Consider the following 232,673-nt stretch of genomic DNA (forward strand, 5'->3'; position numbering starts at 1 on the left):
CCTTCATGCCCAACTGTATCTCATCATGCATCTAATCTAGAGGTGGCCCAAGAGTGTACTAGGACCTCCTTTGAATTGTACAGTTTCCCCCCAAAAAACGTATCCTTTTGTTTGAATGTTGCAATCACTTACAAATCATCATTACATTTACACATAAAAAGTTTCATTCCATTCCAACTCCTCCTCCTTGGCGCACTTTTTTGGTCAACGAGTGTACATACACCCTGTCTACATTCACATATACACACACATTCACATGAGTTTAATAATCAACAAAACATGAAAAAAAAAATTACTTTAATTTTCCTCAGAAACATACAAAAAGAAATTGTGAACAAATGTCATGCTAACAAAGAAAATGTTAAGATTCTATATTTTTAATACCCTGAAGAAAAAATACTTGTAAATTTTTAACGACATCCTGTCCCGTGAATCACTTTTGGTAAAACAAGTAGTAGTTTCAGCACTGGGCGTGTATTTCGCATGTTTAGTCAGCAGACGCCTCAACGCTTTCTGGCTCTGGGGCTGGTTCACTTCCTGTGTCTTTGCCTTCTTTGCTTCGTTTTGATTTTTTGTGCTTGTGCCGTCTATGACTGTCACCTTCTTCACTGTCGTGACGGCGCCTGCTGCTGCTAGGTAAAGGAGCACAGAAGTTATACTGTGGTTATGGGGTACATCGTTCAGTCTAAGGAGCTACACACTGAGGTGCAACTCATTCCTCTAAAGACCCAAAGCAAAGCTGTAACAGTCTAATTATCTGAAATATGGGCTAAACAATGACGGTCTACAACGCAGATTGTGCGGCCAAAGGTTGAAGTAGCCCAGCAATTTCACGATCTAGTAAAACTCAATGTGAACACGTTGCGACATGCAAGTTGCTATGACTTGTAGAATGCTGAAAATGCAACTTGTATAGATTTTTTTTTTCAATCTGTGGGTCATGGAAACTTGCCAGTCGCAACGTGACCTCACTGACTTCAATTAAGATTACAAGATTGCAGGGTTAGAAGGCAATTTTTGGCCATGAGACCTGTGTTGCGGCAAAGTCACCGTGTTGCCCTAGTCAAATACTAGCGTCTTATATGACAAAGGGGCCTATAACTGCTACCTCTGCCTACCCAGCTACAAAGTATCAATAGAAATAGCCCCACAGTTAACTAAGGAAATGATCTGCACATAAGGCAGGTATGCAAATATGCCCTGTAACTTCTGCAACTGAATATTCATTCCATACATCCGAATGACGTAGTTTCTGTAGCAAGGGCATGGATTTCTGCAGGCTGTCATTCAGAGGAATAGGACAGTCACAGAAATTGCAGAAACCAATATGTCATATGAAAATACCCACAGAAACTTCTAGCCTTCAGTGGGAATCCTGAGAGGTGGACTCCCACTGATCAACTATTGATGACCCATCCAGAGAATGAGTCGTCAACAGTGAAAGTCTTCGAAAACCCCCTTAATGCTTATTATATCAGCAAAAGCTTTTAGAACAAACCTGAGCCATATATTGAAAAATGATTGGGAACATAATGAAATGATTCTTAAGTCCTACAGAGTATCATGTAAAACAAAAAACAGTAGGTGGAACGGAAATGTTCTGCAAAAACGAAAATTAGAAGAAAAAAAAAATGGAAATTTTGCTCAAAACGTACTTGATAGCCACTAGGACAGTGATGGCGAACCTTTTAGAGACCTATTGCCCAAACTGCAACCCAAAACCGACTTATTTATTGCAAAGTGCCAACACGTCAGGGGGCGGGGCTTATCACGATGTATGATTTTACCACCATCATTCTAAAATGGACAGGGCCGCTTCAAAATAGACAGCGTGCAGATTTTGACTGCTTTTTGGATGCGGAAATACCGCAGAATGTCCTCAGCGGAAATTTCTGTGGAAAATTCTGCAGCCTTTCCGCATCCAAAAAGCAGTCAAAATCTGCACCGTCTATTTTGAAACAGCCCTGCCCATTTCCGCCACATGTAAACATACCCCAGCTGTAGTAGTGACCCCCCCGCGACAATAGTGACCCCCAGCGATAATAGGGAATGTAATTACATTCCTTTCACCTGAGCAAAGTGGACCAATTTTCTCCCAGAGCAAGCACCAAGTTTAATCCCACTGGGGCTAGAGGAAGAAAAGAAAAGGGGGAGGTTGGTCCCCAGGGGTCCCTCCAGTTTCCAGAGGTATCAGCTGGGAAAGAGGGTAGCATTTTGGTAAGTGAAGTCAGGCTAGGTGATAATAGCGGAGTGAGACCCCGACACCAGAAGGATAGGAGGAAGAAGAGAGGGTGGGAGGAGAATACTTAAATATTCCGCCGAAAAGAGCCCAACTCCTGGTTTCCATCAGTGTAACAACCCCCCAGGGCTCAACTGCCTATGAAGAGGAAGGGAGTGCTCAAATGTGGGGTTCATTATGGGTGGTGGGTTAGAGTCAAACTAATGTTGCCCATGCTTCCTTGCCTTCTGAGGGTTGGGCCGTGAACAGAGATTAAATCTGGTCTGTTCACTCTACTTGGTGGGATAAACAGGGAGAGTCTAGTGCCAGCCTTGTAATCCCCCAGTCAGGAAAACTGAAGACCAATGAAGTTCTGCCTCCACGGACAATTATCTGAAACTGGCTAGCTTGTTGCCAGGAGTAGAAACTAACACTAACTTTATTTAGTGTCCAGCTTCTAGATAGGAGTAACTATACTTGTGGTCTTAGGCTGCGTCCACCAACAAAACAGACGAGGAAAAACAAATGATGGGTTCAAAATGATTGAATTAAAGTTCCTGCACAATTTGTTTTATTAATGGTTCCATACGATGCAAACGGATTGCAATCTTATCAAATGAGTGCAATCCATTTTTTTAAATCATGCCTATAAACATGAATGGGTGATTTTCATCCATAAAGCGCACCCAAATAGAACAGGGTGCAATTTGTTTTACTTTAAATATTCGTCTGAGTAAAATAAGGACCATGTGAATATATACCCACTGAAATAAGTGCTCCATTTGTACACGATTTTGGCTCAACTTTGTCCAAAAATTGGACAGAAAAATTGTTCCTGTGAATATACCCTAACTGGCATTTTTTTAAACTTTCATGCCCAAAAATAGAGAAGAATAACTGGCTGCAAAAACACTGATTTAAAGCTAAACTCTGAATCAAGAAGCCTGTTCTTCATGCTAATAATAATAAAAAAGCAGTGTGGAAAGTAAGGCCGCCTGCACACGGGTGGAAATCCCGCGGCAGGATTTCCACCACTGAAAGCCTGCATAGGAGTGCATTACAATACGCACTCCTATGCAGACGGCCGCGGTTTGGCCGCGCGAAATCTCGCGCGGCAAACAAACCGTGGCATGTCCTATTTCTGTGCGGGGCTCGCAGAGCCCCGCACAGAAATGTCACTCGCCCGGCTCCGGTCTGCGCATGCGCCGGTTGCCGGCGCATGAAAGAGCTGGGGCCGCCGGGCGCGGGTAAGTACGCGCTCCTCCCTGCAGGCGCTGGGGTCGGGTCCCGCGGCGAGAATCCTCGCCGCCGGATCCGACCCGCTCGTCTGAGGGCGGCCTAAAGCAAGTGAGGAGGCCTTGATGTGTACTGCTAAAACAGATGCAAAAGCTGCCTTGGGGAAGAAAATCACGGAGATCTTGTCCTTGCCAAGTGTTTTTTAGGGTTTATAAAGATTGAATTGATATTACCTTCTTGATGATTTATGCCGCGAGGACTCTTCCTTTTCCCGATGCCTCCTCTCTCTATGCCGCTCTTCCTTCTCTCTGCTAATTCTCTCCCTGTGCCGCTCGTAGCCCCTCTCCGTTCTGTCGCTGTATTCTTTGTACCTGTACCGCTCCTCTTCACTGTGGAGGAAGAGTACGTTGACAATGAATCACACGGTGCAGAAGCCTATAGCATGTGAAAACCTCAAAATACACAAATAGTTTTCTTCAGGCAAAGACAAAATGCACAATGTTCTAGAAGACAAGATAAGGGTGATACGCTAGGTTTCTCAGCCATCATGAAGCTATGGATTAAGTAGTCTTATCTTCTTAATATCCTAACAAGCCGGACTCCTTGGTGTTTCCATTCAGAAGTTATATTTCTTTTACTCCTACTTTATAAATCTTTCATAACACAGTTCTGTAAACTTGCAAAGAGTAGACTGAACATAGATCACCCTGACTGATAAGAGATAAGCAGCAGATGTGATCAGCCGGGGCATTCTGCTTTCCCCAGAACACTCCCTTGATCTACTGAAGTTGCTACCATTAAAGATAGAGCATCTGAAATAAATAGCGCAGAAAAGAGTTCAGCCGGAGATAATGGCTTTTGATCTTCCAGAAATAATAAGAATTAATACATTATGGCTCATGGAATGGACTGAAATGCAAAAAAAAAAAAAAAACAAACTGGCCTTACATGGTCTGCTATGCCGATATACTGTGCAAGTAGTGCCTGCACCACAGAAAGTGTAGAGGGCACTTCTGCCCATTTATAATACCACCTTCATAGTAACACTTTATAAGGATGGAAAAAGAAACCTTCCAGTTCAGTCTATAGATCCAGAGGAAGGCAAAACCTCCAATAAGGGAGAAGCCAATATTCCTCATCTTAGGCCGCCTGCACACGAGCGGAAATCCCGCCGCGGGATTTCCGCCGCTGAAAGTTTGCATAGCAGTGCATTAAAATACGCACTCCTATGCAGACGGCCGCGGTTTGGCCGCGCGAAATCTCGCGCGGCAAATAAACCGCGGCATGTTTTAATTTTCTGCGGGGCACGCACTCACCCGGCCGCCGGCTCCGGTCTGCGCATGCGCCGGCTGCACGGCAGCCGGCACATGAAAGAGTCGGGGCCGCCAGGCGCGGGTGAGTACGCGCTTGTCCCTGCAGGCTCTCGGGTCGGATCGCGCGGCGAGAATTCTCGCTGCCGGATCCGACCCGCTCGTCTGCAGGCGGCCTTAAGGAGAAAATTCCTTCCTGACTTCAATCTGGCAATCAGAATAATCCCCGGATCAGCAACCCTTCTGAAGTAATTAGTGACTATACCATGTAATAATGTTACACTCAAAAAAAGCCATCCAGGCCCCTCTTGTACTCTTTTAGTGAGTTCACCATCACTATGTCCTCAGGCAGAGAGTTCCATAGTCTCACTGCCCTAACAGTAAAGAACCCCCTTCTGTGCTGCGTAAAAACCTTTCCTCTAGATGTAGAGGGCGCCCCCTTGTTACAGTTACAGCCCTGGGTGTAAACAGATAATGGGAGAGATCTCTGTATTGTCCCCCGATATATTTATACATAGTTATTAGGTCGCCCCTCAGCCGTCTTTTTTCTAAACTAAATAAACCCAATTTTGATAGCCTCTCTGGATATTGTAGTCTGCCCATTCCATTATTTACTTTAGTTGCCCGTCTTTGAACCCGCTCAAGCTCTGATATATCCTACTTGAGTACCGCTGCCCAAAACTGTCCACAATATTCCATGTGTGGTCTGACCAGCGACTTGTAGAGAGGACAACAATGTTCTTGTCATGTGCCCCTAGATCTCTTTAGATGCACTTCATGATTCTATTTGCCTTGGTAGCAGCTGCCTGACACTGGTTGCTCCAGTTCAGCTTCCAGTTAACTAAAATCCCCCAGTCCTTTTTCTTTTCCAGGTCAGTGTTTCCCATTTAGTGTGTAATGATGACATGTATTTCCTCTGCCATGTGCAGAACCTTATATTTATTAATGTTAAACCTCATTCGCCACTTCTCTGCCCCCAATTTATCCAGATCCATTTGCAACTGAATGCTATTCCCGCTTGTGTTAATTACAGGATTATTCAAACAGAAGGAGCAGATTTGGGGAATTACAAACTACCAAAACAGATACACAATTCTAACATCGGTGAAAATAGGAAGGTTCAAAGTTTTTTTATGATATACCAGTAAGTTCCATCTTCTGCTACAGCGTAGCGCTGGGTGCCACTTAACAGTTTCATGATTCGTAAGGTGCGTGGGGTGGCACGCATTCAACACGGGCACTATGTGTCACACTACTCACACCAATTTCCATTTTCTGTCACACTAAAGCGCTGTTTCTTGCTTACAGTTTATAGGAAACTGGTGATACCATAGGAGAAATTGTGCAGTGTGCTGGAGTTTGCCAAGTGTGAATGCATTGGTAAAGTACAACATAAATTGCAGCAATGATTCCAAAAACAGCCTTGTCACAAGCAAATTTACGACGGACACAGAAAATTTTGAACACGGTTGCATATGCAAGAACTGGTCTCCCACGCACCTCAGGGACCATAACACTGTAAACAAGACACCCAGCGCTGCAATGTGGCAGAAAATGGAACGAATTAGTACGGTATTAAAAAAAAAAAACGAACAAAAAAAAACAAAAAAAACTTTGAACCTTCCTCCTTACAGCAATTTTTGAATTGTGTACTTGTCTTTTGCAGTTTGTAATTAAATCCCCAAATCTGTTCCTTCATTTTGAATAACCCTGTATTAAAGAGAATAGGGCCCAATACTAGGTGACCCCTCTGGTATTGCCCCCTGTACTACCTCACTAGTAACACTGGCCCAATCAGAGTATGTATCATTTATAACCCCTGCTGCTTTTTATCACTGAGCCAGTTACTTACCCACTGCCACACATTCTCACCCAGACCAAGAATTACCATTTTATAGACCAACCTTTTATGCGGCTCAGTATCAAACGCTTTGGAAAAAGCAAGCTATTCAAGATCCAATAACTCTCCACGGTCCAGTCTAGAACTTAGCTCCTCGTAGAAGCAGATCAGGTTGGATTGACAGGAGCAATCGCTCATAAACCCGTGACGATATGGAGTTATACAGGTATTTTCCTTGAGGTACTCCAGGATAGAAACCCTTCCTGAGACCTACAACACTTAACACTTTGCTCTTGAGTAGGGGTTGTCACAGGTTGTCGGAGAACGCATGTACAGACAACTACTTCCTATGCCGGGTCCTTGGCAGCCTATGATAACCACCACTGGGGAGTAAAGTGATGGAACAGGCACTAGGAGAGGCCAGCAAGAAGATGCTCTGGATGCTGACGGTCACCCGTGAAGTAACGGCCAAAATTAGCTACAGCCAAAAACTTTTCATATTACCTATGAATATAAAACTACTGTTCCTTCAGAAAACTTTCGAGTATAGATGAGTGCTGAAGTAGTGATAAAGTGATCAGACACCCCCTCATCCCCTACAAAGACCACTAATTGAACATGAGACCTCTGGCTTCCACCCGAAGCAGCTTTTGGTTCCCCGAGTCCATCCTGACAATGATGAATATTTTGTGCTGAATCTCCCTGAAGCTGTCACATCCTGGACATTGCATTACTGCCTACTGGGTAGATACAATTCACAGCCGTAAAGACTTGGACCTGGAGATTGAAATGCTTGCTCTATCTTGACTCCTGCAGTTCACATGGATTTGGCTCTTGATATGAATCACTGCACTACGTAATCCTGTGTAGCTGTACTAAATCAAATTGATCTGGCGCGGGCGGCGTGTACTGGTTAGCCACGTCTGAGGAGCGCACAACACCACAACATAGTGCTTAACAAATGTTGTGCGTCTGCCACAGCACTTAGTCAAACAGAAACCTTATGCTGAACACATCACGCATCTCCTGATGCTCCGTCACAAGGAAACACAAGGGCGAGAGGCGACTAGCCAATATAGGCCGTGCTGCCCGCTCCCAACGACATGTATATCGCTAAGGGGATCCCCTCACAAACATGCAAGAGGGGGGCTGCAAAAGTTAGAGATTTTCTCTGCAACTTACTGCAAACGATACAAAATACAGTAGAGCGAAGGATTCATTCATTCATTCATTCATTCACTCTTCTTTCAGCAACAATCTCGCTCTTCAGGGTAATTACCCGTAGGATATTGCTTTTGGCTATAGCCAATGAGGGGTTCACAATCTACCTGCACTTTCAGATGACGTTTCAGAATAAGCTGCCATGAGTGTACACGAGGAATAACACTATTTCTGACTATTATATGACTTCTATCCAAAATGTACCACCAGGCTGTATATCTCATTCTCAGTCTTCACTGAGCTGGTGGATGGAGACTGCTGTTACATTGTCCTCTATACACTGCACATGGAGAAAATGGCAGATTCTGATCTTTACCTCTCTGTAGCACACACAAACAAAATATCAGCATGAAGGACATTATACAGCAGAATTGAGCAGTATAGATGTAATCCAAGTTACTGTGAGTCAACATTGGCTGCAGCCACTTCTGTGCGCGTCTCTCTCCCTTCTCTTATCCATAGACTTCTAGGAGCAGAATGAGTCAAAACTATCCCACACTTCCTGTTCTCCGTCTCATCTCTGTTACATGGGTGGATCGTCAGCCATCTTTGTGTCATTCTACCACCTTTGTTGTCTGGGTAGAGCTGGGTTGTACTTATCAATATTCATTCCCCCTTTGTCACATCTGCCCCAGAGATGGAGAGGAGGGTTCTTTTGATGTAACATGCGTTTCTGGGACCAACAAGGGTATGTCAGTTAGTACATTCCCCCAACCATTTGTCCTTCGTGTGTCCTCCAACCAGACACTGTGGCACCTCATCTTGATACTGCATTTATCAGAGGAGACATTTATAATGGAGATTATGAGTCACCTGAAGGTCCGCCACAGCAGCGGTTACATTTTAGGAACTGTAAAGGTAGCACAGACCTGGTGTAGTTACTCCCATCGCTGTGCGATCCCCAGAATTGCCTATATGTGTAGCTTGTCATCGGTCTTGTAACATGTTTAGTATCCATGTGTAGGTGGATATGAACCAGGTCAGCCATATCTTTCCTATAGAAGCGACTTTGCAAAATATGGCTGAAATGTTAAATTGGGGTTTCATCCAGATTATGTATGCATCCCATCGAGGATGTAAAAAGAAGGCCGCAGAGGTGTGGTTTGACGAAGGCTTTAAAACTAACCGGGTCCCCTTCCCAAATGGTCAGACCAAGAAGTGGCATCCAAGGCAGGTTCTCCAAATCCCTTTCCTGTGTGGGGTCAGTGCCCAGGACTATTCGAAGCAGCATAGACTGGGACTTTCTTTTATTTTATACTGTTTGTGCGTATTTGCATCCACCTTACCCTTTTATCTAAATCTTTTGTATATTTTTACCTAAATACTGCTAGCCTTTTTGAGAATAAAAGCTTAAAACTTTATTAGTCGTCCTTAAATGATTTAAGCAATCCATAATTACAAAGTGTGTTAACTGTGTGTTGGCTGGTGGAAACCGAGGTGGCTGACCTAGCGGCTAGAAATGGTCAGTGGTGGCAGAGAGGCGTGTTGGAGCGTGGTAGACCATGCAGGGTGCAATTTGGGCCACTTGCACAAGTGTAGGATCCTGGGAGCTGGAACGAAGTTGAGCCTGTGATTTGCCCATGTGCCATACATCACAGGTCCGGGGACTGCCTGCAGTCCAATACGTAACAAATTAGTTGTAGCGGTCGCCATCCACCACCTACGTGTTTCTTACAGTTTGACTGTTCTTCTAGTTCGAAATATGTAAGAAAGATAGAGCTTTTATGCCTGAAAAACATTTTACGTCAAAATGGTGCAATAAAAATAAAAGCTTTATTACCCGCGTCTGAGTGCCGGGATTGCCTTCTGTCAGGAGAAAGAACGGTTGGCTAAATGGACATATAGTTGACATCATCTTTGGAATATGGTGGGGTTTAGCTGCTATATTACTTGTATAAGTACTTGTTGTTCGTTGTGAAATTTGCCCCTCCAAGAAAAAAAAAAATTAAAAATATTTATATAAATGCTCTCGTTATAGAGGAATATATACCTCTAAACGGCGCTCATGTCCGACACTAGAAAATAATAAGCTGCAAGGTCTGTACTCTACTAAACCTTAATTCTGCTCTCAAAATAAAAGCCATTGATGTGGAAAATCCATGTATTCGTTACGAGAAACTAGCACAAAGTTGAAGAGCCAGGAAGACCAAACTGAAGTTCCTCTGGCCCACAACTTCATGGCTGTCTTTAATCACGGTAAGGGCTGGTTCAGGAAAAGCCATATGGCGGTGGTAAGGAGAGCGGACAATTTAAACATACAGAAAGAGGGGTGGGGGGGGAGCGTGGAGGCCTCCCGTTAGATGCCTCAGTGTTTTCATAGCTGGCTGGAGCACAGAGACTTGGCTTTGTCTGGAAACTATTAAGTCTCTTATGGTTAACTCCTTGAGTTCCAAGAATAAGATGTAGAAGAGCGTGCCCTGAATGGGTTAAATGGTAATGCTGCTTTACATTTTGGAACCGAATCAAGGTGTCTGTTCAACATATGAAGATAAAACGCCGACCCTCCAAAAACAAAACATTCACCCTGTAATTTGTAGCACAAGACACACGCCACTTACAGGACCATAACAAGCCAACGGCCGAGAAAAACAGAAATCTTCTGGTCGCTAGTGCCTAATCTGAGCGCGGATTCTCAGTGTTTACCTGACACCGCTAACTATTGGGTTGGTGCAAAGGGGGTGGGGGGAGGGGATCAATTCTGCAGAAATACTATATACAACCGAATGTCTATAAAAAGCAACACTGACTCCTAGCGCTTCAACCAGGCAATGTGCAGGCCGAGTCCGGTTAATGACTACCATGTGGATATCTGCAACGGCTAAAAATGGGGGAGGGGTGAAAGTTTACTTTATTACAAAAGCAAAAAGGAGAGGGGATGGAGGGCGAGAGCTGGTTATGTGCACTTTTATCACACTCCTTTCTCTGCAAGCAGAAGTGCAACAAAGCATTCAACTTTTTAAAGTTGTGTCAAGTTATAAAGTTATCTCTGATCCACAGGGTAGGACATAACTATATGATCAGTGCAAAACCAACCGCTGGGACACCCACTACTGTTCCAGAGAACGGGGGTCCGATCGGTCCCCCAGTGAGTGAAGTGGAGGTTGCGCAGGTGTGCTGCTTCAATCATTTCATAGAATGGTAGAGTTGAAAGGGACCTCCATGGTCATCAGGTCAAATCCCCTGCTCAATGCAGGATCATTAAATCATCCCAGATAGTGGTTCCCAGATAATAAGACTCTGTCTTATATTAATTTTTGCCCCAAAGAGTCTTATAATTACCTATCAAGCGCTGTTCGGATCCCACCCGCTGGGCTGCGGCCCACCTGCAGGCTTCCGTGTTGTCCTCAATGCCGGCAGAGCATCTCCTGCTGGTGACGGAGCTTGAATACCCCGTCTCCAGCAAGCGATTGTTCTGATTGGTTTATTAAGCGCCGGCTTTGATTGGTTCAGCAACACCGCCTCAGCCAATCACAGCCAATGAATGGCTGTGATTAATTCATTGAGCGCTGCGGAATAAGTTGGCGCTATACAAATAAAGATTATTATTATTTATTGAGCGTCGGCTAATTGGCTGAGGCGTTGCTCCTGAACCAAAAAGAGCAGTCGCTTGCTGGAGGCGGGATATTCAAGCCTCGCCACCAACAAGAGATGCTCTTTCGGCATTGAGGACGACACGGAAGCCTGCAGGTGGGCACAGAGCCCAGTAGGAGATACCCGAACGGAGCCTGCTGGGTGATAAGACACCCCCCACCACCACAGCCACCATTCCCCTGAAAATCAGGGTAGGGCTTATTATCAGGGTAGGTCTCGTTTTCGGTGAAACACGGTAGATGTCTGTCCAGCTTTTTTTTTTCTCTATTCCCCCCCACCGCCACGGCCTGTGCTGCAAAGCGACTCAACTGATTCCGCTCACCCACAGACATGACAGGCCTTTTTACAGATCGGTCCGCATAAAACAAAAATCCTGAAGATTTGCACAGGTAAAATCTGCAGCAAATAACCAAGCATGTGAGTAATATTGTAGCATGTGGGTGATATTGTAACATATCTCACACACGCTGCAGAATTGCTCTTCATGGAATTTGACCTACGGTGTAGATTTCCCCCTTTCATGGGCGTAGGGTGAAATCCACAACCAATCCACGATAAAATCCACATGTTATACGTTATGGTAGAAATGCTATCTTTTCTCCTTAGGGTGAGCACCTAGACTGTGAATGAGGAGACTTAAAGGCAATTCATGATCCTCTGCGTAATATGCAAATAAGGGAGATGGAACAATACCTCCACAGTGCCACCTATTGGAAGGCAGCATTCCTTCAAGCCTAAGATTGACTTAAAGAAATGCTGCTCTCAAATAGGTGGCACTGTGGAGGTACTGTTCCACCTCCCTTATTTGCACATTAGGGTAGAGCACCCTATCCCCTTTTCTAGCACCCAGGTTTCATTTACTGGGAATCAATGGCACTACATTTTTCAGTTGCTGATTTGTATGGCCCTCTATCTACTGTTGTCACGTTTTGCTTCTAGCAGTGAAAAGTTTTGGCATCAAGAGCTTTAAGAGTTCTGCAGTTTTGGAACTCAACATAGAGGAGTTAGGGCTTTTTCACATGGGCGAGAATTCTCACATGAGTTTTGTGCATTGTGAGGTGCAGCAAACTGGCAAGAATATGAAATCCATTTTTTGAATGAAGTTATTCACAAGCAATTTTTGAGATGGGGGGGGGATTTTAAATAAAAAAAAAAAAATTTGCAGCACGGTCTATCTTGGAGTTTTTCCGCCCACTATTTTCAATGGCACCTTAAAAGACATTGCATGGCACTCGCATGTTGAGAGATGTGCATTTGAGTGCGATGTTTTCCACTGAACTCAATGGGAAACGTGATCCGCTGATGGTCGTGAAGCACACAACTTCAGATCGCAATGTCACATAAGTGATGCGAGGCGTTTTTGAAAGAAAAACGCTTTGCATCAGCATGAAAAACGCACGCTTGCAAGTGCAATATCGGGCCACGTTTCTCAGCCAGATATTGCGCTCTTGCGTGTGGATCTGGCCTTAATGAAGTGGATTAACTAGGTTGATCTCTTTAAAAATGTTTCACTATAAAAAAAAAAAAAAACACTGGAGAAGTAAAAACACAGTGACTGATACCTATTGGCTGCTGGCTGATATATAGGAAATTACTTATATTTCCACCGTTTGCAGAAGGTATCCCTAACGGCAAACCATCTACTGTCCCTGACCATTACATGGATGCTAATTAGAGATGAGCGAGCGTACTCGGAAAAGCACTACTCGATTGAGTAATGTGCTTTATCCGAGTATCGCTGTGCTCATCCCTGAAGATTCGGGTGCCGCTGCGGCTGACAGGTGAGTCGCAGTGGGGAGCAGGGGAGAGCGGGCGGGAGAGAGGGAGAGAAAGATCTTACCTCCGTTCCTCCCCGCTCTCCCCTGCAGCTCCCCGCTGCGTGCCGACACCTGAATCTTCAGGGACGAGCACAGCGATACTCGGATAAAGCAAATTACTCGAGCGAGTAGTGCTTTTCCGAGTACGCTCGCTCATCTCTAATGCTAATGCAAACTTCTCTCACCTGTTGTAAGCTCCCACACTGGGACTGTGATCACGCTCTCTCTCGCGCTCTCTCTCCCTCTCCCTCGGACGATCACGCTCTCTGTCCCTGTCCCGCTCTCTTTCACGGTCTCTGTCCCTCTCGCGGTCTCTGTCCTTTTCTCTTCGAGGATAGTAGTCCCATGGTTTGGAAGTCTCTACCAGACTGGACCACGGCCCCCCGGACCCCGGCATGTGAGGGAAGGACACTGTAGCAAGACATAAAATACACAACATTAGCATTTCATTCTCAGAAAGCACACAGCGGTGTCTAGACCAAATCAAAAAACATTTTAGAAAGTACAGAAAATCATTTCCGTATGTGTGAATGGGCGTTTACGCAGCATACGCGAGGGGACTTACAATCCATTCAGATTTCTGCACCAATCACTCATATGCGCAACAAACCTACAATGTGCAAACACAGCTTTAGGCCGGCAGCATCATTTAATTACACCGATCAGAGTACATGGGTCCCAAACGACACCCCACCACAAGAAGATTGCAGGTGCCATTCACTAGCCACAGTAACCGGGGGCCTTCTTAAGATCTATGGCGTGCCTTAATAGACTGCCCGTCAGAATGCAGTATAATGCAATACTATGGTATTGCATTATACGCAATGAACGATTAAACAATCATAAGTTCAAGTTCCCTATGGCGGCAAAAGAAAAAAAAAGTACATAAAAATGAGTTTTGAAACCGTTTTTAAAATGAAATGTTTAAGAAAAACTCCACCTTTTCTCTTATTTAACAGAAACTACAGGAGGTCACGCAAAAAATTAGCTTTCACGCAGCAATGTTCATGGAAAAGAAAAAAAGTTATGGCTGTCAGAAGAAGTCAGCATAAAATAAAAAATTTTTAAAGCAGTAAGGCCAGATAAGAAAAAACAAAAAAAAATGGTATTGTAATCATATCAACTCTTAGGATAAACATGTCATTTTTGCTGCAGGGTGTACGCCATAAAAAACAGGACTCCACCCCAAGATGCAGAATTGTGTTTCATTTAAATTTCACTCCACTTAGAATGTTTAAAAAGTTTTTCAGTCCTTTTTATGGTACATTAAAAACTACAACTCTTGTCCCGTAACAACAAGCCCTTAAACAGCAATGTTGATTAGTGTAAAAGAGCTGGGGGAAGGGGGGGGGGGGGGGGGGGGAGGTCCACAAACAGGTTGTACCATGAAAACAAGTTAGCCCCCATCCACAGGGTTGGATATAACTTGCTGATTGTTGGAGATCTGAATGCTGAGACCCCCACCAATCCCAAAAATAGGGGTCTGGAGTAACACTCACATACCAGTTACTGTTCCATTCATTTCAATGGGACTGCGGGAGACAGCCCAGTGCTTGAATTTGATCACCTCTGGCTGTACCACTGAAGTAAATGCAGTGGAGGCGCACACGTCCAACCGCTGCTGCCTTCATTAGTGGATGCTCAAGAACCCTGTTTCCAGGTCAGTGGGTGGCCAAGGGGTTGGACCGCCATTGACCATCAAGTTACCCCTTATATCGCGGGCAGGAGAGAACTTATTTTTGTGGCACAGTCCCTTCAATGTACCATCTAACGATCAGCGTGTGGCAGCATTAGGACTCATTCCTAATTCCAGCGCTCTCATTCACGCAATTCTTTATTCAATACAGATTTTGTGGCACGATATTCCCAAGCTTCCCGCCCGCACCGCTATGTGTGAACAAGGCCTTATAGCAAAAACAGCTAACCCCCATCACACATGCACTATCTCCAGGCACCAGTTTCAAAGCGGGTGTTAATTCAAGAGGATCGGGAAACAAGCCAACAGCGCCATTGAAGACGTAACTACTAATCTGCCAGCTACGCCACTACAAGGCAATGTTAGTGCTATGTATGTCCTGACATTAGATTGTATCAAGACCATTCACACCCAAAACTAGAAATACCAGATGTGCCAGAAAGGGTCTAATCTGGAGTGTGAAGATAACGTGATCCTTACAACTAAAGGATGACGTGGAGGGACTCCAAATCTTACAGCTTACATTACACAGAGAAGTAAGGCTGGCGGACTGCCAGAGGCCCCCTGTATATATGACATACATGACACGGAATGTACAGAACACTTCTATTAATGGACACACATAATAACGTGGCCGACCATCAGTAGTTGTAAGACTATTAGAGGGCATCTAACATGTAGCAGATTTAATGTGAGGTTTCTATAGCAGACATTCGCACCACAGCGGGATCAGCGAGTGTATGACCATTTGTTATTATACTGTATGGGGAACAGACGTTTACTGACTCGGACCACCTTTAAACAAGGTATTATTTCATGACCTCCCTATCTACTGCATTGCCTCCAGATATTTGTCAGCGGATGGGTATGCGAGCAATGAGGGCATCTGCACCAAGCAAACCTAATGCCCGCTAGCCAAATATACTACATGCTTGGCAGCCAAGAGTGGCAAATGGGGCAATGTGGCACTATTGTCCATGGGCCCATAAAAGCCTGGAGAAGGCCGTGTGCAGAGTAAACGTTGCGTTGCTGTAATTTCTGGGATTGCGGTGTATAACTAACAATATATAATAGAGCGTTCAAGACAAACTCCAGGCCGATCTGAAATATTAGCCGTCGGCCTCCATCCTGGCGGCTAAGCTCCATGTTTCCACAGCGCTGATAGCATGCAGAATCCGGTTGTGTTCTGCTTCACCTCCTAATCCCGTCCTCGGAGGATGAAGAGAGGGGTGATAGATTACAGTATGTAGTAGATCCACCTCCTGAGATCCCCTAAATTCTGCGACTACAAGACCTACAATAGCCGATGCCTGCAAGTACATAACCAACTGGGCACGGGCGAACCGTAGGAGTGCAGCAAACTATTAAAAGAAACGGACTGCAGCGTCAAAGTGGAGCAGTTTAATATCCTCTAAATGTCCATCTGCCAATAGTCAAATTCCCCAAGCAGGGAAAGTGGCCAGAAATAGCAAGCAGCAGCTGGATTTGCTGGCCCACTAATTTCCTTGACTTATGATGTCAACAAGATATGTAGGGTCTTCTGGGGCTTTACACGTAAAATGCACACTTATAGATTTGCCTGTATATTAAAGAAATTGCGCTGAAATACGAAGCCCTGCTGACACATTCAGACGGACATTTAAAGGCGATTTCCCACAACTGACATTTATCACCGATCAACAGGAGAGATGATAAAGATCAGATTGCGGAGGGCCCCCATTATGACTAGAGGGGAGATCCCAAGCTCCAGGGTCTTCTGAACTGACAACCAAAGTGTGGAAGAGATTGAAGGGTCCGTCAGCGGAGCATGTCCACGGCAGCTCCACTCAATGTACATGGTGCTACCTGAACCAGGGCGGCCGCTCTACTCGGCTGTCTCCACGGTATATGGAAACAGATGCAATGAGATACAGGGCACCTTTAAAAAGGGGTATTCTGATTAAAAGACTTTTTATTTAAGTTAAAAGTGATAGCTCAGTGGGGGTCCGACCTCTGGGAACGCACCAATCCCAAGCACTGTGGTCCCGTTTCCACTGTTGTCCACACTTCTGGGCAACTTCTCCAACCGTAGTGACATTATGGAATGGAGTTTAGGTTGTGCTTGTGTATCCTTTGTTCTCCACGGGGGAAACAATGCTATCAGCACTCCCCGTGGAGAACAACTGATGAAACTGATTGCTAAAATCAAGCTCACTTGATTGTAACGATCAGCGAAAAGAGCCCGAAATGCGGGTGCCCTGCGCCCATTTACACGCACCAATTATTGCTAAAACGATCGCCGATGAGCAAAGTTTTAGCGATAATCTTCCACTGTAAATGGGCCTTTAGTAATCCATAAGCACCCCGAGACCTCATTGTGTTGGGGGTCGATGGGGTGCAGTGGTAGCCACCTATCTCTGTAAAACACTCAAGGGGAATTAAGACTGACCTTTCAAACGCCGGTCTTCATGCCATTTCCCTCAGTGCACAATGCGGCTAATATATAGAGAGGCACATTCCTCTTCATATTTTAGGCACATCTCGAAACCTCCGTGCGCCCATACAGCCACATACTTGGCATACATTTCTGGCATAATTTACGCCACGTTCTGGCATAAATTATACAGAAATGTGTCAGTCTGGGGTGAAGCCCCCCCCCCTCTCAACAAGCCACGCCCACGTTTAATGAAAATGATGGATTGCGGCGTAAACTGCCAAAAGGAGCAACATTTTTGTGGAAGCCTCGGGAAAAATTTTGCAACTTTATTACAGCAGAAACTTGAGCAAAATATTTTGTAAAGGTTCCCCTTCGATACCACGTACAGATCCAGCATTAACCGCCACATCGAGGGCTGCATTGCAAATGTGTTTAGTAAAAAACTTGCAAACACATGAAAATCACATGGAAAATTTTAACGCATTTTTGTGATTTTCATGCACAATTTATCAGTTTTATACGCTCTGCGCTCCCCAGTTTTTGCATTTCAACTACTCCCCCTAGTTACAGGCATTAAAAATGCACCCCACTTGCTTGCAAATTCCTCTAATAGAAAATACCGAGGGATTCTTGAACAAGAATCGCACAAAAATATGACATACAGCGATCTTTCCAACTGACAACCAATCTAAGAACAATCGCTGGTGTGAATTGCTGAATGGGTCCAATCTCGGAATCTGACAGAACACGCACAGAATATCACCAGTGTGAATACAGCCTAAGGCTTTATTCACCATCCGTATATACGCAGCTAATTAAGCTGCTTTAAAAAAAAAAAAAAAATCACGACCGTCTGAAGCATTGGATTATAATTAGAGATGAGCGAGCGTACGCGGAAAAGCACTGCTCGCTCGAGTAATTTGCTTTATCCGAGTATCGCTGTGCTCGGGTTTGAAGATTCGGGTGCCGGCACGGAGCGGGGAGCTGCAGGGGAGAGCGGGGAGGAACGGAGGGGAGATCTTTCTCTCCCTCTCTCCCGCCCGCTCTCCCCTGCTCCCCGCTGCGACTCACCTGTCAGCCGCAGCGGCACCCGAATCTTCAGGGACGAGCACAGCGATACTCGGATAAAGCCAATTACTCGAGCGAGTAGTGCTTTTCCGAGTACGCTCGCTCATCTCTAATTATAATGTATTCATTTAGATGAGTGAGTTTTTGGCGCATAAAAAAAAAAATTGCGCCGGAAAAAAAAAAATAGGACATTGGCCACAAAAACCAGCGACCGATTAAATACAGCAACTGAAAGGGATAGATCTTGTCCTATCTTTTGGCGAGATGCGCTGGAGTGTCTCAGACGTCTATGGAAGCTGGAAAAAAAGGAGGGGGAGGGAGGTTAGCTGCCCCCAACGCTGGGAAAAGAAAACAGGAGCCTCTATTTAGGCATTAGCAGCGATTCGGGGGATTTCTGCTGATCGAGAGATTTCTGCATATCAGCGTATTTGTTTCGATATGCCGCAGCCCGTGCAAATGGACGAGGAAATGGTAATTAAGATCGGGACTTTCCTTTAGCTGAGTATTGCCATATCTAAGGGTGAAACAACTGGAAGTAAAGGTTTCTCAGACCCCGGCTGTTGAGAGGCAGGGAAGCTCCAGCTATTTCCAACACAAGTTGAGTGCTCCATAAGGAGATGTACGGCCCCGGTTAGCACCCCTCAGGGACCCTAGTACTGCTCAATGCAAAATGATACATTTCTAACCTTTAAATGGTGACTTACGGTGTAACACTACGGAGCCGACACCACTTCTGTATTTTGGCGTTATCCATTCTAGAAGTATGTAGATTGATTTTTTTAAAGCAATTAAAATTAACCCCTTAGTGACTGAGCTTTTTTCCATTTTTGTTTTTTCCTACTCCCTTTTAAAAAATCGTAGCTCCTTTATTTATCCATCGACGTCGCTGTATGAGGGCTTGTTTTTTGCGGGACAAGTTGTATTTTTCATTGGCACTATTTATTGTACCATATAATGTACTGAAAAACTTTTAAAAAATTCTTAGCGGAGAGAAATGGAAAAAAAAAAACGACATTCCACCATATTTCGGTGCGTCCTGTTTCTACGGCGCACAAACTGCAACAAAAACGACCTGATATTTTTATTCTATGGGTCAGTACGATTACTACGATACCAAACTTATATCGTTTTTTTTTTTTTGCTGTAGTACTAATTTTTTTCAATTATTTTCTGCGGTCATTTTGTGCGTGCGATAACTTTTCTATTTTTCTGTCGACGTAGTTGTGCAAGGGCTCAATTTTTGCGGGATGTCCTGTAGTTTCCGATAGTATCAATTTGGAATACATACAACTTTTTGATTGCTTTTTATTGCATTTTTTCTGGAAGACAGGGTAACTAAAAAAGTGTATTTCTGGCATTTTTTTTTTTTTTTCGGACGACGTTCACCGTGCAGGAAAAATAATGCGCTACTTTGATAGATCGGACTTTTACGGACGCGGCGATACCAAATACATATTTTTATTTTATGATTTAGATTTTTTAGTAATTGATATGGCAAAAGGGGGGTGATTTAAACTTTTATAACTTTTTTTTTTTTTTTTTACTATTTAAAAAACTTTATTGATCTTTTTTTTAACTTTACTTTGAAGTCCCCCTGGGGGACTTTAACATGCGATGCTTTGATCGCTCCTGCAGTATGACGTAATGCTATAGCATTACGTCATACTGCTTTTTTACAGGCAGTCTATCAAGCCACCCTGTGTGGATAGCTTGATAGGCAGTCTGCTAAGGCAGCCCTGGGGCCATTCATTAGGCCCCCGGCTGCCATGACACCTGCACGGATCCCCCGATCTCACCGCAGGGGGGCCGTGCGGGACCCCCAAACAGCGTTCGGGGGATTTAAATGCCGCTGTCAGAATTGACAGCGGCATTTAAAGGGTTAATAGCCGCGTTCAGCCGAGCGCGGCTATTGCCCGCGGGTGTCAGCTGTAATAAACAGCTGACGCCCGCGCTGTATGGAGGGAGATAGCGGCGCTACCTCCCTCCATACACGTCCTGCAGCTGCAGGACGTAAAAACACTATAGGGTGGTCACTAAGGGGTTAATAGGTACTCTATACTGTTACAGCAGAGTCATCGGTATTAAGGGGAACCTGTCAGCAACGAGGAGCCCCATAAATTACATTATGGGGCTCAAATGTGAGGGAATGGAGTCCGGGAAATCAGCGCATGCACTTCTAAGTAGTCGGGGCTCTTGTCTGCGTCATTGATCTCTATGGGTGAATGCATGCACACAGCCTTTGGGGGCACAGTGCAGGAATGGGGGACCTGGTAAGTGTATAAAGCAGCTTCCTACACGTTTGCATTAAAATCCGTTACATCCGCAAAAGAAGGATGCTTTTTTTTTTTTTAAACTGTGTGGCCTCAGTATTCAGTCAGTTGTTGTTTTTTTATTTTTGTGTGCCATATGTATTCTACATCCGCAAAAAAATAAAAACGAAACCAACCCCCTTTTTTTTTCTGCAGCTCTCAAGATAAACAGACAGCACACGGACAGCATACGGACTGCATCGGAGTGTTGGCAGTTTTTTTTTAATTTAATCTCCATTGTCTTTAATGGTCTTGTCCCCCCCCAAAAAGCATCAGAATAGCGAATGCGATGGTATTTCATGCAGTCTGTGTGAAGAAATATGGTAGTTTGTGTTGCCGCATAGAATAGTATGGATCCGTACGCCACTGGTGTGCCGCGGCCTAAGGCCTCATGTCCACTTCAAAAATACAATCTGCCGCGGATTCGCTTTAAATGGTACTTTTTTTGCATGCAGATATCTGCACACATTCCTATCAATGTGATAGCAATGTTGCTGATCCGCGGCAAAATGGAGCATGCTGCGTTTTTTCTCCCGCACGTGAAAAACGCAATTTTTTTTAAATGTCATCCGCGGGTGCAAAAATCTATTTAATGGACCGCGGATGTCCAATGATTCTCTATGGGCAAAATCAGCTGCGGAATCCACAATTCCATTTCGCTAGTGGACATGAGGCCTAAGTGTGAGGTTCAAAGTCAGAGCCAAATCCACTTACCGCTACCATACGGGAATGCTGGTGTGGAGCGCCCATCGTATCCGGAGGAATGACCACTAGAAGCAGAAAGCATTCATAAGTATCCATATACAACCAGATGCAACTATTTACATTCTTCTAATTGTATTTTACAAGACCTTTTCTGGAAATCCCATTCTGTAATCCATACAAACTTCTGCTTTCATTCAATCAACCAGCCACTTAGCGATATACATGTGTTTAACCCTTTCCAATCTACTGTCTGACGTCTAAAGACATTATTATTTTGAGGCTGTACAGCTCCGATGTTGGAAGACGTCCATCAGGGTTCTCTTACTGTATATTGCCAGCCTCTCTGCTGTTGGAGCCTATCCAACGTGTCACCTGCAGTACTGGCTTTAGCCAGCAGATAGCGCCATTTTATAACGGCAGAAAAAGAGTAAGCCCCCTAGGAAAACGAGGATACAAACTGGATTGGAAAGGGTTAAAAATTACATCCCGTCAGATGAAAGCAATAAGGCTGTAGTGAGAGAGTTCAATCTTTCAGACCACATCAGGTGTGTTATATGGCTTTAGTGTTGCGTATGTACAGAGAAAGTCAATGGAAGAGCAACGTGACTGCGGATTGTGGTGTGATCGAGCAAAAACATGCAGTGAGAGGGTGTGCTATGGCTATAAATAACGTCGACGAAAGGGGTCGGAGAAGGATGCCAAGAATTGCTCTGCCAATTAGGCGATACAGTCAAGCAAATTTCAGCTTAATGCCGGTGCTCTAACTAACGTGTCTGAATGTACAACTTGTTGTTCCTTAGCACAGATGGGCGATAACAGCACCGGACCAGTTGCATTACTATTACTGGCAGGATTTGACACGAGCAGCATGAATTGATGACCCCTTCCTGTCCGGTATCAATAGTGCAGGCTGGTGAAGTAATGGTTTTCTTGGCACACCATGGGTCCTCGGATTTCTGTGGATGGATGCTATGACAAGTTGCTACTATTCACGAAGTAGAAGTTCAACTCACTTCTAGATGGGTATCTCTAATAAAGTGGACAATCCATGTATATTGGTAGGTGGGTGGATTTCGGTAAAGCAGGGTGTTTGTATTTAATCATCATATACAACTTCTAGAAATCTTGTTTGTAAAAAGTATCATTTCAGAAACCGTTTGCATCATAAATGGGGAGTATTTCCTGCCACATCCCTCACACCAGCTGCTGCCAAGTAGAAATCAAGATAAGTCCCAGTAAGTTGTAAGGTGAACACGCAGAACAGCCTGCAGACCATGTGCTTCATGTATACAAGAGCCGCAAACCGGATGCAGGAACCACTCAAGTGCTGTCAGCAAACACTCCAAAGCCTGGCACGTTCTATCATACAGTGCAGCACGCTGGTTCCAGGTATTGCGTCACACACAACTTCTCTCAGTGCTTCCACTGAAGCCCAGGGAGTTTCCATTCTGTGCCAGTACAGACCTCTTTGTAGTTCAGACTTTCTGGGAACTTAAAAGGCTATGGACATCTTTGGGGAAATATTTTTTTTTTACACTTAAATGTAAGTATTTTGGGTTGGCAATCATTTTTGCGACAGGGTCTTACTAAACATTTTGTCTTCAGCAGCTTCTACATATCGCTGTATAGCAGAAGCTGCAGAAAGACTTTCACTAGCGGATCAGTGAGCTCGTCCGTCAGCTCAGTCTCCCGTCCAATCTTTTCCCTCTTGAACAAACTTCTAAGTTGATTTATGACCGAAACAAAACTCATCTTTATTATCATCAATCAGCTTTAGAAGAGCGTACGGCAAGAAGAGGAGGGGGCTGGAGACCCAGACGTCAGGATTTACTAGTGAACAGCTTTCTGCAGTTTTTAGGTGATGCAGAAAACAAAACAAACAAAAAAAAATTTTACAATTTTTTTTTTAAATGAAAACCTATAGCAAAAACACACACATTCAGGTCAAAAAACAATGCAAATGTAAGATGGAACAATGCCTCTACAGCGCCACCTATTAGAAGACAGCATTCCTGCAAGTCAATGTCAGTGCTTTTAACAAGCCTTGTAACAATGACTGGGCATATAAGCCAGTCTTCTCCAGAGGATAACCATGTTTAGACAGACTGATTTAGGGTTTTCGCCCCTCATCAGTGTACAGCAGGCTGCTGGCTGGCAGGGTGAAAGGCCAATGATGTGGATTGGGAGGGGGAAAGTTTCGCCTTGTGGAGAGCACCTAGTAGGTGTGAAGAGACTTGTAAGTCCATGCATGCTCCTCTGGGAAATTTATAGAAAGATGGACCAGCACCTCTATAGCGCCACCTATTAGAAGGCAGCATTCCTGTAAGTCAATGATTGACCTCCAACCCACGTCATAAGCCTCTCTTCCAGCAACCTACTGTACACTGATGAGGAGCAAAAACGCCTACAGTAGGTTGCTGGAAGAGAGGCCTATGACGTGGGTTGGAGGTCAATCATTGACTTACAGGAATGCTGCCTTCTAATAGGTGGCGCTATAGAGGTGCTGGTCCATCTTTCTATAAATTTCCCAGAGGAGCATGCATGGACTTACAAGTCTCCTCACACCTACTAGGTGCTCTCCCTAAGGAGAAACACTACCTCTCCCAATCCCAAGCCAAAAATATATATAAGTAATGGAAAATAAAATGCCCCTAAAGGTGTCCATAGCTTGTGAGTCAGAAGGTTGGCCCCATCTATAATTTCATCAGTCAGCACCTATAAACGTTCCTTTAACAGAATTAGAAAGAAACCACATATGCTGCTCAGGCCGAGTCTCTTGACCAATGGCTCCCAGGCGAGGGTCCGATGGCCCCCCACAAAACATCAGAAAAGTGGTGGTAGTCACCAACAAAAATCTAATGCCCCATGGCTTGTCTATGAGATACAGTAGTAACACAAATAACGTACCTTTCTATTGTTGGTATGAGAGAAGGTGGCGGCCCGCCATGTGGAGGGGGGAAACCTGAAATAATCACATACCACATTATTATATATGTACCGCCACGAATCTCAGCAATGTGACAGGCACTAGTGATGGCAAATACAGCAACTTTACAGGGGTTGTACCAAGATCACAAGCTATCCTCTATCCACAAATTAGGGAGTAACTTTGTGATCGTGGGGGTCCTAGCAGTGAGACCCCCACCGATCCCAAGAACGGGTGTCTGGTGTCCTCCTAACTGTGGGCTTATTATTTCCGTCAGCCATGTTGCAATGAATTCAGCGCCGACCGCACATGCTTGGCCAGCGCTCCATTCATTCTGATGTCAATGCGGCTGGAGAAGCGACCCTACAGTGACAGAGGGGGGCATGCAACCTCTGTTTTCGAGATCGATGGGGGACTCAGCAAGGATCACTTGTGATCCTGGTACAACTTTTTTAGAAGACTATTAGAAAATCTAGATCATCCCAGTAAAGGAGGCAATTTTAGTTTTAAGGTCCGAAGAATGTTGTTGTTGGGCAGGATAGGAACTCCTTGCAAGGAAGTTTAGGCCCTCCTCCTGCAGCAAGGGGGCCATTATTGTAGAAAGCATTTTTGAATAGTTCTATTTATATCATTATTTTCTGAGGGGAAGCCAAAAGTTTCTCTAGGAAAATAATGTTATTTCCGCGAAGTCCTCGTTACAGCATACACTTGGTATTTTTACACTTTTTTTTTTCTATACAGCTTATACCTCATCCCATGTGTGTTGTGAACCCGGTCTAGGATCATTACACAGCAGGTTTTTGTTACAGTATCAAAGATACCCGACTGTCGTCCCAGCGATAATCACTCTTGCGCTTCTAAGGAACGATCATCGCTCAGTGAATGCAGGTGGATTGGGTCGGGGATAGTTCTAGCCCGCCCGTCTCCATTCACAGTAAGCAGGCAGTCGTTCCTAAGACCTCACGCCCACGGGCAGATATTTGCCGCGGAATCCAAGGCAGGCGTTTGCACTGTGGATCCACAGCAAATACCGCCCGTAGCATGCTGTGGGAAATCAACTCTTCCAGCACACTTATCGAAACAAACAGCAGTTTACGCAAGTGGAGGAAAAAATGGATTTTTTGCGCGGAGTCCACGCGGATGGCTTTCACTGAAATCAGTGGAAGCCATCCGATTCTCGGCCCTTCCACAATTGAGATTGCGAAAAGGATGTGGGATAAGTAGGAGTTTAAAAAAAAAAACAAAAACAAACAAAAAAAAAAAAAACTGTACTGCGCATGTCTGACGGCGAGCCATGCAGACCATCCGCAGTACAGATGTAAATGAAAGTAAGCAGGGACACGCGGACACCACTGCTCCCAGGGCTGGATTCCCCTGCAGCATTCCGCATGTGGAATCCGGCTCTGCCGTGTGCAGGAGGCCTTAACCCTTTCCAATCCACTGTCTGACGTCTAAAGACATTCTGATTGAAGCCTGTACAGCTCTGATGTCGGAAGACGTCCGGCAGGGTATTCTTACTGTGTATTACTAGATGCTCTGTTGTCGGGGGCCTCTCTAGCATATCACATACCGCAGTACTGGCTCTAGCCAGCAGATGGCACCATTGTATAATGGCAGAAAGAGAAAGCCCCCTAGGAAACCCTGAATCCAAAATTGGATTGCAAAGGGTTAAGCAGTAACTGCCTGTTTACACGGAATGATCCCTAGAGTTTAGTTGTCTGCATGCTCAAACTGAACAAACGAAGAGCGAACACGTTGTTGTTGAGTCGCTGCATGCATTTACACGGAATGATAATGGTTCAGATTCTCGCTGGAATCCCAACCATAATCGTTCTATGTAAAAGCACCTTTCGGCTTTCTCACAGTACAATTTTCCCTCCAGTGTCGGTTCCATCTCAGAGTTCTGTCTTCAATGCAGAAAACTGCAAAAGGACAGAACTACAAGGTTTAATGTGCGAGAATGCGGTCTCAGATCCAAGTGGTTTCCATCCCCGTCAGTCTTTGTAGCTAAATAGAAAAGCGCCAAAGATGACAAGCTGCTTTTCTATTCAGCCTAAAAGCCTGACAGGTCGGAAATAGTGAAAAACAAACCAAAAAGAGGTCTCCGTCTCAGACATCAAACCACGCGGTTCTGACCTGGTTTCTGTCTCTATGCAGCTTTCTGCAAAGATGACGGAAACTCGCGACAGAGGGGGGAGCAAGAAGTGAAAAATGTCATACGAAAGAAGCCTTAGGCCGCTCTCAGGCGGTTTTTACAGCGTTTTAGAAGCCCGCTAAAAGCACTGTACTGAGCTCCGTTGATTTCACTGGGGATCCTCAGATGAGTTTTAGCGCAGAGTTTCTAATGCCGCACTAAACAATGCAATCTGTTCTATTTCAGTGCGTTGCGGCGCTTTTTAAAGCACCACATTACCCATCGCAATGATAGGGTGTTGAAGGAGTTTGGAAACGCTGTTCCAAAACACTATAAAACAGCACGTTTTTACAAACACTCATTCCCATGGCTGTATGTGGAAACGCTGAATCGCACAGCGTTACACCACTGTGCGACCTGGCTATCTTGTCATATGGCAATGATTGTGCACGGCACATGGACAGCATCTTTCACGTCCACGGTCATGCGCGGTGTAACATTTTTTTAAAATTCCCTGTTCTGACCAATAGCGGCATTGCTTATGCAAACGCCACCCATACGAAACGTGTTGCATATAGACAGCGTTGAATGCACAACCCATAGAGAATAGGGTCATACGTGGTTAAATAGAACATTGTGTTCTTTACATGCAGTGTATATACCCTAATGTGAACGGATCAACGTATTTTTATTGACTCCATTAACCAGGTAATACATGGTGAATGAGCCCTTACCGTGGCACAAGGGTAGATCTAGAGAAAACAGAAGGGTTGGGTTTACAGGACGCCAACATACAGTAAGTTACATACCTGGTGGCGGCACGGTGATGGGTATTCCTAGGAAAAGAATATATAAAAAAAATCATTAATTCAGCTCAAATCCAACTAGATCATCATTACTTAGAATTGAAGTCCTTAGGCCGCGTTCACAATATGCTGCGCGTGCGTTTTACAGCGGTTTTGCAGCGTGGTTACCACCCAAATGACTTACAGATGAAACAGGTTAAAGAAAAAGTGTTGCCCGTTAACTTGGCATCTAATATCCGCATTGCAAAACCGCAATCTGCAGTAAAACGCTTGTGGTCGCAGCACAGTCCTGCCACATGTGAACACGACCTTAAGGTACCTTTACATTGTACGACTATTGGCCAATAATCATTCAAAAGAGCGAATGCAAACAACAGTCATTCAACGTAAGCATGGCCACCAACAGGCCGATGAGCACCAAGTCGCTAGACAGTAGTAAGCTGAAACTGAACGACATCTGGCGTTAAGTCATACTTACTATTTCAAAAACTTGTAGAGATGAGCGAGCATGCTCGGATAAGTCTGTTACTTGAGCGAGCCTCGCTCTTCTCGAGTAACTGCATTCTTGTACGAGCATGCTCGGGAGGGGGGCAGCAATGGAGAGGGAGAGAGAGATCTCTCCCCCACCCCCCCTGAGAACGCTCGGTAAAAATGCAGTTACTCGAGAAGAGCGAGGCTCGCTCAAGTAACGGACTTATACGAGCGTGCTCGCTCATCTCTAAAGACTTGCGAAAAAATTTGCAGGAGGACCCCATCTTGACATCCAGGCAAACCGCTAAAGGCCAATCATCGCTTGGTGTAAATGCAAACAGATGGCTGTCGTTCGCATGTTTCAATGCCTTCCCTTAGCGATGAACTGAGTGATAGTTGCTCCGTGTAAAAGGTACCGTTGCAGTTTTTTGAGCCAAACACAGCAGTGGACACAAAAGCCAAGTATCAGGCGATCATGTTCCCTTTTAGATATACTTCTGGCTTTGGCTTAAACAAAACTGCATCATAAACTGCATGTGTGATTGCAGCCTTTAAAAAAAAAAAAAAGCCACACTTTTCCCAAGGTGCTCTGGGGTTCGGGAATATTCAAGACTGGCAATCTCGGCACAGATAGCAATCTAAATCGGATGTAAAACTAGGAAAAAAAAAAATAAGTTTAAGGAACTGTAAAAGTGCAGGTATAACATACTTATCGCTTAGCGTCTACAGCCATGCACATGCCACATAAACGACCCGGAATCAACGTGAAATATCTGGGATTCATTAGTTAAAATCATTTCAAATTAAAATTGGTTTCCAAGCAACATGAGTTTACCAGAATTTTTGTGTTTGAAGAGTTTTTTTTTAGTTTTTAATAGAAGTCTTGGATATTAGAAAGCAAGGGGAGTGGTCTAATAACGAGACCGTCGCTTCTAAAATGCAGCTGCGGAAGCAATTAGCTGCTCGCTCTCGGCTCCGCTTCTGCAAACTCTGCAGCCAGTCAGTCATTTCCCTGCGCAGTCGCTGTAGGAAAACTAATATTACACAGCGGCCATGCATAATGAATGGTGTGCATGTACACTCGGCGGCAAAAAAAATAAATAAAATCAAGCCCCTAGAAGCACCATGCAGTCACATCTCAGGCAGATATGATTAGATGAATGGTCTGCCGCCTGAGGCCCTAGAAGTGGTTCTACCCTCGGCCTATAAAGAGGCTCTCAGAGGCTACTTGGGGGTAGATCTTGTTGACCATTAGACACCTCTACGACATGATCAAAGAGATTTCACCCAGTTCTGACCAGACTGTTAGGAGGTGTTTGGACCAGTGGATGGGTGAGGGCACACAAGGCGACCGGGCTCAGGATGCCCTCGACAGACCACCAGGTGAGAGGATTGTCCAACAAGCACGAGCACCTCCAACTGTTTTATTGCCAGCCATCCAGAGACAGGTGGCGCCATCGTTACACCTGTGTCTGTCGGAACCACTTCCAGGCACTTGGTTTCATGACATTTGGTCTCTCCGTGCCCATTACTTGTACTGCCTTTGACAAAGTGAACTAAGTACAAGCAGTCACCACTTGGTTTTGACTCAGCTTGTACTTCGTTCACCTTATTTGTGGTGTTACTTTCATAAATGTGTTTTACAAGTCAAAGTCCTTGTGACCCATATATACCTCCCTGCCATACGGAGATTTGTTATGCACTTTAAATTTCCATTCAATGGATTCCTAGCCTTCTTATGTGTTTTGTGATATCCATTTTGTGTGTTTTACATTTTTTGGCTTCATACTCTTTTCTTTTCTGTTTTGCCATTGAGTGCTGGAGTAGCCCTTATATCATCCTCATCATGGCGGAGCATTGAGTTATAGTGCCGAGTATGCCTGGACCCGTTACCAAAAGCATACAGGATTGAGTAGTATGGGCCCATCTTGTAGTTTGTGTTTTGCTTAGCTAAGCGTTCTTAAACAGTTATGGATGTAAAGGCTCTGGATAAGTCCTGGCTATTACCCTTAGAACAGGGTTTTAAAGAAGATTATCTTGATTTTAGATCAGCAGAGTAGAGATATTGGGGGATTGATTGATAAACTGAAAGTGTTACCCCTTTGCAATCCAATTTTGGAATCAGGGTTTCCTAGGAGGCTTTCTCTTTCTGCCATTATACAATGGCGCCATCTGCTGGCTAGAGCCAGTACAGCGGTATGGGACATGCTGGGGAGGTGCCCCCCAACAATAGAGCAGCCAGTAATCTACAGTAAGAATACCCTGCTGGTCATCTTCCAACATCAGAGCTGTACAGCCCCTTTAATCAGAATGTCTTTAGACGTCAGACAGTGGATTGGAAAGGGTTAAGGGTCATTTCCACCAGACAATTACCATTCAAAATTTGTTCAAACGAACTAAAGTGAGCGATAATCGTCCTGTGTAAAAGCCAAAAAATTAGTTTACAATTCATTGACTTCTAGTTATCGCTGACTGAGTCAGGATAAAAAAAATTGTGGTATTCTCGCTGAGTGAAAACGCTCCACATAGAATGTAAAGAGCTGAGTGAGAAGCCCAAGATCCAGCGGTGAACTCAGCCTGTGCGAGTGCCAACGACCTTAGCGGTGAGGTCATCCCATCTACATAGGACATAACTCATAGAAGAGCCAAGCCCTGGTGGAACAGAGCTTTCCTGTAGAGATATGCCACGAAAGGCCCGATCTCTAGGGGATTACTTGTCCACACTTTACCATCATTGGTCATTGATGATGAGGATTTTGAGGGACGATCGGAGGAGCTGGCTAATACTTCCTCCAAAGGATTTACGGAGCTACTTTTACAATTAGATGGAACCACACTTCTCAAATCTAAAGAAATTGAAGAGATTCACAACCATATTGGTAGGGACGTCTCCAGGGAAGTTCTGGATAAACTGAAGGGCAAACTGGATGAAGATCTCCAGAAGTGGGAACAAAAAAAGGGGAAAAAAAAGTTTTAAACGGGACATTACTGACCGACAAGATGGCCGTATTTACAGATGGAAGACAATCAGAACTCCGATTGGTAGACGGTCCAGCGTTAAAGATCATACACTTCACATTGCGATTCTCGCAGAATGAAGGACATGGCACTGCTTGGCCAATTTATCTTTGACTATCCACCTACAAGAAATTAGTTATGTTTGACGTTTTGGTGATATTAGATGGGATCTGTATGGAGCTGGTCATATTTTAGTCTCCGTCATTATACACTAATATTAGACATCAGAGAAAAAATACCGTACAAGCAGCACTCATTCGTTGCCCTGCAAGGGCAGGATCCAGGGGTGCACAGCCTCAGTCGGAACCCGAACCACGATTTCACAATCCAAGGAGAAAGTGAGGTGTAGAGGCGGCACGGAGATGCAGAAAAATACAACAAACTTTATTCCTCCGTCATAAAATTGGGCTGCAACGTTTCGACCAGTCTCCTACTGGTCTTAGTAAAGCATAACCAGCCAAATGCAACAATACATGGTATAAAAGTAACACCCAACAGAAACCTCAACCAATACATACACAGAATACACAGCTGTAGATGATGTCCTGATGGCATACATAAATAAAATCCAATGGAGGTGTCAAGTTCTGGAGTATGACACTGCAGCCTCTCGCGAGATCCCGGTAACTCCCGCGGGGTGAGTACTGGTAGACGCCGATAGTGTCTGAATATGAAGGAGGCGACGAAGTAGCACATACCGGATGCGACAGGTGAAGTTTTAATTTATGTATGCTATCAGGACATCATCTACAGCTGTGTATTCTGTGTATGTATTGGTTGAGGTTTCTGTTGGGTGTTACTTTTATACCATGTATTGTTGCATTCGCTGGTTATGCTTTACTAAGACCAGTAGGAGACTGGTCGAAACGTTAGCCCAATTTTATGACTGAGGAATAAAGTTTGTTGTATTTTACTGCATCCGAATATTCGACATCAGGATGGGCTGGAGGCAGTCAGCTTCTTCCTCGGACTACCAACTGGGACAGCAATTTATGTTTTTGTTTGTTTTGGTTTTTTTTTTTTACAACTTTTGAGGCTTATTTTAAAAACACCAAATATTTAAATGGTAAAATAATTGTTTCCTTCAGAAGCAGGGGACTGCTATGGGGGCAGCTTGTGCCCCCTTGTATGCCAATCTCTCCTTTGGCTTCTGGACGAGGGAGATTTTTCACGGTAAGAGTGTACAAGCCACGGACCATGTATTATGTTAGTTGCGTTACATTGACAATTCATTATTTATTTGGCAATGGCCAGAGGATGAGTTGACGAGGTTTAGGTCTCATCTAAACCAGAATGATCTGAATATTAAAATGGACATATCAATATAACAGATCACAGAGTGAATTTCTGGACAACGTAATTGAGAAAGATTCTGACAACGTACTGCGGACCTTCGTAAGCAGACCTTGATTAGCTCATTACTACATGCTTCTCCCTTTCATACTTCACCCAGGATTAGGGCTATCCCAGTTGGGCAAACTCTCGGAAGCCAAACTCAAACAGCAGGCAGACAACCTTGGGGATAGGTTTTAGGCAATGTGGATAGAGTGGGAGGTCTATCCGTAAGGGGTATAGACCGGTCAAAATGTCTCCTAGGTCCGAATTATTACAATCTAATGAAAAGTCAAAGACATCAGATGGTTATATCCGGTTTATTTTAACCTTCAATACCAAATGGGGTTAAAAAAAAACACTCAATTTTGATCAAGTATTGGCCAACATTGCAGTCTGACCCAGTATTGTCCTCAGTATTGTACTTTCTGACAGACCCCTGATGACAGAGTCGTAATCTTAGCAACATACTCGTCAGTAGGCATTGTGCTACCAGATATAGAAATGCATTTACTTCTGATGCACCCTAAGGCCGCCTGCACACGGGCGGAAATCCCGCGGCGTGATTTCCCGCGGCGGGATTTCCGCCACTGAACGTTTGCATAGGAGTGCATTACAATACGCACTCCTATGCAGACGGCCGCGGTTTGGCCGCGCGAAATCTCGGCAAACCGCGACATGTCCTATTTTTGTGCGGGGCACGCACTCACTCGGCCGCCGGCTCCGGTCTGCGCATGCGCCGGCTGCGCCGCAGCCGGCACATGAAAGAGCCGGGGCCGCCAGGCACGGGCGAGTACGCGCTCGTCCCTGCAGGCTCTCGGGTCGGGTCCCGCGGCGAGAATTCTCGCTGCCGGATCCGACCCGCTCGTCTGCAGGCGGCCTAAAGGGGATGTTTCCCATGTGGTGACTGCATTGTGTGTAAAAACATACTACATTCCAGCCGACGGTGGCAGGAAGGAGGTATGGGAGTATTTGTTTGTCACCCCTTGAGAAAGGAAACAAAACACTCGGAGGGGTGTCTCCTGGCTCCATTGGTGGGTACTTTTCCAGCATGTTTGAGGCTTGCACTTAGTTTACCTTATTTCTGCGTAGTATTACTGTCATTTATGTATGTGTTTTACAAGTTAGTCTCCGGGACCCATATACCTCTCTGCTGGAGTTATACGAAGATTTGTCATGGACTTTAAATCCCAGTTTAATGAATCCTTGGTTTTATTTTAGCCATATATTGTTTGTGATACCGTATGTATTTTACATGTTTTCATGATAAATTGTTTGATTTTGCACTTTTTTTTACCCCCTCTTTGTTTTAACTGAGTGCTGGAATAGTTTTATATTCTCATCATGGGGGAGCATTGACTTATATAGTGCCGAATATGCCTTTATTACTAAATCCCGCATGCTTTGGCATGCGCCCATATCCCAATAGTGGTATCTCTATAGGGAGGGTCTTCACGAGACAACCCCATTGAACGCAAATTGGTTCAAAGTAGTAGAAGAAAAAGAAAACCCCACAGAAGTCATGGGAGGACGGGCTAGACGGGAACACTGAATTCCGCAGGTCCACAAATGAGCGCTTACAAGCAGAACCCCCATTCATGCATTCAGAGAGGTTTTTAAACACAAAAATAAAATACCCCAAATGTCTGTATTTAGCATTTGAGGTGATGCTACATAAGCAGCTCTTCAGTTTGACTAGGTATCCGAAACACAATTAATGACAAACTATTCAGAAACTACCCGACTCTTCCCACTTTTATTCTTCCTACCCAAATATACTGAACACGGTGTAAAAACCACAGCAATCAATATGGTGACCGCAGGCAAGGCGAGACATAAGGTGTGCATGCCCCACCTCCTATACGCAGTGTTGGATGATTCTCCAGAAGGACCGGGTACATCCAACATTTAACAAGTATCTATGGCCAGTCAAGTTGCAAAATAACATCCATGTCTACAACATTTCAAGCAAAACCCTATTCCAACACAAAGGCTTTCTAGCCCGATGTAGACGTCTTGAGCCTTCTACTTCTTTACGGCACATGGGCATACAGCGGTCCTGCTTCACGAACTAACTCCAATTACTTCTACAATAATTGCTCAAAGCAACAACAGCATTACAAGGTAACTAATATCTAAAGGCTGCCCATGATAACGAGCCTTGGACCACTAATAAGCAATGCAGAACGCACTGCAAAAACTCTAGTTCTTGGAAAACTTCCTTTTCCCTTTCACAATAAGACAGTTTCTATATTCTTTACGGCTTCTATATTCTTTGGTTTAGACAAATGTAACTCCAGTCCTCAGGGACCCCCAACAAGTAGAGATGAGCGAGCGTACTCGGAAAAGCACTACTCGCTCGAGTAATTGGCTTTATCTGAGTATCGCTGTGCTCGTCCCTGAAGATTCGGGTGCCGGCACGGAGCGGGGAGCTGCAGGGGAGAGCGGGGAGGAACGGAGGTAAGATCTTTCTCTCCCTCTCTCCCACCCGCTCTCCCCTGCTCCCCGCTGCGACTCACCTGTCAGCCGCAGCGGCACCCGAATCTTCAGGGACGAGCACAGCGATACTCGGATAAAGCAAATTACTCGAGCGAGTAGTGCTTATCCGAGTACGCTCGCTCATCTCTACCAACAAGTCATGTTTTCTGGATTTCCCCAGTATTGCACAGGTGATGTAATTATGGTCAGCCCTCAGACTTTGCACAGGGGGTTCTTACTATAAGATATCCTGGAAACATGACCTGTTGGGGAGACCTTGAGGACAGCGATTTGGGAAACCCTGATTTACACTGAGCTTGTATTTTCAAGATGTAGGCAATGCAGGCAGCGACTGCGACTGCCACTAATCCATTAAGGTACCCTTACAAGGGGAGATTATCACCTAAATAAGGACTTGAAACAGCAATTTTTCGGCAATAGTTGTCCCATGTACACACAGCTGCCGATAGGGCACTGAGCAAGAAATCGCTTCAGCTCAGATTGAGTAACTTCTTGCTAAACAGACGTTTCTCAATCTTTGAACGAGTGCCTGTTCAGGGTGAATGGATGCTGGTGGCCGGCTGGAAGAGATCTCAAGTGCGCTTCGCCCCCATTTGCCAAACTACTATTGCTCCTGCGTGAAAGTAGAGAAACAATAGTCCTTGGGACGGCTCCTGGGTGCTTATGTGCCCAACAGTCGTTTTGCGTAAGGGTACAATTTGATCATGGTGGGTGTGTAAACTCAAACTAGAGAAGAATAGATGACCATCCTGGTTCAAGCTGCGGGCAAACAGCTGACTGGTGGGAGCAAACGACAGTCCAGTAGGTCCTCTGAGGGGAAAATATAGTATTGCATGACAAATGGCTACTCATGTAATACAAGAACGCCTCACGACTGACAGAAGGGGGAACTGCTTGTACAAAGCACCTCTCCATTCTGGCTCATACAGGGAGGTCTCCATTAGAGGGCCACCCCCTATATGATGTGCATATGCCCCAATAGTGCATATGGCCAGGGAGGGTCTTCATGACAGCTCCAGTTATTTCAGAAAAGACGCAAGGATAATTGACTGGTATAAGGGCTCACACTCACTTGCGATCCGACTTCCTGCGATGCGAGAGTGAGTGAAAATGCATGATAATGAAACCAATGATTTTCAATGGTTTCATTCTCATTTGCGATGTTTTCAATGTATTCTCGCATCGCAAAGAAGAATGAGCGATATCGCCCATTGTTTTCAATGGGGCCAGCGGCAGCAGCGCTGGCCTCACTGAAATAGGGAGAACATTGCGCTCCCCTGACACAGCTGTGGCAAGGGATTCCTTCACCCCCGCGGGGATGAAGGAATCCTCTGCCACAGCTGTGACAGAAGTCTGTGGCGTTTTCCCATTTCTTTCAATGGGGCCGGCACTGTTGCGGCCCCATTGAAAGCAGTGGGTTTGCAGCGATGATTTTCAGGGAAGGGCTTGAAATATAAGTCCTTCCCTGAAATTCATACCAAGCTGTAAAAAAAATAAAAAATAAAAACCCGGCAGTCTTCTTCTGTGTTCTGGAGACCGGGGACTGAAAAATCCCCGCCTCCATAAAGCGCTGCCTCTGATTGGCTAAGCCCTGAGGCCAATCAGAGGCAGTGCCCAGCAGTCATTGAATGACAGCTGAGTACTGCTTTTGATTGGCTGAGTGCTCACAGCTGTGTCAGGGGAGCGCAATGTTCTCCCTATTGTTTTCAATGAGGTTAGTGCTGCTGCCGCTGGCCCCATTGACAACAATGGACGATATTGCTTGTTCTTTTTTGCGATGCGAGAATACATTGAAATCATCGCAAATGAGAATGAAACCTTTGAAAATCATTGGTTTCATTATTATGCATTTTCACTCACTCTCGCAGGGAAGTCGTATTGCAAGTGAGTGTGAGCCCATAACCCCTTGAGTGGCACGCCCGGAAAATTTCCGGGGCCGAGCTCCACTGCTCATAGCGATACTGCCCGGAAGATTTCCGGGCTATGTATCCCTATGGGAGCTGCAGAGCACAATGCCACAAACTGTGACAGTGTGCTCTGCCTGCACAGACCCACACAGAGCAGTCCAAGGGCTTTGAAAAACCAGCAGAAGATATTGCCGACATGTCGGCAATGTCCTGCTTTGTTTACAGGTTGCCATAGAGACCATCGGCTTGTCAGAAGCAAGCCGATGGTCTCTGTGGCAGGGAGAGCTGGTTGTTAGCTGTCAGAGGACAGCTAGGTACCTGCTCTTACAGCAGAGATCAGAGAAAACCTCCGATCTCTGCTGTGTTAACCCTTTACATGCTGCAGTCTATGTGACTGCAGCATGTAAAGGGTTGTCACTGCAGCATGTAAAGGGCTGTCACCATCGGACCCCCGGAATGTGATCAGGGGTCCTGATGGGTCCCTGTGGAAGTCCCCTATAGGGACAAAAAAAAAAAAAAAAAATTAAAAAAAAAGTAAAAAAAATTAAAAAAAAATTAAAAAAAACACTTGTCTCCCTTTACTTTGTAAAAAATCAAAAATACAATCACACATGTGGTATCCCTGTGCGTCGTAATGACCCAGAGAAGGAAGTTAATACATTATTTAACCCCTTAATGACATGGCCCCTTTTTTTCTTTTTTTCCCATTTCTTTTTTTCCTCCCCCTGTTTAAAAAATCACAACTTGTCCCGCAAAAAACAAGCCCTCACATGGCCATGTCAATGGAAAAATGAAAAAGTTATGGCTCTTGAGACGCAACTGCAAAATTAGTTGAAATTCAATGATTAGACCATTTTAAAAAACCTGCCCTGGTGGGCACGACAGGGTGATAGGAAACCCGCCACTCAAGGGGTTAATGCACAAAAAGATCAACATTAAACTATTAAATTGAGTCTACGTAAGAACAGCATCTATGAAGGACACTGAGACATTTACAATACATTGGCCTGCCGAAGCTCCTAGTTAACACATTGGGGCAGAAGCTACTACATTTGGCTACAAATCAACCTCTAGTTTCCCAAGTGAATTGGCCGGCTGCAGGGAAACTTCCACATAGGACAAGGCGTCTCATCTGCAGGCATGATGTTATAGAGCGGGAGGAACTGAGCAAATGGATATATAGTTATATAGGGAAAGATTCAGTAGAACTTGTCATTTATTGATTAAAATCTAAGCTTATTCCATACGCTCCAATGAGCGGAGCTGGAGAGGTCATGCAACAAACAAGAAGGCGTTCTATAGTGGAAACGGGGGAGAGCAGAAGAGCGAGGTAAACCGTCCGGGCTGCTTGAGGAGGTGAGCCGCAACTAATTAACATAGGGCACAGGAAGCCCTTCTCGGGTTGTTTCCCTGGATGGGTGCTGGTGTTGGAGCAAATCTGTCAGTATATTGTGTATTGCATTTATATGAGAAAAATGACCTGACAGCCTTCTTTTGAAAGATGGAAAGGACCGATCTTACAGCTCATTTCATGGAATAATAAATTATACAAACAAGTGCAGGACATTAAATAAAATACGTATTTCTACAACTATGACAATGGGTGTTGTGATTATTTACAGTTTATGTAGATGAACACTTTTTGGCACTGGCAATTAAGAGTAAGCATGTACGCAAAACTTTATCGGCAGGCTAAAGGCTTATCGGCAGGCTAAAGGCTTATCGGCAGGCTAAAGGCTTATCGGCAGGCTAAAGGCTTATCGGCAGGCTAAAGGCTTATCGGCAGGCTAAAGACTTATCGGCAGGCTAAAGACTTATCGGCAGGCTAAAGACTTATCGGCAGGCTAAAGACTTATCGGCAGGCTAAAGACTTATCGGCAGGCTAAAGACTTATCGGCAGGCTAAAGACTTATCATTTCAATGTCTATTATCTATTAAAAGAAAAAAAAGAAGATGATATGTAGGTGAAGTAGGTTTTACTAAATGTACATTGATTTATACACTTGCATAGGTTTTTGTGATTGTTTCTTGCCTTTTCTTCTCCTTCGTTCAAGGGTATACAACAGATGTTTAAAGGGGTTTTCCGGCACTATACTATTGATGACCTGACGATAGGTCATCAATAGTTGATCAGTGGGTGTCTGTCACTCTTGATCCCCACCAATCAGCCTATTGAAGAGACGACGCTCGGGGTGAGCACTGCTGTCACTTCAGTCCATACCAGGCATAGCACTACTTATTGACTATAACTGTGCCTGGTATCGCAGCTCCATCCCATTGACTTGAATGGGACAGAGCTGCACTCAGGTCATGTGACAAATGAACGTCACTGATCTAAAAGGATGGAGTGCCCCGACCTCTTCAATCAGATCAGTGGGAATCACAAGCGGCGTACCCCAACTGTTCCACTATTGATGACCCAACCGAAAGATTGTTCATCAATAGTTCAGTGCCGGAAAACCCCTTTAAATGTCATGTGAACAGCCCCTACCATTAGTTTGGTCTTCACTAACCGTAACCACTTCCAACCTTCTGCTAGCTAGTGGAATCTAACGCCAGTAGAGCAGTATAGGTCTTCCATTTCTATAAAGCACAAATGAGCACATGACACGCCGGTGACGCACACTCCGCTACGGCTGACTACAGGGCCTTCAAGTGTTAAATAAAAGTAAAGAATTCAGGTTTAGGTAAACTAATGATACTTGGAATCTTGATTCGTAATAAAATTTCCACAACACACACACATTCACAAAACAGCACAAACACCACTACACCTCCAGCGAAAAGCTCATCGGCATCCGTTACTATACGCCTGTCTGAAAGTAAAACAATCTAGAATTCATGAGTAGTAGGAAAGCCACTATACCATATCTAGATGGTTTTTGCATGGAGAAAGATAACTGCAATCCCGATCCTAGAAGAAGGGGAAATAATGGCAAAATTTATACAGTCGCTTACAACCGGTCATTAGCATTAATTGGCATGTTAACAGTATGACGACTATTGGAGGAGTGATATCCAGGCCCATTAAATGTTTGTATGCGGGAATGACATCTTATGAAGCACTGATGAGTAAAGAAAGTGACGACCAACTTATTACGATGCCTGAACAGATGTCACATCTGGAAGAGTTTTAAGACAATTAAGAGAAGACAATGCGGCCTGGGAACCCTTAATCTAAGCAAAGCTGAACACATCCAAACATTACTAATCTAGACGGGGATCCTCTCTGCCAGCAGGAGAGAAAAAAAAAAATACTAAGATTACAGTAGTAATAGCCATGATATACAACATCTGTTCTGACCAGACATTCACCTCCGAGGTTTGCAGCAGTGAAGGAGTTAAGGAAAAACGCGGGCCGCCTAAGCGGAGAGCATCAAGCGGCGCTTTTCTTGCTATGAACTCACAATAAAAGAGAACACAGTCTACGAAGCCGACTTCAAAGTGCTTTCTGCTCTGCACAGAACTTCCACAGGATGTTTTATATTTGCAATTCTTAATATTTTGGCCAAGCGGCCTAGTTAATATGAGGTAACAAGCGGGTCCGTGAACCAGGGAGGTATGGCAGAATGCTATTTTAGTAAGAGCTTTGAAGATAAAACGCTGGCTGCAGCACAAATAAAAGTGAGAGGGCCTATTGGGAGCCAAAGCCACAGGCCGGCATGGTTTGCTGCAGATGTACAGCCAGTATTGATTTCCATGGGTAGAAGAAAAAGCAGAAACTCGCTCATTGAGCAGACAAGGCTTTGTTAGCTGGGGATTTGTTGACCGGTACACAAACATCAAAAGCTTCTCTTATTAACACACGGTGAAGGTTACATCCATATTTGCACCACTTTGCTTTTATTGCATGAACACAGTGCAATTGGCCTCGAGGGAAGCAAATAAATGTCCTATGTTTTTGTGTATACAGCTCCTAAGCAGGCCTATGCATCACCACAGTAAGGCCGGCGTAACACGGGCCCGATTCCAATTGCAGAATCCGCACAGATGATCGACTGCAAAATATGAGCATTGAAGGGTGATCAGCTTTCCTTCACACTCGCGGATAAGAATTGCGTATTCCACGAGCGGAGGAAAAGAAAAATTGTGGCATGTTCTATTTTTCTACGGACAGCTTCCATTGAAGTTAATGGAGGCCGTCCAAACCAAAGCCCATATGGAAATATATACAGAAATTTTAATTAAGAAGCTGTACTGCGCATGACCGACCGCGAGCCGCCGCAGTCATCTGCAATACAGATAATCAGGTACACGGGGGTCATTGGCCAGGCTCATAGATGGAATCCGCTGCAGGTCTACCGCATGCAGAATACGCCCGGCCGTGTGAAACCGGCTTAAAGGCTCGTTCACCTTGGCGCTTTTGGATTCCGGTTTATGGAGCAGAAAGACAGCACCAAGTACCTGAACAGAAGCATCGTATGACAGGACTGAAGGGACTCCACGGAATATAATGGGGTCCATTCAATTTCCAACAAGGCTTCCAGTATTCCACAGGACAGAATAATACAATTTTGTTTTTTACCTTTTCTTACGGAATTAAGCAACAGAGTTTCCAAACAGAGAACCTCCGATGCTAATGTAAACAAGCCACAACTAAGGCCAGATCCTGCAGCCTATTTTCCCTTCCGTCGATCCCCTACTTCTAAGGTTATGTCCACACGTAGCAGAATTGGCTGCAAAAAATCCACAGGCTTTAACCCCTTACTGATGTGCAGTCTGTATGAAGTGGGCTCAGGAGCCAAGCCCACTACGGGTGTCAGCCATCTCATACCCACACACTGATTAAGGCTATTAACCTTTTAAACATTGCTGTCACGTCTAATAGCAGCATTTAAATGCCCTGATCAGCATTCACGGGTCACCCTGGAACTCATTCACTGCATTAGTGCATTCTGCAGCGAGTGTGTGGAATTACTCTGCAATGTGTGCCCATAACCTGAAGGTATACTGATATGCAGATTTGTTGTACACATTTTAGTGCAGAATCCCATCCATCTAAGTGAGGTTGGCAGAAATCCATGCACATGCCGCAGAAACAACCCCATTCACATGTATGGAGTGGATATTCTTTTGCTGAAACGTCTGCAATATACCATTAAGAACATACATTTAATACATTAGCAAAAAGTAGGGGACAAAGAAAGTAACATGATTGCAGGATCAGACTACACCGGATTTGTAGTCTGTCACCATGGAGACACATACATCGGCATAGGAGCTGTAGACACAAAATGATAGGAAATAATCCATATGTATCTATGGTATCAACATATTCTATTTTTAACGAGCCCCTTAAATGTATCTCCTGTGGACGGGGAATTTGTTATGGTTTGCCCTCTGAAGTTTACTAAGCCACGTTCACACACTGCAGTTTCACTTGAATGGCTGCCATGTAATGTTGCATTTGCCTGACTACAAGTGGCAGCATCCTTTGCCATAATGGCTCATCACTGTAGGGAGCTTAGAAAAGTGGAAACTAAATTCAAGCTTGAGTGGAGGGGTGGAGGGGATAAATAAATAAAAAAGTCCATTAAAAGCCAAAGTCGGTAGACTTGTTGCAGACATTTTGCACCTGAACAACCCTTCCATAAAGCTGAATGCGACTGTTATTGCAGCATGTGAGTTATAAACCCTTATGTGATGCAATGGAAGGAATTCTGTCCCAGAAATCCCTACTATGATTATGTGCCACAAGTGAAAATACCCCAAATTAAAATAGGAAAGCACTCATAGAATCACTGGGAAAGAGACTTGTTTTCCCCCACAGTGACCACACAAACCTACAGGAACCCCAGGAAGCCAGAATTATGGAAACAATCACTACTTTAAAAGGGGGGTATATCACAAAGTCTTGTTTTTAAAAAAGGGGGCGGCTTTAATTATGAACTTTCACTAGAATTTTAGAAAATTTGTTAAAAGGGAATCTGTTACTTACTTTTAGCTTTATAAACTAAGATTATGGACTGAAAGTAGGTGACCCGTGGAGTCTGGTGATGTATGCTTTATAACTGCCTTCCCAGTCATTCCCCCGATGTCAGCGCTGGAAGCAGTCGTGCAACAGCTTCCAGCGCTGACACTGGGGGAACAACGGGGAAGGTAAGCAGAAAACTTGCATTTCTGGACTCCGCAGGTCATCTACTTTCAATTCTTAAGTTTAGCTAAAAAGTTGGGCTAAAAGTAGTTGACAGATTCCCTTTAACGAGAAGCCTTGGAGCCAATTCAAAAAGCAAATTACTGCATTGCCTAGAGATTGTCAGTAAGAGTAAAAACAGGATTTAAAAAGGAAAGGAAAAAAAAAATTTATAAGGGGTTTTCCAGCACTTCAATATTGATGACGTATTCTCAGGAATCAGACGGAATAGCTTTTAGGCCATGTGACCGATGTACATGATGTCACAGGGCTGAGAGTGGCTCAATCCCATTCAAATGAGCTGCAATACCAGGCATAGCCACTATAAGACGTACACTGCTGTGTTCGGTATGTACTAAAATGACAGCGAACGCTTGGGTGATTGGTGCTATCACTTCAATGAGCCGATTGGTGGGAATCCCAAGCGGCGGACCACTGCCAATCAATTATTGATTACCTACCCCGAGGATAGGTCATCAATAAAGTAGTGCTGGAAACTGCCTTTAATCCCTGCATGTACCATATGCAAGTTACCTTGGTGGAGTCATTGAGGCGGAAACGCTCAAGATCATGCCCTAAACCCGCCCTATCCAGCTTGACAGAAATCTGTGAGGACAGGGTACGTCATCACAAATACCTCGCAGGCTTTGTAATCTTCCAATTCTCTTCCGACAGGCTGGTGGCTTCTGCCGCATGCACAGTAAAGCAATATGTACATGCCACACTTTAACGGCGCACTGCACATATGCTGTGTGCCACCAGGAATAGAACGGAGGAATTTCAGACCGGCCTGTGATGACATACAATGTTCTAAGCAACATTAAAGGGGTTGTCCCGCGAAAGCAAGTTGGGGTATACACTTCTGTATGGCCATATTAATGCACTTTGTAATGTACATCGTGCATTAATTATGAGCCATACAGAAGTTATTCACTTACCTGTTCCGTTGCTAGCGTCCTCGTCTCCATGGTGCCGTCTAATTTCAGCGTCTAATCGCCCGATTAGACGCGCTTGCGCAGTCCGGTCTTCTCCCTGGTGAATGGGGCCGCTCGTGCCGGAGAGCTGGTCCTCGTAGCTCCGCCCCGTCACGTGTGCCGATTCCAGCCAATCAGGAGGCTGGAATCGGCAATGGACCGCACAGAGCCCACCGGTGCACCATGGGAGAAGACCCGCGGTGCATCGTGGGTGAAGATCCCGGCGGCCATCTTGCTAAGGTAAGGAAGAAGTCGCCGCAGCGCGGGGATTCGGGTAAGTACTAAACATTTTGTTTTTTTTAACACATGCATTGGGTTTGTCTCGCGCCGAACGGGGGGCCTATTGAAAAAAAAAAAAAACCTGTTTCGGCGTGAGACAACCCCTTTAACCAAGCTAGATTGAACGAGGTTTAGAGCGTGGCCAGATGGACTGTTCTGAGCGTCTCCCCCTCTGCAACCCAACAAGGTCATTAGTATGCAGAGCGTTTGAGGATCAAAGTGCTTTTTGGACAAAACCCTGCCTCTATTCCCAATAAGGACACCTCCAGCAAGCGCAGCTGCTAAATAACAGCTAGTGATGGTGGTCTGGAAAGCAAGAAAACCTTCTGACTTGTTCCCTTTAAATCTTATTAGGGAAATGAAATGTGAAAATGGAGCAAGTTGAACAAATGACAGGAAAGAGTAAAAACAAGTAAAGCATTCCTTCTGACTTACCTGGTGGCGGTATAAGAGGAGGGGCGGTGCTGACATTTGGAGGTGGTGGAAATAATGGAGGTGGTGGAAGGTGAGTTGGGGGTGCGCCTGGAGGAAAAAATGGTGGCGGTGGCTTGATAAAATTATTATCCACTTCTGAAGGAGACTGTTCTGTGACTACCTAAAATAGTCATACATAACAAAGCATTACATTTTAGCAATTAAAACACAAGAAAACGAACATTTTTCAGTTTAATGCAATCTAGGTAATGACCTTGCAACATTTTTTTTTTAAACAAATCACCTAAACCAAAATAAAAGCAAGAACCTATTTCCGCAGTTTACTATATGTTATATTAGCGGTTCAGCTTACTATGGATGTTGACTATCAGTTACGTTAAAGTATACCCGAGTTTTCAACACGTTTTCTAAAATATACCAGATTCCCTTTACCCCCTCATTCCCTGCTGTTTTCAGCCTGCTTTAAGTCCAAGTTCTGATTTACAGATAGTCTTCCCTAATTTTGTTTCTTTGCTACTTACATTTCACTTTCAGAAAGGGGGTGTGTAGCAAGCCTACCATTCTGCCAGTAGTTCACTGTCCTGACTTTCTTGTCCTTACTCCCCATGCTGCATTACAATGTCTCTGGTGCAATCAGCAGTATTTGAATGCCCGCCCCTCTGCTTTCCCAGGAGGACCAGGCATTTAGAGGCATTCTGGCCAAATGGTTAGTAAACCCAATATAATGTGTGTGCATCCATACTGACACAGATACTAACACAGCAGGAGAAGCAGAGACTGTGGAGAGAATTACCTCAAGGTCTGCAGATCTGTCACCCTGTAGCCTGTAAGCCCTGTTGCTATGGAAAAACCCTTGTATTCTTGTTGCTATGGAAAAGCCCTTGTATTCTTGTTGCTATGGAGCCTATGTACTGAACGACAGAGTGGATTTGCAGAGATGCTGGAAGGGAGCCACTTCAGTGGCAAAGCAACAAAATTTTTAATGTAAATAGATTACAGAAATGATGAGCCTAACACAAGCAAATAGAGGAGCATGCGTTTTCGGAAAAGTTACTGCCCCTTTAACAGAAGAACATGAAGTATTATTCCAATAAACAATTATTTTCAGCCATGAAGTCTCGTATATTTAAAATCAACTGGATTTCTTTAGAAACCGTTCGCCATTCATCACACAGCATAGCCACTGAGCTTGCAGCAAACTTGGCATAAATTGAATAACTAGTTTAGTGCAGTGCCCAGATCCTCCGTTCCTCCATAGCTCTATACAGATCTCCACCGCAGTGGTTGGAATCAGCCTCTCACTATTTGACAGACAGAGGACTGATGCTCTGTACCATGGAAATGCAGTATTGTCTGACCGGTACATTGCAAAAGAAAAATTCTCAGATTCATACACGCTACCGATTTCTGCAAAAAAAAAACAAAATTTCAACAACCCCCCCAAATAAAAAAAATTGTTTAGGGGATCTTTGTAAAGTAGGACACGATCTCCGATTTGTAAACTTCACGCTGCATGAGAATTTCCTCTTGTCAATGTGGTACAGTTAAATATCTTAGTGAGGGGGAAAGAACTGCTAGCACTTGTGAATTCTGATACTACAGAAAGTGTTTCTTCTGGCAGATTTCCAGGTTTTGCTCACAACTTTCAAGTTAAATGACCTCCTTTCTTTGTAGGGTTGCAGCACATTTTCAGTTACAAGTACAAGGATCTCTGTGTGCTTTTGTGCTGAGCTTCTAATGACAAAGCAAATTCCACTGCGGCGGCAGCCAATAATATTCGCTTTACGTTGATGCTATAGTCTTGTGTCTTTTTAGAGAGTCAAAAACAACCCTTTTAGTACATGATGCTTTTGAACACCCCTAGAAGGGCTTAACTTCTAGATAATGAAGTCTACCAACGCAAGTTGGTGTATGTATTAGGAATACTTCCCGCTGTGTACACAGAGCGTGCGTCAGCCTGTAACGTGAAGAGTTAACAGGTCAGGAGGCTAGGCATTTTCATGACTCTTAAAGGGGTTTTCCACAAAATAGGTCATCAACAGTGTGCTATCAGACTTTCTCAGTGGCCCATACACTGAACGCTTCACTTCTGTCTGTGAAAGTCGCTAATAGGACATGTAGCAGTTTTTTTTTCCATCTGTCCATATGAAACACTGCTGTGAGCGCAATACGTGAACAGCACACGGCCTGAAGATATGGCTGTGCCAATGGGCCCCCATTAGGAGTGCACACACTTCCAGATTACGTTTCAGAATTAGCTCATCTGTACATGAGGAACAACATTATTTCTGACTATGAAATGACTGGTTTTCCCATCTGCAGGCTTTATCTTCAATTGTCCTTGAGCTGGTGGGTGTAACCTAGCTGCTGTGTCATCTCCCATACACACAGAAGCGGAGAAGATTCGTTCTCCATCTCCATAGTTTTTTTCTTTTCAAAGATCTTTTGATTTAAAGATGTGAAGTTCCCCGGAGTACAGAACAGATTAAAATGTTAGCAATAAAACAAATAGATGAGCTTTATCTTTTGAAATAATCCAGGTATCTAAGAAGATGAGTCTACACCCTAAAGCACCATACAGTCACATCGAAACTTCCTATCTTGGAACCAAATTCAAATGCCCTGGGACAGTAAATGCAACTAATTGCCTATTTACTGGAGATGAGCGAACGTACTCGGTAAGGCCAATTTCGCAATCGAGCACCGCGATTTTCGACTACTTCACTACTCGGGTGAAAAGTACTCAGGGGCGCTATGAGGCGGGGCGTGGTGGAGCGGGGGGTAGCAGCGCGGAACAGGTGGGAGCTCTCTCTCCCTCCCTCCCTCTCCCCCCCACTCCCCTCTGTAACCCCCCGCTCACCCACAGCGCCCCCGAGTACTTTTCACCCGAGTAGTAAAGTACTCGAAAATCGCGGTGCTCGATTGCAAAATCGGCCTTACCGAGTACGTTCGCTCATCTCTACTATTTACGGTACTAGAACTTAAAATAGGTGTACAGGGAGAGGGGTAAATGCGTTTGAGAATGGGGTATGTGGGAGCGATGCACAACATAGTATTTCAAGGGCTTAACCAAGGGGTAGAGTTGGTTGGTGGTTTTTCAGTAGCTGTTGAGAGGTGGTCAAGGAGACACATTAAACCAGTAACATGGGGGACATTATACAGTAGAGTACATGTGATTCCAGAGGCTAGGAGACAGTAAAAATCACTATAATTTGCAGTGACATCTGTGTCTTTCTACTGTTCTCACTCTGCTCGATCTCCTTCTCCTCTCCATAGACTTCTATAGGCAGTATGTAATCTGATCCCTCAGTAAGTTGTTAGTCCGCCTTGTCTACCAAGATGGATTTTAGCAGTTTTTCATAGTGGGTGAACCAGCTTAAGGCTAACTTCACATGGGAGAGCACTATATGGGGCTGGGAATCCAGCCTCCATATCACGCTTCCCACCATGTGAAAAACAAAAGGATGTGAGAAATTTTCATGGCAGAACAGCCTCGCATCACTTCGGGGATGCAGGGATCCTCCGGCGTGGCTTCGGCGGATCACGGAGTTTCTCTCAATGGGCTATGATAAGAAAGCACACATAAAGACGAAACATGCCGTGGTGCCATGCGGGGGGGGGAAATCGCCCATGTGTATGACGCCATTCAAAAGAATTCATTGCGTCTCGCAATGCACAAATCTCACTGTGTGAAGCCAGCCTGAGGAGGAAAAGAGCCCGATAAGTGGAGAGAGAAGCATTTTTCTCTAAAATATTGTAAAATTCCTAATATGAACTTTTTAAATACATTGCAAAAATATGTAAGTGCATACAAATTAACCCCTTAATAACAGGGCCATTTTTGTTCTCCTCCCCACTTTCAGAAGTGTGGTTCTGCGTTGGGTTCTGTGCCTGTAGCTCTATAAACCATCAGCTTCTCCTGCACAGAAGTGTTTATTCACAGGTTGCCATGGATACGTCCTGTAAACATTCCAGCGCTTTAGGTTGGGCTTGCTCATTAGGAACAACCAGGGATTTTTGTATTTAGCTCTTGGGACTGTTTCTCTGACCAGAGCTTAGTGAGGAAGTGTACAGGAAAGCAGCACAGGGCGGGTGATTTTGATAAATGTAGTTTCAAGCAGCATGTCAGCAGGGATGCGGCCATCTTGGAAAATAGTAATGTGGGTAAATATTAGAAACAGAACACAAGATAAGGTAATGGTCCTGTGATTTATACCCATAGCCAGCTGTACATCAACATGACACAAATACCTTTCATATCTAGAATTTTTGAAAATTTCCTTCAAAACTGGAATACCCCTTTAATGGGCTATGCCATTTACATAACGTACTCTAATGATATTGGTAACATAATATTATATAATATAATGGTATGTTGATAGTGAAGCCTGCCACAGCTGTCATGGTAACCTCTGATACATTTTGCATTGTTTACCTTCTGCAGCTTATATATATATCACGGTAGCTGCAAAAAGCTGTTCAAAATTAAATCAAATCAGTCAGTGATCCAGAGCCCCTCCCTTGTACGGAAAAAACAAACCAAAAAAAAACTTTCCAATCCTTTTTTCACTTTTCTTATGTTTCAATTTTGTATCTTTAGAAATACGAGTCCTTTCACACATTTGTGGAAAGGTAAAGGTGTATACAGGTGATAATACATCATATAGACAGACATTTTACCTAGAGGTATATAAATCATGTACTGCTCTAAGACCTCAGTCTGCAGGCACATGACATGTTTGTATTACTTTAGTTGTCCTTCACATTACCGTCCGTATTTGACATTCATAGTATAGTTTTCTAGTGTCCAGATCAGTCCGGTACTTGACAACCCCTCTAAAATACCAACACACGTTACACAGCATTGCGATAGATGTGTAAATGTTGTAGAACGCAAACACTGCATGACACCATTTACCTGAATATTGCTTTCATTAGCGCCTCGTCGGCGGCCCTCCACACGAGTGATTGTGGTTGTCTGACCAATGACGTCAATTGTGCCTGAGAGCTTCCTACTGAAACACATTGGAACAGTAAGAGAATACTTCATAGAAAAAACTCAATTTCACCAAATACATAAGAATACTAATAAAATAAGAAAACATAAGCAGTAAAAAAACTGAAAAGTAACTCTCCATTTTACAAAAATATCAGCAATTTTGCTTGTGTTTAAAGTTTTTGCAAATTTAGGAGGAAATTCAATCAAACTATATTTTGTCAGGGCAAAGGTACCCGTAAGAGAATGAAAAGGGGGGAATCTGAGACATGGCAAAGGGGTTTGGGCCTGTTAGAATTTTTCATTGTTTTCCCAGATTTTTCTGTATAGAACTGGAGAAATGCATGAAAGGAGGAAAACAAAATCTGTATGTAATAAAATGTATGAAAAAATAGACAACCAAATACTGCTTGGAAAAAAGCAACAAAAGAAAAAAAGTTTGTCAACCCATTAAAGGGGTTGTCCCGCGCCGAAACGTTTTTTTTTTTTTTTTTTTAACCCCCCCCCCCCCGTTCGGCGCGAGACAACCCCGATGCAGGGGTTAAAAAAACAAACCGCTCAGCGCTTACCTGAATCCCGGCGGTCCGGCGTCTTCATACTTACCTGCTGAAGATGGCCGCCGGGGGTCTGCTTCCTCCGTGGACCGCAGCTCTTCTGTGCGGTCCATTGCCGATTCCAGCCTCCTGATTGGCTGGAATCGGCACGTGACGGGGCAGAGCTACACGGAGCCGGCATTCTGCACGAGCGGCTCCATTGAAGAGAGCAGAAGACCCGGACTGCGCAAGCGCGGCTAATTTGGCCATCGGAGGGCGAAAATTAGTCGGCTCCATGGGAACGAGGACGCTAGCAACGGAACAGGTAAGTAAAAAACTTTTTATAACTTCTGTATGGCTCATAATTAATGCACAATGTACATTACAAAGTGCATTAATATGGCCATACAGAAGTGTATAGACCCACTTGCTGCCGCGGGACAACCCCTTTAAATACTAAACACAGTAAATACACGGGGCTTTGTCCTGGGCTTTAATACCAGCCGACAGTAAATATACGGCACAGGATTAAAGCTCCTGCAGTCTAGTAGGAGCAGGTCAGATTCTCGCTAATAGACGAGGACCCAAAGGAGAAGATAAAAGCAGTTTTTAACCACTTCCGTCTTCTCTTTTACATGCTACATAGCGCTCAGCGAGTGCTATGTAGAGAGCGCAGTAAGCGGCACTGCCGTTTCTTGCATGCCACCCGGAGATCATGTGATCGTCGGCAAACCCTAGCATGTCAGAGCTGCAGAGTCTTAGCAGACCCTTAACCAGCTCTGCCAGTGACTATTGTCACACTAGTGGGATGTTTTCTCCTGTAATTGGGGAAAACATAATTTTGACAGGCCAGAGAAAAATAAATATGGCCATAAAACCACCACTTTTCTTTTTTTTTTTTTAAACCAATCGCTTAAAAGCGTCTGGTCCTTTAGGATTGAAACACTCTGGTCTTTAAGGGGTTAAATGGCCCTAAATTAAATCTTAAATAGCCTCTATAGGCAGCATTTGTCATAATCAACTGTCCATAGTTACCAAACATGAGAAATTCTTCCCATCGTACCTTGGGGGTGGAGCGCCGGATTTAAATAAAGATGTTGGTGAAGTGAACTCTGGTTTTGTCGTCTGTAAGATGGTATCTTTCTCTGGATTCCCAGTCCTGCCCTGCTGCACCTAATAGGAAGAAAATATGTCAACTAATCAGATACCGATTACTGGTACAATATACACAGCCATTACATATCATTTAGCACATCGGCGTCCCATCTCCCTTATTTGCATATTACCCAGAGGAGCAGGAATGGCCTTATAAGTCTCCTCGCCCACCGTCTAGGTGCTCTCCCCAAGGAGAAAAGATGGCGTTCCTGACTGAGTGACTGTAATACTCGGTCCCGCAAAGACTTACAGAGGATGAGTTGTTCTATGCAATGGCTCTAGATGAGATTGTAAGCTCTTACAGCCAGCACCTGTATTGCACATTAAAGGGGTTGTCCCGCGGCAGCAAGTGGGGTTCAGCACTTCTGTATGGCCATATTAATGCACTTTGTAATATACATCGTGCATTAAATATGAGCCATACAGAAGTTATTCACTTACCTCCTCCGTTGCTAGCGTCCCCGTCGCCATGGTGCTGTCTAATTTCAGCGTCTAAACGCCAGATTAGACGCGCTTGCGCAGATGGGTCTTCTGCCTTCGGCTCAGCAGCAGCGGCGTTCTGGCTCCGCCCCCTTGTACGCGTCATCGCGTAGCTCAGCCCCGTCACATGTGCCGATTCCAGCCAATCAGGAGGCTGGAATCGGCACACGTCATAGGGGCGGAGCTACGCGATGACGCGTACAAGGGGGCGGAGCCAGAACGCTGCTGCTGCCAAGCCGAGCTGAAGGGAAAAGACCCATCTGCGCAAACACGTCTAATCTGGCGATTAGACGCTGAAATTAGACGGCACTGTGAACAGGTAGTCATGCAAAGTTGAACAAATGGCTGTTGAAACCGAGCTAGAAGTTGCTCACTAGTCGTGTTCTTTCAGTGAGCTGAAACAAAGCGACTAAAAAGCAATTTCTCTTTAAGTGACCTGTGGGGTTCCACTTTTACAAAGGACGACAATCCGCCTGAGGGCCCCATGTTGGGGTCCGACTTTCATTCTCCTTTCCCCATAAAAAACACACTCAGCCCAGCTTGCATATGTAACGGGGAGGTGGGAGGAAATGTCATCAGCTGAATGAGTGCTCGAATGAATAATGAATGAGTATTCATTATTTTAATAGATGGTAAGCTCTTAGGAGCAGGTTGGATATGTCACTTTATAGCACTAGCTTATATTTACATACATATATACAGCAGGATGATAGCCAATTGACCCCTTTTGAGTCAGAAAGGAATCCCCCCCCCCCCCCCCCCCGAGGTCAAACTGTCTGGGGTGGGGCAGGTCAGTTGCCTACCTGTGGATCTTTGGGTCCGATGGCTCTCATTCTCAGGACATTAGTGAACTGGTCAGAGGGACCGCAGCAAGCTCTGTGGTCTCCACCAGTCCTGACCTGAGAGTCACTGCGATCATTGTTTTATTTATCAAAGGGACGGTGATATTTTATTACAATGTTGCTTATTGCCATTCTAAAATAAAAAATGAATTCTGTACATCTACATTATGGTGTTGTCTGGATTCCTCCTTACACAGCGACCATGATGAGGGTGATCGCTGCCACCCAACATTCCAAAATTTGACTTTTATGCACATAATAAGGTTTATAGTCTCCCAAAAGCACGGTGACAGGTGCTGCAGGACAGGAGCTATAGTGGAGGCATTCCAGGACAAATTCAAGAGGCAACACCCATCCATCCCCGATTTTCACGAAACTTTGCACATTTGTTAGTTAACATGCATATAAAAATCTCACAAAACATATTTTCTTTAATTTTTGTTCCACTTTTACTTTAACTAGTATTGCAATTACAGAGTTATGAAAAATCTGTTACAAATCTACCTATTAGGAAGAGAATATCACCCTGACATCCTCCTATGCCCAATAGTTTCCAGGATATGAATGATCAAAAATTATGGTTCTCCGCAACGACCTTTGGAAACCCCTATATTTCTTGACGCAATGGGTCTGAAAACTGAGATTTTTACGTACACCCTCATACCAAACAAATGTGCACATTTTTGTAAAAATTTGAGATAGCCGGGTGTTACCCTTTCAGTGATTTGAGCAATTTGTCCTGGAATAACCAAGAAGAGAAGAAAACCTCCGTTCTGCTTCCTGGTGAGGCTAAAATCACTAGTTAGATGCGTCATAGATTTTTGGCACATATGGCTCCACCACTTATGTGAAGAATGGGGGGGTTCTCTGACCTACGAGGTGAAGCGGCTGCTACAAACAGGCAGAGATAGTGTCACGGCTTTCTCCTTGCATTTCTAGGGGAGTTACAGAAACAGTCATGCAAGTGTGCTCAGCTGTTTCCATGACTCCCATAGAAGAGAATGACTATCATACATTTATGGCATGGCCAGTTGATTTGGGCATACATTTCTAACATGGGAATACTCCTCCAATAAAAAGTAGAACTCTGTAAAACTAATTTTTTTTTAACTTTACCGTAATTTTATTTGTTGTCGACGAGACAGGAAGTGCTTCTAAGCCCATCCTAAGTCTCTTCTGTTTTTCACAGTACGCTTTCCAGGTATCTTCATTGAATCCATAATTGAAATAGTCTGAGAGATCAGCACCTACAGGTTGGAAGCAAAAGGTAAACGTATTAGTGGTACCAGATTCACAGTATTCAGTGGCTCCGAAGTAGTGTAAAGGCCCTTCTAAATGGGCAAATGATCTGGCATGAACATAAATATGAATGTTTGCCCGACTAGGGACATATTCACACTGCCCAACAAGCATCAAAATGCCGACTTGTCAATTGCACATCTTCCCATGTAAACAGGGCGATACGCAGCCGACAACTGCAAACTATGAGGGCAAATGATCATAGCACGGTCGTATATCCCATACCAGCTATCATCCCACCATGTAACTACTTTTAACAAATGCCGATCAAGATGCTATATGGTTAGCTGAACTTGCTAAAGGCAACCTGTTATCTCCCTATAGCACCATAAACCAAGTTACAGTGCTGTTAGGGAAGGTGACAGGGAGCGGGTCGATGTATTTATTATACTCACCCACTCCCACAATGTCACCCCATCAAGTCCGCACAGGGCACGACAATCTGACTCTTCATAGACTTGTATGGGAGAGCACATGTATGGCAATCAAAAGTCAGATTTTGTGCCCCACAGGAACTGAACTGGGCTACAGCACTGGACCAGGGGAGCGGGCTACAGCACTGGACCAGGGGAGCGGGCTACAGCACTGGACCAGGGGAGCGGGCTACAGCACTGGACCAGGGGAGCGGGCTACAGCACTGGACCAGGGGAGCGGGCTACAGCACTGGACCAGGGGAGCGGGCTACAGCACTGGACCAGGGGAGCGGGCTACAGCACTGGACCAGGGGAGCGGGCGGCTCTGTCGCCTTCCCTAATAAAACAATATCTTCGTTTATGGTGCTGTAGGGAGGTGTCAGGTTCCCTTTAAGACGGCCGGCAATCTGGCCAAGTAAAGAGACTGTAATTTGTCTGGATCCCCCTTGTAACAAGTACTGCTGTAACTACAGTAACATGGCCCATACAATTACCTGGCTTTCTCCAAGGTTTGTCTTCAAAAGAATCCAAGTCCACCTCTACAAGAGGAACGCCATTAATACTGCCAGGGGCGTCCAAATCCACGCCTTTACCTTTTCCACCTGTAACAGTAAAATAGTGAATAAGTCACATGTCTGGATTACATTTTTCAGTTAATAGGCAACAGTTTAGATGAAAAACCATGTAGTTCACTAAACGGTCACTGAAGACGTCTAAAGGCTTTAAAAAAAAAAAAAAAAAAAAAAAAGAAACCACCACAAGAAGGACTGATGCACGCTGGCGTTAGCTTCAATTAACTATGCCATTGTGTTTTGTTGTTTTTACACAATGGCTTCCTATGGCCTGAAGTATTGGTTAGTATGCTGTACCGCGCAATACACTTCTCTTAGAAAACGTATAAGTCTTTAAAACAAGGATTTTCCTCACATTTCCTCTTTATAAAAAAAATGGATCCGCTCTTTTTAGGCCGATCTCACATGACCGGATATGAATTGCGGATTCTGCGCTCAGCGTCCGAATGGACTTCCCATGGTCAATCCAGGGCATTAAAAGGTATGCATTTCGAGTTTTCCTTCCCACTTGTGGATATGAACCGCGTATTCCGTGAGCAGAAGAAAAATCACAGCATGCTCTATTTTACTGCGGAATCCGCATGGAAAGCTTCCATTGATGCCAATGGGGGCGTTCGACTCGCAGCCCATACACAATTAACATTACATAAAAAAAAACTGTACTGTGCATGACCGCCTGTGAGCCTCCACGGTCACACGCAATCTAGTATAGTGCCGTATGCAGGCTCACCGGCGGCCTCACAGCCAGAATCAAGACCTGCTTGTGTGAGCCCAGCATAAATACATATGTTTAATGGATACAAAGAAAACAGATTGAAAGCTCGTTAAGACTTTCCATATGAATAGCCTGATAGGCTATTACAGGTCCGTGCACTGTCCATGAGTTACATGAACAAAAATAGAGGGTGGGGTCTTATGCTCACCTGGCCCGCGGCGTCTGGTCTCTGGCGCTATGACACTCTGCTGTGTCCTCAGCATTGACACAGCACTCTGTCTGGTGATGGGGATTTGAATATCCCGCCTCCAGCAAGCGAGTTTTGCGATTGGATCACGAGTGCCACTGGCTCAGCCAATCAGAGCCGACACTTGATGAACCAATCACAGCCATTCAGTGATGTCATTCACTGAATGGCTGTGGACCAATCACAGTACTGGCTTGCTGGAAGGAGGGTATTCAAATAAATCACCAGAAAGAGTGCTGTGTCGACGCTGAGGACAGAGCAGCCTGCCGCAGCACTGGAGACCAACACAAGGGATTCAGACGCCACCGGATAGGCGAGTATTGCTTTTTTTTTCCTCTCGAATGTAGTTTAGCTAGGGCTTATTTTTCAATCCTCCCCCAAAAATCGGGGTAGGGCTCCTTTTCGGGGAAGTACAGTATAAGCTGGATGCCCTCTATGACAGCTTGTATTCAGAGCCACCAAATTTCTAACAATGACTGCTTCATGTAAACAGGGGGAAAAAAACCAAAACAAAACGCAGAATGTACAGGAGTTCTCCTACAGCACAACCTCCACTGTGCAAAGTGCGCAAAGAAAACCAAACTCACTCAGTACTATAGTCAGTCTCAGAGAGAGAATGCAGCAAATAGTGGCGGCATCAAGTGTAGCACTCCACCGTTTGTGGTTGGGGCACTGGCCACCTGCTGGTGCCAATCACATGACCATACCTGTTGACCGGTTTGCCGCAGACAGCCAATAAGTTGAAATAACTTGACCTGTGTCAAAATAGGGAGTCCCATCATGTCCCTTTTAGTATTTGTATGCTCCATGAAAAATAATTTGGAGGCCTCTTTTCTGCAGTTGGTTGTGCTGTTCCTCTGTTATGCCTCCTGGAAATGTTTAAACAAACTGGTAACTGTTACAACTCTCTGTCAATGGGATTTGTTCTGACACAGTGAAAGTGCTGCTGAGAGTCAGTGCGTGTATGAACATACTGCATTACAAAGAGAATGGTAACACTCAGCTGTCAGTTTACTCCTACATTTCCAGGAGGAACAACAGGAACATCACAATGGAGTTCTAAGACGAGATACGTATTTTATGCGGAACAGTATTTACTGGAGAGATGGGAGCGCTGACAGCTGAATTAATCAACTATAAACGACAAGAGGGCAGTAATTAAGCTGTGGCTTACCAGCAGGTCCGTAGATTCTGCCTCCAGTTTTAATGTTCAGGTTAACCGGGGTCGTCCCGTAGCTCCTAAAATAGTAAATATCTACAGGTTAATAAAATTAATAGTATATAAGTTCTACCTAGTCGTACAGCGGTGGCTACATACCCGTACTGAGGCGCTCCCGTTTTAATATCTCCAATGGTGACATGGACGTCATCGTCGTCATCATCACTGTCGCTATCGCTGTCATCTTCCGTTTCAGTCACCTTACGGAGGCAGAAAGTGATGGAGTGTGATGCAATAGTTTGAGTTCTTCGCGGGATAACATGGTAACAGCGGCTCTACTTATGTCTACAGCTTCCATCACCAATACATCCGCACAGCATGATGGTGGCAACATAGTGGTGAAGGACACCGATGGCACAGATGCCAAAACAGCGGGCATCAAAAACAAGTTGGCCGCTCTTGCACCGCACTAAGAGCTTCCATTACACTCTGGAAAAATGGTCGCCTATTCGCTCAGACATGAGGGTGTTACTGCAGTCTGACGAGGAGGTTGAGCGATCGGGCCGGGTTCACAGTTGTCATACCACAAGAGTTCCCTATAGGCCAAGCAGGTTCACACCAAATTCAGGAATCCATACTTAGCCGCTTAATGACAAATGACTTAGGTTTCTGTCCTGGCAGAGTGGTTGTTAATGCAACAGAACTTAAAATGTATGTCTTGGGGATGGCAAGGGCTTAGAAGTGAGCCCGCGGGAGCCGTCTGAGACAGCGGGGATGGGCGAGAACACTGATCCCGCTGTTAACACCTGCCATGATCAATGTAGATTGCAGCATGTAAAGGGCTCACAGAGGAAGAGCGCTCTCTGTAATGTCATTGCCCTCTGCTATGTAAACAAGGCGGCCGATGGGTTGCCATGGCAACCAGACAATGGTTTCTGGGCCTGCCATGGCCTGTGATCGCCATTGTGTATTTTGTATTTAAGGTCATACGGAAAATATGTACAAAGGAAAATCTTTAGTTCAGAGTCTGTGAGCTGAGCAATGGGGTGCTATTTGTGCCAAAGCAGCAGCAACTTAACCCCTAAACTCTGGGATTATGGTTTGTTTCATTTTGACTCAAAACAAATATGAGCACTCATTGAATTTCTGGAGAGAAGACCTTTAACCCGTTCCAATCCAATTTCCCTGCCCCCGCACACTCCCCAGCTCTAATTTATTTTGAGTGGGAAAGCGCATTGTGAATTCCTTGGAATTACTCAACAGAAACGATGATTTTATTAGCAATTTTTTTTTTAATTATCCTTTCCCTATCCAGTGTCAGCCCTTGTCCAACATTAAGCTTTCCCTGCGTAGCTCCGATGTCGAACGAGGGCCGAAACGTTTCTAACAGCATGCGGGACAACCTTTGACATTGGAGCACTGTCCTGCACACTGTTAGAAACTTGTCAGCCCTCATTCAACATTGGAGGTACGCAGGGAAAGCTTAATGTTGGACAAGGGCTGACACTGGATAGGGAAGGGTTAATAGCGGCAAACACACCCACCCCCCGACATGTACATTTCCATACACTTAATGTATACATTTGTCATCAAAAAAAAAGTGATGAACTTTAAAACTTTAAGAAAAGAAGGATTTCCAGTGAAATACGTTTTTTTTGCATGTACGTTTCTCCCATATGTGTAGCGCAGTGCCAGTGCCAGTGTGGATGGGCCCTTACTGGCACAAGCCTGAATTCCAGAATAGTGTGAAATCAATGGTGCTAAATGGTCAAAACCAAACCATGAGAAACCGCAGCTTGAAGTGATAATAATCTGAGCTATTCATACATTTAGGATCAAATAAAGTCAGAACCCCTTTAAAGGGGGGATTGTAGGGAAATCCTATAATTGGCTTATCGGCTGGGGTCCGCTGCTGGGATCCACGGCGGATCGGTGGCCCACTGTTTGCACCGCTACACACAGGCATGTAGAGAAGCTGCTGCGTTGGCCCATGTAATGGCTGGTACAGCTCCCACTGATTTTAACAAGAGCTACACCTGCAGTTACAATCACCGACCACTAGACAAGGGGCGGAGCAGCAGGTTCCGCTTCATACCCATGTGTAGCGGTGCTGACAGTGGGCACCTGATCAGCTCACAGACGATGGTCCTGAGTGGTAGGCCGACCAACTATTGATAACCTGTCCTGAGGATAGGAGAAAACAGTATTTCCCTGGAAAACCCCTTTAAAATGTTACAATATGGTTCAGCCACCAGACACAAAGTGATAAAACAAAGATTTTTTCCAACTCATTGAGTTTTGTAACACTTACCGTTTTAGCCACGCCGTTCTCAGTAGTCTCCGGTTCAACCACAGGTAAAGGATGAGAGCTGCAGAACAAGATGTACAGTAATGCCACCGCTAGAAACCAATGCATCCCACGTACTGCCGAGTCTTACAAGTAAAAAGGACATTAAATGGAGAAAAGCATCTCCTATCCACAGGACTGGGGGGGGGGGGGGGGGGGGGTCTGATCGTTGGGGGGCCTGACTGTGAGACCCCAGCATTCCCACTGTAATATTCATATTCAGTACTTATATGATAAAATTAGTCTGGAGGACAATGTTTCTCTTTGTGGGGAGCAGCATGAGGATATTAGGGGTTTGAGTCATAGGAAAACCTATGCAAATGAGCGCTAGTAGTATTGTCACAAGGACTATGGATACATTCTTCCAGCGCTCATTTACATAGTAATAGAATTTACAAAGGGGAGAAACTAATCACCTAAGGAGGATTAAAGCACCGCTTCAGTGATGTTTATTTCATTACGCAGCTATCCCCCCAGTATATATAAGCTAGTGATAGATTGGTTATTCCATTCTATCGGAGACTCCTGGAGCCTTCCTCCTCAGATGGTCATGTGATCTCAGTTCTGACCAACTCCGATCTATTTGGGGTTCTGGATTCATTTTCTAGTCAAATTCTCAGTGCGTGTGATGTCATTATATGGATCTACCGCAGAAACTGCACAGACTCTCCTGTCAGTTACTGATGATCACACAGCTCCTGTCAAACAGGTATAATAGAGGAGATCATGGCTCACCCACCTGACTGTATACTTATGGTCTGTAGCTTATTTAGGTGAAAATGGAGGGTAATGGTAAAAAAAAACTGTCCTCTCTGCAGGCAAAAATTGTATGACCTCCAGCTAATGCTGTACTGATGCATCATGGGATTGATTGAAAGTGTAAAATCTCACTGTCAAGAGGATGCCTGACTAAGTCTCTCTCACATGGGTGCCAGCGATATCGGCGCTACAAAGTCATGGCGGTATGGCAGCTGTGTTCTCGCGATTTTGTAGCATCAATGATGCATTTTATTTTTCTTGGGGTGGGGGGGGGGGGTGCTTTCTTGCAGCTATGGCTTATTTTAGAGGTAGGGAAATGAACTAGAGATTTTCATGCCATATGTTAGATGAGATGAACAAGGAGGCTCCATAGGGAAACATGGGCTACAAAAATTGCAAATCGCGTCTGAATAGTGCATGCTGCGATTTTTTTCTCGCGCGACATGGCTAATGTGAAGGGACCCATAGGAAAGCATGGGCTTCACACACACCTGATTTGTAGTGCTGTCGCATTGCGAGAAAAATCATGCGGTTGTCACCTGTGTGAAAGCTGCCTTAGACATGAGGCTTCCCACAAAGGAATGCAATACACAGAGACATTCAGAAAGTGACAGGCAATCAGGCGAGGAAGAGATGGAAAAGAATGTGTTTTTGCTGGTGTGGCCCTTTAAGGATTGTGTGACATGATGCACTTACTGCCCTTTCACAAGGCACACTATTGGATGATATTGTATTCAGCTGTTCGGCTGTGTTCACACATGGAAAATTCAGTGCAGAAATATCAACTTTATGATACAGAAGAACGACATTTGTGCAAATCCACAGACACGACGCAAACCCAACCCCTCAGATGTACGGAACAGAGTCAGCGGTAGAACATTCTGCACCAAATCTTCCCCGCGTGAACAAAGAACGACGCCAATGTGACACTTTCTAAAGAAGAACGCCTCACCTTGTTATGTCTTCTTCATCATCGTCCGGTCCGGCGGCTTCATTTTCCTCTATATAAAGGCACAAAGAAAACATTATCTCTCACATCAACGTAATTCGTGTGCGCGGAAACCGCGGTGAAGGGAGCCAATGAACGTACATTGATTTTATTGATCTATTCACATTAGTATATAGTCATTACGCATAAAACACACGTTAAAAAAAACGCAGCGAGTTCTATTTTAGACAGAGCCCGATTGTGCTCTATGGGTGAGGAATACACTGTACATACGCAGTTACATCGAGTACGGGCTGCGGGCACCGACATTATCGCTAAGGGGCGGAAGGGAAAGATAAGACAAACGAACAAAAGGTGTACTGCGCACGACCACCTGCCTGAGTACGCGGTCACGCGTGTACAATTATGTGGCTGTACGCAGGGTCACGTCTGGGATCTGCTGTGGGCTTCTGTAAGCAGATCCCGCTTATAGCCATGTGAGCCTGGCCTAAGAAGTGGGTGAGGTTTCAAGAAATTTCCTCCATACTCCATGGAAGCACCTGCGGTACAAACTGAACCGCCAGGCGGGTTTTAAATTCACGCATCCCAATTAATGCTGTGGAACGAAATCTGCATGAAAATCCACAGCAAACCTATAGGACACAGGCGGATTTGTGGCAGATTGTGTCGCAGAGTTGTTGCTGGTTTTACACTGTAAGATAATAAGCCCCACATGAATGTACCCTGCAAGGGATGTCTACATATGGATGTCAGACGAGGGTGGGCACTGGGACCATCCCACCCATGAGCCCCCTTGCGGATCCCGGCGGTCCATGGAACGCTGATGCACAGTCTACTATTTTTTGGGTTGAACAGGAGGCGGACAGCAGCGATCCGCTCAGCGGCGACACGAGGAGTAATCCTGGAGCGAGCGTTGTGCTACCCTTCTCCCTATAGTCTGATGATTGGACAGGATCAGAGTTGGGACACCCCTCCCAGATGGTAACACCCCACTGTCAATTTATTCAGAAATGTCTAGAAGGACGCCAAAAGTGGGCGGACCCCATTATAGTCACTGGGGTCCGTCTGGCGCTGTTCCGTTCCGTCCAGAGACTGAGCTATATGGCCGTGGGGATCCCCCTTTCCTGCTCCCCGGATGGACCCCGAGCGCAGATGTGAACCGGCACAGTCCTAAGAAACGTTGCTCCAGGGTGATGGTTACGGTTCACTCACTGAAGCCCTCCGACATCAGAGATCGGTCATTTTCTTGGGACCCCTTTATCGAGCCGAGCAGAAAGCTGTTCCTACAGGTGATAGCGGTGTCCCGAAACACAATAAAAACGCCTGAATGAAAGCACCCTTACCTGGCGGACATTATACGGCTGCCTGAGGGAACACGGACGGCTACTTAGGGGTGCGCCCCCTGCTGGGACAATCCTGACAGGTGGGACTTATCTTACAGCGTCAAATGTGCTGCGGAATCTACCACGACGCCAACAAATCTGCAGCAAAATGCGCAAGTGTTCCCCGCAGATCTGTCGGGGGCGCTGATGCAGATTTCAGGCCGCAGCATAAATCCAGATGCTGTGAATTTACCATCAGCTTGGCAGTTCGGTTTGTGCTGCGGATACTTCCCACGGAGCGCAGATGACATTTCTTGAAATCATTTCCACTTCTCTTAGGCCGTATTTACAAGGGCGATATTCGTGCACGAGTTCTGTGCGATTCACTTCTGTTCGGGGAGCAGGAAAGGGGGATCACAGCAATCTCTGCATGGAACCAAATAGCACCAGACCGACTTATGGACTATGGAAAGCATAAGAAGCAAACAGCTCTGTCCGTAGTGCAGTGGACAGGGTTGGTATTGCAGGCACACCTGCCATTGCATTCAGTGTAACACCAACCCGTCCCACCTGCACTGGCAATGGCCTGGCAGACAGCTGATCGGTAGGGATCTCGTGCGGCAGATCCTCGCTGTTCAACTATTGCTGACCCGTCCTCAGGGGAGATCAGGAGTAACGGCCCCTCTAACGTGTGTGGGGTCAGCCTTACGGGGAGACCCACAGCTGGTTGTCCAACAGAGGACCTTTATTAAAGGGGTTGTCTGGGCTGGTTCAACCAATGCCCACCCTGTGGATAAGTCATCAGTAGCGGATTGATGGGGGTCACAAGCAGCAGACCCCAATCCATCAACTACTGGTGACATCAGTTTACATGAGCCCAGATATCTGACCGCTGCGGGGGTCTCATACAGCGCTTGGTTCTATTTGTACTGTAACCAATGAATGGCGCCGCCGCTGCACGTGTGCTCGACCATCACTGCGTACATAACCCCCGAGGCGTGCAGCGGGAAGGAACGAGGGACCCCCGTCTAGTGACCAGAGTGATTGCACAACACCCTATAAAGGGCGACGGCTGATGGTTTCCCGCGGTGGAGCATTATAAGGCGGCTCTCACCCCGTCCACAGAGCGCGGCCTTCAGCATCACAGCACGAGTCGGTTACATGGCGTTTTTTAGCGCACCCCGTGATGGTGATGAGGTGCGCCAAAAAGCGCAAATAGACAACGAAGCTCCATTGGAATCAATTAAGGCGTTGGACCGCGATTAGTGAAGCGTTTGAGGCCCCCTGGTAAAAGCGGGCTGTGCGAGCGCGGCCTACACAGGTTGTCCGGGGTGACCGATGCGCCGTCCCCAGGAGAGGTCATGAATAGTTGGTCGGCGGGGGTCCGCGGCTCGGGGCGCCCACTGGTTTTGTCCTATAGGCACGGCTCCTATTGTAGTCAATGGGATCTGTGCCTGAAGTACCAACCTGGGCCACTAACAGGCCGACAGCGCTACCTGCTTCCTGCACAGTCCGCGGGTGATAAGTGAGGATCCCGAGCCACGGACCCCGCCGGTTACCTACTGAAGCGCTATCCTTAGGAGACCACCAGTAGTGGGATCTCTATAGCAACAAGCGTCCTCTGGGCTTCCGCATGGAGCGAGGGCACTTCCTGGACCTCCAATCACACATCCCACTAGTGGAAACTCCATTAGCTTCTGCACGAGCTAGAAATGGCTGCTAACAGGGAACAACAGCCTACAGTGCCAGGTGACACAGCAGGCCGCAGGTGAACAGCTCGTACCCCCATACAGCCACTCTTCCTCCTCATCCCCGCCTCCTCCGCCCGCCGTCACGGTGGTAGCGGTGGTCGTGCTCGCTGCTGCTGACGGGGGGGTGCTGGAGGAGGGAACAGCGACCGCGTTGGAGCCGCTAATTTCTGACGTGACCACCATCCGCTCCAGCAGCTCCCCGCCGGCGGACATCTTGCCCGTGGAAAGAGGGAAAAAAACAACTCTCGCGAGAACCTGCGCGCTCCAATGCCCTGATCTTACCGCAACCAATAGAAACGCGTTCTTTGTGTCACGTGACTACTTTTCTCTTTTTACTTTACAGCCACGGCGGCCATACTGCTTTTGGGCCGAGTTTGCCCCTCTCTTTTTTTGTTAAATAAACTTTATTGATTTTACTGGTGTAGCTAGAACGACAAATTCTGAAATGTAAATGATTGTTTCAAGTTGTCTAATTCATGACAAGCTGAAGTTTTTATTGGCACTATTTTGGGGTGCGTATAATGTATAACATTTTATGTTTTTTACAATAAGAAACATAAATTCTGACATTATTTTTACGACATTCTCTATGTGGTACTAAAAGAACATGATAACATTTTTCTGTGGGTTACGATTACAAGGATATCAAAATTATATACATTTTAGTTGTTTTTCAGTTTTTTATACCGTAATAATTCATTTTCGGAAATGATCTTTTTTTCATTGCTGCAGCAAAGATCCATAATTTTCTTAATTTTCCCAGAATGGAGGCGGGTGACATTTATTGTTTTCAGGCCGCTATCACTAGTTTTCGGAAAAGGGGGTGTTTCCTGTCAGGGAGGCGCATGGCCGCCCAGACTGGCAGATTTATGTATAATATATACTAGAATCTGGCAGAAAATATGCCGGGTCGCCCGTGTGTAGGCGCATGGAGTAGCCGAGAGGCACCTAATAAACAGGAAGAGACCTGCAGCCATTCTTGTGTTAGGTGTAGGGTACGCTGGGGGATGTCACACTCAGACTGGTGTTGGGGATGCTGCACTTAGTAAAGTTTCCCCATTGTGTTTATTACTCCTGTATTGTGATATCACTGTGTTAGCCCTGTATTATGTCACTGATTTATCACTGCATTGTGACATCACTGCTTCTTCTCCCTGTTTCCTGACATCACTGGTTTGCTATCACTATACTATGATGTCACTGTGTCACTGGTTTGTTATCCCTGTACTGTGACATCAGTAGTTTGTTATCAGTTTACTGTGATGTCACTGTGTTACTGGTTTGTTATCCCTTAAATACAACATCACTAGTTTGTTATCAGTAAACTGTGATGTCACTTATCTATTATCCTTGTACTGTGACATCACTGGTTTGTTATCAGTATACTGTGATGTCACTGTGTTGCTGGTTTGCTATCCCTGTACTGTGACATCACTGGTTTGTTACCAGTATACTGTGATGGGACTGCTTTGTTATCCCTGCACTGTGACATCACTGGTTTGTTATTAGTATACTGCGATGTCACTGATTTGTTATCCCTGTACTGTGACATTACTGGTTTGTTATTAGTGTACTGTGATGTCATGGTGTCACTGGTTTGTTATCCCTGTACTGTGACGTCATTGGTTTGTTATCACTATACTGTGATGTCACCGGTTTATTATCCCTGTATTATGACATCACCGGTTTGTTATCAGTATACTGTGATGTCACTGTGTCACTGGTTTGTTATCCCTGTACTGTGACATCACTGGTTTATGATTCCTGTATTGTGACAGCACTGTTCTTTGCCGCTGTATCATGCCATCACTGCACTGCTTATCCTTGAGCAGAGATATCACTCTGTGTATTATTAGTATCTTATTTCATGGTGTGCATTTTTGTAGGTCTGGAATGTTTCAGCCATTTCACCTGCATGTATTTTGTATCTATTAAATCCGTTTGCTGACTCCATTCCTGTCCGGCCGCTCAAACATGGGCCTTTTTTTTCAGTGTTTAACAGGTGTTTTTAACGCTCCCTAAAAACGCTGCACTAAGCCTCCATTCATTTCAATGGGTCTTCTTAGATGAGCGGTTTAGCTCAGCGTTTATAATGTGCGCTAAAACGAACGCTGTATGTTCTATTTTCGGGCTTTGAAGCACGTTTTTGATGCACCACATCACCCATTGAAATGAATGGGGTGTGTTAAAAATGGTGTTTAAAACTCTATAAAACACAGCGCTGTACAACGTTTAAAACGCTGCTTACTATACCGCCGGGGAGGAATGATGACGTCATCGGCTTGCTTTGCCTGTGTTTCTGCTGCACAAAATACAAATGCCCACAAAGACGCTGTAAACCGCTGCTCTTAATGCTGTAAAACGCTGCATTGTTACAAAAGCTTGTGTGAGAGCGGCCTTATATAGTTATTATAATGTATATATATAATACATGAGGGGACAATACAGAGATCTATCCCATCATCTATTTATACCCAGGAATGTGACGGTAACAAGGGGGCGCTCCTTACGTCTAGAGGAAAGAAGGTTTCTACACTAACATAGAAGGGGGTTCTTTACTGTAAGAGCAGTGAGACTATGGAACTCTCTGCCTGAGGATGTGGTAATGGAGAACTCAATAATAGTACAAGAGGGGCATGGTCGGCTGTCTTGAGTGATACAATATTACATGTTATATTACTGAGTACTTCAGAAGGGTCGGCGAGGCAATGATTATTTTAAATGGGAATTTTTTTCCACGAAATTAGGAAAATTGGCTTCTACCTCATTGTTTTTTTTTTGCCTAAGGCTGCTTTCACACAGCCGAGACAATCACGCAAGATTTGTACATTGCGATACACACAAATATCGTACAAATATGAACCCCATATACGTGATTGATGCTTTCCTGCATCACAGTGTGTGAAAAAATAGCGGCATGTCCTGTAGTTGGGCGTTCCTTCGGAAGGCCTCGCCTATTGTTTTCAATAGGGCCGGAAAGAATATTGCACGGCATGCAATGTGCACGCGAGTGCGATGCGAGGTTTCCCGGTGAAAACAATGGAAAGCACTTGCCGAAACTTCAGCTCTCAGGCGTTTTTGACCCAAAAATGCGTTGCGTCCGTGGTGACATCGCACGTTCCTGATCACGGTATTGGGCCGAGTTTCACGGCCCAATATTGTGCTAGCCCGTGTGAAATTAGCCTTACTCTGGATCAACATTGGGGGTAATAGGCTGAACCTGATGGACATGTGTTATGTTTTTGGCCGTACATACTATGTTTTAAACTATATTGCTGTAAGCTTCATCCTCTTTCTTGTAGAGATCTAATTAATAGTGGCAACCACTGGTGACTTCATGCTGACACTGGAGCAGTAAACTGATGCCATCAGTGGCTTAGTCATTTGGCAGAATCTGTCCTTTTTTTAATAGTCATAATGAAGACAAAAATTTGTTTCCATGTAAACTGTGTTGTGTAAATAAAGTTAAGTGACAAGTAAAGTGAAGCGGTTGCTAACAGCAACCAATCACATTCCATTTCTCAGGGTCAGCTGTTAGGAATGCAGGCATCTGATTGGTTGCAATGAGCAACCGCTTACATTACTGTCCTGCCACGTGACATTGTTGTGGATGACGCGTATTGTGCGCGCCTCACTGTTGTGGTGACACGTCATCAGCAGCCAGCTGTCAGAGTGGAACCGGCGTGCTGTCACTATGGCGGGTTTGACTGCGTTCAGTCAGACAGTATGGGAGCCGGTTCTGGCTAAGTCCCGGCGGGCCGTTGTGTTCATGGACGAGCCGTGTGCGGAAGTCCTGCACTGGTGCGGCGGAGCCGAGCTCTTCCTGGCTGCCGGAGCGCTGGACGTCAAGGAGTTCTCCAGCTTTGAGTCCGGCAGTCCCCGGCAGCCCAAGGCTGTGTTTGTGGTGAGCAGCCCGTTGCGTGGCCGGACGCTGGACGTGATCAAGGACGTGGTGAGCCAGAGTGCCTTCCAGTACTGCATAGTGGTGACGGCCATGAGTCCGGGGGAGGCAGAGGGGAGGACGGTGCACGAGCAGCTGGAGGAGAAGCTCTGCGAGTGGATGGGGAACATGGGCTACACGGCTGAGGTCTTGTGGGCCCCCATCCTGCTGGCCCCTGTCAGCCCCTGCCTGCTCCTGGCCCCGGCCTTCCATTACCTCTTCCCTCTCCTCCCGGGAACGGACCTCCAGACCCTGAATCGCAGCCGCCCGGACAAGAAGCGCTTTCCTGGGCTGGCGGATGTGGACTTCCCATCGCTTCCTCCGGAGCTGCAAGCACAAATCAAGAACCTGGTGTCCGGTGTCAATAACATCATGGAGGGCATCGGGGTGCGGGAGGAGTGCTTCTCCGTGGGGCACCTCAGTAGGATCGTCGCCGGAGAACTGGCCAACTACCCCCAGGCGAAAAACCGCAGGAAGACGGCGCAGAACAAGGCGTCACTGGTCTTCGTAGACAGGACCCTGGACATTACTGGTATGAGGCCCTTCTTACCACCCTATAGACCAGAGACGTGCGAGTCGTATGAATAGGCCAACCGCTCGCGAATGGTGTCACGTACTGCCAGTGTTGGTCTTGGGTTAGGTGTGACCTGTGCGGACCCTTTTGTTGCCCCCACACCCCCGTCTTAAGAAAAAGATAATATACATTGCACTAATGGGCAGTCTGCTTGTTCTTTCATACCCACACCAGCATAGCTCAGTCAATATTGTGCCGGGACCCAGCTGGTTACGTGGGTGCAGCGCGGGGACCCAGCTGGTTACGTGGGTGCAGCGCGGGGACCCAGCTGGTTACGTGGGTGCAGCGCGGGGACCCAGCTGGTTACGTGGGTGCAGCGCGGGGACCCAGCTGGTTACGTGGGTGCAGCGCGGGGACCCAGCTGGTTACGTGGGTGCAGCGCCGGGACCCAGCTGGTTAGGTGGGTGCAGCGCCGGGACCCAGCTCATTAACTAAACAGAGCAAAAACCAATATAATAACATCATAAATGCAGTGTCTGAACCCAGCTCAGTACCTAAACAGCACAAAACAACCTAAGTACATATATACAGCGCCAGAACCAAGCTCATAATATGTAGTAGCACAACCAGGCAATTGTTTCGTGAGGGCACCTATTGGCAGAACATCAGAGGACAGGAGGCAGAGCCAAGAGGAGGATAGTTCATGTAGCTCTGCAAGATGTGGCCACACAGAGGAAGATCATATGCCCGCCTGGTGCCCCCTCTATAAGCTGGTGTCTGTCACCCTGTGCGACCACACAGGTCCCATGTAGCTGAGGCTGGCCATACATACTGAAATGCGTTGACATGCTGCATTGGATCTATATGCACTATGCATAGTAAGAGTTTAGTAATCTTCCCTGGTCACTATAGCAACACTGCTCTCAGGTGCGATGCAAAAAGATACTCCAGAGGTATCATTTAGAGCATAAGTGCACAACCTGTCTTGGTCCAAGGGCCACAGCTTGAATCAATTCCAAGGGCCACAATAAAAAGCGTGTTGAGACATTTATGGTACCATTTCCACTTGCAGGATGCTCGAGTGTCAGAAGAATGGGGTCCCACTACAGAAAGGAGGCCATACATGCATGTGGTCTCTTCATTGTAGTGTTGGATGTTTCACTACTCCCATAAACTGTAAGGTAGACATCCCCATTCTGCTGATTATATGGGGGTCCAAGAAACTTATACCCTATCCTGTGGTTAGGGGATAACATTGTAATCAGTGGGGAGTCCGACCACTGAGACCTTCATTGATACCGAAAATGTAGGTCACAACACTGGTGTCTACTACTGCTCCTTACTAGAGATGAGCGAGCGTACTCATTAAGGCAAATTACTCGAGCGAGTATTGCCATTTTCGAGTACATGCCCCCTTGTGCCAAAAGATTCGGGGGCCGGTGGGGAGATCTCTCACTCCCGCAACTCACCGCTCACACCCGCCGACCCCCGAATCTTTTGGCACAAGCGGGCATGTACTCGAAAATGGCAATACTCGCTCGAGTAATTTGCCTTAGCGGGTACGCTCGCTCATCTCTACTCCTTACCATTCAATGGAAGTGCTGAAGATAGCCAAGTACAAGCGCCTGGCTATCTTTAGCGCTTCCATTGAAATGATTGGAGCGGCAGCGCTCATGCGGGGACCTTCAAAACTCCCATCCCCGGAATCAAACCACCAACAAATGGAAAGTTAATCCCTATCAAGTTGGTAGGTAGGGGGTGGGGGGGGGGTGGCGGGGGGGGGGTTACCTTTCTATCTTGGCACAATCCTATTCGTTTCTTTACTTCAGTATCTCTGAGAGGAAGAGGGAACTTTTTGTGGGGCCTCCATATAAACTAGTCAGTAAAGTATTGCCTATATAAAGCCATTAAAGAGACTTATCAACTTTTAGCCCTATAAGCGACCTTCTTGTCATGATGTCCGAAGATGTGTTATACTTGTCTCCCCCCGGTGTACACGCTGGAAGCTGCTACTCAATGCATTGAGCAGTGGTTTCCAGTGCTGACACTGTGAGTTCCACAGATTTACGTATATCACATCCCCGGACTCCACAGGTCGCCTACATTCAGCCCATAAGCTTCGCTTTTGGGGTTAAAAGTAGGTGACAGATTGTGTTTTCTGGCACTAAATTATTGATGGCCCACTCTCAGGATGAGTCATCGATAGTTGATCATGGGGGTCCGTCTCTCGTGATCCCCACCGATCAGCTGATTAAAGTGACAGCGGTGCTCTGGTGAGCATACCAGGCACAGCGCCGTTTTGTTGTACAGTGGCTGTGCCTGATATTACAGCTACGTCCAATTCACTTTATTGGGATGGAGCTGCTTTTAGGCCAGGTGATGAACGAACGTGATGTCACTGGCCTGAGAAGAGGCCGCAGTGCTCATTGTAGTGCTGGTGTCGTTGCGGGCGCGGCTGGTGTCGTTGTGGGCGTGGCTGCGGCTGGTGTCGTTGCGGGCGCGGCTGGTGTCAGTTTCCACTAACTGTAGACAAGGACCGCTTTAGCATTGGCAGTAGAGCAGTAAAGCAATAAAGAATGATCAGGACACAGAGCTGTGGAGTTTTATGAAAATCATTTTATGGCTTGACTGTGCGCATGTTATGTAGACTACATGTTATATAATAAATGCTTTTACCATCAAGTTGGGTTTTTCCTTTAGCTTGCTGTGACTAATTCTGCACACACAGGTTTGGATGGAGTGAATAGCAGTTGCCACCACACTGGAATTTACATACGTGTTCCTGTGGATCTGAGTCTAGGTGCTGAGATGACCAGTGATGGCTGTAATGGATGGGGTTATGTCCTCTTGTCAGGGAAATTTCTGCATACAGCACCAATCAGGCCCACCCTAATGCCCCGCTGCCGGCGGTAAAGAAGAGACACCACACACGGAGGTCTGGTATAGTTCCTCACACGGGGACATAACTGCGCCCTTTATTACAGATTACATGGGGTCTTATACCCTTTGGTCACGTCACTAGGAATGGGTAATGGTCTCATTGGCTCAAATCCACCGCATAACCATATATGTGATGTCCGCAATTCCGCCTGAGGCACTGATAGTCATATACGTAGTTAAACAGTCGTTATCTAGATACTGGGAAAATAGCCAAGCACGCGGCCTTCGTATCCGGTTCTGTATCATCTCTGAATTTCTGGACACATCTCTCTCAGCCTTGCAAAGCCTTGGGATATCTGATATAATTTTTAAGGCTACATATTAAGTTTTTCTCATTTTAGCATTGAATAGAACTTGCATACAGGTATAAAAGCATAAAAAACATATGGCAATATATACATATACCCTCACACTCTGAAGAGCATTATGCCCCATAAGCAATACCACTCCCAACTCACGTCACAGGCTTCTCACTGGCAAAGCCGGGATCCTACTGCTCACTAATGAGGGACAAATCCCCTGAAACAGCTGTCTGTGTATGGATTCTGGCTTGGTTTTCAACTCCCAATCATTTTTATAAAGCTTTTCTAAAAAGTTTGACATTGGCTTGCAGGAATGCTGCCATCCAATTGTTGGCGCTACCAAGGTATTGTTCCATGTTCCCTATTTGCATATATTTCCCAGAGGAGCATGCATGGCCTTATAAGTCTCCTCACACACCTAGGTGCTCTCCTTTAGGAGAGATGATACCCTTTCTGATCCGAGGCACACAAATGTATTTTCAGTCGGTGTGCTTAACAAGTCTACGACTGACCAGGCTCTGACGGCACACAGACCCACAAAGGAATGTTCACACGGCAGAATCTGACGTGTATTTATCTGTACTCTGAGATGGGCATTTCTACCACGGCTACGCGGTTGTACGGCCGCAGATGCTTATGCGAATTTAGCTCTTTTCAATGGGCAAATCTATGTGCGGGTTTCCCAACATGAAATTGATGTTAAGAAGTGCCGTGTTGCTTCTATATTTTGCAAACGTCAAAAATAGATGACGTAGTAAAGTAAAAAAACGGACACAAGGACTGCATACGGAGCTGCACTTGGATGAAAATAAGGCCATTTTTTGCAGACCCAACACAGATGAGCTTTTATAGGGTCATGTGCTTTAGGTTTCTGACACAAGAGTGGAAGATTGGTCCTAGGATGGCCATAAACATTAGATATAGATCTGAACCTGCCAATCGACTAATGTATATAACAGCCTCCCAACTCTACACCCTATCGCAGACATCGGGGAAATAAGTTGACGTCCAACATAACCTCGGTCATAAGGCCCTGATATATGCCACCGTGCAGGGCCATATGTCCCGACGTATGTTGGTGTACACTGGGCCATTCAGCTCCTACATAAACGTTCGATGTGTGTGCTCCGGAAGCCTCATCAGCATATGTAATGTTCACACATGCTTAGAAGTTTTTATGGTCAGCATTATTTGTGATCCCATTAAATTCAGTTTGTCTGGATCTGGCCAGTACACTCACAATATCTTACACTTAAAATTTCAGAAGCCATGGACAAATCAACATTGAGTCAAAGCAGCGTTCAAGAGGTTGTCCGGGGCATTGGCTATCGATGACATCCTCAGAATAGGTCATCAGTAGTTGAATGGTGGGGGTCCCCATTGTTCAATGGGCTGCTGCAAATTTGACAGCACTATCTGCTTCCAGCACTGTTCAAACTGGATGCCTAATGGCGGACCCCCACCAATCCTCTATTGACGACCTATCCGGAGGCCATTGATAGTCAAAGTCTGACCCAAAGGGAAGACAACTTGATGATGCAGTTGCTTTGCCCAGGATACTTATCAGAGTGCTCTGCCCAACTATCAAGAAGAGAAGAGCTACTGTTGCTGGGACTGTGTTATATGTCTCCCATCTCAAAAAGTCACAAGTCCCCGAAACCCCACCGTTTTAATAACTTACACTTAGACCACCATAGAGCCCTACAGGTTTTCTAGGTTTGCCAACTAGATCTACCGGAATTCTGAATGTTCCTTCTGTAATGATGATGATTAACCATTCAGTCATTGCCGACTCCAAGTCACCCTATGGGTCAACTCTCACCATGTTGGTCTATCAAGTACAACTTCTGTTAACTGGCAAGTAGTCATGCCTTCTGTAATAAAGATCCTAAAATATGGTCAGTGTGAAGGCAAGTCTAAAGCATCTGTGCAAGTAAAAGGGGGTTATTAAAGTACGAGTTTATCCCAAATCCCACGACTATTATAGTGTTCGCCATATAGAAGGGAAATGTAGCGTTTACCAGCAATAAAGAAGTCAAATGCAAAATTGCAGCTGATTTATTTTTCTTCCAAGACTGCTGATCCACCAGTTTCCTCCTTATTGTTCCAGGAGCCGTTGGCCATCATGGAGACAGCCTTGTAGAGAAGATCCTCTCTGTTCTTCCCTCTCTTCCTGGACAGAAAAATGACGTCATGATCAACATGAATGAACTCACGGACTTGCGAATCGATGGTGAAAATGAGGGGATAATAGCGCCGGGATGTCTGTCACAGCCAAGGTAAGCCAAGAAAACAACCGCTATACACTGTGGTGTATTTATCATGGTTTTGTGGCTTCTGAGTCCTGCGGAGTGTGACGCCTCTGTGATCATTTTTCACTAGATTTCTATGTAGAAAAATTGAGGAAAACACCTGGTGTTTTGTTGATGTACTGATGTAGCAAGGTTTAACTTGACCGTGATAACTTATCTTAAGCCATTTAACAGCTATTGTTACCGAATCACAACAATAGCCATTGAAAATCAATTGCAACTATGGCAAAGACCTTATAAGTCACGTTAAACATTGCTACATCGGTATCTCCCATGCTACACAGAGGATGGATAATACTGGTGCTCTACTTGTATGTGGACCAGTATTAATAAATCTTTCTCATTAAGGGACATTTAAAAAGGCTTCTACACCAGTTACTGCCATAGAAAAGTCACAAAACCTGGCGCAAGGGCTGCTTGCAGGAAAACTTTGCAACTTTTTAGGCCTCTAAGTAGGCAGGACCTGTCAGGAGGGGTCGTGGCCGCCCCGGACCGACAGACTTATGTATAATTCATGCCAGAAACTGGCATTAAGTATATCCGAAATGTACGCCTAGCCGGCACCAGACAAAGCGCACAGAGGAGCCGGCGTGCGCTGAATATATGAAGAGACATGTACCTCTTCATCTGTTTGGGGCGCTGGGTGAAATCCTACTAATCCCAGTGCAGGAAATGCCGGGCTTAGTAAATTTCCCCCATTGTCTTTTCAGTTTTTGGGATGTGGTTGACATGTGATGAGGGTTACTTTACAACCGCATGTCCTCCTGGATATTCTTCATCTGGAGAAGAAATGATCTGCTTCTCTGTTTATCTAACTGGGATGTCCTGATTTCCGGGGTGACATACGGCTAATGGTATACTAGATAACGTCAAGGGATTTTTGGGGATATATCTTATGTGACAAGGCTACAATGGGAAAAGCCTTGGCTGCAACGCACAGGGGTCCAATGGGTTGTACATACAATGGGGGTTGGCAGCATGCACATACGTGAGCCCATTAGAAAAAAAGTCATGGTATTTAAAGCAGTTGCACCAAGATTACAATGTATCCTCTTCCCACAGGATAGGGAATGACTTGCTAATCGTTGGGGGTCTTAGCACTGATCTCAAGATTGAGGGTCCTGTGTCCCTCTCAGCCTGTCACCGCGGGAGACACTTCTCCCCCTGCACTGACGACAGAATGAATGGAGTGCTGGCTGAGCAAGCTCTCGGTATTTCCATCAGACCCGTTGAAAGTCAATGGAACATCAGCGCACTTGTGCAACCAGCGCTCCATTCAGTCTACTCCTCACTATGGGGGTCAGTAACCCTGCAATGAGGAGGACGGGGGACATGAGACTCGAGAATGGCAGGGGTCTCATCGGTGAGTCCCCACCGATCAGCAAGTTATCCCCTATTTTGTGGATAGAGAATAAATGTAATCTTGGTACAACTGATTTAACTCTTTAACAGCACAGGACGTACAGTTACATCCTGGGTGTGTAAGGGTTATATAGCGCAGAATCGTGAGTTGGTGATATCAGACACCCACACGCAACAGCCGCAATCTGTACTGATGCGGATTGCTGCTGTTAACCCTTTAGATGTCGCTGTCAATTCTGACCGGCATTTAAATGCCCTGATCATCGTTCAGGGGTCCGAACAGCCCCCTGTGTTTATATTGTGGGGTGCTGTTTGGTTGCCATGATGGCCCCCAGGGCTGCCATTGATAAATGTGTATCAAGAGATGCCTGTGGCGTAGCTTGACAGACTGTCTGTCAGCGCATGGTGCAATGCAATACTTTTTTTAATTAGACAAAATAAGATATTTAAAGTCAAAACAAAACAAAACCCTTTTTTTTAACCCTTTGTAAAAAATAAAATAAAAGCATATTTGGTATTGCAGTGTCTGTAAAAGTCCGATCTATCGGAGTAGCACATTCTTTGACCCGAACAATGAACTTACTGGGAAAAAAGCACATGCAAGAATTGCACTTTTTGATCACCCTGTCCCCAAGAAAAAAAAAAAAAAGCGATCAAAATGACATCAATAGAAACTACAGGAAGTCCTGCAAAAACGAGCGCTCACACAACAAAATAAAAACTTTTGGCTGTCAGAAGATGGCGGTAGAAAATATATATATATATTTTTTTAATTAGTGCAGCAAAATTAAAACTATATATAATTTTGATAAAGTTGTAATTGTACCGACCCACAGAAAAAAAAGTTGTAATGTCATTTTAGTCACAATATGTACAGAGTGAAAGCAAGACCCCTCAAGATGGCAAATTTGTGGGGGGGGGGGGGGGGGTTCTTCCATTTAACTCCAATTAAACATTTGTAAAAGTTTTTCAGTACATTATACGGCACATTAAATAGAAAAATACAACTCGTCCTACAGAAATCAAGTCCTCAGACAGCTACCTCATTAGAAGAATAAGAGTTATGGTTTTTTGAAATTGAGGAGGAAAAACTGAAAATGGGGGGAAAAAATGGGCTGCGTCCTTAAGGGGTTAATATAAAAAGAATATCTATCCAGGAGAAACCCTTTACTAAACCGCCTGTGAGCCAACCAAACATCTGGTTGTCCAGACGATGACCTGTAGATACAGACCTGAGCTGACCCGTATCTGTAGGGCAGCCATAGTCTGATGAATGTAAAATGTATACTCCTGTACAAGGACACTTTTTTGGTTCCCGTCTGATAGATTCCTATAGACACATTTAGCTTGTATGTCAGTTGCATTCGCAGTCCACATGCTAAAAGTATGGCAAAATCAGGATGGGATTTGAGACCTAATTGCTCACGTCTGTATTTCATATGCATCTGGGTGACTTCATTGGTCTGTGAGTACAGAATTTGTTTTTCGACAACTGCATTTTTTTTCTTCCGTTCATAGAAAGATAAAAGTCATACACCATACATCTCAACATGGAAATAAGGAAGATGGAACCATACCTCTGCAGCGCCACCTATTGGATGGCAGCATTCCTTCAAATCAATGTACGACTTTTTAACAAGTCTGTGAAACAAAGATTGGGAATAGGAAATCAAAAAGTCGTACATTGATTTGAAGGAATACTGCCATCCAATAGGTGGCGCTGTAGAGGTATTGTTCCATCTTCCTTATTTGCATAAATTACCCAGAGGAGCATGCATGGCCTTATAAGTCACCTCATTTACCTTTCAGGTCTCTTCTTACACCCTTTCTGGGTGCTCTACTTGGGGATAGATGATGCCATCCCCTGACCCACTCACCCCCTGGGTGTCTTCACACACTTTTTGGGTGCTCCCTTAAGGAGTGATGACACCCCTCTTGACTTTCTACATGGAAGCATGTAAAGCTACAAGTGGTGGTTTACAAGCCAAGATACATTTCATTTGCCTGAACAACCAGGATATGCCTTGTCTTCATACACAATAATTTGAGTTAATCTCCGCTTTGAAAAGCTGCTTCTTGTACATTAATACGCCGGTCCTCAACCATTTGTCCTTTGTGAGTCACATCCGACTTTGAGTGGCGGCCATGAGCCACACTGCGTTCAAAAATCAAGAGAGACTTATTAACCCCTTCACAACCACTCATGGTCCATTTATGTCTCTGATGGCTGGGCTTTGTGCAACAGCAATGTAACTTTTTATGTGGAACTCCACTGGCGATCACGGCCCCTCCACAGCAGGTAAAACACCTGAGTAACAACCTGTTTGGGTGCTAACATCAGAACCTAATTGGTTAAAATCTTGATGATGTCATCACTGACAGCTAATCACAGAACTGGCCGGAAAAGTTTGTATACTGAAAACTTTCGTCGCTGCATCAGCATCTCCCCTTTACTCTTTTCCATTCTCCTGTCAGTGTGAGAGCAGAGGAGAGAGAAGGGGAACGTACTGTATTGTGTAGAACTCCACACATCAACCCCGTATTAACAACTTCCACATATTAACCCCTTCTAATTCAATCACCTATACTGTTTAGTTAGTATAGGTCAGTGATGGCGAACCTTTTAGAGACCAAGTGCCCAAACTGCAACCCAAAACCCACTTATATATCACAAAGTGCCAACACATTATGGGGCGGGCGTTATCACGAAGTATGACTTTACCTCCGTCGCTATAAAAAGGAAAGGGCAGTTTCAAAATAGACAGAGAGGAACGTCGCATCTCTTCCCCCCCCCCCCCCAACCCCCCCGCCAGCTGGAGCCCTGGAGTACAATTGGTGCAGATTAGGACTGGGAATCCGCTGATCTCATACTATGCGGCGCTCCCCCTCACCTCCTTTGAAAGCTTCCCGCTGTCAGCCTCTCCCGGCTTCTGGTTCTCAGCAGCCTGTAGTGGCCTCACCTGACCAAGTGATGGGAACCGGAGGCTGGGGAGCGCTGACTGTGGGAAGCCTACGGAGGAGGTGAGGGGAAGCACCACATAGTATGAAATCAGCTGCGGATACATAGCTGATTAGCAGTCAAAATATGCACCAACGCTGCGAATATTGACTTTTTTTTGGATACGGACATGCTATGGAATTTTCCATGGAACTTTCCGCTGCATAGATTCCGCAGCATTTCCGCCACGTGTGGGGAATGCCCTATTTATGTGAATGTAAAAGGTAGAGAAAGTCACTTACTCAGACGGTGGTCCGCAAGGCTGGGAGACCCCTCACAGGAGCATTGGCCACTGGGATTGATGATGAGTGATCCAACCAATGTGTCTGTAGACACATTGGTTGGATCACTCATGATCAGACCCTGGGGTCTTGGATTCTTATCTCCTGGATTACTACCACTTTAGTATCTGGTGTACATTTGGGGTTGCTGCTCTCCACCTCCCATTGGCAGAGTGTAAGCTCTCGCCTACGACCTGAAGGTTACAAGTTCAATCCCCGTGTGATTCAGGTAGCCGGCTCAAGGTTAACTCAGGCTTCCATCCTTTCGAGGTCGGTAAAATGAGAACCCAGCTTGGTGGGGGTTAATAAGTAATAATTACCTGAAAGCGCTGTGGAATACGTTGGCGCTATACAAATACCAAGATTTATTTATTTATTCACAATTTATGGTCTTTGGACTGTAGCCCCAGTAGTAATGTTGACACCCCCCCTTCCCCCACAGTAGCCCCCTAGTAGTAATGGTGACCCTATCCCCAAGTAGCCGCAGTAGTAATGGTGACCCTATCCCCAAGTAGCCCCAGTAGTAATGGTGACCCTATCACCAAGTAGCCCCAGTAGTAATGGTGACCCTATCACCAAGTAGCCCCAGTAGTAATGGTGACCCTATCCCCAAGTAGCCCCAGTAGTAATGGTGACCCTATCCCCAAGTAGCCCCAGTAGTAATGGTGACCCTATCCCCAAGTAGCCCCAGTAGTAATAGTGTCCGCCTCAGAATCCTATACTTACCACATCCTTGTCGCCCGAGCGCTGCTGCTTCTCTCCTCGGCATTGCTGCGGGACACACACATTGAAGGCAGTGTGTGCGCCTGAACTACTGCTCCCCTGACCTCTTCTCCTGTGGAACTAAAGAGGAGAGATCGGGGAAGGAAGATCCTGGGTGCGCACACTGATGTCAGTGTATGCAGCTGCTGAGTGATTACCGTCTGGAGAGCCGCAGTACCTCCGATGGTAATCACTATAGTGGTGAGCAGCCGTCCAGCACGCGTGCCATAGGTTCGCCACCATGTGTATAGGCGAATAATTTATCTAGAAATAGATTTAAAATGGTACGGTTTGCACACACTGGTTTTTGGTCTGCAAAAAATCTGCAGCATATATTGCGCTATGGATTTTGGCGCAAATCTGCATCACAACGAAGTCCAGGCCAAAATTCTGTCCTCAGACCAAAGGATTTTCTCACCCATCCTATATTCTCTTCCTCTGGTTCTGGTTTTCGGGCAGCCAAGATGGCAGACACTATTTATTAGACTACCTTATTCCCTATAGTGCACTGGTAGTGTTAGGAATACCAATCCTCTCTAATCTGCTCTGTGATTGGCCAACTCTGCTCATATGATCAGCACTAGCCAATCACAGAGCAGTGCATAATGTTAGTACAAAATGGCAGCAGCCATGTTGGCTGCCCGAAAACAAGACCCGTAATCAGCGGAAGAGAAGAACGGCTGAGAATATTAAGTACGGGTAATAGACTTCCTCCACCCTTCGATCCAGAGCAGAATCGTGTCCCCTTGGCTGCTGTAGGAGGACCAGAGGCTCATGTAGAGTGAGGTGGAGCAGGCGAAGACAGAAGTTCCATCGGCCAGGCCTGATCCTTAAACCACTCCTGCTCCATGTTCTTCTCATAAGGGAGGTTAATTGCTTGGAAGACACAAGACATTTCCCGGCCATCCTTAGCTTATCGTTTTATTCTCTGCTGTTTGACCCAAATAAAAAGTCTATTATTTAGTTATTATCTTGTAGACTTTGTTTCGAGATATGATGGTTATTGGCCGCTCCTCTCTGGAGCTCGACTCCCACATCTACACTTACGGTTGGGCTGAGGTTTTGTGACGGATTGCAGACGTTTGTTTATGCCAGACATACATTTTTTTAATATTTATTCACAAAAGTTTGCAATTTGTTCAGCCCACGGAGCGTCTTTCTGTTTTGTGACTAATCCATGTGGTTACTGTCAAACTTGAGAAACTTTTTTCTCTCTTCTAGAGAGCAATATTTAAAGGGGTCGTTCAAGCTTTTCCCGTGCAGTAAAATAACACATCAGCATTCTAGTTCTGCCTTGTAGTCGCAGAACCTGGGGGATCCCAGGAGGAGGATCTACTACATACTGTGATCTATCACCCCTCTCTCCATCCTCCGAGGACGGGATTAGGAGGTGAAGCAGAACACAACCGGATTCTGCATGCTATCAGCGCTGTGGAAACATGGAGCTTAGCCGCCAGGATGGAGGCCGACGGCTAATATTTCAGATCGGCCTGGAGTTTATCTTGAACGCTCTTATATACTGTTGCGGTAGGTATACACCGCAATCCCAGAAATGACTACAACTCCACATTTACTCTGTATACGGCCTTCTACAGGCTTTTATGGGCCCCATTTGCCACTCTTGGCTGCCAAGCATACAGTATTTTTGGCCAGTGGGCATTAGGTTTGCTTGGTGCAGATGTCCTCATTCCTCTAGTACCCATCCGCTGACTACTGGCAAATATCTGGAGGCACCGCAGTCTGTGACATTCCCCAGCAAGGTAGGGCGTTAAACACTGAAGTGAGGTACAAAGCGATATCCCTAATAATGCTTGGGGCCACAAGCAAAAAAGAAAGTTATTAGAGGAACTTGAAAGTGTAAGTAAACTTTTTAGAAACATTTTTGTTGTTGGGGTCTGGATGCTGGAAGCTCCCCACCCATATCTGAGACCAACATCTGAGGGCTGTGCCCATTTGAGTGTCAGCATCATTGGTGCGAGCAGTGACGGAGACAGCCGAACAGGCGCAGCGCTAAGATAAGCACTTTTTCCTGTGTTTGTTTTAGCAGTCACGGGGGTCTCGGCACACGGAATCCCACTGATGAAAACGTTAGACGGCAGAACTTTCTTAAAGCTTAGTTATACTTTAAGTCAAAGTAAAGGAGAAAAAACAGCCATAAATAGATTATCTGTAATTAGTGAGCTTTAACCCCTTAGTGACCAGATTTTGAGTATCAATGACCAGCCAACTTTTTTTTTTTGGGTCATTGTTGCTTTCCAAGAACAATAACTTTGTTATTTTTTCGCAGAAATGGCCATATGGGGGCTTTTTTTTTTGCGGGATAAGTTGCGCTTTTTAATAGCTGAGTGCATCGCTCTCCTTCTGTAGCATAGTTAATAAAGAGGCCGGCAGAGCATCACTGCTTCATTCTTAGGGGCATGTAGGGTTTGCCAATTTTAGGATTTATGAGGGTCCCAGCAGTCATTCCCCAGTGATCAGACATTTATACACTATATCCTGTGATGGGCTACAAATGCGTGTAGTGATGATACCACTTTAAAGAGGTTATCTGAAAATCAACTTTTATCAGCTATCCATAAGGGCTTTTACTCAATAGCGGGTTTTTTTTAACGCTGCGATATCGCTGTGTTTAAAAAAAACGCTAGTGGGTAAAAGCCCTAAGACAGATGATAAAAGTCTGACTGGTGTTGGTCTCACCCCTTAGACCCCACCAATCCGGAGTACAGGTGTCCCAAGGTGAGCCCCCCCCCCCCATCCTCTTCTTGTCACTTAAGGCTCACTACTAAGAAGTGGAGATTAAGTGGATTGGCTATTGCACATGTATGGTGTCACTCCATTCATTTCAGTGAGGCTGGTGGAAATGGCAGAGTACAAGCGCTCAGCTGTCACGGGCAGTCCCATCGAAGATGAATGGAGCGGCAGCGAGCATACGCGAAAGCAAGTCTGCTTCTTACTGTGCTCGGGTGCAGGATCCACAGTGAGGAGGATGACGGGGGACACTGGACCCCCATTCTCTGGGTCGGTGAGGTCTTGGCGGTGATACCTCCACCAATCAGACTTTTATCATGTTTTCTATGGATAGGTAATAAAAGCCTAATATTGGTGCATCCCCTGTAATTTTACATATGCTACTAGTTACCATGCTCAAGTCGACTTGATTGACCGATTTCGTTGTATACACAACTAGGGAGAAACCTAGATACCTGTCAATGAAAGGGGTTGTACCAGAATTAGAAGTTATCCACTATCCACAGCATAGGTAATAACTTTCTGATCGGTGTGGGTCTTGCCCCTGACCCCCCCCCCCCCCCACTGATCCTGTGAGCGTGAGTCCCATTTCCCCCTCTTCTCGTCACTTTGGTGCTGCTTCTCCCACCCAAAGTTACGTTGCATTGGATGGAAATTGGACAAGCATATGCGGTCGACACTCTATCCATTTCTATGGGCCTGAGTGCTTGTACTCGGCCATCTTCGGCATTGAAAATTGGATGTCGTTCCTTTCATCCCCCCCCCCCCCCATCCTCCTCACTGCGGAGGGATCAGTAAGCCTGCATTGAGGAGGACGGGGGCACGGGACCCCCACTTTTTGAATCAGTGGGGTTTCAGCGGTAGGACCCACCGATCAGCAAGCACTGATCTGTGGATAGGGCATAACTTAGAATTTTGGTACAAACCCTTAAGTTGAACCGGGCGTGGAGAAGCCAGATGGGAGCTGCTCAGCCGGTGTTTTCTAAAACCCAATTTTCTCCTCATTGTCGCGGCATTTCGGAATAAAACGTAGCTCATCGCAACGAGGGAGTCCTTCATGCCGATTAGGGCAGCATGCTGACAGGTTCCTTTTAAACAGCCTGGATGTGTTTTTCCTCAAAGCTGCTAGACAATTAGCCATCTGTCAATACATGGGATACGTTTTGGTGCGCGCTTCACTCCAGGCTCATTACTGTATGAGATGTCATCGAACTCTCCATTGATTCTTTTGGTTGATGCTTTCCATCTGTTGTTGGGTGTAAGATCCTCAAATGTATTTACCCTTTAATGATTTTCATCCTCCAGCTCATTGTGAAATTTCGCTTTTTTTCCACTCTTGTTGACTGTTCCAGCCGTTGAACGTTTTCCAACAAATAAACATAGTGTTAGAAATATGTCCTGTCCCGGGCTTGACTCATTCATTCAGGACCTGCCTAATATTCGACGAGCTCCCCTCTCCAAACACATTGATGCACTTAGCATTTCCTGTTGGCCAATGAGCAACAAACATCTTGTGAACTGGGATTTGGACAAACAGGTTATTTGTATTTAGTCTCTTTCTATAAAGGCAAGTTTAACAAGTCCGTTCTGTAAAGTCAAGTCATGTAAGACAACTGATTGGTAGCCTGGAGGGTTTATCTGTACTCGCCAAACAGACCTAGTCATGTTGGATCGGCTCCAGACAGCAAAACTGCCTTTCCGTCTGAAAATCAAATTACATTTTTCGGAGGTCCTGCATTGTTAAAGTCACAATTTCCTTCACTGAATCCGCAGATATGTAATTGCTGCTGCATAGTTGGCCGTCAAGTGGCTGCTAACACTGTTGCTTCGCAGCACTGGGGTCCTGGGTTGGATTCCAACCAAAGGCAACATCTGCATGAAGTTCTGTGTTCTCCCCGTGGGTTTCCTCCCATACTTCAAAAATGGATTAATTGGCTTCCTAGGAAATTGGCCCTAGTGTGCGTCTGTTTTTGAAAGCCGGAAATAAGTTTGTGAATAGGGATTGATGATAGGGATGCTCACTGTACAGCACTGCAGACTATGTTGGCTCTGTATAAACAATGGGAAATAAATCATTAAATAGTGAGATGACTTGGGGGTTAGTCACACTCTGCATTGCCGTCTTTTCCACTTTAGATGGGTGGCAACACTCCGTGAATTCACGTCCACAACGTAGCTTTTCTTTAAAAACTGGATTCACCAGACTTTTATTGCTTCACTTCAGCAGAATTGGACAATGTCCAAACTGTGTCACACCTCTTCACAGTGCATAGCATTAGACAGATGCCTGGCCATCTGGCCACTAACTAAACACAGTATTGTCCTCACTAACCGGCCTAATGCCACAACTTTACATCAGTAGTTCCTAGTCCATACTATCAAAGGGGTCAGCATAGGGGGCGCCCTTCCCCTGTCATGCTTTTTGGAAGGCAACGTCCATCTCTTTCAGTCGCCAAACCACAAGTGGCCATTCTCTGCCAGACATTCCTTTGACCAGTCTGCGCTCAAGCCCACTAACAGCCGCTCACATAATTGTTTTCCTACAATAGATGCTGCACTTTCAACAAACTTCTGTTAATTTGATAGCCAGTTTGATAACTAGAAAAAGTGCAATATTTTTTTTTTATTTGACCTAAAATGACATTTTTGTGCTGAAAAACCACTCTAAAGTGTCAGCCACCCTTCTAATTTGCTGCCTGTCTCCTCAACAGCAGAGACACCAAGATGGATTGCAGAAAGTGGTGGGAATCTTTGCTTTCTGCTGCCTCATGCTACTCATAGAAGTCTGTGGAGTGGCGAGAGGAAAGGGAGCTTCTGGAGGGAGACACAGGCAGAGAGACTTGCACACATGCTGCTGCAACTTCTAGTGAATGTTTTAGCTCAACCCAGTCCTGAATTCACATCTACTCTACTCTGCTCAGTACTGCTGTATAATGTCCTCCATGCTACTGATGGTGCTTCTGTGTAAGATAAGAGAAAATGATCTCCTCTTCTCTGTGTACAGTGTATAGGAGACATAATGACAGCTAGTCTGCACCCACCAGCTATGCACCACTTGTTCATCAGAATGATTCTTCAGCTCTGACACTTTTTTTGGAGAAGTTTTTGTGTCAACAGGGTCCCCTTTCGCTGGACGTTTTTTTTCGATCACCTCTTCTCTGTATACTCTCCACACTGATAACACCATGATGTATGAAATCCCGGCCCTGGCTAGTTTAGCACTGATGACCAGGTCTCATTAGAAGTTCCCCAGATTGCTGAACGTTCCCATTCGAGGGTATGTTCCCATGTAGCAGAATTAGTGTGGATTTTCTGCAGCAGAAAATCCACCCCAAAATCCTCATCAAATTGTGTGTCAAAAACTGTGTCCTAATCCGCGCCATTGGTGCAAATGTGACACTGTTCCACAACAGACTTCACCCTTTTAATTGAAAGGGTGAAATCTGCTGCTGATTCGTGTCAAACTCTGCACCAAGCGGTGTGGATTTTGGTGTGGATGGGAAGGGGATTGTGAAAGGGTTGGGGTCTCTAATAAAGTGGCCGTTCGTTATATGTTATAGGCACATGTGTGGTTTAGTGGAAACCATGCATGTACCCTGTGAGGTCCCATAAGCGCAGCAGCTGCGCCGCTCTACTATAGACATGTGTGGTGTACATTTAATGTGGTATTTGGTTGAACCCTACTAGAAGTGCCAAGAGGAACCAAGTGTCACATGCGGAACTTCCCACCATTGTGTCGTCTTTACAAGCTTTTCTATTGCTATTTTTTAACTTGTCACACCAATACAGATATAGATATATATAGACACACGTGTTTCGGGCTGTGTGGCTTCATGGTGATTTATTTATAGTGGTTTGATTAAATTTTATAGTGTGTTCCCAGCTGTCCGCCAGATGAATATGTGTGGAATTAAAAGCAGTTGTTATTATTTTTCAGCTCATGAATGAACAGCGAGGTTATTGTGAAGTAGGACATTAGGTGATGAGAACATTTATTTTAATTAGATTTTTTGAAAAAAAATATATTTTGCTTCCTATGTTTCTAGTGACGCTTCTGCCAAGTCCTTGTGGGAGTCCATGCTGACCATGAAACAGAAGGAAGCAGTAATGGAAGTAAGAAGACATTTAGTAGATGCGGCCAGCAGAGAGAAGCTGCCCATTAAGATGGGCATGGGTAAGTGTTCTGTTACTAGTAATTATTAGGAAATTATAGTACCAGTGTTTCTGGTGGGGCAATGTGCCACACAGCTCTGCTACATGCACGTCACACACAGCACTGCTACATACGTTGTTCATCCCATACAACAGGGATCAGAAGCAGCACAACACTGGAGAAAGAAGGACCTGTGATGATGTCACCGTCATGCTCTGCCGAGTGAATGACTTGCATGCTCTGCCCCTGATGACCTGACGGTGACATCATCAAAGGTCCTGCATCGCCAGTGAGGGAGTTACGTGCTCTGCCTCTTATCACATGACTATGACGTTATCACAGGTCTAGCTTCCTTGTGCAGATAATGGGTGAGCTACAAACCCCCTGCGGCCTCAGTTGCTATTGAATACTACCAAAAACATATATGGACAGCAGCCATGTGTGTACAGAACCTGCGATGATGTCACAATCATGTGATCAGGGGCGGAGCATGTAACTCCCTCACTGGGAATGAAGGACTTTTGATGATGTCATCATCGTCATGCGATCAGTGGCAGAGCATGTAAGTCACTCACGCACAGACGAGACTGGTCGTCGTTAGTATTTTGACTAAGCAACATTGGCATTGTAATTTAGTGTCTGATGTCCCTTGCAAGCAGAGTACAGCTCTTGCTGCATTCTTCTGCCCAGGGAAAAAACAAAAGTGAAAAGTCGATGGTCCTATTATAAATCAGTGGCAACACAAGAATATGGCATAGAGCAGAGGTTATCAATATACAGACTAAAAAAAATATATAAAATACAATTTCTAAAAAGTGTAAAAAAAGTTGCAGCAAAATCCTGTAAATTTAGTATCAATGTAATTGGACTGACCTGCATAATTACATTAAAGGTAATCTGTAAGCTCGAACACATTGTCCAAACTGCAGGCATCGTGTTATAGAGCAGGAGGAGCGGAGCAGAGTAATATATAGTTTTATGGAGAAAGTTTCAGTAGAACTTGTATTTTATTCATTTATATCTCTGCTCATTCTGAGCTGAATAGTCAAATGGGCGGAGCTATCAGTGATTGATGGCTGTGTACATATAGAGTTAGATATTCCCCATTATGAGAAGCCCAATGGCTGATGGTGCCCATGACGAAAGGAACAGCCTGAGCTGCACAAAGTGTATTACCGAATTAGAACATGGAATGTCAGGGGCAAACTGGAAATTGTGAAACTGCAAAGGATGAGATCTGACACCAATATCCTTAGCATTCGCGAACTACACTGGACTAGAAATGGTCCATTTCAATCGGATGATTTTGTGATACACTTTTCTAGAAATGACAACATCAGGAGGAAGGGAGTCGCCTTTGTTGCAAATAAGCGGGTGACTAGATGCATCAAAAATCACAGAACACACAGCAATTGGGTAATATCTAATCCGAATCCATAGCAAACCACTGAACTTAAGTCTATGCACCAACTTTAGATGCAAATGAAGATGAGATTAAAGAATTTTACAGTGAAGTCCAAGGTGCGCTGAGCCAAGGACCAAAAAAGGACTTTCTGTACATTATGGGCAATTTTAATGCAAAAGTAGGTGAAGGAGAAGATGCGGGGATTGTAGGCAAGTTTGGGTTGGGTGAAAGAGATGAAGCTGGGGATCGTTTGGTGCAAATTTGTCAGGAGAATTGCTTGAAGATTGCCAACACTTGGTTAATTCAGTGCAAGCGATGCTTCTATAGCACATTCTCATAAGTAACAGTATCATGGAGGACATTATACAGCAGCATAGCTATAACTCTAGGACCGGAGTGAGAGAGAAGTCTTACTAGAAGTTGCTGCAGCTTCTCTAGGAGTGTCTGCCTTGCTCCCACGTTGCAACTGCTTCCTCCTCTCCCCTACTTTTCCATAGACTTCTCCGAGCAGCATGTAACCAGATCCTTCTTTAGACCAATCTTAGTAGTAGTTCAGAGCGCAGGAGACGAGCCTGACAAGTGGGGAAAGAAAGCATTTTTCTGTAATAAGCTATATCACAAAGTTAATTATATCTGCTTGTACTTTTGATGTATGCAAAGTTTGTTAAAATGGCAGTAGCTGTGTGATATTTTTCCTGTCCTTTTACGTAACCTATATAAGGTCAAGTATTTTATGTACCCAAATTCATGAAATACACAATTTATTCTCAATAGATATAATGTATCAAAACTATGTAGCATAACACAATGGGAGAAATGTATTAAGACTAGCATTTCATACGCCGGTCTTAATATGATTTTCTCCGGGGCACAAAGTACCTAATATACGCAGAGGCACACTCCTCTTCATGTATTAGGTGCCTCTCGGCTTCTCAGTGTATCTCCATAGAAATGTGTGTCAGGTCCGACCTATTGTATACTTCTGGTCTAATTAATACATAATGCTATCAGTTCTTGGCAGCCTTTACCCCCTGCTGAAAGCTTCACCCACTTTTTATGAAAGTAGAGAGGGCAACACAAAAAGTTGAAAAGTTGCAAATGTTTGCGCCAAATGTTTTTTCATCAGAAAGTGGCATAAGATGCTTTATGAATGTCCGTCAATGTCCTTTTTGCAGAGACCAATTAGCAGGTACATCTAAACATTCTATTGACTCCATTGATCTGTCAGCAGTAGACCTAGTGTTAATGGCCTTTTTCATGACCCAATGATTGAGGAAGAACTTTCGATCATCAGGCTGTGTAAATAAGCCCACTACCAGCTGACAAATGAGCAAACGCCCCTTCGGCAGCTAATCACACCTTTTAAGTGAGCGTAAATATTCTCGCTGGTTAAAGGCCCATTTACACGCAACGATCATTCAAACCAGCGAAAGGGAGTGATAATCGTTACAAGTAAACGCACAGACGGTGTGCACTGTTCGTTCACTTGTTGTTCATCGCTGAGTTTCAGCCTTCATAAAAATAGTCGTTAGGTCGTTCGTCCGCTTGTCGTTTTGTTCGAATGGCATTCGTTCAGTTGTCTTGCAGACTGAAAGACTTGGGGGGGGGGGGGTGATTGTTTGCCTAGCTACACACAATGACTACTTGCTTTCTCATGCTGGCAAAAGATAATGGCTTTTCTTCACACTAATTAAAAACCTCCAGGTCAGAGATGGAGGCCATAGTTAATGTGGGAAATGGAGAGGATTTCACATAATTTATCTTTACGTCTTTAAAAGTCCAGCATTTAATGCAAAAAAGGCATTCATTTGTTCAGTCGTTCGGTCATTGAAATGATAATCGTTGCGTGTGTAAAGGCCTTAACTACACATCTCACTGTGTAAATGGGGAGATAATCAACTAAGCAATTGATGGCTGTATGGATATGAATAATTGTTAGTCCCCATACCAACAATCCTCTGTTGTGTGTGAGTGGGCAGTAAACGAGTCCTAATTAACATGATTTGTTGATCTCCGCTTGTTGCAACAGGCCAAATATTATATTTTCATTAAAAATTTTGTAGTTTTACCACTGTAAATCACGTTTGAAGTAGCTGCCAATAGGGATCTCCATTCCAATTCCTCTGCAATCCCCTGTTTGTTGTTAAGCATTGAGCTTCTGTAGTAACAGACGGTTTGCTTAGCTGTGGGGCAGGGGCTAGCTGTACAAGGTGTGTGTGTGTGCGTGTGCGCGTGCTCGCGTGCGCGCGCATGCACACATTACTTTGGGTGTACAAAACCATTTTACCAGAATATCTCTGAATGCCTGAACTATCTTGGCACAGCAGAAGAGTGGGAATTCAAATACTGCCTCCCTGCTGATTGGACCAGAGAAAGCACAATGCAGCATGGGAAATGAGGGAAAGGAAGTCAGGACAGGGAATTACTGGCAGAAGACTAGACTTGCAGCACACTCCATACCTGAAAGTGGATTAAAAGCAGCAAAGCAGCAATGGGGAGGACCACCTGAAAATCAGACCTTAAAAACATGATACCAAGAGTCGCAAATGAGTTGGTAAGGAGAACCTGGTGTATTTAGGAAAACTTGTTGAAAACTCAGATACGCTTTTAAATGTGCGTTTTGTATGTGAAATGGATTTATTAGGTATTGTACGGCATTGGTACATGTGCGCTGTATGGCAGTGTTATTTAGCTGTTCAGTTTTAAACCTGCCCCGGTAGCCCGGTTTTGCTAAGCTATTCGGATTTACCTCCTGGAGGGGTATCCCCAAAACGGTTTTGCCCAGGCGCTACTATAGATGATCTGGTTTTTTTATTGGGTCTCACCTGGCCTGCTAGCCATCCTAATACAATGTACCAAGGTAATAGAAAGAATCGGGGATGAACGAAGTGGCTTTTCTGCAAGCAGTGCATTTCCTAAAATCTCTGTCTCTTCACAGAGTGTTTTCTATTAAGGAGTAAGCAGATTGTAGAGGAAGTGGCAGAAACCTGAGATTCGGTGGGCACCGCTGGCTCTAGGGAAGACCTCTTTTATCCCTTATTCTCTGATCTCTTTATCTCAGCAAGGAACCTTCCCTATTATACGGAAAGAAATGTACATTTTTATTGTGCCACTTGGATTGAAGGGTTCCATATATTCCATAAAGGAAGTGCGGGAGAAGGAAAACACTTTTGATACGGATCAAAGTTTTAGAGAATAAACATTGTGCTGTTAGATATGTGTAATTCATACCGTTGTTTAATTCATAGATCTGCTCATTTTTGGCTGCTTCCTGAGACATAATATATTAATTCTTCCAGCTCCCCATGTGCAAAAATCATGCAGATTCCAAGCAGCTCTTTTAGGCCTTTTTTCTTTGTCTCTGTACAATTTGCTCCTAATGGTTTATTAGGATAAGTTATCGGCGTCCCTCAGGTATCCTCTCATGTAGTGAGCCTAGTCTTCCATTGATGTCAGATACTGCCTCATGACCTCATTGAGCAGCAGCCCGTGGGTCACTTCTTTCCATCTTGGAGCCATTGCTTTGGTGTGACAGCTACTGAAACCTGGTGCCATGTTAAGTAGATTAACATGAAGCTGCCCAGCTGTGCGATTTGTTATCTGAACTTCAGTGTTTTTTAGTCCAGTGTGACATAGACTTCATTTCTAGTTTTTATTGAGCGAGCTTGGCTCGGGCGCCGTCCCTATGGCGCGAGCTTGGCCCAGGTGCCGTCCCTATGGCGCGAGCTTGGCCCGGGCGCCGTCCTTTTGGCGCGAGCTTGGCCCGGGCGCCGTCCCTATGGCGCGAGCTTGGCCCGGGCGCCGTCCCTATGGCGCGAGCTTGGCCCGGGCGCCGTCCTTTTGGCGCGAGCTTGGCTCGGGCGCCGTCCTTTTGGCGCGAGCTTGGCTCGGGCGCCGTCCTTTTGGCGCGAGCTTGGCTCGGGCGCCGTCCTTTTGGCGCGAGCTTGGCTCGGGCGACGTCCTTTTGGCGCGAGCTTGGCTCGGGCGACGTCCCTATGGCGCGAGCTTGGCTCGGGCGCCGTCCCTATGGCGCGAGCTTGGCTCGGGCGCCGTCCTTTTGGCGCGAGCTTGGCCCGGGTGCCGTCCCTATGGCGCGAGCTTGGCCCGGGTGCCGTCCCTATGGCGCGAGCTTGGCTTGGGCGCCGTATTTGTGTTATGAGTTTGATTCTTGGACAGTATTCATGAAGCTGTTCTGTTATATCGCTGATTTTTACACAAGCAGAATACAGATAGACTTTCTATCACTGCAATATATATAATTTGTTTTTTCTTATGACGAAAGTCATGGTGGGGTCAAAAGAAAAATTCTGCATAGCGTACCATTAGCCTAAGGTCAGCACTGTGTGACTCTGGCATATGCTCCATAACCTGGTTACTTTCCGTCTGTCTGGCTCCTGTCTCTTATCCAACTTTGGTCTGCCTTCCATATGTTGTTTCCTAATTACTGGAACTGTGATTGCAAGCTACTGTTCACTGGGAAGCGGAACCTCAAACTTCCTTCCAGGTACAAAGGGAGAGAACCGTTGCTTCCTCAGCCTTCATATCGATCACCAGTTGCATTCTACAGTTCTGTCTTCAATGTGTTGCTTATTTCATGACCCCAACTAGACTGGATGTGAGGACCCTAACGTTAGGGTTACATAGTACAGTACAAGTATATGTAGAAGTAGTGTGCATCAGTAGCCATACATGGGGGGTAGAAATGTTCCACAGTGGACCTTGGAACATCTTACACATAACTTGGTCTGTCATCATCATAAAGATTCAAACCGTTCAGGAAAGTAACATCATATAATCATTAAAGGCCTTTCATACGGCCCGATGATCAGGCAAGAACGTTCGTAAGCACATTTGTTTGCTCGATTGTTGAGCCATGTGAAGGCGCTGACCATCCCCTGGAGACCGAGCAAACGTTGGATGATCGCATTTTTCATGAAGCACAAAAACCATCATCGCTGTCAGCGGCACAACAAGCCTTTGTGCTGCCTGAGGTGAAGAGTGAAATGGCGCCCTCCCACGAAAAAAAATATACTCATTTACAGGCATTGACAGTGCCAATACACAAGACGCCCAACACATATTTGAAACATTGAGACTTGTCTGAAGTAAGAGAGTAGTGCCCCTAGTAGTCATGCCAATAGTAATAACCCCCTTAGTGGCTCCAGTAGTTCTAGTGGCCCTAGTAGTAATTGAAACTCCGTTAGTGGCCCCAGTAGTAACAATGTTCCTTATAATGGATCACTATAATCCCTACTGTAATAGTCACCCTTATTAACGCCCGGCAGCAGCCCAATAAGCATTTCACAGCAAGATTGCAATGATGGTCTGGCGATGGCAGCCGCTGCCAAGACTGTGACTCTCCTCCCAGTGTCTGCGTTGCGAACAGGACAGCGTCCGCAGGTGCTGGGGTTAGAGGTCAGCAGTTGTAGACTCAGCAACGGCTGATACCGCCGGATCATCGCTGTAGGCTGAGTAAGTGAAATGCCTGTTGACTTGCGGCCTGGCCGGCTTGCAGCAGGTGATTTTTTTTTTTTTTTTTTTTATTGTTTATTGGCCAATTTTGGCCAGTAAAAAATAATTACCAGCTGGGTGGCAACCTGCCGCCCCCCCCGAGATCCTGTAGATTGCTACCTGAGGCGGCTGTCTCGGGTCACTTCTTGAAGGGAATGTAAGAAAAAAGTGATTCCTGAAAGAGGCATGAGATGTGATGTTCAGCTTCAACAACTGTTTTTATTAATAAGTCCAGCATACAATAAACGCGTTTCAGGACCGTTGCGCCCCTTCCTCAGTATTTACAAAAACTAAAATAAAATCACTGGAGTTTTTCATTAAATGCACAATGGTGCAATAATGATCCTTCTCTTACAGAGTGAAGGGTACAACTAAAAAAGCAGATGGTAGAATCCTGGCGCCTCGCTCACGTGCTTTGGAAAGCCACATTCTCTACATAGCCAACACACCTTTCTGCCAAAGCATACCATGTGTCATGGTCAGCTTAAGCTGCCAAGGTCAAAAATAGAGTGTAGATGGACCACCGGGATGGCGGAGAGAAGTCCCAGCTGTACCATCCTGTCCATAGTTTATGAAGTTAAAAAAAGATCATTTTTAAGACAGTTTTATGGTAAGGTACTACAGAGGTCAATTTACTATTTTATATTTTTCCAATAAGAAATTTTTATATTCTTGAGGACAACATTAAAGCCTAGAGGTCACCAGTGAATGTCATTTTATAGTATACGAACACATAAAATGTAGGAAAAAGAAAAGGATATTCAAGGAGATAAATACCATATATACTCGAGTATAAGCCTAGTTTTTCAGTATTTTTTTAATGCTGAGAAAGCCCTCCTCGGCTTATACTCGAGTCCAGGTAAAAAAAAAACAAAAAACACAACTCGCAATACTCACCTCCCAGCCTGCATCTCTGTCCCTGTCGCGATGGTCTCCCCGGCGGTGTGGCAAGCTGCTTGAGAATTCTCCTCGCTGTCCTCTCTCTGCTCAGCTTTGAATTTCTAGTATTTACTAGAGTATAGCTCGGCTTATACTTGGCTCAATAAGTTTTACCAGTTTTTTGTGGTAAAACTTATTGACTCGGCTTATACTCGGGTCGGCTAATACTCGAGTATATACGGTAGCTAGAATTTCTTGGTACTCTGTATTTAGGAGTCTTGGTCCCGTGATCCTTTTTCAATAGCCTGGTAATCTTTTGTTCTCTAATGGCTTTGTCAGTCCCTAGTGGCATTATGTAATCCCTCAGCGCCACTTATGATAACCTAAAGAACAACAAATATGGGTTACGTCCTTCTGTCATCAGCAACGGAGTTGCTGAATATGGTGACAAAAGAGCACTTTAAGTTGTAATCTATTACTCCAAGAGGTGTCTCAATGGTGCAGGAAACAATAAATACTAAATGTAAAAACATTTACACCCATAAATAATCCCAGCAGTTTCTCCCTGAAAAGCTGTGGCATGCCACCGATGGCGGTAGACCACGCAGCCACTACTAGGCCCATGGGACAGGAGAGCCCTTGAGGCAGAACCATCTTGTCCCATCATGGCCCCACTTTCCGGACCCTAATTACTCACTTCTGCGGTCTGACATCAACCTGGTGCCCCCTCCTGCTTCTGGCACACTGTACTCCTGAGAACAAGAGACCGGGGAAGGAGTCAGGTTTTATACAGCGTATGGCTTCAGATAGTAGGAGTAACTAATTATGGTACTACTGCAAGACAAGGTGTGGGGACCACAGATGACACTATTACTAAATGTAGCCACCAAGTGGTCATAGGAGGCACTATTACTATTTAGGGCACAGAGAGGGAATTGGTACGAATTAGGGCACAGAGGGGGGCACCATTACTAATTGGGGCCACAGAGTGGAGCACTGTTAATATTTAATGCTACAGAAGGGGCACTATTACTTTGTGAGGGCACCTGAGCCATTATTTAGGGAGCTACAGAGGTGCAACTATTACAGTAAGGGGCCAATGGTACTATGGGGGGTGGGAAGGGGGGCACTGGTACTATGGGGGGTGGGAAGCTGGGCACTAAGAGGGAAATTATAGGTAGTGGATAGAAGAGTGTGTAGAGCTGATTTCTGGTTGGAAGAAATTTTCATGGTGGCCTGAGCCCAGTTAGCAAAGAAAAATGAAAATGGACGCCGCCAATCAGATCTCACCTGCGTAGCACTAGTATATTATATACTTACCTCCTCCTCAGTGTCCAGTGTCTGGTTGTATGACAGCTGGCTGCAGCAGGAGCCTCTCCCCACTGCTCTAGCTCCGCCCATTGACTATGCCCCACCCCTCAACTGTCCCCCAGGCGAAAATGGAACAGTTTAACTCTGTTCTCTCCAGAATCTCTAAAGTCTGTTTGTTTCAGGAACATGCAGAAAAGTCTGCAAACTGACAAACCAAAAAGTGGGAATATCTCATTTTTACTCTCCACTTATTTCTAGTCTTCGTGTTCCTTTCATTTCAGTTAATTGATGTTCTGGTTTATTGGGTTTATCTTCTCCTTTGCCTTTCTTACATTAATCAGGGGTAAAGGAAGGTAATTTGTAATGAAACCATCTATATATTTTGTTTTAAGCTATTAAAGCGAATCTTTTAATAAGTTGTACAAACTATGTGTTTCATGAGGTTTTGTGGTGCTAGCGGAGTATACAAAAAAGTCCATAAAATCACAAATGCCAGGTACCGCGTGACACCAGGTCTAAGCACAGACACGCTTCGAAAGACACTTGTTGATGACCGTATACATCTTTATGTATAGCATATAGTTTCCTGTAGTAGTGACATACGCACTCCTGAAATACTCTGTTCTTCCTACATAACGGATGCCCATTTTCTTCGGCTCTGATGATGTCCGCGTCGGCCCCGTTCTGCTGAAGAAAGCCGATGCTTTCAGTGCACAGCGTGGAACACATTTCATGCGGAAACCTCTTTCTTTTAATCTCTCTTCAAATATTTCCTTACAGTCTTACATTAAACCACCATGTAACAAAGACGGCTTTGTCAACCAAACACGTCTGGAAGTTCTCAGGATTTCTGCATTAACTTTTTGGTGAAGTTTTGCTGTTTTAGGCAGTCTGTTAGCGACTTTGCTTGTTTGCCTTCCGCACAGAGCCTACAGGTAAGATGATGCTGCGGTTAAAGACACCACTTAAATAAAAAAATAATAAAATTTGGGATTTCTGATAACACTTTGCATCCAGTTTTGGTCATTGAAATCCATATCGCAATTACTACTTTATTGAGCAGATTTTCGTTCCTTTGCATCATTTGTGCCCGACAGAAGAGCCTAGTCAACAATAATACTCTGTCCAGTGCAAATGCTGGAAAAGAACAGAAGCCTGGTCAAACGAAGAGCATATTTATTTCTATTTGACTAATGAAAGCCTATGGTTTGGTCTGGATGCCGTTTTCAATTATCTAGACATAACACTGAGATAGACAGGCTGAGTCACACGGAAAGGCCGTGTGAACCCAGACCTACTTGGGGGTTATGGAGTCATTTTCCAGTCAAATTCTTAGTCTGTGTGATGCTCTTGTATGGATTTACCACATAAACTGCCTAGAGGTGGATACAGAATCTCCTATCACATCTCCTACTGGAGATGATTAGAGGCTCCTGACACACGGCTATAATAGAGGAGATCACAGCTCTTCCTCCTGACTGTATACTTATGGACTGTAGCTTATTTAGGTGACTATAAAAGATAATGATAATTAAACTCCACCACCCCCTGCAGGCAAAAATGGTATATCCTTAATTAATTCTAGGCTAAAAAATGGGTTTTTTTTGCCAGAGTGGCCCTTCAGTTATATGCATATAATTAAACAAAATACTGCAAGTAAAAACCGAACCTTGGTGATTGGTGGTAAGTAAAACATATTAAAGGGTTTCTTTCCAGGCAAATGCTATGGATGACCAATCCTCAGGATAAGTCATCAATAGTTGATCAGCTTGGGTCTGCCGCTTGGGATCCCAGATAATCAGCTGATCAGGCGCCCGCTGTCAGCACCGCTACATACAGAGGTATGGAACAGACACTGCTGCTTCGACCCCTGTGTAGTGGCCAATCCTTGTAAATGAAAGGTGAGGTCTCATTAAAATCAGTGGGAGCTTTACCTGCAGTTACAAGCATCAGCCACTACTCAAAGGGTCAGCTTCCATTCCATTGCCCTTTGGGAAGCTGCGCTGATTGGCCAGGGTGCCGAGTAGTGGACTCCAGCCAATCTGCTATTGATGACCTATTACTATTGATGACTTAACCTCAGATTTCCCTGGAAAACCCCTTTAAAGTGACCCTCTTACCCCAGAACAAAATGTATCCCGTTGCTGGAGGGCAACAGTTCTATTACCTGGTGCCATTCTTTTCTTGGCTCCGGTGCTGATCCACCTATACATGGGGTTTGTCTTTATACATCCCCTATGGCCACCGCGCTCCTGTTACTACTCAATGCACACTGTGCATCGGTAATCAGACAATGTATGTTGCTTCCTGATTGGCCAGCACCGGGGAACCCAGGAAAAAGGATGGATCGGGTAATATGACCCCCATATATTCTCGTTTGGAGCAGAGCAAAACTTTTAAATCAGATTTTTTTTTTCTAGGTTTTGCCAAGTTTTGCAAAACACATATAAAGTTTACCTTCACCATGTAACAAGTGTCTTAACATATCAGTTCTGCTTAAAAGCTGCACAGTCCTCCCCAACGCCCAACTCCGCCGGAGACCTATCCTCCATGCTTATGTCTCTGCCTTGATATACTTCTGTTTTCATGGAAGCCTTATTTTTGTGGCACCACTTTATTCTGAGCCTCCTGTAATCTCTTCATCTATGAAACACACTTGTTGAAAGTCTATTACTGGAAATGTCCAGATGAATGTCTGAGCTGGAACCTTTCCCAACCACTGTGGGATCAAGCATTGCTCTTGTGACTGATCTCTAATCTTTTACTGTTGTCCTACTGATTTACTGTACATACACGTGGGCAGGTTCTTTATGGGCTGCAATTAAATATATATATTCCAGTAACAGGCAGTTATTTTGAAATACAAATATTGTCTCTCCCAAATTAAATAGCCACTTTATTGGAGACCCCCATCTAGTAGCGTTTTGGACCTCCTTTGGGCTTCCGAGCTGCAGGAATTCATCGTGGTATAGATTCTACTTGGTGTTCGAAACGTCTTGCAGGAATATCGGCCTCTATGGACAGGAAGCTGCTTGTAGTCGCCACAAATTAGTTGGCGGTGCTGACGTGTTCTGATCAGCTGACAGGAAGGGGTCATCGAATCATGCTGCTTGTGCCAAATTCTGACCTTCTATCCGCACAGTGCAACAGAAATCTGGATCCATCTGAACAGGAGATGTTTTTCCACTACTCAGTGGTCTTCTAGTGGAGCATCTCTTCTAGCTGGAACTTTTTGCATAAACCTTCTCACCTTGGCTGCTGCTCTGTACGTCATCCATATAGCAGTTTGAAGTTTCACGCATACAGCAGTGCAATACCAACCTGGGCCGATGCAATGTTGATGGTGCTATCTACTTCCAGTTCAAACCTGGTGATCAGGTGATTGACGGGGATCCAGTGCGGCAGACCCCCACCAATCAGCTATCGATCATCTAACCCGTTGGGATGCACCAACATTTTGAATAGGCATTTTCTCTCTGGTATCTGCAAAACTTTAAGCTTCCATTTACTCCAATGTTGTAGTATTCTTGTTTCTCTGCTGTTCTTCAATGTCCTGAACCTTGGCCTTGGCTTGCTTGACTACATCGCTGCAAGTCAACCCTGACTGTTTCCTGACATTGCCTGCTTATTGTGTACTTTATGCTTCACTTCTCTTATTTAGTTCACTTCTTATACGTGATTCCTAGCAGATTATCATTCATGAAAAGCAAAGCAATCAACAATCAATTGAAATGGGACACCTTATCCCAAAAATGTTTAATGGATTTAGACTGAAGGGTACGGAACGTTCTAATGCCTTAGTTGGCTGAAATAATCACATGTTGGAATAAACTGTAGTCATTGGCTATGTTCACACCATATTCAATGGAAGACCGCAGCGAACAACCCACGCAGATTTGTGCATCGGCTGCCACACAAATTGGCCTCATTTAATGGGAATCTGCATCAAGAAGCAACATGTGACTTCTTTCTGTCTCTACATGCAGGTTTCAAATCGGAGCACAGAAAATAATCTGCGCTGAACCGACTGTAACGCAGGTTCCTATTGCAATGAATGGAACATTTAACTGATATGGATTTGGCACTGATTCAGTATAGAATCAGCACAGATTCTGCGTCTAATCTGTGGCGAAATCTGCCATGTGAATTTCCGGGCCTACCTGGAACTGCCGAATATCTGGTAATTCGTACTGTTATCAAAGTTTAGATGAACTTTCCTCTAAATACAAAGGCTTCCTTTTCATTTAAAAGAAATGACCTATTGTTTAAATCAAATTGTTTTATGTTAAATAGTTAACTTTTTTTAAAATGTTTTTATGTTCCTTGTCACTATCTATATAAGGAAAATCTTGAAATCCTGAAGTTTTCACACTGACCACTGAACATAATAGTCTGACACTTCGGCCGGCTGCAGACGGGCAGTTTTACATTGCAAAATCTGGAGTGGGTGTCCGCCTCCAGATTCCAAAGCAAATACAGCCCTAGCATGCTATGGTAATATGCGATTTCATGTCCACAAGCAGAAATCGATTGCAATTAGCGGATAGGAAATCGCAGCATGCTGCGATTTTGTGTGAGCTCCGCAAGGACGGCTTCCATTGAAGTCAATGAAAGCCGTCCGTCCCGCGGCCATTCCAAAATAATCATTGTTAAATGGTTTCAGGATTCGCGTTATTGCCCAGCAACAACGCGGCGTCCTCTGTACTGCACATGTGCGCCGGTTGGCACATCCGCAGCATAGGAAAGAAGACTCCAAATAGGTAAGCTGAGGGGTCACCGGCAGGGCACCAGGTCAAACTCCGCTGTGGGATCTGACCTGGCCGTGTGCAGGCAGCCCTTCTGTTCTGTCATCACAGACACATTCCGGATGGCCGCTTTTAAGCGACGCCAGAAAAGATGGGACTTGTCCTATCTTTTGCGGGATTAGGCCAGCCGTTCCCTTAGACTCCTGTGGGTGCCTATGAGAGCCATCAGGAAAGGGAAGGGGGAGAGAGCTCCCATAGGCTGGGGAGAGATTTTATTCCGGGCTGCCATGTATACACGCCGTAGCCCGGACATCTGAATGGGTGAGGAAATGGGACACACAGCCACGACTTGGTTGCAGCTGCCTCTCGTTCATGTGATTTTCGGCCACATGCTGGCGGTTGAAAATCGTAGCACCCGTGTTAAAGAGGTCTAAACCTAATGCAGCTAATCACGGGCTTCATTAGTTGTATCAGGTGTGCTTAAGACAACTTATTTTTTTCTTTTTAAACAAATGAGCAAAGTTTTTTGCTTTTATGAGGCTTCTATTCAGGTGGTTGAATAACTCTGAGACTGCAGAAGTCATTAAAAGTGGCATTTTGTGTTGAATTTGGAGAAACCACTTGTTACATTGGTCGCGTTGAGCTATTTAAATTTTTTTTTTTGCGCAAACAGCTGAAAGTGTGTAAAAACTGGCATATTAACCTAATTTGAATGAAATAGGGGTGAAATAATTTTAACCCCAATTGTAGTACTAAGTGACTCCTTTCTTCGTCTACACAAGGTAAAGCTGAGCACTGTTAACTGTGTGTATGTAAAGTAAAGGGATCTGGTCACACATACAATTCCCTTCTCATCAGGAACTATGAAGTCTTTCATTATGCTCACCTCAAACTGTCTGGTGAAACCTGTCAATATTCCATATGAGGCCTTCTAGAATTTCCTTCGATGTGTGGCTCACTTACACAGACCTGCAGTGAATAGCTATGACTCCAAATTCACCAGAGGGTGAAAAAAACTTAGAATACAGTTTTTTTTATTTTTCTTTTTAATGGCCACACAGGATTAAATTTGTAGAATTGAGGAAAATGATGGCTCTCATGTTACATAAGAGTAGGCGCTCAGATGTGGTCTCTTACATCGCACCTCAGCAGAACTTTAGACTTTGCTTTTTCATGTCACGTATTTTTCTTTTGAAGTCGCCAAGACTCTTGCTTACACGCTGAATAACAGAAGTTTCTAGCGCAGCTGTATTGTTTTGTACTTTAATATGTGGGCTGTGGGTTAACATGGATGCTATTCATCTGTTTTTGTGTTTTTTTAATTTTATTTTTTGTTCATTTAGTGCAAGAGTTCAACGAGAATAGTATATTCTAGAATATCTTCACCCCCTCCCCCAGTTATCTGGTTAGTGAAACAATTTCTTTATTGCGCCATAGAATATATTAATGGGAATATATTAATACTATTTCTGGGCAATAGCATAGTTTTTTCCTCGGCTGGCTTTATAGCTGTTTCTCAGTTTTCCCTGAGCTGGTGGGTGTAGACTAGCTGCTATGATATCTCCAACATAATACACACAGAGAAGAGGAGATCCTGCTCTCTTATCTGTCTTTAGCACACATTTTGAGAAGCAGCAGCATAGAAACCATTTTAGACAGCGGTACTGAGCAGTGTAGATGTGATTCCAAAAGATTTCAGACTGTGAAACGCTTACTGTTAACTGTCAGCATTTGTGTGTGTATGTGTTTCTATTTCTCTATCACTTGGCTCCTCCTCCCTCCTCCACTTTCAGTTTTTCATAGACTTCTATGGGCAATATGTAATCTGGTCTGTTAGTCCACCTCGTCAAACAAGACAGATGTTAGCAGTTTTTCAAAGTGAGCGAATAGTTTACAAGGGATCGGGGAGGAGGAAAGGAGCCTAATAAGTGGAGATAGAAGTATCTTTTTTAATGGGATATATTACAAAGTTTCTTCTCTCCTCATGTAGTATTGGTTTTATGCAAACTTCGTTGAAAGGTTAGTGATTATTTAAAGTCTATACCTGGTTCACACTTAACTAAGGAAGTACTGCATAACTTCTAGAACCAATAACAAATACCCGGTTTAAACTAAATTCTTTACTAAATTATTGGAAGTCTAGATGCAATGTTTTGTGGATTTTTGTAGCATTTTAGAGGTTTATGGCTTTATTTTTTTTTTTTTAACGTAGCATGCTCTGGTAATGGCGTTTTTTTTTCTGCCATTTTCTACAGGACTTCCAAAATGCCAGAAAAAAAACCTAAACACTTTTTTAAATGTTTCACAATATGACACTCCACCAACAATGCCTGTAAAAAAAATGCTATGAAAAATGTTTGAAACTCATATGGCATTTTTACATGCCCTAAAAGGTTTTAAAAAAAAGTGTGTGAAATATACCTTAGGGCTTATTCAGACGACCGTATATCAGCTGGGTTTTCACGCCTGGCCGATATACGCTGTCCCTCTCTGCAGGGGAAGAAGGCAGGCCGGGAGCAGTGCACTGAGCTCCCGCCACCCTCCCCTTGTCATTAGTTGCAATGGGAGGGGGCGGGATGGGGTGGAACTTACCTCCACCCCGTCCCGCCCCTCCCATTGCAGGGAGGGGTGGGGCGTGAAAACCCGACCAATATACCGACGTCTGAATAAAGCCTTATAGTGAATCTGCAATTTACACAGAAAAAATTTGGACTAACTCTGTATCATGTCATATTAGGTTATAGTCCTTCATTTCTGAGGTACTTGGCAGTAAAGGCACATTTGGATGCAGAATCAGTGTAGCATGTTTCCACCAGGTGCAGTAGCGTTGTAGTATGTCTCGACATTCATAAAGTAGTTATTCCCAGCACCACATAACATGTACTTTACCATTCAGAAAGTGGTTATGCGCGTTGGGCTATTAGTCAGCCCAGTACAAACACAAAGGTACAGCAGCACTCCCAGAAAAAACCCCAGCGGTGCAAGGCAGAGAGCAAACATGCAGAGCTCAAAAGGAAGGTCCAAACTCCAGGATCCACAGTCTGTTTGAAAAGTTGTAGGAATAGAGCAGCATGTCTTTGTCACGACCCAGGATGGGGTTGAAACGTTGCATGTAATTTATGTATATTGAGTAATAAAGAAGCATTGTTTTGATGCATATTTGCTAAACCCGGGCATGCTGCTCTATTTCTACAACTTTTCAAATGGGCTCTTATTCAGCGTCCTGTTGCTCCTGGATCAAAGATTGGTTCTCTGAATGGATGCTAGTGACAAACGAACTGGTTCGGTCCAAATTAGTTTGAACCAAACTGGAACTTCACTAATAACTATAAAATTGGTGTATAATACTATATACCGGAAGGGACAGAAAAGCCTCTTAGGTGACCAAGCAGAATAACTACTGTAAGTACTTATGGGCTGTTTGTAAGTTAAAGGTAATGAATTAAAAAAGAAGGAAAAAGAAAGTGAAAGAAAAGGAAATATAAGGAGAAGAAGGAAAAGCATCATTCTCCTCCTTTTTGGTTAATTTTCCTTTTTCTTGCATCTTTTTCTTTTTTTCCCTTCTCTTTTCTTTTCCCTTTTTTTCCCCCTTCATTCTCATCATCTTATTCTTCCTTCTGCTTTTTGCTTCTTTTAAAAAGAAGCAAAAAGGAGAAAGAGGAAAAAGCAGGAAAAACAGAATTATTATTTTAGGGGTTTGACTGAGGTTCGGGCTTGTGCCAACCAAACTTTTGACAAACGTTGACCAGGCTTTAATACTAATGGGCGGCTTACGCTAATTTTCTGAATGGGCCCAGTCTTCATTACACCCATGGTGCTGTAAACCATCAAGTAAACTTCGGCAATCCCTTACATGGCATCAATACCCAAAGATGTGATACACACTGGGTTCACATCCGTGAACATTTTGTTTTGTTTTTATGAAGTGGAAGCATATTAATATAGTACGGGCACAACTCTTAGATCTGGAGACATGTTACATTAAAGCGAAGCCCATTTCATGAATGTGGGGAGCTGCTACATGGATAACCTTCAGGTGCAGCATAAATTAACAATTCCAGCTCTTGCTTTCTCTTTCGGAGGCTGTAATTTGTAACCATGTGTATAGTTCATATTCTGCTCTATATGCCATATATTAAGTGATTTGGACAAAGCGGCTGCCAGAATTTTGAACTTTTTGCATTAATTTGAACCAGATCATTGGCAGCCTTTAACGAAGAAAAGGACAAACATACAAAATTAGAATCTACTGAGACTCGCAGAAAGTGCTAAGATCTGTTCGTCTGCAGTTTTATAGAAATTGAACTTTTAGAAATAAATACGAAAAGAGCTTCTCTCACAGTTTGCAGGTCTTGGTGGTGTCTTTGTCAGCAGCGCCCCCTAGAGTCAGACTCTGATTTAAGGAGGGTATATATTACAAATGTCACGTTTGTTTATATTTCTGATTGTAAATGAAAACCATATGTTGCACTGCCTTAAGGATTTATTTCAGCTTTTTTCCAGCGGGGTAGAGCCGGCTCGCTTGTGTTGTATCAGTTACCTTCTTTTTACTAATTGTTTAAGGTCTTGTTTATACACGGAGGGGTTTTTGTCATAATTATAAGACGACCGCTATTCTTCAGCACTGCAAATGATTGCCTGTGGCCACCACTGGGAGAACCGCACTGTCTATTTCCCAGAGTGGTTTTTGGAGGGTTTTTATAAAAAGTGAAGCCCCTCTTGTAGAAACTTTGCAGCGCTGTTCTTCAGCCCGTGCCCTTTGCTTCATTAACCCGCCCGCTCCATGTTCTCAGTTTCGCTGAGGTCTTGGGGTTTTGGCTGGCTGCGGCATCAGACTTGGTTGAACTGATGTTGTATGTAACATGTTATTTCAGGTGTTGATTCATGTTTAGTTTAAAGGCATACAGCGCCCTTTCTTCTTCTTTTGTACAGTACAGCCTGGCAGATGACTGCCGAGCACTTTTGAAGGAAGCTGTTGCACCGACCACAATCCTGTTTTGCTTTTATCTTGTACTTTGTTTTTTTTCTTTTAACTAAAATGCTTAGGAAAAGAGAAAAATGAAATGACACAGTCATCTGCGGTATATAAATGTAAGATTTTTATTCCATGGCTAATTACGAATACCTATTTTGCAACAGTGAATATTGTTCCAAACCGCAGACTTAAGCCGGGATCAAATTTAGTTAAAAGAACACTAATCATATAAAATGCACAAAAAATATTGTAGCAATTCTTCATTTTGTCTTCTCCTTTCTTCTGACCTTATTTCGTCTCAGCCATGCCCATTCCTCCTCGCCACTTTCCTGTGTCTGGCTGCAGCAGGAGCCTCTCCCCTCTGTCCTATATAGAGTAGGATACAAAGCTGCTTACTGCCCAACCCTTATGCTGCCTTTAGACTTAACGGTTATTGTTCAGAAAATCATTCAAACAAACTAAACTGAACGATAATCAGTTTGTTTTTGTTTTTTTTAATATAAATTCTTTAAGGTTTTTATAAATTTTCCAAAATACAAAACAAATAACCGATCCCTCTGAGAGTGCAGTGCAACCAATAACATTACAACAGCTTAGAAAATGCCCATCATGGTATGCTCCATTCCTCGAGCAAAAGGATGGCACATTTCTTAAAGTGGGTTGCCCTAGAGCTTTGCCTAAACATACAAACTTGGTTACCATATGACTCTAAAGGCTCTTTTACACACAACGATTATCGCTCAAAAGATGGCTTTTGAGCGAATTTTGAGCGATAATTGTTGTTTGTAAATGTGCGCCCATCGTGCACTTACCGTGCACTTTTTGTCCATCGCTGACCTTAGGTCCGCTTGAAATCCTTGTTCCTCAGGACGCTGAGATAAGACAGACCGCATGCTGAGTTCTCTATGGGCAGCACTGATGACATTCTTTAACAGCCTCTGTTCCGCTGGAGAACAATAGTGATGTATTTAGAGAACAGACCACCCACTGTTCTCTAAATACATTAGTACCTATGCGAAATAATCACTCAAAACTGTCATTTTCTGACCAGTTTTGAGCGATCATCTATGTGTGTAAATGCACTTTAAGTCTATGGGAATGGAGCTTGCTTACAGAGATTGTGTATATATTCAGGGTTAACTCGGGTTATTCAGGGTACCACTGATGGGGATAAAACCTTTTAACATGTAAACAGTGGAAATAGAAATAAAATACTGTCGCGTTAGGGGAACGGTACTTATGGAACATGGGTCAGTATGGAGAGAAAAGGGGAGGATAAACAAAGGAATGAAGAAAGGTTAAAAAAAAAAGAAGGGTGAGAAGGGGAGGGTCAGGATCCGCTGGGCGCTAGTCTGTCACACCCAACACTCCGGACTGTCTCTGTTGATCTTTTCGTTAAGCCATTCGTATTCCTCTCAGCTGATGACCTAAGTAAATCCCAGGATGTCCCGATATTCTTTTGTGCCTCGGAGACTAACCCAAGGGGCCCAAGTATGATACCAGCAGTCCTATTTATCATACAGTGAGGCAGTAAGTTCCTCCATTCACTGAATTTCTTCTCCTTTATGGGTCCATAGGACCAGAGAGGACGAGGAGAGGAACTTCCAAAGGGCCAGGATGCATGAGCGGGCCGCGTTAATAATCATTCAGTTTAAACGCAGCCAACGACAGACAAGAATAGTGATCTGCTCTTTCGTCGATCAGTTTCAGTCGGCAATCCATGCGGTTTGTGCAGTGTAAACGCTGATCATTCAGTGTATCACATAGGAATGTGAAAGCCTGAATAACTAGTGCCTGAGAACTGCACCATTCTCAGCAAGAATCGTGTATCTAAACAGGCTGCCTGATCGCGGGCAAGATGGTGATGACGTAACCAGCTTGTTCGCTCGGGCAAACGAGAATTGTGCAGTTCACATCCCATGTAAAACAAGCTGAAAATGGACCACATCAGCAGAAGGGAACCCCACTGTTCCCTGCACGATTTACTGTTTATTTCAGTAATAGAGATGAGCGAGCGTACTCGCTAAGGCAAATTAGTCAAACGAGTATTGCCATTTTTCCCCAGTCGTCTCCACGACAGCACCAATTGAGATTGCCTCCTCCTGATAGGACAGGAACATACTGAGAGGTTAAAAGCTCCCCCCCTTCCCCACTTTCCTCAGTGTCTTCCTGTCCTGCCAGGAGGCAGGATCTCTGAGAGGGGCTGGTGGAGAAGCCAGCCAGGATTACTTACAGGCGGATCGGAGGATCGGAGGGCAGTGGGTCAGCCTGTCCTCCCTTCCCAGCCAGACGACTCCCGGGACGCCACATGGGGTGGTAACCCCCGGGCCAGGTTCCTCCCGCGGCGGCCCATGGGGGGTTCAAAGCGGGAGCCTCAGTCCCCCTCCTCCTCCTTGTATAGTTACAGCGCGGTGCTCCAGGAAGCCCTTTGACGGGGGGGGGGGGGGGGGGGGCGCGTCGCGTCACGTGTCCAGCGTGGTGACATCATCACGCTCGCATCAGGAGCCGCACGGAGGGGGCGGGGCTTAGCGCAGGAGCGCGAAAATTCAACATAAGGAACCTGAGAGAAGCCAGAAGGTGGACCAGCACTACAGGTCGCAGGGTGTCTGCAGCACCGGTATAGTAATGAGTACTCCAGCCCCAGAGATAGCTGAAACCTCAGCCTCAGCGGCCGTAAGTAGCCAGTGCGGCAAAAAATACAAAATGCAAAATCCAATGTATTGTATATGGAAAAATTGCATATTTACCCGCAAAAAATACTTTCCCCTTTTTGTTTGTCAGGGGGATAAAAAAGACACCCCCCCCCCCCCCCCCCCCAGAACAAAACCCAAAAAATGCGTGGAGTGCGGGACGAGACTGCCAGCTACGTACCAGAGGCCTCTATGCAAGGCATGCGTAGCTAGGCTAGTCAAAGAGGAATCGGGGGGATTCCTGGATGACGTTCGGAAGCTGGTGAAAGAAGAGGTTAGATCAGCCCTAACGTCACAGCTGGCGCTGCCAGCGAAACGCCAGAAAAAGGCGTATGTTCCTGACGAGCCTTCCGACTCCGAGAGTTCTATCGGATCGGAGCAAGAGGAACAGGCAGCCGAGGAGTCCTCAGACGATGAGGACTACAAAAGATACCTTTTCCATCAGGACGACTTAACAGAATTGATTAAATCAGTCAGGGCTACATTAAAAATGGAAGAGCCCAGAGAACCACGTACCCTGCAAGACGAGATATTCGGGGGACTAGGAGAGAGGCGTAAACATACCTTCCCTGTCCACAAAAACATCATTAAAATTATCCAAAAGGAGTGGAAGAAACCAGACACAGGTTCCTTCTCCGCTAGAGGGGTAAAAAGAAGGTACCCATTTGAGGAGGAAGTTTGCGCAAGCTGGGAAGAGATACCCAAGGTAGACGTCCCAGTGGCCAAAATAGCTAGGAGGACGAACCTACCCTTTTGAGGACGCCGCACAATTAAAAGATCCCATGGATCGCAAAGCCGAAGGCCTTCTAAAAAAATCACGGGAGGCAGCAGCAAGCATACTTAGGCCAGGGATCGCAGCCACCTGCGTGCCGCACACTCTGGGGGTATGGGTCGAACAGCTGGAGCTACACTTAACCAATAAAACGCCAAGGGAACAGATCCTAAATTCCCTACCTATCCTGCGCATGGCAACAAATTTTCTAGCGGATGCCGCGGCCGAAACGGTTAAACTCTCGGCAAAAGCTGCAGCCCGATCTAACTCAGCCAGAAGAGTACTATGGCTAAAATCATGGTCAGGTGACTTAGCCTCAAAAAATAAACTATGCGCCCTCCCGTTCTACGGTCAGTTTTTGTTCGGACCAGACCTAGGCAAAATCCTGGAGAAGGCGGCCGACAAAAAGAAGGAATTTCCGGAAGAAAAGCCGCAGAGAGGGAAGACCTTCTTCCGAACCCCTGGGCAACAGCCCGAGGCCTACCGAGGCAAGACAGGCCGCTGGAGTTACCCCAAGGGGGACAGAGGGAGAAATATCCTCTTTAATCCCCACCAGGGGGAGCCCAAGCAGAGACCCTGACGCCAGCTCCGTAGGGGCAAGGCTGGGGAACTTTGTGGACCAATGGGCCGCAATTTGCGAAGGCCCATGGATCCCAAAGATCCTACAGCAGGGATACCGGATAGAACTGGTGTCCCTCCCCAGAAGGAAATTCATTATCACAGGAGGCTCAGGGCAACAGTTACACTTACTAAGGCAAAGCGTTCGGGACCTGCAACATCTAAACGCAATATCCCCCGTACCGCAAAACGAGGAAACTCAGGGCCATTATTCCAGGCTCTTCCTAGTAAGAAAACCCTGCGGGAAACACCGCATGATAGTGAATCTGAAGCCTTTGAACACCTGTGTCAAGTACAGAAAATTCAAAATGGAGTCCATCTCTTCAACGATAAAGTTGATTCCCAAAGGGGCCTACATGGCGTCCATCGATCTGAAGGACGCTTATTTCCACGTACCGATCCACGAGGGGTCCCAAAGATACCTAAGGTTCGCAGTAGTTATGGGCAAAGGAATAGAGCACCACCAATTCAGATGCCTGCCTTTCGGGATCTCCTCAGCACCCAGAATTTTTACCAAAATTATGGCAGAGGTAGCTGCCTACCTGAGAAAAAAGTCGATCCTAATAATACCCTACCTGGACGATATTTTAATAATAGCAGAGTCCAGGAAACTACTAACAAAGCACCTAGAGATAGTGCTAGAACTCCTCCAGTCTCTAGGATATAAACTCCAGCTTAGACCCCGACAGGAAGAAGACGTTTTTAGGCATAACGCTCAACTCAGAATTACAATGCTCCTGCCTGCCCGAGAAAAAAATACAAAAAATCCAAAGGCTGGTCAGATCCTTCCTACAGAAACGATCATGCACAATTCGGGAAGCCATGTCTCTCCTGGGAAGCCTAATGTCATGCATTCCCGGAGTAGCATGGGCCCAGGCTCACACCAGAGCTCTACAGGCCTCCGTCCTATCCACATGGGACAAAAAGCAGTCCTCGCTAGGGACAAAAATGTATATCCCAAACACAGTGAAAACATTCCTGCGTTGGTGGACATCCCCGGCGAACCTGCAGGAAGGGGTTCATTGGCTACAAAACCCAGCCACGCACATCACAACAAACGCAAGCGCCTGGGGATGGGGAGCGCATGTGGGGAACCAGTTCTTTCAGGGCCTGTGGTCCCAAAGGATAAAAGAACAATCCTCCAATTACAGAGAACTACAGGCCGTATGGCGGGTCCTACAGCAGTTAGGAAACTCGCTACGGAACCAGCATATACAGATACTGTCGGACAATACCACCACGGTCGCCCATATTTGGCACCAGGGGGGCACAAGGTCGCCTGCCCTGCAAAACATTTCGCAGAAAATCTTCCACTGGGCAGAGGGCCGGATCCTTTCGATCACGGCAACACACTTAAAAGGGACACTAAACCAAAAAGCAGACTTCCTCAGCAGGAGGCAGATTGACCCAGGAGAATGGTCTCTCTCCCTGGAGGCATTCAGAATCCTGACCAACTGGTGGGGGTCCCCACAATTGGACCTATTTGCAACCAGGGAGAACGCCAAAGTAGGCAATTTCTTCTCCCTCCGGCCAGGAGATTGTCCTACGGCAATAGACGCCCTAGGCCAGGACTGGGGAAAGGGGCTAGCATACGCGTTTCCTCCGATTCCGCTGATCCCCAGGGTCTTACAACATTTCAGAACCCAGGTATGCACGCTAATCCTGGTGCCCCCCTTCTGGCCCAAGAGAACTTGGTTCGGTCTTCTGACAACATTGAGTGTCCAGGACGCAGTCACCTTTCTGACCTGGACAGATCTGCTATCACAGGGGCCACTGAACCACCCGGGCTTAAACAGACTCCACTTAACAGCATGGCTCTTGAGGAATCCTCACTGAGGGGGGAAGGGATTCTCACAAAGAGTGGTAGAAACGTTAATGTCCAGCAGAAAAAAGACGACCCACCTTATCTACCAGAAGGTTTGGAGAAGGTTCTCCTCATGGAGACAGGGAAGGGATTCCGGGGATTCTATCCCGAGCATCCCTTTGATCTTGAAATTCTTGCAGGAGGGCCTACAGATGGGCCTCTCTCCAAGTACCCTGAAGGTCCAGGTCGCAGCCCTTAGCGCCATATGCGACACAAAGTTCGCGGACAATAGATGGGTCAACAGGTTCCTGACAGCAGCAGCTAGATTACGACCTAGACCCATAAAACTTGTTCCAGACGTTAACCTTAATTGGGTTCTAAGGGCCATGTCAGCGGTACCATTCGAGCCGATCGAAGCACTACCGATAAAAATGCTTACGATCAAGACCGTTTTTCTAGTAGCCATCACGTCTACGAGGAGGGTTAGCGAGCTTCAGGCTTTGTCCATTCGCCACCCATTTCTAAAAATCTCGGACTCCAAATTAGTATTTAAAACGGACCCTGCCTTCGTGCCAAAGGTGGTATCACATTTTCATAGGTCCCAGGACGTAATAATTCCCTCATTTTTTAGCAAACCTAAAAACGAGGAAGAAAAAATCCTAAGCTGCCTGGACGTCAGGAGAGCAGTCCTAGGCTACATAGATGCGACAAGCCACTGGAGACAGGACGACAACTTGTTCATCCAGTTCAGTGGCCCAAATAAAGGGAACAAAGCGGCAAAAAACTCCATAGCCAGGTGGATCCGCCTGGCCATCATAGAGTCCTATAAGGCCCTCGGGAAGGAAATCCCTTTAGCTCTTAAAGCCTATTCTACAAGGGCAGTAGCATCCTCATGGGCCGAACATAGCTCAGCCTCGGTCGAGCAGATATGCAAGGCCGCAGTCTGGAAAAAAACCCACACGTTCATTAAACATTATAGGGTAAAAGTGCAGCAGGACGAGGACATGGCCTTCGGCCGCAAAGTCCTCTCGGCAGCAATCCCACCCTAATAAACTTTAGTTGGTACGTCTCAATTGGTGCTGTCATGGAGACGACTGGGGGAAAAAATGGATTATACCTACCTGATAATCAGGTTTCCAGGAGTCTCCACGACAGCACCCGTACCTTCCCCCCCTAAATGGATAGAAAGAAACTATAGAATATAATATAAAAAATAAATAAATATATAATATAATTTTATAATCAACAAAAAACCCCGTTTAAGGGAAGAAATTTAAGTTGAGCTCCTACCCCGGCAATTCGTTAGAATCCACTGAGGGAAGGGGGGAGCTTTTAACCTCTCAGTATGTTCCTGTCCTATCAGGAGGAGGCAATCACAATTGGTGCTGTCGTGGAGACTCCTGGAAACCTGATTATCAGGTAGGTATAATCCATTTTTTCGAGTACATGCCCGCTCGTGCCAAAAAATTCAGGGGCCGGCGGGGGTAACCGGTGAGTTGTGGGAGTGAGAATGGGGGGAGCGGGGCGGGGGGGGGGGAGAGAGAGAGATCTCCACCCCGTTCCTCCCCACTCTCCCCCGCCACCCCCCGCCAGCCCCTGAATCTTTTGGCACGAGTGTGTATGTACTCGAAAATGGCAATACTCACTTGAGTAATTTGCCTTGGTGAGTACGCTCGCTCATCTCTCTTCAGTAACATGCATAAAATCCTGGAGACTGAGAAAAAGTATGTAACATAGTATGTTGGGCTGGAAAATGACATATGTCCATCTAGTTCAGCCTATAACTTTTCGCTATGTTGATCCAGAGGAATGCAAAATAAAACATTAAAAACGGTAAAAAACAGTTTTCCTCATTTTAAAGGAAAAAAATTCCTACCCAACTCCAAGTCTGGCAATCGGAATAATCCCCAAATCCCTGACCCTTCTGAGGTAATAAGATGCAATATTGTGTGGACAGGTTTATTTTCTGTTTCCTTTTTTCATTCCTTCCTAGGCTTAGCGTTCCTTTAAACTGGCATCAAGTAGTCTAAAAATTCTGATAGTCCAATACAGAATTACAATGAAATAATGGGGTAGAGGTATAATAATAAATGTTAAAACTTAACTTTTAATAAATCATATTCACGTATCATGTTTAAAAATGACAATGGTCATAAACTGGGAATGCGCTGGTACTTTCTATACTACATTATTCTATTGGGGTCTCCTAGGGCAATTTGACTAGGGTTATAGCTTGCACGGTGTCACCCTTTTCAGGGCGGTTGCCCCGTATCTGGACTTTAAGGCTAAGTACTACTGGTATGTATGTCATCATTTCCCTAATATTGCACATTCTTGTACTGCATGAATTTATATATTGGGAACTACTATGACAAGCATATCACTGCCGTATATACTGTCATCATAACAAAAACCTATTCCATTTTGTCATGCTTTTGGCTTTTCTTTCACTACAAGCATTGTAGACTGTATGATTGACTTACCTGTACATGCCTGTAGTCGTGACTGCAATAATTTGACAGTTTTCGGTCATTTTCGTTTTTTCACTTGATAAGTAGAACTTCAGTTTTAATGTAACTTATGAAAAGTTACTTTGTAATATTTATTATCCCACCTCTACCTCATTAATTCATGTTAATCCTTTTTATATGGGTGGCGTTGACTATAGAAGTTGTACGGTTTCTCTGTATATATTTTATCTCCAGTAAAGAAAATATGGCCTCCCATGAGCTGAAGTAGATTGCCTAGATTAACACGGCTCTCCTAAAACTAAAGGATTTGTAGTGATTGTCCCATATTTTGGACTTTCTAGAACTATATAAACAAATTACATGTACCTTTCCAGTTGTTAGCCCACACAAATCCTGTACGCTTTATCTCCTATTAAAGGGGTTACAATTATAGGAAGGTTACTCAGCAAGTTGCACAAGTATAGACAGACATACTCTCCTTTCCCCCAGCTGTTCCTGTTTCCCCAACAGTGCTCGGGATCGATGTTCTCCGCCTCCTGCTGTTGCAGTGATGACTTCCTGACACAGGGACTTGTGACCAACCGCTGCAGCAGGTCACCGACCAAAATGAGCCGATGACTGACGGTCACGTGGCCCAGGTGTCACAGAAACAGCAGGTACCACGTCATTCAAACTCAAGCACATCCAGTGAGAGGCAGAATAGTGTGCAAGAGCCACTTCATGGTGACCCAAACCCACCGTCTCCACGTATGTCCAGCAAACTTGTTGAAAGTGGCACCATAAAAGGCTCTTTAAAGGTAGAACGTTTTATGTATTCCATTAAAAAAGCAACGTTTCGGCCAATACAAAGGGCCTTTTTCAGTGAGGTCATCCCTGTCATAGCGTGTAGAGAGCAGCAGAGTCTCGGTCAGCGTCAGACCAGCAATAGACTGTTCTGACAAAAAGAGGATTCTGGCCCGCTTCGCCCGTGTTCGTTTGAAAGCAGGTTTAGCATAACTGTCATGGCTCCAGTATGAAAGGAAGACATTGCATGTTGTACTCCCGTCCATAAATCGGAACAGAATAGGGCATGCTACGATTTTATTTTTTTGTTATGTGAAAAATGTCTCCCTCCCTACATCTGGAGGAAAGAAGGTTTCGACACCAGCATAGAAAGGGGTTCTTTACTGTAAGAGGAGTGAAACTATAGAATGCTCTGCCTGAGGACGTAGTGATGGCGAAAGAGGGGCCTGGACGCCTTTCTTGAGCGATACAACATTACATGCTATATCACTGATTACTTCAGAAGGGTCGGTGATCCGGGGATTATTCTGAGTGCCAGATTGGAGTCAGGAAGGAATTTTTTCCCTTAAATGGGGAAAATTGGATTCTACCCCATTGTCTTTTTTTACCTTCCTCTGGATCAACGTTGATGGGGGGGTGGGGGTGGGGGTGGATAAGCTGAACTGGATAGACATGTTTATCGGCCTTACATACTATGTTACTATGCATAGCCCTATTCATTTTAATGGGTCTGACTTTGCTTAGTTACGACTCGTACAGAACTGGAATGAAAAACTCGTTAATGTGGATAGTTGTATATAAATTAGCAAAAATTTTAAAAAACATGACTTTTTATTTGTTTTTTTGTACTTCAATTCTGTGTCCATATTTTTGCTTTTAATGTTGGCTGTATTTGTTACTTGCAGGTAGGGTAACTCCTGAACAACTCAAATCCCATGTGCTGCTCTTCAAACAAAACAAGCAAGCCCTAGAAAACCACTGCGGCCTCCTTCAGCTGGCACTAGCTGCAGTCCAGGCCTTAAAGCATCCGCAGTGCTCCAAGTGGGACGTCTTCCTGGCATTTGAAAGGCTGGTCTTACAGGTAAACTCCATGAATATATAGTAATAAATGTGCCTTGGTGCAGTGGTTACATGGTCACCGCACATCAAGGCAACTTGTGTTAGGATAAGAAAAGTGCAAATCACTTTTACCTAAATTACGTTTTTTGTGCTGAAAAATCACTGTAAAGTGCTGGCTATTAGGGGTCTCATATCCTTCTAATTTTCTATACACTGCCTGTTGTCCTGTGAAGTCTATCTCTAGTAGCAGAGACGATAAGATGGATCATAGGACGAGGAGGAGGGCGTTTTCTCATGCTGTCCGTAGAAGTCTCTGGAGAGGAGCAGGAGGGGAGAGAAGCAGAGACAGGGCTACACAGAGGTGCTGCTGCAACTAATAGTAATTGTTTACGGTCTCACAGCAAATGCAAAATCTGTAGCAAGGCCTTAAAATGTAATGTTTCAGTCATAATACTGGTCTCATTATATGGGGAAGAGAAACCATATGGGCCCTCCAAAGCTCCAGGGCCCGGGTGCGACCACATCCTCTGCACCTATTATAGTTATACCCCTGCTTCCCAAGCTGGGGGGAGCAGATAAGTGTTAATGCCCATCTCCCATAATTGTAATGAATTTATAGGGCTTTTTCTGAAGGCAACTGTTTCATAAGCTGCACTAAGATCATATAGAGCACATATGTCAAATTCAAGGTCCACAGACTGAACCCAGACCACCAGGTCATTCTATGTGGCCCTCGATGAGGTCCGGATGTAGACGGACTGGCTATCCGATTTTCCTGGAGGACACACTTAGCGCTTGGCACATGGGGAGGCGCTAACACGTTGGGCGGATGCCATCTTGAATTGTGAGTGCCGGTGCACCTCCACACCACTGTGTTGAGCAACTTGCAGATGGTGGCCCGGCTCGGCCTATGTGAATGAGTCCTTAAACGGCCTTTGAAGGCAATCATATGCTGATGTGGCCCTTGGTGACAATGAGTAGACACCCCTGGCATGGAGTCACTAAGGAGCATCATCGGGGAGATGGTTGCTTTTACTACTACAGTTTAAAATGAACAGGGGGGGTGGTTTATGCTAGTACCACCAGCATGACTGGGTAAGAGGGAACTTTTAATTTTCCTTAATGCCAAATGCTGGTAATGAGTTCCAGGACCTAAAAGACTGAGTTCTAGTTTATATGAATGCGGAGTTCCAAATTCCCATCATGGAGTGCCAGCGCCTGCAAATAATTTCTGCTGCCATTTCCTTAAATCACTGCCTGCCAACTGCTATTACTGCCTGTGTGGGAGGATTGAGGAAGAGGTTGGGAAAGAGTGGAAACCTTTTAAACGGAGAAATCATTCATCATCACACTATTAGTGTCTGACAAAAGTTTGAAAGTCAGCAAAAGTTTTAGATCGTCTTCTAAGGGATTGCTTCTCTCAAAGAAGATTGCCGAAGTACATAATATATGGTGGAACTGAAAATCTGTCACTTAAAGAGACTCTGTAACCTAATTTAGCCCAATAAGCTAATTTTATGCGCTGAAAGTAGGTAACCTGCTGAGTCCGGGGATGTCAGTGTTATACTTGCCTCGCCCGGAGGGATTGCTGGAATCCGCTGCTGCAGTGCATTGAGTGGCGCTGCGAAGTAGTCCGCCTATTATATAATTAGAACAGCTTTCAGCGGGGAACAACGGGGAGGTAAGTATAACACTTACCTCCCTGGACTCAGTGAGTCACCTACTTTCAGCCCATAAGCTTAGCTGATAGATTCCTTTTAAAAGTCTGGTCTGGATAAGGGAGTGGTCTTCTAAAGTGCCATTTAGATACGATTATCGCTCAAAATTTGGGTCTAAACGCGCGGCCATCATGCAAGCTGAAACACAACAATGAGTCTTATCAGGACCTGATACTATTGTTTCAGGTGGTATCCCGCTCGGAGAACACAGCAGAAGTATGCAGAAGACAGTGCTCCAGCTGTGTTCTGTGTACCCCGCTCGGAGCGCTCAGCTGTATACCAGCTGAGTGCTCCATGAACACAGCAGGAGTATGCAGAAGACAGCGCTCCAGCTGGCTTCTGCATAACCCGCTCGAAGCGCTCAGCTGGATACCAGCTGAGCGCTCCAAGAACACAGCAGGTGTATACAGAAGACAGCGCTCCCGCTGTTTTCTGTACACAGCGAGAGCCTTCATTTACACACTAATAAGCTCTTAAGTAGCTAATTGGCTACTTAAGAGCTTATGCAAAGTAAACGCTCAAAAAGTTTGGGCGATCATCTTGCTGTGTAAATGCACACAACGATTATCGCTCGCTCAAAAGATTGCCTTTGAGCGATAATCGTTGTGTCTAAATGGAGAGTTTTGACTGTCTAAAAGTCCGCACGGTTGAGTGCAGGGCTCTGCAGTTGGGACCTGGTGAACTCTATGCCACTTTTTTTGTTCATACTCTGTTTCCCTGGACAGGCTCTTTTTTGGTTTGGCTGTCAATGTGTCAACCTGGTAATCCCCACCACTCACTCTCAATGGGGGATGTCAGACTTGATGGACAGCTCAAGAAGACCCCACCGGGGAGAAGGGAGGTAAGTATGAAGTGGGATAGAATTAGCGGGACGCGCCTGCAGAGCCATGCACCTAACCCTCTTGACTTTATCTCATGATGGTTTCTCTTAATGAGACCGGCTCAAAGTAATGCAAGCCCATACTCTCCTAGAGGATAGGTGGAAGATCAATGGCTAAATTACATGTGAATAAACCTTGTGTGCGCACAAATTCCAACGTGTGTGTGGTGAACATGGTATCAAACTCTCTGGCATTGTTTATGCCTTTGACAATATAGAAAACTTTTTAGATATTGATGAAGATAACAGAACACTCCTCCTCTCTGGAGTGAGGTCTTCTGCCACATCTTCAGGAGACCTCAATCAGGAGTGGACCAGAGGGGCTGAGCAGGTTCAGGACACTTTACAGATGAAGGAATGCCCAGCAGACACTTGGTAATTCATGACCTTGTGGCATACGCCCAATTAAAGATCTTTATCTCAAATATGCTTGCATCATCATAGAAAACATGAGGAAATTTGAGCTTGACTCCTTTTCAGCAGTGTTAGAGGTATTTGGCCTCCAAAGACATTTATTCCCTATTCACTGGATAGGTGTACATGTGTGCTTGCTTGGGGTGAATCTGCTCGGACCCCCAGTGTTCCTGAGAATAGTGGCCCATAGTTCCCCACGTGAATGGATTGGTGGTGCCCATGCTTGACCACCACTCCTTTCATTTCTATGGGACAGTTGTACTTGGCAATCTACTTCCATCCCATAGCAGTGAATAGAACAGTGGTTACGGATGGGCACTGACGCTCTATTCACATTTGGGGGCTATATTCTTGGGATCGCTGTTCAAGCCCCCAGAGAACAGATCTTTATCTTCTATCCTGTATATCCAGAATAAATGGGAACCGGTCAGGCCCTATAAACCCCATCAACTAAAGTTTGAGCTCAGGGGCCATCAGGAGAGTGACTTATATACTTACCTGCCTCCACATTCCCTTGCTCTCTGCCTGCAAAGTCGGTGCTGAGTCTATTGAGTGGACTCCTTCTCTTGTTTGTGTGTCCATAATGAGAGGACACTGTGCCCGGGAGGTGGGTGAGTATTCAAATCACTCCTCTCGTCTTGGCGGAACCCAACCTATGTGCCAATCGGCTTAGTGTATGGAGCTCATAGGATTGAACAAGTTCTCTTTCAGTGCTTATGTGCATTTTGTTCAATCACACATTAGTATTGTGCGGTTCTATTGTATGTTTTATATGTGCATGAAAAAAGTCACATGGGGCTCCAATAGTAAAATGCTAGAAAGTAGCACAGCATGCAAGTAAGATGCATTTTTTTTCACGCTTCCATTAAATATAATGGGCGATTCTTGAACATAAGCACCCAAAAAATAGGACATGCAGCGATTTTCCAAACTCAGGACTATTGTCCAAAAGAAAACTCACTCGTGTGAATTAACCCCTTAACAACCAGCCCATAGTGTTTTTACGTCCTGCCCAAGTGGGCTTTATTCTCTGAGGACGTAAAAACATGCGTCCTGCAGAGAATAAAGCCCCGTGGGCTCTGGACGTGATGGCTCCATGCTGTCGGTGCCCGCAGGTAGCCGATAGCATGGAGCTGTCATCCTGGGCTGCGGGGCTCCCCCCCCCCCGGCATTGCGATCGGCGCTATCCAATGGATACCGTCGATCGCAAAAAAGTAAATAAAAGTGCCTTAAAAGTTAAAGATTCAGCTGCCCAGATGGATCGGATCCATCAGGGCAGCTAAAAAATACTCACCCAGGTTCCCCGATGTCTGCCGCAGAGAAAGGGTCCTCCGAGACCCAGCGCGGCTCTTCGGCGCATGCACGCCAGACTAATGACGTCATGCGCATGCGCAGAAGAAAGGGAACCCCGGGGAGTTTAAAATCTCCTGGTTCCCGGCTCCTGAAGGTAGCCGGGAACCAGGAGATGTCCCGCGGACCGCGGCGAGCGGTCCCCGGACCCGCGTTCGCCGCTATCCAATGGATAGCGGCGATCACGAAAAGTTTTTTAAAAAAAGTAAAAATCAGCTTAATTTCACCTCCCCTCATGGATCGGATCCATGAAGGGAGGTGAAAATACTCACCCACGGTCCTCAGCGGCGTCCTGGTCTTCCGGGACCTGAGTCCCCTTCTGCGCATGCGCGCCCGATGATTGACATCGGGCGCGTGCACAGAGGGGCTCAGGACCCGGGAAATTTAAAATCCCTCTGCTCCTCGCTGCCATGTGTAGCCCGGAGCAGAGGGATGTCACTGCAGAGATGATCACTGTTATCCAATGGATAGCAGTGATCATTTAAAGTAAAAAAAAAAAGTTATTAAAAAAAAAAGTGTAAAAAAAGTAAAAAAAATTTAAAACGCTTACATTTCCATTTCATCTCCCCTCACGGATCATATCCGTGAGGGAGGATGAAATTACGTACCTAAGGCCCCCGGATTTATCCGCGGACCTTACCACAGCTTCTTATTTTTAGGAAGTCAATTTTTTTTCCGTATAAGTGGGCAATGGGGCCTTGAATTGATTCCGTTGTACCCTGAAATCCAGCGGGCATTTCCTCCATTATGGGCCTAGCCATGTGTCCTGTAAGTAGTTTAGAGCCACAATGGGTATGTTTCTGAACACGGGACAAACAGGGGTATCCATTTTGGGGTGAACCTCTTTATTCCTATGTACACTGTACAAAAAAACCCAGTTTTTAAATTGACAAAATTGCCAAAAAAATGAAAATCGTAATTTTTTCCTTCTGCTTGGCTTAGATTCATTCAAAAACTGTGAAGTCAGAAAAGTCATCATACCCCTAGATAAATTCGTTAGGGGGTCTACTTTTCAAAATGGGGTCACTTGTGGGGGTTCTCCATCGTTTTGGTCACTCAATGGCTCTACAAGTGTGCAATAGGGCCTAAATCTCCTTCAAGCAAAATTTCTGTTCCGAAAGCCACCGATTGCTCCTTTCATTTTGGGCCCCATTGTGCATACAGACGTAATACTAGGGCCACAATGGGTATGTTTCTGAGCACGGGACAAACAGGGGTATCCATTCTGGGGTGCAAATCCTCATTTTTATGTGTACTATAGAAAAAAGTCCAGTCTTTAAAATGACATATTTGCAAAAATATGAAATTTTAGTTTTTCTTTTCTAAAATGCATCGACTCCTGAAAAAAAACTGTGGCGTTAAAATACTCATGACACCCCTCGGTGAATACGCTAAAGGGTGTAGTTTTTAAAATGGGGTCACTTGTGGGGGTATCTCATTTTGACTCCTATGAGCCTTTGGAATCTTGGCTTGATGTAGGAAAACAAAGTGTTCCTCAAAATGGCGAAAAGTAATGTTAAATTTGTACGTCTCCTAAATGGTTAAAAAAACCGAAAGTTTTTCCAATGTGCGCCCAAAATAAAGTAAACGGATGGAAATATGTATCTTAGCAAAAATTTCTATATTATGTTTGCACATATTTGAGATATTGCAGTTGGAAATGTGAAAAAAAATTACGATTTTTTTCAAACTTTTTCCCAATTTTGGCGCTTTTAATAAATAAACACAAATTCTATTGGTCTTTTTTTTCCGCCTAAATGAAGTACAACATGTGGCGAAAAAACAATGTCAGAATCGCTTGGATATGCAAAACCTTTCTGGTGTTTTTCCATGTTTAAAGTGACACATGTCAGATTTGCAAAATTTGGCCTGGTCATTAAGGCGCAAACAGGCTTGGTCACTAAGGGGTTAACCTATTCAGATAATGGCTGCTTCTTCTGTGCGAGTGCTCTCCATCTCATGATTGGACAGAACTCAGGAAAGTCATCCTTGTAAATCCACCTTTAGGCTGGCTTCACGCGGACGTAAGCGCAGTTCTGCACGCTGTAGCGCAGCACTTTTGTCCTAATAATTAGGCTTTTTTACGTGCGTACCTGCGTATTTTACTGCCAACAGGGCATGTTTATTTGGGTGCAGTTTAATAAAGGCACCAATTGAAATGCTTAATTAGCTCCAGATGTTTTTTTTTTTCCCCAAAGCAATTCTGCAGTGTTTCATGCATCTCCTTGCGTATTATGCACGCATTCGCACATCCCCATTGACTTCTGCACAGCCAAAATGCCAACGCAAAATACCCAAATGTGAACGAACCCTTTGAAAGCAATGGGTTCTATTCACTGCAAATTTGTCCATGTGAAACCAGTCTTAGGCTTTGTTTACATACGCGAATCCACATCCCATCCGATTTTCAGAGAGCTCTTAACTTTTGCAAGGACTAGTCTTATCTGTGAAAACGGGACAGAATCCGATACATTAGGATTTTTTCCCAGTGACCATCAGTGTGACAATCCGATGTGTGAGCAGCCGAATTGGCTATTCTGGGTCCGTGTAAAGCCCGTCGCACACATGGGAATTCCACCCACGTAAATAAGGCTTTAGCGAGTCTATTGGTAGCAGTGCTGTTCTTATCCCAGACCGTCGTGGAAAATAACATATTGCAACCCTGTTTTGTAACTTCTGCAAACCACAAAGTAGACTTGTGTAAACAAACAGGGCTAACATTTCACACCATGACCGTTCTCACGTATGGTCTGCGGGTTACAGAATGCTGGTGGAAGCAAAACAAGCAGCAAGTCTGGGACTTCGTCTGACTGGTTGGTTGTCCACTCTAATATGATGGAAAGAATAGCCGTCCATAACATAGAGGCCTATTATACATGTAGCATAGCTACCCCTATAATATACTGAGGCCGCGCTGCCTTAGGCCGAATGCACACGGCCGGGTCGGATTCTGCATACGGGATCCCGCAGTGGAATTCAACCCTGTTCCCCGCCGGTGACCCCTGCGTATGAACATTCTCTCATTCGTAGAAGTGAAGCTCTTTCGTCAAACTATCTAACTAAAATTCCAAGTATGGCTGACCTCTTATGCAGACGATCACTGTATATCAACAGTCGGCTAAAACTATACTTTTCCTGAATTTCACCCATCAAATTATTGTTTTTTTGTTAAAATTGTCCATTTTCATCAGTTCATTTAGTCTAATTTGTATGAGCCCCTTCAGCTACATTCCCTTTTAGTGAATTTTGGCTTGGAAGAAACTGCACCAAAATCCACGCCAGAATCGGCACCATCTGGTGAGGATTTTGGCGCAGATCTGCAGCAGACTTCACAACTTTGTTTGAAGGGATGATGCCTGTTGCAGATCTGCAGCAGACTTCACAACTTTGTTTGAAGGGATGATGCCTGTTGCAGATCTGCAGCAGACTTCACAACTTTGTTTGAAGGGACGATGCCTGTTGCAGATCTGCAGCAGAATCCACTCCTGATGGTGCAGATTTTGACATGGATCTTTTGTACATTCAGTAAAGGCCAAGTGACTTTGAACATACTACTTTGCTAACATTGTGCTGGCCTCATGTTACAGTATGTATTACACTCTAGATTTCTATTTCCAGTATTGTAGAACTTGGCGTGGATCTCATGCTTTTTTTATAATAATAATCTTTATTTGTATAGCGCCAACTTATTCCGCAGCGCTTTCAGGCATGGATAAATGCAAAACAATACAACAATACAACAATTACAATGTGAGATACATTGGGTTAGACACAAATGGGTTGGGGGTGGTACAGGAGGTGCAAGGGGATGGGGAACACAGGCAATAGGAAATTTCATGTACAGATCATTTATTAGAAGGCAGGGAGGGGTGAGGGACTAGGTCAGGAGATTTGATATGCTTCCCTGAAGAGGTGCGTTTTTAAGGCACGTCTGAAATTTCGTGCATCGGGAATTGTCCGGATGCCTTGGGGTAGAGCATTCCAGAGGATGGGTGCTGCTCTGGTGAAGTCCTGTAGGCGAGCATGTGAGGTTCGTATTACAGGGGTGTTTAGTCTGAGTGTGTTAGCCGATCGGAGTGAGCGCGCTGGGTGGTGTACTGACAGTAGGGAGGCGATGTATGGTGGCGCAGCGCCATGCAGAGCTTTGTGACTGAGGTAGAGGAGTTAAAATTTAGTTCTGCAGTGGATGGGCAGCCAATGCAGCGACTGGCATAATGCAGAGGCGTCTTTTTTTAGGTTTTTACACAGAATTTCCCAATTTTTTTTATTTTTTTTTTAAATCACAGGAACCATACTCTTTACATGAAGCAACGTTGAGCGTTCAGTCTTTCTGAATATGTATCCTACATGTTATGTTTTAATTTAGAGTAGTTAAAGGGGTTGCCCATGGAGGTGTGATCCTCACACGGACCTGTCGTGTCAAAACCTCTACTTCTGACCTGGTTTCAACACTGGCTCACATGGCACGGACTCTGTCTGCCCCGTCACGTCATTGCAGGGGGCTGTCTGGTTACCGGACACCATCCCTTTAATAGAACTTCAAACAACTGAACAACCCCTGTAATAACTAAGCCAACCCCTTTCTCGATCATGGCTGATACGATGACAAAGAAGGTAGCTGGCTTAGCTAAGGGGAGCGGCCCCTGCAATGATAGCGCAGAGAGAGTCGCTACCGTATGACCCAGTTTTGGAACCATTTCGGAAGGGGAGGTTCTGATCAGTCAGATCGGAGTAAGGCTTCCACCTCACTGGACCGCCCCTTTTAATACAGTCATTCTTCTGAGGATAAAACTTCTAAAAGTGACGACACTCGTTTATCATCTTTGCTGTAACATAACGTTGCGGCAGGTTACAAGGCCACATTGTAGCGTTCCATCCCTTCCCATCAGCCACTTGAATCGGTTTGAAGACCTAAAACTAGTAAAACACCATAAAGACGTTCTTTCTGTAAAGTACTCAGTATTTCTCTAACTCTCAGGGCATTGCTCACGCGTGACGTTTTATTTCCTGTACAACTTTTTTTTTTAACCTTTTTTGTGTCTTTCATTGACTGTTGTTTTTGTGGAGGCGAGCGTTCTGCCCACGGCGCAGTATGGGACGTATCATCTTTTAGGGATTATTTCATATAATAATGACAACGAACACAAGGATTTATCAGGCAGATGTGTTCCATGTGCTGGACCGCTTCCCAGAAATAACCATTAAGAGTTTCATTAATTCCTTTTATCATTACTTTCTTTGTACTGGATGTGTACGATGCGAAGGCTCAGGACGGTAGGGGCTGGGAACCGTGTGGTTTTTCTGGTAAGCATTGAAGTCATCTCCCTCAGTATAGGTGATCTCACTCAGATAGGGCCGGGTCACAAAATGTTTTTCTTAGTTTAGTCAAGATTTCCACATTTAATTAAAAAAGGGAAAGAAAAAGTTGTCAGTCTATTTCTATTTATTTAGGCATTCCTTAAGGGCCTTTTACATGGACTGAATCGGGCACGAACGTCCAAACTAACGTTTAACCCTTTCCAATCCAATTTGTCTCCTGGTTTTCCTAGGGGGCTTACTCTTTTTCTGCCATTATACAACAGCGCTATATGCTGGCTAAAGCCAGTACTGCATGAGGTGACACACTGGATTGGCTCCAACAGAAGAGAGGCTGGCAATATACAGTAAGACAACCCTGACGGATGTCTTCCAACATCGGAGCTGTACAGCCTTAAATCATAATGTCTTCAGAGGTCAGACAGTGGATTGGAAAGGATTAACGACTTGTTCATACGGGCGCGAGGGTGTTTCTGTCAAGGTATACTGTCCCGAAAATCACAGGATCACAGAAAGAAGCCATCTATCAAAGATCTATTAAAACATGACTGTTATATAATCCTAAAAAAGAGATCACTATAACTATCCCTAATATACCCTCATATAAACCCTTGTGAAAAAGAAGCATTGGCTCTGATAACTGTAACCACTTGCTGAAATTTACCCATAAGAGGCCCTAAAGCACCTTATAATGTAGAAAGGAACACAAATCGGATGCACTAGGGGAAAAAGGCAACTTAAAGTATCATTAATTTATCTCACACTTCAAGCTGTTTTCAGACAGCTCCAGATATTGCACAGTGGCTCAGCTTGGTACTGCAGTCTGAATCCTGTTGAAATAAATAGGATTCAGCCTGCAGTACCAACCTGGGCCACTGCACCATGTATAGAGCTGTCTGAAAACAGCTAGAAGTGGAACAACCCCTTTAAGATGCCTTTTCTCCCCCTACTTGACCTGATTTGTGTTTCTTGCTACATTATATGGTGAAATAGGGCTTCCTAGAAGTAGGTTCCAACAAAGGGTTGCTCTTAAAGATTTTTTATAACGGATAGGATTAGTGTGTTTTTTAAGATTATGTAATAAAGTGATGTTTTAATATATCTTTGGTAGGGGGTTTCATTATGTACAGCAATTAGTCCCCCAGTGTATAGATCGGCTAGAATGATCTTGTTTAATTAAGTTATTACGTTTATTTGGGACAGAATATTCCGCAACAGTATTGTGGAATTTGCCGTCCTGGAATTTCGCGCCAAAATCGGCACAGCTAATTTCGGATTTTGTTGCAGAATTGTTGTCAGAACTCTCCGGTTTTCAATTCCGCATCAAAATCCACACATTAGCAGTGCAGATTGTGACGCTTAATATTCCGTAGGAGGGCGTATTCCTCAACGCTATTGCAGAATATTCCGGCTTCCATGTAAAAGGTCCCTTAAAATTTTAGAGTTCTTCTCTTCAGGGGGGTCTTGTGAATTCATTAAGACCATCTGAGTTTTACTTTGCTTTATGTCCTCTCAAGGAGTCAGTTTTTCAGTCAGCATAATGATATTATATGGACTGTACCATACAAGGTCTTTACAAGGGGAAACAAACTCCTATCACAGATCTCAGAGATGATTAGAGGCTCCTGTCACACGGTTATAATGTAGACTATGACAGTTCAAGCTCTCTCACTGTATACTGATTCTTAGATTCGTTGGGAGAATATAGAGAGTTATGATAATCGCACTGTCCTCCAAGCAGGCAGAGATGGCACTGTCTCTAGCTGGTCTTATGATGCTGTGTTGATGGACCAGGGCATTGCTAGCACAAGATAGAGGAAGAGTAAGCAGGGAAAAATTTTAATATCAAGATTGTATCAGATAGGAGGCTGCACCGCATGGAAGTGACTGCAATATAAGTGGGAGATGTTCAGAGTGCGACAGGCAATCAGGTGAGGGTTGCATGATGGAAAATTGTGTTTTCGCTGAAATGGTCTTTTAATTGCTCAATCATTGACCTATCTTAATTGTGCAAATGATCGGATGGCAAACTCTCATTTGTCTTCTGATTGTCTTGTTTACGTAAGTATACGAATGCTCACTGGTCGATTGGCCATCACCAGGTGTAAACGGGGGTATGAGGAGCTAACCAATGATACAGTAGCTGTATGGTCATATTAATGATCATCTTCCTCTATGCATGTGATCTTCTCTTGAGTGTGAACGGCAGTGAACAAATGTTGATTGACCTGCTTTGTCTATCGGTGCTTGTTCCAATGGGCTGATTCTTGACCCTTGTAAAACAATCCTTTGTTCTATCGCTGAAGCTCAATGACAACCAGTGTAGCCACCAATGCACAGTATTCTGCAGCGATGGGTCATGAAGAATCGCCGGTTTTCGAACAGGTTTGTCATTAAGGAGCCCAGCTTTTTCAGTGACTGATAGAACTAAGAAATGGCTGAATCTACGTTGTTACAAGTGGACAGATAAGTAAAACTCAAGGACGTATATTTTAAGGTAAATTCAGTTATCAGTTTGCCACATTTCATGCCAGAAATCCAAAACTGGCGGCAGGAAGACAACCCTGGAAAATGTTTAGTTGTCAAGTCAAGCAGAACAGCCAACACCCATAACCTCTCCTGCAATGTGAACCTAGGAGGGCTGTGTCCCTCACCAGCAGGCAGGACAAACACAGAGCTGGGAGAAATCTTCAGGCGTTCTTGAGTTTTCAGATAATGTTCCCAAGCAGCCCAGGTCTATATTAGCTGCTGTTTGCACTCAGTTTGAGCTCTATAAATTCAGATTCCCATGTACATTATCCTAATTTTCTTATGCCCTCCTGTTTGCAATCTGCTTACAGATGGGGGCATAGCCTAAAGGCCCATTCACACACGTGAAATTCGTTCAAACGATGGCATATGAGCGATAATCGTTGCGTGTAAACGCTGCCATAGTTCACTCCTTGTCTGAACGATGATTTTAAGGTGAGCATAAAATCCATCAATCAGCCGGAGAGAAAATATCAGGTATTGCATGCTGTGTTCTGCATGGGAAAACAATGGAGCTGTGTGCAGAGCTCAGACCTCATGCTGTGCTCTGCAAACAGCTCCCGGAGGCACTTTTACATGCAAATTAAGGTGATAAAGTGTTAATGGGTGTTTAGTGTCCATTAATACTTTATGTAAAACGGTTGCTAAAACTGTCAATCTTTCAATCATTTGAAAGATTGTCTTTGCACGTAAATAGGCCTTAAGTAGGCACTCTTCCAGTACTATATTGGCCGGGACCTCCTCTCCCACACTTCCCATGCTGCCTTGCTTAACTCAATTTCAGTGTTAAAAAAAAATTAATGCAAGTACATTACAAGATTGATAATAAACACAGGCTGTCAGGTGCGCAGAAGTTATGTGGAAAGTTAGGGTCCATTTCAACAGTAACTTAATTTGCTGTATGATCAGGCTCTAACTTGATCAGGAGCTTTGAAGGGGTTTACCCAAAAATGGATTTTTAACAAAAGTATGATTGGTGGGGGTTTCATCACTGAGAACCCCACTGATCCCAAGAACGGAGGTCCCGCGTCACCCTCTTTTCCTTACCGTGAGCTAATTGCACCACCCACAGTGAAATGGAGATTGAATTTTGAGCGTGAATGGTGCCACTCCATTCTTTTTAATAGGGCTGATGGAAATGGTAGAGAAGCACTCGGCTATCTCCGGCAGTCCCACTGAAGTTGAATTAAGCTGCATCATGCTTATGTGACTTGCTCAATTCAATCTCCTCCTCAGTGTAGGTGGTTCAGCGAGCCCACAGTGGAGCACTGGACCCCTGTTCTCAGGATCATGGGGGTTTCAGTTGTGAGACCCCTAACTATCAGACTTGTATCACCTATCCTGGGGTAAGGTGATAAAAGTCAATTTTGGGATAACGCCTTTAACAATAATGAAGGACCTTTTGTGTAGAGCCCAGGACCGAAAGATAGTCGGTCTTGAGAAGTCCTAGCTGAAAAAGTACTTCTAAATGTAAAGAACTGCGTAGTACATGTTTTATCTTTCATCACTTACCCTTGTGGTATAAAACCCACTGTAGACACTTCCATCTATCTTATTGCCATGTACATACATTATCGCCCATATTGTGTTCTTAACAGATATCTTAAAGAGCGTTGTTTCACTTTTTTAACATTTGGAAGTGAGCTATTGTGTATTGCATCCGCTTTACCAGAGAAGCTCAGGGGTGTCTCATGCCTGGAACCTGCCGCTAGGACAACCTGTTTAATTATATACTCTCCTACCACAAGTAATTGGACACCTGAGCAAGAAACAAAAGTAGTATTTATTTCCATATGTTAATACTTAGTGAGGCCTTTTTTGTCCCTAATCACATCAGGTACTCTCTGTGGCGTACTTTCTACTAACGTCTGATAGACTCCAGCTGGTATTTCCCTCCATTCATCCTGCAAACGATTGGCGAGTTCTCCCGAAGAAGTTACATCAACCGTTTCAAAAATAGTGCAAGGTGCGTGATCATTACAAAGTTGTGCAATGGCAGAACGTTGTGTGTAGTGACGAATCACACTACTCCATCTTCAAATCTGATGTATGTACCTGGGTGTGGAGGATGGCTGAGGAACACCTTTGGCCTGAGTGTGCTGTGGCAACCATTAATTATGGTGGGGGTTTCTTTATGGTCTGGGGATGTTTTACATGGCATGGTCTCAGTCTGTTGGTTATAGTGACAAAAACCATGAACATGGAGGTGTACCCTGACATCCTAGACAATAATGTGCTGCTGACAATGTGATAATCCTCTGGGAATGGTCGGCCATACTTCCAGCAAGACAACGGTCCTTGTCACAAATCTGATGCTGCTCTATCTTGGTTTGAGGATATGGATGTCCCACGATTGGACCGACTGCACAGTCCCGACCTGAACCCTACTAAACATCTTTGGGGTGACCTGGACTGTTGTGTCAGGAAAATATGAACAGCGTCCATCTTTGAGAGAACTTGCCAGACGTTTGCAAGATGAATGGAGGGAAATACCAGCTGAGGTGTATCAGACGTTAGAAGAAGGTATGCCACAGAGAGTATCTGATGTCATTAGGGCCAAAGGAGCCCCACTAAATATTATCATATGGAAATAAATACTACTTTTAATTCTTATTCTTGTGTCTAATTAATTTTGGTAGTATAGTGTGTCTTTTAGCGAAAACTTTGGACATCCTTACAGAAGTAGACATATACAAGCTGGGAAAGATACATTGCAGCAGATGTGAATATGTAGCACAGCAGAAATGTTTGGCAAGAGGCAGCTAAGCACGGAGTAGAACATGAGGGATAGAGGAGTACCGGCGGGGTAATGCTCAGACACAGGTTGTGTCATTTTAGATCTGAAGGTCTACAAGTGGCTTACAATAGTTTGTAGAATGCATACCTGCACCCGCTAAGAAGAATTGTTACTTATTGAGTTAGGCAGGCTCATTATAGCGGTACATCATGTGCGGCGGGCTCTTTAGTGGAGGGCGGCTGACACGGTCTCTTATGTCTCAGAATCATGTTTCATCTCCAAATCTTTGAACCGTTGGCTAAATAATGTTAAGTGTAATCATTGGCTCACTCTGTTCAACTCCGTAAATCAGATCACCTATCGCTAATCACAGGAACATAAGGAAACCATTTTTTAATTGAAGGGAGTTCATATGTCGCTGCACATGTTTTTCTAACTAACGTATGATGAGCTATTGGTAATACATTATCCGACTTGTACATGTTAATCTACATAGCTGCAGCTTTTGTAGCTGGTTCATGTTTAAAGGGATTTTCTTCTGAGACCAAAAAAAATTTGAAGTAGGCAATGGGTTAAAAAAAAAGATGTAGTATAAATGGCACTTAGTCCAGCATCGTGGTCCTAGGCCCGAGGGAGCTTGCAGTGGTCATGTGCCATTCATTGATCACATGATCATTGCAGCCAATTACTGGATTCAATGGTCATGTGCTGTTCATATCATTACCACCGCTGAAGCCAGGGATAAGCTGTAGCAGTCATGTGAAGAATGCACAGCTCATGACTGTTACAGAAGCTTCCAGGACTGGGGAGGCAGGGATTAGGGGGCCATAATAAGTGGGTGTCACAAATACGGATTTTGTGTGTCTAACAGTCACCAACCTGCACCCAGGGGCAGACCGCATGGTCAACTTATTAGCAGCTCCCCCCATCTTGCCCTAATGCAAGATGGAGCCCAGATTGCACCCTGCACGGCCCAACACACCTCGATGCCACCACTGACCATTTCTGACAGATAGGTCAGCCACCTCGGCTTCTACCAGCCGGCACACGGCTAATACACTTCAGGATTGTAGATCGCTTAAAGCATTCAAGGGCGACTAGTAATGTCTTAATTCGTAAAAGGGGTAGCAGTGCTCAGGTAAAAATATAAAAAAGGAGGTATTTACAAAAAGTGTATGGAGCACAAATACACACAAACCAGTGTGAGAAAGGAATAAAATAATAGAAAATAGCAGTCTATGAAGTTGTTTCACATAGTCCTGGGGCGCGGAGCACACGGGGAGGGAGTGGACAGCCTGCATTCAGATGCATCTCCCGGGTCTGATCATTTGAAGGGGGCACTCCCTTAGTTGTAAAGCCTTCTTTGAGTCACACCTCTGCATATACTCAGCACACCCAGTGAAGGATAGCAAAGATCTTCTGGATGGAAACCCAATTTAACGTTTCAGCCATATTTCTCTGGGAGGAAGAGGCACTCTAATAGGGAGGCTGTGGCTGCCATGTTTCATATCATGATTATACCTATATGTATTTACCAAGCATGATATACGACAGATGATTAGCTTTGCAGATGCTATTCTGTGGGTTCCGGGGGTCGCACAGCAGTGGGAGTGAATACACTGGGTCCGCGCTACATGTACTGTTCCGAAAATATAACCGCTGGTGGTCTGCGACCTTTCGATGGCCTAGAATCCCTGTTATTAATTCCTCCTATGTGGCACATAGTTTAATACTGTTATTAATCAATGCCTGGGTTGTGCATATTGGTCACAGGATGGAAGACAGATGGATCTAAAAAATGACATCCCATTGGAAGTTGGTAACTTGGTTAATATCACAATGAAGGGCTTCCTTGCTGGTCCCAGAAAGAGTAAGTTATATCAGAGACCCCCTCTGGTACAGGTGTGAACGGCAGTGGAGTGAATATTGATGAGCTCTGCTTGCAGAAAATACTAGAGATGAGCGAGCACCAAAATGCTCGGGTGCTCGTTACTCGAGACAAAATTTTCGCAATGCTCGAGGGTTCGTTTCGAGTAACGAACCCCATTGAAGTCAATGGGCGACCCTAGCATTTTTGTATATCGCCGATGCTCGCTAAGGTTTCCATTTGTGAAAATCTGGGCGATTCAAGAAAGTGATGGGAACGACACAGCAATGGATAGGGCAGGCGAGGGGCTACATGTTGGGCTGCATCTCAAGTTCTCAGGTCCCACTATTAAAGGGGTTGTCCCGCGCCGAAACGGGTTTTTTTTTTAATTCAATAGGCCCCCCGTTCGGCGCGAGACAAACCCAATGCATGTGTTAAAAAAAAAAACGTTTAGTACTTACCCGAATCCCCGCGCTGCTGCGACTTCTTCCTTACCTTACCAAGATGGCCGCCGGGATCTTCACCCACGATGCACCGTGGGTCTTCTCCCATGGTGCACCGTGGGCTCTGTGCGGTCCATTGCCGATTCCAGCCTCCTGATTGGCTGGAATCGGCACACGTGACGGGGCGGAGCTACGAGGACCAGCTCTCCGGCACGAGCGGCCCCATTCACCAGGGAGAAGACCGGACTGCGCAAGCGCGTCTAATCGGGCGATTAGACGCTGAAATTAGACGGCACCATGGAGACGGGGACGCTAGCAACGGAACAGGTAAGTGAATAACTTCTGTATGGCTCATAATTAATGCACGATGTACATTACAAAGTGCATTAATATGGCCATACAGAAGTGTATAACCCCACTTACTTTCGCGGGACAACCCCTTTAAGCCACAATAGCGGCAAGAGTGGGCCCCCCCCTCCCAACAATTTTTACTTCTGAAAAGCCCTCATTAGCAATGCATACCTTAGCTAAGCACCACACTACCTCCAACAAAGCACAATCACTGCCTGCATGACACTCCGCTGCCACTTCTCCTGGGTTACATGCTGCCCCCCCCCCCCCCCCCCCCCCGCGCACGACCCAGTGTCCACAGCACACACCAAAGTGTCCCTGCGCAGCCTTCTGCTGCCCTCATGCCACGCCACACATGTCTATTTATAAATGCGTCTGCCATGAGGAGGAACCGCGGGCACACACTGCAGAGGGTTGGCACGGCTAGGCAGCGACCCTCTTTAAAAGGGGCAGGACGATAGCCCACAATGCTGTACAGAAGCAGTGAGAAATATAATCCTGTGCCACCGCCATCAGGAGCTGCACACGTAGGCATAGCAATGGGGAACCTATGTGCCACACACTATTCATTCTGTCAAGGTGGCTGCATGCCCCAGTCAGACTGCGTTTTTTTATAAATAGTCACAGGCAGGTACAACTCCACAATGGGAATTCCGTGTGCACCCACAGCATGGGTGGCTTCCCTGGAACCCACCGGCTGTACATAAATGTATCCCATTGCAGTGCCTTGGACAGCAGAGCTAACGTCGGATTAAATGCAGGTGGGCTTCGGCCCAAACTGCATGCCCCAGTCAGGCTCGAGTTTTTTATAAGTATACACAGGCACGTACATCTCCCTAATGGGAAGTCCATGTGGACCGACAGCATGGGTGGGTCCCAGGAAGCCACTGGCGGTACATAAATATATCCCATTGCAGTGCCCAGCACAGCTGATGTAACGTCAGCTTTAATGCAGGTGGGCAAAAAATTAATTGGATTACACTATAGGCGAGGGCCCAAAAAAATTGGTGTACCAACAGTACTAATGTACCTCAGAAAAATTGCCCATGCCCAACCAAGAGGGCAGGTGAAACCCATTAATCGCTTTGGTTAATGTGGCTTAATTGGTAACTAGGCCTGGAGGCAGCCCAATTAAAATAAAAAATTGGTTCAGGTGCAAGTTTCAACGCTTTAATGAGCATTGAAACGTATAAAAATTGTTTACAAAAATTATATGACTGAGCCTTGTGGGCCTAAGAAAAATTGCCCGTTCGGCGTGATTACGTCAGGTTTCAGGAGGAGGAGCAGGAGGAGGAGGATGAATAGAATACACAGATTGATGAAGCAAAAAGGTCCCCGTTTTTGATGGTGATAGAGAACAATGCTTCCATCCGCGGGTGCAGCCTACGTATTGCTTAGGTATCGCTGCTGTCCGCTGGTGAAGAAGAGCAGTCTGGGGAAATCCAGGCTTTGTTCATCTTGATGAGTGTAAGCCTGTCGGCACTGTCGGTTGACAGGCGGGTACTCTTATCCGTGATGATTCCCCCAGCCGCACTAAACACCCTGTCTGACAAGACGCTAGCCGCAGGACAAGCAAGCACCTCCAGGGCATACAGCGCGAGTTCAGGCCACGTGTCCAGCTTCGACACCCAGTAGTTGTAGGGGGCAGAGGTGTCACCGAGGACGGTCGTGCGATCGGCTACGTACTCCCTCACCATCCTTTTACAGTGCTCCCGCCGACTCAGCCGTGACTGGGGAGCGGTGACACAGTCTTGCTGGGGAGCCATAAAGCTGGCAAAGGCCTTGGAGAATGTTCCCCTGCCTGCGCTGTACATGCTGCCTGATCTCTGCGCCTCCCCTGCTACCTGGCCCTTGGAACTGCACCTTCTGCCACTAGCGCTGTCGGATGGGAATGTTACCATCAGTTTGTCCGCCAGGGTCCTGTGGTATAGCATCACTCTCGAACCCCTTTCCTCTTCGGGTATGAGAGTGGAAAGGTTCTCCTTATACCGTGGGTCGAGCACTGTGTACACCCAGTAATCCGTAGTGGCCAGAATGCGTGTAACGCGAGGGTCTCGAGAAAGGCATCCTAACATGAAGTCAGCCATGTGTGCCAGGATACCTGTACGCAACACATGGCTGTCCTCACTAGGAAGATCACTTTCAGGATCCTCCTCCTCCTCCTCAGGCCATACACGCTGAAAGGATGACAGGCAAGCAGCATGGGTACCCTCAGCAGTGGGCCAAGCTGTCTCTTCCCCCTCCTCCTCATGCTCCTCCCCCTCTTCCTCAACGCGCTGAGATATAGACATGAGGGTGCTCTGACTATCCAGCGACATACTGTCTTCCCCCGCCTCCGTTTCCGAGTGCAAAGCGTCTGCCTTTATGCTTTGCAGGGAACTTCTCAAGAGGCATAGCAGAGGAATGGTGACGCTAATGATTGCAGCATCCCTGCTCACCATCTGGGTAGACTCCTCAAAGTTTCCAAGGACCTGGCAGATGGCTGCCAACCAGGCCCACTCTTCTGTAAAGAATTGAGGAGGCTGACTCCCACTACGCCGCCCATGTTGGAGTTGATATTCCACTATAGCTCTACGCTGCTCATAGAGTCTGGCCAACATGTGGAGCGTAGAGTTCCACCGTGTGGGCACGTCGCACAGCAGTCGGTGCACTGGCAGATTAAACCGATGTTGCAGGGTCCGCAGGGTGGCAGCGTCCGTCTTGGACTTGCGGAAATGTGCGCTGACCCGGCGCACCTTTCTGAGCAGGTATGACAAGTGTGGGTAGCTTTTCAGAAAGCGCTGAACCACCAAATTAAAGACATGGGCCAGGCATGGCACGTGCATGAGGCTGCCGAGCTGCAGAGCCGCCACCAGATTACGGCCGTTGTCACACACGACCATGCCCGGTTGGAGGCTCAGCGGCGAAAGCCAGCGGTCGGTCTGCTCTGTCAGACCCTGCAGCAGTTCGTGGGCCGTGTGCCTCTTATCTCCTAAGCTGAGTAGTTTCAGCACGGCCTGCTGACGCTTGCCCACCGCTGTGCTGCCACGCCGCGCGACACCGACTGCTGGCGACCTGCTGCTGCTGACACATCTTAATTGCGAGACAGAGGTTGCGTTGGAGGAGGAGGAGGAGGGTGGTTTAGTGGAGGAAGCATACACCGCCGCAGATACCAGCACCGTGCTGGGGCCCGCAATTCTGGGGGTGGGTAGGAAGTGAGCGGTCCCAGGCTCTGACTCTGTCCCAGCCTCCACTAAATTCACCCAATGTGCCGTCAGGGAGATATAGTGGCCCTGCCCGCCTGTGCTTGTCCACGTGTCCGTTGTTAAGTGGACCTTGGCAGTAACTGCGTTGGTGAGGGCGCGTACAATGTTGCGGGAGACGTGGTCGTGCAGGGCTTGGACGGCACATCGGGAAAAGTAGTGGCGACTGGGAACCGAGTAGTGGGTGTGGGTGCAGGCCGGTAGGCACTCGTGCCTGTGTCCTCAGAGGGGGGTTGGATCTCAGTGGCAGGTTGGGGCACAGGGGGAGAGGCAGTGGTGTAAACCGGAGCGGTGAACGGCCTTCATCCCACCTTGTGGGGTGCTTGGCCATCATATGCCTGCGCATGCTGGTGATGGTGGCTCCCCAGCTGATCTTGGCGCGACAAAGGTTGCACACCACTGTTCGTCGGTCGTCAGGCGTCTCTGTGAAAAACTGCCATACCTTAGAGCACCTTGGCCTCTGCAGGGTGGCATGGCGCGAGGGGGCGCTTTGGGAAACAGTTGGTGGATTATTCGGTCTGGCCCTGCCTCTACCCCTGGCCACCGCACTGGCTCGGCCTGTGCCCACACCCTGACTTGGGCCTCCGCGTCCTCGCCCGCGTCCACGTCCTCTAGGCCTACCCCTACCCCTACCCCTCAGCATGCTGTATTACCAGTAGTGCAGAAACAGAACGTTGTAATTAAATGTGCCGCTTATTGGCCTGTGGTTGGAGGCTGACTTCGCTTACGGAACGCACAGCAGAGCCAGGAAAGAATTTTGCGCAAGCCTGCTGTAACACTTAGCTGGCTGCGTATGAATTAGGACAACTACCCCCAGCAGAGACCCAGTACACTGAGGACAGTCACAGGCAGCCCAAATAGATTTTTTTCCCCAAATGTTTTTGGAAAGGCCCACTGCCTATATACACTAAATATGTCTTCTGTCCCTGCCTCACCACTACTGGCCCTGGACAATGTAAAATTACTGCAGGACGCAATGCTCTGCACGGCCAATATACAAAAAAAAAAAAAAGTGCAACACTGCAAAAAGCAGCCTCCACACTACTGCACACGGTTAGATGTGGCCCTAAGAAGGACCGTTGGGGTTCTTGAAGCCTAAAATAACTCCTAATGCTCTCCCTATAGCAACTCCAGCAAGACAGCACTTTCCCTGAAAAATGTCAGAATGCATCTGTGGCGAGCCGCGGGAGGGGCCGATTTATATACTCGGGTGACACCTGATCTCGCCAGCCACTCACTGCAGGGGGGTGGTATAGGGCTTGAACGTCGCAGGGGGAAGTTGTAATGCCTTCCCTGTCTTTCTATTGGCCAGAAAAGCGCGCTAACGTCTCAGAGATGAAAGTGAAAGTAACTCAAACATCGCGTGGTGCTCGCCTCTAGTAACGAGCATCTCGAACACGCTAATACTCGAATGAGTATCAAGCTCGGACGAGTACGTTCGCTCATCTCTACACCTGACCATCTGTCAACCGAGCTTTTCCCAGACCAGATAGGTGGGCGATTGACATGCAAAGATGGGTGACGCTCTACCAGTATCATTTCATCACAGTGAGGTTGTTTTTTTTTTTTTGTTTTGTTTTTTAAACTTTAGTACATTTTTTCAACTTTAGTACATTTACAGGTCATATATATATTTTTTTTCTCAAGTCTTGGAAAAGTTCAGCGTGTTTTGTCAGGGTCAGTACCAAAGGATCCTCCAGTGGGTTCAAACTTAAAGGAGTTATTCGTGATAAAGCCTTTAGAAGGGGGTCGCCCAGTGTGTAAACATAATAAAGAGCTCATATAGCTTTTAGTCACCTTTTCCCACCCGTCCTCCATCAGCGGCTCTGGTGTCCCTACTGACATCATTCTTGCAGTTTGCAGACAGCCTGACCCATCTCCAAACAAGCTGTTGCCAATGGCAGTGCTCGGTGACATTCTGCAGCGACTGGTTTATGGGGCATCACAGGCTGACTGCAGCCTGTAAACCAACACAGTGACTATCGGAGCCGCCGGCGGGGACGAGTGGGGAGAGGTGAGTATGAGCTCTTTATTGTGCTTACACACTTGGGAAACAACTTTCTAAAAAAAACTTTATCTTGGACAACGCCTTTAATATTGGCCATGTAAAAATAAACTATTCCATTTGGAGCCAAGCAATACCTCACCGGGCTGGGGACGTCTCACAGTCTCGCTATTGGGTGACAGCAGGCAGAGTCCATTTACTCAGTCCAAAACCTGCTGTTCTCTCCAAGCAGCCCATCTGCTCTCGCCGTCTCTGTGGTTCTCACTGCTTCCCCTCTGCTGCTTCCTGCAGTCTCCAGCTCTGCAGGCTATTGCGCCTCCTTCTGGCAGCTCTCAGCAGCACCTCAGCTCTATTACACATTCCATGCACTTTGCCTGAGGCACAGCAGAAATTTCCTTGTACCGTATACCTCAGGCATCAGCCAATCACTAAGAGTCCACTAGACATGCTCACTTCTGCCACACCAAAATTTGGTGCAAATTTTAGCACACGCAAGATTTTGATGCTTTTCATAGTCCATTGTCGTGGCAGCAATTTAACCGTTTAGGGTAACCCCTTACAGTCTGGATGGAGACATAGTTGTGCATAGAGGCTGTGGACACACAATGGTAAAAGATTTTTAATTAAGTGTATTTATAAAGTTTGCAAAAGTGCCTAAATCCTTGAAAAGCATTAATTACTTAAAAAAGGGAGGAGCACATGCTGTGTAATTAAATAAAAGAAAACAAAGTATCTGTTCAGTTCCCTGCTGATCCAGCTCAGAAGTTTTGACACTTGGCCACTGCTCTTTGCTTGTAACACTACATCATTGCTGACCGGTTGTGTGCAAAGAAGGATGGGACATCGTCAGAGCTTCTGTGCTGTACCAGTGGGGGATTGAATACAGGTGAGTTCTGAGTTTTTTTGTTGTTTTTTTTGGGGGGGGGGGGGGAGGGGGTGTTGTCTTTCAAGAAGTCAGATAATCCTTGGAAAGGATATTTATGCTACCCGCATCATGGAGAACGCCAAACCTTCGACAGTCATCCACATTACAGACAGCTATGCTTTTTATTTGAAATGCTTTGGTGTTTCCAAGTCAAAATAGTTTAGAAAGGAGCTAGCTACGGGGAGAAGAGTCATCGGGGTGGCTCCTTGCCAAACTTGGATAGATGGACAGGTCCCTCCGTATTTGGGCATAGGGAAAGACCTGTCAATCTAGCCAAGCAGGATGGAGAAAAGTCAGCGGGGAGCCGCCTCCAGGACTCTTCTTTCTTTTCTCATCTCCATTTTAAACCGTTTTCTCTGAAACGCCGCAGAGTAAAACAGCCGTCTGTAATGTAGGTGCCTATTGGCATTTCATCCTGCCCATGGTCTGGGTAGCATAAATCTGGCAGGTGCTTTTAATGATAAAGTCCGTGACCCAGAGCAGAACCTGGAATGTGTTGACGTAGCCTAGGTGAGATATTGTTCTTGTGCCTTTTTGACCCCTGAGTTGATATTGTACATTTTCTTTTTGCATTCTTTAATTTTTCCATCTTGTGAATGAAGAAAGCCGTAGATAATGACCTCATATGGGAGAGACTGGAAACAACTGGGTGGGGTTCCCACATTCAAAGTCAAAACAAGCACAAAACTCAGTCCCTTACGGACACCGAAATGGATGCAAGCAATTCATCTCTGCCAGGGTTTAGAAGAGAAATGAAAATTGTCACGTTGTAGGTTAGCTAAGGAAAACAAAGTGGATTTTGCAAACAGAGCATACAAGAAATGTTTTATGACTTCAGTACTTTGCCCTGTCAGGATGCTTAGAGCGGGTTATAGTTACTTTAGACAGTAGGTATTTTCAGCATTATTTTATGTTTTGGAGTGTGCACTTCAGATCATGGAAAATGACATTGTGTGGCCAATGCGGTTTTAAGCACAGACATAAAAAGCTTCCTGAGACACATAGGAAAATATGCAGATCCCAAGTAAGACAGTAACTAAGTCGCAGTCACCATTTCAGGAAAATCGGAGAAAATGAAATGCACACTAAACTTAAAAATAAATGCTAAAGGTAGACCGTACATAGTCTGGTGAACACTGTATGTCAGTTTATCTGTAGGATTTTCTGCATGTTCCTGAAACAAATAGTCTTACAGAAATCCTGCAGTTTCTGCTAGGGAAGGGTTGAGTGGGTGTGGATTAACAGTCTTATGCTGCAGACAGTGCAGAGGGGGGAGGCTCCTGCTGCAGCCAGAAATGGGGCAGGGGGAGGAGGCAGGACTTAGCTGATCTCCTGGACACTCAGGGAATATTTATTGATAGATTTCTCGTGTATATTACATTTGGAATATGTGAAAAGGGAGGAGACACAGATTAGAAAACTCTTTGACAGTGAGGGGGATCAATGAGTGCAACAGGTTGCCATGCGAGGTGGTGAGTTTTCCTTCAATGGAAGTCGTCAAACAAAGGCTGGACAAATCTGTCTGGGATGATTTAGTGAATCCTGCACTGAGCATGGGGTTGGAGCTGACGACCCTGGAGGTCCCTTACAACTGTACCATTCTATGCATGCCCCTTTTCAGAAATGATGCCCCCATTTTTCTAATTTAGAAATAATTACCACGTTTGCTCCCTTTTAGAAATAATACCCCCATTTGCCTCTTTTCAGAAATGCTCCCATTTGAAAATAATGCCCCTATTCACCTGTGAAAAATTCTGTCCCAAATGTCCCCTTGTATGTAATTAAAATTAAAAAAAAACATTCGATACTCTCGTCCCATGTCACTCCATGGCAGCTGTAATGGGCATGTAGTCCCCTGCTGACTTCCGCGTCGTGAGGGCATGTGACCATCACAAGATCGCTGAGGTCGAGCATTGACTGTACAAGGTGAATGCCAGCAGGGGACCGCATGCCTATTACAGCTGCCGGATATGACTTAGAGAATCCTGTATTGAGCAGGGGGTTGGACCTGACAACCCTGGCACTATACGCGGTATTGTCTGTCTTTGACTGCTGACACTCATCTGAAGCAACCGTGATCGTATTTCTCCCCAGGACCGGAAGGAAGTTCTATTACCTACAGTTGTTGTTCTGTCGTCCCTTCAATTCACTCGTTACAGGTCCCATTTTCAGCCACGCACAATGGCTGACACAATCTTCGGACTACCTTATCCTTATAGTACATTGGTAGTGTTAGATTACCAATGCACAATACTTGTTCCCTGATTTGCTAGAGCTGCCCACATGATCAGCAATGGCCAATTGGAAAGCAGCGCATTAGAGATTACTGCAGCGATCTTGGACGGCTGAAAATAGGGCTCAGGACTGTCAGATCGGGGGGGGGGGGGGGGGGGCAGAGAACGACTGCCGGTAATATACCCCCTCCCTCTCCTTTCTGAGACAGTTTAATCCCAAAACTGGATCGGCACTTTAATGTCACTGATTTATTGTTAATCCGCATATATTAAGTGTATCAAATGTGGCAGATTGCAAAATAATTGGGACAATGGTAATTAGCAAAATTCTATGTGAAATTCGAGTTCATAATGATGCAATCACTCACAGTTTAGCGTAAATAAGTATTAGTTTTCCTAATTACAGCCGTAAACCTCAGTGTTAAATGACTGCAAGACAAGGCGAAAAGTCACGCACTCCGAAAGGGTATTAAGTATCCACAGAACGGGGGAAAGTCTCCGACACGAATATAAACACCATAATTGATGCTGTCAACTGTGACCTACATTATACTTTTTGCACTGGGTCAAGTTGGTTGTATGTGTTTTTGCTACCGTATAACTTAGCCAAAAATACCATTATTCTGATGTGTTTAAAAGGGGTTTTCTAGGGAAATACTATTGATGACCTATCATCAGAATAGGTCATCAATAGTTGATCGGCCGGGGTCTGTCACTCTGAACCCCAACCGATCAGCTGAGCGGGCGCATGCTGTCAGCGCCACAATAACACTCTATACCTCTGTGTAGTGGCCAGCACTTTTAACTGCAGGCACGGCTCTCATTATAGTCAACGCAAGCTGATTAACGAATCTCCTTCTTTTCTGCTATAGTCATGTCAATGCGAGCTGGTGCACGGAGGAGCCTATCCTATGGGCAGGCCTCCCTTGTACTCGCAGGCCCACTACTCCTTCCTGTACTTCCAAGTGTCTTAAGTGCTGTCAGTCGTGAGATTTCAAAGGGAACTTGTCTTCAAGTTGTACTTTTACAGAACATATTTTGGTAAACATTTTCATCAATTCCTACCTTGAAAAATATGGTATAAATTTTTTCCATGCCGCATGTAAATCCATGACTAGTAGTCCGGTGGGCTGTCCGGACTGTTTCTCCTTGCTAGACTAGGTCTCCTTTGCTGTCCCCCTCTGGCATTGTGTTGTAGATGACGTAGCAGACTGGGGGGTATGTACGGGATAGCCCAGCACAGGGCATGCACAGTTCATCTGAACACTTTTTGGGCAGATTTGCCAGATTGAACTGCACATGCGTGGTTAATTTCCTACTTCCTGATCTATCATCAGTGGCACTCATGCCTCCTATGTCATCCCATCACAGTGCCAGAGAGCGGGGAGTTAGGGGATGTTGTCCAACCAGTTGACAGTTAGGCCAGACCACCAGACACTGCCAGGCCAGCCCACTGGACTACTCGTCCTGAATTTACATTCGGCACAGGAAAAGTTTATACCGTCTTTTTCAGAGTATGAGTTGATCAAAGCATTTACCAAAATGTTTTATAAAGCACAATATTTCATTTCTTTTATCGGTGCAGCCGGTTTTATGCACACAAAAATGATGACCAGTTCTCTCTTAGGGCTTCTGCCCACAGACGGATATTTGCTGCGGAACTCGAAGTGGGAAATCGATTCTTTCTGCACACTTGTGGAAACCAATTATGGTTAAAATCAATGGAAGCCATCCGATCTGTGGCCCTTCTGCAATCCCATTGCAGAAAGGCTGCGGATTCTGCATCATTGCTAGGCAATGACGTGGGAAAAGCAGGAGTTTAAAATAAAAAAACCTGCACTGCGCATGTCTGACAGCTTGCCATGTGGACCATCCCCAGTACAGACGAAAAATGAAAGTAACAGGTACGCTCGGACGCCGCTGCTCCCAAAGCCGGATTCTGCTGAGGGATTCCACATGCGGAATCCATCCCTGCCAAGTGCAGGCGGTCTTTATAGGAAGTGTCAACTTCAAATATTAGTCATTTTGTAACCGAATTTGGAACACTTTCAATATTTAGGGGTATTGGACATGCAACATGCTGTCACCCAAATACTGTACTATTATTTATTTCCCGTTTTTATATTCTCTATTAATTTCCTCAAACACTTGTTTGATGGAAGGTCTCATAGGTAAGACCTTCACCTATAAGCAAGCTATGCCCTATCCAGTGGATTAGGGGATAACTTGTAATTGTGGAACAACAAAAGCCATTGAAAAGCTATTGAAAGGGCAAGAAAATGTTCGGTGCGACAGCTTAATGCGTTTTAGTGTCAACCTAAACTTTGCTATATCTGTAGTTGTAAAAATGAGCCAGGCTCATTGAGAGGCGTCCGCTGTGCAGACTCTCCCCAGCCTGCTAGGCTTAACTGACCTCTCCCTATTTGTGCATAAGGAATGATTGGCCGATCAAACCGGGCAGGAAGTCTAGCACATGCCTACTGGACTCCTTATTGACTCTCCTCTCCATTCCCAGTTCGTGAAAAGCCCAATGGTTACTTTGAAGCCCAGCCGCATTTTACAGTAAAACATAGCTATTTAAGAGCTTGTCCCGATGGCATGGTGCTCGTGGTTCGGACTTCAAAAAGCCCGTAATCGGTTGCATTTTTGAAGTGTAGGAGTGTATGAGAATACTAAGGTTACGGAGCTCGAGGCCTTGTAATGATATGTTTATACAGTATTTTAGTTTTAGGTAGAAGGCCATCAGAAGAAGTCTTATACTAAACCTCATCTGCTTAGCACATGGGCAATATGTCTTATCATCTTGAAACTACCGCAAACAACTGTATGACTTCATAATGAGTTTACAGATGTCATTAATTGCTTGCTCCCCACAGATAGTGTTTTATCAAAGACATAGAAGGTTGATAGTTAGACTACATGCTTCTATTTAATGGTGTAACAAGATTGCTGGAGATTAAAGGCCCTTTTACACACAACAATTATCCCTCAAAATTCGTTTAAAAGCCATCTTTTGAGAGATAATCGTTGTGTGTAAAATTGTGCCCATCGTACACAATACCGTGCACTTTTCGTCCATCGCTGAGTTCACCTCAGCTTAAAATCCATCGCGCTGATTAGACGGACCGCATGCTGAGTTCTCTGCAACGCTGATAACATTTTTTAACAGCTGTTAACAGCCTCTGTCCCACTGGAGAACAATAGCAATGTATTTAGAGAACAGACCACCTGCTGTTCTCTAAATACATGCAATGAAGTACTAAAGGGCTGATTAGCCCATTAGTACCTATGCAAAATGATCGCCCAACATTGTCAGTTTCTGACGAATTTTGATCTGTGTATGTAAATGCACCTTATGTTTTTCAGTGTGACGCCACTTTTTCCTAAGAAAGCGGCAGCATAAATTTTTCCTATTTATGACATAATCAATGCTCATACCAAATTTCAAGTTTCTATGACAAGGGGAAGTGAGAGAATTAGATTCCGTACGTAAAATTTGGACGCTAATTCTTTTGCACTTAGAATTGAATAATTGAGTTGGGACCCATTAACTTTTCCTATTTTGAACATAATCTATGCTTGTGCCAAAGTTCATGTTTCTATGACATCGGGAAGTTGGAGAATTAGTAGTCAGTCAGTCAGTGAGGGCTTTTGTCTTTATATATATATATACTAGCTGATATACCCGGCTTCGCCCGAGTTAATTTGGTACTGGTGTTTATCTGGTGTTCACACGGAAATCTTGGTTACTTTAGAGATATCGGAAAAACATATGTTCACCATTTTGCATAGTTCTCTGTGTTACCCAGGAAACACCATGGGAGGTAACCATGCAACGTTTCCTTTATATAAAATGACATCAGGAAGTGAGTGAATTAGATTCCATACGTAAAATGTGGACGCTAATTCTTTTGCGCATAGAATTGAATAATGGAGTTGGGACCTATTAGCTTTTCCTATTTATGACATAATGCTCGTGCCAAATTTCCTGTTTCTATGACACCAGAAAGTGAGAAAATTACATTCCGTACGTAAAATTTGGACGCTAATTCTTTTGCGCTAGAATTGAATATTCGAGTTAGGACCAATTAGCTTTTCCTATTTATGACATAATCAATGCTCGTGCCAAATTTCCTGTTTCTATGACACCAGAAAGTGAGAAAATTACATTCCGTACGTAAAATTTGGACGCTAATTCTTTTGCGCATAGAATTGAATAATCGAGTTGGGACCCATTAGCTTTTCCTATTTATGACATAATCAATGCTCGTGCCAAATTTCACGTTTCTATGACACCGGAAAGTGAGAAAAATACATTCCGTACGTAATATTTTGACGCTAATTCTTTTGCGCATAGAATTGAATAATCGAGTTTGGACCCATTAACTTTTCCTATTTATGACATAGTCAATGCCCGTGCCAAGTTTTAAGTTTCTATGACATTGGGAAGTGAGAGATTTAGATTATGTACGTTAAATTTCTACGCCAATTCTTTTGCGCATAGAATTGAATAATCGAGTTGGGACCCAATTACTTTTCCTATTTTGGAGATAATCTATGCTGGTGCCAAAATAGGAAAAGTAATTGGGTCCCAACTCGATTATTCAATTCTAGCGCAAAAGAATTGGCGTCGAAATTTACGACATCGAGAAGTTGGAGAACTTTTGGCGAGTCAGTGAGTGAGGGCTTTCAGCTTATATGTATGTGTGTGTATATATATATATATATATATCGACCTTTCCCTAATACACTTGATAAGAGAACAGAAATGTCTCTTTAGTACAAATCACTGTCCCTTTATTTTATCATACAGATTCAAGTCAGTAGGAGCTGTATACAATATTGATCGGTTGGCTTGTGATGCAAACCAGCAACTGTGTACATACAAGTATATGTATGATAAAATAGAGTAATGGTCCTCACAGTAGCACACCAGTGTCTAAGGAGTTGACAAATCTAGGTCAAGAGATACAGGTCCATGGTCATACTATATGATATCCAATGTCCATACAACGAAACAAATGAAATTGTAGAGTATTAATGGAAAAGTATGGTAATAGCGTGTATGTGTGACAGGGATAGGAAAAAAAAACCTACTTAGCAGGTTGGTTGGCATGGCTAGCGACCGTACCTGGTAAACTTGGGCAGGTGGTGGGGCCCATCGGCCTTGAGCAGAGCCAGCTTCGGGTTTGTGGGCTATCAGGCAATAGAGTCTTGGTGGGCCTCTCTGCAGTGTTTCATGATGCAAGCTGCCGTAAAACTGCAACACTACGTTCCACTATTGTTGCTTTTTTATGTAGTTTACCATGTGATTAAAATAAGAGGTTACATTTTATAAATGTGGGTGTCATTGAGATATTGCTGTGGTATACATGATATACCAAAGAATTGTTGACAACCTATGGTGTGCTATAGAAGAGTTTACCGTTTTTGAAACTACTGCTTCTTGTATGACCTGACCAATAGTAAGGAAACGCAGTATTCAGCCCTCTTTATCACAATGCACAAGATTACATACAGTTAGTGTTGGCAGAATAATCAGGAAAGTCAAGTCTCAGATTTACATGGTTGGGGTGTAGGTGGAGTCGTTCTACAGTATCCAGGACAGAAACTCGCCGAACATTAGGCGGGCATTACAGAGGGGGGTCCTCTTCAGGACCATTGGGCTAATTCCATCCCTTCATAGTTGATTCAAGGAGGGAAACCTAATTAACATAGGTTCTGTTCACATCAGTCTGCTGCTTGCATGGGGGCCGTAGGGCTTATATGTGTTATGTGCTAGCAGCCTTTCAAGATCACATGGCAAATGTGAAATTAAACTAAAAATAAAATGGGAGCAGACCCTAAAATATTGCATATTGCAGCAGGACCTACGCACCTGCAGTGGGCTTTGACATCAAAGCCAGGTTACAGTGCAGCAGAGGAAGGTATAGGTAGTATAGTCAAATATCACAGAAGCAGTGTATAATATTCTGTCTCCATAAATCATATTATTTTGCAGGGGGTTTTATTCTTTCACAAAACAAAGCCACATAGCATGGCTGGGACACATTTGTTCTGCTTTTGCTGAAAAGAGGTTAGAAAGTGTGTTATGTATAGAATTAAATGGATTTCAGGTGTTGTATTGGACCCCCACAGCAATTCTGTGCTTTTGATCTTTGTCATAAAAATACAAATCAGAGGTGAGAGAAAAAAATGTACAAAGACATAACTCACAAAAAAAGAAGCCAATAATGTACCATCTGATAAACTGCAGGGCAGGCTCAATCACCATATACCCTGATGGTATGCAGAGATCTAGATTGCAATATGGGCGAGCTAAATGATCAATGCTGACTAGTATACAGTCACCCAGCTCAACCCTCCCCCAATCTGGGCCACATATTAGTCAGCATTGAACATTTAGCTCGCTCATATTGCAATCTGTCTCTCTGCATACTATCAGCGTCTATGGTGATTGAGCCTGCCCTACAGTTTATGTACGTTCTTGGCTTCTTTTTCTGATAGTTTTGTCATAAAAAAAAAAATTATGTACTATTCTACTCAAAGTAATTGGACACCAGAGCGAGAATCAAAAGTAGTATTTATTTACATATGCTAATAATTAATGGGGCTCCTTTTGGCCCTAATGACATGGGATACCCTCCGAGGTATACTTTCCAATAACATCTGATATACTTGAGCTAGTATTTCCCTCTATTCCACTTGCAAATGTCCAGCGAATTCTCCTGAGTGTCGCGAATTATCATTGGAGAGTTGAGCGATGTAACCATTTTCAATGAAGTGATGAATCTCGCTACTCCATCTTCAAATCAGGTGGATGTCCCTGGGTGTGCAGGTTCCCAGATAAGATGAAGGAAGTGGCAGCATAAAAGGATCTCATAAAAAATAATCTTTATTCTTCCATGATTGTTTTATGAAAGGGTAGGCTACGTTCAGTCCACATGAGGCCTTTTCCAAGCTACCCATTACACACACGGTCAGGTCTTAAATAACACACACCAGACAATCTGCACAAATCACAAGACAGAACACACCCATCAACTCCTGATGAAAGGAAAGGACAGCGCTGTGCCAAATCTCACATACTAGCAGCATGGAATTTGGGTGGCATAAGTCTAGGGATATTGGACTTGGTGAAAAGTGAAATGACAAGACTTAACATTGATGTTCTTGGAATTGGCGAATTACACTGGACAGGTAATGGATAGTTTCAGTCTGATGACTTCACATTGCACTATGCCGGACATGAGGAAATAAAGAGGAATGGAGTAGCATTTATTACAAACAAGCGGACCTCAAAGGCAGTAGAAAGTTTTAGAACAATCGGTGACCGTATCATTGCTATCCGGATACATTGTAAGCCAGTGAACCTCTCAATCTTTACAGGTCTATGCCCCAACGACTGATGCTGATGAGGAAACTATTGAAGATTATACAGGAAAGACTGCGATCAGTAGTTGAAGCCGCACTCCCTGATGCGCAGGCAGAGTTTCGGCGAGGAAACTGCACCCGCGACAATATCGCAAACCTGCAATGGACCATGGAAAAAGCTCGAGAATACGGAATAAAATCTACATGTGCTTCATCAACTACATCAAGGCCTTTGACTGCGTGGACCATGACAAACTTTGGCAGGCCCTACAAGAGCTGGGCGTATCGGCACATCTAGTCAAGCTGATAAAATCACTTTATACCACAGATTGGTTTGGGATCGGTAAAGGCATTCGACAGGACTGCATCCTCTCACCCTTCTTGTTTAACCTATATGCGGATGTGATCATGTGTAAAGACCTCGACAAATTGGAAATCAAGGTGAAAATAGGTGGAAGAAACATCAACTATCTCCTTTATGCGGATGACACAACTCTACTTACAGAAGCAGGTCTGAAGCAGCTGATATGGAAGATTAAAACTGAAAGTGAAAAATTGGCCTCTACCTGAATTTAAAGAAGCCTAAAATTACGACAACTGCAAAAACTGGCCAAATTAAAATCAAAATAGACAATGAGGCCATAGAATGCGTGCGTGACTGCATCTTCCTTGGCTCAAACATTGACCAGGCTGGAGAATCTATGCCAGAGATAAAACATAGGATAGCATTGGGGCGAAGCGCGATGCTAAACATGGACAAAATCTGTAAAAGTAGAGATATCGGCATAGTAACTAAATGCAGGATAGTACAAACCACCGTATTCCCCATAGCCGTGTATGGATGTGAAAGCTGGACTGCAGAAAGAGCCAATAGAAGGAGGATTGATGCGTTGGAGCTGTGGTGCTAGAGAAAGTTGTGCTACGCATGTCCTGGACGGTGAAAGTAACAGAGTCCTGAATCGTATAAGACCGGATATATTACTGGAGGACAAGATGACCGGACTCAGACTCGCTGATCGTGGCCTTCTAATGCGAGCTAAGTCGCTAGACAAATCTGTAATGCTTGGACAGATCAATGGCAAAAGTAGATCTGTCCACCAAAGGGCACAATGGCTGATATGTCAGAGCGGATACTGGCATGGATATCAGACAACTGAAAGGAGTGCAAAACCGAAAAAAATGGAGAGAGCTCGTCTTTAGGGTCGCCGAAGGTCGTGAACGACTAAACAGCTAACAACAACAACATTATCAACTATAAGCACCATAAGCTAGTTTATGCTGCTTCTAGTTTAGATGTCATTAAAGGGGTTGTCCCGCGCTGAAACAGGTTTTGTTTTTTTTCAATAGCCCCCCCCCCCCCCCCCCCGTTCGGCGCGAGACAAACCCGATGCAGGGATAAAAAAAAAAAAACGGGTAGTACTTACCCGAATCCCCGCGCTCCGGTGACTTCTTACTTACCTTGTGAAGATGGCCTCCGGGATCTTCACCCTCGGTGGACCGCAGGTCTTCTGTGCGGTCCATTGCCGATTCCAGCCTCCTGATAGGCTGGAATCGGCACACGTGACGGGGCGGAGCTACGAGGAGCCGCTCTCTGGCACTAGCGGCCCCATTCAGAAGACAGAAGACAGGACTGCGCAAGCGCGTCTAATCGGGCGATTAGACGCTGAAAATTAGACGGCTCCATGGAGACGAGGACGCTAGGAACGGAGCAGGTAAGTGAATAACTTCTGTATGGCTCATAATTAATGCACAATGTACATTACAAAGTGTATTAATATGGCCATACAGAAGTGTATAACCCCACTTTGTGCCGCGGGACAACCCCTTTAAGTCCATGAAGCTGTGTCTCACGCCCTTCAGGTCGTCCCATTCCTGCAGTGTCCCATGGCAAAGTCACTGCACACAGCCAGTACGATTCTTTTCAGAAGGCCATGTGTGCAATCCCATTCACTGTATGGCAGTGTGTGCACACAGGCTTCTGAAAAGAGTCAAGCTGGTGTGCACGCTGTGACTTTGCTGGAGGACACCGCTGGAACGGGGGACCGGGTGTATATACAGCAAAACTACAAGTACCACAACTTAGTTTATGGTGCTTATAGCTGATGACCGGTTCCATTAAAAGTGATATTTATGGAAATAAAAGTGGTGATGTAATGATAAATAGACTTTCCAGATGATCTTCCATTGTATATTTAAGCAGTTAGTGTTACTATGATGCACCCCCAGCCTCTCAGTATAATTTGTGATACTTGTAATCGGGAGTAGTGTTTACCTTTAGCTTATCCTTATTACTAACATATGTACAGCAAACCAAGAGTGTTGGCATCGGGGCGCTCCGGTTACTGGTGAAATCTTTATTTGTTGCTGTTCATTTTTAATTTAGAGGTTTATCCTTTCATAAAATCCTTTAATCCTATAGTTTAGAAATTCCCATACATTAGCAAAATAATGTAGAATCGCATAATTTGATAGCAGCCTATGCTATATGTTTACTTGACCATCCTATGAATCGTTTCACTGAATCTTTAACTAGATGGTTGCAGACAGGTCCTTCTAGTCTATGGATAAATGACGTGTGTGTATGTATAGTGTGTGTGTATGTATGTATGTATGTATAGTGTGTATGTATGTATGTATGTATGTATTTATAGGGTGTGTGTGTATGTATGTATGTATGTATGTATGTATGTATGGTGTGTGTGTGTGTGTGTGTGTGTGTGTGTGTGTGTGTGTGTGTGTAAGTGTAATAGTGTGTGTATGTATGTATTTATAGTGTGTGTGTGTGTGTGTGTGTGTGTGAATTTTTTTAATTTCCATTTCTTTTTCCACCAAACCAAATGTTTTGTATATATCTGGATATGCAAGGAACAGTTCTTGTGCAATCTAATGGAGCTTAAATTTAAAATGTGCGATGGTTGGAAGCGGTTTCTATCAGAGTATCAGATATCGGTTTCATTTTTCACCGTCATCAGTGCCAAAATTCTCCAATGAATTAGAAAATAGAATGATAAATCTACATCAATTAATCAGGTCACTTAATACTTTTTAATGTCTTTTAACTTTTCCAATAAATTGTACGTCCAGTTTAAAGTGAGTGTCTACACACTTTTTTTTTCTTAACATGAGAAATTCCAAAATCCTGTTTTGCTTATTTTTTTTTTACTATATTATAATACCTGGAACGTCTTTTTACTTACAGAGTTCCAAATACTCTAAATATGCCTAAAGTTAAAGGGGTTTTACTAGAATTAACATTAAAAAGTCGGATTGTTGGAAAGATCCCCATTGATCCAGAGAACAGGCGTCCCATTCCCCCCTGAACTGCAGCCTTCTGCAGCCTCTGCAGTGAAGAGGAGATTGAATGGAGAGATGGCTGTGCATGTGCGGTGCTGCTGCTGCATTAGTTTTCAATGGGACTACCAATGGGGATAACGGAGTGCAAGCTGTCAGTTATTTCCATCAACCCCTTAAAAATGAATAAAGTGGCGGCCACGCATGTGTCGCTGTCTCTCGATTCAATATGACATAACTGTAGCTTGGAGAAGTATCATGTACTGACAGAAGAGGGGAACATGGGTACCCCATTCTCGAGTCTCAGCAGTAACACCCCCTGCAATCTGACTTTTATCACCTATCCTATGGTAGAGTCAGCAGTAAAAAAAACAAACAAAAAACACTGTTGTCCATGACTACTGCATTGATTGGCGGCACTCGATGAGCCAATCACAGCCATCGCATTGGTTCACCAAGCGCTGCATTGATTGGTTCTCGAGCACTGCTCAGCCAATCACAGCCATCACTTCCTGGAGGCCGGATTCTTTCGTGCATGGCCAGGGACTGCAGCCAGAGGCATAACTTGAAGCGCCCGGGCCCTGATGCAAAACTTGTAACAGGGCCCCCAACTATAATGCTTTACTTATAGTACTAGGCTCCCTATATGAAGAAGAGAGGCCTTATGGGCCCCCTAAGGCTCCTGGGCCCAGGTGCAACCGCATCCCCTGCAACCTCTATAGTTACGCCCCTGACCGCAGCAAACGTACTGGAGCTTCAGAAAGCAGCGGGAGGCCCCGGACCGAGCCTGCTAAGTAATGTATTGCTTATTTATTTATTTTTTTAATGTAATGCAGCTAGGCCTTATTATCGGAGTAGGGATTATATTGAACCCCCCCCCCCCCAAAAAAAAAATAAAAAAATCAGTGTATGTGCTTATTTTCAGAGTAGGTCTTATTTTCGGGGAAACAAAGTATTAAAATCCCCTGGAGTACAATGGAATAAGTGAAAAATTGAGCAAAAATTAATTGAACAGTTCAGTTTTTGACATTTTTTTTCCAAGTCCTATCATTTAATAGCGGACTTAAAAAGTGTAGATTCGCCTTCACAGAGCATCTGTCACCACTTTTCCCGTTATCACTGTTTTATTACAATAAATCTTTTTGTGAGTAGTCCGTCAGATGGTCTCTTGTACTATTTTTGTGTCTTTTTTTTAGCATTTTTTTTAGGGAGTAGCAGCTCAAACAGGACGAACCTGAAATATGCTCTTTATTACACAGTTTAGAAAAATATTCTCCATTCTTGTTTCCAAATGTGACACATTTTGAATGTTGTGTTATAATTCTCTCTCATGCGGGGAGGAATTTGTTTTCGGTTAAATCATTAAGCTCCTCTGTAATAGCTTATAGATGCAAGTAGTAAATTTATTAAAAAGAAACAAAACAAATTAAACTTTGTAATCTACTCCACTGAGCATGTGGTCTTTATTATATAAGAAAGTTTTTGGAACGGCCCGATTCCCAGTGTCAAGTTCTGGCAAATAATTTAGCCCAGAGGAATATTGTCCATGAAAATATAGGCACTTAATACACACAGTTTCAATTTCCTGCTTGCTCTGGTTGTGGCTTACTTACGGAAAAGTACTAATAAGCAAATGAAATTAAGCTGGAGTCCATATAATAGTTATTGTGACGAATGTTATTTTTATGAAGTGGCAAATGTTAATTTGATTCCATTTTTGCAATTAGCTTGAACTATAGATTTCCACAATGTGCTTAATAGTAAGTTACGTTTGTTAGCTTATGACTAAGATAATGAAGTGAGCAGATCGCTATTATGTACACTGATCATCTGTAGCCTTAAAACTCACTGACAGGTTAAGGGAATAATATTAATTATCTTGTTATAATGGTAGTTGGCAAGGGGTGGGGTGTACTGTATTAGGCAGCAAGTGAATAGTCCGTTTTTGAACTTGACGTATTGGAAGCAGGAAATGGTTTAAAGGTTATGTAAACTTTTTACAAGATGACCAGGCTAACGGATTTTGGCCACGTAATGCGAACAGAGTAGCTAGGAAAATGTATAATGTTAAAGAAGACCCGGCGCCAAAGAATATGATGGCTGATACTGTCAGAGCCGCTACTGGCATGGATATCAGACAACTGAAAAATGCAATGCAAAACTGAAAAACATGGAGGAGGGAGCCTATAGCCTCGCAGCGGTTGGTGAACAACTAAATGGCCAAAAACAACAACAAACTTTTTACAAACTTCTGACTCAAGTTTTGATTTGTGGGGGCCTCAGTACCCAGACCCCCACTGATCAAAACCTTTGATGTGTTACTATGACATGTAAAAGATAGTGGCAGCACACCTTCCTGGAATTGATACGTGCAGAAGTTCACAGGAATCCTATGGTCAAAGGTACCACAAAATTCAAAGCAAGAAGTCGGGTAGTACACACTTTAAGGACTTTTTAGTTCAAAAAGTGTTTATTAGGACAGAGTATTCACATTTCGTATACAACAACTAGATGTGAGTAACATATAGTACAACACCTTTTTGGTGCTTCCGGCTTCTATCTTTGTCGCCTGAACCTAGTATATCTCTGACCCTTTTTGAACATATATGTAAGTCTAACTAAGCATACAACTAAAATCAAAACCCTAGCAGGGGAAAAAAAGGAAAAAATTAGAGAGGAGATCCCCAGTCTTGGAGCATGAATAAGGTGTATAATAAAAAAAAAAGAGGAGAAGAGAAAGGGGAGTTGTGGGTTGGAAGGGGATACAGGATGGGTCTTTGTAATGTCTGTGAAAAGCTGCATACGCGTGCCAACTGGAAACCTTGTGGCCTGGACTGATTAGAAAGAGGAATCTGCCTCCTCGCGCCAACACCAGTGAAGGCAACATCTAACCCCAGTATGTGGAAAGGAGAGGGAGGACTACGTGCTTAAGTCGTGACTGACTCCTGATCTACCCACTCCTTCAGTCTAAGCATCACCCAAAAATCCAGCCAGGGCTGCCATGTCGCATAAAACCCCTCTATAGCCACGTCCTTGTCCACCCTCATCTTCTTGTGCCTTGCCAGTGTGTTTACCTCCTCCACCCAATGGATCCTGGAAGGCCCAGGACTTGAATGCCAAAACCTTGGGACGACTTGTCTGACCGCCTGGACAAAGAAACGCATAAGACCCTTTTTTGCCTTTGCGATGGATCCCGGGAACATAGACAGCACTGCTATCTTAAAAGTGAACACCCTACCTCCGCCACATAGGCAGTTGTATAACCTCATTACACCTATCCACAATGCCGCCACAGGGGGGGCATTCCCACTATATGTGGGACAAATTGCCCCTTTCACTGGAGCACCTCCAACGCAAAGGGGAGGACTGGGGAAACATTCTACTCGGCCGTTTCGGGGTTCTGTACCACTGTGATAATATTTTAAAATGCAGTTCCTGTAATCTGGAGTAGACTGTCCCCTTATGTGTCGGGGTAAAAGCCTTCTGCAACATCACCGGAGGGAAGTGTCTCCCCATCTCTTTCTCCCATGCCCCCACGTACCCTGGGGGCTCTTGCCCTGTCTCCCACTCCAGCAATAGCCGATATAAAAGTAAAATTAGATGTCTGGGGGAATTTTAGGATACGCAGATTTCCTGGAAAAGAGTGAGAGCTTTAGCTATATTGGACCTGGGTGTTAGGGAGTCCAGTGATGCCCTAAACTGTAGATATGTCATCCATGCTCCCGGCAGGACCCGGGACTCCACAAAAAACTCAGCCAGAGGTCTTAGTCCCAACTAGCCAATCACGTCTCTCAAGCACGGGAAGGGGTTCGCGGGGGTAAGTTGCAGAGATTTACTCTGCTCAAAGGATTTAAATTGGGCATTGGCCAGCAATGGAGTGAAGGGGCCTGGGATGGACACCAAGTTGTGCCTCCTCGCAGAGCCTGACAAGGCGTCCATCAATTGACCCAGCAGGGGAGATAATCCAAAGGATTCCCTGAGCAGACTTTCCGAGATCCAAAACACCCCCTGAGTTAACCAGGGCTCCAATTTGTAATCCATTTCGACCCATATCTTAGACTCACGATGCCTGATTAGGTTTAGAACACAGCTTGCCAGATTTTTCCCTGTACTATAAGGCCAATATAGCAAATTAAGACCTTCCCTCTCCTTGGCTCTGGCGAGCATGTGATATTTTAATGTGGGTCTGCGGCCCTTCCAAACAATTTTTATAACTAGGGAGCGAATGCGTGTAAAAGTGACCTATTTAGCCGAATAGGGAACGCCTGGCACAGATCTAGGAACCTCAGAAGGAAGTCCATCTTGACCAAATTAATTCTACCACTCCAGGACAGGAAAAGTGGGTTTCAGTTATTTAAATCTTCCTAAATTTGCTAGGAATGGTTTAAAGTTTAGATCAAATGCATCGGAAGGGTCGGCCGGTAGTTGAACGCCCAAGTTTTTGATGGAGGAATTCTGCCATTTAAATAGAAACTGTCTCGAGGAAGGGCCAACAGCGGCTCCAGCCAACTGATGTAAATGTTTTAGCAAAAATAAGGCAGATCCTACATCGCTCATTATCCTACTGTGTGAGGAACATATGAAAGTATAACCAGGAATAAAAGTTAAATAAGAACCCTAGCAGACAGAGACCAATCAATCAACTGAGAAAACATTGTGAGGGCACAATGAGGAACCTAGGTTCAGCGGTTTGCTCTATCGCCAACTCTCCGCCACGATGAGCCCATGGCTGGGGCTAGCACACCATCCTGACAGGGCCAATCTGGGAGGGCTATCAATGGGAGCTCAAAGGCTCCCAAGAATCCCAGCAAGTCACCAAGAGACCTGAGCGCTGCCTTTTTGTTGCCTTTGCGGGCCTGTAGTTGAAAGGGATATCCACACTGGTACTGAATGTCTTTCTGTTAATGCCACCAATAGAGGTTTGAAGGCTCTTCTTAGTTGAAGCATGCAACGAGACAGATCTTGAAGAATAGGAATAGGGGGAACCCTTATGGGACAAATTCCCAGTCTCTAGCTTTACACATGATCAGTTCTTTTTCCTGGTAGAAGTGAATCCAACAAACAATATCTTGAGGGTCCATGGATCTTGGGCCTAGTATACAGTGAATCCTGTCAATTTGAATTGGTTTGTCAGGAGATCTCTGCAGGATGCTATTGAAAATTTTTTGGGCCCAATCCTCCAGCTGAGCGTGCATAACATTTTCCCCCAAACCTCTATGTACATTGTTCCTCCTATGACTATTTTCCAAGTCGTCTAGGTGTAAAAGTAACTGAGATTTGTGAAGACTGTATTTGAATAACTTTTCTGTGCGATTCGACTTTCTCTAATAACTTTTCCTGAGTTTCCTCCACCTCCAACAGGTGCTGGCCCACATGTACTATGTTCTTTTGCAGGGCTGAAATATCTCTCCAATTGGACACCTCCAGCTTATGAAGAGAGCTGTCCAGATCTCCTTTTGTAGGCGGGAAGCGCAAGTGTAGCCTCCAATCCCACTCCTCTCCCCTATCAGGGGACTCTGCTGCACTACCGTGGTTATGGACTCTGTGTGCCGCTGCATAGGCCCATTTGAGTGATGTGTTAGGAGGGCTGAGAGACTCACCGCCACCCCCACCGCCCCTTTGTCTGAGGGTGATGGGATCCAAGTCCTCTGCAGCAGATATTGCTGAGTGTAGTGGTGTGAGCTGCCTGTCGCCTCACACATCGGAGGCTGCACCCCTCCACTGTGTCCCCCTCTGGTGAGCACTGGTCTCCATTATCTGAAGGCCTCGAGATACTGGACTGAGCATGAGCTCCAGGGCCTCCAACATACAAATAAAGATTATTATTATTATTATTGGCCCGACCAGGAGCTGCATTATGGGGGCTGTGAGACTCACCACTCACTCCCCTCCATCTGCAGGTACTGGGTTCCGTGGGCTTTGCTGCATCTGCTACTGTGTGCAGAGGAGCCAGCTGCCTGCCAGCCTGTTGCCTCACACACTGGGGGCTGTGATCCTCCTCTGAGGCTTTCCCCTGTGAGCGCTGCACAGCCTCTACCTCTGCTTCCCGACTTGCCGCCGCATTTCTCTCACTCTCTTCCCGTCGGTGCCATTTTGGGACCCACGCGGCCGCCGGCCATCTCCGTCTGCGGGCGTAAGAACTGCTATAAGCAGCCCTTCTCTGGTCCCGGCAGATGTCCTGCGGTGCTCTGGGCTCTCCTGCATCCCATGGTCTTTCCTGCGTCCCATGGTCTTCATCTGAGCTGCTCTTCTGTGTCAGTAAGCCTCACTGTTATAGGTGTTGCCGTCGGAGCTCTCCTCGAGTGTGACCTACTCCGCCATTAGCTAGCTCCGCCCCTACCCCACTTCAAGGACTTTTTAAAGCTGCTGTTTAAGTCTATTTTCCAACATCCAGATATACAGAAATGAACAGGATGTGACGTTTCAAGCTACATGCTTCATCAGGCATTAATTAGCAAAGTTGCAAACTGGGGTACAAAAGATACATAATTTGTACAGATGCATGGGTACCCAGTAGGACAGTGTGCCTCCAAGTGTTGGACGGTCTAGGAACCAAAAGTTGCAAAATCGCAGAACTTTATATTAACTAGGAACTGGCGCAGGTTTTTGGTATAATTTACTGCAGTTTCTGGTGTCGATTTTATATTAATGTGTCGGCCTGGGGCAGCTACGCCCGTTCTGACAAGCCATAACCCCCTTTTCATGGAGGAGCAAAAGTTGCAAAATTTTAGGACAAGCAAGACTTAAGCAAAATTTTATGTGTGTAAGCCAGAAACTAGCATAAAAACTTTTATAAATGGTGTTTTAGTATTTAAAGCTTCAGATGGGAATTCATTGTATAGAATTTTTTTTTGCCATCTCCAAAATACTATTGCCGATCCTTGTAGGACAGAACAATGGTGTCTTATACAATAAGAATTAGGCATTTTTTGAGTTAATACTCTTATTCTTCTACATGATTTATAATGAGTGTTTTGTTTTTTTACACTGTTAACCTTTGTTAGCCTTTTCACCCAATTTTCTTTGCATATTAGTTCACCGGCATTTACATGCCAGGAAGCCTCTGTCTTTCATGTAGAAGTACTTACATCGCTGTCTTCAATTTGCTTGGCCTAGATTTCATCATTCAAAAAGATATTGTTAGAAAGAGGGAGCGACTGATAAGAGGCGAGTTGAAATAAACATGAAATAGTTCATTCATTTAGGAGTATCTGTAACACTGCCAGAAAGAAAGTTAAAAGTTAAATGGATGAACGTGGCTATTAACCCACTTGGGAAGCCTCGTACATGTCATCTGGAATCTCTGTAAAACCTTTGATCCCTGTTTCTTTATTTAATACTTGACCCTTGGTTTATACCAAAAAATGAACGCCTGAGACATTGTACTAAACTGTCACCTCAATGTACTATAATGACTGCTGTGACGGCTTTATTCCATACGATGATTGCGTTTCCAATTGATCCTAAAACGACCCTTCAGTTTTAGGGCAAACTTCTGCCTCTGGACTGAAGGGGGAAAATAAACTGCCTGCTGATGTTCTTCTATGCCGATGTTATTTGAATCTTCCTGTTCAGGATCTGGTTTCAGCTGTCCAATATGGTCGCTGATTGGCCACTGATGATGAAGCGAGCAGTACTGGCCAATCAGACATCAGGTATAGTTCATTGGTAGTCTAACATTACAGATGCACTGTGGGGATTAGGTAGTTTGAAGTTTGTTGGCCATTTTGGACAGCTGAAAATAGGACCCAGAACCAGCGGGTCAGAGGGTATGAGTACAGAAGACCAACTACAAGTAGTATAACTGTCCCCAGGATAAAGTTTCATCCCGAAACTGGAGGATCACTTTAATAGATCTTTCCATGAAATGTATTTTGCATCTAAAACTTTTTAGCAGTTCATCGTTGACCTGTTGATATTGGTGGCCTAATAGTTGGGGCCAAGCATAAATGACAGTCTTATAATAATCAGCCTTGATTTTGAAAAGTTTAAAGGGAACCTGTGACATTAAGCACATTGGTGTCTCATCTCTGGGCTGCATAATGTAGAGCAGGAAGACATGAGCAGATTGATATATAGTTTTATGGGAGAAGGCTCAGTGTAACTTGTGTATTATTCATTTAAATCCCTGCTCTTTATATACTTTGGAGTCTGGTGGGCGGTCCTATCAGTAATTGACATTTCTCTGATGGGACCGCCCACTGGACTCCTAAATATAAAAATCAACAGGGACTTAAATAAAGTAGAAGTTATACTGAATCTTTTCCCATAAAACTATATAACAATCTGCTCGGCTCCTCGTGCTCTATAACATGATGCCTGTAGATCAGACTGCTTCCCTTTAAATCTGTCTTATGTAAGTTGACTTTTATAAGTGAGTCTGGTGTAAGTTGGCAGCATTTGAATCCTTTTTGTATATCTTGTGACGTTTAGTAGTGGCTGCGCCATGAATATTTAAGAAAGAGAAATCTTAAGCAGATCTTTCATGGAAGAGCAATGTCCCTTTAAATGGAAGCTTGTTCTCTCGTGAGATAGAAACATTAGCTCTTGTTACTGACCGTGGAACAATTTAGGAATACAATTCTTATTTGTTATTGAGGTGTCCATATTTACTCCCCCAGCTCTATGTTAAAATATTGGTACATCTCTATCATGATAACCAGCATTCACTTCATCATATGCTTAAAAATAGTAATTTTTACGGATAGTTCCCGATCCAAATGGTCATGTGAAGAAGAACAACAAGTTGAAGATTTGATGGAATGTGCCGTTGTCCGCACCCTATGTCTGCTCACTGCAGCCAGAAATAAATCCAGGATGATATCCCGCTTCCATTCTCGCTGACACATATTTGATAGTGTTTTTATCTGGATTGTTTCCCAAACTCTCAATCTACTATATAACCTTAGCCAAGCTCACAGTATGTAACACGCACCACCCTATTTATTGAAAAGTGATATATCGGATGTGGCTGCTTAGCAGAGGCATTCTGATGGCTATTTATTGGCTTATTCTCCATCCTTATTAATGACTCACTTATGGAAATTTGATTTCACGTTACTGTGGCAAAAAAAAAAAATGTTTTGCTCATTGACAATTCAAACTCTAATAGTGTTGAGTGAACTTTTCAAAAGTTTGGTTTCCTGGTTTGTCGGACCTTGGCAAAAGTTTTTGTTCAGTCCATATTAGTTTGAACCGAACAGCGACTTCACCAGTAGCCCTAAAATGTGTGTATAAAACGGTCTAAAATCTATAAAAATCATCGTCATCCCCCTCTTTCGGTTCCCAGTGGTTAGCACTGTTGCCTTACATCACTGGGGTCCTAGGTTCAAATCTGATCAAGGATAATCTCTACATGGATGTTTGTGTGGGTTTCTTCGATCATTTATATAAACTCCATACAGATGTTGTCTTTAGCCAGATATGAACCTCAGAACCCAGTGTTGCAAGGCAGCAGTCCTAACTACTGAGCCACCATTCTTCCTTCCTCCTCCTTCCTTTTTATTCCTCCTCCTCCCCCTTGTCCTCCTGCGGAGGAGAAGTGGAAGAGGATGGCAGTCGTATTTTATGGGCAGACACTGTTTCTGCCTACACTCAGTAGTCAAATCTATCTATAGTGATTACTAGAACTAGACCAGTGATACTGAGCTGGTGGACTGTGGTCTAAATCTGGATCAGGATGCCAAATGTCCTCACTCTGCAGACCTGCTGTCATGTATTGGAAGAGGGCAGTGTCTCCAAGGTTTCCTCTGGGGCCAAAAAAACAAGGGTGTTTCCAGGCAAATGCTATTGATGACTTATCTTAAGGATGTATTATCAATAGTTGATTGTCAGGGCCCTCCTCTTGCAATCCCTGGTGATCAGCTGATCACTTGGCCCACTGTTACTGCAGTGGTATCCACTGCTAGTGCATCGAGTCAGAGGTGAAGTGTCAGAGGGCTTCACTCCCATTGAAGTCAATGGGAACGCTGCCCCGGTGTCAGAGCCGTAAGTGTAATAGTTGGCTATGGTCCTGTTGATTTCAGTGGAAGTGAAGCCCTCTATGATGCTTCCGTCTCCAACTGCGATGATGACATCCAGCCTTGCTCTACTGACATTGGGCTGGGCGATCAGCTGATCACTGTGGATCCCAAGTGGCAGGTCCCTGGTGATCAGCTATTGATAACCTATCCGGAAGATAGGTTATTAATATGATTTGAACGGAAAACGGCTCTTATTTAAGAGGTCTGGTCTGTGATCTGATTAATTTAAGAGTCTGGAATCTGATTTATTTTTAGTGCTCAGGTCTGGTTTCATTTTAGTTGTGCTTTCTGAGGTCTGATTCATTTTAGGGGTCTGGTCTAGGGTCTTAATTAATTTTTGAGTCTGGTTTGGTTTTTCCATAGTAGATGATCAGAAACCTTGATCTAAATAGTAATACAAAATTTGTGACACATTCACCACATAAAATCTCTACAGTTCTTTAGCTCGGACCTTCACCATGCATGGACGTTTATGGAAACTAATGGAGTACTCTTCAACTAGTCTATTCTGAAGGTATAGTAGGTCAGACCACTCTTGTATTCATTTTTTAATATTTCAGGGTTTTACTGCTATTTGCCATTATTTTACAAAATGTTAAGTTACGAAATTACAATAGACCAGAAAATACTTCTAGATCTAGACTGTTATAATATTACTTAACACTTTTTTTTTTTTGCCGTTTCCTAAGGTGTTATATGTGGACTTGGCCTAAATTGAGGACAAACTCTAAGTCTGTGACCTGGCTAGACACAGGCGGATCTCATTTGTACTGTTTAGGAAAACTCCTCCCAAGTCAAAAATGTACATGATGGGACTGATACTTTTCCAACCCTTGTGTCATGTCAAAAATATTATTCCAATGCTTAAACTTTGAAAACATAGTAAATCACTCAGACACATTAAGACTGGTGAGCTGGAACTATTTATTCAGACTTATTGGTATAACTGAGCTACTCAGAAGAAGTGTCTGATATTTTTTTTTTTTGCCCTGAAGCCGTTTTATTGAAACCTTTTTAAAGTTGATCTTTTTTTTTTTTAGAAATTCTTGAAAACCTCTCCCATCCTGGAATAGTTGATCTCTAGAGATGACACTCTTGCCATCTAAGCATCATAAAAAAATTGCATAGCTTTGAAAACCCATTCGCACATACCGTATTTGGGAATTCAGAAGTAATGAATGGAGGTTTGATGTTCAGCATCCTCCATTCGCTAGAGCAGATAGTGGTTACAAATAACATGGACAGGCTGTTGGTTTCAATGGGAATCGTGATATTCAAATAGGAGATGGTGTAATGCCATAAGTCAATGACTGAGCTTCTAACAGGCCTTGTAAAATTACTTGGTACATAGTGATTCAGAAAGAATGGTGCAAATGTAAAGCTGATTTCTTCATACATGAATTGACCTACCACAGCCCCAAAAGCATAAAAAGATAGAAGAGCTCTTCAAGTTTTAATGCACCTTACAGAAGTTCAATGTGGGCGCCGTTAGTGACACAAGATGACCTAAAACACATCTCCGCTGCAGTGGAACTGATTACAGGATCTGTCTTTACGCATCTGGGCAGAACTGGACTACTGACTTGACTCGTCACTAGAGATGAGCGAGCGTACTCGGTTCGGGTGTTTTTGCGCTCAAGCACCACTTTTTCCGAGTAACTGACTACTTGGACGAAAAGATTCGGGGGGCGGCGTGGTGGCGCGGGGGGTATCAGTGGGGAAGAGGGGGGGAGCTCTCTCTCCCCCCCCCCCCCCCCCACTCCTCTCTGCAACCCCCGGCTCACCCCCGGCGCCACCCGAATCTTTTCGTCCGAGTAGTCAGTTACTCAGAAAAAGTGGTGCTCGAGTGCAAAAACACCCGAACAGAGTACGTTCGCTCATCTTTACTCGTCACCAATGGCGTCCACATCCAACATCTCTAAGATGCAGCCTGTTTATACAGGCATGTATATCATTGGTTAATTCAAACAGGAAATCGTACAGTCATTCACAATCGCTGTTTAAACTCAACAAGCCAACAATGATTTTTAGTCCTGCATCAAATGACGAATGAAAAGTGAGCGATTTCTCCCTTGTGTTTTGGTTGTTGGCTGCGTTTAGGATGAAGGATTATGGTTCATTTTCGCCCGTTTAAACCCTAATCATTCCGTCTGAAGGGGCCTTTAAGACAGTAGATGCTGCTACATGGCTTGAAACGATTGAAGAGTTCTTCACGTTTTTAATGCAACTTTCAGATGATCAGCTTTACTTTTGCGCTATTCTTTTTGAATCACCCTGCAATATATACTAGATTAATTACATAAGATAAATTGGAGAAAATTTGGAGAATAAAATACATTTCTTACCTCCTTCTTATTATTTGGATCTTTTGGGCATGTTCACATGGGATGGAAATGCTGCAGAATGCCTACAGCGGAAAGTTCTGCGGCAAATTCCGAAGCATTTCCGCATTGAAAACCGAACCCAAATCCACACCAAAGGTGCGAAGTTTGACTTGTAATCAGATGTGTATCTGCCCCAGATTTCAGCAGATACTGCTCTCCCCTAACCTCGCTACACTTGAGCTGTAAGCGTTCCTCGGTACCTGGCAGCCTCTAGCTAGCGCCAAGCTGCTGGTCAGGTGATGCAGAAGGGGTGCTTGCTAGACGTTGCCCGGGTGCCAGGGCATGCTGACAGCGCAAGCATTGCGAGGCGAGGGGAGCACCATGTCTGCTGAAATCCGCTGTAGATACAACGGTGTGTGGATTTTTACTCTCTTTTCGATGCGGAAATGCTGTGGAATTTCACGCTGTGGACATTCCATAGTACTTCCGTCCCACATAAACTAGCCTAAAAAGTAGTTTGCAGCCTTTAATTTTGCTTTTCCTATGATTAACGGTCTACGTGATGTCTGCATGTAACCCCTGACCGGATTATTCATTCATTTTAAGAATGAGTCTTACGAAATCACATCCAAAAAAAAAAAATACGGCAAGTCACTAAACTTTTATAGGCATTAAAAACAAATGTTTTTTTTTCTTCTCTTTCTTCTTCATTAGCTGTAATTATACACTCGATCTCATGGCACGATGGAGTGTTTTTGCATCGGCAGCATCGTGTAGCTTCTCCAGTGAATGACTTCTAAGTTATCTTATTTGCTTACATTGTAACTTCCAAAAAAAATCATGCCACGTTTCTTCCGTGCATAAAAAGCACTGAAATGTCTCGGGGAGGGATTCTTTCAGGATGATTGTTATTCACTTCCTCAAAGTGCAAGACTGCCATCTATCGGACGGTGTCATTATAAAGAAGGAATTTGGAATTTAACAACTTAAAATAAGTAAAAAATGTAGAGAAGCAATTAGCTCACCCCGTGTTCTTTATTGCATACTTAGGGTGAAAAGGACTCTTGTCAATCAACTTCAAACTTTTTTTCGTACTCTTATGCTAAAGGGTTAAATAGTTTTTTGTATTCTAGTTAACTGGATAATTTATAAAGTCGTTTAGAATTCAACTTAAATAATACTTTTGTGCATTTGTATGACAAATACTAAAAAAAAAACAAAAAAAAAAACTGATGTGTATCATTAAAGTGTACATAAGACCCCAAAAATGGAGAAACTGCAATGTCTTCCAAGCTCCAGGGATGTCATCGAGTCATCTGCTGTCCTTAAGTAGCCCAGCTAACCAGTAGGAGATGAATGCTCCAGCAGGCAGCAAGATACACTTAATTGGCTATTCAGTGACAAGTGAAGGATTTTCGAAGGAGACGCATTGGCACCCCGCAGCATTCTGCCCCAAACATGTATACGTTTCTTCACTGGAAAGATGTAGGATTTGAACAGAAAGTGCTTTTGTGTTGATGTAGCTGTAGAGTTCTTCAGTTCCAGCCAGATTCCGAGAAACTTCGTCTTTGCTTGCGATGTTGACCTTGGCAAATGCTGGACCGCAAGGCTAAGCTGAATCATTTTACCTCTTCCCGGGGCTGAGAAGGCAGTCGTACGGATAGCGAACAAAGGCGATTGCAGCAGAGGCCAGACTAAGCCAATAAATACTCTTATTTTGTTGACCTTTCAACCAGACTGATGCCAAAAACGCACATAATGGACTAGGTTAGATGTAAATTCTTACTGGTTGGAATAACAGTGTTATCATAATAGATGACAAAAACCTCTATAAATGTTTTTTGTTCTTTTGCTGGATATCGATGATACAAGTAGACACTGTAGAGTTGGTCTATTATGAGGCAGCAGTATTTGGTGCCTTTGCTTTTGTATTTAGGAGTTTGTGTAGGCAGCGCCGGAGTTCCCGGTGGCATTACCGCACTGAGGTCCTATGCTCAAACCCAAGCAGTTAGTTGCAGCATCTGCTCATTGTTTGTATGGAATCCAGATGTTTGCTTGTGCTCCAGCTTTCTTCCATGCTCAAGAAACCTTCTGATAGGATAATTGGCTGCTTATGTAATTGGCCCTGGTTTATGTGTCTGAGATAGAGGAATTCGATTGTAGGACTGATGTGGTTGATCACAATCTCTGTATAGCACTATAGAACATGTTGACACTATGCAAAAAAAATGGGGAAGTGTTGTGAAGAACTGCAAATTTACAAATTTTTCGTTTTGTTTTTACTGAATTGATTTTGTGAAATTTCACCTTTTAATCCTATGCAGATTAGCTCTCTTACAGGAGTAGCAGAAGTAGTTTGTGTCTGACTCATTAAAGGGGTATTCCAGGACTTTAATTGATGACCTCAGGATAGGTCATTAGTAGTTAATTGACCTAGGTTCCACCACTCAGGATGCCCACGATCAGCTGATCGTTTGGTCTGCTGTTAGTTCAGCAGCCCGAATGTCATCATAGGCTCTCAGGGAAGAAAGTGTAATAGCCAGCTTCACTTCCATTAAAATCAATGGGAGAGTGAACTCCTATTACACTTCCGGCTCCTTATTGCGATCAGGGTTGGACAGCCGGTCCTCGTAGCAGTGAGGAGCTGGAAGTGTAATAGGAGGCAGCGCTCCCATTGATTTCAATGGAGGTCAAGCAAGTTTATTATACTACTGGTGCTGACCACCAACGATGAACAGGCTGAACAATCAGCTGATCAGCGGGGATCGTGAGGATAGGTCATCAGTAGTTAAAAAACCCGGGATGTCCCTTGAAAGAGCCTTGAAATATTACTAAGGTTGTCAGCTAAACGTGAGAAATCCCTATGTAGACTGAATTGTTTCATAGTGTTTGCTCCTCATCAGTACAGAACAGAGTAGCTAACTCTAGTTGGCAATAGTTAGTTTTTTCCCTCCTGGATAAGAGCTAATTTGCATTTTTTTTCCCAGGGAGCATTGCCTGCAAGATTCCAACGGGATCTCCGCAAGGTGAACCAGTACTTTCCAAAAACACTTGTAATCCTAGTCTTTTTTTGACTGCTACCAGATTGAAAAAGTGAATGACATAAATGAGGACTTGGTGTCTGCCTGAATCTTTTAAGCCAGGTTCACATATGGCAATCGGGGGTAGTATTTGGTTGTTTTTTTCCAATTGACAAATACAACTCGTCCTGCAAAAAAACAAGCCCTCTGACAGCTCCGTTAATGGAAAAATAAGAGAGCTAGGAGTTTTTGAAAGCAAAAAAGAAGGCTTGCGTTCTTAGGGAGTCAAAAAAAAGAGGCTGCGCTGTTTAATCCTAGTTTTAGACTAAGATTAAATGTTGTGTAGTAGCCCTACAGGGGCCTTCAGCACTATCATACTGGCAGACCCGCATCACATCAAGAAAACTTGTGCTTGCAAGTTACACAATGGATCGCTTCTTCCCTGTTGGAGTTGATAGAGAAAAATGAGACACAATTGGAACATTTTACAAGATTTCCACAGCCATCCGTTACTGCCGCTGCACGGATGTCCCTCGCTGTACTGTAAAATCATCACAAAGTGCAAAACTCTTATGTAGACCTGATTTTTTTTTTTGGGGGGGGGGGGGGTTACATGATAAACAGTTCAGTTTCTACATTGTAGTTTACGTTGAACTTTCTTACAGTATTGCTGGCGTAAGTGGAGGGGTCACAAATCTCATCTAAGCCGCAGACCTTTGTATCGCTTCTCCCTGTTGAGTTCTTCATATTCCGTTCCGGAACTGACTTTTGTCTCTGCGCAGTATTCAGAGGACTCACAAATAAACATTTCAGTTAGCTGTTCATTCCCTCGTAGTGCATTATGGGGTATTATTTCAGCTTTTATGACGAGCAATTGAGCCATGTCTCTTAATTATGGTTTACAGGATGTAGCTAATTAGAGCTTAGTGACTACCACTTCTGTCATTCGCACCAGCAATTCAAACCCCGCGTCCTTGTGATTCAGGCAACTACAATAATAATACATCCATTAATTCCAGAATAAAAGCAGATTAAATAGTTGGGGGTAAAATAGCAATTAACCTCTAAACGTAAATCAATGTCCCATAATTGGCCATTTCCTGTCTCTCACAACACAATTGCCGGATCATAGACTCGTGGAGGAAAATTATTAGCCAAATTCTTATTTCATCCAGTATTACAGACAAAAGACGTTATTGTTGGTCCATCTCCAACCTGAGAAGCTGGAGCCTGAAGTATATTCCTATCTAATCCCGCTCTGTAAAGCGCATGTGCTGACATGGTTGTATTGGTTTGCCGGAGATACCGAGCGTATTTAACAAGGTGGACTGGAGGTTACTGGTCCCTGCCTAAGAAAACAAATCAAAACCCACTTAACACATGAATCAATGGTATAGTCGGCAGTAATCCTAACCATTAAATGTGATCATAAAAGCCGGCAGAGAGGACAGGGCATCAAACCCAGATTTAAAATTAGTTCCAGCCCTGCTCAAAGTAATAGACAGAAGGAAAGAGGTCATTTATTATACAAGGAGCAGTTCATAAAGTCAGGCTTGTGGGAGGTTATAGGAAAATGCACCGCTCAATATGGTAAATATTCAAGGACCAGTAGTTGCAAATCACGGCATAAAATAAACTTTATTAGGATATATTAAACAAACCCAACAAATACTTAGATACACCATAACAAATAATGGCAACCTGATGCCAATAATGCGGTAGAAGAGCTCTTTAGAGGTTTTACTCCTGATTCGCGGGGTTTCATTATGACTCCAATAATACTCAGCCAGCCAATGGGCCACCGGCCATACACACGACATAGCAAGGTGGCACAAGAGTTCCCGAAGGTGACAAACTTTTGACACATTTCAACTAGTTTCTCCCTCTTCTATGCATAAGAGGGTTCATCAGGGGATGCGAGATCACACCTAACATCTGATGCCATTTATCTATATTGCTCCCTCGTTTTCCAGATCTTTTTTTCTCTTGTTCCTATGATGAATCGTCTTATGTATAGAAAAGGGCGAAATGCGTTGGAATGCCTTTAAGGTTTGGCACCTAGGGTGTAATAGGTGTTGTTAATGGACAGCCATCGTGTGACTGGGGATGCCCTTATTGGGGCAAGCGCCCTGTAGCTATGTAGGTTCAGAGTCAGGGTTTCGGAGGAAAGTCTTGTGTCATAAATAGAGATGACGAGCGTACTCGCTAAGGCAAATTACTCGAGCGAGTAGTGCCTTATGCGAGTACCTGCCCGCTCGTCTCTAAAGATTCGGGTGGGGGGGGTGGCGGGGAGCGGCGGGGGAGAGCAGGGAGGAACAGGGGGTGGGGGGGGGTGGCGGGGAGCGGCGGGGGAGAGCAGGGAGGAACAGGGGGTGGGGGGGGTGGGAGATCTCTCTCACTCTCTGCCCCCGCTTCTCCCTGCTCACTCCTGCAACTCACAGCTCTTCCCCGCCGGAACCCGAATCTTTAGAGATGAGCGGGCAGGTACTCGCATAAGGCACTACTCGCTTGAGTAGTTTGCCTTAGCGAGTACACTCGCTCATCTCTAGTCATAAACCTTGTGTTTATGCCTGGTGGACCTTTTCCTGGCTGAGTATCGTTGGAGTCCTTATATTTGTGAAACCCCACTAATCATCAGTACAATTCCTAAGGGGCTGTCCTATCGCATCTTTGGTATCCGTTTCCCATTATTTGTCATGGTGTATCTCCAACATTGTTTCTGTTTTATTTTTTTATTTAATATATCTTAATAGAGTTTAGAATTTTATGGGGGTCCATTTATGCAGTGATTTGAGGTTATAGGAAAACGGTGTGTGGGAATTGTAGATCTGTTAATGTCTTAAAGGGGTTTTCCAGGGCTAAACTATTGATGATCTATCCTCAGGTTAAGCCTTCAGTAGTAGATAAGCAGGCATCCCCACTGGTCAGCTGAGGACTCTTCTCCAGCATGTGCTGTCACGTTCATCGGTCACATGACCTGGATGTAGCCCAGTCCTAGTCACGTGAAAGGGATTGAGCTACGGTACCAGGCACAGTCACTATACAATGTACTGCACAGTGCCTGGTATGGGCTGAAGTGACAGCGGTGCTCATCTGAAAACCACTGTCACTTCAATCCACTAATTTGTGAACCCCCATTGATTAACGGTTGATAACTTATTCTGAAGATAGATCATTAAAGAGGTTTTCTGGTTCCTATAGCTTATACCTTATCCATGGGGTAGGTGATAACTAGCTGATCGGTGGGGTTCCGACCGCTGGGACCCTCACACTGATCATGAGAATGGGGTCCTACTTGGACCCTGAATGAATGAAGCGCAGGTCAGATTCTGCGTAAAGCACAGGTTGAGCAGGCTCACTGCGCTCTATTAATTTCCATGAGTGTGCCGAAGATTCCCGAATAAAGCACTTGTAAATCTTAGGTGCTATGGTTGAAATGAATGGAACACAGTACGCACAATCTGACCTGCGCTTCATTCATTCGATGTCCAAACAGGACTTCATTCTCATGATCAGTGGGTGTCCCAGCGGTCGGTCCCCCATGATCAGCTAGGTATTCCCTAGCCCCTTTAATAGTGTAGTCCCAGAAACCCCCTTTCATTTTGCTATTTTGGAGTCTGTCCCAAAAATATTTAGAAACTTGCTCAGGGTGGTAGAGGAACAAAACTCATAACTCACCCAATCCTGCGCTACTCCTATTCCACGGATGCCTGGTCCAATGCTGCTCTTGACTTCTTGCTATGGCGATGGTGTCACAACACCAAGGACATGTGACTGCTGCAGCCACTCAACTCCCTCTAGCCAGTAATTCTCTGCAGCATTTACATGTCCCTGAGTCAGGAGATCATCAGTGTTGTGGCAGGGGAGCGGGCAGCATCGGCAGATTAGAAGCCCCCCCCCCGATTAGTTGCGGTGTGTCTGACTGTTCTGTTTTTCCACCACCCTGAGTAGGTGTCAGACATTTCTGAGACCTAGATAATTGCTTTTAACCTACAGCAAACCTTTCCCTGTACATATGGGGGCTGAAAATACAATGTAAACAATTTTAGAAAATATGAAGAGCAATCATGGGAAAATTTAAATTGCTTGAGCTCAGATGCCCCCAGCATCTTCAACAGATTATAGGGGGTGCTTGTATTCAGTAAGTCGAGGCTTGGGTGTCAACACGTCATGACAACTCCCCCACTGTTTCTGTAGCTCCCATTTACTTCAATGAGAGCTACGGAAATGGCGCTGGGCTGAAGCGCTCGGCTGTTTTTGTAGTTACCGGCCAGGTGGCCAGTAAATATAGCAGCGGTTTCTCATCTTGTCTATGAATAACAAAGATGAGATTACCCCATTAAGGGGGTTATCCGGTCAAAAAATAAGTTTTGAAAGCAGCTCAAAATTGTATCAAGACATAACAAAATATCTGACTTTACCCGATCCCCCGTTGCTTCCACTCCACTGGTGCCCAGTCGCCCGTTGCTCTCCACTCCGCCGGTGCCCAGTCTCCCGTTGCTCTCCACTCCGCCGGTGCCCAGTCTCCCGTTGCTCTCCACTCCGCCGGTGCCCAGTCTCCCGTTGCTCTCCACTCCGCCGGTGCCCAGTCTCCCGTTGCTCTCCACTCCGCCGGTGCCCAGTCTCCCGTTGCTCTCCACTCCGCCGGTGCCCAGTCTCCCGTTGCTCTCCACTCCGCCGGTGCCCAGTCTCCCGTTGCTCTCCACTCCGCCGGTGCCCAGTCTCCCGTTGCTCTCCACTCCGCCGGTGCCCAGTCTCCCGTTGCTCTCCACTCCGCCGGTGCCCAGTCTCCCGTTGCTCTCCACTCTGCCGGTGCCCAGTCTCCCGTTGCTCTCCACTCCGCCGGTGCCCAGTCTCCCGTTGCTCTCCACTCCGCCGGTGCCCAGTCTCCCGTTGCTCTCCACTCCGCCGGTGCCCAGTCTCCCGTTGCTCTCCACTCCGCCGGTGCCCAGTCTCCCGTTGCTCTCCACTCCGCCGGTGCCCAGTCTCCCGTTGCTCTCCACTCCGCCGGTGCCCAGTCTCCCGTTGCTCTCCACTCCGCCGGTGCCCAGTCTCCCGTTGCTCTCCACTCCGCCGGTGCCCAGTCTCCCGTTGCTCTCCACTCCGCCGGTGCCCAGTCTCCCGTTGCTCTCCACTCCGCCGGTGCCCAGTCTCCCGTTGCTCTCCACTCCGCCGGTGCCCAGTCTCCCGTTGCTCTCCACTCCGCCGGTGCCCAGTCTCCCGTTGCTCTCCACTCTGCCGGTGCCCAGTCTCCCGTTGCTCTCCACTCTGCCGGTGCCCAGTCTCCCGTTGCTCTCCACTCTGCCGGTGCCCAGTCTCCCGTTGCTCTCCACTCCGCCGGTGCCCAGTCTCCCGTTGCTCTCCACTCCGCCGGTGCCCAGTCTCCCGTTGCTCTCCACTCCGCCGGTGCCCAGTCTCCCGTTGCTCTCCACTCCGCCGGTGCCCAGTCTCCCGTTGCTCTCCACTCCGCCGGTGCCCAGTCTCCCGTTGCTCTCCACTCCGCCGGTGCCCAGTCTCCCGTTGCTCTCCACTCCGCCGGTGCCCAGTCTCCCGTTGCTCTCCACTCCGCCGGTGCCCAGTCTCCCGTTGCTCTCCACTCCGCCGGTGCCCAGTCTCCTGTTGCTCTCCACTTCCCGCTGCAGCAATGATGTCACTGACACCAGTCATATAGACTCACTTCAACCAATGACTAGCTGCCGTTGTCACATGTCCCCAGCGCAGATGTGAAACCACCCTTACCTAGTGTCTTTGCAGGGAATTTGGAGTTTTTACTACTACACAGATAAATTAAGAAACTAATAGAAAATGTCAGGCCTAAATGGCCTGATGCTAGAAGGGGGGCTTTCACTTTAAATATTGTACATCATGCTGAAGTGTGAACTGATCACAGTTGTATACTTGGAATAAAACTATATGTTACATTTTGGTTGCAGTAGCTGCGGTGGTAAGTGATTGCTCATTACCAAATTTTCGCATTAGTGGTAGGAGAACTAGTGATATGATACGGTTAATTATATCTAATAGGAAAATGTAACTTAATTTACATGGAAATAAAGTCAGTTTTTCCCTTCAGCTGTCTACCACAACCAAATCCTTTTTAATGAGCTTTTCCACCCTGTCAAAATAACAAGTAAGTAGCCAGTTTTTTTTCTTAACTTGTGACTTTTACAGCCGCAAAACTCCTACGAACTGTCCGAAGTGAAAAATCTATCTACGCCGACTATTTTCCTTCTCCTTGTAGCAGTAAAGCCTTATAATATTTAGGCCAGGCTCAGAAAGCCGTACTTCGCTGCGTGCCGCCCACTAGAGTCACGCACACAGTAAGTACGCAATAACATTGTGTACCGCCAGTCACCATTCACTATACTGGCAGCTGTGCGCATGTGATATGTGCCAAGATAGAGCATGTGTGTTCTGCAAAGTTTGTATGAACAGCAGCATGGCAGACTTTGGGAGATCGGTAATGCGTATTTTGCACGAAACCTGCACGCGGTATACGCTGTGTCCACACGCTCCTGTGAGCCTTGTAGCAAAATTTGCAAAGGAAATAAAACCATCCCATAAGAGACCGGCATTATCAGAACGGCTATGCGCTAAAGCTGGTAATACAACTGCATTGTGACTGTATACAGATATTGGTTGATATATTCATTATTACATACGGTACAAATAGCCATCATATACTGTGAACATTAGGGAACTCTGAAAAAGCATGCTAAGGCCGGCTGCACACGAACAGGTCGGATTTCACATGCGGGGGCCCTCAGCGGAATCCGGCCCTGTGCCCGGCCATTATCTGTGCATACCTGTCTTCTTTCTTCTTAATCTGTACTGTGGATGGACCCGGTGGCTCACCATTAGACATGCGCAGCACAGAATTTATTGTCAAATTTCTATTTTCCCATCGCTATGCACTGATGCGGAGTCCATGACCTTTCCGCGATGTCCATTATGGATTGGCTGCAGGTTGAATGGCTTCCATTGAATTTAATGGTAGCTGCCCGTGCAGACACTGCAGAAAAATAGATCATGCTGCGATTTTTTTATTTTTCCCTCTGCTTGTGGAAATCGCAATTTGTTTTCACAAGTGTGCAGGAAGATGCGAATTTCCATAGCATGCTATGAATGGTATTTGCTGCGGAACCGCAGTGCGGACGCCAACTGCCTATTCCGCAATGCAAGTCCACTCGTGTGCAGGTGGCCGAATGTAATGACAATGACACTGTGGAGATCGGGGCAGTAGAAAGATAAAATGTTGCAAATGAAGAAACAAACTACAATGTGCTAATTGCACAATAAAATGTTGGTACGGTTATGGAAATGAGGATGAACGGAAAAAGAGTAAATCGACTAGAGAGGTTCCAACACTAACGAGTACTAGATAGAGCGTGTAAGGGTCCTCATGGACAGGGCCGTTACTAAAGGCTCAGGGGCCTTGATGCAAAACGTGAGCTGGCGCCCCCCGTCTATCTGAATTTGTACCCGTACCCAAAGCTAAACCATGCTGCACAGAGGTATAACTTGAAGCTTCTGGGCCCCAATGCAAAACCTGTAACAGGGCCCCCAACTATAATGCTTTATTCATAGTACTGGGCTCCCTATATGGAGAAGAGAGGCCTTATGGGCCCCCTAAGGCTCCTGGGCCCGGGTGCAACCGCATCCCCTGCACCCTCTATAGTTATGCCCCTGCTCATGGAGGTATATGCTAGATGCTTGTCACCTTTGTTTCCTGGATTTTCTAAATTTGATAAATTCACCTAAAAATGTTCTTTACAATTTGTAATGTACATCAGAGGACCTTTTTCACTTTTTTTTCCCTTGTAAATGAACTATATAATGGGATTCTCTGATTTGCACAATTCTTGCTTTTCTAGAAGGGTCCCTTGATAATGCAGCGATTCCCAGCAATCAGCTATAATCCGTGGCCGTAAGTACTTACTTTCCCTGCAGATTTCCCATAGGGCACATGAAGCCTCGCACAATGTTCATTCACATTAGTGCCTTGTAAGTGTAACACAGGACCGCTCCTCGAGAGCAAGACATGCTATTTGTAGCTTCTATCTTCTGTGGCCAAGAGAAGAGGGTCCTAAAGAGACGACCCCGTTAATATTAACTCAGAAACCTTCAATAGGAGATATGAAAATGGGTTCTGAAAAGTTGACTACCCCCTTAACTTTTGCAGTCCCTCCTTTAGGCTGGATGCTCACGGCAGAGCCAGATGCTGCATGCGGGAACACGCAGTGGGATCTGGCCATGACCCCGGCCGGCGGCCCCTGTACCTGCAAACTCTGTATTGCGGATGAACAGTACACATTTTTTTTTTAAATGTTTGTATTTCCCACGCCATCGCTAGGCGATAACACGAGTTGAATAGCCTCCATTGACTTCAATGGAGGCTGTCCGTGCGGAGTCTGCAGCAAAATAGAGCATACGGTGATTTTTCCTCCGCTTGTGGAATACGCAGTTGGTTTCCGCAAGTGTGAAGGAGAAAGCGATTTTACATATCTTGCAATTCATGCTATTTGCTGCGGATCCTCTGTGCGGACGATGACCGTGGATTCTGCAGTAGAAATCCGGTCATATGAAGCCGAGGACACTTACACAATCACAGAATTTCACCTTTCTTGTGACGGCCATATTGTCAACCCTTTCCCCTTTTTTACATAGGAGCACCACAATACTTCTATATAGCATTTCCATGAAGGATGGCACGCTACATCTGCAGCGCCAGCCATCTGGTGCCTGTATGCCACATTACGCTAATTGCATAGTGAAGCTGCTGCCATCCACTTTGAACAGCGGCTGTGCTATGCAAATAGTGTAGCCGCGACGAGTCACACCTGATTGGTTCAGTAACCCGCCAACACGTGATACATTCGCGGTGTTACATCTGTACCTTCCACGAAGCTAGTTGATACAACCGCTCACCGTAGCAGTGATCTGTACAGATTGCCTTTTCCCTAACTCCCATTGGCTACCTCTGATTACTCCAAAATTCCAACTACCGAAGGCTACGACATAAAGATGGGTATTTGGGTATTCTCATATCAGACATGGTTGACTGAGATGGGAATACACCTTGTTATGCTTTTTTTTTTTTTTTTTTTTAACAGATGGTTGGGCAACCAAAAGTCCAAGTGCAACAATAATACAATGTAGACCCAATGTCTAATGATAAACATGCCATGATAGTCAACAAGAATCGCCTAATTGTGCCAAAGACTATGCACCTATGCCCTTCTGTCACATAGGGGCATCCATGGCTGAGAGATAATTGTGAGAAGGGGCCAGAGTTACGGGAGGATGATCCCCCTGAATATACTGAGATATAACCAGATGTGACCGTAAGGGAGAGGAATGTAGTGGAAATTACAGCTGAACTTAACTATAGACAATAAAGATGGAGAAAGAAGAAGAAGAAAAAGGGAAAGAAAAGGGCGCTGGGGAGAGAGTAGGAAAGGAAAGCCACTACTAGCCCGGTCCACCCAGGACAGGCCCTATGTGCCCGAGCCTTGAAACTCGAGATCCAAGACCTATATGTGCCTTCCAGAAGGAGGGACCCATGATCTAAAGGAGTTAATTAAATGTTTTAGTACCGATTTGCGATAAGTCAAGAAGGTGTAAATGATACAGGGATGGTAACATCTGTAATTCATAATATATATAAGACTTCACATGTAGCTTCATGGACCTTTTTCCAACAATCGCCCAGTTTTAGGCACTCCCAGAAAATATGAAGGAGGGAGCCATCCACAGGGGAATATATCTTTAAGGGAACAGTTAAAGTTTTGCATAGGTGATTTGTGTGGATAATCTTGTATATGTGTTTTCTGGTTCACTTTCAATCTAGGGGAGAGGGAAGGCTAATGTTTCTTCTTGTGTATCTATTGCAACAGTAGTTGGCACTGTGGAGGATTATTCTATCACTTATTCGCATGTTTGTTTACCCTCTATACCAGTAGTCCCCAACCTTTTTGGCACCAGGGACCGGCTTCAAGCAAGACCATTTTTACAAGGCCCGGCAGGGTTGGGCAGGACTTTGGTTATATGGGGCGGGGCTATGAAGGGGGTTGGAGTTTAGTGCATACTTATTTAATTATGACATTTAGAATGTCCTGGCAGTACACACATAGGGCAGAATAATATATCCCTCCCCCCCGCCTGGCAGCACACACATAGGGCAGTATATAATCTATCCCCCCCCTCCCCAGCACACACATAGAGCAGCATATAATTTATCTCCCCCCCAGTAATAGACAGCCCCCACCCCTCAATAATTAGCAGCCCCTCCCCCTGTAATAAGTAGCCCCCACCTCTCAGTAATAAGCAGGTCCCCCCCCCCCCGTAATAAGCAGGTCCCCCCCCCCCCCCCCGTAATAAGCAGGTCCCCCCCCCCTGTAATAAGCAGGTCCCCCCCCCCGTAATAAGCAGGTCCCCCCCCCGTAATAAGCAGGTCCCCCCCCCCGTAATAAGCAGGTCCCCCCCCCCCCCGTAATAAGCAGGTCCCCCCCCCCCGTAATAAGCAGGTCCCCCCCCCCCCGTAATAAGCAGGTCCCCCCCCCCCGTAATAAGCAGGTCCCCCCCCCCCCGTAATAAGCAGGTCCCCCCCCCCCCGTAATAAGCAGGTCCCCCCCCCCCCCCCCGTAATAAGCAGGTCCCCCCCCCCCGTAATAAGCAGGTCCCCCCCCCCCCCCGTAATAAGCAGGTCCCCCCCCCCCCCCCGTAATAAGCAGGTCCCCCCCCCCCCCGTAATAAGCAGGTCCCCCCCCCCCCCGTAATAAGCAGGTCCCCCCCCCCCCGTAATAAGCAGGTCCCCACCCCCCGTAATAAGCAGGTCCCCACCCCCCGTAATAAGCAGGTCCCCACCCCCCCGTAATAAGCAGGTCCCCACCCCCCCGTAATAAGCAGGTCCCCACCCCCCCGTAATAAGCAGGTCCCCCCCCCCCCCCGTAATAAGCAGGTCCCCGTCCCCCCCCCCCAGTAATAGGCAGCGCCCCACCCCCAGTAATAAGTAGCCCCCACCCCCCCAGTTATAAGCAGCCCCCCCAGTAAGCAATCCCCCAGTAATAAGCAGCCTCCCCTGAGTAATAGGCACCCCCCCAGTAATAAGTAGTCCCCATCCCCCCAGTAATAAGCAGCCCCCCCAGTAAGCATCCCCCACAGTAATAGGCAGCCCCTTCCCCTGTAATAAGTAGCCCCCCCAGTAATAAGCAGCCCCTTCCCCTGTAATAAGCAGGTCCCCCCCCCAGTAACAAGCAGCCCCTTCCCCTGTAATAAGTAGCCCCCCCAGAGTAACAAGCAGCCCCCCCCTGTAATAGGCAGCCCCCCCAGTAATAAGCAGACCCTTTTCCTGTAATAAGTAGCCCCCCCCCCCAGTAATAGGCAGCCCCTCACCCCCCCAGTAATAGGCAGCCCCCCAACCCATATACTTACCTCCTCCCTGCTGTCAGCGTCACTCTCTGCCCTGACGTCAGTGTGCAGCCCGGAACGCTTCCTCCCTGAGTCCTCTCCTGCGGAACTAATGAGCAGGGGACTCGGGGAGGAAGCGTTCCGGGCTGCACACGTCAGTGTGCGCCGGGTCAGCGCGATTACCAGCGGGGAGCTGCGGCGCCCCCGCTGGTAATCGCTTCAGTGGTGAGCGGCGTCGGCACGCCACGAGCCGCATAACACAAGGCAGCGGGCCGGATTCGACCCGCGGGCCTTGTGTTTAGAGCAAAAGTTCCCGGCGGTGCCGCGGACCGGTGCTAAACACCCAACGCCCAGGCCCCCGGTCCGTGGCCCAGTGGTTGGGGACCCCTGCTCTATACCATACGGTAGTAGTAGTCTCCAGAGGAGAAAACATTACCCATCCGAACTCACATTGATGGCCTCTCAGTTAGCCAGACCAGAATCCTACTGTACACTGAGGGGCAATAACCCGGGAACAGCTATAAATACATGGATATTCTGGTTTGGTTTACATCCCTATTCATGTTGGAAGGCCCGTTAAGAGGTTAGACGTTGACTCATAGGCTGGGTGCCATTCCAATAGGTGGTACTCCGGATACTTTTTGAAATAAAGAACAATTCAGTAGGGAAAACCTAAGGGATGCAGACAATGGGGGCAAATATTTTTTCACGGTATATGCTGTGACACAGCGGGGGTTAAAGAGTACTCCAAACCGGCACTTTCCTTCATCTTCATTTTATTAACCCCAATTTTAACCAACACAAAGATGACTGGGTCTCCAGGGGTAATAATCAATACATGAAACAAAGTCTCTGATGGCTTTAACCCTTCACAGTCCGTAGGGTAAAGCAAGTACATCCTCCATTAAGGCAGCAATACCAGTCCATAGGTTCTGCACAGACCTGTGGGTATCCAGGGCGCAGCTGGTCCTCAATCTTTAGGGCCTTCCGTCTCTTCAGACTCTAGTGCACGGCAGGTGTTCCCCAGGGATCCTGCTACCTCTCTGCTTGCACTGGAAGTCACCCTGGGCCTGGGCCTGGCAGCCCAGCACTCTCTGTCTCTCAGCCAGACACTCTCTGTTGCAGCAGGGTACAACCCTTTTTATATCACTGACCACACCTGTGGGTGTTTTCCTTCTTCTTTCAGGCATCAGACTGATTGTCTGTTGCCCCCTACAGGCCATCCTCTGTAGCACATCCCTACAGTACCCATTACACAACACCAAACGCTACATTCACACAATATAAAACTTTAATGGACTTAATTTTCTTTGCCTAGCAAAAAGTAAGCAGACTTCCAGTGATCTTTTTCTAATGGACGTGACCTCGTCCTTGGGCCATTGGGATAGGATCTAGTGCAGCAGAACATTAGATTGGTTAATTGCCCTGTTGTACTGTATGATCGTGATATGCCTGTTAGGGAGAGTCCTTGCACGCAGATTGATAAGATCAAGGATTAAGATTTTAACCAGACCTTTTATCGGAACTACATACTAAACAACGCTGAGTAGTAAAGATACTTCAAGTGATAAATGTCCTGCCTGAAGTTTAGAACAAACCGCAAGCTGTAAGAGCGGATGTTGTGAACATTCCAAGAAGAATGAATAATTATTTAGGAATTAACCATTCAAAATACTACATATTGTAGTCACCCACTTCAGATCGATGGAGGCGGAACGTCGTGCACCTGGGCCCCAATGCAAATTCTGTTACAGTACCCCACCCCCCCACCTATCGTGCCATTCATAACACTGGTGTTGTCTTAGGTGGCACTGAGCTGGCATGGTCCCAGTGCAATGACTACCACAGCACCCTCTTTAGCTACACATATATTTATCAAACTTAAAGGAGATGTCTCGAGGAAGCAGTTAATTTTTTTTTTTGCCCAGTCCCCCCCATTAAACACACATTACTAAGCCCCCCTGTAAATGACATTTCTAGCTGGTTCGTACTTACCGTTCCAGCGTTTCAGCAAGTTATAAAAGTTTCCTCAAGATGGCCGCCGGCTCTTTCCCAGTCGCTCGCTGCAGCCCGACGTGCGCGCTCCCGAGACGCCGCCAGCTGTGTCTCCATGGCAACCGGACGCATCGCAGCCGCCGACCAGACGCCCCGCAGCCGCCGACCAGACAGCAGGTAACCGGCGCTAGCCCCCGGCTCCCCAGCGCTAGTTCCCCCGGCGCCCCAGCGCTAGTTCCCCCGGCGCAGCGACAGCCCCCCCGGCCTAGCGACAGCCCCCCCCGGCCTAGCGCTAGCTCCCCCGGCCTAGCGGCAGCCCCCCCGGCCTAGCGACAGCCCCCCCGGCCTAGCGACAGCCCCCCCCGGCCTAGCGCTAGCTCCCCCGGCCTAGCGGCAGCCCCCCCGGCCTAGCGACAGCCCCCCCCGGCCTAGCGCTAGCTCCCCCGGCCTAGCGGCAGCCCCCCCGGCCTAGCGACAGCCCCCCCGGCCTAGCGACAGCCCCCCCCATCGCAGCGACAGCCCCCCCCCGGCCTAGCGCTAGCTCCCCCGGCCTAGCGACAGCCCCCCCGGCCTAGCGACAGCCCCCCCGGCGCAGCCCGGCGCAGCGGCAGCCCCCCCCCGACCCATCACTTACCTGGGAGGCTTCTCGGGGCTGCTGGGCTGGGCTGGTCTTCTCCGCTGGGCAGCTCCAGTTTCTGCACCTTCCTCTAACAGAGGATGGTGCAGAATGGCCGCTTCAGCGCGCTCCCGAGCAGTGACAGCTCGTCTGCGCATGCGCAGAAGAGCTGTAGCGGGGAGCACACTGAAGCGGCTCGTGCTGAATGGAGAAGACCGGACTGCGCAAGCGCGTCTAAAAAAGCAAGCTGCCAGCGAATTTAGACGGAACCATGGAGACGAGGACGCTAGCAACGGAGCAGGTAAGTGGAATAACTTCTGTATGGCTCATATTTAATGCACAATGTACATTACAAAGTGCATTAATATGGCCATACGGAAGTGTATAACCCCACTTTGTTTCGCGAGACCACCCCTTTAACATTCGCAGCCATACGCGGTCTCTGCCGGCAGAGCTGATATTTACAAAATGGGTAAAACGCCCGTGGACATTAGCCCTACGAAAGGGGCAGGCAAGTCCTCCCAGAAGAGCTGAACGTTCTATGGGGTAAATCCGAATCCCTGTAAGTAACAGCAGCGGAGTACTGACTGCTATCTAATAGGAGTTTAAATGGGAATGGCTAGTTCTGAACACAGCCCCATCCCCAAATATAAGAGGGTGTTCACACCTATGCAACCACATTAGGCTGCTTTCACACGGCCGAGAAAATCGCTGGAGATTTGTGCATTGCTGGACGCACAAATGTCGCACGAATATGTACCCCATTGCTCTGAATGGTGTCATACACATAAGTGATGCGGGGGGGAAATGACAGCATGTCCTATCTTTGGGCGTTCCCTTGGAAGGCTTCGCCTATTGTTTTCAATAGGGCCTGGGAAAACATTGCACGGCATGCAAGGTGCAAACGATGCAGTGCAATGCGAGATTTCCCATTGAAAACAATGGCAAACACTTGCCAGAGGATCACTACTTCCCTGAGGTGATGCGATCCAAAGGGAAATCACACGTTCCTGAGCGCGACATCGGGCTGAATTTCACGGCCTGATATCACACTCGCCCGTGTGAAATTGGCCTTATTTTAACTCTTTCCAATCCACTTTCTGACGTCTAAAAACATTCTCATTGAAGGCTGTACAGCTCCGATGTCAGCAGGGTATTCGTGCTGTAGATTACTGGCCGCTCTGTTGTCGGGGGCCTCTCTAGCATGTCCCATACTGCAGTACTGGCACTAGCCAGCAGATGGTGCCATTGTATAATGGCAGAAAGAGAAAGCCCCCTAGGAAACCCTGAATCCAAAATTGGATTGCAAAGGGTTAAACCTTTTTTTTAAATGTTTCTACCCTAAAAGATTTATTTGTTTTTCAGTGGAATTGTACAGATAATGGGTCGCATTGAAGGTGGAAATGAATATACTCATCTTTTGTCTGATTTTTTTTAACAAGACAAAAGCCTGTCATTTTAACCCTTTCTAATCCACTGTCTGACGTCTTCCTAGATTCTGATTGAAGCCTGTGCAGCTCCGATGTTGGAAGATGTCCAGCAGGGTATTCTTATTGTCTATTGCCGGATGCTTTGTTGTCAGGGCCTCTATGGCATGTCACATACCGCAGTACTGGCTCTAGCCAGCAGATGGCGCCATTGTATAATGGCAGAAGGAAAAAGCCCCCTAGGAAACCATGAATCCAAAATTGGATTGCAAAGGGTTAACAATAGTGTGTAGACTTTTTAATATCCACTGTAGATAATCACAGCTCATCACCTATGGTGGATGGCCGATCCTGTAATATCTACATGTAGGTGTTACCCATCAGTGTAATCCTGCCTGTGATGTTAGTGAGATGATGGCTGCAAATGTTTTCTCTATCAATCGGGAAATGTCAGACTAGTACTAGTCTTTGTGGTCAGTGTGAAAAATGCAGGATTTTAGGATTAAAAAAAATAGATTGTGAAAATAGATCACCAAAAATTCTTAAAAAATATGTTGTATCACAAAAATGTGATTAATATAATAGGTCATTTTCTGATGACGGATTCCCTTTAAATGCAGCGTAGGCAAGATGGCCGCCGCCATAATTATGTATAGACAGCAGTATAAAAGTTTCTACATTCAAAAAATTACAATACATTTTTCTAATCTACTTTATTTCTCTCTTTGGTTTTCTTTTGTGATTAGTGAAATCTTCCCTTTAAAGTTTGCTGTTACTGTTACAGGCTTAGGCATAGTCTAACAGACAGCTGATATGTTACCCCCGACCAGACACCTAAATTGTATCCCATACTGTATATACAAGGTGCAAATATTATCATCATTGGCCATAAACGAGTTAGGCGAGTAGATGCCCCAGCAAGATGTGCAGGATATGTTGCTCCAGCATCACGTACCCTCTTAGAGGGAGCCTTGTCAGAAAGAAGAGCTTCGAAGTGACTGTTCCACAGAAGTTGGAAGGATTGAAGCAACAAGTGTCACAAGCAGTGCCAGCCATACTGTCTTCTCCAATGGACTTGACACAGATCTGTGGCTCCACACAATCCTGTCTCTGAGCTCTACAGGCAGTTTTTCCTCCTCATGGCTTGATTTTTGGCTCCGATATGCATTGTGAGCTGTGAGACCTTATATAGAGCGGAGTGTAACTTTTAAAATTATGTCAAATTAATTGAATTTACTACAGGTGACTCCAATCAGGGTGTAGAAATATATTTCAAAGATGTTCAAGTGAAATGTCAGCTAAATTTCAGATGTCATACCAAAGGGTCTTAATACTTATGTTAACCATTTGCAATCCACTGTCTGACGTCTAAAGACATTGTGATTGAAGGCTGTACAGCTCTATTGTTGAAGATGTCTGACAGGGTTTTCTTACTGTAGATTACTGGCCGCTCTGTTGCTGGGGGCCTCTGCAGCATGTCTCATACCGCAGTACTGGCTCTAGCCAGCAGATGGCGCCATCGTATAACGGCAGAAAGAGAAAGCCGCCTAGGAAACCCTGAATCCAAAATTGGATTGCAAAGGGTTAAAGCAAAATGTTCGTTACTCCTTTTTTTTTTTTTTTTTTAAATCTTTAACATTCTGTTTCCACTTTGTTGTTATGAGGTGTTGGGTGCAGAATGATGGGGAAAAACCTCATTTTTAAAAATTTGAATACAACTTATAAAATGTTAAAAAGGGTCTAAAGACTTTCAAGTTCCATTGTAACACCCTTAGACTGTGATGAAATAATACTACCATACTGCTACTAAAAATAACCACTATATAAAGACCAATTTTACTGCCCCACAGTGACTATCTAGCAGTAGATACCCGCTCTAAACAGATGCTTCACAGACTACTTCGAGTAAGAACCAAGTTTTTCTGATTAGAAATGCATAACGACGTTTCTGTTCTATGCTTCTGTACTAGCTGTGCTTTTATCAAGATGGAACAAAGGGTAAGTTTGATATATTTGCTGGAGTGCTGGAAGAGTTTTGTTGCTACTTTTGGATTTCTTGCCTGCTGTTGAAGTGGCTTTCTCCTTCACTGCACCTCCTTGTAATCTAAAAAGTATTGGATTGGTTGATGGTGAGGTGGCGAACCATCTTTTTATCACATAGAAGTGATCAGAGTACCTTTCTACATAGTGATCACAGATGACCTCCTCTCTGACTAAGGTGTTCGCTTTTCCTGTTTTCTTCAATTGGCCCAGACCACCATGACAACGTCTCCTGCATACAACTTGGCACTGTAGAATTTGATATATAGACATCTTTGGCTCCTTGCATTTCCAACACTCTTCCCACCTTTCTACACAAGGTTGGCATCCATAATGCCCCAGATAGTAGTAATGGTACATTTGGTGCTCCATAGAATAATACTATCCCCCCAGTTATGCCCCCTGTAGGCTCCACACAGTAAGTCCTGCTTTATTGCCTTTTCCATGCAATAAAAGTATCTTCTTGTTAGTAATAATAGTTAACCCTGGATGGTAATAATGTCTCCTTATGCCCCTGCTCAGCAATAATGCTCCCTTCATGCTCTGTTAAGTATTTGGAGCCCTCTTTTGCCCCTCGCTCAGTATTTGTAAGTTTCCCCCCCCCCCCCCCCATTTAGTATTCATAGCCCTCTATATGCCCTGGCTCAGTATTTATGGCAACTTTATTCTGTAAAATAAAAAAAATGAGCGTATAATAACCTCTGACGCTTTTACAGCAGTTGGTCATGTGTTGCAACCAATCCCCGGCCTCATACGGCTAAAGCTGAGAATTGGCAGCAGTGGTTATGTAGCCAGCTGCCAGGAGGAAAGAATAGAACGGAGCTGTGGAGGAATTGTCATAGGTAAGCTTTGCCCTTTTTTATTTTACAGAATACATGAAATTATACAAAGTTCCTGCACTCATAAGAGGAAGACTTTGCTTTTTGGTACATCCAATTCTCTATTGACCACTATTGGTCACTACCACTAGGAGGAGTTCCTGAGCACTGATCCCATACCACCCTCCTTCGAAGTAAGTGTCACACTTTTCTCAATAGAGAATTGGTTATACAAAAAAAGCAAAGTCTTCCTCTTATGAGCGCTGGAACTTTTTATAATTTAATTAATTCTGTTCTGTGTTCCCCAAAACTCCTTTGCAGTTAATTTGGATTTCCTGCGGCTCTTCCCCAATGCATCGGATGCCTTTGACATAAGTGGAGCTAATTAGATACTGGACTAGAACTACAGGTGTGGCACCTGGTTACCCCTTTTAAATTGGGTCTAAGCGTCCACACCAGGTAAGACCATCTCCATTTTTGTCACAATTCCCATATCTATATTTCCTTGAGGCGCTATCCTTACTGTACCTTTTTATTTTACAGTACTTAACCAGTTTTTATAGTAATCACAGCCACAGGGGACCCGGGCTACTGGTCTAAATGTTTTATACACTGGTCTAAGTAAAGACTGGGCCATATTGAAATGCATCAAGTTTAATAAGTTCATGCGCCAGACTGAAATCTATTCCAGCTATACAATGACGTAGATTTTAGCTATAACTAATGACTGTTGCTGGCATAAATGATAGTAAATCTGATGCGCCTGCAAGCCACACCTACTTATAGAAAAGGGCCAAACAAAAAGTCCAAAAGTCACAATTCTTTTGTATTAAATCTTCTCCTTAGTAAGTACCTAGAAAACTGCATTACCAAATACTGCATGTAGCTCCAGCCTTATTAGAGTGCAGTGGTTGAACCGCCTTGGCAACTCTCGAGTCTTCACGTTTTTGGATTTCCCTACACGAGTAGCAAATGTTAGCTGCTGTATCACTGGTACTGTTAGGGATTCCCTACACTGCATGAAGATTTCTGCTACTCCGCATATAGTTGAGCTTTATCACAGGACTGACCAATTCCAGGAGTACCCAGTGGGCCCATGGGTCTAGGGAAGATATTGCATGTCTAGTAGAGAGTTCAAACTTGTTGCTTGTGGAACATTCTGTCTCGTACGTCTATTGATGATACACATTTCTATATGACATAGGAAGAGTGATTTTTGTAGAACTTTTTTTAAATTGCCTTCCATTTTCCCCCTTGCCTTTTTATATAGATTCTGTTTAGCTTCTTGCTCGAATTAGATGAACGTATGTCTTTTTTTTAACTTTACGGTATTACTATGCCTTTCCAAAGGTTTTCTAGATAATTTTTCATTGAATGACAATGATTTAGCGGTCACTGGAGGTAAATGTTCCTTTCTGCTGAGCACCACGTCTACCTATAATTCATTATGATGTCTCCAATACAAGCTGAGATTTGTCATTCTAATGCATGTGCAGGCAGCCCAGTAGCTGTGAACATATCCAACAATAACGTGGGACACATTTCCTGTTTATGATGGATGGTGCAAGGTCAGCTAGCTTGGAGTTGTTTGTACATGGAACAGCGGTCAAAGGGATTCTACACTTATCTACACCGCTAATATGCTGGACTGGAGAATTAGGATGTGAAAATGGACACAAACTCAACTAACAAGCCTGTACATGGTGTATAAATTAAAAAAAAATAAAAATCTGTCCCCTTTCTGGAAATACTTCTAATAAAACCTTAACGGTAATGTATTCATGGGTACATGTTTTGCACACATCCATTAGTTCTGCTTTTCATGGACATTTAAGTAGAGGCTACAAGCATTGACTTGATAATTAATGCATTAGGCCACCTGCACACGGGCAGCAGTGGCAGCAGCGTGCGTACCTGCTTTCTTTTCTCTTCATCTGTACTGCGGTTGGTCCGCACGGCTTGCCATCGGACATGCACAGTACAAATTTTTAATTTTTTTTACTCCTGCTTTTCCTGCATCATCACCTAGTGATCATGCGGAATTTGTGACCTTTCCTTAGTGTCAATTAGACGGCCTCAACGGAAACCGTCCTCGTAATCCATGGAGAAGTGGAGCATGCTGCGATTTTTCCTCCGCGAGTGGAAACTGCAATCGGTTTCTGCGCGTGTGTAGGAATAATCACTTTTACATAGGATGCTATGGACAGTATTGGCTGCGGAACCCAGAGACGAAAGACCGATCCGGACTCCGCAATGCAAAACTGCCTGCAATGCACAGTTGTAGCAAACTTTAAATTGACAATACAGCAAAAGACATTGAATTAGTGAATTTTATGGATTTCTGCAACTGTGTATTTAGCGTGTTAAAGGTTATGGAAACCTTTGTGTATGAAAAAGCAATACACGCATCTTAATAAATTCTTGCAGAAAAAAAATTATGCACTTATGTGTTTTTTTGCATTGAGTTTTCCTTCTCATGTGTTCACAAGGCACATGCTTGGTTTGCAAGCTCTCCTAAATGAAAGTTTCTGGAACATTCCCAGCACTGATCAGCTGGTCTCTCTTATAAATGTACACAAGCTCAGCACCATCTCCGCTCTCCTTTTTTAAGAGGCTGTGTAGTATATCCACGCCCACTCATTACTACACAGCTATCTCTCCATTTATTTCATCCTCTTTCTGAATACCTGCTCGTCCTGTTCCCCCTCACTGCTGATAAGACCAGAATACAGCCCTTTGTAATAGCTCAGTGGAAAGGCAATGAATGCACATTCACAACAAGGAAGTAGGTTAGGAGAGGAGCTGATTCTGACTGGCCAAATTTGCTAAGATTTCAGTTCTCCAGTCTGCAGCGTCTTAGAAAACATTGCAAGCATTTAAATCAAGCAATAAGACATTTTTTATGAAAACCAATTACAAACAGTCTTTATTTCTAAAACAACATTGATTAAAAAGAAAAATGCAAAGGTGTACAGATGGTCCCCTACTTGCTAATAAGTTCCGTTCCATGAGCCTGTTCGCAAGTACATTTGTTTGTATGCTCGAACAAATGGTAGTATGGAGCGGGATCGCGGGTGGATCCCGCTCCATACAACGTCGGGCACCCGACGTTGTATGGAGTGGGATCCACCCGCGATGTTCAGGGGGGGGCCCGTACAGTGTCCCGCGATAAGACCGCGGGACAGCTGTGCGCTTGCTAGGCAGTTGGGGGCCTTCTAAAAGGCCCCAGGGCTGCCTATGCAGAGTGCCTATCAGGCGCATGGCTTGATAGGCGTTCTGCATAGGCAGCCCTAGGGCCTTTCAGAAGGCCCCCGGCTGCCCAGCAACCGCACAGCGTCCCGCGATCTGACCGGACAGGCTTGATAGAATGCCATAGCATTACATCATACTGTGCAGGACAGATTGTTCGCACCTTGCGAAGTTCATAACTCGAACGTTCGCACATTGGGGACTATCTGTACATGGCCTGTAAGTGTTGAATGAATAGGTGATAAAAGTCTATATTGGGCTAACTCCTTTAAGACTTCCCCTTCATGTCAGTCTTAATAAGAATCCTGTTGGAGTAAGATGCGCCAAATGCATTAAGTGGTACAAACAGGATATTTGTTAGTTTTTGCTCCTATGCAGTAGGTGCCCCAATTAGGTTGGTACTGGACCTGTGTCAGGCATGCGCTGCAATCTTCTGTATATAGGTGAAAAGAAATTACTGGCCACCCTGGCTACATGAACACATGATCATACATGACCATGCACTAATGCGTAGTCTAATAATCCGGATTGTCCCACCCATCACATAGTAATGCTATGAAGATCATTCAGAATAGAATGTGTAGCCTGTTACTTGTGTGTTTGTTGGACTCTGGTAGTTCTGTGATATCTAAACAAGTTAAACCCCTCTTATTTGCTTCAACATAACATGAATGTGCCAGGTTTCCTGTTTAGATGAAGGTACCTGATGGGATATTACAGCAACGGCCAAGAGCTGACAAGACCGTCCTTTACCGAGTCGTGGCTCTATTTATCTGACTAGCATTACCTGGCATGTTTTTTTCTTTACCCTAGAGTAGTAGTTAGAACTCCTCTAGGTAGTTACAGCAGTTTCACATCTTTCCGTTAATAGTAAAATTGTGTTCCCCTCTCTATCTAGTTGCCCAACTAGACTCCCATGTCCCCGGTAGACATGGTTGTCCTTTTATTTCCACATTAGTCACATCGTCCCTCTCTTCCCCAGTAATCACAGCATTTCCTCTACCTCCCAACTTTTGAACAATATAATGAGGAACCTTTTTTTAACATTAGACCACACCCCTTTTATGCTAAACCATGCCCTCTGAATCATCCTATAGTAATAGTGTTCCTTAGTGACCCGCTCAGAGCAGTAGCTTTACTTCCAATAATAGTCAGATGCCAGCTCTACACACTGATAGTAATTACAGTGCAGAAGCAATACTTTTGTTCCCATAGACCACTCTACTTATTTTGTGCTAGTCATTGTGCCTTTTCCATCCAAACCACCAATCTATATAAGAAAACTGAGTGCAATTCACTCCAGTGATCACTGGTTATGTCACCTCTGATTGGTGAAGTCTATTTCTGTTTTTTTTTCTAACTGGACCCAGACTGCCATGAAGGCTGCTTTCATCCGTGACTCATCTCTGCACACACTCCCCATCTTGCTGCTGCTCACAATGCCCATCTCAGTAACCCCCTATCATAGTAATAGTGCCCTCTCTGTGGCCCGACTTAATAATAGTGCCCTCTCTGTGGCCCGACTTAATAATAGTGCCCTCTCTGTGGTCCGACTTAATAATAGTGCCCTCTCTGGCCCTTTTCAAGAATATTGCCCTCTCTGGCCCTCTTCAAGAATATTGCCCTCTCTGTGGCCCTACTTAGAAATAGTGCCCACTCTGTGGCCCGACTTAGGAATAGTGCCCACTCTGTGGCCCGACTTAGGAATAGTGCCCACTCTGTGGCCCGACTTAGGAATAGTGCCCACTGTGTGGCCCGACTTAGGAATAGTGCCCACTGTGTGGCCCGACTTAGGAATAGTGCCCACTGTGTGGCCCGATTTAGGAATAGTGCCCACTCTGTGGCCCGATTTAGGAATAGTGCCCACTCTGTGGCCCGACTTAGGAATAGTGCCCACTCTGTGGCCCGACTTAGGAATAGTGCCCACTCTGTGGCCTGACTTAGGAATAGTGCCCACTCTGTGGCCTGACTTAGGAATAGTGCCCACTCTGTGGCCTGACTTAGGAATAGTGCCCACTCTGTGGCCTGACTTAGGAATAGTGCCCACTCTGTAGCCCGACTTAGGAATAGTGCCCACTCTGGCCCTACTCAAGAATAGTGCCCTCCCTGGCCCTACTCAAGAATAGTGCCCTCTCTGTGGCGCTACTTAGGGATAGTGCCCACTCTGTGGCCCGACTTAGGGGTAGTGCCCACTCTGTGGCCCGACTTAGGGGTAGTGCCCACTCTGTGGCCCGACTTAGGGGTAGTGCCCACTCTGTGGCCCGACTTAGGGGTAGTGCCCACTCTGTGGCCCGACTTAGGGGTAGTGCCCACTCTGTGGCCCGACTTAGGGGTAGTGCCCACTCTGTGGCCCGACTTAGGGGTAGTGCCCACTCTGTGGCCCGACTTAGGGGTAGTGCCCACTCTGTGGCCCGACTTTGGGTAGTGCCCACTCTGTGGCCCGACTTTGGGTAGTGCCCACTCTGTGGCCCGACTTAGGGGTAGTGCCCACTCTGTGGCCCGACTTAGGGGTAGTGCCCACTCTGTGGCCCGACTTAGGGGTAGTGCCCTGACTTAGGAATAGTGCCCACTCTGTGGCCCGACTTAGGAATAGTGCCCACTCTGTGGCCCGACTTAGCAATTTCTTTACAGCTTACCCTCCTCCCATTAGTCACTGTAAGGCTTCTATTAGTCCCTCTCCATGTACTTACTGTCGGCACACTGTCTAGTTGCACACATTGTGGACATGGATGCTACATAGGATCACCTTATGCTGTATGTAGCTTTCTGCCTTGGTCATTAAAAGGTTTATGCCAGCAGGCACAACCTCTCCCAGAATAAGGGGCCTGTGGTGAACAGCTGATTGCCCTGGGTCCTGCTCTGGACATTTCCACTACATAGTATTACAGAATGGCCATTCACATCATTGACTGACCTGTAATACTAGGATAGCAGGAGGTCCGCCAGAATGGGAAGCTCTTACTGAGTGGCTCTTAGAATCATAGAATGTTAGAATTGAAAGGAACCTCCTGGGTCATCTGGTCCAACCCCCTGCTCAGTGCAAGAAGTTCTTCCTTTTGGGTCATTGAGGGGGTCTCGAGTTGAGGACCCCACTTTTTTGATGATCATATACATTGATGAGGCTTATGAATAGGGGTTGTGCTCTTAATACAACCCCTTTAAAACACAGATTACATCATGTGGGTGCCGGTCTAATGTCTTTGTTTCCAATAATAGGAAGAGCAAGTAGTTGTTTGGTTGTGGGTTTGTTAGATACAGCACCAATTTCAAGCACTGTTGTTCCCTCTAATTTAAGCAGGGGCAGACTGAGACTGCTCCGGAGCTGCAGACTGGCATTGCTGACATCACTAAACCTATGTTACTTGTCCCTTCCTTTATTCTACAAATTAATATGACCTGACAGAATACAGTATAACTTATATGAGGTTTTCTCATCATTTAGGCCCAATGCACACGGCCAAATTTTCATTGCAGAATCCGGAGGGGGCGTCCGCCTAAGGGTTCCGCAGCAAATACCGCCCATATCATGCAATGTAAAAGCGGGTTTCCATGCCCACGAGCAGAAATTAATTGTGATTTTCTGCTCGCGGGGGCAAAATCGTAGCATGCTCTATTTTGACCCGGATTCTGTGCAGAGGGCTTCCATTGAAATCAGTGGAAGCCTTCTGTGCCACGGCCCTTCCGCAATCATCACTGCAGAAAAGCCGCGGGAGCGCAGTCACATCTGTACTGCGCATGTGCGCCGGCAAGCAGATCCACAGTACAGAAGAAGCATCTGGACAGGCACGCAGTGCTCACCGGCCGGGCATCGAGTCTGATTCCGCTGCAGGATCCTGCGTGCGGGATCCAACCCAGTCATGTTGTGTCTATCTGCCAGGAAGAAGAAAAAAAGAAATGTCACAAAATGATGCAAGCACTAAGCTTAGACTAACAAAACGCCCCCGAGTCGACCACGCACCCACTCTGTCGCTTTTACAGCAGGACACCAGACAACTGTTGCGAAACTAAAATGTCAACAAAGGGAAAAACTTTGTATCCGATTACTATTTTATTCCAGAGGTCCTGATTTTATGTGCTTACAATGTCATTTAACGCACGGAGTAACTTCGGAGTATCGACGCGTACCGCTGCGGTGACCTTTAGAGTTCAAGGTTGTACATAACCACCAACAACCTGTAAACCTGGGCTCGAGACAAACCAACTGGGCTTATAAACCTGAATTAACTATTTAAAGGGTGATTCACTTCCTCCAGTCATACGGGGATTTAGCCAAATGTAGTTATTCCTCTTTGGAAGTCGTAGAGTCCTCACATCCTGCTGCTATCGGGGTCTCCTGAACCTATTAAACCAGACACAATGCAGCTGTAAATTCACATTGTCCCCCATAGCAAAGCTGAGCAAGAACAACAAGGTCCCACTTCAGCGCTGCAGCATGTGCGTCAATACGATGTGTCCGTATGTTGTATTAGCCCAGGATTCGGTTTTAGCTAACAACATTATTGTAGCGCATCTCGTTGCTTTTAAGTATATTTTGTGTCTATAGATCTTTTTTTCCCAACAGTCGTCTCTTTTATACTACATCTACGAAGGTAAGGTAGGTTTGTGGACTCTGATTTAAAATAAAATAAATCTTGGTATTTGTATAGCGCCAACTTATTCCGCAGCGCTTTCAGGTAATTATTACTTATTACCCCCCACCAAGCTGGGTACTCATTTTACCGACCTCGGAAGGATGGAAGGCTGAGTCAACCTTGAGCCAGCTACCTGAACCGTGGGGATTGAACTTGCAACCTTCAAGTCGTAGGTGAGAGCTTACACTCTGCGCCACACCATACTTTTAAACTAAATCAACTAAGGCCTGGCCCAGACGAACGTGCGCAACATACATTCACATAATACGCGGTAAATGGCATCACCTTGATTTTCATTGTTCCGCCCACACTTGCGTATGTTTATTGTGTATGTCACACGTGTAAAAATAATAACGCCTCATGTTCTATTTCGCCACTGATTATGCATATAGGTGAGTTTGAAACGCTGCGAATATACAATGACATTGCGCATGCGCGGCATTTTTTTCGTATGTTGCTAGGGGACATGAGGAGGAAATTGAATAAAAAGAAGAAGCCAGTGCAGGACGGCGTGCATTAAATGTGATGTACATGCGCAGGTATACGCAAGTAAAAACGGGACAATACACAGTTGCCTGCGCCGGTTAAGCGCTGCGATTTCTACGCAGCGTATTAGCCTACAGCCGTGTGAGTCCGGCTTTAGAGTGGTGAAATTTGTATGTAGCTATTCAGTATATCAATGGCTTTATATAACTGAGGCTCGTTTTGATATGTACGCATTAGCTTCGTTGTCAGAGTGACCAGAATTTTCAATTTGAAGACCATTCGGAAAATGTAATATTTTTTTTTTCAGCAACAGACAATGTGTCAACGGTACGAATTCTTGCTAGTCTTCCTCGTGGAGGTCACCAATGTAATGTAATAATATTTTTGTTAACAGATTTTCTTGTTGTTTTTCAAACAATATTTAAAGGGGTTGTCCCGCGCCGAAACGGGTTTTTTTTTTTTCAATAGGCCCCCCGTTCGGCGCGAGACAAACCTGATGCATGTGTTAAAAAAAAAAAAAGGTCCGTACTTACCCGAATCCCCGCGCTCTGGCGACTTCTTACTTACCTTAGTAAGATGGCCGCCGGGATCTTCACCCACGATGCACCGCGGGTCTTCTCCCATGGTGCACCGTGGGCTCTGTGCGCTCCATTGCTGATTCCAGCCTCCTGATTGGCTGGAATCGGCACACGTGACGGGCGGAGCTACGAGGAGCCGCTCTCCGGCACGAGCGGCCCCATTCAGAAGGGAGAAAACCGGACTGCGCAAGCGCGTCTAATCGGGCGATTAGACGCTGAAATTAGACGGCACCATGGAGACGGGGACGCCAGCAACGGAGCAGGTAAGTGAATAACTTCTGTATGGCTCATAATGCACAATGTACATTACAAAGTGCATTAATATGGCCATACAGAAGTGCTGAACCCCACTTTCTTTCGCGGGACAACCCCTTTAATTTCTGCTGTGGGACATGTATGTCCCTACAGCCCAGAATGGAGGGTACTTGTATATGGCTGTGCTATGTATTGAGAACTATGTGGAATAGCACTTTCTCTTGGAATCTAGATGACATTATAATATGTGTCATAGTCTGAAATTACTCGAGTGCAATCCTTGCAGCCCTGAAAGGGTTAAGGCTGTTAGCCTCCGCCATCAGGGAGGAGAAGGGAGCCCACGATGTCCTGTTGATGTCACACTTGTGTTTTGATTGTGGAATTTAAAAGCCAGGATCATTCTTTTTTTTTTTTCTTTTTTGCAAAACTTTTTATGGCACAACAAAATATACAACTTTTCTTACCTTTTTTCTTCTTTATATTGAAAAACGTGCGGTTTTAACATTTTTCAGAAAAATATTAGGATTTAAACTGACAGTCTGAAAATGTTATTGAATAGGAAAAGGTTAATGTTAACTATTGCTGCCGGATGGTGGCCGTATAAAGGCTCACTCACACGGGCGTAATTTCAGACCGTGTTATGCAAGTATATTGTATGTGTGTAATACAGAATGCATGAAGCCCATGAACTTGCATCGGGGTATTCAAACAGGTATTTTTCATGTGCGTGAAAAAAATTGCACGTTCTATTTTTGTGCATATTACACGTGTAATACACCAGTTCTAGTCTGTTGATGCGTGAAGTACGGAGTGAATGCGCATGTTAGATGCGTATTCGCTGCATATGTTCTGCATTTTGCTACGAGCCCTGACATAATGACATCAGCTTGTGTTAAAAAGTATGTGTGTTAAATATCCACACGCAGTAAAAAATGCGAGTGTGAGTGGGTCATAAATGTATATAAATAGCAATTACATCAGTTTCCAAAATTTGGGCTTGCTTGGGTCAGGTTTAGGGTTCGTTCACATCAGCACTGGAGGTGCAGAACCTCCGTCACTGATTTCCGCTAGAAAGCAGGATGAAATAGCGCTGCAAACTGCGTTTTCATTCTGTAATTTCCGGAAAAATGCCAGAAATCAAACGGACCCCATTATAGTCAGTAGTTGTAGTTTTTATGGGGTCCGTTTGGTGCCTTAACCCTTTCCAATCCAATTTGTATCCTGGTTTTCCTAGGGGGCTTACTCTTTTTCTGCCGTTATACAACTGCACTATATGCTGGCTAAAGCCAATACTGCATGAGGTGACACGTTGGATAGGCTCAGACAGAAGAGAGGCTGTCAGTATACAGTAAGAGAACCCCGACGGACGTCTTCCAACATCGGAGCTGTACAGCCTTAAATCATAATGTCTTTAGACGTCAGACAGTGGATTGGAGAGGGTTAAAGGGGTTGTCCCGCGCCGAAACGGGTTTTTGTTTTTTTTCAATAGCCCCCCCCGTTCGGCGCGAGACAAACCCGATGCAGGGGTAAAAAAAACAAACCGGATAGTACTTACCCGAATCCCCTAGCTGCGGCGACTTCTTACTTACCTTGCTAAGATGGCCGGCCGGATCTTCACCCACGGTGGACCGCAGGTCTTCTCCCATGGTGCACCGTGGGCTCTGTGCGTTCCATTGCCGATTCCAGGCTCCTGATTGGCTGGAATCGGCACACATGACGGGGCGGAGCTACGAGGAGCAGCTCTCCGGCACGAGCGGCCCCATTCAGAAGGGAGAAGACCGGACTGCGCAAGCGCGTCTAATCGGGAGATTAGACGCTGAAATTAGACTGCTCCATGGAGACGGGGACGCCAGCAACGGAGCAGGTAAGTGAATAACTTCTCTATGGCTCATAATTAATGCACAATGTACATTACAAAGTGCATTAATATGGCCATACAGAAGTGTATAGACCCACTTGATTTCGCGGGACAACCCCTTTAAAACAAAACCGGTCAGCCAGTGGGCCGTTTAATGTAGAAACAAAACTTTTCAAACTCTCGAAAAGAGTTCAATTGAAATTGCAACGTTGTTGAAATATGCCCGCCCGCCAGAGCGCTACACGTGCCTACCAGACGCTGTGCCTTCTCTCCTATGTGATAATATGACTAAGGTCCAGGAGGACGGAAATATCTGTGTTGTCACAGTTTTACTTGCGCTCCTAAGGCCTCTCTCACACAGGCGCTATTACCACGATTAACGCAGCGTTTTGAATGCTCCCTTTTTTGAGGGCAGCATGTTATCTGGTTGTCCATTTTAGCGCTCCTCATCATCCATAACAATTATGGGGTGCGCTAAAACACGCTGTCAGCTGCAGGGAGTTGCAAGCGATAGCGAAAGCAAACTGGCTGCACTTTGCCACATTCATGTGTGAGAGTGGCCCAAGAGTTTTAAATGGTTTTTCTTCTGTCAAGATGTGTAATAAACTTTACACAAGCGAGCAAAACTCTGGAGAGTGCGGAGATTTCCATTTGTATTGACTTTGGGATCAAACTCCTATCACTTACTCCGGCTTCACACGGGCAGATCGGGATTTGCATGGAGGATCCTCAGCAAAAAGCATGTTTAATTGCTTTTTCGCTCGCACACTCGGCTATGAATTGCGCATTCTGCGAGCAGAGGAAAAATCGCAGCATGCTCTATTTTCTATTCCGTGCAGACGCCCTCCATGGAAGTCAATGGAAGCTGTCCGACCCGCAGCCCATAAGCAATTACTATTACGTATGACTCGCGAGTACCAACGTCTTCGCTAAGCAACAGCATGGGATATATAAATCATAAAAAAAGAAAAAACTGTACTGTGCATGACTGATGGCGAGCCGCAGCGGTCATCCGCAATACAAAAATCACAGGTACGCAGGGTTGCCGGCCGGGCTTACAGCCCTAATCTGCTACGGGCCTCCCAAGTGCAGCCCATCTCTACCCAAACATGTATGGCAGCGTGTGGGAGAGGCTGAAGGGGAGGATATTTCTTGCATGGTTGTTATGCAGCCGCTGTATGTAGTATTCGACAACATTATTATCTGCATTGGCAGCTTCCTTATGTGTGATATTTTTTTGATCCAAGTTGGAGGGAAAAGTTGGAAGACTTTTTCACCTCTTTATATTTTGTTTTGTGCTCCCCAAATCGTAAAAGAAATATTTATGCTGCAAAATATCTGTCCAAGCTTATTAGTAATGAATACTTACGAGTCCCCTATGTTATAGAGTTGGATGACTACTAGATTAAAAAGTGAGTTCTGGGTGGAGTGCCGTTGGCTTGACACTTAGCAACTCTCTTGTCTAACATCGATGTCTGCTCGGTAGTTCCCAGCTTCCTGTTAGCCTTCCTTAGCCATCAGGGTGTGGGCTGTTGTATTTTATTAGTATTTTTATTAACGCTTTGTTGTAAAACTGTTGCTTATTGTCATACACATCAGTCTTGTGAATGGCACATCAAGAATATTTCTTACAAAAAAGTTCCTAAAAATATTCTGAAATAATAAACTGCATTATTCACCAAGTTAGATGTTCCCCTGCTCCAGCACAGCCACCCTACTCCCCATCAATCCAGTCCTGCAAGCACCTGTAGTGGCTACCTACCGTTCATTGTTCATGTGACCAGTACAACCAATCACTGGCCTCAGCAGTCTCATGCCATTCATGCACGCATACAATAAAAATCTTGTTAGCGCCAACTTATTCCGCAGCGCTTTCTGGTAATTTATTACCCCCCCCCACCAAGCTGGGTACTCATTTTACTGACCTCGGAAGGATGAGTCAACCTTGAGCCGGCTAACTGAACCACACAAGGATTGAACCCACAACCTTCAGGTCGTGAGCAAGAGCTCAGGACTGCATTTTTGCTGGCTTAACACTCAGCGCCACAGAAGGTGGGACAATATAAGCGCGGGAGTGCCAAACTTCTCTGCTATTACTTTCCATAGAAGAGATGAAATGTTTCCCTGGCAAAGAGCCGTAAACAACTGGCGGGCAGAACAATCAATATCTGGAGAACAACGTTTTGGAAATAAACATCTTATGAGTGAGTGCATTATTTTGCAATTTTGAACACTTGTTAAATAGGATTTCCGAAATGGGAATACGCCTTCAGGTCACCTAAACTGTAAATGAAACAACTTTGCAAGTAAAATAAATGATGTGCAATGGAACACATAGCTTTTAAGTCAACGCAACAACAAGGCAACGACATAGAGGCAGAATTTTTGACGATGTTCTAATCTTTTAACAATGTTCTTATTGTTCAATATAGAGTACTTCACCAAAAATTTGTATATTCTGAGACTTCATTGGTTTGAGGAAAAATGATGGTCTAGGACTTCAACGTAAATAGTATAGTGGATCGTGATGAAAGTCTGATTGGTGGGGGTCTCATTGCTGAGACACCCACAGATTCCATGAATGGGGGTCCCTTGGCCCCCTCTTCTCACTGTGGGCCACTGCTTGGAATCCTTGTTGGACAGCTTATCCTTCGGCCACTGTTAGCGCAGTAGGGTTGAACATCCACATTGGTGGTCAAAGCTGGAAGTGTAATAGAGGACTTCGCTCTCATTGAAATCAGTGGGAGTGATGTCTCCTATTATATTTCTGGCTCTGACCACAATGAGAAGCTAGAAGTGTGATGGAAGGCATTGCTCCTTTCATTACACTTCCAGCTTCTCATTACCGTGTGATGGAAGGCATTGGGTTCAATGGGAGTGAAGCTCTCTATCACACTTCTGTTTCTGACTGCTGATGTGGACATCCTGCCCCGCAGTGACAGTGGGCGGAGGATCGACTGATCGGAGGGGATCCCGAGCAGTGGACACCCCACCAATGAACTAATGATGACCTATGCCCAGGATAGGTCATCAATAGTAGATGCCCCCAAACCACCTTTATTTGTCGAACCAGTAGATTTTATCCAGCTTTAAGGTGTTGTCTAGTAGTCGGGGAAAAAAGCGAATTGACAAATTTTCTAATATAACCGAAAAAAGAAACATTACTCACCGTGCAATCCCCTGCTGATCCATCTCAGATACTTTGGCGGTCTATGTGTACAAGCTGCCAGCAGGACATGCCGTAGCTGCATATGACTACTGTAGCCAATCGGTGGCCATATGTCATACTTATTTAAGAACACCCTTTATATCTGCCTAAATTATTTTTCCTGATAGAATAGAAGGACTCCGATTCATTAGAGGGATTTATAGATGTCGTCACGAAATTCATGTTCTAAGATTAAAACCCACTTGTACAGTGTGATATTTATTTGTGTATTGACCGACACAAAGAGAAATCTAGGAAGCCACAGATATGAAGATATTTCAGTCCTTGTGGATACTGAGGTTTGGCTTAGGCTTATCTTGGCTTGCATTTACTGCAAGATGATGGAAATGTTAACATTGTTTTCTCCCTCCAAGTATGAGTGATGTCTGTTATAGTCATGAAATAACAAGCAGTGTGTCTCCTCGTCTACTAGACCACAAGACCTCAACCTTTTTGTCACTACGTTCTGATTCAAAGGAAAACTCAGCCAACCACATGGATAATAGCAAAACCATCAGCAGTACTGTACAGAGCTATAGTAAGTGAGCTGAAGAAATGTTGAACTTTCAGTATGACTATTTAACCTATAATCTGAGGCAGGTTGAGAAGTTGAAGGGGCCCTGGAAAAAAAAATCTAAAAGTGACCTCATGGTGTTGGGGGTCCAAATTTCCGATAGGTAAGGCCAACACAAGTAAGGGTGGTCATCAAATTAACCGTAGCCACAATGTTTGTAGGTTGGGATTATTAGTTATTTCCAAACAGAATTCCACTTCATTAGAGAAATCGACCCTTTCTCGACTTGAGTATCCTTGTTTGGAAATAAGACAAATGACCCCAGAATGGAGCATAAAATCAAGTGACAAGTTTTCAGTGAGAGAGTTTCAATATAAATCCAGATCAGAATGGGAAAATCTAGCGATCTGAGCGACTTCCTCCAAGGCCTGGTCATCAATGCTGGACAAGGCGGGCAAGGATTTCACTGCCAACCCTGTGAGGTTTTTTCTCCTACAACGATGTGGAGAATATATCAAGAATGGTGTGATCAAGGGAGCGTATCTAGCGAAAGGGACGTAAACATCGCTGTGGAAGTAAAGAACTTGTTGATGAATGGAGCCAGGAGAAGAATCGTTCTTATGAACAAATAGTGTACAGTCAAGGAAATTGCAGCTGTAAGCAACATTGGTGCTTCAACTAACATGTCCGAATGCACAACTCGTCATTCCTTAGCAGATGACCAGTTCAAACACCATTGCTGTCTTAGAGAAAGGCAAAAGAGCGTCAAATTTGGATTACTAAACGGCAGAAAGACATCCTGCAGAACAACTTCAACACCTAATGGAATCTACTCTACAATGAAATGCTGTAGTTCTGAAGGTCAAAGGAGGTTCAACGCGTCTAGATGAGTTTCTCTAACAAAGTGACCATTCAGTATATGTCTTTAGAAGGCGTCTTCCAATGGTTCTTCTGCGCTATTTGCGCACCACAGTTCCTCACCACTTATCACCCTTTACAAACTCGATGCAATGATGGACAATCATGTGAAATCAGTATGGATAAAATGCTCTCGGTAAAAGAAACAAAATAATTAATGGCTAAATTATGTTAACAGCGCAAGCTTTCGAGACTACTTGGGTTTCTCCATCAGTTATGGAAGAGGCATAAGAAGTGTTGAAAGCTTGCAGACCGTCCTACCATGATTTATCAATGAGCGGTCTACTTCTGCCTATAATTGTCTGTACTGTAATGCTGTAATGATCTCTCTAGTATATTACATCTAAAATATTAAATGGATGTACTTTGATCACTTATGGAATGAGTCTGAAATGTTAGTGTAGTTGGAAAATGACTCCCCACATACACAAGTCTATGAAGATAGTCAACAGTTAAAATGTGTCTATGTTTAAATGCCTACAGCCATCTTTCTATGATGTTCTCTTCAGCCAGTCTAATGTGCATCAAGACCTTCTAACTGTCCCCTGATAGTAGAGGGAGGATCAGCTATATTGGATTACAGAATACTGATCCTTTGTTCTTTTGGGAGATATTTGGCAGCCTATTCTCTCTCCCCATTGAAATGCATGTTCAGCGGAGCCAAGCACGTTTATCAGCAGAAAGAGGAAGTAGCTGTCAGGCCAGCGAGGGTTATGCCAGCAGCTATCCTACATGCATGGCCAGCTTAAGGTATAATATAAGCAGTTTATTTGCAAATGGAAACAAGTTGGAGAACCATTTGATAGCCTTAAGCTATTGTTACAGCAAACAAATACATTGGTAAAGTAATGGATACATATTGCTTTATGTAGTGATAGATATGTGTATCCTCCAGAAAGTTAGAAACACCTCTTTCAAACAGCAAATCATTAGACAGACACATCTGTGGGAGGTTCTGCACCAAGGATGGAAGTGTATCCAAACTGAAATGTTGAACTACCGTATGCCAAGAGTATGCAAGACTGGTACCAACCCAATGGCACACTGTGCCGAATTCACACCCCTTTCCCCCTTCCCACCATAAGAAAGAAAGCATATATTGCAGGCCGTCTGTCTGCTATGTTGCTGAATTCTGCACAAGCAAAATACAGTGTTCCCACACCAGAACAGGTCAGTGTCTAGATGCTGTACCAGGACCAAGCTCATAACATAAATACAGCACCAGGACCATTCTCAGTATGTGATTACAGTACCAGTAGCAAGCTCATAACAGCACAGGAACCATACTTATGACATAAATACAGTACAAGCCAACCTCCCTGTATAGATACTGTCAGGATCAGTAGACATGGATCCACTGAACCACAGACTGTTTTGGCTTTGGGCTAAGTCCTGAGGAGACTCGTGAGGTACCCCAATCTTTACCCTTTACCTTAACCAGTTGGGATTTGGGCTTTGCCGCAAGGTCCCCAGGTCGTTTCTTAGAAAGTGCTCCCAGTACTGTGGCAGCTGACGCTACTTCAGGCCTAGGCACAGTACCTGAGGGTATGAACAGGAGTGTAGTCAGATAGTGCGGGTTGGGGCAGGTGGCACACTTCCGCATTAGGAACAAAACCAGAGTTCGGATGATGGAGAACAGGTTCAATAAGGCGAGGGCAGGCGAATGGATAGAAGCATGCTCAAATTAACAAGCTGGGGTCAGGAGCAGAGACAGGAGTGAAGTCAAGGAATAGCTAAATATGGAGACAGAGCAAACTAGAGAGCGCACCTTGAGATAGACCAAAGGACCTTCATACTCAGGCACCCTCCATAGACGGAGGATGTCTGATATGACCAAGGTAGAAAGATCGTTGGTGGAGGGAAGGACTTTGTATGAGACTCACTGGCCCCATAAGAACGTCACCAGGAGTGTGCACCCTTTGTGCTGCTGACAGCGTTAGTGCAAAGGTCGGGAGGGGGTGCTTCATAGAAGGCAGTGAGTGTGCGCTGCGACCGCCAGGACAGGTAAGTTGGTAACAGATAGATAACCAGAACCAAACCCAAAACATAAATACTGCCCCAGAACCATGCTACATAACATAAATATAGCAGTTATTGTGTTGTATGTCCAATGGGCTGACGGGGGCAACTTGGAACATCAGAGGGGAAGAGACAGAACCAAGAGGAGGATGATTCATGTAGCTCCACAAGACACTACCGCAAAGAGTAAGGATATCTGGCCTGACGGACCTAAGGACAAATGATTGCCCCCTACCTGTATCTGGCTGATGTTCCCCATCCTCTCCCACACAAGCTGGTGGCTGGAGCTCTGTGCAGCCGCAAGGATCACATGTAGCTGAGGCCGGCCATGTACAAGGTTGCCATAAAGCCAGAGGGTGGATACGACCAAGAGTCCAAAATGTGAAGTTGTTTCTAGATTCCAAGAGTCAGGTGACAGATTGAACTGTTTTATGCTTTGTTTTATAGTTCAATAAACATTTTACATCCCAAATCATCCAGATTTTTGACTAATTTTTCCCAGAATTAAATTTTAAAGGGGTATTTCCAAAGTTTTGGATTGTGTTACCAGCATTTGCTGACCCAAAGCATAAACCAACGTGCTGCGGATTTAAACATTTCTGCTGCCGGTTTACCCCCATCATTTAGATGAGATTTCCGGAATCCTCTTCCACATTACCGCTACTGTCAGATGCAAGGGAACATCCACAGCATTTTTGCAACGTGTACATATTTTAATTGTTTCAAGTACGTCCTTACACAACTCTGCTTCTCGTAACTAGAAAGATGGCATTAGTCACGTGATGCAAATTCTTTGTGTCTGGACGTAGAGTGGCTGGGATGAGATGGAAGTCTGTCCAAGTGACTGTTCTGTATGACGGCCAGTGAGCTCAGATTTCCTAGTAAATCTTTGTAAGCGTAATAAAATAGTTGTGCCGTGTAGTAAGGCTAAGGAAGGGGTGTATGGTAGCAGGAGGTTACTCTAGGCTAATACTCTTTGCCGTGGACATTTTTGCTTTTTTTTCCATTCAAACGTTTTCTATGATGTATTCAGACTTTTGTTTGAGTACAGAAAATCTGTTTAATATTTGCTGTTGTTTTTCTCCGCCGTCGATCCATATGCTTGTTTTTTCCATGCCGAGTCTGGTTTCACTTGTCTTTATTGGATGCAGGTTGTGCAGCGTTTAGCGTTCTCGCTGCTATTGTTATTTTTGCACCTCTGTCCTAAAGTGGCTCTGCACATTTGTAGGGGAATAGTAAAGATACCTCTTGGATGGGTGACGCCATACGCTGGTTATAGTCATCTACCAATAAAGTCCATTGTGCGAAGATTTATAATGGGCTCTGGAAAACTGTTAGTCATTTCTTTCATTTTTTGTGAAACTTTAAAGAGCCACCATGGTGATTTTTTTTTATTCATCATGTAAATAGCCCCCCAGTACATATAGGGCTGGTTTCACATCTGCATTGGGACCTTCGGCTGGAGGTTCTGTTGCAGATTCAGTTGAGAATATCAGAAGAAAAAGCGCTTTTCCGTTCGTCCAAAAGTTGGGGGAAAAGTGGGTGCACCCCATTATAGTCAATGGGGTTTGTCCGGCGCTGTTTAGTTATGTCAAAAGACAGAACCATTCGGCCGCAGTGATTTCCCCTTTTGTGCTTCCCAAACAAAGCTGAAAAGTAGAAACCCTGCCGCAGATGTGAAACCACCCTGACTCAGCTAGTATTTCTTTGATTAGTAATTCTTTTGTATCTTCCTGGAGTCTTTCTTCTCAGCTGAATCATGGACCCTACCGCACAAGTTCTTCATAGGGGGACAGAAACTCCTATTACAGTTACTGATGATGATTACAGGCTCCTGTCACACAGTTATAACAAAGAAGATCACAGATCATCCTCCTGTTTTATATACTTATGGTCTGTAGTTTATTTAGTTAAATTTGCAGAGTAGTGATAATAACACTGTCCTCCCTGTAGGCAGAGATGGTACTGTCTCTAGCATGTCATGTGATTCTGTGTTGATGCTTCATGGGAAAGCTAGCATAGAGTAGAGGAGATAAAGCACGTAGAAATCTCGTCTTCCAGATTGTGCTAAAGTATCAGACTGGTGGCTGCAGTGCGTGGAAGTGGTTGCAGTGTGCATAGGAGATGTCCACAGTGTAATAGGTAGTCAGGTGGGGGTTGCAGGAATGGAAAAATGTGTTTTTGCTGGAGTGGCCCTTTAAAAGACAGAATGTGAAAACTTTTGCAGAATGGGTTTTTACAGAGCTAGAGACGTGGACCCCCTTCTGTGTGATTCACCCAAAAAATAATTATTAAAATGTCTTCCTTTATTGATCAGTTCTAAAATCCAATAAAGATATAGCTAATACAAACACAGACAAACATAGACGTGATCCCGTGCAGTCACACAGTTTATGAATTGTCACTTGGGTGAAAAACAGGGAATAGATAGATACAATCCCTACTTATTTGTGGAAACTGACCTAAAAGAAAATCAGTGCCCTTCAACAAGGCTACAGTGTCGTTCCGCCTACAGATATCCAACCGCTGATCGATATCTATAAATACGCTGCTGTACGAGAATGGTATCAAGATTCCGAAGAAATTCTGAACCAGACTTGTCCTTGTTGTCTGTAGAGACTTTTTAATTAAAGAGGAGAAAAAGCAAGACCAAAGTTCAATCAGACCATTACTTTTCTGTTTCCATTTAAAGTCTCTACCTCCCCATTAATGGCTAGAGACCATTTAAATATTTACAATAATCAGCTAGGGTATCTAGCATGGAAGATATTAATTTTGTTGTAGGGATATAGATATATAAATAAAATGTGTGTGTGTGTGTGTGTGTGTGTGTATATATGTATATATATATATATATATATATATATATATATATATATATATATATATATATATATATATATATATATATATATATATATATATATATATATATATATATATATATATATATATATATATATATATATATATATATATAAAAGTACCCCTACCCCACCGCCAAAAACTAGACAATTTATTTTGTCTGATCTTCCGATTATAAAATATTTCGTTATATATAGTTCACAGGAGTTTTCTCTAATATACCAGTGTTTTTCAGGTAGGTATAGTTGTATATTAAAGACCCACTCTAAATAAGCAGATTTATTAGTCACATAGGCTCATATGGACAACATCTATAAGGCACACAGGTGTACATGAAATAAATCACCTATCGTGATATACATCTTATCAACTGCACCCTGATATCCCATACACTCTTAGATGGAGAGATGCGGTATATATAGATGGGAGTCATTTATTTCACCATTCATGCACTAATATCCTGTAGACCGCTACCTGGGAAGACACTTCAGCATATTTTTTATTTTTACTAAATGCTGGAAGTCTACCAGAAAGCAGTCTAGGATTGCAGGTATTAAGTACCGAGCAAGAGGTGGATAAGATGGTCTTTGTTGCAAAAGTGGTCAGCTAGTAAACGGCTGTCCAGATCACAGCCATCTATCCATCAAGGCATACAAAGCTGCCTCTCACCTAGCTATATCCTGGCTCAGATTGCCAGCCCGTCTATTCACTTCTATATCCCCCTCAGATGACTATAAGTAAAACCCCTGTAGTTTGACAAACTCCTCCTGATAATCTTTTAGGTCTATGGCTGTTCTTTTCAAAACACTTGAAGACTTCTATCTTTCTATTTCTTCCTTGACCTCTTTATCTTACTCCTATCTGTCAATGCATTTCATCGGTGCTGGTGTATACTGACTGACTCATCAGGACCGCTAAATAGGACTACAAGCCAAACCGCTGATAATAGAAACTGCCGTGATATCCGGCCCTGTCATAGTTTGATAGCGGACCCCTCTATGTGTTGCCCAACAGTTTTGATAGTTTTCTTAGTTTTTCATGGTTTTATGTTTTTTATATATATTTTTTTCTTGTTTTTTCACGTCTTATATTTTCATGAAGATGATGGTTTCTAGGAGTTTATCTTATGGCCATCATATTTAGGGCATCCTTAATACGGACGTGACCGGAACTCTGAGCATCAAAGATTCTTATGATGTTCTGAGTTGGGTCAGGAGGCCAAAGCACACTTCTGTATTACGGATGCCGAAATATGGTGTGGCATCATCGGCCTGCGGTAGGAACAGGTAAATCATCTCCAGCTTGCTCTTAATCCGCACAAAGAAGAAATATTGTAAAGCCTATATTGTTTCTGCCTATACCATCACCAGCGCTACACATCGTTACACAAGGAGGCTTTGAGGTTTCAGCCACTCTAATTGCCTTAATCCTTCTCTAGTCTGCTGTCATAGGATCATGGGAAATGTAGTCTAGCCAGAACTGGGAATGTAAAAGCCATCTATAAAATATAGTAATATTTTCCTTCTAAGTTTTGGCTTTCAATTTAAAGATTGTTAAACTTATTTTCCCACTCATCAGTAATGATCAGCCTGAAGCCATTATCATATTTCATATTACACTAGCAATGTCACGGCAGGCGTGATTACCGAGCATGCGAGCGCTAATATTTTATAAACAGAGCGTCCAAGTACATGGATCCATCACGCTAGCCGTGTGTGTTGTGTGTGCAGCATGTGTCCTCTATACCCAAGCGTCTGCTCTGGAACCAATTATCAGGTCCCATACAGTGGGATCCTCTTGTCTGCGCATTGATCACATTCTCACTTAATTTACTTGGAAGAAGATGGAATTGCTATTAATTGCTGCACTTTTCTTTTTCTTGGAACATATTAAAATGTGTTCTACAGGCGGGAATTACTATATGAACACTAAGTGTTATTTACACAGACTTGAATGAGACGTTCTGTCTAATTGTCATACCGAGTATGAATGGTAGTCGTCTGTGCAACCATGGTGGCTCATGTTATTTCTCTTGAAGAACTCCTAAAATGACCATTGAAATGCTCCAAGGAACGCTAAATGTAGAAAGTGTGCATACAAATTAGGAATCCTCCCATTATAATCAAATCTGAGAAATATCTAGAGAACTGTTTTATGTATGTCCTCCTGGAGTTCGGTCATTGCCACCTCTTAATAACCGTGTGCTTGGGTATGAGAGCTGCAGCAGGAGCCTCCCCCCACTGCTTTTTCTGCAATAGGACCTGATGTTACAACCTTACCCCCTTCAGACTATTTAGGAAATCTGGAAAAAATGATTGTCCAGAGAAGAAAGGGCAAGCACTACCATGAGCCCTGTGTCCTGCCAACAGTATACATCCTGGAGACCATTCATATGGGGGGCACTTTTCATCCAAGGGAGTGGGCTCACTCAAAGTTTTGCCTAATATCACTAAAGAATGGTATCAAACCCCCCTCCAAGAGCAACTTCTCCCAACCATCCAGGAGCAATTTGGTGATAAACAATGCTTTTTCCAGTAAGGTGGAGCACCATGTCACAAGGCAAAACTGATAACTAAGTGGCCCAGTGAACAAAACATTAAAACTTTGGCTTCGTGGCCAGGAAACTTCCCAGATCTCAATCCCATTGAGAACCCGTGGTCAGTACACAAAAAGCATGTGGACAAACAATAACACAGAAATTAGGATAAACACCAAGCATTGATTAGGTAAGAATTGGTCGTGATCAGTCAGGATTTGGCCAAGAAGCTCATATCCAGCATGCCAGGAGGAATTGAAGATGTCTTAAAAAATAAGGGTCAACATTGTAAAATTTATGAACAGAGAGAAAAAAGTTAGTATGTTACTTAACCCTTTTGGAGCATGCCATAAAATAATGGCAGAAATAGCTAATTTTGCCTATCTTGCTTTACAAAAAACAGAATAGAAAGCAATCAAAACGTTGTATGAGTCAACAAATGGTATTAGAATATACAACGTTTACCCACTAGGGATTTTTTAACGCTGCGATATTGGTGCTTTTTTTTCAATGGGACTTTCCAGTTTTACAATCACATTGCACAAAAATCGCAATGCGATGCGATTTTAACATTAGAAAGTTCCATTGAAAAAAAAACGCAGCAATATCGCAGTGTTTAAAAAAACGCTAGTGGGTAAAAGCCCTAATCCTGCAAAAAAAAAACAAAAAACAACCTCACACAGCACTGTTAACAAAAAAGATAAATATTAGGGGCCTTTTTGAATGCAGCGATAAAAAAGCAGCATTTTTTTTTAAGTGTAAAGAATTTTTAAAAAGCCCTATATAAATTGAATATTGACGTAATCTTACTGAAATTAATTTAACATAATAATTATACTGGACAGTGAACACCACTACAAAAAAATAGGACATGCCAGAATTGCAGAATTTGTTAATCCCGTCTCTGTAAGAAATGGAACAAAAAGCAATGAAAATGCTATATGTTCACAAAAATTGGATAGATGAAGACTAGAGTTCATCCCGCAAAAAGCAAGCCCTTAGAAAAACTTGGCAAGAAAATGCAAAACATGAAAAACTATATCAACTTACAAGTTGTCCCTCAAAAAAACTTACCATGCAGCCTTCGTGAAGAGCTGACCAAAGCCAATAGGAGGCGAATTGCCATCTGTTTTCCTTCCACTGCGACCTTTCTGCCATTTAATTCTAGCAATTGGCTAGGGCCACATCAGTCAGACCTTCCTTTCACATCCTGGACACGTGAAGACTTCTTGTGCCTACCCTTTAATAGTTATAGGATGGAAGCTCATATGGGCAGGGATTTCTCTCCCAGTGTGTCTTCTTAAGGCCAACTGCACATTGGTGGATTTGCATTGCAGAATCTGGAGTAGGCATCCGCCTCCAGATTCCGCAGAGAATGGCGTACATAGCATTCAGTGTCAGAAGGTGAAGAAGAAATTGCAGCATGCTGCAAGTCTGTGCGGCTTCCATGCAGACAGTTTCCATTTGAAGTAAATGTCTGCCCCGCGACCCTTTCGAAATCATGATTGTGGAAAGGTCGCGGGATCCACATCATCGCTAGGCAACGGTGCAGCATTATCTGCAGCACAGATATGAAGACAGAGGACAGGTACGCTGGGGTCGCCAGCTGGGCACAGGGTCGAATTCCGCTGTGGGATACCGCATGCGGAATCTGACCCGGCCGTGTGCAGGCGGCCTTAGGCTAGGTCTATCTTGTTACATTGTTTGTGTTTGCTAGAGTCTGTTACCTGTAAGTGTTTAGTATTATTTTTTTCCCTTAGAGCTCTCAATTGTGGTGCTGTAAAATATGATATAAGCCAGCCATGAGAAGAGTTACACTATGAAAGAAGCCCGCTCGTGTAAGCTAACAATGAAAATAATTAGCTCTACAAGAAAAAATTAAAGGGGTTTCACAGACATTTTTTGTTAATGACTTATCTTAAAGATATGTCGTCAATATCAGATTGGTGGGAATCTGATACCCAGACACTCCTGCTGCAGTGGGTGGAGCTAGCACAACTCCGTACCTTGTGCTGTGTCCCAGAATGGTACTGCAAACTCAGTTCCATGAATGCTAGGTGTCAGCCCCTTACCGATCTAATACTAATAACCTATCCTGAGGATAGCTTATCAATTAAAAAATGATTACTGCTTTCATAGAATGATAGAATGGTAAAGTTGGAAGGACCTCCAGGGTCATCAGATCCAACCCCCTGCTCAGTACCGGATTCACTAAATCATCCCAGATAGATGTCTGTCCAACCTCTATTAAAAGACTTCTATTGAAGGAGAACGCACCACCTCCCATGGTAACCTGTTCTACTCATTGATCACCATCACTGTCTAATATCTAACCTGTGTCTTCTCCCTTTAAGTTTCATCCCATTGCTTCTAGTCTTTCCTTGTGCAGATGAGAATAGGGCTGATCCGTCTGCACTGTGACAGCCCTTCAGTTATTTGTAGACAGCTATTAAGTCTCCTCTCAGCCTTTTTTTTTTTTGCAAGCTAAACATTTCCAGATCCTTTAACCATTCCTCATAGGACATGATTTGCAGACCGCTCACCATCTTGGTAACTCTTCTCTGAACTTAGTCCAGTTTGTATGTCTTTTTTAAATTAGGACTGTTGCATCACGTTTTTGGCTGTTGCATCACATTATTGACTGCTGCATCACATTGTTGACTCATGTTCAGTCTATGATTTCTTAATATACCCAAGTCTTTTTCACATGTGTTGCTGCTTAAAATACACTTGTTATCAATAACCTAAAACAAAACTAGGGATGAGAAGAAGGAAGGAAAATACGGAAAGAAGGGTAAGGAAAATGGAAAGGGGGGGGGGGAGACCTTGCTCTTTTAATTTTGTGGACCTTTTAAGTACCCAGTCGACCTGTCTCCAGCCATTGTTTAATGGGATCACAATTTTTCTCATTTTAGAGGGAAAAATAATCTTTTCCGACTCCAAATTTGGCAGGCAGAACAACTCTCTGGATCACCGACCCTTCTGAAGTGATCAGTAACTATAGCAAGTAATATTATAACACTCATGAAAGCCACCCAGACCCCTTTGTACTCTTTCAGTGAGGTTTACCATCTAATATCCTCAAGTAGAGTTCCATAGTCTCACTGCTCTTACAGTAAAGAGCCCCCTTCTATGTCGGCGTAGAAACCTTCTTTCCTCTAGACGTAGAGGATGTCCCCTTGTTACATCACAGTCCTGGGTATAAACCGATCATGACAGAGATCTCTCTATTGATCCCTGATATACAGTATTTGTTATGGTGGGGAATTCGTGTCTGACTCTATTGTACATTGGGCACTGATAGCTACAAGAGAAATTTACTATTAAAAGCTAAGCATTCAAATGAACATCCATGTGATGCCTAGATGTGCAGGTCCACCAAGAGGCTTCCCATTCTGGTTGATAGAAGCAGGTCCTGATCCTTCTCTAGAACATCCATATGGCCTAAGAGCCCATATGGACAGGAGTTGTCTTCGTACATCCGATTACAGTGTTGTATATTTGTAGCCTATCACTGCAGTGTTGCCCAGATTATATGTAGAGCTGCATTTTTTTATATGCATTGTGGAAAAAAATATGCTATCTGATGCTGATATCGGGCAAAATTACATTTTTTTTTGTTCGGCGTCTGTACGTAGAAATGCCCCCCAAAGCTCTCAACCGAATATACTGGAAACTTTATAATTGAGATTGTAAAATGCTAACCAAGTCCACTTCTAGAATTGCAGATTGCTGTTTTGCTTTATTCTCCCCTTTATGAAATAGCTAATTGTTCTGTCACAACTCAATATGAGACCATGTCTAAACACAACAGCAGTAAAAGAGAACATCTGGGTCGCTACATTTTTTGCTGGCTCAAGCTTGCATGGAGTGGAAAGCCTTTGAGTCCCTTCCAGTTCATTTTTGTTTTATTAGACATTTTTGACAATGGATAAACAATGTTCTATCAAGCAGATGTCACACGCAGCAGGAAATGTGTGTTAAGCTGAACTACCGTAGTTGTAAAGTGAGGACACAGAACAGACATTGATAATATTGAGGCCCTCAAGAATTTGTAAACCATTAGAGATGATTAAATAATGACGAGCCACCCATAGTGAAGCCAAGTGACACTTCTTAGGATTCCGACATTATTCCACCTACTTACGGGCCAAGAGACAAGACTTCCCTGTTGTGTGGGCATCCTGGAAGTCCTTCAGTACACAGAAGGTAGGAACCTCTTCCATCAACCTTAGATTGGTGTTCTAAAGAGCTGCAGAACATGTTGGCCTCATGTAAGTTGCGCTGTCCGTTCCAAGTGGGCAATGAACATTTCATGTCCGATTCTTGTCTGTGATATGGATGAAAATAGGACATGCTACAATTTTTTTTCACATGGACCATTGGTCCAGGAGAAAAAGCGCCTGTGTTTATAGCCGAATTGGCTTTAACGGGTCCCTGACATGGACCTGAAAAATACAGCCGCGTGAATAAGCTCTAGGGGAAATAAGTATAATAAAGAGAAATGACACCGTTTCACACTTAAAAGGAATGCTAAACCTAGAGATGAGGGTTACAAATAAATGGAACCTAATCTGTCCCCTGCAGTTTTTCAGGTTCCAAGATTTTCAGCGAGTTCCTTAAACAAATAGTCTTGGGCATCAAACACAGGGGTTAATCTTGTGCTGATCTGGTCCATTTTTGGCAGGTGAATGGTTAAGGGAGTTATGCGAAAGCCCTTAGTGACCGCCAAAACACCTTTTTTATGGCAGTCCCTAATGGGCTTTAAACCTGTACGTACATCTTTTTAAGGTGGTTATTTGGCTGACTACTGACACACACTCCTGCTGAAACTGGAAAGCAGGAATGGAGAAACCTCAGATCTTGGCAGTTTAACCCCTTGCATGCCACAAGTATTAGCAATTGCATCATGTAAGCAGCTGATGGGGGGAGAGGACACTTACTGTAAGCCATCAGCACCCCAGAATGCAACACACAGTAGGTAATACCGCGCTCATAACAACCCAAAATCTGAAAATATTTTGTTATTTATCTCGCTTGGTGAACGCCATAAAAATAATTTTGAAAAGTAACCCCAGAATTGCTATTTTTCTTTTGTTCACCACCAGAGATGAGCGAATATACTCGATCGAGCACCGCGATTTTCGAGTACTTCCGTACTCAGGTGAAAAGATTCGGGGGGCGGGGGGAGACGTGGTGGAGCAGGGGGTAGCAGCGGGGAACAGGGGGGAGCCCTCTCTCTCTCCCTCTCCCCCCCCCCCCCCACTCCCCGCTGCAACCCCCCACTCACCCACGGCGCCCCCCCCGAATCTTTTCACCCGAGTACGAAAGTACTCGAAAATCGCGGCGCTCGGGCGAAAAAGGGGGCGTGGCCGAGTAGGTTCGCTCATCTCTATTCACCTCCCAAAAAATGCAATAAAAAGCAATCCTACTTCTATGCTTACTATATCTTATCTCTCTACGTCTCCTCTACTTGCCCCAAAAATGAAAAGGTGGAGGAAAAAGACTAGAAAAATGTCTTTTAAGTTGCGCTCTTTCATGACTTCTAAATATTTTGATAAGATTGCCATATTTAATTTCTGAGAGACCTCTAGCAATTTTCATATTTTCGGCGCACGATTGACGGCTGATTACAAAACATATTCCGCATGGGATCATTTATAGGCCATCTTGATATTGAGTATTTTAAAACAAGGGAAGCCTCTTTCAGGGTAAGTCCACATGTAGCAGATTTCTTTTGTGTTACGTGAAGTTTTAGTTTTAGATTTGTTCAATCATCCAGTGAAAAGTTTTCGCCAGAGAATACATTTTTGCTCTGATTTCTATGCTGGTTTTTTTCTGCTTTTTATGAAATCCTATCCACATTATTATGCTGTAAATTGCAGCAGATTTTCAGTGCAAAATTTGCAACCGGTCTTCCCATCCGTGAGTACAGCCTCGGAGTTCCCTTACTTTCCTGTATATACACATACTTATCTTTATTATGTTGGCCCCATGCTGGCTTGGCTTTCTGAATTGTTTCTCTGAGGGTTGCATCCCACATTCCAAAAATACATTCATAAGTCATTTCACTTCTTATGAAAATTGCTGGGAGTTCCTACAAGTGCTCTGGTTTCAATCCACAGTCCAAAAAGTACTTCTACGGTATGTCTATTAGTACACTTAAAGGGTTATGTCCCCAAAGACATTTTTCTCCTCTGCACAGGATGGATGACCAATGTCTGATCACTGGGACCCCCACGGATCCTCCGCATGCTGTTTTTTGAATGTCCCCTGTTAATGTTGCAGCAGCGTGCACATGTGACCATCGCTCCATTCACTACTATGGGGCCGAGGGAGATCAATACTTTTTTATGGACTTTCTCCATCCCATAGAAGTGAATGGAATGGTGGTAACACATATACACACGGCTACTCCATTCACAAGAGGCATTTGAGGGACACTTTTCTCGGGATCGGTGGGATTTACAGCAGTCGGACCCACAGCAATCACCTAATCAATGATCAATCTCTTTAGTGTGAAAATACCTTAAGAACCAAAAAAATAGATTGTAAATCACATTAGAAAAAGAGCTTAAAGGGATTATATCAAAATCAACTTTTATCACCAATCTACAATAGGGGATAAAAATCTGACCAGTGAGGCTTTCAATATTGAGACCCTCACAGATCCCAAGACTCGGGGTCCCTTGTCTCTCTCTCCTCTTTAATGCGGATTAACTGCACCCCCTGCAGTGAGGAGGAGGTTGAGTGGAGTGGCAGTCACGCATGCATGGTGTAGCTCCTTTCACCTTCTATGGGGCTGACCTAAATAGCTGAATACAAGCACTGGCCTGTCTTTGGCACTCCCATTGAAGATAAATGCACGACTGCCACTCTATTAAGTCTTGTCTTTAGTGGGAGGGGTGCAATAAGCCTGCGGTGAAGAGGGAGGGGGAACTGGGATCAGTGGGGATCTCAGTGGTGAGACCCACACTGATCAAACTTTTGATACCTACCCTGTGGATAGGTGATAAAAGTCGATTTTAGTACCATGCCTTTAAATGGGTTGGCCAACTTATATACAGTCAGGTCAAGAGAGTAGGCAACGGTGCCCCAAGCCAAAGCCCCAGTAGTAATTGTCACCCTCATTAGTGGCCCCAGTGGTAATAGCGTGCCCCATTGTGGCCCTAATAGAAAGAGAGACCCCCTCATAGTGGCCTCAGTAGTAATAGTGACCCTCATAATGTATCTCCAGCCACACAGCAACCCAACATACCTTTAATTCACTTGCCCTGCAGTTTCAGTCCAATGGTGTTGAAGGCTGATACTGCTATTGTAATCAAAGTCTGACCCCTCACCTCTGTCCCAGCATCTGTGTTCCTGCACGACGCACGCCGGTCTATTCATTGTGTAGATGCCAGTGGAGAGGTCGGTTGGGTATCAGACTCTGGTTACAGCAGTGGTGGCCACCACTGCTGTACCAGAACTACAGGACAAGTGAGTTCAATGCCAACTGGGCAGCAGCTCACCGCCCCTGAGGTCCTGTAGACTGCCGCTTAAGGCAGCATTCTCAAGTTGCCTCATGGTAGGCACCCCCGAGAGTAGGTACTGGGACATTTACAACTTGCTAATATATAATCTTCAGAAAAACATTAGTATTTTCTTTCTTTCTGAAGCTACCCTGGCCTCCTGTGACCACTGCCTCTCCATCCTACGAATCACCACTGATGAAGGGATACGTGGCATGATCCTGTCCATCAGTGGCTCCTATTGAGATGTACTGTGCCCCTAACATTTTCCTTCCTGGATAGGTAGAAAAATGACACAGTGCATCTCAATTGCATCCACAGATGTAATTAATTGCGTTGTGTCACTCTATTAGTGGCCATTTACAGGACAGAGCAATAGCGGTCAGAGGAGAAGGCAAGGTGGCAGGGCTTGAGAAAGACAAGAACACTGCTGTTTATCTGAAGACTATATATTGATAAATTATAAATGTCTGCAGTACCCTCTCTCCTGACTTGACTATACATAAAATGGTCATGCCCTTTAATGGGGTTGTTTGAGATATATAGTAAACAGGCTCTTCATGGGTAAAACAATAAATTAGCTCATGCATTCCTCTCATGGCTCCCTGCCATTCCCACACCACTGCTCGGTCCTCCGTCCATAGTGTTTGTTTACAGGCTGCAGTCAGCCGATGTATGGGAAATCATTGACTCCTGCATCCAATAACAGAGCTTAGTGATCGAGCGCTGAACTCTACCATTGGATGCAGCAGCCTACAGGATCCTGTAAACAGGCTGCTGCAGCCTGTAAGCGTGACTTCATGCTGGAGACCCGGAGCAGCGGTGCTGAACACAGCAGGGAGCCTGGAGAGGGGAGTATAAGCTGATTTGTTGTCTTAACCCTTTCTAATCCACTGTCTGACATCAAAAGACATTATGATTTAAGGCTGTATAGCTCCGATGTTGGAGGACGTCCGCCGGGGTTCTCTTCCTGTATATTGCCAGCCTCTCTGCTGTTGGAGCCTATCCAACGTGTCACCTCATGCATTACTGGCTTTAGCCAGCAGGTAGGCCATTGTATAATGGCAGAAAAAGAGTAAGCCCCCTAGGAAAACCAGGATACAAATTGGATTGGAAAGGGTTAACCCAAGAAGAGCCTGTTTACATTACAACTGTATAACTCGGACAGTCCCTTTAAGCATGTATATCCACTGTCCTACACTGCAGAATGTCAGCCTTTGTTCGCACTTCTAGGAGCAGACCAATATCATTTGACAAAGAGTAGTAACGCCCAATGAACTTATAATGGGGTCTGCCGGTTCCATCAGTGTCTGTAATTTCGACATTAAGAATGATGCTGCATTCTACACTATTCTTACTGCAAATTATGGAGAAATCTCCTATAGAGGCTTCTGATGGAACCTTTGACAAGAGTTTGAACAGAGCCAGAGTAGTAGTAATAAGTACGGTTAATACTACTAATAGTAATTAATGTGTAATATGATGAGCTTAATAGTATGGGGGCTTCCTGGCGCGTTCCTTCAGTTTGCTGATGGGGAACTTTGTATTGAGCAGGTTGGATACTGAATGTTATAAGAAGTTGTATCTCCTTGTTTGTAATAGTGGTGAACAAATCTCCGTATTTTATTGGCATTCGTTGGCTTTTTATATGTGTTTTGTTCTAGATGACCATTTGTAAAAAGTGTTCGAGGTGGAAAAAAGCTCTCGAAATGGCTTGAACAACACAAGGTTTACTGTCTGCTATTCTGGGAATAGCAATAACATTGCTTAATTTATGGGGCTGCCTATAGACAACCCATATGGTTAATGTATTTCAAAGGTGCGAAGATACATCTGGAAACAGAGGTCTCACACTTGCAGTATTCCAGCCTCTTGTTAAAAGCAGTGAACTAAATCAACCCTTGCAATGCCACTGGGGTAAGAATGAGTTTCACACAATTAGTTACCGGTTAAGGAGTGGCGCATGCACACCTGTTCATTCTGTTTGTAGGCAATGCACAAACCCATAATCACTGCTTGGTATATACCCAGTCTAAAAATGGATTAATAAATGTAGTGGCGTTTTGTATCTAATTCTCTTAAAGGGCCACTCCAGAGAAAATACCTTTTTCCATGCCTGCCCCCTCACCTGGTTGTATGTCACCTCCTTGGTGCAATTGCAGCCACTTCTATGCAGTGCAACCGCCAATCTGATGCCTATCAGCTACCATCTTGATGGTGAGAATTTTGCTTTCACTTTCAATCAATTCCATGATGCATCAGAACAGCAATAGCTGAGGGGTCATTCCAGGACAAATCATCCAAGATCACCCAAGGGATGATCCCTGTCCATCTCTGATTTTTACGAAACTTTGCACATTTGTTTATTAATGGAATGTATATAAAACCTCAATTTTCAGACCCATTGGGACTTCGGGGTTAAGAAATACACAGGGCCGGTCAATTTTTCAAAGGTCACCAAGAGTCATAATTTTTGACAATTCATATCTCAGACACTCTGGGCCGTAAGAAGATGTACTAAGTGTCATTTTTGTTCATAATATGTCGGTTTCTAAGATATTTTTTCCTAACACTGTAACATAGTATGTTAGGTTGCAAAAAGACATATGTCTATCAAGTTCAGCCTTCCCTCTCCACAGACCCCCTCAATGTTAATGCAGAGGAAGGTCAAAAAAAAAACCGCAATAAGATACGCCAAAATTCCTTCCTGACTCTAATCTGGCAATCAGAATAATCCCCGGATCCATGACCCTTCTGAAGTAATTAGTGACTATAACATGTAATATTAGTACACTCAAGAAAGGCGTCCAGGCCCCTCTTAAACTCTTTTATCGAATATGCCATCCCCACGTCCTCAGGCAGAGTTCCATAGTCTCACTGCTCTTACAGTAAAGAACCCCCTTCTATGTCGGTGTAGAAACCTTCTTTCTTCTAGACACCCCTTGTTGCAGTCTCAGTCCTGGGTATAAATAGATGATGGGAGAGATCTCTGTATTGTACCCTGATATATTTATACATACTTATTAGGTCGCCCCTCAGCCGTCTTTTTTTTTTTTTCTAAAGTAAATAACCCCAATTTTGATACCCTCTCTGGGTATTGTAGTCCGCCCATTCCATTTATTACTTTGGCTGCCCGTTTTTAAACCACTCTGATATATCCTCCTTGAGTAGCAGTGTCCAAAATATCCACAATTTTTTCCATGTATGGTATCACGAGTGACTTGTAAAGAGGAAGAACAATGTTTTTGTCATGTGCCCCTAGACCTCTTTACTATTGTATCATCTGCAAATATTGTGCAAGTCTTCTACCAGGTCATGTATAAATACATTAAAAATACAGCCCGATACTGCCCCCTGTGGTTCCCCACTAGTAATGGTGACCCAATCAGAGTATGTAGCATTAATAACCACCTTCTGCTTTCTATCATTGAGCCAGTTACTTACCCACTGACACACATTCTACCAACCTTTTATGTGGCACAGTATAATAATCGTTATTTATATAGCGCCAACTTATTCTGCAGCGCTTTCCAAGCACGAGAAAACGCAAACAGTACGACAATTGGATGCGCTATCCAATTAGTTAGAAACAAAAAGGGTAGGGGGTGATATAGGTGGTTCCGGGTGCAGGAGATGAAGCACGGGGGAGCACAAAGAGTACGACAAATTACATATGGTACTCAGTTTAGTTTTTTTAAGCAAATGAGGTGGGGGTGATACGGGAGGTACAGGGGTGGGAAATGTACATTATAGGCAAAGTGGAAAATGTGGGAAGCCATAGGGACGGGCAGGCGGGCATATTGTGTGGGGTGAGGGATTAGATATGAAAATTTGATATGCTTCTTTTCAGTATCAAACGCTTATTCCTGCGTCTCCTCGCTCAGTCTGAATCCTGTGACAGTGAGATGAGGCTTTTCAATGAGTTTTATTGTATTAAACTAAGATAACTTGTTTCAGCAAGTTCTCAGTTAAGTTAAACTTTGCTACATTTTTACTATGTTATAGCTATTGAAATTACATCTGCACTGTTCAGTACTGCTGTATAGTGTCCTTCATGATGATGATATGTAGGCTACAGATAGTAAGGGAGCAGAACCTGCTATTTTCTTCATGTACAATGTATAAAGTCATCATAACAGCAGTCTCCATCCATCAGCTCAGAGAAATGAAAAATTAGAGATTCACTCTGAGAGAGGAAAGTAAGTGATAAATGCAGGATACAAGTCATAAATGTGGCCAGAAAGTGTTATTCCTCATGTACACAGGACAGTTTATTCTGAAATGCCATGTGAAAGTGTTTAGACACTTTATATTCTTTTGTAATTATGACTCCCTAGAGATTTCGAGACACCAATTTACGGATTTTTTGGTAAAGTATCAGGTTTATTATCCCCTGTGGTACTGGTTGGAGATAAAAAGCAGTTCCCTTCTGTAACAAAGAGACTTAGTATTTATGATGTGGCTTTCCACACAACGCTATCAGTAATACATGCACTGCACTGTTTGGGACTTTTCAGCTGCCTGTCGGCTCCCATCCTGTTTGCTGAACTTCCTTTAGCTGTTACAAACCCTTTGCCGCATGTGTGCACCATCAGTGAGTAAGCCGTGCCAGCGGAAGATCTGATTATGGACTCATCCATATCATTGTATACAGTGGTAAAATCTGTTTGTATTTGCTTGAACCTTGACGATCAGGATGTTTCGTAGTGCATAAACAATTGAGTTCTTTAAGGACTAGAGATGAACGAGCATACTCGCTAAGGACAATTGCTCGATCGAGCATTGCCCTTAGCAAGTACCTGCCCGCTCGGAAGAAAAGGTTTGGCTGCCGGCGCAGGTAAGAGGTGAGTTGCGGCGGTGAGCAGGGGGGAGCGGGAGGAGAGAGGGAGAGAGAGATCTCCCCTCTGTTCCTCCCCGCTCTCCCCCGCCGCTCGCCGCCCGCCGCCGGCAGCCGAATCTTTTCTTCCGAGCGGGCAGGTACTCGCTAAGGGCAATGCTCGATCAAGTAATTGCCCTTAGCGAGTATGCTCGCTCATCTCTACTAAGGACTTAATTTTCATTGATTTCTTTGTACTCTTGTAGCACCCAACCAAACTAGTAATAGCCTAAAGCCATTATAATAGGTTCAGAGAAACTAAAGTCCATTTTATCAGATATTTTTAGAGAATTTTTTTTGAAGTACGTACAGTGGGTATAAAAAGTCTACACACCCTGTTAAAATGCCGTATTTTGGGCATGTTAAAAAATCCAAAAAAGATAAATCATTTCAGATTTATTTCCACCCTCAATATGACCCATTATCTGTACAATTCCATTAAAAAACAGACTGAAATCCTAGGGTGTAGAAATTAAAATAAAAACCATATACCTAAAATAATGTGGCTGCAGAAATATGCACACCATAAAACTAATACTTTGTCGATGTACCCTCTGACTATTATGGCCTCCATCAGCCTTTTTGGGTAGGTGACTATTAGCATGACACATCTTGATTTGGAAATCTTTGCCCAAGCTTCCTTGTCAAAGCACTCTAAATCTGTAAGATTGCAAGGGCATCTTGTGTGTAGCGCCCTCTTCAGGTCATCCCACAAATTTTCAATGGGATTCAGGTCTGGGCTCTGGCTGGGCCATTCCAAAACTTTGATCTTCTTCTGACACAGCCATTCTTTTGTTGCTTTGGGTTGTTGGCATGCTAAAAGGCGAAATTCATCTACAGCTTTTTAGCAGAGGTCGGAATTAGAGATGAGCGAACCTACTCGTTTCGAGTAATTGATCAAGCACCGCGATTTTCGAGTACTTCTGTACTTGGGTGAAAAGATTCGGGGGGCACCGGGGGGTGGGGGGAGGCGTGGCGGAGCGGGGGGTAGCAGCAGGAACAGGGGGGAGCCCTCTCTCTCTCCCTCTCCCCCCCACTCCTCGCTGCAACCCCCCCACTCCTCGCTGCAACCCCCCACTCACCCACGGCGCCCCCCGAATCTTTTCGCCCGAGTACGGAAGTACTCGAAAATCGCAGTGCTCGGGCGAAAAAGGGGCGTGGCCGAGTAGGCTCGCTCATCTCTAGTCGGAACGTTTTGTGCCAAAATGGACTGATATTTTGAACTGTTCATAATTCCCTACACCTTGACTAAAGCCCCAGTTCCAGTAGTAAAAAAACCGCTCCAAAGCATATTGCTGCCTCTACCGTCTTCACTGTGGTTATGGTGTTATTCTGGTGATGTGCAGTGTTGGCTTTGTGTAAAACATACCTTTTAAAATTTATGGCCAAACATGCTCATGACAAGGCAATGTTCATTATTGGAGTCCAAGCAAGGCCTAATAGTGGGTGCCAGGTGGTTGGGACATTACTTTTCCAAAGTTGTATGTGCATTTTACATGGACCCCGGTTATTAACCAGACACTGTTCAGGAGGGTGGTGTTTGCATACTGGTGGGATGTGTATTCTCATGACATTGGTTGGGTCTACTGGTTTGCCTAAACACATCGCTGACCTGTGCCTGCTATGTTTCACTCCTTGGTGACCATTTGCAGCTCTTCAGAGGTCAGTTCGGAAGAGGCAACAAAACATTTTTTGAAATTCATTGGTCTAGAAAGGTTTTTGCATAGTCAGCAAAAGACATCCGATAACTGCTGGGGACCCTTGGCTGCTATCGCTCCACCATAACGATGCCAGCTTGTATAATCCGTACCTGTATGTTAGTTGAAGCAGAGATAAGCTGAGGTCTCTGGAAAAGATTATCTCGAGGAAACAGTAGAATTGATTGAGTTGATATCCAACCTGTTTCCACCAACTGCTGATATTGTTGCTTACAACAGACATGAGATTGGTGGATTCCTCATAAGTTTATATTATCTACTGACCAATGTCTCCAATTTATGGCCAACGTAATATCCATTTACATGGCCCGACAATAAGATATTTTAAAGAAGTCTTGATCAGTGAGTTCAGCGCTTGTTTAATGTTTTTACACAGTCCAATGCCAGCTCTATCGGAGCTGTTAATACGGTCGTTCGTCTTCATCACCCGTAGGTGCGGTCTTTAAATATTAATTTTGAGCAACTAAATGAAGGTCCATTTAACTTGTCTCTAAGGCTGAGTTCACACCACATTTCAGTGTGCACTTGTCCCAGGGTTCCATCAGAAAACAGTATTCAGATGGAATTTTGGACAGAACCATAGAGCCTCGTGTAGAGCAGAGCGTTAAGGCAACAGTCCTAAGCTCACGACCTGAAGGTTGTGAGTTCAATCCCCACGTGGTTCAGGTAGCCAGCGCAAACTTGACTCAGCCTTCCGAGTTCGGTAAAATGAGTACCAAGCTTGCTTGGGGGGGGGGGGGGGGGGGTAATAAATAAATCACCTGAAAGCGCTGCGGAATAGGTTGGCGCTATACAAATAAGCCTATGGTTATGTTTGAATGCTCTTTTCAGCGGGGTGGAAAGACCGGGCGCACACTGAAATTCAACATGAGCCTCACATATCCCAAGGTGTTGTGGAGGGAGGTGTTAAAATGACATGTAAGAAAACAAAGACGTGTATAGGTTTGATGGATGCCATCTGCTAGCCATTTATCATATATAGAGTCCCATTTTAAAAAATGTACACACTTATGTATATTTATTTTGTAAGGGACGGCGTGAGATTGTATATAATTGGACTGACAAGTACTGTTTAACTTCACATAACTCAGGCTAGGTTAGGGGTGGACACATCTGTAGGCCAATTATTGTCGAGTAACATCTCATAATACTTCACTCTCCCTTCTAATACCCATGTGAATTTGGAACTACACTTTTTTGACACCTCATTCGTTACATGTCTGTGACTCAGTGGTCTTGCACATCATTTACTGTTCATTATTATTTTTTTGTTTGATGCGTGAAGCCTCCAAGTTCTAGTATGCAAATCTGCTTTTTATGCAGCGTTCTTATTTCTTACAAATAGTTTGCTGCATTACGTAAATCCCAGTTGGACCTATGAGATGGATTTTATACCTGAAGGGTCTCGTACAAGTTGATACATATGTTCCTGAGGCATCTGGAATTGTACTTACACTTTCTTATGATTAATAGTATTATTCCTGCCTTATGGTCCTCTAGGGTAGACTTTAACTCAAAGCAATGCTTTTGTTTCTTTTGTCCAAAGATTGTTTTCTTCTAAATGTAACTTTTCCATATACGGTACATCTTCTTAAATGGGACTTCTCCTTTCTTTAACTAGCTGTCTTGTGCAAATAATCAGGCAGCATTGTTTTGTAAAATTCATTTTGTTCTGAAAATGAAGTGAACCGTTGATGGATCTGACTTGGATGTTGCTGTGTTGAAATTGTGGAATGAAGATGAACAGATACGCAATGTGTTTTAGTTATGTGCATTAATGCATCATTTTTTGTTGACATTCTCCAAATCTTTCCCACCAAAGACGAGGCGAGGGGTCCTTTCACACAACTGAGCTGTGGAATGAGCACTGATCAACAAGATTGGGGCTCATTTATGTGGCGTACGTCCAAGTCAACTCAGAATGTATGGAGGACAAATAATCGTGCGTACAATCAGTTGCCCCTCGTACAGTTTTATTATTGTCAGCAGCACATCCCTCATTCACACGGGGAGGTGTGCTGTCAGCAGTGGGGATTTTGGTGGCACAACAGATGTGATCAGCCAATGAATGAGCATCTTGTAATTTATTGAATAATTGGGTGCAGCTTAACAGCCCAATGATTGGACAAACGACTGTCCCTACCCGAACATCAGCACGTGTAAAACGCCCTTAGGAGTCCTTTTTACACCAGCAGATAAATTGCCGATTGACGTCGTAGCAAGTCAAGGCCTTTTCACACTAGCGTTTTGCTTTCTGTTAGCTGTTTTGTCGTGGAAGCAGCAAAAAAGGAAATGTTTCAGTTTGATGGCCCGTAGAAATCTGTTGAAACTGACGACTTTTTTTTTAATCTGTGTATTTCCCATTTCCATTCCGTTTTTCATGCTGGAACAAAAACGTTTTTTTTTTAAATATTTTCAGCGGAAAATGGATGCAAATGGAAAGCTACCCGTTTGCTTGCGTTTTTCATTTCCGTTTCCATTTAGCTGCTTCCACAACTAAACAGTTAGACGGAAGCAAAAAACACTATTGTGAACTTATCCTCCCTTACAGTTTCAAAACTTGAATTTAGAGGTTACAATACTTCTTGGTTACTGTAGTCGTTCATGCAGTCTCTTGTCTTTGTTCCTTTAAGTACCTTTTACATGGCACGACTTTGTGCTTGACGGCGTCTATTGCTCTTGTGACTGCAAACAGGCAGCTGCTCAAAGTATGACATACTACTGGTTAGACTGAGCGAGAAGTTGCTCAGTATGCAATGACTAACGACTACTAGTGACATCTCGCTCAGTGCCCCGTCAGGGGCCATGTGTACCCAGGCCAACAGTGGTCCATAATCTCTCATGTGTAATAAAATACCAGGGGGCATGCCTGAAGTTGTACAGATCTCATTGCAGTCAGTGAGGTCCGCCTGGCACCGTTTTGGTCTGCCATATGCCCGATCCAGCACTTAGGTTTTTTTTTGGTATTTGGCTCATAGAACGGAAACAAACACGCGAATTTACAATGTTGGTATAAACCCAGCCTTGCCTAGCTTAAAAAAGGTGTCATTGCTCTCAGTAAGGGCCAATCAATCACAAGACCGTATGCGAGTTGCATCTGAGATTATGAGGCGCAACTCGCATCAGACAACATCCAAACACACGTCCGCAGACATTTCACGTCAGAGTTTTGGCGGCTGTGGTACAGAACAAAATAGGACGTGCATCAATTTTTTTCACATGGGCCACAGGTCTATATGAAAACTCACACGTTAAAAGCCTCATAGGCTACAATGTGTCTGTGTGCAGTCCGTGAAATAGACAGCACACTTATGGAATATACGCCGTATGAATGGGCCTTTGGAGAAACAAAATAATCTTGTAGGTATGATACCTTTTTCATGGTTAACAAAAAAGAAATGATGTTAATCAGGAAGCTTTCGAGTCTACCGATGAAAAGACCTCAAGTACTCTTGAAAGCTGCTTTTCGTTTTTGGAAGTTCTCCTGTTGGTGTTTGAACAGATTTTCTTATCTTTAGTAAATATACAGCGTTGTTGCCGGGTATCCAAGACGAATGTCTATCTGTGTACTCTAGACAAGGTAGCACTGCTCTGATAACCACAATCTAATGCTTCATACAACTTATGGTTTTTACTTTCCCATCTAGCTAACTCTTCTAGATGAAATACTACATATGAACATCTTTTTGTATCCATTGATTAGTTGATGGTGTTGATTTCCAGTAGGTAGGGATAAGAATTCTAGCTGAATGAAGTAGGTGCTGTTACGTCCAACTCGGTTATCCGCAATACATTCCGCTTTTGCTCTGATACTGTAATCACTTATAACATTGTTACAATCACACTGGGAAAGTTTGATTCGATTCCAAAACCTCCTTCTAGGGGGGGAGAGAGACCGAGAGAGAGAGAGAGAGAGACCGACCCGGCAGCCCACATACAAAAATGCTCGAGTCTCCCATTGTAGTCAATGGGGTTCGTTACTCCAGTAGAGCTCTTGAGTTTTACAAAAAGCTCAACTCGAATAACGCGGACCCGAGCATTTGGGTGCTCGCTCATCTCTACTGGTCACTAATGCCTAAACTGTAAAATATGAGGAACACTGGTACCCCGTTCTCGGCGATCAATCTGTTTTCACCTATCTAGTGGATCGGTGAAAACTGAAAAAAAAATGCCCCAATCTACAGAATAGCTCTTCAAAATAGGCCGATCACTGAGGGGTTAATCCTAGCTGACAATTTTTTAATGATGTGTCATTATATTTTTCCTTTAGGAACATGTAATGACTTCTCGCTTAGATTGTTTGTTACTTGACTGCAAAATCACAAAGGGGAAAATGTTGCAAGTTGTAAAGATGATTTTCAGTAGAGGGATCATGCTACTGAAATTACCCAGAATCCATTACACTGCAGACTTCAATTATACTTTCCACCCATCAGAGAGAAGAATCGTAAGAATACAAGAAGCGCTCGCTGCCACCAGTCATGGAAAGTTTAATGAGAGAGAATAATCAGCTACATTTTTTATGTCTGCAGATGAAATAGAAGAACTTGCAGAGTTTGCTTTGCATCATTCCATCTAACTTTCCAATCTAGAATGTAATTACAGCTTATTTAGGGACTCAGGTTTATTTTATGTGTTGGTGTTAGGAAGTATAATGAGTCTATTATTCTATATGTGGAGGTTTCCAGATATAACCTATTGGTCGAAGATTTATACTGCATGGCCACCATGGCTGCCATAGTCTTTTCTTCGCACTATTAAAGTTCCACAACCTTTGTATAAAACGTTGCACATAGGTCAAGCGGTGTTTATATTGAGCAGTCACCTCTGTCTCATGCCCTTAAGAGGTCATAAACCACACAAATCAGCAATATATCTGTGTTGTGCTTCCTGAAAGCTGCATGCATTAGGTTGTAGATGTCACTAGCTGTCACATTACTCTGTAACCACCACTTTCCTAATAGCATACTTAATTGCTAGATTGCATGGCTGATAATGAGGAGATTCCACGGATTGTTGACAGCATGTTTGAGAAGTATTGCAGTTTATTTCAAGTACTGCTATAATTATAGAAATACATATAATCATAATATACATTACATGCTAAAAAATAGATATTTCAGGAACAGTTCCCATTCAGCTCTACACTAAGAGTGGATTCACATCTGCGTTGGAACCACAGATGTGGCTGAAGATACTAGAAGAAAAAGCACTTGCTGTTCCCTCCAAAAGCCACGTGTTAGGTATAGGGTTACCGCTGGGGTCGCTGGCAGTCGTTGGTTGCGCTTGGCTCCTCCTGAATGCCGTGGATTGACACGGGCGGCTCCGGTTGGAGTTCCCCCGTGTTGGTGGTTGCCCGCTCCAGCTCGCGATGCATGCCCCGCCGCTGTCGGGGAATGTGCCCCCTCGGGTCGTCCGCGCGGCTCTCTGTATAATACATGGTTCCGGGGAGAGTCGGTCTTATCATCTTCCCTATCAGCATGTCAGCTTTCACTGCTGAGTACTAGCAGAGGTTGCCAGTGTTTGGTTAGACTTCGCTCTGCTAGCACTCGCATATACTGTTCCTGACTGTTTTGTTCTTTGACCCATTTATGCCGTTGACTCCGCTCCTGTCCTAGTCTTTTTGTAATGTGCACGGGCCTCCCTGGTTTTCCCTGACTACTCTCTATTTTATCCTCGGTCGTTTTGCTGTTAGTAGGTTTTTACCCGACGGGTTTTGACCATCCGTCTCCTGTCCCACTTCCTTGGGATCCCTGTCACTAGGTCAGAGCAGGGACCGCCGCCCAGTTGTCGCCCTGGGAATTAGCCCAGAGGGGCAAGTAGGTAGGGATACGGGTGTGGGCTGTTGTAGGGAACCCCCCCTGGTCATCTGTCCCCTACCAGCCCTAACACCGCGTAGCTGGGTAGGAAGCTGGTTGACCCCATTGACCCCATGGTCAATGGGGTCCGTTCAGCACTGTTCGGTTCCATCCACAGACACAGGGATTCCCCTTTCCTGCTTCCCTAATGGAGCAGGAAGATGGAATGCCCAGTGCAGATGTGAAAGCAACCTTACTCAGCGGCCTGGCGAGCAACGTGGGTCCCAAGTGACCGACCTAAGGTTGCAGCACCCACATCCAACTTGAAGAGCTCTATATATTCATGTCTTTCTGGCTGTTGAATCGCAATTCATGTATGAAGAAATCCGCTTTTCTTGGGCAGTGTGTTTTTTTTTTTATCGCCCTGTATAAAAATTCCAACTTTGTACTAAATACGAAATGGTCATCTCTGTTTGGAGGCAAGGGGTAGACCTTTGTGGAAACTGGAAGAGCTCCTTTTCTTGTTTTCTCCTTCTGGAAAACAGACATAAACCAAGGCTTTTTCTGCTTTTCAGTGTTCTGCTATACGCTATATTTTCATTCCAAAGTAAATACGTAGTGTGGATTTTCAGGACAAATCAAAATACATGTTAACAGCACGAAGCCACATTTTTATGTGAAACAGTAATACCTCACTTCTTTTTGTCTAAGTCAGCTATCTTGTACATTCGTTGTCCACTCGGGTTTTAGTCTTTGAGGCCCCGAAAAGGAGAAACTCTTGGCAAGTTTCCTTGCAAGATCGCTATACGGTATTCTTATTTCTCCATCTTCTACCTGCTCATACAGCAAATATATATACATATATACACGACTCCAGCAGTTTGTGGTTTTAGGAGAGACTCTCACATAGTCTTCTTGAAAAACAAGCATAACACAGTACACGGCGACCTTGTAAATCTCCTTTTAATTAAAGATCGGAGACTTTTCTTTAAATCCCTCTCTGACTTTCTTGGCCTCGTGCCGACATCTGCTCTCCTATTAACTCTACTAATAGCCCATGGGAACGCTACCCTTTGCTGGAGCCAGTTCTCCTATTTGTCATTAGTAAGATTTAGAGTAACCTATAGGTTTCGAGACCCTCGGGAATAACATGAAGTGACTTTGCATTGGAGGGCAGAGTTCTTTGCAGTCATCGGTTCTAGACTAGGTTTTCTAGTAACGTTTGATCATTAATATCCATTTATGATTTTTTTTTAATATACTCTGTTGAAAACGGCAATGGAACAAGTTGCAGACTCATGTGTCTTTAAAGGGTGATGGATTCATTCTGCTTTCTGTGTTTGTTCCTTGGCTGGCGTCCAGGCTTGGTGCGCTGGGCTGTACTACGTAATGCATCTTTTCCAAATGAGTTCTCGATTCGGCATGAGGAATAATATCTATATAATCTCCCTTCTCGTTTTCCTCCGTTCTTTCTGAGTTCATATGTTACCTATTTATTCTTCATTCAGCACCTGGTCTGAATTGGCCTCAAACCCAATGGTAATTTTCATTGAAGTGTTTATAACATGCAGTCTCTCTTAACATGAGACATATGCCTGGAGCTGTGCAGGCCCCCTGTACTTCTGCCAACTTTACAAGTCAGCCAAGTGGAGCAGGAAATCAATATACTGCTACATTCATTAGTCCGCTGTTATTATTTTCTTTCTTTTTTTGAGTATGCAAATATCTGGCGGATTATTATTTTTTTTCTTGCAAGAGTTTTTTTAGGACATCACAAGGCAGATAAGATTATAGGGAATTATGGTTGTCTGTATTAATGATCTTCAAGTTCTCTTAAGAACCTGTAACACTTCGGTCCCTAAAGAGTCTTCATTCAGACGACAGCTTATGTTATTGTCGGGCAAAAGAGGTCACATAAACTATATTTATTGACGTTGGCTGCGTGTCAGCGCTGTCTGTTTCAGGACAAACGCTCCAGACGACCAATGTGTGTGCACTGCTCTTGCAACATGCAAATGTATATTCTTTTATACTTTAGGTTATGTATTGTGACGTTGGTGCAGTTTTATTAGTTGATTTACATTGTTTTTTGACTTATAGAAATATACAGTACTGTGCAAAACTTTTAGGCAGGTCTGGAAAAAATGCTGGAAAGTTAGAATGCTTTCAAAAACAGAAGCGTTCGGCTGGGTTCCCACGGGGCGGAATTACTGCGGACTTTTTGCACGGAAATTCCACCGGCAATTTTTATCCCGGGGTACAGCAGCAAAGTGGGCGAGATTTGCAAAAAATATCATCCACACACTGCAGAGAAGCCGTTGCGGCCAAGCCGCGCTGAAATTTACATGCCGCACGGAATTCAAAGCCACGGCATGTCAATTTTATCGCTGTTTCTACTGCAGCCACTTCTCCTCTATGGCGCGGGTTTTTAAGCTGCCTTTCTGCTGCAGAAATCTCGCGGAATGACCGCAAGGTAATGTACGCCCCATGTGACCTCAGCCTTAATAGTTTTTTTAGTTAATTAACAAAGTGAATGAACAAAGGAGAAATCAAATCAATATTTTGTGTGAGCGCCCTTTTTTTTTCAAAACAGCATCAGTTCTTCTAGGTACACTTGCACACAGTTTTTGAAGGAACTCAACAGCGAGGTTGTTCCAGACATTTGGAGAACTGAGCATAGATCTTCTGTGGATGTTGGCTTGATCAGATCCTTCTGTCTCTTCGTGTAATCCAAGAGAGACTGGAGGGTGCTGAGATTAGGGCTCTGTGGGGGCATATCATCACTTCCAGGACTTCTTGTTCTTCTTTACACTGAAGATAGATGTTAGTGACATTGGCTGTATGTTTGCGGTCGTTGTCCTGCCGCAGAATAAATCTGGAGCCAATTGGACACCTTTTGTTTTTTGTTTTTTTTAAATTCAGGTCAGTCTTGTTTATGGGGAAATAGGGTAGTAAATAGGAAAGCTGAGATGGAGGAGCTGCTTGCCTTCAGGTTTTTAAGCTTCTTGTGTAGTGGCCCAAAACCAGCGGGGTCCCTCCATAATGTTATATGTCTGTCTTGTGCCATTGTCCTGTCAGTGTCTTAATTTGGAGTGCATTTGGTATGTGTATTGCATCTCTGCAGCACTGAATGGATTAATGTCTGGGTTAAGTCTGGAAAATGTATCTTGTTGCATGTCATGTGACCTTGTGATATATATTTGTTTGCAAGTTGGTCTAAGTTAGTCTATGTCTATGCTAGAGAGAGTGGTAGTGGTCTTCTTGGAGGAGTGCTTGCAAAAATTGGGAGTCAGTTAATCAGTCTGTAAGGGAGTGAAGCCCACAGGCATTGATCGGTCTGAGTGTGGAGAATGGAAGAAGCGGAGTGATACCCTTCTGCTCGGTCTGGGCCTACTCTACCCAGGATGTGTCAGTGCTACCACTAAGCACTGAAAGAGAGAGAGAGAGAAGGACCACTGCTTAAGAGAGAGAGGCACCAGAAGCGTGATTGTTGACTAGTAGAGTGTTGGAGGGAGAAAAAGTAGTCGTTGGGTGCAGGATCACACAGATAACTTGGACTGTGGATTGTCCGGATTACCCCAAGAAGTCCTCCCTGTCACACCACCTTCTAGAAGTGTACTTTGTGGCTGACAACTATTTTACGTTGACACCTTGCTGAAGTTACAGTAAACTGACACTACTGACTGTTCCCGGTTTGTCCAGAAAGTATCCCTGTGTGTGTGCACTAAGTTATTTACTTTACTGAGATTCACCGCAGAGGAAGGAACCGTGGCGTCACGAGTGACAAGAAGATAGCAGGTAACCTCCAGTTTCATTTTCCTTGTGACCCCCTAGCAGTAACTTGGACGGGTCCCGAGCTACCCCTAGGGGAGGAGATGGTAGCGCCGCTGTGACAAGGCCCTTATCTATCCCACCATCTCCTCGGCTGTGGGCCTGCTCCTCGGATGCTGCACTTGGCCTTTTATTAATGCACTTGACACTTTCCCGGAGGCAAAACTACAGCACCACAAGGAAGGCCTCCCTTTTCCACCTCCATCTAACACCAAACGTCTTTCTCAGCTAGTTCATGTCTCCTCTTCCCGCTCAGCACT

General features: G+C 44.7%; 2 protein-coding genes across 8 annotated transcripts; one reads left to right on the forward strand and one right to left on the reverse strand.

The window, feature by feature from the left end:
• Window positions 1–280: 280 nt before the first annotated feature.
• Window positions 281–64,116, reverse strand: FIP1L1 (factor interacting with PAPOLA and CPSF1). Of its 5 annotated transcripts, none has more exons than XM_066573080.1 (17): window positions 63,913–64,116; window positions 60,811–60,859; window positions 59,064–59,121; window positions 56,912–57,012; window positions 56,768–56,832; window positions 54,554–54,661; window positions 53,464–53,594; window positions 50,934–51,043; window positions 49,260–49,353; window positions 44,342–44,501; window positions 39,387–39,434; window positions 27,297–27,323; window positions 24,335–24,389; window positions 21,437–21,492; window positions 13,419–13,644; window positions 3,688–3,843; window positions 281–632 (listed from the first exon to the last, which is right to left on the reverse strand). In XM_066573080.1, the coding sequence occupies exons 1-17, from the start codon at window positions 64,091–64,093 to the stop codon at window positions 488–490; spliced, it is 1,770 nt and encodes a 589-aa protein (XP_066429177.1). In that variant the 5' UTR covers window positions 64,094–64,116; the 3' UTR covers window positions 281–487. The 5 variants fall into 5 exon arrangements, with proteins under 5 accessions (XP_066429177.1, XP_066429178.1, XP_066429176.1 ...); XM_066573081.1 differs by having other exon boundaries at window positions 281–629; window positions 49,260–49,356; XM_066573079.1 differs by having other exon boundaries at window positions 49,260–49,356.
• Window positions 64,117–67,515: 3,399 nt separating this feature from the next.
• SCFD2 (sec1 family domain containing 2) lies at window positions 67,516–165,038 on the forward strand. 3 transcript variants are annotated; one of them, XM_066573086.1, is made up of 5 exons: window positions 67,516–68,352; window positions 73,687–73,855; window positions 86,086–86,213; window positions 115,062–115,237; window positions 164,952–165,038. In XM_066573086.1, exons 1-5 carry the CDS (start codon window positions 67,575–67,577, stop codon window positions 164,955–164,957), a joined length of 1,257 nt encoding a protein of 418 aa, XP_066429183.1. In that variant the 5' UTR covers window positions 67,516–67,574; the 3' UTR covers window positions 164,958–165,038. The 3 variants fall into 3 exon arrangements, with proteins under 3 accessions (XP_066429183.1, XP_066429182.1, XP_066429181.1); XM_066573085.1 differs by lacking the exon at window positions 164,952–165,038 and adding an exon at window positions 148,616–148,708; XM_066573084.1 differs by lacking the exon at window positions 164,952–165,038 and adding an exon at window positions 129,260–129,874.
• Window positions 165,039–232,673: the final 67,635 nt, after the last annotated feature.

This window comes from Eleutherodactylus coqui, chromosome 7, assembly GCF_035609145.1.
Source record: "Eleutherodactylus coqui strain aEleCoq1 chromosome 7, aEleCoq1.hap1, whole genome shotgun sequence".
In the NCBI taxonomy this organism is placed as follows: domain Eukaryota; kingdom Metazoa; phylum Chordata; class Amphibia; order Anura; family Eleutherodactylidae; genus Eleutherodactylus; species Eleutherodactylus coqui.

Coding starts and splice junctions, on each gene's coding strand:
- FIP1L1 (XM_066573079.1), bottom strand. CDS start 64,093: ATGTCCGCCGGCGGGGAGCTGCTGGAGCGGATGGTGGTCACGTCAGAA. Junction 49,357..50,933: donor TCCGGCGCTCCACCCCCAAG/GTACGATGGGAA, acceptor AATGTGTTTCAG/TAGGAAGCTCTCAGGCACAA. Junction 44,502..49,259: donor CTAATGAAAGCAATATTCAG/GTAAATGGTGTC, acceptor TGACTATTTTAG/GTAGTCACAGAACAGTCTCC.
- SCFD2 (XM_066573084.1), top strand. CDS start 67,575: ATGGCGGGTTTGACTGCGTTCAGTCAGACAGTATGGGAGCCGGTTCTG. Junction 73,856..86,085: donor GGATGTCTGTCACAGCCAAG/GTAAGCCAAGAA, acceptor CTATGTTTCTAG/TGACGCTTCTGCCAAGTCCT. Junction 86,214..115,061: donor GCCCATTAAGATGGGCATGG/GTAAGTGTTCTG, acceptor TGTTACTTGCAG/GTAGGGTAACTCCTGAACAA.